This window comes from Homalodisca vitripennis, chromosome 2 (genome assembly GCF_021130785.1).
Source record: "Homalodisca vitripennis isolate AUS2020 chromosome 2, UT_GWSS_2.1, whole genome shotgun sequence".
Taxonomy (NCBI): domain Eukaryota; kingdom Metazoa; phylum Arthropoda; class Insecta; order Hemiptera; family Cicadellidae; genus Homalodisca; species Homalodisca vitripennis.
Genome location: NC_060208.1, coordinates 204,148,845 through 204,437,202, shown reverse-complemented (window position 1 = coordinate 204,437,202; position 288,358 = coordinate 204,148,845). Strand labels below are relative to the sequence as shown.

The 288,358-nt window shown below is 33.6% G+C and overlaps 5 protein-coding genes across 11 annotated transcripts; 2 read left to right on the top strand and 3 right to left on the bottom strand.

The window, feature by feature from the left end:
* Positions 1–144,947: 144,947 nt before the first annotated feature.
* Positions 144,948–145,796, bottom strand: LOC124355973. The gene has a single exon (XM_046807122.1). It carries the CDS (start codon positions 145,794–145,796, stop codon positions 144,948–144,950), a length of 849 nt encoding a protein of 282 aa, XP_046663078.1.
* An 11,194-nt stretch (positions 145,797–156,990) lies between these two features.
* Positions 156,991–184,924, bottom strand: LOC124355302 (zinc finger protein 26-like). Of its 3 annotated transcripts, none has more exons than XM_046806381.1 (3): positions 184,660–184,924; positions 166,348–166,705; positions 156,991–159,712 (listed from the first exon to the last, which is right to left on the bottom strand). In XM_046806381.1, the coding sequence occupies exons 2-3, from the start codon at positions 166,703–166,705 to the stop codon at positions 157,140–157,142; spliced, it is 2,931 nt and encodes a 976-aa protein (XP_046662337.1). In that variant the 5' UTR covers positions 184,660–184,924; the 3' UTR covers positions 156,991–157,139. The 3 variants fall into 3 exon arrangements, with proteins under 3 accessions (XP_046662337.1, XP_046662336.1, XP_046662338.1); XM_046806380.1 differs by lacking the exon at positions 184,660–184,924 and adding an exon at positions 174,008–174,374; XM_046806382.1 differs by lacking the exons at positions 156,991–159,712; positions 184,660–184,924 and adding exons at positions 162,237–163,154; positions 174,008–174,396.
* LOC124355303 (peptide-N(4)-(N-acetyl-beta-glucosaminyl)asparagine amidase) lies at positions 175,727–205,716 on the top strand. Its single transcript, XM_046806384.1, has 9 exons — positions 175,727–176,145; positions 182,136–182,372; positions 194,139–194,483; positions 195,742–195,924; positions 196,439–196,680; positions 198,902–199,136; positions 199,451–199,616; positions 201,482–201,640; positions 204,976–205,716. Exons 1-9 carry the CDS (start codon positions 175,930–175,932, stop codon positions 205,140–205,142), a joined length of 1,950 nt encoding a protein of 649 aa, XP_046662340.1. The 5' UTR covers positions 175,727–175,929; the 3' UTR covers positions 205,143–205,716.
* A 5,000-nt stretch (positions 205,717–210,716) lies between these two features.
* Positions 210,717–245,704, bottom strand: LOC124355300 (RING finger and CHY zinc finger domain-containing protein 1). Of its 3 annotated transcripts, XR_006921753.1 has the most exons (9): positions 245,599–245,704; positions 234,012–234,173; positions 232,500–232,655; positions 231,097–231,279; positions 229,811–229,906; positions 225,245–225,344; positions 222,904–223,061; positions 213,127–216,914; positions 210,717–213,093 (listed from the first exon to the last, which is right to left on the bottom strand). XR_006921753.1 is itself a non-coding variant. In XM_046806379.1 (7 exons), the coding sequence occupies exons 1-7, from the start codon at positions 245,665–245,667 to the stop codon at positions 223,012–223,014; spliced, it is 816 nt and encodes a 271-aa protein (XP_046662335.1). In that variant the 5' UTR covers positions 245,668–245,704; the 3' UTR covers positions 222,598–223,011. The 3 variants fall into 3 exon arrangements, 1 of the variants encoding a protein (XP_046662335.1); XR_006921752.1 differs by having other exon boundaries at positions 210,717–216,914; XM_046806379.1 differs by lacking the exons at positions 210,717–213,093; positions 213,127–216,914 and having other exon boundaries at positions 222,598–223,061.
* Positions 245,705–248,081: 2,377 nt separating this feature from the next.
* LOC124355299 lies at positions 248,082–287,891 on the top strand. Of its 3 annotated transcripts, none has more exons than XM_046806376.1 (6): positions 248,082–248,397; positions 253,623–253,794; positions 270,738–270,853; positions 280,139–280,345; positions 282,819–282,899; positions 286,397–287,891. In XM_046806376.1, the coding sequence occupies exons 1-4, from the start codon at positions 248,334–248,336 to the stop codon at positions 280,336–280,338; spliced, it is 552 nt and encodes a 183-aa protein (XP_046662332.1). In that variant the 5' UTR covers positions 248,082–248,333; the 3' UTR covers positions 280,339–280,345; positions 282,819–282,899; positions 286,397–287,891. The 3 variants fall into 3 exon arrangements, with proteins under 3 accessions (XP_046662332.1, XP_046662331.1, XP_046662333.1); XM_046806375.1 differs by having other exon boundaries at positions 282,801–282,899; XM_046806377.1 differs by lacking the exon at positions 280,139–280,345 and having other exon boundaries at positions 248,085–248,397.
* The last annotated feature ends 467 nt before the right edge of the window (positions 287,892–288,358 follow it).

The window sequence follows — 288,358 nt, the reverse complement described above, 5'->3', positions numbered from 1 at the left end:
GACACTTTTGATACTAAGAAGGTTAATACAGGAAGTGTTAGAATGTTCTATCAGTGTTATCTGATAGTAGCCTAAGCGTATTATATACTACCAGTAGGGTTCGCACGCAATTTCCGACTGAATAACTGTAACATCATAGGATTGTCCTTTGAAGGAGAAGAAGAGTTGAATTTATTCCAACAGCAATATGTAGTTATTCTCAAGATACAATCTTTGGAAAGACTGACCACTTTTACAAGTAGCGTGGCCAGTGAGAGTACTTTAACTACAAGTATCTTATTTGCGTCCAGATAAGAGTTCAATTGTTTCAGCTGGGCTACTATCTGTGTCTTTCACTTCAGAACAGCTGATAAGGCTGATATCACTACTGCTGATCCACAACACCACCAACTGAAACTTAAACTTAGAAATAAAACTTGAAGTACAACCTGTACCTTTTAATCTAAAATACTTTTATTTATTTACTCATACCTACTTTTCCTTTACATAACAAATAAATAAAACAAGTTTCTCTGTTGAAAATTAACTACACGACCTAAAAATAAAACTTGGTTAGCATTTTAAATGAAATTAAAATAAACTTTATACACAAAAATAATTCAAATTAAATAATTAAAAATAATAATACAATAAATTACATAACAAACTTTAAATTTAATACTTCCTTATTTACATAATTTTAATTAGTTTCATTTATTTATTCTTTACTCTATATTTTTACAAGTAATTTTAGTTGAAAAAGAACAAAAAATTATTTCAATTTGCTTTTAAAAAACTTTTTAAGTTTTTGAAAGGCCCTTAAAAATTACTCGTGAGATAAGTGGTGGTCACTCGAAGATATTACAATTTATTCACCCATTTTAGAATAATTGGGCTTTGCAGTGTTTTGGGGCACTTAAGTTGAGAGTTATACAGCTATAATAAATTGTGTAACCACTAACACAAATGTAATTTATCTGCACATTCAATTTCCATGGTATGATTCAATAGTTCCAGTATATCGGTGACACTTAAGTTTGAACTCTCCAGCATACATATATGAATACATACGTAGGACTGAAAAGTCTACTGTGACCAAAGTGTCTATTCCTTCTGGTTTAAAAGTAACGTATTTTACATGTTGACATTCAAGGTTACAGCCATTCTTCCTGGAAAAGTCTGAGGACTTTGCAAAGTTCGTTATTGTGTTTTGGAATAAACTGTCTTCACGCATAGGTCAATGAAGGATATTCCAAGAGTTCCTTATGTATGCGACCTATGCCATATCTAACAAGCAAGAGTTCCAGCTCCAACAGAGATTTCATGACGTCAGTATGTCCCTACAAATTCCCTGAAGTCATTAATTCTTATCGACAAGGAAAGCTTTCTCCGTAATCAATCCAATCTTGCTGCTCTTAGCTTAAGTTTTGGAATCACCAACAGTGGAGTTAATGGTACCTACAGAGTATATTTTTTTTTTTTTTTTTTTTTGAGTTTTTAAATATTTTAAGTTCATCTTTACGTACTAGCTGATTAACCACATTCCAAACACAGAGGTTATCAATTATATTATAATATGAAAATATATTGCGACGAATTGTTAACATTATTATATTCTTCTTTATATATTCTTCTTAGGTTATGTAGAAGAAAGGGCTTACGCTCTAGGTCCAAAAAGGAAAATTGAATATCTTGTATATGGTAAGCACTGACCTAGAATAAATAGAGTAAGTGAACTTGATTAATGTTTTCCATTGACAAAAGCATGCATGAATTTAAGTTTTTAGTTTATAATACAAGGTTCCCAATATATCGTGCAAACCGAAAGACGGGTATTTTTAGGACTTAATTTTTAGCTTTAGGGAATATTGTTGAGAAAAAAACTCATTTAAAAGGTGTATGTCATTGGGCACAGTTAGAATAAAAACAAATGATCACTTACACCTTACATTTTTAAATTAATATTAGTATCTTCAAGGTGGTAAATGTTAATTTATACAACAATTTGGCATAATGGTATAGATGTCACATAAGTGACAGAAGCATAACGATTTTTTGAAGTCTAGACAGTTAAGAACTCTTAGAAAATTAAACATTACGACTTACTGAACTATGAAATACTTTGTTTTGAAATATTTAAAACTACTATCTCACATAGTATGTTGATATTCCCTTATTGTTAAAATCCTTTTTTACAAAAAAATGTATATAGCAAAATTTTTAATTTTTATTGCCACAATCTTAACTTGAATTTTGTTAAAACTAAACACGTTTTTTTCTATTTAGAAGAGTATCATCGAGTAAAAAAGGAATCATCCTTCGAACTTTTAATAAGATAATCACAGCTCTGCACAGATGTATCTGAATTGATATCTTACAATACATATCAAGGTCAGGCTGTTTGTCTGACAGCTTTAATATATTATATAACGGCACTGCGGTGGTAAAGAGATTGTAATGGAGACTTGGCTGTATTCTTCCATTAAATCAATTCGAAGTTTGGCCAGAAAATCGCCCTTTTCTATTCCTAGATTCTTTAAAAATAAATTTTCTACTCTCGCCGATTTCAAGGCTTATCTTTGGGCCTTTCCAAAACGTTCGAAATTGCCAGTTAAACATCCACATATTTGAATACTGTGGGTCGTTTCTTTCCCAGAGGTTGGGTTGCCCCGGTGATTTATAAATGCCAAGGCGACTGTTGATGTATTCATGCCTGTACAGCTGCAGACTTGTTTATGAATGTTCTATATACGCATAGCCATTTATTAATTACGGTCCGGCAGTTTGTCATGTTCACTCAGTCAGGGTGTTGGGCGGGTGGTGCTACCACCGACAGCTTCTGGTCCTCTGACAGCCGCTCCTTTGTCAAGAGCACGGGGATTATGATAGGCGTCAGGCGTCAACTTTCTAATCATTCGTAAGTGGAACCTGCCATGCTTTATCGCCATCTTACCTCAACCGAAGTAAGAGACAATGTTCGACAATGAAGAAACCGACATTTTACTAATGGTAATATTTAAATCTGTCCAGTTGCAGAAAAACATAAAGCTTAAAACGTGTGGCAGAGAAGGCACGGTTTTGAAATCGTTATTAATTTACGAAAAAGAAGATCTAGCTCTTCTGAGGAGGTTCAAATTTTAACTTTTTTTTCTTTTGTAAAATGAGAGTTGTCAAGCCGATGGAAACAATAAAGGGAAGAAGATGTGGAATGTATGAAAATGTATCATATACACTTGTAGTTCTTTGCTTAATAGTATTTCAAAACTCTTCACTTTACGGATAGCATTCGAAGGTCGATTTTGATTCACCTCGAACTATGTTTCTTACGAAGCAGACTGAGTATAAGGTTTACGCGAGCTATGTCATTACTGTCATGGTTTCCCGGTAAGCACGTCTCGAAACATTGTTAGCCCAATTAAGTCTTGAAGTTAGTTTGCCTCACTGTGTCTGCCTGGCAGTCGGAAGATGGTATATAGGGCATTGCCAGTAATACATGTCCGCTTACACTGATACACTATGGGGGACAGAGGTTTATTGCGATCAGAGACTAAAATAAACAACAGCATCTTAATTACAAGCTGCCAGCTTTTTGATAATTTCATAAAAGAAGATAGCGTATACGCATTACAAACCGAACCTGGGCTATTCATACAATGAGGTCAGGCAAAAAACAAATATAAAAGAGGGTTATATAACTGATAGTAATGTTCAAAAGTAACATTGTTTTAATTAGGCCTTGTTTGTATTTAAAATAACTGTAATTATCACCTTATAGAGTAATAAAGCTGCACACCATCAAAACTTATCAATGAAACATTAACCATAATAAAATAGCATCAGTAATGTTCGATAAGGTGTATTATAAAGGTGCTGCTGTCAATCATACGTTTGTGGTTACATAATATTTGAAAGTATCATTGTTTGAACTGCTCTAGTTGGCTTATTAATCAAATTCTTTATGCTTTTGTTTAACAGTATTTGATAGCTTTTCACTAGAAATAAAACATTGCATCCTTGTTATCGCTTTATTATTCACAATATCAGACACTAGTATTAATTATCAATAGCACAATGTAACAATAGCATCTAAACGTCGTTAACTGATGTTCCTCATCTGAGACACAAACGTGCGCAATAACAACTAGAGAAGAGCAAGTGCATCATAAAGTACAAAACAACTGTTAGTGATAATAGAAACAAACAAAACAATAGAGTATGCAGGTACACATGGTCCATTCTCCTATTAACAGTAAATAATTGACAGGAAATTATCATCGTAACCCAACAATCACTTGTGTTAAGTGTTTACCAATACTATCTACCAGCCTACCAGCGTGCACTATCGTCATTCTGTTAGAATATGGTTGTGTTTTGCATTTAACATACGTTCAGGCAATGAGCTGGACAAGTACCTATTTAATGACAATCGGCTACAGTGCGTACATGTCAATGATTTTATGTATCTACTTCGATAGGTGATTAAAACCCCTGTTGCGTATTATGTAGCATAATGAATGTTCATCAATATTGCAAATAGGGTTTATAAATAAAAATGGAATTGCGTAAGACCATGCAATAATAGAACATTTGTCAAACTCAAATAAAACGTTGAAGGCGGAGCTCTTCTTTTTGGAATACACTGTTTTCTATCATTTGATGAAAGAAAAGTCTCAATTATCCAATAATTTTATGTTTATACACGAGGCCTTTCGACATCAAAGATGCCATCGTCAGGTGTGAATCAACAATTAGAAATAACATAATTATTTTACAATTTAAAACAGTTATCAGCTGAATAAAGCTTAATATAAGAGTTGTTTAATAAAAATAAAATAAATATTAATATATATATATATATATATATTGAATCACAAAAAGTACTTGCTCCGCCGGGAGTCGAACCCGGATCTCTCACTTGCCGGGTGAATGTGCTACCATTACACCACAGAGCGCTTACTTTTTCCGATTCAATTATTTTGTATTTGGCCGTATCTGTCACATATGCGTTTAAATAAGCAAACTAACATATGATCGGAAGACCAAACACCTGTCAAACGACTTTTATTTACCTTAAATTGTATAAATGGCAATAGCCTTATTTAAACGCATATGTGACAGATACGGCCAAATACAAAATAATTGAATCGGAAAAAAGTAAGCGCTCTGTGGTGTAATGGTAGCACATTCACCCGGCAAGTGAGAGATCCGGGTTCGACTCCCGGCGGAGCAAGTACTTTTTGTGATTCAATGTTTATTGAAATTAAATAAGGCTATTGCCATTTATACAATTTAAGGTATATATATATATATATATATATAGGTTTGGATCAAACAGAATTTAGTTATATTTTAAAGAAAGGGTAAATTTTGAATCGGTCAAAAATCATTGTTTAATATTTTATCTTTATGTTTTTTATGTATAATGTTTCATAAGCGTCGAGTTCTTCTTGTTTATGGACTTGTTTAGTAATGTAAAATTTTTAAAAGCGTGATTTTCTTCTAATGCATGTTTGGCAATAGCTGATTTTTGAGTTTGTCCGTATTTATAATATCTTTTGTGTTCTTTAAATCTTTTTTACTGGTTCTTTTTGTCTGGCCAATGTAAATGTTATCACAATCTTCACAGTTAATTTTATAAATTCCACTTTCATTTTCATCTTAAATTTTAACTTTTGGATTTCCAATTTGATTGTTTATCTTATTCATGTGCAAAATGTTGTGTTCATGTCAACATTTTTTCTAAATACATTTTTAATTTCTTTATAAAATCGACCATAACTCATGTATTGCCAGTTTCGTTACAAAAATTATTGGATAATTGTGACTTTTCTTTCATCAAATAAAACAGCTTATAATTATTGATTCAGGCAATAATCGGTACCATAGTATAAAAAAACAGTTTACAATAAAGTTGTATTGTTCTATATCAATGCAAAAAAAACATCATGAAAAACTACTAAATGTTACTTTTTAAATTTTTCTTTTAAATACTGTTTTAAGACGAAATGCATAAATGTGATCATATTTAAACTTACGTTTTGAAAATATTTTCACCTGAAGTAGATAGCAGTTTTCTAAACGTAATCTATCAGTTCATTTAAAGTATCTTCAGACCTTTCGAACACTAAACACAAAGCAAAGAACAAATTTGTTTGAAAACACGAAAACAAAATACGGCGTTCCTCAATGTGTATCGATTTCTCCAATGATGTTACAGTGTTTAATGATTCATAGACGCCGCCACCAACAGCAACCTTATCTTGTTTTTCTTCTGGCTGATGCCAGCATTTATTACCGAGATTATCGATGGTGGCCGAGCAACTGGTACTCCTTCACGGACAGCTCGGAATCTGCGGGTACTCACTGGCGAATCGAAGAAATGCATTAGACGACGGCTTTTCTACAGGATTATGTCCACCTCGTGTCCAGAGGAGATTGTAGCTCCAGTCAAACAGTATTGATAGTAGAGAGTGGGATGTTTTCATAACTGAACAAGACGTTGGTTAGCTTAGTAACATTTATATTACCTACCACTATAAATGTCTAAGGAGAAACTTTCTTCACAGGATAATTACTTTTTGGATTGTGAGCCACGTTGAGTCTTTATAATGAAAACAATCTTTTTGTCCCGAAATTAGAAATATTTTACAGTTTTTATAAAAATATAATTATTTTCAAAGTGGTAGAAAGTGTTGTTTTGGACGTCTTCCTTGCCGACTTTTATCTCTTCAGACTTCAAACGTGGACTGCAGATGCCAGGAGTCAAGTCTAGTTCAGATTTCAGACGCTGCACTGAGCCGAAGGTGAAGTAGATCTAAACTCAACATTCGTATTGCATAAACCCTTTCAACCATATCTACGTTACGCGTATTATATGTTATGATATACGTTATGTTCATAATAACGTCATATATTATAGGAAATTTGTAAAATTCCCTAATAGACCAAAGAGGAACATGAACTGAGAAAGATAAAATATATATAGCCTATATATATATATATATATAATATATATATATATATATATATATATATATATATATACTCTAGACATACGTAAATTAAACACCAACTAAAGGTTTGAACACCATAAGCTTAAAAAGATGTCAATAGCATGTACCTCAGTCAATCTAAAGCTATAAACCACTTTAAGAGTGGTATAGTGCATTTTGAATTGAATTGAATTACCACAGTATAAATTAAGTTTTTAAATTATAAATGATAAATACTTTTACTAAAAAATAATCACATTCTCTTCAAATCCAAATTAAGAGTTATAATTACTAACCAAAACACTTATATTTTATAATACATTGTGATTTGTATACCTTTAGAATATCCGAAGCACCAAAGCGCTTTTGATTAACCATATGGAATCTGCTACGTCATCTCTAAATAATATACTTATATTTTCATCTATTTAATTCATTAGTAGCCTTTTCATTAAGGGAATGATCAATTTCATTCAGGAGATCCTATTGAAGGCATTGATAAATCGAAGAAAGTTTCCATTTTTTTGTACTGCTATATTTTTCGGTTTTATCATGGAGACAAATGTTGAAGAATATGACAAAATCAATAAACAACCTAACAAAGTATATTAAAATAACATTGGCCCGAGGAACACCGCAATCTGATCAGATCTCAGAGATTTCTATTCATCGTCAACTTCATTGCTAGATGAAGATACGGCGCGGTGGAGCGGTGAAATTACCCGGCTTTGTATGTGGAGTAGTCTATTACCTGATGACGACGGGAGATACGGATGAGTGAAACGTTGACCATTGTTTCAATACGTATCCGCAACACTTATCTGCAGAACATCTTGAATCATAAACGTGGGAAAGGGTATGGACTTTATGGCCGTTGCGGCCTTATAGAGCGATTTGGCAAGATCCTATTGAAGGCTCTTGCTCATGTTCGTTTCATGTAACATTTCAGGTAGAGCAATCGGCTTTAAAAGGTCTTCTCCTGCTTTCAACCATAAACTATTCCCTTGGTTAAATAATCATGTGAACTATCGGTAAAACCATGATGAACAATATGGTGATGATTCTCTATTCTGTTCAGATTAATCAGGCCAAGAAGTAATGTCTATGACACTTTAGAGTAGAACCGACGAAAATCTCAAGAAGCGAACAGCTCTTCCACTGAATCGGATAACCATTTTAAGGTTATTACTAGTAACAATGGTTACTTATCAAGAGCAAAACACCGTTACAGTAAAGTTTTACAGTAACTGATCCTATAAATAAACTGAAATTTATTTCCAAAAAACATTTACCGTGTTTGAGGTCCAACAATGCGTTAAAAACAAATGTTCATACGAATACTTAGTTTTTACAGTTTGTTCGCCTATTGGTGTTTGTTTGCTTCGGTCTAAATCGAAAATGAGTGGTGGAAACGTCACTTACTGAGCTAAAGTTCACAACTTTACTCGCTAAACTCTCACATTTTATAAGTAAAAGCTGGATAAGATATATTTTGAGCCCTTAGCTATTACGTACCATTAGTAAAAGCAAAAGGAGGAAGGTGTTAATTAAGAACAATCAAAACAAATCATTTATTCCATCCAGATTCAAACTATAGAGCAATAAATGAAATCTATTAATGAAATGTCACAAACCTGCCCCATTCTTGCAAACATTAATAATGCCTCATTTATATAGACTGCATAATATAATTTGTTTACTTAATTGCCCACATTCATTACTAGAACTAGTTTAATTACTAAATTTTAGTTTACTCTGATGTACATACAAAGGAAACCCTATCTAACACAAAAGGAATATAAGGACGTAAAATCCTCCATTAACAAATCTAGAACAAAAGGAATCTAGTCAAGAAAGAGCTAAAGGAATAACTGCGGAATCATCTGATTTACACAATAACGCACTAAGAGACTCATAATTAACTGGATTGTGTTTGATTCTTTGTTCTTTTTGAAATTATATCAGTGGCCTATAGTGTGTGTGATTATTTTTTGTAGTAGTGAAAGTGGCCTATAGTGTGTGTGATTATTTTTTGTAGTAGTGAAATATTTTTAGTAAGAATGTCATACAAAACTGAGGCAAGAGTTATTTCCAAAGTTAAAACTTTGGATACAAGTTTCTCAAAAGCATTAAATTTATTAATGACGTATTTTTTATAATTCTCTATTTCATACAATAATATACATTGTTTCCAAATATGTATGGTTTCTTGTATGTTTTTGTGGCAATTAAATATTTTTTGTTAATGTGAGTTATAAATGCATGTGCTTAAGTAGATTTTTTTTTTACTTTTGCTATATTTCCCTCCAAAAGTAATATACTACATTCAATGATTTTCTGTATATTCTTAACACGATAATATACAATAATCAGAAATCTTTGTGTTGTATAAAAAATAGTAAGCCCATTTAAATTTTTAACACATTTATAAACTAAATTATAAATAAGACTCTAAAAATGTTTATTAAACTTTGCTGCCTTTGGTTAATAAACGTACATCAATGACACAAAATTCAAAACCTGTATCTAATACCTTCTGTGTTAATAACGGTGACTGATTAAGATAGGGTATACATGGTTGTACTTCTATTCCTCTTAAGGAAAATATGTAAAATGTCTTTCACATTGTACAGTGACTAAATTCTAGAATTTAACGTTTTTATCGTTACTGCTTTGAAATATAGGAAACTAATCTATTTTCAAGTACTATAATTGTTAGTATTACATTTTATTCTTGATATTAGCATATATTTTAAATAAAGATATAAAATGTATTTTAATATCTTAATTCTTTTAATATTTCTTTATTTAAAGGAAAATTAATTATTTTTTAAGAACTTATCCTTATTATGGTAAATGGTAGTATGACCATTTTACATTTTATTCTTGATATTAAAATATATTTTACATACAAATATGATATATTTTATATAAAGATATAAAATGTATTTTAATATCTTAATTCTTTTAGTATATTTTTATCTTCTTTTAATTCAAAGGAAACTTAATTATTTGTAGAGCACTTATCCGTATTATGGAGCACTTATCCGTTCATCACTAAAATTAGTTTCCATTTAAATCTTGATATTACAATATATTTTATATAAATGTATAAAATATATTTTATTTCCTTAATTCTTTTAATCAATTCTTATTTTGTTTTAAATCAAAGGTAACTTAATTATTTTTTTAGAACTTATCCGTATTATGGCAAATACCGGAAGTTGACCAGAAGTTCAACACTAACATTAGCTTCCATTTAATTGTTGATATTACAATATATTTTGTATAAAATATATTTTATTACCTTAATTCGTTTTATGGCTAATAGTAATATGACTGGAAGTTCAGCACTAAAATACAGTGTCAGGGATTCAGACACCAGACCTGTACCAGGTCAAACATGTCTGAACGGCCAAAGTCGACACGGACAGGATGTAAGCCAAGCATAAGCGCCAAGCACAAAATTTATTCAGCATTATAAATAAGCTTAATTCCAAGTCAAACAGAGCTCCCTAAATATCCACGACATTTCTAAGCCGCCCATTTATCACACCTTAAAGTCGACCTTTGTCCACTGAGTGTACAGTAAACACATCAGTACTTGCTAAATATGATATACGTGCGCATGTCCTTTCGTGCGCCTTGACATTAGAGAAATCCGGTGTCCTGGTCGGTCTGCAGACTGTGAAATTCTGCATTGATGGACTCAATCTTATTGATAGTGTAAATCCAGGTAATTCTATATATATATATATATATATATATATATATATATATATATATATATATATATATATAACCTGGAAACCCTCTACTTGTGTAGATATATTATAGAATTTAGGATATTTTTCAAATTAAAAATTTATTCATTTTTAAAATAAAACAAAACATCAAATGCAACTAATGGTCTATCGCTTCAGGTTTACCATCTCCCTGCCTGTGTTTTTTTAATTAAACATCATATTTTTCAATTTAATTAACCATCTTTTACAAAACTTGAGTCAACTTGTTATATTTACAAAGGACTCTTCTATAAACAGTTTGGTAAACTTGCAAATAAAATTTCAAGATGGTGGCCATTAAAAATATCTAAACTTAAATATCTCGAAAAGAGTAACTTTTTGTAGACAATATAACAATAAATACAATGATATCTTAAATTGTTATCTGATAAAATAACTGATTTATTTCTAAGTTTGTCCAGAACATGCATGTCCAATTTCAAGTTTCTTCACGATTAGGTGACTGTTGGACAATTTAACAGTTGTTATTTGTTCCCCAGTAAAAAATTAATTAGGGTAGGGTACGATAAGCGGACCCGGTCCCTAGGGAAAGAGGGGGGGGAGAGAGAGAGAGAGAGAGAGAGAGAGAGAGAGAGAGAGAGAGAGAGAGAGAGAGAGAGAGAGAGAGAGAGAGAGAGAGAGAGAGAGAGAGAGAGAGAGAGAGAGAGAGAGAGAGAATTTCAGGGTTGTCTGCTTATATCAATTGAAGACATACATTAAACTACTTATGCTTATTTTTTTTTATTTTTCACTTTGGATTTTTTCCTCAAACTAAGCATTTTCAAACACAACTCAGCATAACAATACACATACAATAACTGAACACAAATATTAAATATAACACACGCTCCAATAAACTTTATATACAAAATTAATTGGAGTTTGTTTCTTATGTCGAATAAATAAAGGAAACCCTTTTTATACATGACTTATCTCTCTACTAAGGACAAGATAAGATCTTCTTAAAACCGAGCCGTTGTATGTCCGTCTGGATGTCTGTGCGAAAGCTCTGGATAGAAAGGTCAGAGAGACTTGAAACCTTTTACATAGGTTCTTCTTTAAATGACGTCTTAGCCTCCATTCGATCTTCAATGATCAGTTCTAATCCGTCTAAAATACTCTAATTTTGTTTAATTTAAATCTTAAAAACATAAAAAATGTAAAGTATTTCTAATGTATGTATTTGGAAATATTCGTAGACAGAATAACGTTACTTCTCAGGGGCAGATCTCCTGCACCTGTTTTATGCACTCCTGTCTTCCTTGTAATCTAAACTGATTGCGGACCAGATACGATTGGTCTAATTCAATCGGTCGGACAAGTAGTCCGGTGGTGACCCGCTGCGCCACTCGATGTACGACTCCGACTACCGCTGATTAATCGTGGCCGAAGGGGCTCAGAACGGCTGTAAATATTCAACTTGCCGGATAAACGTGAATAAATGTCCCGACCCCTCGCCGTACATCATCGCGTGTTCCCGCCGAAGATGACTGAAACTCTCGGAAGGTTAGTTGCAACTTGTACTGTAAATGCAAATAGAAACGCTGTATTACCCCTCCGCTTAATCGAGGCTAACTGATTCGATAATCGATATTCTGTTTATAAATGCATGACTTTCCAGAGTTTTTTGTAAACATTGTAATTATGAACTGCTGCTACCTTGAAGGAAACCCAGATTGCAAAGTACTATATAATAAGTAAACTGATATATTATCTGATAGAAATTAGGACCGTAATAGTTTTTTCTCACAGTTCGGAAAGTCCTAGTGATTGGAGTGGATTCCTAAAAACAAGGGCTTTACAACTTACTGACTTCCAAGTTTTATTTAATTACTAACCGTGTCACCTGGTGAAAGTCTGATTAAATTCATTTATCACCTTTACGGTCTACAGCTATTTTTAAGTCAAACGTAGTACATAGAGTGAAAACCCCGATTTCATGATCCATGCAATAAAAGAATATAACAAGATACTATAACACCACTGTATATCAAACAGGATATTTTATATTTCACGTAGAAACATCGAATATGCCCTGTCATATTTAATTATATTCGCAGTCGTTAATTTTCAAGGGTTGAAATTTGAAAGAATGCGATATATTCGTGAATTTGTAATTAGGCGACCTTTAGCAAAGCCTATCACTCATGAGGTTGGAAAAAATTTCATTTCTGTCTGTCTGTCTGTCCGTACGTTATCTCGAAAACGAACAGATTTGAAATTCTGGCATGAAGCTTCATTTATATATTACCAACACTTAATTCGATGATAGGGATTTTACTAAATGTGATTTGGCTGAGCGTTAGTGAATCTTTTTACATTGGTCCTATGGGTAACCATAATGGCAACGAGATATTAGCAGAATAAATACATTTTCAAACAAACTGAATGTAATTATTTGCGATTTTAAGGTGTGAATTTTATTCATAGAGTAAAAAAGTGCTCAAATACATTTTTAAAACTTGGTGAGAAAGATTTTATTTCAGCGCATTCTTACTCCGTAGTACGCTTCGCTGGCCAGAATTTGTATTATTTGAACACTGCTATAAAACCTAGTGGCGTGATATTTCCAGAAAGGTTTTATCTGCTGACTTTAAATTTTGCGTTAAAGTTCGTGTCTTTATAGACAAGTATGAGTTCTATGATGATGCATGTCCAGCCATGGGGTTTGGCTGAGCGTCATTGAAGGACCGACTCAATAGGCTGCCACAGTGTCTCTTTGCCTGTCGGAGGGATTGTACAAATTTCGCAGATCCTCTCAAGAATGTAATGGACTATATTTTAGAACATTTATATTGCCGTGGCGTACACCTTGTTGCTATTGTGTAGCCTACACCTTGTTGTTATTGTGTAGCCTACATCTTGTTGTTATTGTGTAGCCTACACCTTGTTGTTATTGTGTATCCTACACCTTTTTGTTATTGTGTAGCCTTCACCTTGTTGTTATTGTGTAGCCTACACCTTGTTGTTATTGTGTAGCCTACACCTTATTGTTATTGTGTAGCCTACACCTTGTTGTTATTGTGTAGCCTACGCCTTGTTGTTATTGTGTAGCCTACACCTTATTGTTATTGTGTAGCCTACACCTTGTTGTTATTGTGTAGCCTACGCCTTGTTGTTATTGTGTAGCCTACACCTTTTTGTTATTGTGTAGCCTACACCTTGTTGTTATTGTGTAGCCTACACCTTGTTGTTATTGTGTAGCCTACACCTTGTTGTTATTGTGTAGCCTACACCTTATTGTTATTGTGTAGCCTACACCTTGTTGTTATTGTGTAGCCTACACCTTATTGTTATTGTGTAGCCTACACCTTGTTGTTATTGTGTAGCCTACACCTTATTGTTATTGTGTAGCCTACACCTTGTTGTTATGTGTAGCCTACGCCTTGTTGTTATTGTGTAGCCTACACCTTATTGTTATTGTGTAGCCTACACCTTGTTGTTATTGTGTAGCCTTCACCTTGTTGTTATTGTGTAGCCTACACCTTGTTATTGTGTAGCCTACACCTTGTTGTTATTGTGTAGCCTACACCTTGATGTTATTGTGTAGCCTACACCATTCAATCAATTATTAAAGAACGTGTTAAAATCCAACCTAACAAAACTAATAATTATATTTTAAGTAATAATCAGTATTATAACAATAAAAAGGAGGGGAAGGGGCTATGCTTCTTAAGGTAATTTTTTTAGTATAATTTGTTTTATTAATGTATACGTACAAAAGATTGTTCACATTTGAACCCCTTTATAAGTGAAGGCGTACCCACATTAGAATAGAACGTACAGTGAGTAAAGACACCGATTTAGAGGCAATAACGCTTTGTTCAAATTTTCTTAGTTACAGTTGTTAGTCTAATCCGTTCAACAACCGGCTGCTTTAGGTACAATTTAGGTGTATAGCTGTAGGGTTTTTTTGTAATTAAAAAACTGAGCAACATGTTTTGAACATAAATGATAGTGTGGCATCAAGCTTGTGAACAGTACACTTCCGTTCCTGTAGCCAAAACGCAAGTAGGTTTTCATATGAGAAGTTGGTAATACTTTACACCTGCGTTGCAGATCAAAAGGATTGAAGATGTGCCATCGCTTGTAATGGTAACACTCATTCCTTATAGAATTTTCTATCCTTGGGGAGTGGAACTAAACAATCTCCATTGTTACGAACATCACTTGTTGTCCAACTAAACTTTCCCTTTTACATGCTCATAGAATTATAAATTATAAAATCACGTGCAAAAAAGTCACCTATTTTCAACCTTATAACATTTTGAAATTTACAAAAGTTTCAACATTAATCCTAATTTCTAACAAAAAACTTATTATTCGATAGACTTTTAAACGATATAAATAAATTAATTGCATATAAAATTAAATACAAATCTTTAGCCACCAGGGTAGTTAAAAACGTATGACATTTATTTATTTATTTACATTCCCACGGTATAACCATTTTGCAAAATTACAATACTTAAGATGACTAGAACAGTAATAAACAACAATAATTTTGTTTCAATTATTTAATTACTTCATTTACCTTAACCTATAAGTACCTGATGATGAATTCATTGAATTCGAAATCTACATTGTTCAAAATAAAATCTATCAAAAAGTGTTAAAGAAAGGTGTATTATTGTATATTATATATCAAACACTTTTCGAGTTTACATCTCTTATATAAAATCACCTTCGCCAACAACCATAGGAAGAAAGCACTGGAATTAAAATCATCAAACGTCAACTGTATTCTATTTTATTCCCTATAATCCTGGATAAATTTCTTTGTGCAGGACATACGTTATTACTTTTACTTTATTTTTAGAAATACTTAATTATTATTTCTTATTTACTTATAAAAGGTACTCATAGTTGTGTTATTATTTCAAAATGAAGTCTCAAAATCAAACTTTGGTTTTCAAATTTATTTTAAATTTCGCACTTTTTCTGTGCTTTCAACTCATTCATGCTCCTTTGTTTGAAGGTTATTTTTGACGATGGAAGGATTGTGAAGGAAACAGGATTTTTCCGGACATTTGCCATCGTTCAGTGAAACAAGAAATCAGTAACACTACGTTTCGAGATCTGCAATCTGATCTCTTCTTCAGGTTAAGAACTAACCTAATACATAATTACAAACTAGGTTAAAATAAACAAATCTTACCAAAGCGTTGTGGCACGCCTAAGTCAGGAATCACAACCTACATGTTGTTTGTCAACTTCACTAACTCTAAAACATGCACTTGATACAAAACTACACAAAACACTAATCATTAAAACTGAACTACGGAACTACGGAAACTACTTTGTTTATTTTAACCTAGTTTGTAATTATGTATTAGGTTAGTTCTTTACCTGAAGAAGAGATCAAATTGCAGATCTCGAAACGTAGTGTTACTGATTTCTTGTTTCACTGAACGATGACAAATGTCCGGAAAAATCCTGTTTCCTTCTCATTCATGCTCTTATACATATTATATATTTTTTTAAGGTTGGGATCAGTAATTTAATTGTAGACTCGTTTTGGCTATAACACTATTACTCAATAACGATTTTTCTTTTGGCTCATCCCACGTACCTCTGAAGTATTTCAATTAATCCTTTTATAGATTGAATAATAGTGTTGGACAGATCATAGTTCCCGCCCATTGCCCGTGATTGCTGAGCGTTTTCACTGCCGTCTTGGGCGTGACACCGCCAGTATGATGGTATCTCAGTGCGGCCTACAGCTTGACCATTACCAGCCTCTAATCTCTCTAAAGCACCGTAATTGGGTACAATAGAAGCCGATGTGGCCGTCATTTTAACGTCGGCCAGTTGGCAGCATTTTAATTATAAAAATTATCAGCTGTCTAGACAATAGCAGAGGCGAAGAACAACTCCTATATAAAATTACTTTTCTTTATATTACATAGCCGTGTACTCTTATCGTGTTCCCTTTAATCTGATTTAACTTCATTAGACCCTCGGTAACTCGACATAAAGTGGACTATACAATTATTGATTTTTGGGGTTGTTAAACTATCCACAAAATTAAGATTGAATAAGAGGACACACTGGAAATGATTATAACATTTATGGTTTCATTTTTTGTTTCATTACCTCAAACTGCATAAAATATTAAATACAACATATTCTTAATACTAAGTAGTGTTGAATACCTGACATAAAGTAACAAAATTCAAAATAAATTATTTAAACAAAATATTTGACAATACAACTTATTAAGGTCTTAAGTTAACCTCTTTGAAGTCGTGTCGCTTAAAATGAGGTCTGACCGTCTGAGAGATAACTCTTGTCAGACAGGTTCTAGAGACTTGGACCCTTATTAAGGTCTTAAGTTAACCTCTTTGAAGTCGTGTAGCTTAAAATCAGGTCTGACCGTCTGAGAGATAACTCTTGTCAGACAGGTTCTAGAGACTTAGATCCTTATTAAGGTCTTAAGTTAACCTCTTTGAAGTCGTGTAGCTTAAAATCAGGTCTGACCGTCTGAGAGATAACTCTTGTCAGACAGGTTCTAGAGACTTAGACCCTTATTAAGGTCTTAAGTTAACCTCTTTGAAGTCGTGTAGCTTAAAATCAGGTCTGACCGTCTGAGAGATAACTCTTGATAGACAGGTTCTAGAGACTTAGACCCTTATGGAGACTTTAAGTTTACCTTCTTGAAGTCGTGTAGCTTAAAATCAGGTCAGACCGTCTTATTGATAGGCAGGCTCTAGAGACTTAGAATTTGGTAAGTTGGTTCCCTCTCGGTTCAGGGATGAACACAATTGATTTTGAGGTCAATAGGTAAAGGAGTGATCCATCTATGTGATAGCTCTTTTGTTGAGTTTTTTTTCTTTTGATATACTTATTTCTCACACAATTCAAAATTATGTCAAAGGAGCTCACAGTGAAAAGTCCCAAATTGTCTTACCATGCATAACAAGTTTTTAACTAACCGAATACTGCATAATTAGGAAATTTTGAATTATGCTATATTGCAAGAAAAATGTAAAAAACTAACTTTTCTAAAAGTGAGGAATGCATCTCTTCCCTTTAGTGATGCATTGGAATAATGTCCGCCATTTTGACAAGTCTGATTGGCCTGTCACAGCTGACGATGGCGAGTCTCTAGTGTCATCACTACCTGTCGACCTGTACAGCAGGTGAACCTGACCCGCATGGGGGAACATTACCGACTCCCCGGCCAGTAAATATCGGCCCGTGCGTGTCTGTCTGTCTGTCCGTCTGGAGATACACGACCTGCTGTAATGATGGCGTGAGAGGCCGATATTATTAACTATGGAGATGTACAAGCCTCGGTAGGGCATCAGGGCTCGGACCCCGGGGGCAGTTCTGGTGGCAACGGCAACACGCTGGGCATCGACATGGTCGCTCCCTTCGGGACATGAGTAGCACTGCAGTATCTTCCAGATTGTAATTAATTATGTTTTGTCAACTCTGTTTACTGGTCAGATATAACATGAAGAAAGGTTAGAGTATGATATAAATTTCCAAAAGAGAGAGCTTTGTTTAAAATATGTTTTCCAATGCAACAATCTCGTGAAAAAAACGTCGTCAGTGGGAAATTGCGGGGGGGGTCCAAACAGCTGATATTATCCCGATCCCGTAGTGGACCCCATTTTGTTCCTTAACAATTTCTTGACCCGCTTCTTTGTTGAGAACGATCTTTCAGCAGTACATGTCAGTAGTACTGAAGTATTTAAATAATAATAATAGTTTACTACAAATTTGGGGGGGCCCCGACCCCTTGGACCGCCCTCTCTGGCTACGTCCTTGACTTCCACTTTTCAAACTTTCCAATTATCATCAATTTGAATACCTATAATTTGCTGCTGAGGGTAATCGTATTTTGTGTGTATACTTCAGCTTTTAAACGTCCCGATATATTTAATACACAATTTTTCCTCATAAAGGTGTCATTATAGGAACATCCCGCACCTCTAAATGATAGTCCAAGTCCAAGAAGACATCGTCAGTAAGGCTGCAAGTAGTCAGGTCAGAAAACTAGAAGAATTGCCTTAGCTGATGTTTCCAAACCTTTACAGGATTCAACAGAGAAACGGGTTACAAATCGGTTCAAACGGAACGTATAGTCCGATTCAGAAAATTTGACCCGTTTAACAGTGCCAATTATCCCGCGAGATCACCTGCAGCTCCCGGCCATTTGCAGGTAATTGCAACTACACACCGTAATTGATAAGCAGGTCCCTCACAACGCCGTGAGATAGTAGTCAAGTAATATGATAATGTCATGGGATACTAATTATTGATCGTCCGAAGCGCCTCTGCCTCCGGATATCGCTGATCATAGAGTGCTCTGATCGATCTGGCAACACCGATAATGGCTTAACTGTCAGATCGCCACTAGGTTTTTAAGTTTCAAAGATAGGATCGATGCTTGAAAGATTTCGGTTTTGACCCTAATTTATCTGTATTTTAAAATAATAAATTAGTTTAAATCAGATTTTTTCAATTTACAGTTTCATAAATTCTGGCATTTAGATTGTACACTGTGTAAAACCATTTTGTCAGTGTATGCAATGGTTTGAAATGAACGTATTGGGATATCTTCAGTAAGCACTTTATACAGTAACGACAGAGAGTATTAATTTGGATAGATGTGATATTGTGCTCTGCTCTTGAATACTTACAACTTTATGGCATTGAGATTAAATTTTTAAATTTTTTATTTATTAATCGTTATTGCTCTATTTGTCACTGTAGTTGTTTACTTTCATTGTTTAATTATTGTTCAAAACTGTAAAAATGGAGATGTCCGTTGAAATGTAAAATAAAATAAAATAAAATAAATGAGAATAATAATGAAGTACATTACATCTAATCATAGAAACTCTAAAAGAGAGGGCGATGTTATGTGATGTTTTGTTATTAATTGTGGTTAATTAATAAGATATGTTCATCAAGTTGTTTCAGTTAATTTAGTAGTGTGGTTTAATTATCATTTCATAAGTTTCCAAAATCTACTCTTGTAAGCCTTATTTTGAAAAGGTAATAAGGACTTACCTGAAAGATTTCGACCAATAACTATTGTACTACTTTTGAGTAAAACTATAAAATCTTCTTTAATTATTATTTTTTATTATATTAATACTAATAGTACATAAATTAAGCCAAAAAGGATTTTTACAGAACAACAACATTTTATCCAGTGAAGTTACAACTGTTATACTTAAATGAATAAATTATGTCTTATAAATCTGCATTTCAGTCTCCTTTATATATAATTTGAGATTTGCATGAAAAGCTATTGTCAAATAGTGAAAAAATATTTTAAAAGCGAGAAAAAAAGTAAGAACTAATGAAATTATAATAATTTCAATTTCTGTTTATTAATATATCCGAGTTCATGTTGTTGATATGACTGTTAATCTAAAAGCTTCAATTTTAAATGATTTAAATCAGAAAATTTTGTTTTTACTATATATATGTATTAATAAATCTTAATTACATTAATTCTACCCTTAAAATATTCCGGACATTAGTAATTAAAAGTGGTATGCACTTAGGTTTGAGGCTTTGCAACTACTTATGAGGAATTTCATACCAAGTGTGAAACAATTTTGATATTCCTATGATCATTATTCAGTAAATTTGCTATTACTAAATCCATAGATGACTATTTTCATTCTTAATCAATTTCATAAACATTCATTTCATCAAATAAGTTCTCCATTACAAGATGATAAAACATACTTGATTATTAAGATATTCTATTTTGTGACACCGTTGTGCAGTTTCGTGTTGTAAAAGTACCTAATTATAAAAAGTAGATTCCCTCTGACACTTCACATATATATGCCCAAATCTTTATAATTTAAAGTTTCAAATAATAATTGAAATAGGTGACTATTAGTGTGTTCCCATTTTGATAATAATTACTATAATAATGCATTTTAGTCTTGAACATTCTTGCCCTTTATCTCAGCTTCTTCATTGTAACCTCCATGAACAGTGATTAAATATGACTATTAATTGATGTTATATTAGGGCAAGAGTATTTAAAAACAATCACTTGTGTTAAAATAATCATTGGTTTTTGGGTTGCCTGTATCAAGGTTATTTATTATCTTCATTATCACCAATTTAGCTACTGTTTTATTCGGATTAGGATATGCAATTACGACTATATAATAATAATATAATAAAAATACATTGTAACAAAACGATGTCAACAAAGTGGACACAAAATGAGGAAGTAATTAGCTGGAGATTTCTCAATAACTCTGAGTTACAGCTAATTAAGAGGACATATGCAATCTCAATAAAATCTAGATTGCAAAACAGAAGTGATAAATTATCACTAAGATTGTCATGTTCACAGTAAATCTTGTACATGAAGAGAAACTAACTAATTAACACGGTTCGGACGAGTTCTGGAGCCGACGAAGACCCGGGATGATGACCGGGACAGATTGCCGCAGATGGAGGGGAAGAGATGCCCACTGCGGCCCGGTCCGGCGGGTAGGCCAGGAGCTGGGGCAGGGGCAGGTGGAAGGACTGGTCGCTCGCCACGTCCCGTTAATGCAAGTCCCGTTTAGGGTACCAAGGTCAACCGTTTATCATCAGACACCTACCGAGTCCACAAATGGGTCAATATCGCAGCAGACCAGTTAGTTCAGGTCGTCCTCACTTCCGTCAACAAAGGTGTAGGGTGAGATGAAATGCTCGGCTTCGTTTTCTAAACCAGTTTTCCCAGTCGAGAAAACCTCCTTTCCTGAGCAACCCTTTAATATACAGAAGGATGATCAGAAAGGCAAAATAAGAATGGATTTCACTGCGGCTATATTGTATTAAAGTTTAATCAACCCATGGTTTAAGAATACAGTAGTTACAATAACTATCGCCCAATATCATTCCTTTACTTTTTTGCGAAATTTTGTTACTTAGTATATTAATAAATTAGTTTCTGAATTCTAAATAGTAATCAAAAAAACAATTTAACACAATACGTAGCTGTAAATAGTGATTGGGTGAGATGAAGTGCTGAGCTTCGTTTTCTAAACCAGATTTCTCCAGTCGAGAAAACCTCCCTTCCTGAGCAACCCTTTAAGAACGAACAGAAAGCTAAAATAAATATGGATTTCAATGTGGCTCTGTTTGATTAAAAATCAACCCATAGTTTTAAAGAATAGTTACAATAACTATCGCTCAATGCCATTCCTTTACTTTTTTGTAAAGTTTTGTTACGTAGTATCTTAATAAATTAGTTTCTTAATTCTAAATAATACTCAAAAACAAAATACGCAATTTTAAACAGTGATCGAACAGTTATAAGATAGTTCAGTTGTAGTTTAAATTGTAAGTGCAACATCAAAATAACCCGATACAAAGAATCTTAAGTACATTAGGAATTAGCAACCTAACCTTAACATTTAATTGGATGTTAGGTATCTTAATTTCTTATAAATGATCAGAAAGCAACTTTGTGAACGCTTCTCAAGTAGACCCAACTTGCAGTTTTGGTAACACATAGTTGTGGGGTTCCTCAGGGAGCTGTACTAGCCTTTATTTTCTTTATCGGTAAATTTTTCTTAGCTGCAGTCAAAATATTTTGTGCAGAGTATTGAAAATTTTATATTTTAAGACTCTTCTAATGTGGGATACTGCTTTTTTTGTCAAAAAAACTTATATTTTACTACCCGAAATGCCCGGGAGTCGGCCTAAGACCAGGACACAATGGACTATTCAGTTTTGTCGGCGAGTCGCTTTCTAGGCATTCTTCACTGAAGGCTGACAGAACTATAGTGAGGATACTTTATAGCGGCTCCTGAGTTCACAATGTAACCGCATGCCATGCCATCTCTCTGGTCCGATAGTAGTTCTCTGTTAGATCTTCAATGGCATTTCTTAAATAATTTCTGATGAAAAAAGTACGTCGAAGGATAACAAGAAAGTGTTTTTACGTCTCAGTCTGAGGGCCTGCAACTTCGATTAATTGACTTTTCTTGTGGTCAAGAATTACGTAATGTTTAATACTCTGAAAGCAATTACTGCGTTAATAATTCGTATAATTTTTTATGCAACGTTCAAGAATGAACAATAATCAGGATTTGCTAACAATTTGCCTGACCATGGTAGCATTTACCCATTCTGCAGAATTACTAACATTAGTTTTGGTAGCGTTCAAACCAACCTTCTGCAATAAATATCATTATAACTAAAAACAACTAGTCGGTTTTCATCATTTACCGACGTCATTTAAAATTATTCAAACTAGGTTTGTGAAAATTGGAAGATCAGATAAAAATGTCTTGTAGACAGTTCGTAAGTGTGCACGAATTTATAGTACATATGTGCGTGCTTCTTTATACGATTAAGAAATTAAATCTATCTCGTACTTTTGTACTTATAGCATACTGAAAAGGACAATTAAATAGTTATTCAGTTCAAACCTCCTGTTTGAAGTACCTATTGAAAAAGGTGTAGGGCGCTGTACCAAAAGTGGAGCATGCCAAAACATTAATTTTTGAAAAAAAAAACAACCTTATGTTTTGTGATATATCACTGGAAAAACAGTAAAAGCTAAGATTTTAACCAAAAACAGAGATAATAGACATATTCGTTTATCTACAATATTCAATATCAAATTATCTATTTTTCACTTAAACACATTTTGTGTTTAAACATTCGGTGATAAGTAAACTTTGGGTAAACACAATACCGCAAGCACTTTTAGCATAGAAGTTAAAATAAACGAAAACATTCCGTTGTGATCCTTACCCCATTAATTAGATATTAGATTTTCATGTCTTCATTGACGGTTAACGATTCCATTGAAAGTTTGCCCTCTCATTAAAATTATTTGAAATTGTAAGAAACTTCCCCTGTTACTTCACCTCCACCTACATTATTTACCTTTCTACCGTAAGATTAGAATATTTATACGTGGAACTTGTTGTTCATATTTAATTAGGTGTTGATATAATTTATAAATAATTTAATACAATAAAAACAAAATTAAAAGAATTACAAACTTTAAGCTATAGTAATAGAAGTAATTATCAGAGACATGAGAGTAGTTAATTCAAATCAAGAATAATCAAGAATAACGAACAGATACATATTACAAGAGCAGTCATTCTAACAGAAAAAGGTTCGAATAATGATCGATCCTTGGCGAACTCCTGCGACGACATTTTGGTGAACAGAACTATTATTACTTAAGACGACCCTTTGTTTATACTTGGATAATTTAGTATCTATAAGTTTTGAAGCCATTATAATGGCTATGAACATTAATTAACCTTTCGATCAAAATATCAAACGATATACGAATGCTTTTGGCATATCAACTAGGTAAGAATTTACTATGGATTCCTTTAAAATATAAAATATTGTGTACTAATCAAATCCAAACCACAAACCATTTTTCACTATCTTGTAATGAATAAAGAGAGGAAGGTTGTTATTTTGTTAATCTTAGAAAATTTGTGTATCACTCCACTTTTGGGGCCATCTTCTCCAAACATGTCCCATAACAGGTCCCATTTACCCGAAAATACACTCCAGTTTTCTTTTTACATTCCTTTTTTGCAACTTTAAACGGATGGATGTGGATTTTCGTAACGTTTTGTTCTAGTGGTTATAATCGGTACACATTTCATTCTCCCTGGCTTTCCTTTTACAATGAGTGCGACCACAGTTGGGAAGGAAATTACTTAAATCGTGTCTCCGCGTTGTGTTATTTGGAAGTGTACGTTCACAATTTAAATCTTTTAACCAAGATGCCAAGACCACAAAAGGTGGCCAGGGAGAGAGATAGAGAGAGAATTATGAAACCTCGTAAAAATATGCACTTTTGAGCGGTATCTCAGCTGTAATCTGAGGGCCGGCAACTTCGACTAATCGCCCAGTGAGGGTCCACCAGACGAGCGAGCAACCGTGTGTTGGGTTTCGTTCTTGTTTATGTTCGTGTTGCCCAGTCGACTTGGTTGTTTATCAGCCGGCCAAGTCCTACTTTCCCCGGGCGCGTTTTCGTCCCCCGACCTCCCAAAATCTTGGGCGGCTCTCCGAGCAGCGTCAGTTGCAGCTCCCGTTTCTGTCTCGCTTTCAAGTCGGCAAAGAGGTCCCCGCACTTTCTGATCGTTATCTTCACTGGAACCTCATTGCCTGACTGCCTCGTTTATTTATTTGGTGACAAGGTTCGGTTGATATCGATTAAGATTTCCCCTCGGATCGATTTTATCTGAAAGTTACCTTTTAAATGCTTTTGAAATGTCTAAAAGTCTTTGGAAGTTCTGTACTATTACATTTCAAACATAGCCCTATGACTATGTTTATGCTATTTTCTATTGAATCTTGTATGTTTTGTGGTTTATACAATGCACAATTCCTAAGCATTCTCGAGGTCAACAATGGTATGTGAGAGGATGTGTATGTTTCATGAGCATTTTGTCGCCTGTCCAAAATTTGTTAACTCACTGCCAAGTAACTATAAATATAAATCTGTTTTAAACTTTTTCAAGCAAAATATCCTCGTTTAAAAAAAATTGAGCAGATATACTAACCATGCCATCGTCTAAAAATAAGATAATTTGAAACAATATTGTGGCTGAAGTGTTGGATATCCACCACCAACATAAGACTATACCACAAATACAATACAGCAAGTTCACTCAAGGGATATGGCCATCAACCAGTTTATTTATCATTTGGGAATCCCTTAATACATTAGGCTATTAAATCACTCGCCAAGCAGACTATGTCATTTAATACTATAAATTTAACTGAAATACAAACCATCCTAAATATATCCTTTACTGTACAAATTGCAAACTAATTTTACCAAAATCCAAAGTCTTTCCAAAAAAAACCAAAACTCACCAAATGTTTGTGTGTAATTTTTGGAGGTTGCACATATCTAATACACCCAAACAAACCTCAATTGCCCTACTTTTTTAACTCAACTGGTCCCCAAACTGACAATTGCAATGCAATTATGACCCTACATCCCAACACACTGACGTTCGATGCCTTATCATTGCAGTTTGCATAGCGTATAACTATTAGAGAGAGAGAGAGAGAGAGCGCGCATATCACCGTGTGTGGCGGTACGGTACAACCAACAATTGCATTTGCAATCAGCGCCCGGCCTGCATTGCGGTGGGCTCATCAGGCAGATTGAGGCAGACTCTTACACTGTCTATTTCCAATCAGCGGTCGATGGGTATGGGAATTCTGTCGGGCATCGGAGAAATCGAGCCCGCGGCGACGTTTGCGGGCCGTGGGCGTATGTTCGTGCCCATCAACAGCCGATAAGTGCTGCAGAAGTATGTTGCTGTACTGCTGTACTGCAGTACTCTCTCGTGTACTGCTAACTGAGCAGTGAACAGTTATTACTGTCGGAATGCCGGAATCGTGGAGTAGGAGGTACAGGAATGTTGTCAGTGAAGGTCGCTTTTGGATTTTTGCGCCCAACATTCCGGGGAATGTAAAGAGATGAGAATATTTAATCATGCATGATTGAGTAGACATTCACGTATTTAATGAATTAATAGATCCGATTCCGATGGGGACTCCACATGAAAAGTTAGGGCACGGCTGTTATTAAATTCACTGTGCAAGATGCAATGTTGACTATTTCGAGTCGAAATATAATTTATTAAAATACAACCACGGAGAAATCGATTTATTAGGTTGAACTTAAATTAATATGTAATAAAACCTCATCACTTCAGATTAATTTGCATTAATTATTTAAATTTAGTGTTATTAAATACGTCTGTATTATGGTTAAAACACCTATTAGACCTAGGCTATTAGTTCTAACATGCGAGTTTTGTGGCCTTGATGATTTATGGAGAGTATAATGTGCATTCCAACATAAATTACGTCATTGTCAAATGTATTAGAAGTTAGTTTCACCACTACACGACGTTTATAAGTTATCTACTTAGAGATGTACAAAAAGACTTAGTTAAAACTATTTGTACATTATGAATAAATAGTTAATTAGTCATCGCACAACTCGAAACTCTGGATGATACAAAATAAGTTCTACACATATTCAGTATAAATCGTCAAGGCAAGGATGATTGCTAGGCGAACATCTAAAATACTTGTCTAACCTTTTGTTTCTGTTAATTTTATTACATTCGAATTTTAATAATTCTAAATTTACTTCAAAAAAATTACAAATTTAGTTACTATTACAAATCAGAATCCCAGATCGAGCGTCGTGACGCTCAGAGAAAAAGCAAAAGTTTTTATTATTTTGTTTTTCTTAAAATCTTAATGCAAAATCGAAGACAAATTAAATTTTTCTTTATATTATTAAAATTATAATAATTAGGGATTGGGTATCTAATAGATACAAACCAACATTTAAAGGTTTTCAAATTATAATTTATTAAGTAAAATAACAAACAAAACTTTTTTTTATTTTTGCTAGTTTAGATCGGCAGTTGTCAGTGGGTGTATTGTCCAAAAATGTTGCTAAGTTTTCATTTAGAATTATTCTACAATCCCTTAACATACTTATTTCTTACTTACATCTATCTTTTGTTTTTCAGCACTAGGCGCAATCATCACTAGATATAATTTTTCATTAATTTAATATCAAGCAATTATTTAATAATACAGATTTTATTTTTTGAAATTTTTCATTTTATATTCATTATTATAATTTTATTATGAATTATGAATTTTATTTCATTATTAATAATGAACTTGGGTCTTTCATAATTAATTCCATAATTCACCTTTACTGTTTTTGTCAATTAAGTATTGCATTATTGTTAAAACTGTATATTGTTATTGTGTATTGTTAAAACTAATATTTTACATATAAATTAGACGTACTTTCCTAATTTCAAAAACGTATTATTTGTTATGCTTCCCTTTTACTTTTAAATTGCACGTGTTTTTACTTGTTAATTTAATTTGCAACTTTGTATACATTATTATTACCACTTTATTTATTACCATAGTAACCACTTTAAATTCACGTATGTGGGTCTAATGAGGCTTTCGTTGAAAGCGAAATGCCTCACAAAAATAAAATATACATTACCGGAACAAGGATTCAAATTAACAATTTGTTACAATTTTGCCATTTATACTTCAAATTATTAGTTCACTGTTGCAAACTATGTTAATTTTTTTAGATACTGAACCACAACAAGGTCCAAATTGCTTTCCATATTATTTTCAAATTCGTAGCTGTAAAGCCTCTTTCATCCTCAACTCTCCAATTAGCAACAAGTCACACAGATGCGGTAAAAGTTTTTTATAATTACAAGAAAATGTCCGTATGACATAACTACATGTGAGCTATTGCTTGTAACAGTACTTCAATGCCAACACGTGTACACATATGTATTCATGTGGATGTTTAATAGTATTATTACGAGTCACACCACTTTTTTTATTTTCGATTAGCTGAAAATGATAGTCAGTCATGTTGTATGTCTCACTATAATAATATATATTCAACACAGCATACGCGCCCGTCGTTATTGTTATTTATTGGTATATGTTTACATACAAGTTGATTGTTTATTATCCACGTACTGTGATGAGTGTAAGAGGCCTACACGCTGCATACTACTTGAATAAGCTGCCTTTTTCTTAAGTTACTCTATACACCTCACGTTACCGAGGCTGTAGCTCGGTATAAAATTGCATCACTATACTGGTGTTTATTGCTACATTTATTGTTAACTAAATAACAGTAGGTACATCGTTAATAATTCGCTACAGCAGTGTACTTAAGAACAGTATGGTTATTCTACTAATTATCAACTACACAAAATATTCCTTCAAATTATGTTGAGTTAATTTAATTTCTCGGTACATGATTGAATTAAAATGGTGAAACACCATAAGATAAAATAATAAATAACCTCTTCAGTCAACAATTCCACTGATTGTAAATTCAAAAGTTTTCAAAGCCTTATAGTACAATAAACAATAATATTTTGTTGTGCATGGGAATTTGGATGATGTACATAAAGCCATTTCATATTTATGTCATATAAATAAGTAATTTTATTTTTCTTCCCTTACATCCAAACATTTTCCATTCGTATTAGTTTTATTAATAACTTACTTGGATTAAGGTACGTTTGAGCTTCAACAAAAATATTCTGTCATAACACATCTCATTTAGACATATCCCAAGAACACGCTTCCCATTTGAAAGTTATCACCCAGAAATTAAACTTAGCAGAATTTCTCTTCCTCTGACTTATTCCCAGATCCATTCATATTCAAAATATCAATTCCCATTCCAACAGTGAAGCCACAATTAACGCACCAAATAATCTGGGCCTGAAAAGGCAAAAGCGTGCAAATAACTTTTACGACATTGAAACGCTGGAAAAGTAAACGTTAACGATTTAGATAAATTTAAATAATGTTTACTCGCACTCGTGTCGCTTCAAAGGCAAAATGACTGATCCTAGATTATGCGCCCATTACAGGGTCTGCCGCTTGGCGATTTTATCGCGCGTACAAAGAGGTCGCGGTTTATCGCGCAATAAACTCTGGGCTTAGTTAATCCTGGAACAGCGGAATCCATTACCTACAAATATAATAACCGGTGGCTAACAAACGAGTCATATAAAATTGTGCTAGCGGGCGGTGCTGGTCACTCTGGCCACTATAGTGCTGCAAACCTGTCAAATAATTACCGCTGCTGTACAGTACCTATGTAAATATTTGCAAAACGTATGGTCACAGATTAAATCAAATTTGTTAAATACCAGTGTTCCGTTATACCTATCAAATTGGACTCGGTGTGTGTGAACGCTGCACGACCTTGAATCGACTTTACTTGGGGATTAGATGCAAATCGCGGAATGAAATTAACACTTTAAACTTGAAGATAAAAGTTATAGTGAAACTGGCGTAGGTTTTCCCGCATTTATTTATCTACTTGCATACAAACTTTGGACATCATTTTACATAAGGTAATAACTAACAGTCACATCAAGACGGCTAAAACTAAACAATCACGCAAGCTGGATGTAGAAATGATAGAAGCTCAAATCAGAGATAATAATCGTGAGGTTAAATAATTTAACTAATGTTACAAATATATTTAAGATCAACTAATTTAAGAGCTACATTTTGTAAAAAAAAACTAAACACCCAATCATAAAGTCAATCAAAGACCATACACAATCATAACCAGTGAAAAACAAACAAAAAATACAAATAACAATAACAAGTAACAGATAATTTAATTACACGGAAGTTCAATCAATTATTAAGAAAGAAATAACAAAACAAAAAATTGTCATTTGACCCTGATATGGACATACTTAAGTATAATTGAAATAATTTAATATAAATACGAATACATAACAACCAATTAAACAATGAAGTTATGGAATATAAATTTCTAATAAATAATTTACACTACTGGGTATTATTTAAAGTAGATATAAAATACCTTGTTTGGTATTGCACAAAGTATATACTGAAAAGATTACTTTTATCTTGAAGTTTCAAAACAATAAATGAGATAGATCCATATAATCCTATAATTATTCACACCAGTTTATAAATATGTTTAAATTGACATTTTATAAATCTTCCTTTAAACTCTTAAATGCTTTCCAGTACAAATAAAGTGGGATGTCAGGCGTCCCATGAATGTTTATATAATGAACACGAGGTCTAGAAGAAACAAAAGAGCAGGGGTGAATTAATTTAGAGCGTGAAGTAAGGGTCCATTCCAAAAACAAAAGAACAATAGAAAGGCCCGTGCGTAATTGTACCCTCCTCTCTCTAATATTAATTTAAGATATATAGATATGGCTATTTTACAAAAAGATAGTATTATTATTGCAAATAATAAAAATATTTATTACTTTTAAACAGTCGTTTGTTTTTATAATATTAGACATAATACCCTAAGTTCGTAATTAATTCCGAAAATGTTGACTGTTTTTTCAATCAGTGTTGGTTTGTACGTTTTTGACATTCTTTGTTGACTTGCACTCTCAGTGAGCGCCTCCCTTTCAAATTCAAATAAGCAAAAATAATTGTCCGAAGGACGTCGGGTGTTCAACTTCCCGCAGGTGATTCCGTCAGGATTAACGGGTTTTCACACAGAAGGGTGGCGACCTGTCCTGCCCAGGAGATACCAGTTCCCATGGGATCGCCGAGTGGTCAAGCGGGATGGCACAAAGACGTGTCCGACTGTCTGTCTGTCTGCACCCTTTCGCACGCCGGACACCCCGATACGAGCCACCCGTATTGAAAAACTCGTTTCGCCCCGACCCACGATTGCGCTTCACGATGTCCAAACGGGTTGTCCGGACCGGGCTCCCGCGCCTTGCCGGGAATTAGCCGTCATTGCCCCACAGGGTGTTCGGTTGCCGGCAACGGACTCGAACGGCGACTGAAAGATTTCCAACGGTCTTCCGTGGGCATCAATAATCCACCACCTGGCGCTAAATAATGAGTAGCGAAAACTGTAGATTATCGTAAAACTTCAAGAGTACAATTAAAATATCTGGTCTTGCAGTTACTGCGATTTCCACACATAAAACAATTAAAAGAAATATCAGTGAGAAAAGCCAATATTAAATATCCCCTTTTTTATCCCTTTTGTAACATTGTCCTTAATTTTACTACACAATAAAGTTTATGAACAAATTTCTAAGCAACAATAGTCTTTGTTTTGGATCCGATGAAAATTTTAAAGAATGTTCCTATTTTTTGTGATTCTATCTACAAGCCAAGGGTTTCCGAGAGAAACAGTCACAGACTAGATTAGCGCGTGCCCTATCAAAAACGCCCTTCACGTACAATAGCGAAAGCGAAGCGTGCTGGGCGTGCGCCCTAAAACAAAAGGTTTAGGTCCTGGAATCAGAGACCACGCGTTTGACGGCAGGGAGAACACAGACGCGTGTGGCTATTAGGGTATTATAATGAAGGGCCGGCCGGACCTCTGAGACAAAGGGCTTCAATGTGTTTGTTAAGCAAGGCCTTTTCTGCTACCTGTTTCTGATTAAACATTCATGAATGTAATTGAGTAAAGTATTTCTTTCAATAAAATTGAAGTATTATTTTTTTCTACGATTATTTCTTAAAATTGTATTTTCTCTGGAGTGCCCTATACAGAAGTATGAGTATTCAAAATCACTCAACGTATTGAAGTTAAAAACTGAATTACTATCCAAGCGCTGCTTGCTGAAAACCCCTCAATCGTTACTTTATTGCACATAAAGTATTTCAAAATGTTGTAGCACTGTAATAAAATTCGTAACCCCTTGTAGAAAAGATATGGCATTCCGTAAGGTTCTCTTATTTTTGTTGGCCAATCCATGCAGGATTTTAATCCTATCAGAAATCATTACTAGCGTGTATAATTAATTTCGAAATTGTTGGAACCAATATTCTAATGGACTTGTCTGTAAAACCGGCCATGTTTCCATACAAGAATTGTACTTCGCTTACTCATTTCGCATACAAAATATGTAAATTGCTTCACAGAGACGGACTCTGCGAGTGCTTATTAATTAGAAACGTGACTGCTTTGTTAGAGGCTCTGGGCCCGTGACTGGAGTGTCAACAATGACAACACCCACAGCGGATTCCACTTGACTGGTTCTCCAGGCTTCCAGTTCTCCAGACAGGTCGGCTACGGCGCGTGCCATCCTGGAAGCTGGAAAACTCCCTGGGGGGAAACCAGAAATATCAGTCGGCCACGCGTTAGGCGGCAGTTCTACTTTTTAGGGCACTGCACACCGCACTGACGCTTCCCTGCAGGGCTCAGGTGGTCGCCAACCAGTCCCAGTCAAGGTCAGGTCGTCATACGAGACTTCAGTTTGATTCCATCTCCTCCAGAATCCAATTAACTATGAAAGCTTTAACTAAACCTGATAAAATCTACAAGTTCTCTATGAGAATAAAGAAGTTTAATTAGAAATTAAGTTTGAAATATGGTTTGAAGAAAGTCTTAAAGGTAATGAACTGTTTCTATTGAAATATGTGTAATCGATTGGACTCTAATAACTTTAGACTTTTGGACTTCAGAGCTTCCACAAAAAGATAAGTTCAACATGATGACAGAAAGGGAAATATGGTTACCACGTCAAGAATTCTGCAGTTCGCGGTTGCGAGTCACATACAACATCATTACTAAATATGCTCACCGACAATAATTGATCTTAAAAACTGCAATGACCTACGGTTAATTACAATGAATAAAAACTACGGGACGGATACTCAGGAAATATTGAGTTTATTTCGACTGTGAGCAATTTACTACGTAAGATTACTGTCATGTTGATTATTTGGATCTTGTCCCTTAGCGAGGAATTTTGAGGAATTTAGACTCGGAATTTAGTTGCTTAGAGGAATCATCAACTGAACTTTCCGAATCGGCCTTGTCAAATTTACAAGATAACCATAACGTCGATGGTTTGGATCTGGTCATCTCTGAGCGTGGAAGTCTTGATGAGATTTGTCCTAACATATCAGTTACTTTGACGAATCATCAATAAGACTTTTGAATCAACTATATCAAATTTAAAAGATGAATATTATTTCGATGATTTTGATCTGGTCGTCTCTGAGCGTGGAAGTCTTAATGAGATTTGGACTGAAATATCAGTTTCTTAGATAAATCATCAATTAGACTTTCAAATCAGCTATATCAATTTTACAAGAATTTGAAGAACAAGAAATTGACAATTATTACGATGATTTTGATCCGGTCGTTTCTGAGGGTGGAAGTCTTGATGAGATTTGGTTAGACATATCATTTGCTTAGATGAATCATTAATTAGACTTTCGAATCAGCTATATAAAATGTACAAGATGACTATTATCTCGATGATTTTGATCTGGTTGTCTCTGAGCGTGGAAATCTTTATGAGATTTGGCCTGAAATGTAAGTTGCTTAGAGGAATCATCAGTTAGACCTTCGAATTAGCTATATCAACCTTACAAGACGACTATTATTCCGATGATTTTGATCTGGTTGTCTCTGAGCGTGGAAGTCTTGATGAGATTTGGTTGAAATATCATTTACTTTAATGAATCATCAATTAGACTTTCCGAAGAAGCCATACCCATGGAAAGGTACACACATTAAATTCTATAATAGATTGAAATGAAAAATGAATAACCACTCTAAAGACTTTTAATTTTAGTATTTTCACCTAATGCTAAACTTAAATGGTTTATAATAGATAAATCTATGTAGGCCCTTTCTACTTTCACTGAACAAATATTTCTAAATGTTTTTCGACGAAGATAAAATTCATACGAATCGTTTTTAGATCAGTACATGAAATCTCTACACAAAACTATATAATTCGAGTAATGCTGAATATTTATGACTGAATTCTTTCAAAGGTGCTGCTACCCAGAAAAGCTTCAGTTATAATCTTTAAAATTAAAGTTGTTTAAAATTTCAATTAGAGCCGTATTGAAACTTTAAACATTTTTTTTACAACCCAGAGAGAAACTAACAGCAAACAAATTGTTTCATATAAAGCATTTGACCTTAATGTTCTACTCAATAGGTTTGTCACCGATTTAAAAAAGTAACGAACGTTATCTTAACGTTTACAAATGTTTTTAAGGAATATGTGCATAGAAAAAGAGACTCGTCTATGGTTTTCTCAACCCGATCCTAGGTTTTCCGCAAAACACTAGCTAATAAGTAATTCTTACACCACATTAAAGTTAAATAATAATTAAAATATACATTTCATTTTTATAGAAAATTTAAAGATGCATTACACATGCTCAATGTAACAATCTATGTGGAGAAAAGATCATGTGGTTAAGATTGCTCCAGTCTTATTTAGCAAAAATAAGAATTCTCCATTGCTTGCAAAAAATACCTTATTTCTTAATAAATTTAAAATGTCGTAGTTGCGGTTTTGAATTAATTTAGAGTTGTGTCTTTTGATGCATTACATAAAAACCTGTAAACGTGACTATATCACAATATGGCTCCAGAAGGGGGTTGCCGTTATGTCAAAGACGGCGTCCATTGTAATTATTCTCTTAGCGGTCCAGTGGGGTGAAGAATAAAGTTGCAGATTGACAGATACTTACACGCGCATGCGCACCACCCGTTACGGATAATTCTAGTTATCTCCGGTGTGAGAGACTCTAATGGGTTCCACAGATAACCGAAGCCACTACACCGTTATCTCGTCACGGGGTGGTTTTTATCATTCTTGGAAAACGCGACCGTGGAGAATCATAAGTGCACATAAATGTCAGCTATAAATGTCAACACGTTTTACAGATGTTGCATAAAAATATTGCAAGTGCATTTGTACCCGGGGTTTTAAACCGAGTCCACTTACAAAGTCATAAAGTGAAGCCACAAAGATAATAGTCCATATCATATGCACGTAGTAGAGAGTGAATACATAAGCCTGGCTAGTTCTGAGTAATGGGGGTGATAACAACTAGCAAGGGAATAGGGGGGTACAGAGTACCAGTACCCCCCTCAGGATGAAGGGGGGCAGGGGCGTATCCCTAGAAGAGTACAGATCTTCACTTAAGGATCTTTTGAATTCTTTTGAATTGCTATTCAGGAAAAATACATATCTTAACTAACTCCAATTTGTTGTGGGAAGAAACCTATTTTATATGTAATTTCTTCAGTATTTTTTGGGGGGAGGGAATTTATTAATTCTAAACACATCACATACTTTGACCCTTTCAGAACCACGACTAGAATCATGCATCTGTTAAACTAATTTTAGTTTTAGGAAATATAAACAATTTTATATTCTTCTGGAGTATTTTCAAAATGTAGGACCAGAAAACGCGTGTATCTAATTTCAACTAATTCGGTGTCGGATAGAATGCAACTTATATATGACTTATTCTGTAATGTTTTAGCATTTAATCGGTCTAAATATCGCCATATATCACTTCTAATGATTTTTTAATCAAATTCGGCAATGACACAATATACAATATTGTTACATACAGATCAGTTAGTTATTCAAGTGTTTAAATAACTCAGTTATTATAAAATACAAGTGTATTTAGCCTCCTGTATACTGTTCAATTGTTAGGCTATTAAAAATGTTTTAGTTACTTTATAACTAATTTGGATTAGAACAAAATACAGATATTTAGTTACTATGTTTCGAAATTTTCATAATTTAGGATATCAGAACATCTATTTAATACTTTAGGATTTTGGTTTATAATTAATTCTACATGTTGGTGTAAAATTGTACGCTTAAATACTGCATTACACATTTATTATAACTTAATCTAGAATGTATTCAAAATATATAATCGAAGTGTACATATAGTTATAAGTCGTAAATATATTGAAACACAGTGTTTACACATTTTTAAACTTATAAAATATAAATAAATGTTTAATTTTAAAATACTACAGTTTTTCGTTTAACTGACTTCGTCCTTATTCTCTTAAAAACTTAAAATATGCATATAGCTTTAATCATTTTAGATGTTACTGAAATTGATTTTGAAACCAATAAAATTACATAATTTTATTGCACGAACTGAAAATTAACTAAAAATTAAATTCATTTCTAACGATGATCCTGTGTATAACATCATCAAAACTGGAGAGTTTATTGAGCTTAATAACCTATGGATATGGAAATTTAAGGTTTCATATAAGCTTTTAAGCTTTGATAATAATTATATGATCGATTGTATTATTTGGGCTGAGAGGAGTTTCATTGTTATCTTTAATAAATATAGTTCTTAAATAATAAATAAATAACGTTGTTTCATATAAATAATGTATTTTGTAAAACCGTTTTTGATCTGAAATGTTCTGGTTGTTTGCCATCGACATAGTTTATCTCAAGAAATATATTTCTTTCTTAAAACAACCATTTTAGACAAAAAAATCTTTACAAGCCACTTTGTGAGCGTCGTTGTGGGTGTCGATTATATACAGAGTGGTCATTACCTAGTATTCAATTTTTTGGTGGGTGATAATACAACATAAATGTGACTCAAATACTGAAATTAAAAGTTTTTATCGTTCACACACACCCAGAAAAAATTATTTTAGTTTAAAACATGAAGATTTCGTCAAAAATGTAACATTTCTATGACATTTCGATACATTTCTCGATCTTTATTTCTACCGTTGTATTCTACATTAACTTTTGAGTAAGTATTGATAACTTTTAATGGGTCTGAATCTCCAGAAGTATTAATAAATTGAATTAACCTGGGAAGATGTTTATTTTTGAAAAATATATAACAGAAGAAACTGACATTTAGAATTTTTTATAAAACATTAAACAGACTAGCAAATGGCATAGAAACTATTTCAAAAAACTAAGCTTTCAGAAAATATGATACATTGTTTTATATTTTTCTCATTTAAGTGTAGTTATGTGAGTTTCAATAGTGTAAAACACGATATGGTCTAACATTCGCTATCAAAACACAACTGGTTTTAGATTTTTTATCACCTTTCCTGACGCTCAGGTTCTTCTTTTTTACTAAATCACTAACACAATCGGTCTGATTTTTTGTTCAAGTTTAATAGAATACTCTACAATTTTAACTAATTGTTTTTGCGTAAAACTGTTAGTTAAAATAGGTTTTAAAAATTTCAATTACTATATTTACTTATGAATGAATTGCTCAAAAAGGTATAAATAAACAGTATACGAGGTTTCACGTCTGTAATCTACTGGTTTTTTCTCCAAGTGTACCTGAACATTGTGTTTTTAACATGAGCAGTATAGGGACCAAAAGGACCCCAATGTACTAGTTATATGACTTATTTATTATCCTCTACAGTGTTTATTTATAGTACTTGATTAATACCCCATCTTATACTTTCAATTATTATTATTTTTTTTAATCAATAATTTCAAAAAGAATTAAAAGAAATATCTAGGCTCTTCCCTAATTTACACATAGTTTGAAACAAGCATTAACATTATTGCTAGTAATAAATAGAATTATTATTGTTAACTGTCATTATGATGTTAACTTTATATGTATAACTTTATTTCTTATATCACTTAACCGAATGAAAACTGCATTGCTATTATATTTTACTTGCATAGAATTTACTATTCATTTAATAACTTAGGGATCGTAGGTATATACTTTATTAATATTATTTTCTTTACCCAATATTTTTCATAATTTATATTCTCTTAACGCTTGTAATGTTTTAGTCAGTGTATTTGTGTATTGTTAGTTAAACTATTCAGTGATTTAGTAAATAAAGTTTAATAAATATTAAATACAAAGTTAGAATGTAAATTGAGTAATATAAATACAGAACTGTTACCATAAATAAAATTAAATTAAATTTTAGGTATTTTAATGAACATACGTAAATGGATAATTGTATTTATGCGAATTAAATAGGAGACTAAAATACATATATTTTAGTGACATTCGTCTCATTATTAGTAAATAAAGTAGAACTGCAAAAACAACCGATTTGTAAAAATATATGAAACCCTTGAGACAGCTCCAGCTAGCTTGCTAAGCAGGACTCGAGGGTTGCTGGAAGTTGTCCAGCAGGCTCCAGCGGCTCCAGCATCCCTCACCCGACAACTTTTCAAAACGGGAATTTTTACATTAACTCACCTACTTTTAGTCTTCACCTGAATTTCTTATTGGTGTGTTGTTCATGTGCTTGTTACGCTATGTGTGTTACTGTGTTACTGTTACAGCAAGCCTTGTGTTACTGTCAAATCTTTTTAGTTGTGATGTTTATCAGTGTAGTGAGTGTTTTTTAATAGTAAGAACGACATTAGAGATACAATATTCTGCACAGTCTACTATTATTAGTTATCAAGTAGTTAATTTGTTTGTAACTAATTATTGTATTCAGTTTTTTTAATGGCCATTAAATTATAGACTAAAGTATATAATTACGTAACTCCTTCTTGAAACTGTAGGTTATAAGCACTGTTTTATAACCTTCTCGATCCAATTTATCTTGGTCAGCCATTGATACGGATCAGCTAATTGAAGCGACCAAAAGTCGTATCTGTTTCACAGGATCTTTTTTAACTGGGCCAGCATCGTTATGGCAATTATTTAAAAGTATTTCCCATAAATTGACAAAAAATATACATTTATAAGTGCTTGGCACAGCACGCGTGGAAAAAATTAAAATACATTTTAATTAATACATTAATTACAAGGCTGTCCTACAGTTTTCAGTTAGTCCATTATTTATTATCTATTTTTCAGTCCATCTCGTGTTTATCCTGTTGTATATCTCCATGCAAAACTGTTTATAAATACCAGGCGCTCGATTAAATAATTTAATAATAATATAAAATAACACTTTTAAATAATAACAAATATACAATACTTCTGATCCCATAACGGTGCAACAATAATAAATAAACAACAGCAAGAAAACGTAAGAAACATTACTAACAACAACAATTCAACAACAGATTCTAACATTTATATAATAGTACCGATTGTATTAAATAATAATTCTGGGGTAACTGGATTACCGGTGGAAGGAGTAGGCCCAGAAGAATGATAAGGACTGGACTGTACAAAAGAGGCTGCTATCAGCGAGGCGCGCGAATTTTTTTAATTTATTAAATCACTAACACTGAAGAAATTTTGATTTTCAAATCTCTAACACTGAAGAATACTTTTAAAGTAAAGTAAAGAAAATTAGTAACAAATATAATTGAATTTTGAAGATAAATTAAAGTGAAGAATTGCCAGATCAGATTAGAGTGTGAATGTTTGAATTTTGAAAATTGAATAAAAGACAAGCTGTAAGAACTTTTTACATTTTTGGGAGTGAAGAATATATTACAAGTTTGAATTTAAAAGTCATCAAGAAGTTTTTATTTTTATTTTTATTCCAGTAATTATTTTTAAGAAGAAGTATTATTTTAGTTTTAACTTTATTTATTTCAGAAGATTTTCTTTTATTTTGAACCTTCACAAAAGTTTTAAATTTCAAAGCTAACCCCTCATATAACAGACAAATATGTTGACGAATCAACAATAATTTTCAAATTAAATTTAGTTCATTTACATTAAAGAGTGGTTTAATGTAATAAAGAAACTATAAATTTGTCGAAAAACTTTCAAATGGGAAACCCTTTCTTGTTTTTAGAAAATTTAAAAAATAAAAAACACTTTTTTAATTTAAAAAACTGCCACCATTTTCCAATACGGCGGTCTTTATTTTTTCTTATGTAACACGCTGTAACTTATTACTATTCGGATAGTAAACGGAATTCCAACATTTTTATTGTTGGCGCTTTTTTATATTTCCCTTAATAACAGAGAGCTGAGATTAAGGAGTTTAACACTGAGAAATCTTTTTTTGATAGCCGTACATATAAATATTATAAACTGTAAAACTTACTTCTTATATTTCGGAATTTCTTGTCTTTAAGATAAACCCTACATAATCGCTATGGATCTATTAACGTGTGAGATCGAGTCAAATATATTTTTCCCCATTTGCTGTGTAATAGAGTTATTTTCTCCTTCTGTGTAGACAAGGAACAAAGTAAAACAGCTGTTTCTCTGTTCTAATAGTAAACAGCTGATAAATAATCAATTAATCCTTAATTAATGGGGACATGGTAGAGTTCAGTGATACTTATTATGGATATTAAATCAGGATATGGTCCAAATAAAAAACTATATTGAAGATGGAGCTTGTATTGGCTACTTTTAACTTAATTACATTTAAAACACACAAAACCAATACTAAAAAAAAATTATTTTTGTGAGGACTTTCGATAGCAAGGCTATCTTTGTCAGACTCATGACAAAAGTCTGACAATTTGTGATATGAATTAAATTGGACACTAATATTGTGATGTGTCTGACAAAGATAGCCTTGCTATCGAAAGTCCTCACAAAAATAAAAGTTTTTAAGTGTTGGTTTTGTGTGTTTTAAATGTAATTAAATAAAACTATGTATTAAGATTGCTATCGGGTTCAGAGAAATGTTTAGTTGTTACTTGAGGAAAGTTCCTTTTCATTCTAAGAACGCTGTCGCACTCTGCTTTGCATCATACCGTGGAATTTCTCCACCAGTCACTCCGGATGTATGTTACAATAGAGAGAGTTATTTTATATTTATGTTTGAAATAATATGGCAATGGTTCACGTTAATTATCACAAAACTTATTACATTTAGTTAAATAATGTTATGCGTATGTTATTAAACAACTGCATTATAAGAGTTAAATTTCTAATTTTGCTTTGCTATTTTCGAATTTATAAAATTAATTTGCTTTCCTCGCAATAAGTACTAAAAGTAGTAAGAATTTACTCAGTGATTTATGTGTTTTATGAAATTTTAAATATAAAATGGAAGTTTTATTTTTGTAAGTGGTAAAATAAATCTATTGTAAGTAATCAAGTAATAGATTGATGCAAAATAAAATTGTTCCTGTTGGTTAATTTGAAAATTGGAATTTTTTATGTTTTAATATGTTTCTGATCATGATGATTATACACAATTGTGTTAACAATGTACATTTAAGGAAGAGCGTAATAACCGTTGAAAGTTAGATTTTTTCAACATATCATAACTTTTTGAACCGTGACAAACAAGATCCCTATCTACGCAACACGTTTGTCCTCAATATACGGGTAGAAGGGCTAGAAGACCGTACAGGAGGGTTATAATATAACAATAGGGATAGATAACAAGGCTTTATTGCACAATAACTATCCGTGGTCCGAGGTCCGCGCCCTTTGGTCAGTGTGGAACATGGGAACATAACAGGTCCTAGTGCAGGACCCTGCGGGACACCTGGCGTCGCATCCCTTCGCCGCCGACTCACCCCTAGGGACCGCACGGGAACATTATCTCCGGTAACCCTTCTACAGGGAAGATGTGTCTGAGGAAAAATTTTAAAAATTACAATCCTTCGGATTCTTTCTTGTGTGTCCTTGTGTGTAAGGGTCTAGAAAAGGGATACGTGGGAATATTTCTAACTTTCGGTTGAGAAGTTCTGAGAATTAAGGGTTTGAAAAAGACGCCACACATTTTTAAGTTGTATTGCCGAACCAGTTTCTATAAGGTCTATGAACACGCTGCAAATAAGGAATGAAATGTATATATAAAGTATACAATACAATAGGGTTAACAAAACTGTATACATTACGTAGATATTATAAACTACCAAAAATATTTCAACATAAACGTGTAATACTTAAAACGTCAATTTTACATGAATTCGTTAATTACTTACATTTGAAACTTGTAGTAACAAATGTAGCATTTAACAAGTTTAAATTTTTGTTAAAAGCGGCGTACGATTTGTTTTCCAAAAATTATGAAAAGGGGAATCGCAATAAATTATATTTTTAATTTAATTTCTTTATTAATTTTAGGCCGTTTAAAACCTATTCTTAACGGTTAATTGAATTGATTATTTTATTGTGATGATCAAATTATAAGTCTTGAGGATATCCTTAGCGCCTACTCTGCCGCAGAAATAAAACAATAAGCGTTGACCCTAAAAAAACAGAAGATGTTAGTTGGAGGTCTGCGCGTGCGATTAGCCGGACCCTACTAATTAGGGGTGTTAGGGCGCGTGCCGCTGATGAGCGAAGGGTTTGTTTTTTGGTCATGAGGGCTCCCTTGATTGCTGCCCTTTGGTGCGCCACTTAACAGTTCATTATGGTGAGCAAATCCTACAGTCCTTCACTTATAACATTGAGGAGCGATAACAATTTTGTCCCTTTTTGCAATTTATTGTTCAATTTAATTTACGCTATGAGTGACACCAAATTGAATTCAGATAAATTTCACTACTAATTTGTTAAACAATGATATTAGCATTGTATATTAGCACATATATTTTAATTCGATTTGGATTGTTAAGAAGGGTTTTTGAGAGTTTTTACTTGTATTGTGTTTTGAATCAAATTGTGATAATTGTTTACTGGTTTATTAATGATTACCTTTCTTCAGAACTCACACCCACTCAATAGCAAAAAAATTTAATAACCTTACCAAAACAGAGTTGAAACAATTTCTCCTAATAATGACCAAATACTGGGTATTAACAGCTTAGGAAAAGGAAGTACAAAAGAAACACTGTTTGAAAACTCTCATAACAGTTTAGTAGTCGACTATTCATCACTATGGCTTGTCGAATACTAAACTTAGTCTGTTCATCAACGGAGAAACAATGGAAAACCGAGGTCTGTTTGGAACATGGTTGTCCACGGCATCGAGATTCAGTCCGCATGCAATTTATCGATCTCAAACAAGGAATATGGATTGTTTTTTACTAAAAATGCTTTCAAATTCAACTTTATTTAATATATTGTGGGATAAAAATGTGTCCCGTGAAATTTTAAACTCACTTAAATGCACAGAGAAATGCGTTTAATTTACATAACAGTTAATTTCAAACTCTTTATTACAATAATGGGGAATTCAATGTACAGCGGTATAGAAACGGATTAATGATATAGTAGACCAATACTCATTTCACTATTTGAAAGTATGCGTATACCACTCAGAGAGTTTTGATTTAATGCACCAAAACAATTGATGAGCTCATTTATTCATAGCTTCCAATAATACATTGAGCAAATCTTTCACTGCCAGACTTCTTTTAGAATTCTAGTCAAAAGCCTGTGGGGGGAGGGAGTATGTTCATACGTATCCAAAAATACACAGACATTTTTAGCATTCAAGTACATTGATTAAGAGTTAAAAGTCTGGTATTTATTGGCCAATGTTCATGGTTCCATTTTTGAGATATGGTTAAAGTGTATTTAAAAATTTATATACCCAAACCTTCTTAAAACACTAATAAAAATATCGTTTGATTATTTTACAATTTTTTATAGTTGACGCTCTATATAGTCTTTACTATACAGAGAATAGTGTAGGCCTACTAAATATCCCACACTCAGTAAAACAAAGCAAAATTAAAAGAACACATTATTTTCAACACATCCATCTATGTTTATAATAAACTATCTAAATATAAAAAAGACTTTTTTTGCCCCCTTTACTTATCAGCTGTGCTAATGTAGTATACTGTACCCTACTTGTATATAAAGAATCTTAGTAGTATGAATTCATATAAAATACTCTTAAAATATAAATATTATACGACGACATTTCATTCATATACTTACAACATATAGTTACCCGGAAGTTGACACTGAAAAGGCTGAATTATTTAAAATGGGTTTAAATTTCGGGAGATATATATCATTTGCATGATGAACCCGATCTCGAACCTCATTAAAAGCCTTATAAAGTTCATCACTGATCCTGATATCCCTTGAAGGACTTGCAGATTTGTTGGGTGTACAGGGTGTCCCAGAATCGATGCGCCCGCGACGATGCATCGGCACCCGGCCAACAGAGCCGGAAGCTTCACAGCTCTGGCGGAGATAGCGTCTCTCTCGCTGTGTAAGCAGGTCGCTAATTGATTGCTGTGGACTAGATCATTGCCGTAGTAATTCCTAATTAAAGCCATGACCGTATTAGGAGGCGTATGCGTAATGGCTCTGCCGATATTTTAATACAAGCTTCTGATTAGAATTTCACCGTTATAAAATAGTCTGTGAATTTATCAACTCGGCTGCATTAATGAAACGGATTATATTTTATAATTATTAGATCGTAAAGTGTTATGAGTTTGTTACCAAACGTGTGGGGTTTCAATGTGAAATATAAAAAAGTTGTGAACCGTAACTATGATTTGATTTAGTTCCTTGGCTCCAGCTATGTTTTAGCACTTTGCAAACTGGAATGTCATGTCGTTGAAATTTAGCAATCACATAACCTAATTTAATATTATTTTTGAAACCCCACCCCACCCCCCCTCACCGTAGGTATTGCATTATGGTGAGGTATAACTTATAATAAAAACTTGTTGGTAAGTTCGAAACCATTTTGAAAAAAATATTGCCTTATAAAATTTGAAAATGTAATTACATATTTTTCGTGAGTGGGAGGGATAATTCGCGGTTATTACCGCAAGCAGACAACGTAATAATGATAAACATCAAGAATACATAGGCTAAAAAGTTAATATATTACACGTTTTGTACCACGGTGAGTAAAAAGTTGTCAGACTGACCTTTTGTGTCCGTAAAGACGTTTAAGAGTGCGAAAAATTAACTTCAACCTCCTGTCATAATTTGTGTTCACTGATAAATATACGTTTTACGGGGTTTTGTTATTATTATAAGTTTAATACAGACAGGTATTATGATGTACAAACCGGAGATTCTGCAGAGTTTTTGTCTTTTTCTAAGTTACGTCTAAGCAAACCACAATTTCTTGTAGTTTCTAGTATACAATACGTGTTATACTAAGCTAAACCATTACAAGCCAGAATCAATTGAGCCGAATCTTTGTAAACTCACAACCAGTTATAACATTTTTCGTCTTTGAATCGTTAACTCTCGTTCAGTATGAAAGAAGAAATCTTAGTTCCATCATTCATAAAGAAAGATACAATAGTATACAATACGTGTTACCCTAAACTAAACCATTTACAAGCCAGAATCGATTAAGTCGAATCTTTGTAATCATTTACAACAACGATTTACAACATTTTTTTATCTTTGAATCGTAACTCTCGTTGAGTATAAGAGAAGAAAGCTTAGTTCCATCATTCATGAAGAAAGATACAATAGTATACAATACGTGTTACCCTAAACTAAACCTTTACAAGCCAGAATCAATTGAGCCGAATCTTTGTAAACTCACAACCAGTTATAACATGTTTCGTCTTTGAATCGTTAACTCTGGTTCAGTATGAAAGAAGAAATCTTAGTTCCATCATTCATAAAGAAAGATACAATAGTATACAATACGTGTTACCCTAAACTAAACCTTTACAAGCCAGAATCAATTGAGCCAAATCTTTGTAATGTTTTACAACAACGATTTACAACAATTTTTATCTTTGAATTGTTAATCCTCGTTGAGTATGAAATGGGAAATCTTAGTTCCATCATTCAAGGTAACAATAGGAACCAAACTGGCTCCACCTCTTCCATTTCAAACCCAGAGAACTCTTCCTCTGTAATGCAAGCGACTTAAAATATGGATCCAATTTATCGCTTTCTTTCCTATCGTTGTCTCTATGTAATCTTCACTTGTTATGCTCAAAACGTGCAACCAGAAAGTCTGACACTCTGTAGAACTAACAAATCGCTCAAAATTGCCTTCTCGGGCCAGGTGTTCCATAACTCTTGCATAATAACGGCCGCGGTACGGTCAGAGCGGCTTCCACCTCCTCTGCGATGACATTGATTAATCCAGACATCCTCCCGCTTGTACGCTCCCCCGACCGCGAGACGATCAGAACCGAAGAATTAATTTGACCGGTGCGGCACTGCGGCGGAGCGGGCGGCTCCTTTGGCTCGCGACGAATCCCGGGATTTGTCCGTCGACCCAGTTGTGTCCCGGTTGCCGGTGACTGAGGCACATGACGAAATATTGTGAGAGGAGCTTTAGTGATCCTGACAGCCCGTGTTTGTAAGTCACAAATTCGAAAGGATGGATTTCGACGGCAACACAGCCAGATTCTGTCCGAGCACCGTTATATTTGGACTACGGGCAAGAGAAGGATTAATGTCAATCCCGGCTCGATGTCCCACGGACCGGGAGGCGGTGAAAGATTATGAGAAAGGCTAGTGTTGACGTCGTGGATTTGGAAATCGTACGTTAAAAACTTATTTTAATAAATTGCGGCAACTTGGTCCACTTTTTGCCGCACGAGATAAATATCACGAGTTTTTGGATCAATGACCAATCTGTGAAGTTGATCGTGGAATGTTTGGCCGGAATATAACCTGCTCCTCCACATATGGAATTTAGGTTCACCCTACAGCTCCCAACGACTTTATAAGGCATTACGATTTACAACAATAGTATGAATAAGCTTAACTCCATAAGCAGTAACGAGGTAACGTCAAAAAGCAATATTTTAATGTAGCTCAATTTTCAATGGAGAAGAGCTATTCAACAAAATCCTCTTTCTGTTTGGCTAAGTGATAGCGAACCCTATCTTTCGAGGGTACGAAAAAATGTTATTTCTGTCTGTCTGTTTGTCTATTTGCATGATATCTCGACAACTAACAGATCCATATACTAGAAATTTTGCACGCAGCTTCAATTCTATATAAGCAAATTCGAGGTCGATGATGGTGCATGTGGTGCACTCCATGGTATTTGGCTGAGCGTTACGAATATTTTTACTTTGGTCATATGGGTAAACATGACAACGACAATATCGCTGAATAAATGAATTTGTAAACAAACAAGTACGGTCATACGATATGTCAAACCTAAGAAGTAGTAAGACATGTTGGCCAATGAAATTAGCTACAGACCTGAAGTTTTGTATAAAACCTCAGCGAGGCTTGATACGTGGCACCTAAATTATAATTAGAGGATTAGATTTTTGAAACTGAATTTTATGCTAAATAACACAATATTCCTGATGTCATCCACTTCACATAGACCTTCCTATATGATCAATGATAGTTGACTCCAGATGAAAAACAGGATTCAGCAATTAGTTTAGGCATTTAGATGTATCTTTACTGCATAGTGATTAATTAGTAAAATAAGTAAAATTAGTAAACTGTACGTTTTGTGTGGGTTATAGAATTATGGTTCACAGTAAATTCTCATCTGACTGCATACTCGTAGCAAAAATACAACACGGAGGTAAATGGACATTTACGTGTTTTATTAATAGGTCCGTATTACATAAATTAGATGATAAAAGTTCCTTATGCAACATCTCCCAAGAAGGAACAGGAAGACGCCGAAGCCCCGCCTCTTGGGGAGACGCACTTCCTCAAAAAGTCTCTGGCTCCTCCCTTATTGGGTAACAGAGGAGGATCACCCTCGAGTCTTGAGTTGACCACCGGATTTGCATTCCCCCCAGAGAACTGGTCATCGCTTGATGACGAAACACCCTTGATACCCTCATAGATATTCCACCCTTCAACTCCCTTGCTGCGTAGACGACTTAGAACCTGTTTAGGTCTTATGGAAGCTTTCGGGAGTCCGTTAAGGCGGTTAGTTTTTAAAATTCTCTATGAAATAGATGAGACGGCCGTTGAATACTTAACAATTTTGCAAGGGGACCGTTAGGTAAAACGTTACAGACTAGGACAAATAGGATTGTATTCTCCCTGAATAGAGATGTACGTTATAACATCCCTCTTGTTTTGTAGGTAAAATAAAACACCAACTGCCTCCGCTGCTCTATTAATTTTATTTATTACACTTTTTTCAACTATATGGCTTCTATGTTACAGGCATTCTTTATGCAGACAACCCATATTTGCCATCGTTCAGTGATACAAAAAAATCAGGAACACTACGTTTCGAGATCTGCAATCTGATCTCTTCTTCAGGTAAATAATTAACGTAACCGGCGTAAGTCAGGGATCACAACCACCACGTTGTGTGTCAACTTCACTAACTATATAATATGCACTTAAAAAAAAAACTAATACAAAAATAATTATTAAAACTGAACTACAGAATGCAGGTCACAATAGGTCTACATTCGCCGACCAACCACCTACGCCTGGTGGACAAATCCCGTTTCCTTCACATTCCATCGTCAAAATCAAACTTCAAACAAACAACCCATATTGTCTCCTGAGGCATACAGAGTTTCGTGCTTGCAGGAATTTATATAAAAAATACAATTGCACATAAATGTAATATTCGTGAAGTAGTATGGTATCCCTTTATTATTTACAATATTTTCAGTTAACAGTGGCTTTACATTGTCAATGTGTGTTTAGGTTGGTTAGATTAGGCTGTCTAGTAGCCGAGACCACATTTAAATCTTTTTTATTCATACAAAAATTTCATTTTGTTAAGAAAATATTATGTTATGTGACTTATCGCTTTAAATTAATATTTTATACCCGCCCTTATATGCTCAAGTGACAATATGACTGTGCTTAATAAGTGGAATAATTTTATTCTGATACAAAAAAAATAAATACAACATGCAAGCAACTTTGGTATTACATTATCGCTTTTTTCAGTTCTTGTGACATCAAATTTTGACGTTATCACAACTAAGGAAATTTTCAGATTCAGGATCAAACGCGTTTTTTTATATCTCTATGAACAATCTAGGACAACAACGAACATTTTCTGTTTCTGGGTCCACGATACAACAAACCCTAATACCCTAACCAAAATAGAATCCCTAAAACATGTGCATTGTCTTTTACGTCTACAGACTCCACCATTTAGGTATGACATTCCTTTTCGGAGATGGTTCAAAATTACAGTTCAATTGTTCCATACCTTTTAATGCAAATACCGTTCTATCCCTTCTCCAAATCGTAATGGTAAATTCAAACTATCCTAGTTTCTGTCGGTTAGCCAGAACATCTTATATTAATAAAATTAGAGTAAGACTATTGTTTTATTTGTTGGAGAAAATATTTAGGCTGAAGAATTTACTAATCATGTACCCTATTTAATCATTGAGAGCTTTTTTGGTGAAAATAGCCCCCGCGTCAGATGGAATCCCGGGTTTTCCACCATAGGCCATTTTCAAATACAACGGTTCTTTTTTGAAGTTTGTTCTTGACGATGGAAGGATTGTGAAGGAAACAGGATTTTTCTAGATTCGTTCAGTTATAAAAAGATCAGTCGTAGGTGGTTGGTTGATGAATGCAGACCTACTGTGTCTTGTATTCTATAGTTAGGTTTTGATAAGTAGTGTTGTGTTTAGTTTTTATTAAGTGCATGTTTTAGAGTTAGTGAAGTTGACACCCAATGTAATGATTGTGATTCCTGACACTCGTGTCACAACGTTCTGGTATGGTTTGTTTATTTTAACCTAGTTTGTAATTATGTCTTAGGCTAGTTATTTACTGAAGAAAAGATCAGATTGCATATATCGAAACGTAGATATTATTGATTTTTTTTATCACTGAACGATTGCAAATGTCCGGAAAAATCCTGTTTCCTCTACATCGCTGATAGAACTTTATTCTAGAAATGTGAATTTGATTCTCGCCATGACGGGATGGTGGTTTTCATTGGGAATTGAATTGAAGTGTTCATTTTGCTTAGTATTCCACATATAAGAGAGATTTCTATTTGATTCCTGCATCTAATACGAATTGTGTATAATGGTTAAAATCAAGAGATTCGTGTGTAAGGAAAAAGGAAACTCAATAAGTTTTAATTATACACCATTAATTGAATCTCGGAGCATGATATGGTAGCCTTCATCAAATCAATAATTAAAACATTAAGAGAATATAATTTATTTATTTACCAAGCGAAATTGAATTATCGCCCAACAATCATAACTCAAGAACAGTGGTGTGGTCCTTTAGAGATTTTGACCTTATCCAGAGCAGGTCTAATGACCAAGTCCCACATCTCACCTGTCTAACACGATCTGGCAAGCAGCCAAGCGCACGAGACAACACCGTATAAGCCATTAATGGTGCCCGGAGATGGACTAGAACGCCAGACGTCCGGCACAGGTTGGCAGAATTACTCCCGCTGAGATGTCTGGACGTGCGGGACATGTTTTTCCTCTCCGAGAACGAGGGGCACATAAACTAATTAAGGAGATCAAACAGGAAAAGGTCACCTTTAACGTTTTTGACAGGAGCTCATCTTGTTGTTGGCACTTTTACAGGATGTACTTGTTAGTTGTCCATGGCTATCGGACAACAGTCATTTTTCAAAAATGCCATGAAAAATTACGATAAGATTTTTCATAGTACTTTAAATACAAGCCCGTTTTGGTTTCTATTTTAATTGTTTTGAATATGTTTGATCTATTTAAAACTATTTAATTTAAAACTTTATGTTATGTATTTTGTTCTTTAAATAAAAGTTCCAGACTCTTATTTTTTTACGTCAACGTCATAAAAGATAGTTTTTGTAGTGTGTGTTAGTCGAAGGAATTCAGTAATGCATTTCCTCTACTTCAAATTATGTGCTCATTCAAAAAACAAAATATGAATAGATCTTATCAAATTTTCAAGTTTATGCCTAAATAACTATTTTACTTAATTCGATTATAAAAGAGTTGAATCGAACTATATTACTCACTTCCTCTAAAGTAATTTTAGAATTCTGACTAAATTTCCATACGTGGATGTGTCTATATCCAAATGTGTATATGTTAAAGTCTGTGGGTGTACAAGTATTTTATGAAAACTCCAAAACTTTAATCCGATTTCTATAACATATTTATTAAACACCTACTTACCTTTTCGTATTTAATCACTCAATACTGTTTGTGTCGAAAACTAAGCAACCGACTGTTGTCAGTTTACATTTACTCAAACAACAACATTTAACAAAGTAGCAAGAAATAAAAATATGTACGGTATAGGTATTTTATTTGAGGATGATTTTCTTATTTCAACTATCCAAATATTACACTTTAGAGTAGTCAACGTTATTTTACGAACTTAAACGTCGCAATACTAATTTATGCTTAGAAGCTGTGGTGGCAGATAAACCACGTGGACTTAAGACATTAGTCTGCACTAGACGTTGTTTTATTGCCGATACTGTATCAGCATCGTTCTCCCACGCAGCGCGCCATACAGCTCACTTCCCGCCCTCCCGCGCAATGTCGCTAAATGCATGCGCGATGCGATCGGCGGCCAACACGCATGCGCACTATCGAGTGAGCTGTCCGCGCGTCTACTGCGCGTGCGCAAGACTCGCATGTCCGCTCTCCTTATCTCCATCGAGCGCCGAGTAGTTTCACGTGTTCGATCTGAAAATTGGATTCGATCCATTACTGCATTTGCATTCCGGACAAGCAAAAAACGGCGTATTAACATTCGAGACGGGCGGCCATCCCTGGGAGTGTTTCCGCCAATTATAATAACCGAGAGTTTGCCGTCAGAGAATCAGCTGACTGACGATAATTGTGTAATGATCTAATATAATACATAGCGCCCGGGGCCCGGTCATGTTCGTGATAGAACAAGGACAGGTGTGCATTTACAGCGCGTTAGTTTTAATTTTAGAACGAAATATGTGACACCGCTCTCAATATATTCTTATATGATGTATAGTACAAGAAAACGTGTAAGTATTATTCAAACTCCGTGATTGAGAGCAATCAAACATGTTCGTTTGTATAAATAATTTTTTATTTGTAAATAATGAATATAAACTGTAATTTAAACATTACAATGAAACTTGGCAACAACAACAGACTTAACAACTATATTACTCAACCTTCTCTAAAGTAATTTTAGAATTCTGACTAAATATCCATACGTCCTAGACATATCCGAATATGTGTTTGTTAAAAAGCTGTGAGTGTACGAGTATTTTATGAAAACTCCAAAAATTAACATTAATCTGATTTTTGTGACATATATTTATAAAACACCTACTTATCTTCTCATATTTAATACTGTTTGTGTCCAAAAGTAAGTGAGTTTGTTATTCTTTTTGGAAACTTCCATTTTAAATGATTCCAACGGTTTTTGAATGATTGAGATTACTTATTGCCTTGTATAATTAAAACAGTCGTTGTTCCAATTCACAGAATTTGTTCTCGACAGAAAGGTCATCCACATGTAGTCAGTGCACTCCCATCCAACCTGTCAGAAAGGAGGCGAGACTTATAGTTCACCTCCTCCGTTAATCAGCCTTGTTGAAAGCTAAAGATCATGCCACTTTATTTACGACTCTGACGGGGCGCAGCAACAATTTCCAAAAACACCCGGCCAAGTGTAGAGGGCCGAATCTGTTTCGGGCCCAAAACGCTCTCCGCGGCGCCTCATCCTTCATCGCCCCCTGGACGCCATAAATCCACGGTATGGGCCCGTAGATCTCGTGACCCGGGGCCAGCGGGGACCCCTGCGGCCCGCATTAACCTAAACAATAACACTGGATTAATGCCGAGCCCGCGACGATCTACGACAATCTGCCTTGTTTTCGTCGTAAATTAAACAAATTGGACTTTAAAACCCCGTCGCATTCCTTCACGGTGCCGGGTCGCATCAGATTCCTCCCGTAATGATTTGTGTCCTCTTGCATCTGGATTCTTTGGGTTTCACTTTAAGATGGAATTCCCGGCCCGGGCACCCGAGCCAGTGTTCTTCAGGAATGTTGAAAACTTACCAGAAATCGAAAGCACTTTCGTAGTTAACCCACTCACACAGCTGGTGTGTGTATCAGTGACTCTAATGTTACGAGCTGCTCATCTTAAATTCCAGTTACGACAATTCCGCATAATTACGAGTTCACGCAAGTTCAGTCTTGCACGGAACACTTACCTCTCCTAGTTATTTCGTTCGATAAGATCGGACAGTTAAAACATAGTACTGGATTAAACTTTGTAAAGGACGGACGCCATGAAAAGGCTAGGACATTTTTTAAGAGTAACTAGCCATACGTCTGGGGCTATACCTTAGTATAACTGTAATAAACTGTACCGGCCCCATGGAGCCACTCGAGTATCATGTCACCACAGCCCCGTGCTATTCCTGAACACGCATTATCATGTCAGAACCGTCTCCGTGCACTCACATGCCTCCGAGACTAGGTGAGATTACTCCGAGATATCCCCGACTGCCGCAGTTAACCTTTTTATCCCCCGGTCAAGACGTTACACGCTGTATAAAATAGAAATGTACGCGCCGGTTATGAGCGGGCCGAAGCGGGTTTTATAACGCGCGCGTTCGTGCCGGCATGCGCGGTGTTCGCTCCTCGGCCATTCGATACCATTAGTGTAAAAACCGCCGGAGTCAATGCGGCGCGCGGTACGAAGAAGTGGTTTTGGCGGCGACTTTTTAAATCGTGCGATTAGTCTGTTCTGACATGTGTTTCAACTGGAGTCGTAAATCCGGAGATATAGTTGGCCCCGGTACGGCGCAGCTATCGCTCCTACATGAGGAAAAGCACTTTCACACTTTGTAACACACTGGATAAAACTCACTGATACTCCTGTACCCCTAGTTCCACTTCAGTGTAATACACCGAATGATAGTCACTGATACTCCTGTACCCCTAGTTCCACTTCAGTGTAATACACCGAATGAGAATCACTGCTACTCCTGTACCCCTAGTTCCACTTCAGTGTAATACACCGAATGAGAGTCACTGCTACTCCTGTACCCCTAGTTCCACTTCAGTGTAATACACCGAATGAGAGTCACTGCTACTCCTGTACCCCTAGTTCCACTTCAGTGTAATACACCGAATGAGAGTCACTGCTACTCCTGTACCCCTAGTTCCACTTCAGTGTAATACACCGTATATGGCTTACGGATACTCCTGTACCCCTAGTTCCACTTCAGTGTAATACACCGAATACGACTCACAGATACTCCTGTACTCCTAGTTCCACTTCAGTGTAATACACCGAATGAGAGTCACTGCTACTCCTGTACCCCTAGTTCCACTTCAGTGTAATACACCGTATATGGCTTACGGATACTCCTGTACCCCTAGTTCCACTTCAGTGTAATACACCGTATATGGCTTACGGATACTCCTGTACCCCTAGTTCCACTTCAGTGTAATACACCGAATAAGACTCACAGATACTCCTGTACTCCTAGTTCCGCAACAATGTAATACACCGTATATAGCTTACGGATACTCCTGTATCCCCAGTTCCACTTCAGTGTAATACACCGAATACGACTCACAGATACTCCTGTACTCCTAGTTCCGCAACAATGTAATACACCGTATATAGCTTACGGATACTCCTGTATCCCTAGTTCCACTTCAGTGTAATAAACCGAATAAGACTCACAGATACTCCTGTACTCCTAGTTCCGCAACAATGTAATACACCGTATATGGCTTACGGATACTCCTGTACCCCTAGTTCCACTTCAGTGTAATATAATGAATAAAATTCACCGATGCTTCTGTACTATATGCTGGTCGGTTCATTGGGTATGGTCATTTGAGTAACGGGTTTTAGCGAGTTTAGTGTATTAAATAATATGTGGTCCTACAAAATTATGACGTTTTATGAATTACTTCTTTAGGTAAAAAAAAACCGGTGGAACTCCTTCTTGATTTAAATTTACTGCTTCATTCCATTGTAAATTGTGAAAAGTAGTTCATACGTAACCAAATTCCTTTATTGTTTTTTATACAGTTAATGTGTTCTGGAATAATTAAGCATTTTGCTTAAATACTTTTGACTTTATACAAAAATTACAATATTAAAAGACCAGGATGTGTACGAATCAATCTATTAGTACCCCACAACATTGCAGGCGTAAAGAATTAGAGAGTAAAATTTGTTATATTTTCTCATTAGTTCTAATGACCAAATTTATAGGGTACGGAAGTTTAGTCTGTTTTTGGGGTCCTTACGCCAGACAAAAGATCAGAAAGCAAATTACATAGTTGATTGTCGGCTGCAATTTACGCGCAAGTTTTAACGCTGGAATTTGGCATTATTAATACTCCAACAAAGACCCAACTTTTAACTAACAATTTGTATTTATAAAATTTAAAGCTGCTTTAAATTCGTGTTGCATTATATATAAAATCCAAAAGAAAACCCAGACATATGTAAGGTTTGGACAGGTTTTAACCCATTGCCCCTTTAAACCCATCAAATACAGGAGAAGAAGGGTTTTTAGTACACAAAATAATTGTAGATTCAACTGGAAAATGATGATGACACAATCGACATGATATTGCCTTTATAACTGTAGTCTTTTTTAAGGGAAACTGCTTTCATATCTTATCTGTCTAATCCTTATCTTATCAGAACCGAATAAGAGGTAATTCGGTACAGGACAAGATTAATAGAGCCCCGTACACAGTCAGGATTGAAACTACATCATTCCTAACAAGAAAGAGTCCATCGCGTTATACCTTGAATTTTTCATAACAAAATTTGTAAAAATATGTTTGAGTGCAAACAATTTTTAACAATTTTTTTCGTAGTCGGGAACGGTTCTATGGGTGCTTAGGGACCATTTGTTTCGGGCCTCGTCGGGTTGACGATATCGTGGCATAGGTTATGGGACGATGGCTTTATATGAATGGTGGTGGATGAATGTCTGTTCATTTCCTTGTAAGTTTTATTCTATTTATTTATTTTTAGTTTCATAGAGAACCTTTATTTAATTTTATTACTTTATATAAGTAGAGATTATAATTTTTTAATGTAAACTGTATCGTGGCTCTTGTTTTACAGTAATAGTATAGTTTATTAATTTATGGTTAGGTGTAAGACAGGACTTAATAGTCCTAACCACGCCAATTGAGTATGTTTTACGTTGTATTCAATAAAGACATTTTTCATTTCATTTCATTTCAGTTTTTAATTCATTACAGTTTTGAAACCAGAAAACATATTTCCATTCTTATTCAGATCCTTATATGATAAACTACCAGGTAGAACCAAAAATTACAATCAAAACCGTTTGTAAATTATGAAACAACACAGGTGTGGCGAAATCCCTGACGATATGGAACAAATACTCTAAAGGTCACCAGAATACTCTGTATATTTACAATGATTTAAATGTGATGTGATGCAGTTTGGCTTATTCCTAAAACACACAAAATCAAATTCAGTTTAAACTGCCTCAGTAATATTCGAATTTTTTATTCCAGCTATTTTCTAAATTCACTTATAAATTCATAGGTTCTAAAATCAAGCTATGGATAAATATTAGATATTTTTCTTCGATGAGTAATATAGTCTTCTTAATATTTAAGGTAAAAGGTATTTTTTATTGAATTAAATAATCTTGCGAGGAACAAAACTAAGGCAGACGCTGTTCATTAAACCAGTTGATTTGTTTAAGTACATCGGGCTTTAAGAATAGTTGATGGAGAATGAATAATATATGCTATATATTTTAGTGACATTTGGTCCACACAACATTTCACTGAAATGAGTCACCGGCGGCATAAAATGAGACCCAATGATTATTTTTAATTTGGGACTAAATAATTAATTACAGTTAAATTTTTTTGTAAAAACAATATACACGTGACACTTTCACTCTCAGATATATAATCACCATCAAGGTTTGTCAGTTTTTTTATATATTATCTAAACATGGGCATAGGCTCTTATCATTTAAGTGGTGTAATCTGGTATTGTTTAGAAATCATTTATTTTAATTCATAACATTTAAACCGCACGATGTACTTGTTAAGTTTTGACTGATCATTATACAATGAAGTACAACTTTCAGTTGAGCTAGCCACGCTTGCTGGATACTGTGGCTAGTAATTCCTACCAGTACTGATGTCAATTTTTGTTAATTATATTTTCTGGAATAAAGTATATTCTATATTCTATTCTATTTTGGTTACAGCTTTTAAGGGTTTTTCCTGAAGGCAAGAAAAATAGAAAATCTTTATTCAACGAGGGGTTGTAAGCATCTAATAATCAAGCTCAAAAACTGTAGGAGTCTAGTTTATATAAATCTTGTATGTATATAAAAGACTGAGGCAGTGATGTGTATTTTATTCGTAAACATTTAATTCTCTTTGAGAAATTTTCTTAGATATCTACTACTTTCTTAATTTATATTTCATTAAAACCCTATCACTTCCGGAAGTTATACCTCAAGTATTGTCCACCATAAAAAATTTACCTTTCTATCATCAACCATTTCAATTGTAATATTTTTGCAAAATGTCATAATTTGTTCTAATTTAAACCTCGAGGAAAGGTCTAAAAATTGTTCCTTTTTTGTGTTTAGTAAAATTATCGTACCAGGCTTCGTCTTTAAAATTTAAAAACATTACTCGAATCAAAACCGTTGCAACACCGTAAAACGTAGGTATGGTGTAATGTAACGTAACACGAGGGTCTTACGTCACGATAAGCCAATAAGAAGGCTGTATCATAATTTAGACAGTGCAGTTTTAATTATTTCTGATATTGCCTGATGTATGGATAACAAAACAGAGAAAGGGATTGAAATGCAAGATGAGAGGAATGGGTTTGTGGGTGCTAAGGAATTATATTATCCATAATACTGACTGACTCAAACATGAAATGGGTCGAAAGATTATCTGATCTCGATAGTTAGAACATCAAAGTTAGAACACTGGTGAACGCATTTTTCTACCTAAAATAGTTCATATCGGAGCATCGCAAAAATTCAAGTTATGATTGTTCCCTAGGAGGTGTTGAGTTGCGTGGTCCGAGCTCTGAGAAGGATTCCAACCACTAGCTCTCCTCCATCCGCTAGTGACTCGACCGAATTCGGAATGCCCAAATAGGACAGAAATTAATCGCCGCTGGCGACTTTACCTTAAAAGAGCGCCGGGTCGAACCAACTCCTTTCCGGTCCGAGATCAGTATCTCTAACTAACGGTGAAAGAAAAGACTCATGGTTTCTAAAAACTTGTTCACAATTAGCACTCCCAGGACAAGAGAAATACACAACGCCATATTTTAAGGACTCGAGCCGGTTAATTGTATCGGAGACCGGCCTCGGGATCGGAGGATGTCTTGCGAACTTTAATGAACAAGAACTATAAAACAGGGTTTAGGAATCCTTGGAGGGAATCCGTCAGACCAATTAAAGAACAAATCGACGTTGGAGGAACGGACCTGTTCTTAGTTCTCCGTCGTGCCGCCGCGACATGCCGTCCCTAGGGAACTTGGGATTCGATAATGGGAACATCGATTGTTACCTAATAGATACGAATACTATTGACTAACCGAATTATAAATGCGAGTATCACAAGTTAACAAAGTGTGGTAGAATAAGGAGCTTAAGCTTTCTTACTACCCTATATAGTCGAAACTTTCATTGTTCAGGTCCCACGTAAAAGTCCTGAACTTAAACTATCGTCATGTTGAATTCATAGACTGATCTAGTCTTGTTTTACTTCCTTTTAAATAAGAGACTGCGTCTTTCTTTCATAATGTAGCTATGTTGGGAAGAGTTTATTCAATCTGAATCTTGAGTTAATGCAGCGTCTAAAATTTGACGCTGTTTCAGACTTGACTCCTAGAATTCGGAGTCATTCCAGTCTGAAGCATTGCAGTATATTTTGTAGGCTAGGTGGCCGTGATGTGGAAACGATGCAAAAGAACAACTTCTCCGACTTTTTTATCTATTCATACGAGTCCATATTCCAGGAGTCTAGGCTAATAGCGTAGGATTTCAGACACTGCGGTAAAAGGAAAGTACAGTAGAGCTACTCATTTTGCCCGTCATCCGTTGAGTTACAACAGCCTTCAAGTGACTCAAGAAGACTTCGATTGTTCCTAGACTGAAAACATTCTCCACCTCGTGCTTGAGAGTAGTTGGATTCCATGGCCAACAGACCCAAAGCCTTCATGAGTGTACCCTGTGTGTGTGGGTCATGATTCTGTTCACTTCCTTGCAATTATTAACGCCTCATAAGCCTGTAGAGTATGCGACCATAATAACTAAAGACAGATATACCAGAGTATCCTGTATAGGTACCATTAGTGTGGGTTTACCTACGTTTACACTGGTAAGTAAAATTGCAAGAGAGCTTGCGCAACTGATGTCACGTAATGTGAACAAGGATAAGCAATTTTTATACCGAGTACCGTCGCAACTAATTGCGCCAGCTGTATGTCGAGGGAATCAATGAAAAATCTTTCCACACACGACATTAACAGCTCGGAAATGTAGGTATTTAAATGTCAACATTGCTTTCCAGTTCTTGTAAACAACTGTCGAAACTGGTCGCGAGCACAGGTATCTGTTTAGACATGACACTATTCTTGTCCAACATTGCTCTCCAGTTCTTGCAATCAACTGTACGACACTGGTCGCGAGCACTGATACCTGTTCAGACATGACAGTTTCCTGTCCCACATTGCTCTCCAGTTCTTGCAATCAACTGTACGACACTGGTTGCGAACACTGATACCTGTTCAGACTTGACAGTTTCCTGTCCGGCAATGCTCTCCAGTTCTTGCAATCAACTGTGCGACACTTATCGCGAGCACTGATACCTGTTCAGACTTGACAGTTTTCTGTCCGACATTGCTCTCCAGTTCTTGCAATCAACTGTGCGACACCTATCGCGAGCACTGATACCTGTTCAAACTTGACAGTTTCCTGTCCCACATTGCTCTCCAGTTCTTGCAATCAACTGTACGACTCTGGTTACGAGCACAGATACCTGTTCAGACGACAGTTTTCCTGTCCGACATTGCTCTCCAGTTCTTGCAATCAACTGTACGACTCTGGTCACGAGCACAGATACCTGTTCAGACTTGACAGTTTTCCTGTCCGACATTGCTCTCCAGTTCTTGCAATCAACTGTACGACACTGGTTGCGAACACTGATACCTGTTCAGACTTGACAGTTTTCTGCCCGACATTGCTCTCCAATTCTTGCAATCAACTGTGCGACACTGGTTGCGAACACTGATACCTGTTCAGACTTGACAGTTTTCCTGTCCGACATTGCTCTCCAGTTCTTGCAATCAACTGTACGACACTGGTTGCGAACACTGATACCTGTTCAGACTTGACAGTTTTCTGTCCGACATTGCTCTCCAGTTCTTGCAATCAACTGTACGACACAGGTTCCACTTCTCACAAACGCCTGTTCGACAAAAGCTGCGAGCTCATGCGCCTCTTTTTATACAAGTAAAGTTTACTGCCGAACAAAATATTGCACAATTTCTTGCTTTCTTCTTTTCATAATTACTATTCATATAATAATATATCAATTAATATTTAAAATTTTCTTACTATATTTCTACTATATCTTTTCTTGTTTTCCAACCAGATTAATAAACGAAACAGAATTTATGCAGTACTACAGAAATTATTGACGGAACTACTCTACCATACTACGAAACAGTGAAAAATCTTGGTTTGACATTTAACTCGAATTTGACTTGGACGGAAGCGGTGAGGGATATATGTAAAAAAGTCTTTGCATCTGTCCAGTCACTGAAACGCTTACAAAGATTTCTACCTGAACGGATCAAACTACTGTTGACAAAATCACTAGTACTTCCACACTTCAATTACTGCAACTCTGTGATGAATGACATGACGGTAGCACTTAGTGAGAAGCTGCAAAGGACTGAAAACTACTGTTTACGTTACGTTTATGATGTGAGACGAGACCAACACATTACACCGTACTATATTCAGGGAAATATTTTGAAATTAAAAGAACAACGATCAATAAAAATACTAAATTTAGTTCATTCAATTTTACAATCTGGATTTCCAAAATATTTTTCAAACTATTTCCAATTTATATCTCATGATAGTGTAAGAAGCACTCGCTCTGGTTCTCGTACCTTAAGAATGCCCCAACACAGGACTGTAGTATTTGATAGATCTTTTCAAGTGATGGGTTGTCGTCTGTGGAACTCCCTCCCTCCAGAAATCACTTCCATTGAGGGAGATCGGCGGTTTGTGGCGCACTGAGACGTTTGTACCATGAACGGTTGGTCGGGGCGGGTCCGTCCTAGGGGTCTGTGGGTGTGGTGCTGGCATTGTGTGTGAGGAGTGTTAGTGAGTCAAAACTGCATATATATTATTTATTTCAAAAATGGAAGTTGTAATATTATTTTGTGTTATGATTGTATAATTATATTTTTATTTAGAAGTATCATATTTATAATTTTTTAGTGTTTAGATTAATGTTTAATTTAATGTATTTAGTAAGGTAGATTAGTGTTAATATTTGTGAATAATTATTGATCAGACAGGTTAAGTGTAAGAAAGGGCCATGAGGCCCTAACTTTGCCTGTTTAAATAAAGGAATTTTCATTTCATTTTCATTTCATTTCATTTCAGTACTATAAAAAAGTGTATTACGCTGAAAGGACTATTTTCTTAAATTTCAATTTACATTTCAGCTTTTTTCTCCTTAAATTGTAGCTTTTAGGAACATTTAATCCTTAACGGCTTAAATCTCGTAAATGTAGGTTTGACATCATCTGTGCACCTGCTTACGTAAAATTTCATACAATATAACATGAATTTGGAAACATTTACATTCCCACATTACTCAAATCAGCATTAGACCATTCCATTTATTGACGATGGACCGCTAAATTTTGTTGAACAAATAAATTTGTCGATATTTTAAGCACTTTCCTGTGCTTTCTTGGCGACCCTTACTAACACTAAATCAACTACATTTTTCTCTGCCCAACCTCCTTACATGTCGTTCGGCAAATTGGAAATTTGCTAAACATTGCGCCCGTACACATATCTTGGCGGGCAGCACGTCGAATAGCATTAAATAACTATAAACAACCGGTAAATTGTCCATATTTACTCGGCCGACCTGAGTAAGGTAATAGGACCGCTCTCGAAACGTTGATTTGTGAACCACTATCAGGCTGTTCTGTTAATTATTTTGGCTCTGTTCATTGTAATTTTCGTGTTTAATATTCATTCATACTTGACCCAAACGAAGTTACACGCTCGGCTGTTGTATATTTACGTTGTATTAGTATTATGCATGAAATTGTGAAAGCGTTTTATAAAGTATGTGTATCTCATAAATGGGTATCTATATTATACATGCTAACTATCTAAATATAATTCTACCGTTAATCAAACACATTTTTTGTAAATGAGACGATTAGAAATATAAATGTTTTAGTAACCTATTTTTTAATTGCCTTATATTTTTCACTACTTTACAAAGAGCTTCATCGCATTAAAATTGCATTTCTAAACATTTGCTGGTATATTTTACAGAATATAGGTAGCTTAACCAATACCCTGATAATTTCCCGTTTATTAAAAATTCGTTAAGTTAAAGAACATATTCCCCCAATATTATTACTAATATTGAAAAGAGATTACACGTTAAAACGTTATGTATTATATTTAAAAGTCCTACGATTTATTCTCAAACCAGGACAAAAATCGTTTTTATAAACGTGTTAGATTTATTCCAGATTTAATAAGAAAAATCATCATACACAATTATTGCGTTGAAAAAACGTATATAATTACTAATCCAAAACTTCACTTTACCTTTATATTTTTAGTATCGTTTTAGCTATTTTTGGATTAGCAGGGTAGAAATAAATATTTTCGTAATTAATAAAAATAACTGTTTTTATTTTTTCATACTGAACACTTTTTTCCGCAATCGCGAACATTTATTATACAATCTGTCTCTTATAACAAGCGTTCATAAATGTTGACGCCTTTGTAAATGTCTATTAATACATACGAAAAATGATAATCACATTGAATGAACTTCGTCCGTGTACATATCACAGTGAGTACTGGTAATTTGCCTCATACACAGTCCACAGTCCGACACGTAACACGTAACAATAAGTAACAGTAATACGTGGAAAATGAACAATAGACACATTGATAGATATTCCTGACATAAAGAAGACGTGTAATGGCTTGTATGACCCACAGACAACTACTTGCGGACATTGAAAAGAGGTTATGATTGACGACGGAATCAAGATGGCGGTTATTGCCAATAAATCTATCAGCTGATCGTGCCTCCACTGCCTTCTTGCTGGCAGCACAAATGCCTCAACTGTTGCAACAGTGGGTTGACTTTAAATTGCGAGTGGTTTTTATTCAGTGAAAGCAAGAAATTACATAAGTGCTTGAGCGTATATCAGTTATACATGGGAGTGTAGTTTAATAGTCTCTAAGTAGACTATTTGTTGGAAGAGGTGTTTAAGAAAAACAGTTCCAACTAATGCTCGTATGTTCAAGTACGTATAATGGAACATTTAGTATGTTCTAAGCAATACGTTAAACATTACAAATTTCAAACTTGTCAGTAGGCTAAGCCCCATTGATTAAAATTACATTCTCAATAATCCTCCAGGAGATTTCTTATAACTCCATATAACATCCCAAGTATTACAAATGCTTTTAGTTATAATTTACGAGTATGTTATTCTCCACCTACAGGCTCCCATCAATACTCCAGCGACCTTTGGAGTGTTGCGTGTCAAGGTTAACCACTACTACAAACATTGTTCTTTCTCAACATCGTATCATTCTTCGTTTTATTAATTAAAAACTTTTTGTATAAACCTGGAGCAAACATATTGGGCGATAATTGTTGCACTTTAATTTGTAACCATCCTTGAAAGTAAAATGTACAATTCATTCCATTCCAAGTGGGATTCGTAATGCAAAAATTAATGTATGAAACAATAGATTATTTATATTGGGAGAATAATTTTAATTAAAATTGAATTTACACATAACATACCAGACAAAATATATTTTAAAGAATTGACAACTGACAGTATCTCATCAGGAATGTTCCTACCAAAGCTCGTACATCGATTGATTAAATGTTTAATAAAATATTTTCTATAATACTAGGTATAAAAAGTATTCAGAATGTTATGATTTAAATAAAATTTTTGTTACAAGTGAATTATTTATTATTGGCAGTGATTATTTAATATGAAGATGTATTGTATAAAATACGGTACTATATTTTTTTAAACAATTCCTAAATGTTGTAGATGTCCACTTGGTGTCCATATTTTAATTAATTACACAGATACGGGGCTAATAAATGAATTTTGGTATATTTATTATAACTGCTCATGATTTGGCTTTGTTAAACCTTTTTGTTTAATTTTCTGTATAGCTTGTAATTTATTTTAATTGAATTATTTTTCTAACGTGAATTCGTGTTGATTATAGTTTTCTATAAGTATTAAGTTTACAACTAAATTTGAGTGATGTACTTTCAAATTGTAATTTCAATTGCGTTTCGTAATGAATTATAAATCAGATTATTTTCTGTATTTTATAGGCCTAGCAAGTATAATAAAGAATTATATTCCTTTCAGTGATATTTCCTACAGAAACTAACAACGACTCCACTGCTTATGAGTAAAATATTACTATTATTCAAACTTATTTTAATCTTTCCCTGATGTAAAAAAAGTAGAACACTTTGAAGAAACTAACAGAAAGAGGCCATGTACGAGTTTGGTTATGACTGTTGGACTAGCCGTCCTTATATAACAGCTGACTGAGCTGAGTTTACCAATTTTATTGGGGGTAGCACGTGAATTACGTGAATCTTCTCTCCCCCCCCCCCCACCTCTCGCCGATCGGTGGTTGATCCGTTTCCACACGACCACGAGGGTGCAGATTTTAGAACAGAAAACGGTAAGTCTTACGTTGGAACTAAATTAAAGGCAGTATTTTCCATAACAACAATTACAATCACGTGTTCACGTCAGAAGAGCCATTAAAGGCCGAACAAAAACGTTAGTTTGACTTGACGACTGTGTCCATAAAAATTCAGAAAAACCACACTGGCAGAAATAAAGGCGACTAATCAAAGGAAAACGAAGGAAATAATTTACAGCAGTGAGAAATAATAATGAAGCAGGTGTGTCCCACAGAAGGAAAGGACTTTGCTGGTGACTTCGTATACTCAGGTGATTATCCAGTCAAGCTCCGTGTATTCGTCATACTCCAAATGACAATATGGCCTAACAACTCTTGCCGCCCTGTTGTTACCGCGTAATAGCACCTCGGAGTGTGAAGTGCGGCGGGTTTGCTTCGTTAGTACTGCCCAGCCAGTTATTATTATATCATATAACATGGCCAAGCTAATATCTTACTCTATATGGCGGGCAAGGTGGCTCCATCACATTCCTTCCACAAAATGTGCTATCATTCTGAAATCTTAAATGTGGCTGCAAAAAAGAGATTGAATGTAAGCCATTAAATGCAATGTGCCGTAATATGCCTTTACGTTATATAACACTACGAGCTGCGGTAGAGGTGAATTTCAAGTGTCTTAGTTTTAGGTTGTATGCTGTGTATATTTTTAGCTATTCATAAATTATCCCAAAATAAAAAACTAACTATACTGGGTGTCAATTAAATCTGGAACCTCTTTTTTAATTTTTGAACCATAATAGAAAAAAATACCAAAGTTCACACGTGCTTACTGGTGATAGTAACGCACATATCTGCCCAATTACCGACCGGATAATCCCTTTGGGGGACGGTCCACAAGGAGTCAGACAAAATTCTTAAATAGCAGCATAGGTCAAGTTTGGTATCAAATTAAAGGTCTTACTTAGCAGAGAACAATGCTACTTAATAATTTACATTGTTCAATTGTTTTAAAATTTAAATAGCTATAACTACTGAATGAATCCACCTTTTTAAGTCCGGTTGCGGCATTGTACTCTGCTAAGTAAGACCTTGAATTTGATATCAAACTTGACCTATGATGCTATTTAAGAATTTTGTCTGACTCCTTGTGGACCATCCCCCAAAGGGATTATCTGGTCGGTAATTGGGCAGATATGTGCGTTACTATCACCAGTAAGCACGTGTGAACTTTGGTATTTTTTTATATTGTGGTTTAAAAATTAAAAAAGAGGTTCCAGACTTAACTGACACCCTGTATATGTCCCAATTAACCATTCCAAATCGTATGTAATACACTAATCATAGTGGCATATACATACTAGTATGTTTTTGTACAACGGTTGTATGGGTCGAGACTAACATATTTTTATAATATGAACGTATATCGCTCGCGTAACGTAAAATTTGTTAGGTATTTATTTTCCTTGAAGCACTCATAGTTTTAAAACGGTTTAGTTAATTTGAAAACAAACACTCCAATAATACAATTTTTATTTTTGTGAGGCCTTTCGTTTCCTAATAAAACATAATCAGACCCACAATTGAAAGACTTTGTTACAGTAATAATATAAACAATGTTGTACTTAAATAAAAGCACATTTCATTAAAAATTATAATGAGAAAATATTTTAAAACAGGAAAGTATGCCTAAGTATATTTAAACAATAAAGTTAAGTTGTTACAATTAGATAAAAAAACGGTGAATTTTGAAAAGGCACACGTTTATTATTTACTAGACTATTTTGGCTCTTCTTTATAAAATTCGTTTCATTATAAATGCATCGAGGAATTTTATTTATTTTTAATTAATTTTAATAATTTTGCATTTGAAAAACAGTGTCCAGTTTGAAATGTATGTTTTGCCATGGCCGATCTTCTTTGTTGGTATTTTAAACATGCCATATCTTCCTTAAATCTAGTTTTTACTTTATGTATGGTAGCAGTTTAAAAGGTGTCATACCGTTTTTTTAACCGGCATTTAATTGGGAAGGAATATGAAATATAGATATGATGAACATATAAAATATAAAAGACAGAACTCTCACTGGAACACTGTTCACAGCGCTATCTAACAGCCAAATCTAAGAACTAACGCAGGCCAACAGAGCGCATCACTAACGAACTCTTTTGAGAATCCTAGGAACTAATCTCAGTGACAACTGGCTGTAGAGTTTCTTTGGTTATAAGGCACAGACATTATTGTCGCAGATCTTTAAATTATTTCAGGCGAAGACAGAAAATATAGAAACATGCTTCTATTGGAAAAGTAACAACAATTGGATCATCATCAAACTAAACCCATTGAAAAATGTTTGAAGTTAAACTTATGACTCTTACTGTAACTAAAACATAAGTTATTAGACGGATTGACATGCTTTTTACTGATAAAATATTAATTTCTGTAATACAAAACATGTCCTATTCTGAAATTATACTTCTTTAATAAAGTCATCCATATCAGCCATAATTCATATTTATACAGCAAAAAACGCATATGTTTATGTTATGTTCTGACCTCAAATTCACGGTTCGATCTACAGTTTTATGTTCACTTCAATAAATTACTTCGCGCGGTGTAACTGTATAGCGGATACGACCGTTAAGGCATATTAGTTTAATTACTAATAGAATTACAAGAAATGTTCACAGCCCCCAGGAAGACAGTAGAGCTAATCCAGCAAGACCATTTTCATTTTGTATTCACGACGCTTAAAGAAATCTCATGTGTAGACCTGCATCTTTATCGAATTCATTCCTGTCTACAATGAAGTGAAGCTTCAGGCCAATTTTAAATTCTAGAGATGGAATAGTTCTCGAAATAGTTATACTACATTAAGGCTCAGCCAAATTCCAAATTTCCCTTCGTGAAACACAACGCTGCATTAATATAAATAACGTTACAAGAACATTTCAAGTCCATTACTCGATTTTGTACTTGAAATATCCGCCGGAAACAGAAGATGAAATTTGCCAGAATTCTAAACAAAATACCTACACATAATGTAGCTATTGTAGGAAGGGTTAATTCAATTTGAATGTTGAGTTTAGCTCCAGTTTTTTATTGCAGCGTCTGGAACATGACGCTGTCTCAGATTTGACTCAGGAATCGTTTTCAGCTTCTTCGTCGCCAACTTTCTTTGATCTCTTCAGACGAACATGATTCAGATTCCAGGAGTCAAGTCTGAGACAGAGTCACATACCAGAAGCTGCCATAAAAAGGAAGGTGAACTGGAACTAAACTCAACATTCAAAAATACATACAATGTCCATTTAAAATGATTAGTTAATATCAATGTAATATCTAAATATATGATTGAGTAGGCTAATTATCTATTCATTGTAATTGATTATGTTTTTTAAATACTATATGTTAGTACATTCCAACAAAATGTCAATTCTATTTATGTATTAAAAATAGTAGTTCAAAAGTATCTTTAAGTACAGTTATAAGGCACTTTTAGTTAATTCAGTATTTTCCTCGATTGTGTGTTCTATATAACTAAATTTTCCTCTTTATTTATTAAAAAATTGTTTATTTTGTGTTCCAATGATAACAATCTTTTAGCTATTTTTTAATTGATAACGATTTTAATAGCAGTTTACACTTCGCAAGCTGATCGACAATGACACAATGTTATTTAGCTGATAGCGATCAAGGGAGGGGCTCGGGAGAATTGAGAGGTAGATTTCCCTAACAATAGCGACAGAGGAATGTCGCAATGGACACCCTTCAACCCTTACAAGGGCCACAATAGCAGGGAGGCAGCTGCCCTTAAGTCAGGTGGTCACTTTGCAAAGTGTCGCTTACATAAATAGATAAAAGCTTAATTTAAAAAATGTATTACCTTTTACGATTTCAGTCTCCGTTCATCATCATTATAACAATAATCTTACTGTCATCACCATTATAACAATAATCTTACTGTCATCATCATTATAACAATAATCTTACTGTCATCACCATTATAACAATAATCTTACTGTCATCACCATTATAACAATAATCTTACTGCCATCACCATTATAACAATAATCTTACTGTCATCACCATTATAACAATAATCTTACTGTCATCACCATTATAACAATAATCTTACTATGTATGTTTTGTAAACACAATTGTTTGCACTAGAGATTCCAATCGTGAAATAGTAAAAATATATTAGATGGCTATTCATTTTTTATCACTTTATTCGAATATCCTTTGGATTTATTACATTTACTTAATTTTGTTGCCAGTTCGCATTTAGTATTTTTAGTTATATATAAATATTTCTAAATCAATTAACTAGATACCATATATTTTAAAATCGCTGGTGTTCCCATAGGGTGTTTGTCATAAACAGTGTTGTCCATTTTTAAATTGAGATCTCTAAGATTGTTAAAACCGACAAAACTTAAAAACGACGAAACTAATTAAATTTAGTCTAGCATATAAACTGTTGCTTTGTCTTATAACAAAACCCCTGATTAATACATAGTGATTATATGTATGAATTTAGAATATTGCTGAGAAAAATCAGCAACCTATTTATTGCCAACTCACCCTTGTCAAAATAAATTTTATTTTTTATTTCCTTTAAACTTTAATGGTAAAAGTTTTTTGAAACCATCTATCAAATATTTAAAAACCGTTCAAAATACTAACATGGACGATTTAGGCACCCAAACTTTTGGAGAGCTGTGGTAAATTTCGATTATAAACGATTATTTTCTTTGAGTGATGATTTGTTTCATTACGTAATTCTGCTTTTAAATATCTTTGCCAATATTTTAGTTTAATGATTTACAGTATTATTCAGCTATGTGGACGTAGTATATTGCCATACATCGAAATCGCATAAAACATGATATAGTGTACGTTTTTATTATCTTACTGTAATCTTTAATTAATAAAAATAAATATTTATATATCAGCGGGACACAATCTGGTTATACAGCGGTTGGTGGAACCGTTAATTACATTCAAAATATTCCAAACCTTTATTATATTTAATAAGGTTGAGAGATTTAGCCTTGAATCTGACAAGATTAGGTTCTGCATGATAAAGTAAACTCTGAGGATAAAGAATTATCTGGAAAGACGTTATATATCAAATACCATCCCAAGGCTGGTGAGAAAGTTACTGCGAATCCAATGTTCCATCAATATCACCGATAAAATGTATAAACCAGTAAAGCAGGTATGAGATTCAGTGAAGCAGATTCAGCATTGCTATAAAAATACAGTAAGTCATATCCTAGGAGAAGATAGTGTATTCCTAGAAACAGATTATTACTGGAAGAAAGTATGTACCCACTCAAAATTATCCTAGGAAAAATCGTTTACTAGAAAAATTGTATATTTCTATACAAAATAGTGCATTTCTAGAAAAATATGTTACATTCTGCTGACAATCATTTTTCCAGTCATTCAAAGCTGGCAAGATCAATATGGACTATCAATTTTGAAAGCACTGCTAATCGATTTTAGCAAGATGTAGGATCCTATATATTTTAATTGTCTGCTAAACCCTACTTTAACTATAGCAAATGCTTATTATGTATTCTTTTATATTGCAAAAATTAAATATGCAACATTATCTTATGTAATATTAGAATTTAAAAGCTGTTTACACGATATACCGAAAACCACACAGTCAGATGGTGGTACTCAATCTAGTTCTATTGAACTTAAAATCCTTTAACAATAATGTAACTATAATCAAAGAAATTCAAGCCCACAGTTTCCAAAATCTAATGGGTTAGCAGAGCACTATGTCTAGGAATATAAAATACCTATAACAAATTGCCAAAATGGGTTTTTGGCCTTTATTTAGCTCTGCTTCCTAGATGTTCACTAGGCTCTCCAGCTCAGAGGCTCATGGGTCGTAGGACACGAACTCTACTTCTATCTACTGAAAAGCTATTCCTTCCAAAATTACGGTGTTATTCAACATCTATAAGATAGTAGAAACAAGAACAGTTCGTACAGTGACAGGATGAAACGAAATTTACCAACATTTACTCTAGGAGAGTTATATATAGAAGAAAAACAATTGATTTGCAAAAAACCACAATCGCCCAAATTGGACCGGAACCACGTTGTTACATAACTTCTACACGTGATGGAGTAACATGCGGAAGGAATTTGTGATTTCTCAAGAAGTTAAACAGCTACGACAATTTACCTGTTACAGTGCTTGTTGCTTAATCCAAAGTCAAAGCTCGAAACGTTAGTCTTTAAGAAATTCCAATACTAAGTCTAATGTGCCTGACATACTTAAGGTACCGTAATTATTTTTATATAGGAAAAGATGTCTTATGGAAAAAATAATTGATGTTTGAAATTTAACATATGATTATTATTGTAATTTTAATGTTTATGAAGTTGTATTCTAACTTACATTTTTAATAAAAATTATATGGCTTCTATACTAATGTAGAGTTATAACATTTATCAGATTAGGAATTAACTTTACTTGCTAATTAAAAGAGTTAGATTGTAGGTACCTTCTCGTCACACATATGCTCTCCCATTTCTATATTTTCCCTAACAAAATTCATAAAGAATCACCCTGAAAAACAATTATCCGGTAGATATTCTAAAATAAAGGGAGTGAGTACTTATGAACGATTAACCTATAGCAACCATCTTACTCCTAAGGGAGTGGAACTTAACATCCAGGTTTAATTAGCCCTAAAATCACATATTATCGTGCTTAAACTGGCTTTAAGGGTTAAAACTTCCAAATCATCTCCATTGGAAGGTATTGAATACAAGGACATGATCACTTATATAGAGAGTGGGATGAGGTACATTGTGCAGCTTAATTATATAATACAAAATTGTCATCTCAAAACCCTTCAGAATTTCAAAGTAGAGCTTCTTTGTCATATTTGTCAGTAATTTATTTCTGAATAGTTTCCCGAAACATTCTATTTGTATTTGACAGTTTCAGAGTTCTCTAAACTGTCATAACTTTGGATTAGCTATGTCACTGGCATAATATTTATGCATACACTATTTACAAATGCAATATAATGATACGCCAATAAACTAATAAAAACAACAAAATTATGTTTTTAAGAAGTCGGAGTTTACACTGCTTTAAATACTCCTTATTCAAACTTTAACTAACAAAACATCATGCTAATATATTCATTCCAGAAAATTGCTGTTACGATGTCTAAATTGGAGAGTTGGGCAGGTTGAAAGGAACAGTCTAAATATTAATTAAAACGAAAGAAATTAGTCTGAGGATCGTCCTAGGAGATTGGTCTCCTCACTGAATTAGTCAAGGGTCGTCAAGACAAATGATGCAGCACCAGTCAAGGCAAGTGATCCATCATCGTACACCAGTCTCCTGTCTTGGGAGTTCCGGCCACTCTGGACGTCTATCTCTTCGAGAAAAACAAGTGAGAAGAGAAAGAGAGATCGAATCTGACGGTGTCATAGAGAAAGTGGTGATAAGTATCAACTGTACTTCAGAAGTCATGATCATAAAGTCTCTTTACCAGGATCTCCTGTTGGTATTTAACGTACTAAAACAATGAATTATTTTACTAAATACCTAAATGATGGTCTTACATGCAGACCTAGCCTATCATTACTTGCGGTAGTGCAGTAAAGAATCGTTATATAGATTACATATCGTTTTTACAAAATAATCAATAATCGAAAATGTATGAATCTTGAAACAAGTCGCGTATTCAGTAATTTATAACTTAGGATCTGATTAGATTATTCTAAGATAAGCAACCATTGAATTGAGAATCACTCAAGACACGACCTAATGCTTACTTAGTTAAGATAACATAAATCACCGTTTAGTGGAAAAATAAAATGATACAGTCTTACAAATTTGGAATGATACCCAGCACTTGGATGACCGGGCTTTCTTAAAATTGTATCGTTGTCCATCGTTTGTGTGATAACCCTTGATGGAAATGTTCCAGAAGCTTGGTAATGTTTATATTGATCGAAGGAAAACGTTCTTGATTGTGTGGTCTAATGGATAAAGGTCGGTCCTTCTATATTTCTGTCTGTCTGTCTATCTGTCGTCTGTGCGATAATTAATCTAGGTGATGGAAAATTAATAGACGCTTGATGCTTGATTTATAGATTTCTCTTGTTCAAGGACAATCAGTATTGATTTTTGGGTTGAAAGGACACTTTCGTTACCTTCTGTCAGGTCTCTGGATACTCCATTGTATCTGTATAGTTTGATTTCATTGACAGTGTTAATTAGATCATGACAGCAATGGACGAATGCTGATATCCATAACAATTACTCTTGTTTAATTACTCAGAAGTATGGTAAATAGATTGATCTTCATGGCTCTTTTGGGGAACCTTAATGGTGATTTCTCTAAACATCCGAGATGTTACCTGATGTAACGTTACCTCGAGAAACCTTAATGGTGATTCCTCTAAACATCAGAGATGATTCCTGATGTAACTTTACCAAGAATTCTGCTCTGTGAGATAAAAATATCCAGCGACAAGTGATTGTGAACGACGAATGACGACAAGGGGTATCCATACAAAAATGCATACAATCTGCAAGAGTTTTTTGGAGTATTATTAGATTCTTTATACTCCTCCAAATTCTCCATTCTCCTTCATTCTTGATGTTATCAAAGTACAGTATCAGCTTCACCTCGTTGCACAATCTGTGTTTCTCCAGTGCTGTAATATGGTAGCATAACATACAATACCATTGAATTTTGAGTTTAGCTCCAGTTCACCTTTCTTTGATTGCATCGTCTGGTATCTGACGCTGTCTCAGACTTGACTCCTGAAATCTGGAGTCATATTCGTCTGAAGATATCCAAACAAAGTCGACGACGAAGATGCTCAAAACGAATCTTAACATCGCTTCGACATAATATAGGTGAAGTGGTAGTCTTACTAACTCACCAGATACACAATTGAGTGCACTACGATGTGATAGACACGATCTCTAAGCACGGTGGAGCAACCGAGTTTTCTACACATAACGAGCTATGGTAGGAAGGTTTAATTCAATTGAATTTTGAATTCTGAATTCTGATGTCGAAACTGTCTAAATATTTCGTTTTGAGCTTCTTCCGTTTCATCTGTTCTTTAGATCTCTTCAGATGAACACGGCTCCAGAATCCAGGAGTCAAGTCTGAGATAGCGTCAGACCCATCATACCATAGCCACGTTATGTATATATACATTACCATGTTATGTAAATCAAATAAAATTTATCTATTGGAAAAATATTCACAATACTAACATATTCGAAAGAGATATTGAAAATTGGACAATCGCCATCTGAGATTCTTATTTCTGTCAACACTCTTCGATTGCTATTGTGTATTTTAAAATGAGGTAATTTAATTGTAACTGCCTTTTTATTATTTTCATTTTCTATTATCTCAATGATGACCTCTAAATCCAGTAAGAAAGGTCATTTGGTGAGCGTTTCAAAAAATCATTTTAATTTCAAACCACCACGTCGATTTTTGTTATTGAACAGTCTTGAAACTTTAAGCTTTGCGGTGTCTGAAACTGAACTAAGCTAGACAAGTTGTTTACACGGTTGTTGTTTGCTCCCAAATTAGACACACTATTACGGCCAATAGAGTTGAAAATAAACAAACTGCGAACAAATAAACCCGACCGTAAATCACGGCAAGGACAGGAGCCTGGTCAGAACGGATGGATCGTGTCCTCGGTTAATATCTCCCAGCGGGAGTGCTGTCAGGAGCCTAATTGGGACCTGGTCCTCGGTCCTGAGCCCGGTCCTGTTCGCAGGATATCACAAATATCACAGTCTGATAAACCATAAACTTCTACCGGACATAAACCGAGACTCCGGCTAAACGATTTCACGACATTAAAGGTGTTTGATCGAATTTTGGACATAAAACACCGCAGGTTGTCTGTTTCCCAGTGATATTTTACATAGGAGTTGACCATCTGCGTTAATTTCGTCAGAGAGAATGAAACCTTCTCTCTAGTTATTATCTCGGTCCCTCTTACACTAGAGTGGAATTTTTCTGGGTGGTTATAAACTTTGTTTTTGTATTATGATTTATTATTGGTAGCTTTAACCAACACAACAATATTTTGAATAAATTTCTTGTAGAAGAATGATCTAATCTATCCAATCACGCTTTAGTTAGCTACATAGTTTACTATTAATGGCGCTTGTTCAAATCGTGAATGGAGAACTCGCCAAACAACCTGCTATGACATGATTGTTGAAGTTTTCAGGGAGTCGATTCATGTGACGCCTTGGAAAAAACTTAATGGAAGCACAAGTCGAATTATTGTCATTTCGAAGGCTTTAACAAACTGCACCTGCCCAACACGTGCCGTTACAAATGCGGGCAACAATTACTTACTAATTAAACTCACAAAGGTTAAAAATTCTTGTCAATTATTAAACTATTTCATTTTGTACGTAATTTTTATGATGAACAACTAATTTAAAACACAACATATATTTAGGACATTTTGTGCTACAAAATACGTACTTATATAAGTTTTTTTAGAATACGTTTTTCTCACACATCGATGCTTCTGCCTTTCAGTCGAATTTGAATTAAGTTGTTTATATAATAATATACAAACTATTTAATACCCAATATATAAAATCATGAAATCGGCCTCATTTTTTCAATATTCCTCAAAATGTAATTTTAGATGGATTTAGTAATGAATATTCCAAACTTTATTGTTCGAAAAAGTTAATTTTTGAGCTGAATAGAGTAGAAGGATCAAATACTCAGATTCAGTACTGTTATTTTACATATTTAATTATTTAGAGAACGAAGAAATACAATACTCTTTACAATTCTCATGCCTCTTAATAAATCCATATAATTCCACAAAATTTGAATGGATGATCAACTGAATAAATATTAAACGAGGATATTACTTAAGTGCCTTTGGAATTAATAAGATGGAGCCACAGGCTCAACGCTACTTTCTACACAATCTTAGAAGTCACAATCTGCTCTTCAACAATTAGATAAACCTTCTCTTTTTTGTTTGAACCAACCACTATGGCTGAGGTTCTAAGCTCGATTTCAAAGCTGGGAAACTCGAAGTCGAGTGGGTGGGATGGGGTTACATCTGAAGTTCTTAAGAAGTGCGCATATCTTATAGCTTTTCCTCTGGTACACATAATTAATTGATCTTTTTCTGAGGGAATTTTTCCAGAAAATCTAAGATGTCTGCCATACGCCCAATCCATAAAAAAGACCAAAAAACTGAGATTTCCAATTACAGGCCAATCAGTCTGCTCTCTTCTTTGCTTGTTTGAGATGGTCATTCTGGCAAGACTTCAATGTTACTTTGACTCTAATACTCTTTTGACTCCATCTCAGTTTGGTTTCAGAAAAGGGTTTTCAACTTCTAGCGCTGTCAATGATGTCATTGGTGCCGTGTTGGGAGCCTTGGATGGGTCGCAGTGTGTCGGTGCGATATACTGTGATCTGTCCAAGGCTTTCGACTGTGAACCATACTGTTCTTTTGGGTAAACTTGAAAGATATGGCTTGAACGGTGCAGCTCTCTCACTCCTTTCCTCATATCTCTCTGAGAGAAAGCAGACAGTTTCTGTAACAAATAAAGGACAACTTCAAAGAGGTTGGTTGAGGACCAGCTCAGGAGTACCTCAAGGCTCCGTACTTGGTCCTTTTTTATTTTCTATATATATATATATAAACGACCTTCCTTCCAATATGAAATCAGACATTGTTTGCTATGCGGGTGACACAACTGCTCTATCTTTTTGTCGTGATATTCACAGTCTCGAAATTATTATGAATCAGTCGTATGTCAGCTTGAATAAGTGGTTTGAGTCAAATGGTCTCCTATTGAATGAAGAAAAAACTAAAATCATGGTTTTCTCACCAACTTTTCGTGATATAGCGGGTTTCAGCGTAAATGGTATCAACCCATCAGAGTCTGCCTCTCTTCTTGGTGTTGTCATTGATTACAAGCTCAACTGGTCTAAACATATAGATACGCTATGCTCAAAGCTGTCTTCAATTACCTTTGCTTTTCGAGTTTTAATGCCTGCAGTTGGTAAAGAAACTATCGTTCAAATTTACTATGCTTATGTATACAGTAGACTGAAATACGCTATTGGATTCTGGGGATCTTCTAGTGAAATTTTAAGGGTATTTAGATTCCAAAAAAGAATTGTTCGCAGTATGTCTGCAGCGGGTAATCGTGCTCACTGTAAGCCTTTTTCAGCAACTGAATCACCTCACTCTTCCAAGTATCTATATACTTGAAGTTTTGACTTTCTTCAAAAATAACCCACATCTTTTTGCAGAAGAACACTTTTAATCATCAGTACAATACCCGCCACAGGGGTAATATGGTCTACCCGATCCATAGATTGACAATTTTTGAAAGGGGCATGCACTATTCAGCTCTACGGCTCTATAACGCGCTGCCTCGGCACCTGAAAAACATAACCAGCTCACAAAGTTTTCTAAAAAACGTTAAAACTATTTTGCTTGAAAAATGTCCGTATTCTGTTCAAGAATTCCTGTCAGATTGCTCAAACATGTGAAATAACCTATGTTGACTATTTGATTGTTCATTTTATCTAATTATTATTATTATATTTATCTACTATTTTATCTATGACTTATTTCATGTAACTTTATGTTATTAACGAAATAAATTATTTCTGATTCTGATTCAGGGACCAATTAATTTTAATTTACATGGGCATCCTATGACATACATATGTGATTCAAGAAAGGAACCTTACAGAGGCCAGAAGCTTGAAAAATGGAAGGAACTGTCAGAGACAAGAAGTTCCCAGTAACCTGGATTTTCTAATGGCCGGGAACAGCCAAATTGCGTATGCTGGAGTGTGGATGCTTCTAGACGTCTGATGAAACCAAATACATATATTCCAAACTATTTTCCTTAGAACAAGAGGAAGGAGGTCAGTATCTCACCGAGATTGGTTGAACGAAGCCCTCAGCGGCAGAGGCTTGAGCTCCTGGAAACCCGTTGGTTCCTGTGACAAAGGGTCTAGGAGCTAAAGAGGTCACAATTGGATTGATCTGCCATACAGTGGTTGTTATGCCACAAGTTTCTATAAGTTATGATTCCGAAAGTTACTTATTCAAAAACAAGAGCCTTAGGCGTTAGGGCCTGGAATTTTAAAAAGGCGAGATCCCTAATGAAGCACGAAATAAGTCTGGTAGCTATTTCTCCAACAATTTTATTATATGTTTCATAAAATTTCGAGTTGAAAATTAAAACGTGATTATTTAAAAACATCAAGGTCTACATTATCTTAAGAACTTTAGATTTTCAAATTTACGTTTTCCACCAAATCTTGACAACCATTGTCCTAACCATAAGAATTATTTGTACCATGAAAGGAATTATGGATTTTAGATCTAATTTTGGTCCTATTCACCATACGTGGAACCATTTAATATTAAGCCATATATTATATGATCCCGCACTTAATCGATAATCAATACGATTAACAGTTATTCATCATGATGTTCCTAAGAAATGAAATACTTGACCCTCTGAGTGCTACCATTAGAGCTCTGCCAAAGCGATAAGAGAGTGAGCGCTGTGGGAGCGGAATCTTAAGTGATATATCTGTACATCCAAGACATCAAGTCAGGATGGTTGTGTGGTCTAAGGCGTTATTCCCCGTAGCGGGAATTGGTTTTGGTGTGTTCTTTGAGATTCACTTGTGTATGGTTAAAGTTTGTGGGATAGGAATTTAGATTTAGGAATGATAGTTGGTCCATAGCCCACCTTAAATTAACGGTGGTCGGCTTGTGTGGAAGTTGACGGGGTCAGGGGTTTTCCGCACATTTGCCATCGTTCAGTGTTAACCAAAAATCAGTAACACTACGTTTTGAGATCTGCAATCTGATCTCTTCTTCAGGTAAATACCTATTTAGTTAGTTAAATGGTTACTCACCTGAAGAAGATGTCGAATTGCAGATCTCGAAAAGAAGTGTTACTGATTATTTGTATCACTGAACAATGGCAAATATCTGGAAAAATCATGTTTCCTTCACAACTCTTCCATCGTCAAAACTAAACTTCAAACAAAGAAGGGGATCAGAATATTTTTGCATAAGTGTGCCTATCCCAAAACATCCCTTTTGCATATGTTCTTTTTAATACTTAATAGAACCACTCGATTTGCGTTATTTAATGATTTTCAAGGCATTTATTGTTAAGTCATAAGCATGATAGTAAGTAGCTTTACAAGAGCTTAAAATCCATTTAAAACAGACCCTATCGTGATAGGAAATATTACCAGCAGTTCTTTAACTCACCCTTTGGTTAGGTAACTTTTTTTGATGGAAATATAAAAATATGGAGACATAATAAGCAGCTAGTACCATACTTTACATCTTTACAATTCTATTATTCCTGCTCTGGAAAAATGGGTACAAAATCTGGAGTTTAAATTCATCTGTCATTAATAATTATTGGTAACGATAAAGACCCATTGTGGCTTTGAAAAAAGATTATTACATTTTCTATTTGAAGTCGCATTTATCCATGTAAAATCGCAGGTCACTAATTAAATACACAATAGATACATTTTTATCACTTATTTAAAAGAGGTGTTCCACAGGGCAGCTATCTTGGGCTTATTCTGTTCAATCAAATTGCTGTATAGACTTTGGAAAAAGTAATGCCGGAATCAGTCAAGCTACAGCTAAATCAGTCATTGAACTAATCAGTATTAGTCAGTATTAATGGATCCCTGTACAAGGCAAGTACATCTCTGGGGAGGACTAACAGAGAATTAAATAATTACAAAGTTTTTGCTGTTCATTTATTTACGGCATGAACGGTTTTTACCATGTTCCCTTCTTTAGAGATACATCTAAATGGGCTTTCACGATAATCTCATGCAAGAGAGGGCGTGCTGAAGTAGAGTGAACATCGGCACATTCAGAGACTCGCCAATGGTGAAGGCTCTCTCAGAGGATGGTACTACATGGTCTTTAGCTTTCCTTGAGGCTTGAGGTTGGGGAAGGAGCTTCTCCTACTAGTGCGTTATAATGTTGTGACATCCTATAAAAACTTCTAGTTCCACTCATAAAAACGCATTGGTAGCTAACTGTTACGGTCAAAAGACTGCCTGTTACCTTATGTTAGAAGATATTTCAATAATTTTAAGATCTCGTTGTGATCCTTTTTTCAGTTTTAACAAGTTACGTTTGATTTGTAGAATGATCACTCCTTTACACTTGTAACTGAAAAAGTTGCAATCATTTAGAGCATTGTGAATTTCATATTCAAGTACATGTTTTCAAATCACAATCAATGTTGTTTTTAGAACATATAAAACCATATAGTAAACAAACGAAATTATTACCAAATGGATCACAGCGGTTTTGTGTGGTGAAGGGTCTGTTTCCTGTCGGTGTGCTCTCAAGTATAACAATTATCACATTGTTCAAAACAAAAATCTTCGCAACAAAATAAAAACAGTTTTTTAACTAAAATAAAAGGAATATAGCTGTAATTTAGTAACTCAAGGTGCATATAAATTAGTACAAAATGTGAATTCTTCTTTCACGAAAGAACAAGAGACCGGGCGGTTTCGTAGGTTCAAATACTTTTTTTGTACAAATAATAGCATGCGAAAGGTCAGCAATGAACCTGTAACCCTTATCTTTGTGCCTACTGAGGAGACTTATAGAAGTGTCTCCCAGGCCCATAAAATTAACATCCCAAGATTGATAGCATGGGTCCTAAGAGCTAGGCGTAGTATTCCTGCCTCAGATGGTTCCGGCAGCATAAATCAAGGTTCGCCATTAAAGTTAATGTTTTCTTCGGGTTTCGGCACTCCAACTGATGACATCACTGCTGAAAAAATTGTGTTTCGCCAACAGTTTTAGAAGGCATCGGCTTTTAAATCGCGATTTAAAGTCGACTTTCATGATTTCATCATGAAATTCAAAGACAGGGGACGTCCATCTCGGGTTAAATGTCTCCATAAAAAGGCATCTCAGGTTTACAAGACTTTGATTTAGCTGCCGTAAAGATTCCACAGGTCTTCCGCAATTTTCTCTATTTTTATGGCTTTTCTGCGGCGTCCCCGGTCATGTGGAATGTGTGTGAGTCTGCAGGACCTGACGTTATCTCGAGGTCTCCAAGGACCTGGGCTCGGGTTGATTTAACACAGACAGGATGAATTGTGGTCATCCTCGCTTTGACAACAGTGTTATCAAAGTGTGTTGTCGCTTCTTTAAGGAAATCTCGACGATGGCAATGAACCTTGGCAATATAAAAACTGGTTTTACCATTTGAAAGAGCTCATAGTATACCTGATTTCATTTTAAACTATAAAAAGTCTCTTCTTGTCTTCAGTTGTTATTGGATTTAAGAATTCTTCATTAATACAAGATTAGGGGAGACTTTAATAAGCGGCCTACACTCGTTTTTCGGATGTTTTTTATCGAACAATTCGATGTATTATCCAAACTCGATACGTAAAACTTGTACACAATTGTAAAAAAGAGTTATAATAAGTTATCGTAACAAGAATAATCTCGTAAATTACAATTGTAAAAACACAAATTTAACACTAACATAACAAAACCAACTGTAGACTAGACTTACATATCAAAGAAACCTTACAATTTTTATAACTTGCCCAGCTTGATATCAATGAGTAACCTCTTTAGTGAAATGGAGGAAAGAATTCTCCCCATGAGTTACCAGCAGCCAAACCCTCATGTTGAAGCTACTAAACAAATCCCGTCACTTGTAAGAAATATCTCACAAATTTTTCTCATATTCATCGCCATTTGCAGTCTCAACATATTGTATACTTCTGGCTGTGTATCGTTTATATTAAAGTTATTATAACTAGTCCTCCTCCGTAGACTAATGGTTATAGTCTCGGCTTTCTAACCGAGAGATTACAGGTTCAAATCCCGGAGAGGGCCAATAATGTATAGACACGAAACAATGTGTGTACTTTGAAATTAAACCAGTGTACATCGAAACCTACTTAGCTGAGGCTGAGAACAAAAGAGAAAAAAATACTATAACTAATACGTTGAAATCATATACTAAGTTAAATAAATTGTAATATCGAATTATTCCTTCGGATAAAAAAATCGAACCATTCGATAAAAACAACCGAACAACGAGTGGAGGTCGCCTATTAAAATCTACCCCAAGATTAGCCTAAATGACGTTTCCGGTTTGGAACACGTTTATTTCTAAATCATATACTTGCAAACTGTTTAAACGGGTTATATCGATTCAGATAGATGATCAGCCAACACACAGTTTCACATGTTCCAAATTGATATAGGTGTGTAACGTTAGTTTACAAGGAAACTTAATATAGACCTCCCAAACTCACTCATTCACAAGTGATTCTTAACTCTTGATGTATTTGTAGAAAAAATACGTTTTCTCTATTTAGCCATCAATGAATTGTGAGTAAATACTACAGAGCGCTTTGAAAGCCACACAAAATTATTTGGAACTCTTGCGTAAACGTCTAAACCTTAGGCCTAATACTTACAGATTGAAATATACTGATTTCCTTTGTAATATATGCATGTTGAAATAGAAAACGGAAAAATCTTAGAAATATTTACTATATAGCACCTTCTACAACCATATTACTATTTCCCAAATTGAAAGCTGTTAATGTCTGACTTTTTTTTATTAGTCTATGTACAGTATGTAAACACTTATATGTATTTCTTACTAATAATAGGTGTGTACACAACTTTCAAGCCTGTAGCCCATTTCGTTCTGAGTATTATATGTGGGCAGATAGACAATCTGGCAGAAATTAAAATTGACATGTAAACCGATGCAACGGGGTATCGAAGTTGCTGGCACACCATAAAGAATGCCTTACCAACCAATCCACCATCCGTCAGATGTTAAAATGAGATTTTCACTGTACTCATTTTGTGTATAAATATGTTTGATTTGTGACTTTCTCGCTATCATTATGTTGCCCATAAGACGAATGTAAAAATGTTAGCTAACGATCAGCCAAATCCCAGAGAATGACATGAACCCTCATCCAACTCTATGTTGGCTATATAGAAATGAACTTTCAAGCTAAATTACATGCCTATATGTCAGTTCGTTACCCCAATATCTAGTGGATAGACAAGTAGAAGAAACATTTTGCTAGCCCCCCTGAGTGATAGCCTTCCCTAACGCTCAGCCAGTAATGAAATGCTATGTTTTTATTTAAGTGAATACAAACTTATAAATGAATGAAACAATTTTCTGATAAAACTAACCGATATCAGTTAACAAGCTAATATATCCTATTTTCTTGCTATCCAAGTAGTGACCATAAATGTATGATTCCCTCCTGCTGTCTTTCATGCGTGTGCAATTATCACTACACAAAGAGAAACTTACTTCCTCATTAATAATAAAGTGAATTATTTTACTGCATAAGTCATAAATTATTTATTTAATAGCATAAATCAAGCAACACATTGTCATAATGCATGGTTTAGTGAGATTTGTCGAAAGGAAGAACCCACTATAAATCATTATTACCGCGTTGAATGGTTAGCGGTTATTAATGACGTTAATATGCAAATATAAACGTGTTTTAATATTTGTGGAAAAGAGATGAGTGGCTACTGATTTATTGCTTTTGACGATTTATTAGCCTTCTACTAAATATTTCCAGGAAATAAAATTAGAGTTCTCAAAATTTTGTAAAAACGAATTCAAAAATGTGTCTGTAAAAAAAAGGTTGAAGAATCACTACAAAAAATTTTTTTGGTTATGACAAAATGCTGTATTAGACATTTTTGCAGTGTAAAAAATACGAATAAAAACTATAAAAAATATTTTTTCTAAACATTTGCCAATAACATTACTCACAACATGTTTGACCATAATCAGTTGCTAGGGAAACTCGCGGTCGGATAGTGTTTTATATTTGAAAGAAAACTTATCTACAGTCAATTAATAATGCACTGGGTGACTACAATCAGTAGTACCGTATTCGAGTATTTACAATTTTGGTAAACATTTTGCATCTATTATATCAATCTATCATAATAGTACGTGACGTGGTCATGTGTAGACATCGTATTGACAGAACGATTTGCTAATAAAAAAACAATAAAATACTTCAAAACTAACTACTGAGCTAAAAACGAATTTTCTTTCCAAAACATTTTTCAGGTTTTTACTTAATAAGAAGAAGAAGAGACCGAAGAAGAATTAGAAGAATCTGAAAATACTTATCAGGAAGGCAGGTAGTGGTTTAAAAGGCAAGTCTAGTGTACAACATGTAATCCATGCTGGGAATTGTCCCAGTAACACAGTAAAAGTGACTAAAAATTGTTTTCGTTTGTGTTTTAACGTACTTCATGCTAGATTTCGTATATATGTTTATTATTTATTCTCTGTTGCTATCAACTTTGATTTGGTATATTCATGGCCGTGTTTTCTAAACTTTTTTTAAGAAAAGGAGAGCCGATGCCCTTTTCATGGTCTTATTCTGCCCGTCCTCATGGGCCACTGGCCTGTGCGAGGATCTTATCAAACAGAACAAGGGGGAGAGTTGATTCAGTACAAAATCAATGGTACTGATAAAAAGTGCAAGGGTCACAATCGAACCTGCGCTATCTCTAACTCAGACTCAAAGTCCAACATCTAAGACCGCACGGCCATTGGCACTCCCAAATTACACTTTTACCTTATTAAATATTTAAATTCATGTTTCAGGATTTTATGCCTGGTGAAGAGAGATGATAGCAGTTCTTGAAGAGTGTTGTTTCATCAAGAAATGATTACGGTCACAAAGAATGTATGCTAATGCAAGGTAACAGTTTGTGCTGAAGGTGTAAGAGGTTGAAGCTTCTAACCACCCCAAGCTCTCGAGGTAAGACCCGGTTTAGGAGCTCCCCAGCATAGGAGCATAGGAGCGACCCACGCTCAGTATAGGCACGCGCTCGCAAGACACATGGGCCTGGGGCAACAGATATGATGAAGTTATAAACCACCGAGAACCCAGCAATCTCCACGTGTATGAGCGGATAAATCAGCAGACTTGTTTACAGCCGGGGATAGACGTAGTGCAGCCCGGCAAAGTAATCAGTAGATAGAGCCCGGGGCTGGTATGGGATTTCATTATTGGCTCTGTAACTACCTCTGCTTTAATCATTAGACTCCCACATGACCGCATGCCGCTTGCATGGACCGTAGAAATGGAGGCATTTTTATCCGGGCTATAATAAAAATCCGGGTAGAAATCTACTTTCTTCTCCTCATTCTCAACACATTTACTCGCTCAGCTGTATGTTTTAATATTCAAATCCGATCCTAGGTGGAAGAAACTAACAGCAAACGTGTTACATTCCCCATGATGCTCAAATAAAAATGTGGAGAATTTATAGTGCTATAATAACACAAAAGATCGACAATTATCATTATTGTTATTATTATGAAACAGGATTTTTCGGACATTTGCCATCGATCAGTGAAACAAAAATGTGTTACTGATTTTTTTCACTGAACGATGGCAAATGTCCGGATAAATCCTGTTACCTTCACAATCCTTCCATCGTTAAAAATAAACTTCAAACAAAGAATTATTATTAGAATATATTTATTTAGTATGTATGTAGCGGATTTAGTAACATATTCATAAGTGTTAATTTTTATTTGTAATTATTTAGATATTTAAGTTTTTTGTTGACTATATGTTTACGAATGTTTCTGACTATTTAACTTTTCTTGCATGTTTTTGGTTAAATATTGTTATTTTTGCATTTGGTTATTTGTCAAAATTCTTTATTACTTTGTTGTTATTTGTTTCTTATCATACATTACAAATTTATTACTGTTGCTCTTTTTGATATTTAACTATCTATTATTGTCTGCCTTTTTTATTATTAACTAACTTATATTTCTTACTTGTTTATTGTTTTGTTAATTATTTATTTTTAACGCGGTTTGTTATTTAATTATATAAGTAGGTATTATTATTGTTATTAATCGTTAATACTCTATTTAACTTATTTAATTGTACTACTGGTGTAAGTACAATGGAAGAATAAATAAATAATAAAATATTACATTCAACCGCCAAAATTGTCAAAATACATTTTGTCTAAGGTGACAAAACTATTCAAAGGTAAAGTTTCTGACTAATCAGATATTTTGGTAAATCAAAGTTAGGCCGCTTTGATAAGAATATTTAAAAACGAACTGAAAAGGAGACCTAAAGTATCTAATAGAACAGAGAGTTCAATTAAATTAATGAGGTATTCCTGTTCCTTATATTGTCGCCATACTGTTTCTATCTTGACGATCGCCACAATTAGTCATTGCCACTGATCACTTGTCGATGGCGGGTTATTACGAGTAGGTGTATTTTAATCTAGTGCAGTTTATAATAATTAGTATTATGATTAATAGATGCATGTCTTATAGATATTGTGGGTAAAATTGACATGTCTGTTTTGATTCCTGACTCATGCTTTGGTATGATTTTTCATTTGTTGGAATGCAAAACATCTATACATCGAAGGAAAACGTTATTCCATTATTAACTTGAAGGTTGTTATGTTTAGCGAGATAAAAGTCCAAAGATATCCTCCGCATTCAAGCTTTATCATCAAAGAAAGAAGCCGATACATCTTAAAATCAATTTATGAAACGCCAAGAAAACGTTTCGCTCAGGACTCAACCTTGTTGGTTAATCCGGAAATCAATCGTTCTGAGGCCCGAGGCTGTGTTTCGGGAAGATAATTTGCTAATGTTCCAGCGATTTGGAAAAGCCTCGGAGTCGGCCGAGGTGCTCTGTGTAGGCCCGCAATTTACGAGACACGAAGATTGCGCTCTGCCCTCAAATCCGATAATTATCACGTCATATATTCTCAAATTATTTTTCTAATAGCGAAACAATTTGAGCCGGAGGTGGCTGCGGGGTAATTAAGCGATCCATCATCCCCAGCACTATTACAGATAATGGCCGGCCGATACGATTGATATCATAAATATGGCGGCAAATTGTAGGTTATGTTAGTACCAGCGTCACCCGCCAGAGTGCATCTGCTTTCGATCGGCATCTGTGGTAAAACGTTATTGGTACAAGTATGTTGTGTCGGCTTTCTCCGTATCTGTAATTGAGGCATTTCAAACAAAAGATGGGCATGGTAGTTAGGGCCTAAGTGTGAGTATTGAAACCGTACATCGCCGCTCGCACACCCCACAGCAAACCATCAGGGAAGCGCGCGCCCATGGTGGCGAACGGGATGCCGGATCAAGACTAAACTAGGTAAAAAAAAAAAGAACACCGTGGTCAGTATACTCAGGTTCATTTACTAAGACACACATAGGCCTATCCAGTCAATATAAATAAATATGTATATATACTATAAATAAAAAAAAATAAAAAAATAAAAGGTGCCTGCAGTAGTACAGTAGATACCTCAAACAATCCTTGTCAGGTGCACCTGCATACAAAAATTAGAAACGCCATAATTTGAAACAAGAAATGCCAATTTCACCCGGTATCCTTCGGCTAAGGGCGGGCTCCTAATGAAATCCAAGAAATAACTAAATAATATCTAAAACTAACTTAAAATTAAATAACAAAATATAAACTATATAAATGGCAACAATAACAATATCACAGGGTATCACAGATGTTGACTGGTAGAAATGTCCATCATGGTGGCCGTCCTTCAGTAGAGCGCAAAAGCGAAGGTTCTCTGCGACCACGCATGATGGAGAGATGACAGGAGGAAACAATTCATCCCTTGGACCTCATCAGTGAGGGGCCGTAAACTTAGCCGCACATGTCAGAAGGAAATCAGCTCAGCAAATAAACAAAAACACTTAATTAAACTAAAATATTAAACTGGAGCTACTCCTAACTTGTACACCACGGCTCAGAGTCTTTGCCACTCTGCCGGAAAGGCCAAACGCCTTCAAAAGGTCAGTCGCCTCTGCAGCCAATAAACCACACACACACTATATAAAAACACACATGAGCCGGGGAGATATAGGTATTGAACCGGCTCAGTATTCTGCCACAAACATAAACAAAGTCTTACATTTGTAGTTACATTATTGGTGTCTTAATACTTCTGACCAAGTTTTCTGTTTTACAAAAGATCACTCGGACAAATTTACACAAAGTAGGGTTAAGGTGACTATATTGTAGCTTGGCGTAAAAACAGGTGATTGGAACACCACTATATGCACTATATGGCGATTATATGCATTTATAAAATATCGTAAATCATATGCTAAACCAGTCAATCGGAAAAAAACATTATTTACAAAATCCAGATCAGATTTAATAAGATCTTCTAAGCAAATTCTTCCTCTGAAATTTCTTTTAGTGTAAATTAAACTCTTGCGCAGTTCTGGTGATAATTTTAAGTCAAAGAGCCTAAAGCATAAATAAAATGTTAAATTTGCCTCTTGCTTTATGTATATAATTTAAGAGGATTTTAAGTTTATATATTTACTTTCACTAAATTTACTGGAAATACTGGGAAAGTTACTTAGTCTTTCCTCAGCTTCGAGTAGTGTGAGTTTTTCTCTAAAGGAATGTACTCATGGAGGAAATTACTTTAATACTTCAGATAAATAGATACATAAGATACTTTGTTTAAAGATTGATTTTGAATAGGGAATTATTACGAAGGAAACAGGCTTTTTCCGGATATTTCCCATCGATCAGTGATATAAGAAATCATGAATGTTACGGTTGCAAATCTAATCTCTTCCTCGGGTGGCCAACTAACTTAACGTACTAGCTACAATCTACGTTAAAATAAACAGGTCTGCTCTGACCGACCAACCATCGAAAATTGATCAGGAGCCAATGGCGTTCACCACGGCCGAAACAAAATGGCGGGAAATCAGGAAACCAGATTGGCCTTTTATGTTTTTATTATTGATTTGTTCTGGATGAACTTCTCAAACCTATACTGAAATTCCGCATTGCTGTATTCGCAATGTCTGATTTGTTTGATAGTTAAATTTTTCTTATTAGTTTATTTTTCAGAATTTGCAACCAAAGCGGCCTAATTTTTACTATCGGTTGGTCCGTTAATTTAACGTATGAAGAAATGTTTTGTGTCATTGAACTATGGCAAATCTCCGGAAAAATCCTGTTCCTTCAAATTACTACACATTTTGTATAATCCAAGAGAAGATCTGACTTTCTCTACAGGCTACAAGGAGGATCGAGACACAAACGCTAAACATGTATACTCTATACTTTAGACCAATTTTCTGCCAAGCTAAGGTTGTACAAGATAAGCATATTGACGACTTTATTATTAATAATGTGGCTTATCATAACAACAAGTAACGAATTATTCACAATGATCATTTCGCAATGAATTTCTTCTTGGGTATGGCCTTTGTGAAGGCAGAAATAAGTCAACTCGTGCTTTCGTACAGCTTAAGCATTAAAATATATGGGTATTCCTTAAGTGTAATGCATTTCTGTTATCAAGAACCACTTTGAGATTGGTCAGCCATTGACGTGAGCCGTGAAATACTTTGTGTGTATTTTCAAAGAAGCTGTACGAACAAAAAAAGTACTCACTTCTCTGATACTCAACCCTGATGGTGCTATTATATCACAAAGCCCTCACTGCCTGTATATTATATTTAATTAATTTTTTATCACACACATGTTTAAACAACCAAACTAGCGTGTGATTAGAAGGCTATAAAACAACTGGTTTATATTCACTAAGTTACGATATTTTGTAAATTCGATAATGAGTCATCGAAGTTTATGAGAAACCACTCCAACTGATTTCTGCATATATTTTGGAAGGTTCAACTTTCAATTTCAATTTCCATTCGTTTCTTAGTTTGAGAAAAATAATAAGTGCGGTAAAATCTCATATATTGAATTATTGCGAATCACTGGTCTCAGGATTTATTTGGATAGTTTGAACCTCATATATCGGTTACACAAGTGTTCGTTTGCCAAGGCACATCGGATGCTGGCGTGTATCCAAAATATAAGGCGAGAGAAATCGTTAACAGAAATATCTTATACATATGCAATAGCCGATGTCTTTGCGATAGTGTTTTGAGAAGCACGAATTACTCTGTTGCCAACCTCACAGATTATGATTTATGACCGCATCTATTTTGATTTATTTGCCATGTCGACTTACAATGAACAGAAGCTGCACTACGGATAATTTAAACTTCACTACAATAACGAACTGCCGTTTAATTAATAGTGGTCGTTAAGTAGTACACGGAATCGCCGCATCGCTGCGACGTTTATATTATTCAAATTGCTCGATAAATTCACTTCATGACCTGGAACCGCTGCTCACGCACGATGGTTTGATTGCTTGTTCATCCGCTAGATGGCAGTGCTATCGAAGCAGCTGATTGTAAAAGTGGAACGCAGCGCTTCGGCTTTGGTTATGTTCTTGGGTGGCCAGTAACTAAACTATTCCACTGAGATATAATAAACAGACTAAATTATATTTCAATGGCACTGTGTATCAAGTGTCATATAGTCCAGATCTTTAGCCCTTTCGTTCCAATGAGTAAATATATAAACTTGTAAGGCAATAAATGATTAAATTAGATGTACTAGTTATTAACAAAAATAAATAATTTTAGAAATGCAGTACATAAATAAGCATTTACGATGTCATCAACAAAACCTTATAACCTTCTTCTTCTTCTTTTTCTTCCAAGTCAATGCCTTATAACAATACTTTGATGGTGGATAAGGAATTTTCCCATATTTGGAAAGGGGAGCAACAATACCCTATCCCCTGCAAAAAAGGCAGTCTAGGGTTTATTAAAGGCGTGCATAATTATATCTGCACAATTAAAACATTAAGGGAGGATATGATGTATACTCTTAATGCAATTTATATATATTAATATATTAATATATATATATATATATATATATATATATATATATATATAACATTATATATGTATGAGAACACAACCCGGCTTTACTTGAAATCGATAGAGGAAATTTTCTTAAAAAGAAATTGATCATCAGTCAAGCTAAATTTTGTCAAAATGGGAGGATATGAAAGGGTTAAAATCTGAGACAACAAGTTGTTCTCAGGATATAATTTTCTGACTTGATACACTAAATCCCGCCTGTCAGAATCTTAGATAATAGCTGTATCTCCTCAGATATCTAGATCAAGAGAGCTAGAGCCACCACTCTAAGTGTCTGTATATGGTTCTATAACGCCGATTCAACGTTTTACTTATTTTACGTGTGCTGAGCTAACAAAAAATACCATTTCGTAATTTTTACCCATTTGATAGTAACTCCAAGTAGTTACTCCAAGTAAAATAGTCCATTTCGACATTCACCAAAACTGACGATCAATTTTCTTGGGGGACATTCGCTATCTATTTCAAGAAAAATCAAGCTATGACCATTTCTGAGTTTTGGGATATTGCCGGACGATAATGCCTTGGATAGTATAGTGTTTATCCATATCTGGATAAGAAATACATCTGCTTAAACCTAATGGCGTACATAATGAAAGGCATTAGTTTAAGTAGGCTAAGGCTTATTTTCAACTTAGGGTATTTCATTTGCATGCTGTATTTACATAACTAAAGGTGGCGTGGGATATAGAACATTTGCGATATTCCTGTGGGACGCTGACAAAAGAGTAGTAATCGACAACAAGGACTGTTTGTCTCCAAGTAAATACCCGACACGTGTGGGCCTGGCTATACTAATGTAGCGAGATCTTGTTAATAATGGCACCTACTCACAACTAATGGTGGCTCGCCAATTAGGCTAAGAGTCTAATTATGAATATAAATAGGGCTGATAACACGATCGAGCGACACTTTCAGGACCCAATTAAGGATCGGCTGCTGGACATCGACTTCGTTAGCAATGAATTTTTAGCCCTTGGCATATTTTGCTTCTGTTTTGACATTTTGAAGCCTCGCGCTAGATTCTGCTAAGGAGAATTTAATGGTTTCTTGTCTAATGGAATCGCACTGTATTGGTAGTAGAACTCCAGTTACATAGTTATATGATTAACTTTTTCTTTTTTTACCTTGAAATAATGTTAATCAATTAGAACACCTTCCTTGTAGAAAGTAGCTTAAAAGTAGGTTTTAACATTACATAAAATGTAGCATTAGGCCACACCAGTGTCACGTAAAAGCCTTCTCTAAGGCTGTATTCAAAATATCAAGCGTGCGCATGTGTTACTTTGCCACATGTAAAAATCATATGGTTGTATCTAGTATCTTATGGAATTTATTTATTTTGCGGTTTTCTCATTCATAGTTACCCATATCGAGTGAAATGATAGAACGTCAGACATCAATTATATTTTATAGACCCTCGATAGGTTGGCTTCGCAACGCTCAGACAATTAATCAGTGACGTATGCAGGATATGGGTTTGGGGAGGGCCCAAACCATTAACTCAATGGTGACGGTGGGGGAGGGATGGTTGATTGACCTTGTTGTTTTCTAATATTGTGTGTTTGAAGATACAAGATGTTTGAAAGTTTGAACAAAAACATCTAGAAAATGGTTTGATTGCTCAGAACTTCACAGCTTTTTCCACAGCTACAACTAATCGTCATATATTTATCATGTGCATAAAGCTTTATACTTATCTACTATGCTATATGATAGATAACGTGAACTAAGGAAAGAATTAATGTATGTAATCTTATCCAGTCTATTTCTCTCGTAATCCTGCAACGTGGCAGCAGGGTGATCATCCGTTCAGGAAAACCGGAAAAAAGCCGAGCATTTAATGCAACGTGGAAAACTGGGAATAAGCTGGAATCTTGTTGTAGAACCAGGAGCATCTAAAATTCAATTTTTGTGTCAAAGATTCTATGAAACCAAGAAATAATTTTAACACAATTTGAATTGGATTTAATTAATTCCGTAGCCTACATGAAGATCAACGACGTGCGGGTAACGATGTCGCTGAATTGCTTGACGAGTGCGTTGACAACGCTTCCATGGTTGCTGTAATGGTGCGCTTAGCGATGTGAGTGGTTCATCTTAGTTTGTTCTGTCCCTACGTCACATAAAGTCGTGGCGTTTCAGAACACGAGACCACAATCTAGCAAACAAGCTGTGACTGAACAAGTCTTTCTTGGATTTGTTTTCTTAATTGAAACTAATTTTTAAAATAAATAGGTTATTAAGCACTATTTGCAGTACATTTCCGTGAAGGAAAACGAGAAGAAGTGGAGAGAAAGAGGGAAGGAGGCAGGAAGAGAAAGTGATAGAAAGAGGAAGGAAAGAGTCTTTCCAAAGCGTGGTCTACACCCTAGGATGAGTTCACATTTACTCTTCTAGGTTAGGTAAGCATGAAACCGACTGCAGAAGGTTATTCTCTAGGTGTTTGTGTGAGACCTTGTAAATAAAATACCACCCTTCCATTGCAAATCAAATGTTACAGTATGGATTTAGTTATTTCAACGGATTTGCTATTAGTTACAAATTTTACTAAATTGAGACAGGCAATAATTTTTGTCGATTCACAATTTCAACTGTTCATTGATATTCTCGTGCAGTGTCCGATCATATCGGGTTGTTTACGCCCGATTTCCTTACCTTGAACAGAACTTGTTTGCTTCACGATATTTATTATGTATCCTGTGGTCTATAATTCTTCCCGTTATATATCTTGAAATACGTGCAAGCAACGACTTATAAGATTAATATATGAGATACTGTTTTCATATTTAATTCATTACCAGAAGAAAATGTAAAAGTTGGGTTATGTTTTATGCAACATGGCAAGGTTCTGTTGTAATCAGTGCAGCCTCAAATCGCTCTATTTTCAATAACTTAAATATTCTATTATTTCATAAAAGAAAACACACAATTTTCCAATAATTTAACTGACAGTTTATTTAAAATATATATATATATATATATATATATATATATATATATATATATATAAAACATCATGAACTACTTTAAAAAGTGAACAAGAAGAAAAAACGAAACTGGCAATCCATGAGTTTATGGTCCATTTTATAAAGAAATAAAAAAGTATTTAGAACAAATGTAGACATGAACATAACATTTTGCACAACAAATAAGATAAATATTCTAATTAGAAATCTAATAAGATAAAATTTTTGACGAAAATAAAAGTGGAATTCACAAAATTAACTGTGAAGATTGTGATAAATGTAAGTAAATTGAGTAGACAAAAAGAACCATTAAAAATATTTTTTTTAAACCACGAAATATATTATAAATACAGACTAACTAAAAAATCAGCTATTGCCAAACATGAATTCGAAACAAACCACACTTTTAAAAACTTCACATTATTAAAACAAGTTCATAAACAAGAAGAACTCGACGCTTATGAAACATTATACATATAAAACATAAAGATAAAATATTAAACAATGATTTTTTGCCGATTAAAATTCACCATTCATTTAAAATATAACTAAATTCTATTTGACCCAAACTTTTATAGACATATTAACATTTATTTTATTTTACTTATAACTATACAATGCATTAAGCTTTACTAAGCTGATAATTTTTTTTTATTGTAAAATATTTATACTATTTCGGATTGTTGATTCACACCTGACAATGTCATATTTGATGTCGAAAGACCTCTTGTGAAAATATTAAAAATATTGGTTAATTGTGAGTTTTCTTTTATAAAATAATAGAAAATAGTTTTTTCCAATAAGAAGAGTTCTTCCTTCAACGAGATTCTATTATTTGTTTGTATATAATTGTATCGCTGTTCCAACTTACTTAATTACATAGTGTTGTTCGCTTGGTTATGTATGGTAGAGATGTAGTATTAAAGAACTATTGTTAATGCACGTCAGATGTTTTACGTTCATGGATGTAATAGCTCTTTTGACTTGTTTGGCAAAACAACGATATCTCCCGCATTGCGATTATTTCAGTCAAGTGTTTTTGCAGGGAATGAGATGGATGGTTATTATATATTTATTAGCTGTCACCAACTTTCTAGAATATTCCTTGCAGATTATCTGGGATAAGCCGCTTAAACCGTAAAATATTTCTAGCAACCTGTTGTACACAAGCCATCACCGTCACATATACCTGTAAATTAATCTCATTTGTTACTTACTACCAGTTCTCCTCAGCTGTCAGACCTAAAGTCCCCACAGTAGTTATCAATTACAGTATTATCCCGCACAGCAACTCACCTGTTGTCCAAACAGCTTCAGCGATCTGTGCAGAGAGTGATCTGAAAGTGTAGAGTAGCGCATGTTAATTATAGGCTTCTGTCATCGCGATCACCCTCTGTGGAGAGCTTTCTGTGAGAGTAATCTGACGTTATCGTATTACTTCAGGCTGTGTCCAGATGAATACTTTTAAACGTATGAGAACGCCTTTCCCATCCCCGAATTCGAACCTGAGTTGTGGGGTGAGAACTGGATCGCGTAGTATTTACCTCACTCAATATGACTTAATATCATTAATATCATAATATTAGACTAAATTCTTCTTCTTATTCTCCTCCTCCTTCTTCTGCTCCTTCTTCTTCTTCTTCTTTTTCTTCTTCTTCTTCTTCTTCTTCCATGCACTTAAGCCTCAGGGCCTTTTGCGCACCCCGGAAGTACACCGTGAGGCCTACCAGTCTATGATTTCAGCAGTTCCACAAATCGCCGAAAACAACCTATCATGCCTCCTGGGAATTATTCACCACCTTTGTCCAAACTACCAAAGATGGCATACCGCTCCCTTGCTATTGTAGGACAATCAAAGAGCATGTGTTCGGCAGTTTCATCTTGCTCATCGCACACCTGAAGGATGCCGACTCTGTGAAGATGCTCCCTCAGGTGACCATGTCCTGTAATCAGATCTATAACCCGAGACACAGATCTACTTAGTGAGAGGCCAGACGCCATCTAATCAGCCAAGAAATCTGAATTCAGCATTACAAAGAACTAAACGATTCATTACGTGGTGCCAAGTAGTTTCAGCGGAATTTTTAGTGTATGCATCTTTTATGGTAAAACAAACAAATTTTGTAGAAGATCACTTAAATTAACATTCTGATAACAGAATCTCTAGGTGTTTTCATTTTTTTAATAACTATCAAAGAACTTTCTCTTTTATTATTACGTAATACCGTAAAATTGTAGGTAATTACTTGGAAAATTACTATGAGATACCACCTCATCTTTAATCACCCCACAAGCATCTGTTTTTCCAAATCGTTGGAAAACTACTTGAAAAAATAGATTCATTTGTATCAAAAAACGTTCTAACGCTCATAATTAATAGAGGAAAATGTCGCTTTTTCCTTAACTGGCGGATTTCCATTACGCTTCCCCATTATTTCAAATCGGTAGTCGATCCGAGATCAAAAATTGGCCTTATAATCGCAACCCAGTGTCAGTCCAAGTTCCTGTCTGACAAGCCGAGCATATTGTCCGCGGAAAGCGTGAAGCGAGAAAGTGACCGTCAGACACTTGTCCACGCCCCCTTCACTCTCTGCCAATGACAGCTCTTCACTTGTCATTCATATTTCCGTCAGTCATTTGTTTCTCCCCCCCCCTCCCACCACTCACCTGCTGTCGCTGCCGCCAACCATTAGCAGTGCTATAAGTGAGAAATGCTTATTTTCAGATTTTACTTGTCTAGATTGCTCAGTTCATACTATTCACGGATTTGCTCATCATTCCACTAAACCTTGTGTTAATCATGTTCCAGAAAAAGGCTAATGACATTTTTACTATTGCTATTTTCTTTAATTTATCTCTCATCTAAGGTCTCACAATAATTATTTTACAATAATTCTAGATTTCCTATTTTCTGGGTCATTATATGTTTTGAGAAATTTGTTTTGTCATGTGAGGGTATTTGCTAAATTTCACTGACATAACCTCTTTATTGTGACTTCCCAAGGCTTAAAGCCATCTTTGTTGGCTGAGCTTTAACGAATGCTACCACTAGAGAGCTGGAAAAATTTAATTTCTGTCTGTCAGTCCGAACGATACCTTGCAAACAAACTGACCTGCATATTTAATATTGGGCATAATGTTTTGTTTCTTTAAGATGAACACTGAGCTCGATGTGGTGCATGTCACTCCATGGAATTTGGCTGAGCGTTAGTGAATATGAATTACATTGGTTTTATCGGTAACCATGATAGCAGCAAGAAATAGCACAATAATGAAATTTTCAAACAACCTCAGTACACTAATAAGAGATTTTAACATGTGTCATATTAACACATTTAACCTAACTATCCTAATACATACAACATCATTTTATGGTGACTTGTGTCTATCGTTGTTAACCATTAAACGCTGATATTAACCCAGTATAATGAACAAAAATGTAAATATGTAATGTAGTAAGATATCTCGAAAAAGTCTTTATCTATAGACGAAATTTTATATGAAATATGGACAAAAATATCCTGGTTGCATGTCCGGTTGGTTGGGAATATGGGCTGAGCGTCGTTGAAGTCTATCACTCAGTAGGCTGACACAATTTCTCGTCTGTTTTCCAGACGATAAATACATTCTTTTCCGTATGTCTTTTTTCTTGAACTGCTTAAATAAACCGTTGAGGAGAATTTCCCAAAACTATAAGTCATTGAGAGACAAATTGATGAGTACTCAAAAGTATTTTTCAACTTTAATAGGGCAACATTGTTTAGTAATTTACATAATAATGCAGAATGTTTTATTTTAAAATAACAGTTGTTTATTTCAATATTAATACACGAATTTAAAATCCAAAATCAGAATACTCCATATTATGAAAAAAGTTTAAACTATTTAACATTAAAAATCCAAAGTTAATGGATGGCGTGATCTAATTAATCACCTTGTATTTGCATAAGAATGTTTCTCAAGTAATAAATGAGGTTTAAATAAAAATAAATTAGTCTGAAGAAACTAGGAATTTTAATCAACGATTTTAATTGGTTCAAAGTTACAAAACTATTGATAAGACTCATATTTTTTACTCTTCCCCAATACTTAACCTAGATAATTATATACTTCCTTACTCTCAAGATACGAGATAACCTTTTTCCTGTACAAAGAACATTGTCTCTCTATTTTGATTGCCTGCGTCCTCATTTACTATGAGTCCTATTGAGGAAGTGGAAGGTTTATGCTTGTTTAACGTGATCATTTCTCCACTCCTAGGGATGACTCTTCCATCAGGTGCCACTACTCCAGAAAGAGAAGACTTTTGCAAGCAGAATTGTCTGGAGAATGTAGAAGCAGTGGATCTGTGGCGTACTTATCATTGTTAACAGTTTTTATGTTTTTAATAGTTTTGTAACTGTTTTTCTGTTTTGCAGGGTTTTAGGTATGAAGAGCCAGCCACCCGCTACGATTGCGTTTACCTTTAAAGAAGAGTTTATGAAGAAAAATCGCCCACCACCACATGTGTGAAAGCACAATCTCGCCATCGTCTAGTCCAGAATTTCAGAGTATTGAATACATTTAATTATGCCATCTTGAATTCAGATGTAAACAATGGAATGCCTCTTCTCTAAGAGAACGCCATAGAATCACTTATGGAAGAGTCTGTACACTATGACGTAGACTAATTACGCATTTGATACAATAAAAATGAAAGTTATGTATCGAAATGTGCCACAATCAGATCCAAATAAAATCATTAATATCCCAAACCTGTCCTACATCCATGAAAAGATAGACAGAATAGATAAGTAATTAAAAATATTTGCTATAAATTAGTTATACAAACCGTTAGAGGCCAGTACATGACATGATTCCACTGTGTACGTTTGGATTTTACGAAATTCCATGTTGCATGGCTCAGTCTACATTTGTAAAGAAAAGTCTACATTTGAAATGAAAACCTGTAACGCCAGCACGATTTTCTGAACACACAAGGCACACAAAATATCGGAATACGATAAAAACCAGCCGTAGTTGAATGTAGTTACACAACCAAACATGCATCAGAATTTGGTATATAAATTTGACATCAACGAAGAAGATAGCATCAAATTATCAAAAAACAGGCAACCTATGAAAAAAATGAGCTATACTTTTCGCTAATTTGTCGTTGTTGTTTAAGCTCCAGCCATTCACGATGCAGCGCTATCCCTCATCAACTTCCCTGTAAGCAAGCGACAACTGCTTCATCTGGGTCCATCTTCAGTGTCACCAAACCTTGTATTGAATTTATGACGAACATTACTAATAATTTGTTAAATAAACTTTTCCGACAAGTAATAGTCTATATAGTTAGAAGGACACTTTTTTCTTCTATAAATATGTTAGTTGTAGATTTTTTATGCGATATAGATCAGAAAACTTTTTTTAACTCGCTTTGGGCAATTTAGTTGGAGATTTTGATTGTCAATCAAATGCTTCTTTTAAAATTCCGACGGTTCATGTTAAACAAATACGGACCATTCTCATGGCAGAGGTTTAGACAAGCCATTATCATGTTAATGTTTTCCATTTTTTAATGTTAGAATGTTAATCACTTTTCCACTCAATATAAAGACAAATTCATGACCTCTAACGTACTAATTTTAAAATTATAGTTTTGTAACATTTTTTCATTAATAACCCTCCTTATAACCGTTTCAATTCTTGCTGCAGAACACCAAAGTCGCGTGAATACACAAAAATAAATGAACCATTAAGTTTTTAAAACTCTGAGGTATTTTATAGTATTTTGGAAAATGTCAACCTCCGCACTCAATCCTGTCACGTTGCTCTTGGATGGATTTTATATTTCCTCCAATAGGACCGTCATTCAGAAAGCAAACACTAAAGTGATATTACCTGGCATTTCTGAGGTAAGTTGTAATAATTGTAAGAACTTAGCATCTCCGCAAGAGCTTTGTCTGACTTGTCTATATGGTTTTATATACAAAAGTGCAAAAATCCGTAAGAGATTAAGACTACTATGCGCTATAAAAAGATTCATCAAAATCAGTTCAGTAGTTTCGAAAAAAAATCTATGTACTTATATAAAAAAGGAACATAGAAACAGGTCGAATTGTATAATCTACTTCTTTTTGAAGTTGGTTAAAAATATCAGTAGCCAATGTGATATAGCCTTAATTATTTCTAATGCCCAATACATTAATAGATCGGAAGAAATAAAAGGATGATAACGTGGATTTAATAAAATTGGGAGCTACAAATTGCAATCTTGCAGTGTTCAGTGTTGCACCTGCAAACAACAGGGCACCTTAGTTGATGGGCACGTCTGCGCGCACGAACCATCTGATTGCGTAGTTTAGAGGTTATTCAGACCCGACATTTTGACAGCTCTATAAACCACGGAGTTAGATTAATGAGTTATATCCACTGGTATCAAAGTACCGGTACTTACATAAAACTACTACTAGCTGAGTCACTGTAAACAAACCGTTATCTCATATCCAGGTATGTCTCAGAACGGCCTGCACAAGTCGAGGTTAGCGGATTTCCATAGAAAATAAACGACCTGTTGCGGTTATCTACAAGCAAACACTGGATGGGGAAGGATCGATCCTCTAGGTTTGATGGTGTAGCCAAGTGCCAGTGTCTATATCGAAATTTGGGAGGCCAAAGTATAATCAGAGAGATAGAAGCATTGGACAAACTTAATCCACTGTGTAGCAATCAAATAGTTGCTAACAAGTCCATGTATATAGCTCACAATATATGCTTTTTCTCGGAGTTTTTCCATAGTGCATGTGTATAAATCACCTAACCCTCAATGCTTTTGACGATTCTGACTGCGCCACAGATGCATATATTCCGTGGTCCGTAATTATTTAATAATATTCTTTACGTTTAGAAACATTCTGAATTTTTTTTGCTGAATTGATTGACTGAGGGAATAAAACCATGAAAAGAAAGTTTTAGATGATTTTTTTTAAACGTTTGGAGACATTTTAAAAAAAAGGTTTTTGGTTCTCATAAAAACTAAAACTACAATCTCGAACCTCTAAATGTCTTCCTAGCTTGAGTGATTCCAGAGAAAATTGACGTAAACTTCCAAACTGGCAAAACAATAATCTTGGACCTATCAGAATTTTGCGCATTGCGGCCTATTAAAAATAAAACCTAAGAATGTTGTAGCAGATAGTAAAATTTTAGTGAATTTCAATTAGATGTTCCTGTTCCGTATCTAACCAAAAGATAGTTTGACGTGATACGCTGGGTACAAAAAATATAAAACATAGAAGTATTGCTGGAAGAATGTTCATAGCGCGATCCAACAACTAGGCCTAATACTGCCATTGAAGGGACTAAGATCAACATTAGCAAATTATGTAGGTTGGTCCTAGTTACTAATGTCAGTGAGATGGTGAGATGTCTAGGTTGAGGTTGTATTTGATGGTGGGTTACTGATTTGTGTGGTAGGGAATGTACTTCAATCAAGTAACCACTCCTGAGCTTTGAAACTCCTTTGAGAACTTTTAGACCTAAAAACGTTTTTTTAATAGATGGTGTTTTCACAACGAGACCAAAATACTTCAAGATTTTAATTGCGTTACAATGTTTGATCTGGTCTCAAATGGAAAACATTGATGGTAGTCAGGATCATCAAGATCTTAGACCGCGTAAGTCCAAGAAATAAGATGGAAAAGTGTTTTATCCAGAATTTTAACATTTCCTGAAGACAACGTGTCTTATCAAATCCAATGTAATTACAAACCTCTGTAATAAGTGTGCCTACACTGTGTCGTCTAGAGAAAGCACGTTTTCATAATACCCACAAATCTCCATTCAATTAAAATGATTGTTCAAGGTATCTCGACTTTCTCCAGCATATACATGAAGGATGGTCATGCCGACACTGGACTAGCCGCAAGCGTGTAACAAGGTGTTGAGCCAGACCATCGCCACCCCTATCATTATTCTCCTCCCACTCACTCCACACGATATTCAAATCCCGCCGGTGCATGTGCAGGGACTCTGGTGGCCGCGTGATTAAGGAACAGCAGCGCGCCCCATTAGAGAATACCGCAACTACTGTGATGTCGGATTATAATAAATGGCACATTATGCTGATCTAACGGCACCAACTGTGCGCTTTCACCAGGGATTGACCCCTGTTCGGCGCGTGCAAAGAATTAGCGATTGTTTCAAAAACTGTGTAAAAGTGAAATGGGTCTGTAATTTGATGGCAATAACATCGCCATCCAATTTCATTCGCTCAGGACGAAATGAATGGACACTTAAAATTTATTATTCGTGCGATAGCACATCCAAAAGAAGAGTCCAAGTTAATGTGACGTTTGTATTAATTGATATTAGTCGGACTATACATACTATTGGTAGTAACATAATTATAATAATATACAGAATTATTATTGGTTTACCATCGTTCGTTGATACAAAAAGACAGTAACACTACGTTTCGAGATCTGCAACCTGGCCCCTTCTTCAGGTAAATAACTGAACTAACACATAATTACAAACTAGGTTAAAATAAACAAGTCATACCAGAGCGTTGTTTAGGTTAGTTATTTACCTGAAGAAGAGATCAGATTGCAGATCTCGAAAAGTAGTGTTACTGATTTTTTTGTGTATCACTGAACGATGGCAAATGTCCGGAAATTCCTGTTTCTTTCACAATCCTTCCATCGTCAAAAACAAACTTCAAAGTTATCGGTTGTTCTCGTCTCCAGATACTTTGGATACTGTATCAAATAATTGTATTACTACTCCAGACCTTTACTTGTATTTACACAAAGGGAAACTAACCATTTGAACAAAAGTGATAGTAGTAGTAGATTCCTTTTTTCCATAGATCTAACAAAACATAATAGTTTGTATACTGAATGTCAAATTAAGTTCGTTATTGGTGACTCAGAAGACATTTTAACGTTTTTATGTGCCTTAATTCACAATACTGTATGTAACTACAAACACAAAGTTTCTCTTTCTCAATCGTCCATCTCGATACTCCCATATCGCGAAACTGACACTAACGCCCAAGATCTTGTTACAGATAGACAACTGTATTAAACTTGGACAGTACTTTATTAGACAGTCGCTATCTGGATATATCGCTTAATTTAAGCGGACTGTGTTATTGACTGGGCTATATGTAATTTCCTTCTCCTATCTGTGTGCTATTGTGGAACAGCTCCACACACTGGCTATTTAATTCTTCTTTATGCAATGGTTTAATTTAGAACCAGACTAGCTGAGCTAAGGTTTTCATTTTTAATATTCAAAGGTAGGAATTTTATACCGATAATCAGAATATTTGTCAGCTGATTGATACTTTTGATGTTAATATCCGCGGTTTTATCATTTGTCAAAGTCCTTCTCCGTATACTAGTGGATATAGTCACGGCTCTCTAACTGAGAGATCACGGGTTCAAATCCCGGGGAGGTCCTATCATACAAGGATAACAGCCACAGGAAACATGCCTGTATAGCCGAGAACTGAGGTTTAAAAAGATTTTTTTTAATCATTTGTCGAAGGTTGATTACGATTATATTACGCTCAGTACAACCAAATTCCATTCACCGTAGCCAGTGGTAAGGTTGTAGCTCTAACCGAGTCCTTTTAAATTTACAGATAGAATTACGCCGTTACGCTTTAAACATTTTTAGTCCAAGGAAATAAAACATGATATTGGCGTTTAAAGCCCCCCTAAAATTACAGGTATATAACATAGTACTATGGATTCATAGATGTTAATTTGGACCTCAACATTTTCACTCATTTTCTAACCTAAAATGTCATTTGGATGAGCAAAAGTGTAGTGAAAACCTTGGAGCCAAAAGTTTATTCCTGATCAAATTATATGAAGTCTATTTACTGTTATGTAAAATATTTATGACGTTACTGAAAATTAAAACATTTCCACCGTCCAGATGATTTTGAAAATCTAGTGACAAAAACTCCTCATCCTGCGACACATAAAAAACAAAGCGAAACAGCATTCCTGCCGATCGGAATCACCGGGAGACAAAGAGGGACTTGCGGTGATCAGGACACGAGTCACGTGCAGTGACATTGCCACAATTAATGTAAGCGGATGATGCGAGGATATCGTGCGTGCACAGCATCCAGTGGCTCATGGGAACTGGCCAATTTGGGCTTTGCCGGGGAAAAACCATAACGACGTAGAGTCCACCTGCGAAATAAGCTCAATTAAATCCATTGTCAAGCCGTTACTCGCGTTATATTAAATCGTCTTTTCTTCCACCGTAGGACTCGACACAGCCAGCACACCCATAAACTTACGGCTTTTTGTTGTGGAGGATGGCCATGACACACCGATTGTAGTTTAAGGTGTTACTGGAGGAGCGGCGTTACCACAGCCTCAATTGGTATTATCTGTTGCTCTTGAGAGTAACTCTTTATTCGAACAAGAAGAAACTATCAGGCAACTGAATAGACGTGTCTTGAGCTGAAGGCTTTGGCACAAATTGGGATTATAACGGCCTAAAACATAAACTTTAAGATACTATTCAAATACCACAGAGATCTAGAAGAACCCCGCAGGATAACTCTATCTGATCAACTCCATGTGTGCTATTACTGCTCAAGGACTCTCCAAAATCCACTTCTGGAAGTTTGATGCAATCAAGACCGGATGTGCCGTACCGGAGTGCGTGATGTTAATGTCTACATGGAGATCTCTTATTCACCTGGCCGGGAGCGGACCTCGGAGGCACGTGGTATCTCTTGTTCTCGCTCCTTTCGCCTGCACGAAAGGCAGATTAGCCAGGAGCAGATCCAGAACACCAGAACCCTGTGATCATTTTGCCGAATTGTCTTTGTCGATATCACGCGGCCCTGGCCTCCACCCCGGGGCCTGAAACTTTGGCCCGTTTCGCCGGCTACTGCAGATTATTATGTCTCTTTATGTAGTTTAGAATAAATATAGAAAGTGTCACTTAACTCTTAACGCTATTTATTCAAAAGATGCGGTTACTTTAGTGATAAAATAACTTCTTGTTATAGAATTAAGTATCTCCAAGCTAAAGGAGAACAGCAAATACCACGCCTTTATGTTTGCAATAATTCTAACCTAAATTCCAAGCTAAACCACTCAATGTAACGTCACATATTACTTCAGACGATTTGACTTTGAGGCAGCTGACTTTGAGGTAAGGATTGTACGGAACGGCTGATTATGAGGTAAAGATTGTACTGAACAGCACACTTTGAGGTGAGGATTGTTCGGAACAGCTGACTTTGAGGTGAGGATTGTACGGAACAGCTGACTTTGAGGTGAAGATTGTACGGTAAAGCTGACTTTGAGGTGAGGATTATACGAAACGGCTGACTTAAAAGATTGTACGGAACAACCGATTATGAGGTAAGGATTGTACGGAACAGTTGGATTTGATGTGAGGATTGTGCGGAGTAGTTAGCTTTTACATGATTGTCCTGAGCAGTTGGATTTTGGATTTAACATGAGGATTGTATGGAGAAGTTGGCTAGAACGTTAAGAGAGGTTTATCTCCAGTCGTGTTTTTTAGTCTTTCATTTTTTTCTTTTGAAATGTATTGCATTATAATTACATTTATTATATCAGGAGTAATTTGTTTGCATTGACTAAAAATTTCATGTGTTACAATAATCTTTCAAATACACAGTGTCGGTTTATTGCGAACAAATGTAGTAATCATACACAAAGTAACTACACTGCACCATGAACACCTTCTCTTTACCATTTACCTGCTGTGAACTTTGACCTTTCACTACCTGCTAATTACAATCATATAAGCCACAAGGTCTGTCTCTAAGCATGGCTATCTCGTTTGCATATCGCTCCTACAGTACAAGTACGCCAAGATGTCTGGCGTTAATTGAGAATTGATATTGAGGAAATTCTTTCATCGTGGAGGTGGAAAATAACAGTGTCAGTTGTGCAAATGAAACTGGCAAGTGCCTTTCTCATGGACATTGCTTTCTACTCATGTACATAATTTTTCAAGACTAAGTATACAAATTAATATAATATTTTTACTTTACAAAACTAGTTGTTGGTGTTTCTCTCAATTCTTTCTATGAAGTATAAGAAGAACGAATTATCCAGCTTCTTTTAAAGTGGCAATTCTAGCATCCCTGAAATAAATTACTTTTGATTGGATAGCAAAAAGGTTTCTTATTGAGCTTCGAAGAGATACTATGAATGTCTATGAAACGTTCCTTGACGTTCGTTTCAATTAGTTACTCTTTTACCTTTTATGGGCAGTGGTCCAGAATTCTTAAATCATGAAGTCAAGTGCACAATAACATTTAATAAGTTTTTTATAATAATACCGATTTAAAATTGTTATTTTATTTATAGTCTGAGAGTCGTGAGACTTCAATAATTGATATTAAACTGTTCAAGAACATTGGAACGAATCTTTGAACAAAGGTCATGTAGGCATTTTTTTGGAAAAGGAGAACTATTTGGACAAAAGTGATGAACGGTCTTCAAATCCAAAAAAAGCTACCAATGTCAAAGATCTAGACATGTAAATATTCAGACATTTTAACATTTATAATTGAGGATATAAACATTCAAGGTAAACACAGACCTTTATATACATATGTGTGGGTATTTGGGAGTGTGGTGAGGCATTTTTTAAATACTTATTACAATTTTCAGAGGAACTATCATCGTATCCGTATATACCATGAAGTAGAACAGTTAGCCCACGAAGTCGAACAGTTTGACCATGAAGTCGAACAGTTATACGATGAAGTCGAACAGTTAGCCCATGAAGTCGAACAGTTACACCATGAAGTCGAACAGTTAGACCATGAAGTCGAACAGTTAGCCCAACATCACAGTTAACACTACTAAATAAAAGAGCGATTATATGGCATTTGTTTTAGTATTTACTGTAAATTGCGGCAATTGCCAGCTATAAAAGACGGTGGGGGCGGGTGCTATATGGCATGTAATATGAATTGTTGCAAAGATTAAGCTATTCCTATTGTCATGTTCGTGCAAATTCAACACTAGAGTTTAGTACTTTTTAATTAATAAAAGTTTAAAATCCAAACATCTAAAAAGAATTGCGCACTCTTAAAAGCTAGTTTGCTTTATTTAAAGGCTCATTGTTCTATACCACTGCACTACACCAAAGCGCCTTCTCTATAGATTACAGTTTTGATTTTGCTAAGTGGTTCTACCAATTCTTCTTGTAAGTTGTGAAGGTTTACATGGTGAAAGTATTCTGTAAAGCCTTTGAAATCTATGTCACCTTAGGAAATGCTTAACCGAAATGGATTACCAAGGGCAGAAAATATTACTTTAAGCCAATCTAACTAAAAACGTCACTTAATTTAATCAACATTTAAGATTCCTGCCAAAATCAAATGGTTAATCTCTTAGTCATCCTGTGGCATATACGGCAATATAATAGCCATTAGGTGTAATAGTCTGATTATGAAAATGGTATAGCTGAATGAGTTAAAAAGAACCTTTTATGGTCTTCGATCTAAATGTTGCAACATATTGATTGATATTCACCATAATGTTGCAAGACCATAGATTTTTCTTTTATTTAAAGCTTTCCTAGGTTGAAAATCACTATGATTTCATTTCTGTGATCGATCACTGAAATTGTTGTCGATTAGAAGAAAGGTTCTTGGTGATTTCCATATTCTCAGTGTAGGCTTGTGTACGCATTACACAATACTCTTCTAAAGCCATTTCCACAGCCTGTGGTGGAATTTCATTGAAGCCTATTGAAGAATAAGCATATTACAAAAGATTAATCTCTGCCACAAGTAAAGTTTGACCAATTCACACGACTGTTTCTAACTGCTGTCAAGATGAGACCATGTAAGATTTGCATCCCTGGACGGAGCCAGGATGTCAAAAATTGTCCAATAGTAGTTCTACCACCGCTGGCGGTTCAAATACGGCCGATCTTCCTGTAAACTCGCTAAATAATGCCAGAAGTGGCTGGACAAATTTCAAGGTTCGATTTCGCCAACTCTGCCTACAGTTTATTCTGCTGTTTAATACTAAACTCCCTCCGGAGTAGTTATTTTTGGTGTGAAAGGTGTTAATGTCCAACAAAATATGAAAATGGTGAACTGTGTGAATCTTACTATAGACTACTTCCCTTTAATGGTTCTCGGCAACAAACAATTAGGGCAAGTATACGACACAAGCAAGCTTTGATGAGTAAATTTTGAGTAAGTTTTGATGAGATAAAAACCTGCCTCCTCAGAATGTTCCCAAATTACAATATTTTCCAGCCACGGTAAGCCATGTGAAGGTAGGTGAAATATTTGTAATCGCCAGGTACATGATTTTCTATTAATTTCAACGGGATGACAATTTGGAACCTGTCTTTAGGCAATACAACATCTTAATACTGATCCTTATGGTATGAGCCTTCCTAGAAGAGATGGTATTTAAATCATCTCCTGTACTGGAGCTATTCGATGTAAATGTTAGACATTTTAAATGGTGATGGGTTAAAAATAAGTCCAAAGTGGAGTAACCAGTTAAAGTGTCTTCTGTGATGAAATTCTGGACCACTGGATTAAATTTCATCAGGAAGCTTTTGTTTGTCTTAAGGCATTGAACTTAGCTTCTTTCTTCATTGCGGAAGATATATTTATTTCTACACTTGGTTCCAGTATAAGATAAGGTTTTTATTGATCATTAGACATTACATGCAATAGACCACGTCAGAATACTTAAACTATCAGTAAAATAATATCAAAACAATGTAAATTATACAGTCATCGATAGAAGACGCAATAGTCTACCTGCAAAAGTATATTATAATAATACAATATGTTAGTGAGACAAAAGTGTACCATTTAGCAGAGCAATACACTTAAAAACTACCCACTGATGTCAGATGAATAAAACTCTGATAAGTCATAAAATGGCCTTTCTACCAGCCACTTACAAATGACGGTTTTAAATTTACTTAATGTAACACTCTGAGCATTCAAAGACAACTTATTGAATAGATTTATTCCAACGGCTACATAATATGAAGTTTGAATTTTAGAAAGTCTTGTGAATGGTTTGCTGACAGGATAGCGCCCCGGGTATTGTGAATATGAATGTGCTTTAATGTCAGGTTTTAAAATTTGATTTTGACATGGATCAAGCAGTAAAAATGTAATTAATGTATATTAATAAATGTATATTAAAAGTGCGTTTTTTGTTATATATAAACATAATCTAGTGTAAGTAAGTGATGTAAGAATGAAGGAAATATAATAAATCAATCTAATTTCAGTTACAATAAAGTATAGTCAGCCGCTTGTTGGAGGAACGGACAGGCAGAAGCACTTAAGACTTTCAAGCTAGATATGCCGCTCGACAAATGTTACGGAAATCAGGTTTTAAATCTGTCGCATGAGTTAGGGTACGTCCAAGATGCACGCTGATAAAAGCAGGTAGACAGAGTCAGATTTCTCGGCGCCGACTGTCTGACTCTGACGGTAGGCTGATGTGGCCATTATGTAAGCAGGTTGTCGGCGCAGAAAGAGCTGCCACCAAAAAGATATCAGTGTACAATGGAACTTACAAGTGAACTGGCTGCAGCTTTATTGCAGCCAAGTTAAAACCTATAAGAAGTGAAATACATCCAATTAATAAATTAAGATCTGTTTACGGGGAGTACAAACACCTATTTCCGCAATTACTTGCCGACGAAAACCCATTTTTTTAAATATTTCAGAATAATCCCGGATAACTTTTATTTTATTTTGTCAAAAATTGAACACAGGCTGACTAAGAACTGGGCGAATTACCACACAACCCCTATTCAAGCGGAAGAGAGACTAGTTGTCACATTAAGGTACGTAAACACAATTTTTATAATTTATAGAGAAAGTATAGTGATCGCACAAATTCGATGTTGGTTTTTTGACGGACCTTTACGTTTTGGGGTCCTCTGAACCCAAAAAAGTGGTTTTACAAAATGTCTTTTACAACATACGTTGTTTACTAAACATTGAAACTGACTTGAAAAGATCAGCTGATTTACTAACAAACTTCTAATAATTCTAGTAATTGAAGCAACCCTTATGTGGTCACCAGCAAATGAAACTACCTATATCGACCATGGCCTATAAAACACGTTTTAGAACATTGTGAGAAAGTATGTGCCAGTTCTTGGTACCGTTTATTATAATCCGTGATCCTCTTTAAAACAACCTTAATATCTTTAAATCTTCCGCCAACAGGCATCAACGATGTTCCTATTGGAATGTTTTTTAAGGCGCTTATCCCATATCGGAGGATTAAGTTGCACTTTTGATACTAAATTGTCGATATCCATCGTAAAAAAAACAAACAACACTCAATACACACACGAAAATCACTTTCCGACTAGCAGGTCGTCTGAAACCAGAATGAACAAATCATTCCGGTAAAAATCGGAGTCAGACTACCAGTGCGCAGAAAGTCAGCGCGCAGGTGCAGTGTGGCCACTCCTGCTTAACAACGTGGAATTTTACGCACGCCGACTCGGCGCTGATCGGCGCCGATCGCCTGACTCAGAAAACCAGCGTGCATCTTGGACGTACCCTTATGCCTTGCACCGGACGCCGACGAGAGAGGACGATACTTGTTTCATCCATCTTCGGTCAACGGCCTGTCCATGTTCTCTCAGCGACTGCTCTCTGCAGAAGTGACTGACAATATTTGCCGTGTATCCAACCCAAGAGCGCCCTTTTTCTGCAACCCATTAATTTTATGTAATGGATTTTGCATACACAATTTGTTTAGTATTAAACTTACTGAACAAATATAAGTACATTCAGCTGAACATGAAGCAGTTTTCAAATAAATTTTAAAATTTAGCATGATAGAAATTGGTTTGTAATTGTCAAAACTATACCAATACCCGTCTCATTGTTCAAAGTTTATTATTGACGACGGATAATTTAAAACGATAATAAGATTAAACAAATAACGATCGTAAATATTCAATATTCTATTATTCTTTTAACACTTTCACATTGTCAATGATAATTACTACACTTTCTACACTTCCTGGACATAATGGTCCCTAATAAACGTACCTGTGTGGTGGAGGATTTCTAACAGTCTAGCACATCGCGATCCTGCACGTTTACAGTTAAAGCAAACAACAATAAAGCCAACCCAACCACGAGTATTTGCAAACCCGTTCTACCAACAGGACCTGAGTGACAAAGACATCAGACTTCGCGATCTAGAGTCGCGCAAGCCTGAAGTGTAAACTCCCTCTGATGAAGCGAGATAGTTCGTCACAAGCGGTTTTCTAACCGTAAATCAAGGCAATAAAAGTCACTTTAAATGTTCAGAGTCCTTGAAGGTGAGAGGCAGAGATACTGTGGGGCCTCTTCGGTGACCTTTACCTCCGGGACCGGTCCTTCACACTTTGTAACACATAATGGATCCTAGGAATTGTGGGATAACTCAGGAATAAGAAATCGGAGCAAGCTCGTCACAGTATCTATACGAAACGATCTATTCGTATCTATAACATATATAATGTGTCTATAACGATCTATTCGTATCTATAACATATATAATGTGTCTATAACGATCTATTCGTATCTATAACATATAATGTGTCTATAACGATCTATTCGTATCTATAACATATATAATGTGTCTATAACGATCTATTCGTAACCATACGAAAGCGGTGATAACATATCTGCTCATCTCCATAGAAACGCTAACCTAAAAGACAACTTAGAAACAGGTTCTTATTTCGATTATTCTGCGTAACGATTGAGATGATTTATATTGAATTATGTATCGATACCGTTTAATATCAACGATTATGGAGTCGAGCTGAATAAAAACTTCGCCCATTTAGGAACTTGCAAGTGCTGTCCGGCTTGCAAGTTTTTTTATTGTCTTTTAAGGTCATTTCCCTGTTGTACCCACGAAGTATACTTCTAGCAACATAATGAACATACTACTTTTAATGTGCGTACTCATAGTAAATTAATATTGTAATTTAAACATGTGAAATAGCTGCCACGAAGTGTCATGTGTTGGGCGTTATTGCAAGGTTTCCATTTCCAAACCTAAATTTTATCACGCAAGCGTTCAATAAATCTTCAAAACTCAGCTGGCCCTATAAATTTGCCCATCGTAAATCGTACCTGATGGCCAATGCATCACGTTTTGACAAACACGCGTGTTATCTTAATGGAAATGTAAATCCATAACATTAATTGCGAAACGAGATGTGGCTTTCGTTTTACCCTCCAAAAGGCAGTTAAAGACGTAAAATATATCGGCATCAAAACTGTGAAACCGTTCCGTCCGTTTATTGGCCGTATTTCACACCCGATCGGGAAACGGCCTTGGCCCCGTTCAAACGGCACATGCCATGCGGCTCCAAGGTGACCGACGTGTTTCGGGTCCTAAGGTCCTATTTATTCGTTTGACACTAATCACGGCTTTTAGAAGTCCTATAATGCTGAGCAATTTTGGCCGGCCCGTCCCCCAGAGCGAGTTTCGTTTTTGGGCTTCTGGGTTAACTGTTCAAATAACATTGAGAAGTGGCTCACCTTTTTGAAAACATCGGCTGGAATGCCGACAAGAAAGGGTGTCCTTCGGGGATTTTAATTGCAAAGTGGGGTTTTGTTTATTACACCGCAGATAATTCGGGAGTAAACTCAAAAACCGCCAATCGAGAAAGTTAAGTGATACTTATGTTTAATTCAAGTCCGTACGTTTTTGTGCAATTTAAATTCCAGTATTTTAACGTTCACTAATTCAGAGGCCTAATTCACTGTTATTCCAATTTTTTTGTTTACTTCAGAGACAAAATTTATTGGTGATAACAAATGACTCATTGACACTATTAGCAGAGTGATATTTATTGTCATACAGGCTACTCGCACATCACACATCTGTAGTTTGGTACTGAGAAATCTAAAAATAAACACGACTATGTAACGCATGTCGGTTTTTATACCAGATGTTTTTATTTTAAGGCTATAATAATTCACGACGCCAGACGCTATGTCATAGGCACATATGAAATCATTGATTGTAGAACAAGCATCGATTCCCTCTGTAATCTTTATGCTTTATAATTACGAATGCTCATTAAAGCACGGAATTAACTCTTAGTCCGATGACAAGGAAATTAAGAGTCCTGTAATTTAACTTGGGATTCGACTCACTTAGATATTGATCTAACTGTACCGACTGATTGCCAGCTCTGAATCATGAGGCAATCTGAACCCATGTCACGCCTTTTTGGCTGAGCGTCAGCAAGGCTTATCACACAGGAGATGGCATATGTTTGTTTTATCAGTGAGTGTCTGCCCGTAGAACAAATTGGGCTATAAATTTAGAATTTTGATGAAACTTCATTTTTATACAGGTAAAATCAGGTTTTTTGAAGGGTCATGTTCTTTTACGGAATTCTTTCATATGAACAGGATGCTCTCGGGATAAACCCATGGCCTCCAAACGGCGGGGGTCCAGAAACTGGTAGCTCTCTGGCAAAATTAAAGGGAAACATATATACCGTTTAACGGTAGTTACGTCAATGCAGCAGGTTTTTGGCCGAAAGGATGAACCATATTCTTCCAGGATGCCGCCGAGAAAAATGCCCATGGCCTAGAAACAGCGGAAGTCCCCAGAGAGTGGGAGCGCTCTGGCAAAATTAAAGGGAAATATTTATACTTTTTGGCAGAACTAACGTCAAGGTAGGTCTTCGGTCAATGGGATGAACCATATTTCTCCAAGATGCCGCCGATAAAAACGTCCATGACCTTGAAACCTAACGACGCCTGTTGCGAGACACGTGGCCAGTCGTACTCCCTACTTACCTCTTCGGTAAAACCGACACACAACACAGTGTTGCCGTCATTTGTGTTGTAGTAGTTCTATCCATTGGAACGCTAGATTGTTAAAAATAGAAGAGACGTACGTTATTTAAAAATGCAGAAAAGAACATTCCTAGACTGTTAATGTACTGCAATATTTTTCAGACATCGCGTGTACAAATAAATATTCCAGCGGAACAAGTTAAAAAAAAAATAATTTATTGCGAAGTAACCTAACTCTTAATGAACGTGAAAAACAGTCTTGCGTGATTCTGGGTTGCGTGCCGCGAATACCGCCGACACTGTCCAAATTTATACCTGATTAAATATGTACATTAAGTGAATATAAAATAACACCGGCGCCTGCTGTCAACACAAAGTGAGATACGCCGCATTACGCCGCCGCGCCGCGCCGGGCAGAGCCTAGCGAGTTTGTTACGTCGCTTGCTCGTCCAGTTAGGTAGAGTTGTTCTCATAAGGGACCTTTTAACTCAAATTACAACTTTCTGATTGGGTTTAATTAGTGTAACTCAAACAATGGTTCGATTAATTAAGAGTTTGGAAAACTGTGACTGTTCTTCAAATGTCACCAAATCAGAATAGGATACCAAACTGAAAGGAGCTATTAATATGATTCTAAGGACCTCACCGTTTTTTTTATTTTATTTACAGACGTTAAACTAGAGCAGGCCGCACCAAAATAGTCTGATGACAGTTGAGGCGGTGTTGCCATGTCGTGCAACCCACCAGCAGTTCCCGTTTGACGTGGATATCATCACTACTGTCTGTTTGATTTACATACGATCTGGAAACAGATTAATGAAATCGAACTTCTTGACATGAGAAAGTTTGATTTACAAAGTTAAACAGCAAAAATTATGTTGCTGACACATGTCGTATGTTGTAAAGAGCTTACATGTTACATTACTAGAGCAGCCCGGACCAAAATAGTCCGATAACAGTTGATGCAGTGTTGCCATATCTCTGCTGCCCGCAGCTGTGCCCGCTATGACGTAATATGATCACTATTGTCTTTATGATGTACTTCTTGTCTGAGAAACCCACGAATGAAATCAAAGGTACGCAAATTCGTTTATCGTAACGTCTAATGATGTTTGATTATTACAAAAGATGTTGAAACAGGACAATACATTTTTCGTCACGTAAAATCGGCAACAGTGTAGGGCGCGGGTTGTAGAGGTTGATTGAAACGCAACAGCCTCCATCAGGCTATTTTGGTATAGGCTGCTCTAGGTAGGTTGTTACTGGCAATTGATATACTACGCGTAAATACACAGAACATGACGTCTATTTGAATTAATCTTGGCTGTGGCGGGTTAACGTATAATTCAAGTAGAAACCATATAATAACAATTTTTGGTCAGGTGACAAAATTTGAGATGACGTCATAACTAACTTCAGTTGAGTTCCTCTAGTTTTTATAAGAGTGAACATCCCTGCCTTGAGTCGAAGCGCTCTTTGATCTGCAGTACAGGTCGACCTCAAAAATATAGAGGCAGGGCAAAGTCAATAACCTAAGCTTCCTGAATGCTTCTCTACGTGGCTCTCTAGCTTTCAATTTCAATATGGTTCGGGCAGCTCTTTTTGAACTCTAAATACCCTTTCCGGCTTGCATTTAGAACATTTAGAACCCCAAAGTCTTATGCCATACTCCAGATGAGTATGAATGAAGCCAAAATAGGTTGTTCTTAATACCTCTATGGAGCGGAATTGTGCTAGGTTACACAAGTCTTTAGAGCAAACGCTCTCATTGTGAGCGTTCTAAGTCAACCCTCTGTCGATTTGTATTCCAAGAAACTTTGTGGGATTTTTTTCCTCTATGAGATCATCATGCGCATTTATGCACCATTTATTTTGTTTTCTTCATTACGTTTCAGAAGGCAAAACTTGATGAAGAATGTTGGATGCATTGATTTTACATATGCAGATAGTATTTACAGATAGTACTTTTTCTGAAAATTCAATTAATCTATACTACTTAAAGCTTAATAAAAGTACTAACTTTTACATGGCATTCACTATCTGACAACAAATACCAAGCTTGAGGGACATGTTCAACACCATTGCTTATTTAAAATGTGTAAATACAAACTCGACTGTGAATAAATTTTAGTTATTGCACCGTTTCCACTAGTCAGCTCACAGGTGGACTTAATTTATTAAGTTTCACAACTTTACAGTTTTTAGAAGGCATCAAACCGAAATCATGTGAGTTGTAACTAACTAATCATACTCGAAATCATCTCTATATATAAAAATAAATGTTTGTATGTATGTCCTTTATAGAATAGTAAACTATTTGACCGATCATAATGAAAATTTGTATGTATATGTATTTTTCCACGTAGAAGGTTTATATGCTATGCCCATTTATGTAACTCACCACCAAGCGACGCTGCAAAATATAAAAGTTATCAAAGCGCTTACAAATTACAAACTAAAATTACGAGACATTTGCGTATATTAAATAGCCTAACATTATTTTAAGGCGCTAAGTTTTTATGCATTTTTGTCTTTACAATAAATTTCTGGTTGAACTTAAAGCTTGAGTGTTAGACTACTTTATAATAAAGTACATTTACGTGTACAAATAAACATACACTTTTTACAGATCGTGGGAACAAGTTAAACTCTACATCGGCGTTGACAATATAATTCACTTGAACCAGAAGTGCTCATACACGAGCAAGGCTTACAAAAAGCGTGCGAAGCCGCGGGGAACAGCTAGTTTACAATAAAACTAAGGATTTAATAGACACAAATTGTGCTAAAACTAACTACATCCAAAATATTAATGGAATATAAATATTACAATAGTAGCCTAATTGGAGTATTTTTAAATTAGGAATATCCGATTTGTAAGATTGTTCGTAATAGATCCTCTTAAGTATAGAGGTTTATATTTTGAGGATACGCAACTATTAAAGGGTCAAGATTTTTTTATAGACATCAAAATTATTTGCATCATTATAAAGATGTACGTCCAAACATCTTAACAGCGTGTTGCGTAACAGGCATAATTAAGGAACATACGTAATCCAATTCGCCCCTTGCTCTGTAGAAAATAAAGGTTCAAGTTGATTCAATTCGTTCTTTAGATATCTCACTGAGTGATGGATTCGCATCATCATCGAGGTAACAATAAGGTCGATGTAACAATGAAGGTTCGTACTAAGGTTTATAGCTTAATTACTTCTCGATACATATCTTAGCAGACACTGAAGGATTTTTCCAGCACCTCAAGTGATGGCAAATTATAAAAAATATCAGGTCTATATTTTACTTGAAATATCCTGTGGAGACACTCACAGATAGAAGAATGTGTGGCTAGCTCCCTGAGTGATAGGGTTCTCTAACGAGATTCTTATCCAATATGAAAATAATACATTCGCTTAATTCCCCCAGAATGTCTCGACATATATCAGGTGTGAGGATAAGTGTGGGTATACAAACATTTAATTGTTTCACATTTGTTGTGAGGATTATTTTGAAAAATATAACGACCTGAGTTTAGCCTCTCCACATGCCCATTCCACTTAAGACCTTCTATTACAATGAGGAACTTGTATAAATTAACCACCTAAAAAAACTTTAATACTATAACGGATTATCTAAAAAAAGTAGGAATTCTATTACTGCTTTATTGCATTATCGAGTTTTAGACGATCTCGTGAAATAATTTCCTCTATACAGGGTGTCCCACAAGTAACCCGACAAACTTCTCATGTGGTTTCCTCTTATCAAAATAATGTTTTGTTTTTACGAAGGACGTTCATTTAATAAACAGATTTTGCATTGTCTGTCTTATTTTTCGTATGTGTTGATTTAATTAATCATAATTTTTTTCAAACTTTGTGTTTGTTTATTACTAGCCTATTTTACATTATTCTCTTCGGAATTTAATTCTTTAAAAGTTTTGGTTAAGAAGTTTGCATGTTTATTACCCATTTAATGAAGTTAATGTACATACTTCAAATCTAAACAAAGCATTTTTTTCGAGACCGAATTTTACATATTTTATCCGATATCTCAGAAATGAGTAATCTAAAAGGTCTGAGGCGTATTTTATTCAATTTTTAAGTTTATTTTACATAAAATCCAATAAATTTAACAACTATCTTTACGCCATAAAACATCAGTTTCGCTTTATTTCCGTCCTTTCCTATAAAATCGAGCGAAATCTTTCGCTAGCCGTAGCTCGCTAACAAAGCGTTTCCGGAAATATGTTTATGTTTATATGGACTTTTTTCATTATTTTGATAAGAGGAAACCACCTGAGAAGTTCTCGGGATACTCGTGGGACACCCTGTATACACATCTTTGCAGACACGCTTGGTAAATATAGTAATGCAGTGTTGTTGGAGAAAAATGCAAAATACTTGCGTACGATATGGGAGGTTACTTAACAATATATAAAATTTTCGGTATATGGGTGGAATTATGCATATTTTATACTGCATTTATATTGTAGTATAGTGTCGACTAACTAAATGAGACTCCTTGTGAGGTTGTACTTTAGCTTTTAATTTCCATAGCTAGTAATTTCGAAAGTACACTGGTACTTAATTTGCAACTTTAAATTGGTTTAAGGCTGTGCAATCGATTTTGGGTATGGACATTTTTATACGTTTAATTCATAGAGACATATTAAAATGAGAACTTCCCTCAAAGTAGAAAAGTATTTTATCACTACACGTTAAATTACAGCCGTTTAAAGCAGAAAATTTTGACATTTATAATTAGGCTCAAATATAAATGGCTGAATATTAAATGCGAAATTTTTAGAATGTGTACATGAGTTTTAACTTCAGCGACTGGTGTGTTTTTTTTTCTACAAAAAAAAATAATTTTGTGAAAGAAATGTAATGTGTAATTCTCTTAAAATGTATTCAGTTCAAAAATATAATGTTAAAGTCATAAACATTCACAATCATGTCACCCCTTGAAGCTATAACATATCTATTTACCGTAAAATTTACACATTGTAATGTTCACCTGTTTTTATTTGGACCTGATTACAAAATTGCTTACATTTCCTACTATAAATGGATTGATAAAATCGTTTCTATTTTTTCTGTATTTATCAAGGATATCTTAAAGAACTATGAACTTAGCATACAAAATATTTTTCAACCCCAAAATTGATTGCACCACCTCACTGAAAAGTGTTTGTGTACTATATCTCACGAAGAAAACTTTCCTATAGCCACATCCTGCCGTACAAAGACCAACCATATCGAGTTAGATTCAATAACGCAGTGTGCTAGACAATTTATTTCGTCTAATTGAAAATTATTTTCCTCGATAGTCCTTAGGAATTATCCATTCGATCGATGTTGAGATTTGGAATGGTCCAGTTTCACATTAGGAGCCGAAGACAGTCTAGCTCGGTTATAAATTTCTAATCACGAGTGTCATGTTTAATCACACCACTTATCCGCTTTCTGAGGCTACTTTCAGCTAACGGCGTCATCTATCTGTTAGCCTACGGCCGGAGATACGATCTTGGACAGCCAAACCCAATCAACGACTTTGCTGTAGATCTGTGGCCGGTACGAATCTATCCGGTGTAGATTGGGGTTACAGGGACATCTGGCCTCAAGGACGAACAAATTGGACGAGAACCTGCGCCATTTCTGTAGACGTCTTCGCCCACAAAAGCTGTAGAATTTACTTGTCCATTATCATCTTCAAGGAGGTAAATTCTTCTAGTACATTGAAGGCTTCAGTAATTTCTTCACAGACGTTTCGTTGTTTTTGTTTTCGTTGTTTCTTTCAAACCAAAAATCATCATTTTCTAGAAGCGGGTAGATGATTAGTATATGAAACAGTAGAAACAAAGACAGCCCATACCGAGACGTTGTTATAACTAGGATCAATCAACAATGTGATATTGTTGCGCCAGATAGCATAGTGTTAGTACTAGGTCTGTCCATCGAATCGCGCTCTGAATAATTGTCCCAGAGGGAATTCTGTGTTTCCCTTCACTGTGACCTATAAATTGTTCTATTATTTTTAATAATTACCTCCACTTACTTATACTTTAACTCATACTCTTACATTAAAGATTGCATAGTAAAACCTATAGTAATCAGTATCTGTTAATCTTTTTTTAAACCTTCAGGCGTACTAAATGTGTCATTACTTAAGCAACACATTCTTGCTAAGAAAGTACTCGTAAAAACATTGATGATAATTATTAATGTTTTAAATATTGATCTAGCTTAAACACAGTTTCTATGTTGATGGTTTTGTCTGGTTGTGAGAGGTTTATAAGAATAAGTTTAAACTTATTAAATGAATACTGGACTTATGAAATGCTTTTAAAGGTAGTTTTAAAGTATTACACTGTTACAAGTTAAATTTGGTTCAAATGTAATGTAAGATGTACATCAAGTGAAGTCCAAAGTCCAACCTAAAAACAAGAACTTTCTATTATAATAACTGATACCAGGTTTTTCCCTTTAGCATAACCTCTGTCTCTGCTAAACAACCCCTTTATAATTATGTACTACCCCTCCATTGGATGTCTACTACCTTAAAAACTATTTATTAAGTCCAGTATGAATTTACTAAGTTTAACTTTCACAACTTGAGCCAAGGCAAGAATATTAGACCATCTAGAACAGGACTTACATTCTAAATGTTACAAACTTGAAACCGACGTAACTTTTTAAAGAGTGAATTCTTTGAGGTCGAATTTCCGACATTGTACTCTACTAATGAAGACCTTTAATTTGATGTACTACTCGACCTATGCCCTCATTTAAGATTTTCTTCTGACTCTTTGCGGGCCATCTCCTTGATAGGACAAAAAATATGGTAGTTACTCCAAAAAGTAGATGTATAGGTGCAGTAATGATGTACCAAGTTTTATTGCTTTACCTGTAATCGTTCGGGAGTTACCAAGCCAGTGCGGGAATTTCTTTACACCCTGTATATTGCAGAAGGCAATGTGACCAGAGGAATGCAATAACACCCCACGTGAGGCCAGTTCACGAAACTGGTGAATGACAAAACTCTAGAGATTGCACCAGAACTAGAAGGACTGGTTGTTCCACGACCCTATAAACCACAGCTGATCATCATTCAGTGACGTAGGTCTGCCGAAGGAACGAGTCTTACGGGTCGACAAGTGCACAGAGTTTTTCACTTTCCGACACCTTGGGGTAGGTCGGCCGAACTCGTTCCGGCACTGAATCCTCTTCACCGGTCTCCAAAACGTGTTTTATGGCTGATGTGTTGTTTGTAGAGGGACGTCACCTCCGCCGCAGCGGCTCGAGTGGCGCTGCATTCCCCACATTCTGCCGTGAACGTGGAAAGTCTGGTCGGTCCGAGGTGGATGAATGGAAATACTCCGGGAGCTCCAAAACAGGACGAGAAGAACTGGTTCTTAGGTACTGGTTCGGTTCGGTTTCAAAAGCATTCCAGAAATGAAGCTGTAAAAGTTTGCCCGACTGCAAAATAAAATTGAAACTGGTTTCGGTACATAGCTGTTCTGTTGCATCTCGTTTTGGCTAAACATCTTTTACTAACAGAAAATTGCTACCTAATTATATATATTTTATGATATAATAATATTTATATCTATAATTAATGGAACAATTATAGTTCCCAAGATGCAAACTCCTGTCTTCACAATGCATAGCCAGTTTAAAACGTAGAGATAAAAATAATTACAACATATTGATAACCTAACTATGGTGGAAAAGATTGATTTAATCTCATTGTTGAGTTTAGGACCAATCCAGACGCTGCTAAGATGAAGGTGAACTGGAGCTTAGACTCAACAAACACTCTGAATCAACTCTTGCCAAGAAAGGTTTGTATAGAAGATTCTGTGCTCCAACGTGCTTTGAGACCGAGTATAAAACACCGTAGTGCGCTCAATTGTGCACCAGATGTGACTATGAGGTTACCTCTGCATCAACCAGATTACACTATCTTCTTGTAGTCTAGGTGTCTCTGATGTCGTAACGATGTAAAGAGTTTCAAATTTTGAGCTTCTTCGTCGCCGACTGTTTTTGGGTCTCTTCAGACGAACATGACTCCAGGAGTCAAGTCTGTGACAGCGTTAGATCTCAGACGCTGTACTAAGGTAAAATTGAAATGGAGCTGAATTTAGCAACATAACAACATAATATACATTTTTATAACTTCTTAAATTATTGCAACTTTCTATCAAATCAGATATTGATTGCAAATAATTACAAAGTAGTGGAAAAGTAACCATTTTAACTTAGGTTTTTCAACACTTAATATATACCCAACAGGGGTCACTTCTGGCTGATGTTGAACCTACCACTGGACACAGCAAAAACCGATGTGTCACTTACATCTGGGCAACCTTATGTATGTCCAGGAGCGGCACATCGCTAACCGCAATTGTCGAGATTCCGGGGTTCAAGAGCAGTTCGATAGGTCTAGTCTACTGTGGGAGGTGACTGTTGGAGTTCGTGGGGTTTGTTCCTTAAGCATCAGAGGTTCTTGCTAGCTTCAACAAGGGTGTGCCTCACTCTGCCTGCTTTGACTGGAGAGGCTGGTTCAGAGCTGGTCTCCCCTCCTTCCGGGGAAACATGATTTTGAGATTAGTGCTCTAATTATTCCTCATGGATCTCGATAGGAGGCGACCCCTTACTCCTTAACCTTACCCATCCTGAATATCCTGTCAATCCGAAAGCAGCGCTAAGGTTCATAAAGGACTAAGTACAATTTATAGCTTCTTGTCCTAAGGGAACAAAAAAAATAAAGACTTAATATAACAATCTTCAAAACAATAACATCTAATTAATTTCTAAAATGTTAATTATTTAACTCTGTGCTACAAATTTCAACATCTTAAACTTTATTCAGAAGAAGGAAATGGTGTATTATATAACATCTACATAATGCATAATTTAAATGAATACATATTATGTTTTGCCCTGCCAAGGTGAAAATTGTTACAAAATCACTAAATACAATATTTTTCTAATTTAAAATTGTTTCAATTTTTTATTTTGACTCAGGAAATATATTACGTATATAATAAGTAAACTTATTCTATAAACTTATTTCAGTTTGGAAGGTAAAATTTTGAGACCTGTTAAGTACACGATGTAAATATAAATACTTTTTTATGTGGTATTATAATAGTTAAAATCTTTTTTTTTTTTGGATTGTATTAATTTAAAGTAAAAAGAGTAGAATTGGTATACAAATCTAAATAATAAGAAGTTGTCATAGTATTTAATTTTTTAAATGTTCTGCAAGATTCAATGAGTCCAAATTATTCTTACAGCCTTTTTCGCATTACAAAATATTTATTGAAATCTTTTTTTGAACAGCTGCCATACTGTATTATTGTTTATGCCACGTGTTTATTGGAAAACACGTCCCAGCAAATTACAGTTCATTACACTTGAATCTAAACCTCTACTACACCAATAGTAATATCAAATTCACCAACTGGCGTGACAACTCCAGGCTTACATGTCGTAAGTCATTTTCATTGGAAGAAATGCACACTGATAAAAAGTCGCTGCGTTTGGCCCAGAACCTCTTCTACTTCAATAACGACGACACTCAACTGATTGGAGGGATAACAAGTGATTAAAAGATTCGAGTAATGACATTTTGGAAGAATACAAATCGATCCAACCCATCACAACTCGATTTACCTGTCCTAGTGTTGTAGCCTGTATTTGTTTTTGTGCTCGGGACTTGCATCCTGTGCAGTGACAACGCCTGAACTCGACTCCAAGCAGCTTTTGGGTATGTTTGAACACTTTTCTTTCCCTTCTTTAGTTTTTTGTTGTTATTTTTGTATGTATTAACACTTTCTCCACCTGACGAAGAGGTGTGGAAACTCCCAAAACGTTGTGCTATAACTTTTATCACCTATAACGATGGCAAGTGTCCGAAATCCCGTTATCCTTTCGATTCACTTGGCCTTCTATCTATATTGCTCCTCGCAAATGGAAAAACCGGGTTGACAAACAGTGGCGTAAATAATATTTATTGGGAGAAATCCCATTGACCCAGCCAATCGCAACTCGTTTAACTGGGTTTTATATCTATATTGCTCCTCTAAAATCAACAAACCTGGTTACCAAAGAGTGGCGTAATCGCACCTGGCAACACTAATCCCAAAACCTCTACAATTCCAATAAAAAACCTCAACATTCGTAAAAATATCTCGTCAACGACAAACAAGGCATCACAGAGAATGTGTGAGAATGCCCAAATCTGAGTACCAGCGCATCAGCAGTGACAAAAACATAAAGTGGAATTGCACCATAACAACTTGTAATCAAGACACTAACGATTCAATTGGAGCAAAGGTCCATTGGGAGTGCCGATGGCCGAGCGGTCTGAGACGTTGGACTTTGAGTCTGAGTTAGAGATAGCGCAAGTTCGACTGTGAGCCTTGCACTTTTTATCAGTACCATCGACCTTGTACTGTATCGACTCTCCCCCTTGTTCTGTTAGATAAGGCAATCACAACTAAAAAGAGTTAATGGGTTCAAAGAGGCTTTTTGGTTTTCAAACCTAGCCTATGCCAAGTGGCATCAACAAGAAATAAAAAAAAAAATAAAAAATAAAAAAAAAGATCCTCTCACAGGCCAGGGGCCCATGAGGACGGGCACAATATGGCGTAAAAGGGATCGGCTTCTTCTTTTTTATTAAAAAAAGTTTGAGTTGATTCTCTCCCAATTATCATCCCATGCTACAAAATCTGAATTGCCTGGGGGATTAAAGCAAATAAAGCAGGACATTGATGAATTAAGCTCCAAACTGCAGGAACTTGAACCCCGCATAGCCAAGGCTGAGTCCGAAATAAATTCTCTTAAAAATACGGCTGAAGAAAACTACAATAATTCGTTTGAAGACGTTGCTTCAGAATGCAATGATCTTTTTCGGAGTTGAAAAAAATGGTATCATCCTCAATGTATCCGAATCGAATGCAGTATCCTCTACAGTTCAGGCAAAAACTCACGATTTAAACTGGGTAAGGGATTTCCTAAACCACATGCAGTGGTCACGTAAAGTTAACTGATGTTCGCCATTTTAGATTAGGGGAAAAACACGCGATAAAACCGCCCTCTTGTGATATGCTTGTCTTGGTGCAGCAGTTGAGGTATTCAGAAGGTTCAAAATCTATGAAGTCCCGGACAATATGCAAGGAATCTCACTCGCTCATGACCGCACCTCCCTCGAGAAAAATTTTCTTGAGCAACTACGAGCTATTCTTAAATCAATGCTGGACGCGAGAGAGGATAACTTAACCATCAGTTTAATAAATGGAACTCTACCGCAATGTTTATTGAAGGACATCCATATCGAAGTAGCCAATAACAACTCATTTCACTAAGTCCAATGCGTCTACTCCTGCAATAGACGTGATAAACTACCCAGATAGGAGTAGTGAGTCAAGGCTTACATTAGATTATTTCGCGAGGAAAATCACAAAGCTCTCTCTACATTAGAATATAGCTAATCACAACTCCAATATTGAAAACAAATTGAGCTGTTTGGATTGAGAACTCTGCCTTTCAATTGTTTATTGAGAAACCTTCTCATCGGCCAAGGCAAGTTTATTGCGAGAATTTCACTACGATCGATAAAACCATCATTCGTTGAATTCCCTTCAAATCTTTGCAGTTATAATAACTTTATTGTAGTTCTTGGCCTTACATGATGAGTTTTTTTTTTTTTTTTTTGCTTACTCGTTTGTGAATATATTGTTATTTCGATGATGATCGTTACTGCACGAAGACGGAGGGCTGTATTTTACAACTTTTGATTTTAAGACGCTTAAAAGACTTAACACATTTTTTGTTTCTTGATATTTGTCTCCCTATCTTCTTTTATGGTAGTGATTTATGCAGATGATAAATATTAATTCGACCCAAACGAATGACAGTCGTATCAGAAATCTCCGCAGCTTTAATTACACCCGGTCAGAGTTTCTGGAGTAGTCTCATTTTCACACTTTGGGTCGTCAAAAACAGCTAAATCCTAATCACTAGGATCTGGCGGTTATAATCGTTAGCTTTAACTGCCCGGCCCAATTAAAAACTGTATCCAGTGATAAAAAGTCAGCGCGGTGCGGCGGCCCGAGTGTCTAACGACCTCCGAATACGGGGGGTTAGCCATTCGGAGCGATGGACATCAAAACTCTTTCTCGGACGATAAAAGATCTCTCGGAATTGTCGCCGTTTATCGCGGAACGACCGCGCGGAGAGCAAGTGGCGTTATCGGGTCAACACCCCCGGCCTGCGCGAGTTTCTACCGCGACGTCAGCGACTTTCGCAACCACCGCGAGACAGGTTCCATTGACCTCCTTCCGGTCCAGACAGCCGAACCGCGCTAAGTCACTGGTAACTCTGGGCCAAGAATCCTCGAGGACCGGCCGAATCTGTCAGAAAGCTAACAAACTCGTTATATACACCAAGTGGCTCAGCCAACAAAAGTGGAAAATCGTGAACTAATTAGTTTTGAAAGCAAATATCCATCTCGATTATACTCTACTAATCAATCTGAGGAAATGAGGCAGCTGGTCTGATCTCAATGTTGCCTTTATGCTAATGTTACCAGATATACTTGTTTACACAAGTCAACTTATTCGTTCAATCAGTAAACCGTTATAGCGCCTAAAACTGAGTACTAATGGTTATTTTATTTTTATTCTTCAATGTAGTCCACCTTAGTAGGGTATTTGGCAATCGAGCTGAACTATCTCAAATCCATAGCCCAAATCTCAAGATTTCGAGCACGGTCTGCGGCTTCATCAACAGAACGTGGTTTTTAAGTGATGCACAGTCCTGTATCCTAATATTAAATATTAGTTTTTTTCTTTTGAGAAAGTTGTTCACAATTTGTTAAAACATAACATTATCTGGTACCACTGTTCCGGGTAGCTAGTATTCAGTCACTTATCAATGGTTATACTCCTTTCGTAGTTTTCCTAGGAGTCATCTTCAATATCAATGGGCTTACAACGTCATCAAAATATAAGCAAACAAACAAAACACTACTCCTTTCTAAAAAATGATCTGAAAACTCTGTATTCGTTTTCTGAGTTGGAATCCGAAAGGTGGCTTCCAAGAATTGTATTATTGGATTGTCCTCCAAAACCAATCTTCAAAATATCATTGATATTGATTTGCACCTAAAAAGGGATGACTTTTTGAAATGAAATGAAATGAAAATATCTTTTATCCCTTCTGCAATATTACACTTCATTCATCATATAATGGTAGGAATATACTCGACCACCCTACCCAGTTTTAGTTGTGGTGTAAAATCTTTAAAGAGCTGTAACAGAATTATATTCCACACGCTCTTTTTCAGGATACTACTATCGGTTCTAATAAAGAAGATTGAAGATTGTTTTAGGGTAATGAGTTTTGGGGTAAAATACTGGACTCCAAGAATCATCTTCGTAACAAATCTTTTCAAGTGGTAAGTGGAGTGCTTTAAATGGTCGGACAAAAGCATGAAAGGAGAAATTATTTTCCAAGCAGCGTTAGGACTAACAGACAAGTTCCTCTCTACTACCGTATCTACAAGACAACGCCCTTGCTTAGCCAATGACTAAGCTCGTTTACTGTAATCGTTTCATTTTTGAAAATAACACCCCTATAAACTTTTTCTTGCAGTAACCTTCCAACGGAACCGTTGGAACAATAGAAGTAGTCCGTAAAGTATTAAATGCAATATCCTCCATAGCCGCCCAGGTAGGAGCCTCTTCACACAATGCAAATTCCGTTTCAGCTTTATGAATAAATAAATCCAAGAGCTCGACGTGCGTCAACTTCGCCAGTTTTAAGCAATATTTTACGATGCTTGATGGCGAGGGCGATGGAGCAGACGCGGGTACCGCGCGGCGCCGATGCATCAAAAACTTTACGGCATTTCCCATAATGTGGGCGCCGACTTTTATCTTTCTCCGAGCGATTTAAGGAAAGGTCAAGATGGCCCTGTCACACGGACGTAAGGGAAGTTGTAAACACATTTGTTTATGGGAGGCACTGACAACACAATCACCGCGAATGATCAGACTGGAATAATGTTTTTTTTTTTCGAGAGGCAGTAAAACTGTTACGGTTTGTTTGGTTGCTACCTCAACCAAAATATTGAACGTTTACGATTTTTAATCAGTTCAAAGTGTTCTCTTTGAAAACTGGTGATAAGTAGTGACTTTTTGTACTTTATCCTCCACGAATCACGAAAGACAAGGCCAGAATATTTCGTACTACAAGAAGGCACATTCCAAAGACACCTGGGTAGTCGATCCTCTTTGTCACCTTAGATGGAAACTACTCTGCTCTGACTGTCAAACGTTCCTCTTGAGGCACGCGTTCCGTTCTTTTTTCCCAAAGACGTTTTTTTTTCGAGGACAGTTGTCGACGCTACGTCTGGGACGTCTTTATCGCTGCAAAAACCGCCATCGACCCCACCAACCAGTTGTTCTGCATCAGTCAGGATCGGTTCTCTGCCATCCACTCGCGTTAAACATCGAACTTATAAACATGGCAGTCCATCAATAAATTTGTCTCGAACCAGGTTAACGGCAATACTTGGAAACAGATCCGTTGGAGATGCGCCGCGCATGTCACATGCCACATTAGTGTGATAGTGAAACAAGGGAAATTCGAATATGTCACTAGTATCCATGGATATCTACACGTTCTTCATATTAAACCTGAAAACTTAATACAACGTTAATTAATTTATGTAACAGGATTCTTAAGTTTGGAAAAATCACTTAAATCTCAAGAGTTTTAAAATATGACAAGGCAGGATAAGGCGTACCAACGAACAAGATGAGTCAGGAATTTTGCCAAAGAGAACTTGGAGGCTCTTTACGAGGAAGAACTCCAAAACCGAAAATCCTAAATTACTGCCTTTATCACATTAAAATTAAAAGCTTGGTTAATTCCCCCGTTTGTACATAATCAAGTCAGCACATTGTGTAGTTGAAAGATTTTGTTATATCGGTATAAACTCATGTATCACATTAACCTACCATTTCTTCTTTTTCTGAAAACTACGATTTAAGTTTACATGTTTGTATATTACTTGATCAGAGTACGAAATAAGATGGCCTTTAATTATCCGAGAAAAATATTGTCTTTCTACCATTCCTAAGAACCAAGACAACTGAATCTCTGAAATCCTTTATTGCTATATAGAAACACAACAGATTTGATTTGATCATCGAGTTTTGATTAGGAACACCGTTTACAGTTCACATAATATTCTTTACTATTATTTCCAAGACGCAAGAAGAGATTTGTGCATATAAGGTACACCTTATTCAACATTCCAGGCACTTTTTTCTATTTTTTTATTTTAAATTATCAGGGAAGTACTGCTAATACAGCCCTATCAATTACTACCGGTTAACAGCAGTTCCCAGGGGTCCACTTTATTGCTACCCTCCCCCTCCACCTTGTTCCCTATCCATAGTAAGTTCACCAGCAATTACTTGTTACTTATTACTTAGTTCGTGACATCCTTATTATTATTATTAACTACTAAAACACATTTAAATCGTGTTTATCATGCCAATTACATGTTCAAGGTTAGCAGGGGAACTGTAATTTCCTGCTCTTTCAGGTAGTTTAAATTATTCCCAATACATTTCCTACACGCTTACTTTTATAGGACAATAAATAGTTTATTTGTGCCTTGTAATAAACTTCGAACCCTGTAACTCACGAGTTTACTACTTGTAAAAATACTTCCAGACGCTTCTTTTTCATGTTGTATTCCCTACTCAGTGCTGACCCAAACAAGTTTGATTTCTCATTTTGATAAAACAAAACACAACTTTATTTTGTTCTTGACTAATGACCAGAGTGAGTCGCAGGCGTCCAAATGCATACTTTAAGTTGAACTTGAGTGGGACATGAGTTGAAACTTGAAGGGTTTTCATCATGTAATGGCCAATGTGAGAGTGTCTGTTCCGAACAAACTTTTTGACAAGAGTAAAATTCTTTACCTAGAATTACTTCCTAATCTAACCACACCTTGAGAGAATGTTCATACTCTCCTACTGGACTGCTATCGGAAAAATATGGGAAATTTAGTGTCATGGATAAACGTATTACTAGGTGTCATCGATTGTTTCTTGGACAATGTTACTAGTTGAGGGTCGTTAAAGCAATAATAGGAATCTTGCAGCTTCCCCGCAACACCAGAAGCCTTGATATTGAGTCCGAATCAGAGGTGTGGGTTTTGATATATGATTTTTCTATTTTATGGTACTGAATGCAGTGTATTCCATACCCATTTCTACACCGACTGTGCCTAAGGGTGAACTGGACATCTTAAATATTTCGATGTTGTTGATGTTGTCGATTGTTGTGTGGACGTTGAATAACCCAAGAAACTCAACCTAACCTCAAACTGACCTAAAGTCTGAGTAATAAATATCCATTTATGTGGACTGTTTCTATCATCTAGTTTTTAAATTCAATAAATATGGTCACAATAGTCTCACTAAATTGTATGTTATTTATTTCAGAGTGCATGTGGGCACAACGGTAGTTTTGGAGTAAAACAATTCACAATTCGTGGATTAGAATAAATTTCATAATGGAAGACCATTTTACGGTATTATTGGGACAATTATAGTCCTAGCGAACGTACACGGAGAGAATAATAATCCATTGTAGGGTTCAGGATGAAACGTCAGGTGAATGTGAGCAACTCATGAAGCAAGACTGTGGTCAAAAAGTACAAGGAATTTGGACAGTTTTATCCAGTCTTTGGACTGCACGATTACGAGGGATTCAAAAACAAAACTATCTGAGCAGAGACGCAAATAACCTGTTATCTCCTATGGTCACATCAGCCCAGCAGAGCAACTTCCGTGGAGATGACGTCAATAAAATGCTTGGGATAATTTGTCCCAAACATGAGTATATTTTTAAATATTACAGTATTAGTAGAAAGCAGAAGTTAAGTAAGTGAGCTGGTGGATTGTACAAGCAAGTGTAGCTGGCTAGTATCAAGTGGAAAACCATTTGCCTCAAATTAATGTGTTTTACTTGAAACTACAATTTTGTTGTTCATAGTTCTAGCCATAGAGTTTTCATCATCTAATGGCCAATGGAAGAGTGTCTGTTCCGAAGAAACTTTTTAACAAGAGTAAAGTTCTTTACCTAGGATTACTTCCTCATCTAACCATCTGAGAGTATGTTCATACTCTCCTGCTGGACTGCTATCGAAAAAATATGGTTGCAGAAACTTACTTGAGTCCACAAGAACCTTAAAGTTCCTGGACATCACAGGTGTGTCTTATAGTTGTCGGAACATAAGGAAAGGTCAACCCGACGATGGGGTTCAGATGGATTTGGGTTCTTTCGACGACCGTTTCTTTCACCGAGAAAAACATAGCATGTGTGTACCAAAGTAATTTCCCCGTTTACTCGCAAAGCAAGAACATCCACTGGCACGTCCGTAATAATTTAAAACCATTTACGGAATTGCCACAAATCGCACAAAACCTCGAACATGCCCCAGCTAAAGTCCAGGTGACTTTTTCCCCAGCCGGAGAGCGCGACTCAATTTGGTTGTCACTCGACCGTGTCTCACTGACGGAATAATTATCGCACGTCTCCGGAGAGACTGTCTTCTCGATGCTGCTACTATAACCACCTCGGCCTCACCAGCATATGTCTTCAGCTCGGCCAGATGGTCGCCCAGCCCGAATTCTTGACCGGACACCGCGTTGGGCATTCCGCGCATTTTCACCGCTATTGTTTCTCTTCAGGCCGGCAGTCCAGGCCGTCTCTTGTTGCCGCCGTGGACAACGGGATCGCGTTTTTCTTTCGTTGTTCCTGTATAAATAATTCTTGTAGAAACAACCTGCAATTATGTTATATTAATATGGTGGCTGATGATTACAAAAGATTTAAATGCAGACGTCCGGAAAGATTACAAATTTGAATTGCCTCAATCATCCAATATTTTCTAGATTATACTTATTTGTAAAGCAATGTATAATTTAATCACTGGAAAGGCTATAAAGAATCTTCCCTAAGTACAAACCAAGGTAGGAACGCCAAAGTACTCGTTACAGGCTTCCCCGAAGTTTTATACTAAGTGTTTTATCTAAGTTGGGCTTCGCTAGCGCTCAGCCAAAACCCAATGAGAGCACGTGTATCATCTGTGTAAAAATGAGGTTTCATACAAAATGTCAAGTCTATAGCTCAATTCGTTGAAATAAATATCCTGCTGGTAGTTAGACTTCGCTGGCGCTCAGCATTGTTTCATGTTTGTTCATGCAGCGTTAACAAAATAATATGTTCTCTATGAAGAAATAAAGCTTCATACAAAACTTCAACTATGTAGATCAACTCGTTGTCCAGACAAACACTCGTTCTGTCGGGCAGTCAGACAAACATACATAAGACAAATTTTGCCAACCCTCTGCGTAATAAGATTTGCTAACGCTCAGCCAATTACTGAAGTAAATAAGAAGTTGTCGTACCTACGGATGATCGTATTATTAATATTGAAAATTTAAATTATCTTTATTAATTCTCTTAGCTCAGCCCTAGCATTGAACCCAGGACTAACTGAAAAGAAATTAAATGAACCTCAGTCCTTATGAAAGATTTATCTCCTGTGTCTGTGCTAATACAATCTTAGAAGATATTCCAAGTTATGAAGAACTAATTTCAACCCAAAATGTACCGTATACTTTGGTTCAAAAGGGCATTTAGTTCCTAGACTAAGGCAACTCTACTTCTACCTCCTGTCATTATTATCTTCTAAAGATTTCCGGTTCAAAGTGGTGCTAATAGAATTATCAACTTGAGATATTTCGGCAGTGCTGTAGCGAGCCTCAGTCAGGGGATGTATAACTAACGGTGGTAAACCATCGATGCACATCCGCTTATACATGTGTGAAGGGAATTGTGATTGCCTAGAGCTACACTGGACAACCAAATAAATCTATTTGAAAACACTGATGTACTCCAGATACGAAACATTGTTAAATGTGTTGAAGAAGTCGAGATAAAAATTATTTATCATTTATGACGGTCCACCATTACTTAAGTTCATATTGAACGAGTTCTTATTTTGAAAACTAGATATGCTTACCGAGTAACAGGCTTCGCTAAGTGGCTCGCAATATTTCAGGCCTATCGCTCATTTCATTCTGCGAATAAATATATAAGCAGACTTTCATAAAAAAAGAAAATTTTACATTCCGCCGCCAGACAAAAGGAATTTGTGATAGGCTTCGAGCTTACTAAGTGATAGGCTTCGAGCTTACTAAGTGATGGGCTTCGAACTTACTAAGTGATAGGCATCAAGCTTACTAAGTGATAAGCTTCAACGACACTGTAACCAAATTCCGTTTTAAACGCACTATCACAGAACTCATTCATGTCCAACCAAATTCTGTTTTACACGCACTATCATAGAACTCATTCATGTCCAACCAAATTCCGTTTTACACGCACTATCATAGAACTCATTCATGTCCAACCAATTTCCGTTTTACACGCACTATCATAGAACTCATTCATGTCCAACCAAATTCCGTTTTACACGCACTATCATAGAACTCATTCATGTCCAACCAAATTCTGTTTTACACGCACTATCATAGAACTCATTCATGTCCAACCAAATTCTGTTTTACACGCACTATCATAGAACTCATTCATGTCCAACCAAATTCCGTTTTACACGCACTATCATAGAACTCATTCATGTCCAACCAAATTCTGTTTTACACGCACTATCATAGAACTCATTCATGTCCAACCAAATTCCGTTTTACACGCATTATCATAGAACTCATTCATGTCTACATAGAAATTAAATACCACTCAAAGTTAACGCTTACATACGAAACCTTTCACAAGATACCTTCTTACATTATACATTCCCACTTTTGTTCATTGAGTTATGTTTTATAACAGTGTTTAAATAACAAAAGTCTACACATGTCCCTTTTTACTCTATGCTGTACACAAGTGTGTTTAATATGTAATTACTATCATACGCTTATATTCAGTTTGTTTGGAAATGTATTTATTCTGCCACCATTTTTGCTAATAAAACAATGTGAGATGTTCTATTACTGACTCAGTGTTGGCAATACTGAAAGGAGAGATTCATTAATGAGAGATTCATTAATGAGAGATTCAGGTCAGTTCGTTTTCGTCTTATCGTGCGAGTAGACAGACAGACAGAAATAGAAAAATTGCAAACCCCTTGAGGGATAGGCTTTACTAATGCTCAGCCAACTAAATAGTTTCCTACTTTTATAAGTTTTCTTTTTGCAAACCAAAGTCAACATAAAATTGGAGAAATTTGCCAATTTGAGAAATCTGTATTGTTCTACTACTTCAGTAACCGAGTAACCCAGTCCTACCGGTGGCTCTGGAGGACTTCTAGAAGTCGAGGCAATTCTTTCTCGCTATAAACTCCCACATTCCTCTTATTAAGGGGGGTCGGCCCCAAATTGGGTTAAAAAATTCAATTTTTTTTTATTTTTTTTTAATTCCAAATTTTGTTAGCTTTAAGAACATACTTCACTTTTTAATTTCTGTCAATTATTAAACACGTTATGAATATTTTTAAAAACGCATGTCATCGCATTTTTTCGTCACAGGAGAGCATGAGGCGTTCATTTATTTGTTATAGTACTGTTATGCTGATAATCTTACTGGCTGACCAGTTTATTTTGTTTTGCTCATTGGCAGCACTGCTCCCAGCTGTCTGGTAATAGTTTCTGCTGATTTAGTGTGGATTTTGTCGTCTCGGGACACCACGATGATTGAGGACACCGACAGATATGCTTAATGCGGGGGATTACATGGCGGTATGTAGCTGTATTTTATAGTACGATATATTACTGGAAATTAACATCTCCGCAGCGGGTTCGTCTATTTGGAGACGACTACCTTGCTGAGGTAGTTTTCTTCGTGATGGATAACCGTAATATCTTCATGGTTCTAACTTACGCTGGATAAATAGTCGTTTAAATGTGCAATAACTTCTACACTGGAGTGTTCCCACTCGAGTTCCGGCTGTAGTGAAATAACCTTGGATTTTCCTCATAAGAACAATGTCAAACCTCATGCACGTTTACAACCTCATTTTTATCGTAGAAGTATGAGGTGTGTGTAATTTTAAAGATGTATCTAATACGCATACAACGCTTTTTTAAGTTAATTGTTGTCGATATTTTTGTTGATCAATCAGAAAGAAAACCCCAAACTTGTATGAACTTTATTGTTCGAATATTAAAACAGTTTATACTAGTAAAACTATAAACTGTCACATCTACCATAATTCTGTGACTTAAAATAATGTCGTAAAAGTGCATGAGGTGTAACATTGTTGTTATGGGGAAAATCGCAAGGTCAATTCACTACAGCCAATCTTAAGCACTTACTTCTTGTCGCAGAATTACAATAAAAATATGGAACATAAACTAAAAAGAATTTGGATACGTATGGATATCTTTAAAACGAGACATCTTCCATAAATCTATGATTAAAAATAAGGGTGTACAATAGTTTTAAGTTTAGAATTGTGTTACGGGGTTAAAATCAAGATGGCGGACAGTATAGTGGACTCAAAAGGTGTTAACTCTATATCGAGTTAATTCTATATGAAGTATTTACAGAGGAGAGTTATAGCAGTATCTAAAATCAGGTACTGAGTGTTCGATTGGTACATACAATTTTTATACAACTTATAATTTTACACTGTATTTTATATTTTTGAGTTATTTAGTTGGTGAATTCAAATCCTTCTTCTGAAAGACTTGCTTCCAAGGACATTTGCCTATGTTACTTTCTTAAATGGCTCACATTAGACTGGATATGGTCAGTTTTCACTAAATTAGACTATTTTAAACTTACACGTTTACCTGTAAAGCAGCTAAACACGCTGGGAAGATATTTGTAGCTTGTTTCCCTCTCGACCTTCACCGTAGCGTAGGGTTATGACTGATTTCCTCCCCTTGTTTAGTCACGGGTTCGATTCCCACAACGACCCATCAAATTTTGCAAATGGGTTTGTTTAGTTATCCCTCAAAAACTTGTAATGTAAATGATCAAAAGGCAGTGGTGTAGAAAGAGCTCCTTAAAGAAAAAATATCCAAGCTGATCATCTTCTCTCAGGTAGGCTACTCCATCCATGAAGCTCTCTCTGCTCGCATATCCAAGATCTCGACTCTTCGGACTCATTACACGGAGTACCCTCGAAGCTGGAAGGAACAATGCTCTATATTTCCGACGCCTAGCTGGACACAGGAGGTCTGTTCATTCCGTTATTTATGAACTACTTCAGATAGAGAGGAACGGAAGCTAATGAGTGATCGGATCTGAGAGTCGTGGATCTGATTGCAGGACAGAGAGTCGTTCATCATCGCCGATACGGAGTGCCGCAGGGTTCCTCGCCGGATCCCATTCTTTTGACCGATTGCCCATTGTTTCTGGACCATTTACTTTCGCAGGCCACTGGACTTTTCCTTTATCGCAGATTTATTCGTACGATCCGAACGGAGCAGAAAAAGGAACGGTTCCGTGCACAAAGTGGCGGCTGATATAAATATTTTATGGCCAATGACGTAACCTTAAGGTGTACAAATTGACGTTTCACTACTTTAGATGGTCGAGAGTGATCGTAGGGTGAGAGCTGGCCGGGTCTTACACTGACCTGTTTAACTTCTAAAACACCGACACAGAACTGACTGGGTATCTTCAAAATAAAGTATCTTAGATAAATAGTAGCCAATGTTTTATACTTTGTAAAACTTATTGATGCATATAACTTGTTGTACGCTTTTAGGTGAGTGTTAAACATACTTCACAAATTGCTTACCATCGCTATGCAAGATAATATATCCTCAGCTAAGTTGCTGAAGACAAACCCTCTCACAGTCTGGAAGACTCTCACTAAATAGCGTCTGGAGGACCACAACCTTGAGGTGAGTGTTAAACATACTTCACAAATTGCTTACCATCGCTTTGCAAGATAATATATCCTCAGCTGATAAGTTGCTGAAGACAAACTCTCTCACAGTCTGGAAGGCTCTCACTAAATAGCGTCTGGAGGACCACAACCTTGAGGTGAGTGTTAAATTTACTTCACAAAGTCCTAAAGATCGCTATGCAAGATAATATATCCTCAGCCAATAAGTTGCAGCGTCTGGTACCTGACGCTGTCACATTTACATCGTTTCCACATCAGAAACGAACAATAAATATGTGAAGTGGTAGTCCCATTGTCTCATCAGGTACCCAATTGAGTACAGTACGATGTGATAGACACGATCTCTAAGTACGGTGGAGCAACCGAGTTTTCTACACATAACGTAGCTATGGTAGGAAGGGTTGATTCAATTGAATTTTGAGTTTAACTCCAGTTCACCTTCCCTTTATAGCACAATAGCAGCGTCTGGTATCTGACGCTGTCTCAGATTTGACTCCTGGAATCTAGAGTCATGTTCGTTTGAAGAGAGTCAAAGAAAATCGACGACGAAGAAGCTCAAAACGAAACATTTACATCGTTTCGACATAAGAGATATTGGTAGTCTCATTGTCTCATCAGGTACACAATTATAAGAATCGAACAACTTTGAGGTGAGTGTCAATATATACTTCACAAACTGCTAACCATCGCTATGCAAGATAATATATCCTCGACTGATAAGTTGCTGAAGGCAAAACCTCTCACAGTCTGGAAAATATTATCATTTCATATGTTTAATCCTTTGATGATAAAGACATTTTCATTTAATTTTCCATATCAACCTCCATCAGCTCGGCTAGCATCGATTTCATTCTTATTATAAAAGCTTCTGTCGATTAAAAAAAAAAATCAGGATATGTGCTTATACGATGCAAACTGGCTATCGGACCTTGACTATTCTATGTATATATTTCTTGTATGTGCTTTTCTTTGTCTTTCCATAAGGGACGACATGATATCTAAACCTTTTATGTTTGTGCAACCGTTTTTTGTAAGTACTTCGAAAAATAGTTTTTCTGTATTGAAACATACCTACATTTTATATGATTGACCGATAGTAAAAACAATATGATATTTCTTGTGTTCAATTTTGCTCCAGTCCACCTTTCTGTTATTGCAGCGTCTGGTATCTGACGTTGTTTCAGACTTTACTCCTGGAATCTGGAGCCATGTTCGTCTGAAGAGATCCAAAGAAAATCTGTGACAAAGTAGGTCAAAATGAACCTTAACATCGTTATGATATCAGAGGCACCTTGATTACAAGATAACATATATAGTGTAATCTAGGCCAAGTGGCGGTCTCATTGTCTCATCAGGTGCACAATTGATAAGACAATGAGATTGACACTTGACCTAGATTACATTATATCTCGTTTATATAATTCTAGGTGTCTCTGATGTCGAAACGGTGTAAGGTTCGTTTTGAGTTTCTTCGTCGCCGCTTTTCATTGAATCCCTTCAGAAGAACATGACACCAGATTACATGAGTCAAGTTTGAAATAACGTCAGATACCAGACGCTGCAATAAAAGGAAGATGGACTGGAGCTAAAGTCAAAATTCAAATTGAATCCACCCTTCCAACCGTAGCTACATTATGATATTTTTATTAATGTTCTGTTTTTGTCTAAAAACGATTAAAGCCTCAATTAAAATCTAAGAACTAATCTGCATCAATTTTTAGTTACTGGGAACAAATTCTTTTAATTTATACAGTAGACAAGAAACTAAACTTATATGTCACGTGGTCTTGTTAATATGGGTTAATCCCACTTCCCACTATAATATTATAAATGCGAAAGTTTGAATGTTTAGATGTTTCGAGGTTTGTCCTCGAATCACGCTGAAACTGCTATACGGATTGTGCTGAAATTTGGAACAGGTAGGTATAGCTTTTGGTCTGAATTAACATTTAGAGTGCTTTTTACCACCCATAACACATTCATTTCACCAAATAAAGTCGAATTCAAATTGAAAAATTAGTTTATTTACATTCGAATGTTATGATAAGAACGAAACGTATTTTGACAGCTGTTGACAGCTATAGTTCGACAAACTTTCTGAAACATCTGTTTACATTTGAATTGTATCGTGTAATGCAGATAGTAAATAAAACATTAATATATAAATTTTACTCCAGATTGCGCCAGTGACGAATTAAAATCATCTAATGCATTAAATACTGTTATAAAACTAACCTTAGTGAACAAAGTTATGAATGTTTACACATAAATTACTTTAAACTTGACATTGGCTTCCTTGACATTATGATATTACATTTTAACAATGGCTTACGGAAAAACAGAGAAATGAATACTAACATCGGTTCATTCTTTCCCTGGCTACAGTCCAAAAAACAAGTGTAACGCAAAACTTTAATAACGATTATTTTGGAATGTTGCATAACCTTAATAAGGATTTTCCTCTTATACCGGAAGTACATAAAAAGTAGGTAGGACTTTCCCCTAGGTCGTAATAGGCTTTTCAGTCCTAGCAAACTCAACTATGTCAACACGATTTTGACCAAAGTAGATAATTTCGAGAACTAGATAATCGAACGTATATAAAATTTGATCGAGACAATATGGCAAGCTAAACTGTGACATAGTAGGTAGTGAATTTAAATGGTCTTAAGTAGGCACTATTTAACCGAAGTAGGCATCTCGGTCCTACGTAAGTATATATGTGTGTGTGTGTGTGAGTGTGTGTGTGTGTGTGTGTGTGTGTGTGTGTGTGTGTGTGTGTGTGTGTGTGTGTGTGTGTGTGTGTGTGTGTGTGTGTGTGTGTTCCTTCGTCAGAACAAGGCAAACTCTACTATAGTACTGGAAATATCTTAGACCTGAAATATATGACAAGGACTGGAAATATACGCTTTTTGACCGAAGTAAGTTTCCGAGACCTGTGTGATCTGAGATTTGTGTTTTCTTGATCGGGATGACAAGGCAGATTCAGCTGTGACGTTATGTATATAATTAATTACAACCAGAAATGCTCCTACACGTGCCAAACATGATATAATAATCAAGTTAAACTCTGATACTATTTACCATGCACTTAAATAATATCTACTTGATGTATGCCTACTTACGTTTTAAAATTTTTATATGACTCCCATCATAATTGCTTTTACTAAGTAATATAAGGACTTTGGTTCTAAGATTGCGTGCGAAACCGCGGGTAACAGCTAGTAACATCTTGTTCCTTAAATTTTATGAAAATAGAGTCCCTGTATGTGAGTTAGGGAGACATGCGGTGTGTTTCTTTATTATAGTTTTAATCACTCTCCTAATACACATTTAACACACCTTTGGCGACTCACCTTGTATACGACACTTTAATCTTGGTTTATTCTTCACTAATGTCCTAGACAGAAATGTTTATTGTGAGGAGAAATGTTTCGCAAATTAACACAGGATTTCCATACTGGAACCCCAGATTTAATGTTTAGCCTCCAGAGCATACAATAATACCAGGTTTAATCAGGTAGAAATTGTATTTGTAATCGTATTTGGTTGTGCTTCAACGACGTTATGCAAAAGTACAGACTACTTTTGTCAAGAATTTTGTACGGCCATCACATGGACCTTTTGAGGTACAGTATCACAGAAAATTGTTGGGACAACTTGAGAATTCAAAGCTTTATCTGTTCGGCTGTACCATTTCTAATACTGTAGCTGTGATGTTACTCTTCCCTCTCGAAATTTTGAGCAGCCGCCATCTTGAAACTCTAAGATGAACAGAAAGGTGTGTAAGTATGAATGTTGTTCGATTTGTTAACGTTTCGTTTTTGGACTATGTTGAAGGATGATAGTTGAGATAAAAATGTCTGTACAAATTCAAACAGTCATTGTCATTGATTTCAACAATAAGTTATATAGAATAGAATAGAATATGATTTATTTTTGAAAATATTACAATAACACATTATATACTGTACAATGGTATACACAATGTAATAAATCAATAAAGTAATCTAAACAACCAAATGTATACACAATGTACAAACCTAATAAGCAAACTTAAATAAAAATTTAACATTCTTGTAAATAAAATTAAAACAAAAACACTCGTAAATTAAAAGAAATATTTTCAAAAATAACTAGGGCCTCTAGAGGCAAGTGCTTGTGGAGAGGTCCTTTTATAACAAAAATCTTTTTTAGCTCAAAGAAAATTTCAACAAACTTTGATTTTTTTATAAGCTCCTAAAAAAAATTGATTAAAAGTGTGCTGCTGCAGTTACAAAGCAAATGAAAATCCACTTAAATAAATTCAAACTAATATTTACTGTTACCTTCTTTAATTAACTAGGAATCTATGCAGAGAAGAAAATCTAATTTATCAAAACCCAATAACCACTTCTTTAATGTTTTTGAAAATAACTTTATATTCTCACAACTAATAATTGAAGAAATTATACTAAACATTTTAGGTCCCAAAAAACAATAACTATTTGAAAAAAATGCTAAGTTAGGCTTTGGAACTGGTATTGGTTCTTGCTTTCTTAATTTGTTTTTGTAACTATTTTTTAATTCTGGTAAATTGCCACTTATGACATAAAATATTTTTAAAACTTTATAAACAAACATATATTTAAGGGGAAGAATATTTAAATCAACAAAAAGAGGAAAAGATTTCTCCATTCTTCGTTTTCGTTTAATCAACCTTATGAATTTCTTTTGTTGAGTTAGAAGTGGCTTTAGATTTGTTTCATAGGCTCCACCCCAACAAAATATTCCATAGTCAAGCCTACTATTGACCAAAGAGAAGTACAGCATTCTTAACACTTCTTCGGTGCAAATGTATTGTAAAAAAGTATGTAATATTGCAATATATAATATTATATTATATATAATATAATATTGTATTATACAATATTATATATTATATAATATAATATTGTAAAATATTATGTTATATTATAATAACGAATTAACTTTATGTACTGTAGGAATTTTAGTAAACGATTATACAACATTTACAAGCATTAAGAATAAATAACATGTTTGTAATAAAAGTTTAATTTGGCTCAATTTTTATTAGAAGCTAATCGTACTTACAAAAATTATTATAAAATATAGAAATTCTAGTGATACGATGAAAAGGAAATAAATTAAATACAACAAAAGACTTGCATATTTATTTAAATTATATTAAAGATCTTCAAGACATTTTTATCTTATTTAAAAAACACAAGATAAACCAAATTTCTGAAACTTTTCGACATTAAACAGAGAAAAACGTATATAAAATACAACAGTGCTACTAAACATACATTTTAAAAGTTACAATATTAAATTGGCTTTTTATCTGCAAAGGACATTTTTAATCTGGAGATACACAATTGGTATAACAACACGATTTATTATAATGAAATCATTTTTTTCGCTCCTAGAAGATTTCTTACCGTATTGAGTTAGTTGGTCCACAAGTGTGACGTAACTATGATGTAGTTCGCTACAACATCATAGGTAGCAGCACTTAACAGTAAATGCCTTGCAATGATTTGAGCCGTAAAATATTACCATATTTGATCCACAACCCGTAATAGTTGAGAATAGAAGAGTGCGAAATGTATGTAATGTCCCTCACAGAAAAATTCACCGAGTAATGTGTAAAAACGGTTAAAATATATATCTCTATTTCTGATTATAGACTGATGCGATCTGTTGGAAACTGGCTGAACTAACAGCAATCGTCTGTCTAAAGATAGACTGCTGAGATATTGAAGTAGTAACTGCTAAGGAAAGAATGTTGTTCAGGCTAATAATTTCCAATCCAATATTTCGATTATTGCTTGATAATTTAATTTATTTATGCGAATGAAAATTAACCAGAAAGTTATACATATTTTCAATTTATACGTATTTCCTATTTGAACCACGTAGAAACTTGTTTATATATTACGGTACTGCATTACAACAATGGAAAATGAAGTAAACCGGTTGAATCAATAACCACGTATTTTATACATTAATTTTCCTTTGTTGAAAAATGTATTTTCCTTTTTGTATTACAAGGTGATTTGTTTAATTGTTCCATTTCTTGCATTAACCCACATCATCAACCGATGCGTCATAAGAATGCATGTTTTGATGCAGCTCCGCCGTGGGTCAGCGGTGTAATCAATGTGGGTCAGATTCTTCATGGTCTTCATAAGGTCACATGAAGAGGTCCCAGAATATTTCTAAATTACATATATTGAAGAAAATAAATCTGGTACAGCGATCAAACTCTGTCCAAACTGCTTAATTTGAACCGCTGACAATCATGGAGTTTTTCTGGGGTTGTTCCATGCCCGACCATATGTAGAAACTCCAGTAAACCCTTTTGAAACTCCTGGCTACGCCACTGTCAAGGCATTCCAGATGGTAGAGATAACCATTTGGAGAAACACGGATTCCAGCATTCCGTTTAGTCAAACTAGACTCGTACGTTCTTGGCTTCCAACAGAGATGTCGATGGTAAAACTTCCCTATTACGCTGAAATTCTCCAGCACTGTTAAATACAGCGATTCTTGGAACAGATAACTATCGACAGCCGTATTTGTTTCAGACGCGCGCACACGTACCTTCCAATATCCAAGATAAGATAAGTCTGCCCTCTTCTCCCGCGTCAAATGATAAAACGGCGAATCTAAGCGTGGAAAATTCAACACATCGTTATAAATACATCAAAGTCAAATTTAACCTCAAAACATTAAACATGGAATTTCACCCGTAAGTTCTTACCCTATCTAATGTAGTACATGTCAGTTGTACGTCTGTGTGTAGTGTCATCATGTTTTGTGTACGCTTCTCTTTACGTGACGTGGCGTTGGATTCAAGTATATATGTTTTTTGGCATACAACACATTTTTCTGATGTGTTCATCGCTGTATATTTTAGATCTCAAAACTTACGTTTTACTTCTTGGTAGCGGACGAGGAAGGGGGCAAATTCCAATCTTCGAAACATTGTGCTTTTTATTGTAAAAATGTAAAATGCCAAATGTCCGTAACTTTAATAGAATAATATCCCATGACGTAGGGACCTCCGATCTAACATCCAAGGCGCACACAGAAAATCTTCAATGACTTCTAATAATTCTGCAAATACTTAAACCACCACTGCATACGTATCGTAACACAGTATTCAGTTTACTGCAGTTCTATCGACTCTATCATTTATGTTAAAAGTTGTGAAACCCTTGTAACCCATAGTATATTTGTGTATAAATTCATCATTAATGATGATTTGAACGCATTCAGATGAGTTCGGAGACGTACCATCATTCTCTTTCCCTGAAACAATGAAAATCTCCCTAATCCTATTATCCTTCACATCATATGTTGTTTTTTAACCTCTCCAACTGGTTCGTAGTGTTTTGTTTTATTTTTATTTTTTAATTACGAGTACAATGATGTTTAAACACACACTTAAATGTTCTTCAAAACAAAAAGTAGAAAGGGTTACATTTTTTATGGGTTCAGACCAAAAACAAAGGTGAAACTATCATAACAAAATGCAACTTTATATGTTTTGCTGTCTCTATTCAAGAGTTTTGGATATTTTTTTATTTTTTACCTACGAGTGTTGAGGTCAGTGATAGTAACTAGAACCTCAAATGTCTAAATCAATTAAGTAAGATTTAGACAAATAATTTTAATATTTGTTTGAACTTTGTTATTGACAATGAATGGAATGTGAAGGAAATATGATTTTTTCGGACGTTTGTCATCGTTCAGTGATACAAAAGTGTCAGTAACACTAAGTTTCGAGATCTGCAATCTAATCTCTTCCTCGGTTGGAATTCAAGCCGTTCTAGGCCTGGAGCTGAAAGCCAGTTTTCATAGTATAAGTCTTTATTATATGAATCGTACATAATCAGGAGTATAAGTAAGCACACAAAGAATTCAGAGTCAAATTTTCCCACAGTTTAGCATATTACAGAGTTTAGCCATTCATAGGGTAAGACGTTTCTATTTACAGTAACTACCTTGAGGTTTTAACTTGTCCAATACTATCTAGCCTGAGGGCATCTTTAGTTAACAAGCAGCGTTCTCGTCTACACCTTCACTGAAAAAACAAGGACCGTGTCTTTGAAAACTCTGATTACGGCACAAGTATTCGGCAGGTCTGTGCTAGTTGAGGTCCTCAGTGAAATACACATTATTAATTTTACAATCAGTAATTACTCAAAATAGCTACTTTATCTCACTGAGGCAAATGTAAAGATTGTGATAAGTAACTGGAATACCAGTCTTAATAAATCAGGCGGTTGTTGAGAAGTGTTGTAAAATTTTGTAGAACAGCTTTATTTCTCAAACTGCATATTTCAAAGAAATAATGGATAAAAACAGGCTTACAATAGATTAATTCACTAACCTAGATATCATCAGATAAGTCATTATGCAAAAGAGGTGGTGAAGTTTTCATAGATTGAGTTACCACCACCTCCAGTGCCTTTGAGATCTGATCCAACATTGCTAGAGGATCGGACATCCTTGAGCTGCACAACAATGATGAGATAGGACAAAGCCACCAAGGCCACCTTCGTGATGAAAGGACGGTCCAGGAAGAAGACGCCTCCGACAGAGAAGTGGACCTTGTTATTGAGAGCAAGGCGGGAGAAGAGACCGACGTCTTCCCAGATCTGGACAGGACTGTCAGGCTTCAGTAGGTGGTGGGCAATCATCACAGTCTGGTTGGCTTCCTTGGTGCAAGAGTGGCAGAGCAAACACTGGGTGACGAACAAACCCAGTTCAAACATCATGATAACCGGCATCTTGGTCTTTGACAATGGATTGCCTTTGGAAATTTCCTCTAAGTACTTGTACGCATTGAAAAGTGTTAATACAATCCTAGTAATGACACTTAGCAAGTTGTAGAAGCAGAAATAAGAGTTGACTTTCCACACAACGATGTGCAAATGGGTATGTAAGCGGAACACAGAGTTGATCCAAGCAATGGTACTCTGTAAAGGCATGGTATCCACAACAGTGCTTATCTTTTCAAGTATTTTGTTGAGTGCAGAGAACTTTCTCGTTAAAAAATCTACGAGGATCATATGGAGGAGGAATGGGCATGTAAACGCTAAATCCACAATGACTCTAGAAACCGTCATAATGAGTTCACTTTCAAAATGAAAACTCAGAGTTTCCATCGTCAAAACCACGATAAGAGCAAAGGCTGTGGTTTTTTGCATGCAAATCGTCTCAGTCTTCAGCTCGCCGTCAGTGCTGGCCAAGTCAGCCATTATGGATTTAAAGTTTTTTCGACAGATGTAACTGTGAAATATGAAACTCACTGTGGCCAACATCTGAGTGATCATCATGATTCCCATTAAGTTATTTTTCATCGAATCCGTAGACACTCTCCATGTGAAAACCATGTTTACAAATGATGGGATAATAACTGCTAGAGATAACCCAGCAAAGTATTTATCCCAAGGTCCACAGTTTGGGAGAATACCAATTCCTCGCAACAACCATTGTATTGGCCTGTAAAACATTTTAAAGTTGTACACCTGACTCTCCTATTTTTAGCTCTAGATGTTGTCACGCATATCCATTTGCATGGATCAATAAAATTATTCCCATAATAAAATAAACCCTACAGGCATGTATTGTGTCTCTTGAAGTGACAGGTGACAAATAGCTTGGTCCTTGAAATGGTTTTATCATATTACTAAGATGACATACTTCCTAACAAACATGATTAAAAGGTGATAATATTAACATGTAGGAAATATTAAAGTTATTAATCTACTTTCGTAAAAAAATGTATAAGCAAAATTATAAAGAACACATTTTTAAGTATATAATTTTAGTAAAATTTATATACTTGCATTTTAACTTTTTAATGGTAGACACATTTGTGTATATATTAACAATGATGAGTTTCTATAATATAACTTTAGAATGATTATTTAATTATCACTTTAATTTAATTATTTACAAATTCAGATGTCTTTAAGCTAAATCAGAAGCATTTACCACAAATTAATGTCAATTACAATTTAAGTCTCAGTTCAAATAGCTATTAGAGTTTTTAGTACTGGCCCTCTACTAAACACCCTAAGCTTCCTTATTTGACAATATTGAGTACTTTTTGAGTTTTTTTGTTTACTACATCATCACTTTAAAAGTTATTACAAAGTCTAAAATTATTCTCAATTGCACAAATATAGAAGAAATAAATGAAAGTGAACAAATACAAAATTATACAATTCCTAAAGCATAGACGATGTAAAACTTAGATTTCAGATCCAATCTCGATTCCTTTGTTATCCAGATAAACTGGTAAAATCAATAACTGGTAATTGTCGTGGTTTTTTAAAAACATGCTACACATTTTTCAGTACACCCAAAAGGCTGGTTACTCTCAAGGATGTAATCAGAACTAGACCAAAAAATCTAAATAAAAATCGTGTGCTATCAAAGACCATATATACAAGCATTAATGGTCCCTAATGCCACATATTGGGTGACATAGTTTGATGTAGTTTGGGATTCTTTTCATGTAATAATTTTGTTCTGCAGTCCTTTTTTATCACTACTCCTTTGTAGGGACATGTCAAGTATTTCTGTTCACGTTCTTGTAAACATTTTATCTTTGGTATGCCATTGTGCAAACAACTAAAACAAAATTGGGTTTGAAAGAGACTGTTGTGTTAGCTAAGGATATTCTATCATGCGAATTAATGTTGAGAAAGTAATGTAATGCCAATGTTGAGTTTAGCTCCATTTCACCTTCTGCTTAGTGTAGCATCTGATATCTGACACTGACACAGACTTGTCCACCATATGGATGTTATGTGTAGACCTCGATTGCTTCGCCGTGCTTTGAGATCAATGTCTACAACATCGCAATACACTCAGTTGTGCATCTGATGAGACAATGAGAACAACTCTTTATCTCGACTACAGTGGATGGCTGCTAGGAAACCAGACAGACAGACCATTTTTCTAGTCTAGGTGCCTCTGATATCAAAACGAAGCAAAGCGTTTATTTTGAACTTCTTCGTCACAGACTTTTTCTAAACTTGATCTTTTCAGACGTGAAATCAAATTCCAGAACTGTGTTCAAAACAAAAGAATAGGAGTAACACACCACGTATATCCAAATCCAATAAGTGTGTGATGTAGGTATCAACATGAAACTTCCTAGACTGTGTTCAAAACAAAAGAATAGGAGTAACACCACGTATATCCAAATCCAATAAGTGTGTGATGTAGGTATCAACATGAAACTTCCTAGACTGTGTTCAAAACAAAAGAATAGGAGTAACACACCACGTATATCCAAATCCAATAAGTGTGTGATGTAGGTATCAACATGAAACTTCCTAGACTGTGTTCAAAACCAAAGAATAGGAGTAACACACTGAGCATATCTAAATCCAATAAGTGTATAATGTGACTAATCAAGATAATGAAGTTGAAAAACATTATAAAATAAACAGCTTCCTTTTAGTGATTTTTTTCCAGGTATCACAGGTTGAAAATAAAATTTTAAAACGAAAGAGAACTTGAGAACTTTAAATGTTTGTTTGGTCTTGAACTAAAAAGTAAAATTAAAGCGAAGTTAGATACTCTAATTTAGTTTTATGCAAACAAGGTTTTCTCAAACAACGATAACATTTATATAGAGTTTGAACTAAGGATTAAAGCGATTTATAGAACAAAATATCACAAAAATTTCAAACCCACTGTTACCAGCCTTAAGAATGTGACCATCTACCAGCTGTTACTTCCTGTAGTGACATGCACTCCAAGAAGGTCCTTTCAACGTTGAGGAGAATTAAAACATACCTGAAGAATCACACCACGGATGATAAACTAGTTACACACCACGGATGATAAACTAGTTAGACACACTACGAATTATAAACTAGTTACACACCCCGGATGATAAACTAGTTAGACACATCACGGATGATAAACTAGTTACACACCACGGATGATAAACTAGTTAGACACACCACGAATGATAAACTAGTTACACACCCCGGATGATAAACTAGTTAGACACACCACGAATGATAAACTAGTTACACGCCCCGGATGATAAACTAGTTAGACACACCACGAATGATAAACTAGTTACACACACACCACGGATGATAAACTAGTTACTCACCCCGGATGATAAACTATTTAGACACATCACGGATGATAAACTAGTTACACACCACGGATAATAAACTAGTTAGACACACCACGGATGATAAACTAGTTACACACACCACAGATGATAAACTAGTTACACATACCACGGATTATAAACTAGTTACACACACCACAGATGATAAACTAGTTACACACACCACGGATGATAAACTAGTTACACATGCCATGGATGATAAACTAGTTACACACACTACAGATGATAAACTAGTTACACACACCACAGATGATAAACTAGTTACACACACCCCGGATGATAAACTAGTTACACACACCACAGATGATAAACTAGTTACACACACCACGGATGATAAACTAGTTACACACACCACGGATGATAAACTAGTTACACACACCACAGATGATAAACTAGTTACACATACCATGGACGGTCTCTGCTAGCCATTTCATTACATTACAGATGCTTCATAGATTTTTAACTGCAGTTAACTGATAAGATAACAATTTTCAAAATATGCGACATGTTTAAAGTTCTCAAACAAGTTCAAAATCATTTAGTATTTATAAACGCTCTGCAAATTTTTGTTCTACAATAAATTTTTACATATATAATATTGAATTGTAAATTTTTAATTACATTTTATAAAATTAATTTCAGATATGTAAACATTTAAATGGACTTGCTGTGATGCCAATCCGTTGAGAAATCGATATCCCCGTTGTAGTTATGACTTTGGAGAAAACCTAGGCAGATAGATTTTACCATATAAGCTTTAAGCAAGGGAATCACTTTAAGAGTTCAATGAATATTGTGTATTACTGATTCTCTGTCAAGAAGTTTTATTTTTAAATTCATCATAATGTGGGTTCATATCGGTTTCACTGTTCATTATAATGTTCAACAATAAACTACAGAAATAAGGACATTAAAATCACATTTTTAAGATGACAAATTTCCAAAATGACCCAGAGGAGGACTCCTGGATCCTCTGTTTTGCTGGGGAACCAACTGGACGTGTCTTCTTCCAAACACAAATCCTCCTTACACCACTGCTTCCAACAAATTGTTTAGACTCTTTTCATTAACTCTTTTTCCATTTAATTCCTTTTATGACGTTGATTTTAAAAAACTGTTCACAGTTAACGTGTACAGCACGCTTCTAAACAAAAACAGGAAGTACTTTGAGAGGTAATCTGATAGTGAAGATTCTTTCTTTTACTTAGAACCCTTTATTGATTGAAACATTTACAAATATACACAAATAAAAATGTCTAAGATACTTAAATTAACTTGCTACTCTCAAAGTGGTTTATAATATCATCAGTCTACAACCATAACCTAGAGGTTTGCCAGTGTTATTTTTATTCCCTTGGTTATTAAGGAATGAAAATAACTTAAAACATGAAATCTTCATAGAAAAGTTACAAGAATACAAGCTATTTACATTTTAATCAAAATTTATTTTTACAAAATTCAACACATTGTTATAACCTCTTCAGCAATAAAAATATTTATTTAAAGTATATTTACAACAAAATTATTTGAATTTTTTTGAATCTGCTGTTATTTTAAAATCTTTTTCAGAACTGTAAATTAACAAGGTAAGATGATAAATTTTACACTAACGCAATCATTAAATCTTTTTAATAATACATGGTGAAAAACAGGTGAGAACAATTTTAATTCCAAATTTTATTTTCAAGTTATTTAGAGGTGACTTAGTCGCTAATTTTTCTCTAAAATCATGAAATTTCAATTGGTACAAATGATTCAGCTGCTGAAATGTGGGCATTTTTAATAATTCCTTAAATATCTCATCTTTTAGAGATATATTTTTTAATTTTACAATAATTTCTGATAGTAAATAAATCATCACGATCAGAGTTACAAAAAGTGCATCCAAAACTTGTAACAATCAGTAACAAACCAAACACATTACTCTGTAATAAAATTATTTGATAATAAACAAATTACTCGAGTGCACGTAAATTATTATTATGTTCACCTCAATGTTCCAAATTCAAGACACATTACACATCTATATAAAATTATATAATACCCTCAACAATAATTCTACACTAATCACAAAACATAAATATACATCTCTTTAATACATTTAATATATAACATGTAAAATAAAATGCGTGTTCTATAAATATGTACAACTTATTACATTATGGTAATTTTTACCTTTAATTATGTAACCTAAATTTTAATTACTTTCCATAATTTATCACTGACATTGGCTGACTGCTTTGTAATAATTTTCGATTGTCTCTCCATTATGTCAAACATTCCAGTGAGTATTTCAAAGTGGTAACCTAATACAAGAATTGACAATATTGCATCCAATTATGTATCAATAAAACTAAACTAAATTATGTCAAAATATATTAATGAAAATAGCTTAAACCTGGCCCATTTGCATCATTGTTAATTCTTTTAGGACTAAACGGGTTATCCATTGACCGAAGTTGATATGTGAAAAAGACTGATTGGGCAATCATAGGCTACAAATTTTTTTAAATATTTTTTTACGTTACAGAGCTGTTATGTGGTAAAACATCATTTTAAATATGTTTATATTATGTTTAGATTGTTTTTAAATTTTCATTATCTGAATGATAATATCAAAACAATGAAGTGAATGTTATTTTATACATATTCATATAGAGTTCAGATGAATCAGATGCAAATGGGTTAGGAATTTAATATTGTACTTGTAAAAAAAATGCTGAACTAAAACTCAAATAGATAACATCAAACTTAAAACAGAAAAGTTATAAAATATACAAAACAAAAACTAAAACCAAAATATACAAACGCTACACAATCCCTTTATATAGACCACCTAAAAACTACATAGGTGACACATACAGAAAATATAAACAGAAAATAGTAGAAGAAGAAATTATTTACATATCATAACAATAAATACAAAAAGGTACTCTGCAAAATGGTGTGATATAATGTTAATAATTGGTAATAGACGAATTGTTAAAACAATGGATAAAAACATATGATAGGACCTAAAGGATGTGAAAAACGTTAGCTATAAAAAGAACAAACCAATATTTAAAACGTAAAACTTGAAAAGAGATTGAACATTATTTTAATTTCTACCTTTGCAAGTTAGTATACCATTCATTTATTTTATGTCTTTCAAACTAAAATTATTTTGAATTAATTTCTTTCTCTAGGGACATTATATTGCCAAGTACTTGGTTTAATACACTGATGTGTTACATAACATCTGTTAAAACTTTCTTTGCTTTTACTAAAGAAAATAAATCTTAATGTTACTGGCAGTTTTGGCTTTGCACGTAATTTTGTAAGTTTTGCAGCTGTATAAGCACTTTTGGTTCAAGTGAATTATATTTTTAAAGCCAATGTTGAGTTTACCTTCTTGCCACGATCAAGAAAATATGTTAAAAAGTGTGTCATTATGGCCATTACAATGTTTCCGGTCTTAGTATTTATTTGTTTATGACAGCACGAACATATTGTTTCATTAATTTAACCACTATTTTCGATTTTTTTACATTTATAGAATGGAAGCATAGTAAAAGTAACACAATTCTTATTTTAACACCGTGGCAACAAGGCAAACCAATTAATGTATTCTGGATTTTACCTAATGAACTAAATTGAAAATCTGTAAATGTATGGTATTGAATTTAGTTTCCTTAGACATTGTGAGACAGTACATTTGCAGTAACTGAAGAAACAATACCCGGAGGGACTGGACATCAGCTTAATTCAACAGACCATTCGCTCCGTGCCTACAATTTGAGGAAACAAGCGAACGCAGTGAGTGGGTGATTATAGCAAGTGAAATCATAAAGTAATACTCGAGACACTAAATGCAATATTTATGACAAAAACTCGTTGAGGGGATATTGCATCCATTTCTCACTGATGAGATATACGATACTGATTAGGTATATAAATACTGATATAATACCTAGACTGAAGTGAAAAAAATAATATGATATTGTGAACATAGGAAGCAAAATCATGTACTATATCATGTATCATCATTACATATGGGTGACAACTGTCATAATGTAAGTATTGAAATTGTTGGTATTACTGATGTTGATTTTAGTTTTTAATTTAAAATAACTATATATATATATATATATATATATATAATATATATATATATATATATATATATACATACAAGAGAAAAATGTGCTGTTTTGAATCTAACATCATTACAAAATCATATATAGGTCCATACAGGGTGCCCCACGAGTAACCCAACAAACTTCTCAGATGGTTTCCTCATTAAAATAATGAAAGAAATGAACCTTCTTAACTGTAAAATGAACTAAATTGTTTTTTAGTAATATCCACTCAATTTTAGTTATGATACATAAAGAAAAGACAAGTGTTTGCATAATTTAGTACAGCACTCTTTGCAGGTTCAGTAACTTCTTATTGTCTGACCTGAATTGTTGGCAAACAAATGACACTTCCTTCACACAAATTATCACTATCACAACACATTTAAAAATGTATTTCAGTCACAAAGTGTACGACTCGGCCATGTCTTGTTTTCCACTAAAGTAAGTAAAATAAAACCGATATTACACAGAACAGTACAACAGTGGTCTTCTTATAGCAGAACAACCGTAATAATTTGGAATATTACCGCTAGAGTGTAAGATTTGTCTAAAAAATAGTAAAACAGCGCAGTAGATCTGAGTTATGCATTCCATGCACTGAGCCGTCCAAGCCTATTTCAAGCCTTGCGCGTGTGAGAGGGTTATATAATGCATTAAAGATGTAGGATATTTAGAAAATGTGGACTACAACTTTCACTACAAACAAATTACGAATGCAACGTTTGAGAATATCTCTGTCTTAAGTGCATTAAATTGTAGATTCTTGGATAGAGACAGCATTAGAAATTTCTTTCAGAAGCCAATTGTATCTGTTTATCGTCCACAGAGATGTGGAGTAGGTTCATCCTATTTAATATTAATGTATGTCCCTTCAATTGGTCTTAGATTCAATGGATCTTCCCAAGCAAAGCAGAAGTAAGGAAGCACTATAGATCTTTTAGGCCACATTGTCTTTCATCCCTCTGATTTATTACAGTGTCATTAAATTTAATGTCTAAAACAAACAAAAATTACAATGGTACACTACTAATTATTTTGCTACATTACTGAATAAATCAATAACTGCTTTGTTTCAAGTATGTTAGTGACAATGGATAATTTGAAAAGACAATAGGATTTTGGACATTTGTCATTGATATTTATGTATGTAAATTATTTATGTGTTTTTAACATAATGCTTTAAGGTTTTTGTTAATACCTAAAGAAGATGGTTGATCCCAATCTTTGAAATGTAGTGTAACATATTATGTAACATACAACGATGTCAAATGTCAGAAATCCTATTATCTGTTCAAATCAATACAATGTGACAAGTTAGAAAGTATTATTAGTTTCCTTGTTAGGTTGAATTAGTGCTAATTCATGTAAAGAATATCTAAAAAAAAAAAATAAACAGTATATAAATATTCACTATCACATATGATAAATTAGTACTCAATAGCTTCGATTTAGACAGTCTTAGCTATAAGAGTGCAATATCTGAGGTTTTAATTAACTATTTTTAAAATCTGCTGTCTAACAAATTACAGAAAATATGTGAGGATATTTAGACTTCACTCTGTATATAATACACTAAGTAATAGATAACAACATTTCATATCAAAAGATTGTATTTTTAGGAACACATATATGATATAATCACATGTAAAACTTTCACCATCACCATTTCTACCTATTTATTAAAATTGAGGTTATTAATATAAAGTTGTGTATGGTTTTCACAAGTCTACCAACAATATCAGGGGCTATGTTGTTGAAGTTGCTGAGTTGTTCATCTCGAGAAGATTAAATATACTTAATTTAAAAAACCGATAGTTCTGTGAAAATTCATGTTTTCACATCCAAGAATAAAACAATTATCACACACTTTATTCTATGCCTCGGAAACAAACAAAGCATTGAATAATTTCAAAACAAAAATTTTTTATTTCATTATCAACACAGATTTAAAAATACTGATCTTCTCAGCTCTTTTGAAAAAAGAATTCAAGATAAAATTGTTATTGATAACGCATAAACTCTTAACCAAGTCACCAAATCAGCCGAGTAAAGTGAATTGTACATTCACCAGTTGGTTCCGTCGTGGGCATATGGTCCACAGAAATAATCATTTAAATTATACACATTTTTGAGCATAAGATAATTTATTTTATCCTGAATTCTGAGGGTGTGAAAATTCCATCACAGAATTTCACATAAAAATATTATGTAAAGTGATAAAATTAAAAGCAAGTCCTAGTTTCAAACACAAGTTCATTCTTTCAATTCATTATTCACAAACAAACATTTTATTATGTATCTTTCATCACAAACATCTTTCTGTGGCAAAGACACCACATAACCTTATTGCAGGTAAGGTATTGCCTACAATAAATTGTTTCCAAACATTATTATTTACTACTAAGCTGGAAAGTTTATTCGAATTAAAATGAATGGCAGTGTTCATATACTGAACTGTATGCGCACCACAGACCCCATATGCTACAAATAGTTTACTTGCCTACTCTTAACTCATATTACATTAAATATGTAACGTTAAAATTGTTTAAAATTGGACACAAATTTCATTATTTGTTAATATATTAGTAATAATTATACAAAAATGTAATCTCTGTGGAATTTATATTCTATTTACCAGTCTTTATATCTTGAATTAAAATTTAATTTTAATTAGCAAAGCCTAACACATAAGGAGATAAATTATTTACATTTTTATTTCTTTACACAAGCATACACAATCAACCAATTTTGCACATTGTATACTTTGGCGTTATAAATACAGGGTCATCGAAAAAGGTGGACCAGATTTTAATTTATAATTTTAAAAGTATTAATGAAGCAATTTCAGCGAAACTAACATCATAATACAGAAATCATTTTTGATTTTTAATATCATTCGGCTGACCTTGATGTTGCAACTCTGCGCATGCACATGCACTGATTCTCTGCTTGGTGGATCGGTAGAGGTAGTCCTTGTTGTTTGACCATCAAGATGTCTTGACTTTACTACTCCTTTAGATTTCTTATTTTTGGGTTATGTCAAAAACGTTTTCTACGTTGCAAAGATCCAGGACCTACAACGCTTGAGGTAATGAATCAACACTACGATTGCATCTGTGACTCCAGATATGATTGAGCAGACCTGGACTGATGTCGATGATCACTTAGATATCTGTTGTGCCACAGGGTAAGCACACATAGAAACCTCGTAAAGTATGTAAACGAAGTTTTATGATTGTCTACATCTTTTAGTGAAAAAAATAAAAACCATCTTTATTACAGCCTTATTTATTAACGTTTAAAATCGGCTCCACCTTCTTCAGTTACCTTGCATTACTAAATTGATTTCAATTATAATCATTGATCAGTATTGAATTATTACAACATACTTAGATATTTTCACTTGTCATTGGAACCTGAAACAATGTCAATATAAACAGTAATACACAATTGCAGGTGTTACCTCTGACTAACATTAGCAGTGAAGAAGGTGTGAAAGGGGGTTCACACTACGACTTGACAATACTGATCACACAGTGTTGCCACATTGTGCTGAATGTCAAGTGATTCTTGACCTTAGGCCTTTGCTTAGTTCATATCTGACAACAATGCATTCATTGCCATATGATTTGACATCCAGTAAGGTAAAACTATATACACTTGCATTTTTTATTTATAAGTCGACCAAACCAAAGAAAATATCAATTTTTAGATACTGAGTGATGTGTTTTCCATTGAGGTTGCCTCATTTTGGAAAATATAATTGTTTTTGTGTCTATATTCAACAATTCCCAACATTATACCACACAATTAAAGAGTAACTTCTTTAGTAAGTTTTGGAATGGAAACACTTTTATTATAATAACTATTAAAGTTGAGTAAATGTCTGATTAAATCTTTCGTGCATATGTTGTCGGAATACTTCTTCCGTCATGGCTTCAGCTTCTTCATTACGGTTTTGATTTTCTAAGAAATCTAGTTGGCACCTCTTCCTGTGTGCGTAGCGGCTTCCATTGTTGCTGAATCTTCGATCACATGTAGGGCATGCATAAGGTCTTTGTCCAGTATGGATGAAGATGTGTTCCTTGAGATTCTTAAGACGGCGGAAATTCTTCTGACAAAATTTACACTGGTATTTAGCTTCTCCTGTATGCTGAGTGACATGGTTCGCGAGAGTGTCTGCTCTGGCAAAGGCTTTAGAACAATACTGACAAATATAAGGACGTTCTTTTGTGTGCGTCCTCATGTGCATTCGCAAATAAGCTTTTGTGGTAAAAGGTCTAGAGCACTCTTTGCAAACATAAGGCTTAATTCCTCTATGCGCTCTGAAGATGGGCGACTAAAGTGGTTGACTGTGTGAATGTTTTGGAGCATATTTCACAGAGAAATCTTTTTAAGCCATTCGTGTTCTTTGACTTTTTAGGGAATCCATCGTGCCTAGACATATGATTAGCCAGTTGCTCTTCTTTCACAAATCGTTTTGAACATATTTCACATGCGTATGGCTTTACAATTTTGTGTTTTGCTAAATGAACTTTTAAATGCTCTCGCCTGAAAAACTTTTTGGGACAAATATTACAAGAAAACTGTTTGTCTTTGTGTATTTGAACATGTCTCAAAAGATTTTTTCTTGTGTTGTACTGTTTGTTGCATTCTGGGCATTTCAAACCCACAATATCTGTTCTTCTCTTTCTGATTACTTTAACATCCGATATTTTATCTTCTACTTTAATTTCAATACTTTTGAGATCTTCCTCTGAAAGGACTCCCTCAGCTACATGAGTCGACTTATGCTCTCTTAGTAAATCATTATTATCAAAACTGTCCCCACAAATATTACATTTTGTGACTTTATCCGGGTTCTTCCCACAGCATTTTTCGTAGTGTTCATTGAATTTATCTTTTCGATAAATTTTGAGACCACAAATATCACATTGAAAGTTTGGTTCTTCATGTACTAATTGATGTCGCATTAGTGATTTTTTAGTGCTATAACTCTTGTTACAGGTTGAACATTCATACGTATTCATTGACATATCAAAACCACTTTCGTAGTCAGAGTTGTCATTTTCAACATCTTTTTCATTTTTTATTTCTTCTTTATCAATATCACTTGGGGTCTTTCGTTTAGTTCTGCTTTCCAATTGTTTCTTGTGATTTGTCTGAAGTACATTGCGGCTTTTAGTTGTATTTTCTGATTCATTCCTGACATTAGACTTCTTTAATTTTCCTTCTTCTTTACGGGAATGACTTTCTCCAGAGGCTGTCCACAGTTCATCATCGTCATCGTCATCGTTAACAAAATCACCCTGCAATTCTACACTAATTAAATCAATAAACTCTTTGGCCGCTTTTGCTGCAACTCTCATAGAACGTGTGTTTGATTCAAAATCTGGCTCAAAACTAGCAGTTTTATGATTTGAAACTTTTAAATGGTTTTTCAAAGTCAATTTGTTTCCAAAACTTTTATTACATTGAGTGCATCTATATGGTACTACTTTAGGATGTTGTTTCAAGTGCCTTTGCAAATGATCTTTTCTGGTAAATTCTTTGCTACAAACAGTACAATGATATTTTGTGCCTGTATGTGTTTCCATGTGTCTTTGCAAGTGGTCTTTTCTTGTAAATCCCAGGCCACAAATTTCACAGGGATGTTTTTTACCTAAATGAGTTTCCAGGTGTCTAGATGCTGATCTTCTATGTGAATATGTCATAGGACATTCTGGACATTTTAATTCTTTTACTTCTGTCCAGTTATCATTTTTAGAAGTATCAACAAAACCAAAATAATCATCATCTTTACTTTCCTTCAATAAATTTATTTTAGTATCCTCAGCCCCCTCATTATCATAGCTAGAGAGGTTACCTTCCTGGACATGTGCAAAACAGTGAGCTTGCCAACTATCTAATAAGATAAATTCCTCCTGACAAATTTTGCATTTTAAACTAATGTCATGTGTTAACAAATGAACAAACAAGTCTTTTTTCTCAAAAAATTTATCTTCACATTCTTTGCAAGCGTACATAACAAGTTCTTCAATTCTTTCATCTAATTTATTATCATCTGGATCTATCACTTCAGTGACTTTCTTTTCCACAGGCTTCAATCCTGAATTCATCAATTTCTTTTGATTACAATTTTCAAAATCCAAACTACTTTCATCCTCATGGAATAAGATTTCTAGGGGCATTGGATCATCTTTTTCTATATCTTTCTCACTTTCATGTTGTTTCAAATGCTTAGTGTAAGAACTGATGTAAAGGTACTCTTTTCCACAATGAGGGCATTTATTTAACTTTTTTCCTGATGGTATTGAAATTTGTTCACAAATTTTATTTTTCACTGGTGTGCTAATAGTGGGAGTTATCTTGAGAGGAGTAGTGTCTGTTGGTGAAGGCAAAGTTTTCTTATTCTCCACTGTCCCTTTGTGAGATAAAGATCTTCTAACCTCTTCATGAGAATACATATGTTCCTTCAATATATTTTTTGAAAGAAACTGTTTGTCACAAAAGTAACATATAAAAAAAACTTTATCTGGGTCTGAACTATCAGCAGGTAATTTCTTAGACCTCGATCTAAGATTCAAATGTTTGAAATAGTTTTCTTCATCAGAGTCTTGGTCATAAGCCATTGTATTTTTAATGGTTTCACTATTTATATCAGCATTCTGAGAATTACCATGTTCTACCAATATTTCTTCATTATCAGTACACTTTAAGGGGTCTTCTGCAGGGGTCATTGTTTGTTCCGGTTCAACCATCACCTTTTCAGTTCCACAAACTTTTCCATCTTTTCTTTGAGCTTGACAATTTACAACTTCAGAACTTTGGTTTTGTTGAAAATCACAAGCGAGGCTATGTGTATTTTGTTCATCTCGATTTTTATCATCTGAAAAAATTAAAACAATAAGATTATTTAACATCATATGTTTGTAAAAAAAAACAAAACCTTTGTATTTATTAATAACTAGCTGTTACCCGCGGCTTCGCACACAATTTTTAGAACCGAAGTCCTTATAAAAAGCAATTATGATGTAATATGATGGGAGTCCTACAAACATTTTAAAACGTAAGTAGGCATACATCAGGTAGATATTATTAAGTTCATGGTAAATAGTATCAGAGTTTAACTTAATTATTATATCATGTTTGGCACGTGTAGGAGCATTTCTGGTTCTAATTAATTACATACATAACGTCACAGCTGAATCTGCCTTGTAATCCCGATCAAGAAAACACAAATCTCGGATCACACAGGTCTCGGAAACTTACTTTGGTCAAAAAGCGTATATTTCCAGTCCTTGTCATATATTTCAGGTCTAAGATATTTCCAGTACCATAGTAGAGTTTGCCTTGTTGTTCTGAAGAAGAAAAAATATATATACTTACATAGGACCGAGATGCCCACTTTGGTTAAAAAGTGCCTACTTAAGACCGTTTAAATTCACTTACCTACTATGTCACAGGTTAGCTTGCCATATTGCCTCAATTAAAATACCATATACGTTCGATTATATAGTTCTCGGAAATCTATGTTGGTCAAAATCGTGTTGGCATAGTTGAGTTTGCTAGGACTGAAAAGCCTATTACGACCTAGGGGAAAGTCCTACCTACTTCTTATATACTTCCAGTATAAGGGGGAAATCCTTATTAAGGTTATGCAACATTCCTAAATAATTGTTATTAAAGTTTTGCGTTACACTTGTTTTTTGGACTGTAGCCAGGGAAAGAACGAATCGTTAAGGTATGTTAGTATTCATTTCTCTGTTTTTCTGTAAGCCATTGTTAAAATGTAATATCATAATGTCAAGGAAGCCCACCAGTTTAAAGTAACTTATGTGAAAACATTCATAACTTTGTTCATTAAGGTTAGTTTTATAACAGTATTTAATGCATTAGAAGATTTTAATTCGTCACTGGTGCAATCTGGAGTAAAATTTATATATTGTTTTATTTACTATCTGCATTACACTACCAATCAAGCACTGTTTACTTATTGTTGATAAAATTTAAATATAAACAGATGTTTCAGAAAGTTTGTCGAATTACAGCTGTCAACAGCTGTTTATTGCCAGTTCAATTTGAATTATGAAACGTTATTACGTTTCGTTCTTATCATAACATTTGAATGTAAACAAACTAATTTTTCAATTTGAATTCGACTTTATTTGGTGAAATGAATGTGTTATGGGTGGTAAAAAGCACTCTAAATGTTAATTCAGACCAAAAGCTATACCTGTTCCAAATTTCAGCACAATCCGTAAAGCAGTTTCAGCGTGATTCGAGAACAAACCTCCAAACATCCAAATATCCAAACATTCAAACTTTCACATTTATAATATTAGTGGGATCATGAAAATAGGCTAACATCTATGTTTTATGTTTCCCACCACATTGGAATTGTTTACACAATTAAATTCTTGAATTATTTCAGCCTCACTGTGGACTAATTGGTTGTTAGTTGGTTTAGCTTCAGCTAATCACAACAAAAGTCTGCACCTTCCAATCCACCTGTATAGACAGAGGCATATTATTGGTAATTTCGATTTAACATCCATTGACTAAAGATTAATCTCAACAGAAAGGCCAAAATATTTCAAGAATTTAATTGTGAAAGCAATGTTTCAATGTGTTATAAATCTGAAAAATGTTATGTTTGTTATGACTTTGGCCGCTTAAGCCTAAGGAACTATAATAAAAAATAATGTTTAAGTTTTCAGTGTTTTGAGTAAGTATAATCTCTTAACCCTTTACAATCGGGAAGCCTCTAATATGGCCAAAGTCACCTCTCGCTCAGTTCACTCTGTCTCAGGTGGTTGTCCTCTCAGCTCACCGGGCCACGCATAGTGGTCGGCTTTGTTCTGCATCACCACTCAGCGATCGCATAACCATGTACATCACTTACTTGGATATAAATGGCAGTATTTGATCTTTAGCTCTTTAAATCAAATGAGATTTAAATTAAATTCTCAAATAAGTTTATTAGCCCGCCCCTAGGCCTACAGACCAAAGAGCGCCCCCCTCCCCCCCCCAGAGGACTCTGATTACACTGACGTAGAAATCCAGTAAATTTAATAATATAATATAATTATTCCAGTAATTATATATATATATATATATATATATATATATATATATATATATATATATATATATATATATAGGAGTGTTTTGAATAAATAAAAGCAATGAACCAATGAATGAGTCAACGTCACACCCCGGACCTAGTTGACCTTGGCCACCCGCCCCGCCGAGCGCCAACACCACCCGCCGCCGCAACTTTTTTCTTTTGTGTACTTTAAAATTTATGCGCCCCCTAAAATTTTGCGCCCTAGGCCTGGGCCTAGTGGGCCTATAGGGAAATGCGGCACTGTGTACATCACTTACTTGGATATACATGGCAGTATTTGATCTTTAGCTCTTTAAATCAAATGAGATTTAAATTAAATTCTCAAATAAGTTTAATAGCTTCAATCTAATCTACACACTTCTTTAAAGTACAAACAAAATGATTTTCAGGAACATACCAGGTGACATGTAGGACGACTCATATGCTCCATCCGTTAGTGTCAATGCATTTACCCAGTATACTTCGAGAAACAGAAATACGGAATTGTATTCTAGTGCTATGTCAACTCTTGAGAAAATGGCTTTTACTAAGATTCATCATTGTTTAAAGGCTATTCATGGTAATGATGTTGTTGATATAGTACGATATATATATTTGTAAGCCTGGGTTGTGGTAAATAAATTGTTTAATGCACTTTGGCCTGAAATATATTGTTTAAACTTTCCATGAGCATAGATCAGTTTCTGCTATAACACTGACTTCAATTACTAATTGAGATCTCTTTAAATTATTAATAAATAGTAAAGCTAAATGGTCAGGCATGCAATGATATATCAAGTACTATAGTATGTATGGGTAATAAAATCTTACGATCCATATCCCCATTAGAAACACAAAACACTCAAAATACAACCATCTGCCAAAATCTTCTTTTGACTGTATTTTGAGATGCTCGCCAAATTTATATGATAAATTTTCTGGAATGAAGGGAAAAAGTAAATTTTCAATTAAATAGAGACTCTAAAATACCTCTGATGCCGAGTTTGCATGTTAGAACAAGCCTTACATCAATAAACTTGCAACATCATAGCGCTCGTCCACACACCTTGTGTGCAGCAACAGAGAATCTACTAAACCTGAAGTATGAACAAATTCCACATCCTCCTCATACCTCCAATCTTATGCCTTCCTTTGATTGATTGATTTGATTCAAAAGAGACTTTAACAACTGGCAGTACTGGCAACCATCTTCATTTTAGCCCTATAAGAACAATGATAATCTTCAATCACTCTTAAAATCTTGTTTTTGATCGTAAAATTATGTGAGATGTCTCATTTTAAAGATATAATTAATATGCATCCAAACGTCTCTTAATATTTTTATTAGTTATATAGAAAGAAAATCTCAAATATTTTCGTATTTCATTGTTTAAATAATCAAAAAGCACTTTTCATATAAAAAGCTATAGAGCGGCTGGGGTTCGTATTTTAAATACCTTTAAAATGAAATACCTTGCATAGTTGTAAAACCAAAAATAAAGGCATGAGTGTTTGAAGTTTACCATTGCTCTTATGAGTAATCATTTAATCTCAGGTGATAAGGTGAAAACATATGTTTAACCCTGGATTTGAGAAAAGTCTGAAGAATTTGTAGAGATGGAATGAAAAACTTTCGTACATGTTGGAAGAAATGTGTTGAAATCTTAAATAGTCCTTAAATTTTGAAAATAGACATGCTTATGAAATTTTACTGTAATATTCTTTTAATCCAAACTTGATATTTGTTATTATTTGTGTTATACAAGCAAACATGCATTACTTTCCAACCTATCCTCAAAAATTGATTTTTTGTACCTTTTGGGATTACAACAAATGTAAAAGTATTCATTAAGGTAATAATATTAACAACCTCATAATTAATTTCAAAGAGTTCTACTTGATTTTGTGTATTCCGAGATAGTCTTTTGATAATATAGAAATTAGTTATTGAACTTGAGAAATTAAATATAAACATAAATATTCAGCCACAAGATATTCCTTTTATCATGAATTAAGACAGCAAGAGCTACACAATCACACTTGGACTAAGCCTTCAGCAAAATATCTTTGATTTCAACCCCAAAGCAATCAACCCTACTTGACATTATTACGCAACACATTCAACAATCGATAAGTGGAAATATTGAAAGAAGAATTTTATAGCCCTCCTTTGGATCGGAATCAACAGTAAAGTGATCAATAACATTTTGGAACAAATCAAGCAGCCGATATGAGGTATTCTGTATGTAAGTTTATTGTAATGTTTATCGTTGCTTATAACAAAAATTCCTTCCGTTTTAAGAGGAATAATTTACTTTTAAATTTATAACTATTGAGACAACAATATCAGCGTCTCTAACTTATTATTTTTACATTAAAATAACTTTCCTTAAAACTACAGCTTCACTTTTATAGATTAGAGATTTTTATAATGTTATCTGTTTATTTATTGTTATTCATATGAACTGTTATTTTGTTTGACTTGTTTATTTATTGTTGTTATTATTATATATAGATGTATATTGTTGTTATTTGTATTAATAGTTTATGTGTACTTATTAGTAGCTTTTGAATGTATGTGTGAATATGTAACTTGTTATTATGGTTGTCGTATATGAAACTTGGATCTGGTATTAGCTGGAAGTCTGTTGTTGGCATTTCTTTAGTTTAATATAGTATAAGTTATATACTATATAAACACTGTATGATAATGGTAGTAGCAGGATTTAATATAATTGTTGTGTTATTTTGATTGTTAGTTGTGATGGTGCAAGCTTTGGTTCAGCAAATAAAAACGGTTTATTCAAATATTTGTATAAATCAAGTTAGTTTGTTTGTTAATTTAATGTGCAGCCGACCAAATTATATTACAATTTTTATGTTATATGTGTAAATATTTGTCACACGTGCTTACTGCACTTGACAATATGTATTTGTTGTAATACGAGGTATGGCTATTAAATAACGGGACTGACGCTGCAGTGGAACGAGTGCGCATGCGCCAACCAACAATGACCAACAGCTGTGTAGTTTGAGACTTCCTCTTCAGAATGCAGTTAGTCTCGTTTCTGTAAACAACATCGTTGTGTCATAACCTTCATTTATGTAAGTGTTGTTATTTTGTTTTGCCGGAAAAAACGGTTAGCGTAATAATAGAGCAACGAATTGTTATTAAATTTCACGTTAAACTTGGAAAAACCGCTACCGAAACCTATAATTTAATAAAAGAAGTGTATGTCAGTGAATGTTTATCGCGGACTCGTGTTTTTGAATGGTTTAAGCGTTTTCAAGATGGTCGACAAGACGTGGAAGATGATTCGCGGCCAGGTCGTCCTTCAACATCAAAAACGGAAGACAACGTCGAAAAAGTTGCTAATTTGATTCGGTCTGACCGACGATTAAGCATTCGTGCAGTTGCTGAATCTGTAGGCATTGATAAAGAATGTGTACAGCAAATTTTACATGACAATTTGAACATGCGAAAAGTGTGTGCAAAAATGGTACCAAAAATTCTTATGATTGATCAATAAGCAGCTCGTAAAAATGTTTGTACTGACACTTTGAATGCCATTAAAAATTACCCAAATTTATTGGAAAGAATAATAACATGTGATGAATCGTGGTTTTTTACTTATGATTCGGAAACGAAGCGCCAATCCATACATTGGAAGACCTCAACTTCAACGAGAGCCAAAAAAGCAAGAATGAGCAAGTCAAAATTTAAAGCAATGATGATCGTTTTTTTTCAACATTCGTGGGATTGTGTACCTTCACTGGGTTCCTGAAGGTCAAACAATTAATCAACATTACTATCTTGAGGTACTTAATAAACTACGTGAAAGAGTAAGAAAAAAACGACCCGAAATGTGGAAGGACAAATCATGGATTCTGCACCAAGACAATGAGCCATCTCATTCCGCGTTATCTGTCAAGCGGTTCCTGACCAAGTACAGCATCCCAGTGTTAGAACATCCACCTTACTCGCAGGACCTAGTACCATGCGACTTTTATCTTTTCCCTAAGGTGAAATCTGCATTGAAAGGTACGAGATTTGAATCCGTAGAAGCTGTTCAAGAAAAAGCGGCAAGACTCCTGAAAGAGTTGACAGAAGATGACTTTCAGCATTGTTTCCAACAATGGAAAATTCGCATGGAGTGTTGCAGGGATAGAGAAGGGGTGTATATTGAAGGTGATAATAAGTAATTATGTTTAAAATGAAAACAAATTTTTTTACAATATCAGTCCCGTTATTTAATAGCCATACCTCGTATATTGTAGAAATAAATAACTGTGAACTGTGAAAAACTTTAAGCTTAATTCCATATAGGGTGTAAATGGAAGAGATTGCACATTATCTCTATTAAATCTAATACATTTTTTATTTGAATCTACTTGTAAATTAAAAATAATCTTACCACATTGTGTATTTTTATCATCTTCCACTGATAAACAGTTGACTTCTTCAAAATTCGTATGTGTTGGCTTAAAAACTTTCAAAGTCGTACAATTTTCATTCTCAATAGTTTTTTCAGCATCATCATCCATGTCCACAAACGAATCATCCATATAACTTTCATCCACTCCGTTGTCACTGTCAGCTTCAGCAGAAACTCCCTCCTCACTAAAGAATTTTTCTTTAATGTCCAATGTTTCACTTTTACTACGCAGCACTTTGTCAGCTTGTTCCACTTGTAATTTGAACTCGTAGGCAGTCTCAAGTTTGGCTACACAACCAAAGCATACCTTTTGGGGTAATCCATCCCCAGAGTACATCTGTTTCAACATAAATCCAATAGATTAGACATCTATAAAAAATACAGCACAAACAAACGTAAAAATCCATATTCATATGGAATGTTTCTAGCAGGTTTAAAGTATTCATGTGGCAGTTAATTTTCGATGATCCTGTGGGATACTCTTCCAGAATGATTTATGAAATATTCCTCAACTTCCCTTACCTCCAATTCCTTCAAAAGGTGGATGGAAGTCCTTTCTAAGCATCAAATTATAAATATTAACAACAAGTTCTGGGTAAAATTTGTCTTGGTAAGTGATAAGACTCAAATTTCTAGAGAAAAAGTACCAAACAAACTTGCCCTTCACTTTCCAATTAAAATTAACAGACAAACAACAATTAAATTAGAATAGAAATGGTTGCAATTGAGGAAAGTCGGAGTTAAGGATGGTGGATAAATTTTTGTCTGCTACACACTTGCAAAGTTGTGATACCATCTCTATGTATTTGAAATTGAAAAGTTTAATTTCCAAAATCTACCACATGGTGCCAAATAATGAACTTATAATTAGGTATCAATTATACCAAAATCAAATTATTCTGCTGACTTCTACAGATATTTCATTACTATTATTCAATTTTTTTCAATAGCAATTAAGATCATTTTCATAAAACTTTACGATTTCTTACAGAGGACTAAATTATAATGGGCATAAGTATACACTTCTTCACATATTTTCTTCATCGTGGCAGCAAGGCAAACTCACCCTTGACATTGTGTTGTCATTGTGTTTCTTTTGAATTTGTAACCTTTCAAATGACATGTCACAAGATAGGGGTCGGAATTAGAAAATTTAAAGTTACTCCCCTACCACCCTTTGAAAAAGGGAGGGAAATATTTTTACCCTCCAAAAAGTCCAAAAAATTATTTTAATAAGTATAGTTGGCGATTGTACATTGATATCTAAATCCGTTTGGAATTTATTCAGGCGTACCAGGACTTAATTTACACCCAGTACATATATGTAAAGTGTAGTATAATAAGCGCCCAACACTCCAATGGAATCAAATATCAATTAGCACAATTTATCAGACATGATGCAACCTTATCTAACTCGAATTTTCAATAAAATGCTCTCCAAGGGAATATTTCCAAATATCCTAAAGAAAAGTTTTGTGGTGCCAATATTAAAGTCAGGTGACCCTGATGCGGTAACGAACTATAAGCCAATAGCTATACAGAGGTACAACGTGGCTTTAATCCAGGAAAATCCACTGTAACAGAACTAAATGGCTAAGTAACATCAATTGCTGAAGACGTAAATAGAAGACAAGACAGTTGGTATATTTATGGACCTCAGTAGGGCATTTGACAGTGTATCACATTGTAACTTGTCAAATACAATGAATAGGGTAATATTGGAATAAATAACAAAGCTCTAAAGTTGTTAAAATCATATTTAGAAAATAGGAAGCAATACTTCTTCATTATAAATATACTGAAGGAATAAATTTGTTGGAAGCAATAAATATACAAGTACTAGGCGGTTCTACAGACCTCCAAGGGCAAAACTAGACAGTTCAATTGAAGTCCTAACGAAACAACTAAAAATAGAATCATGAGCTCAAGCAAACAAACGATACTCATGGGAGATTTTAATGTGGACAATCTCAGACGGAAAATAATGACAACACAAAACTTCAAGATTACTTCTTCGCTACAATATGACATTGTGAGAATGAATCTCCCTCCTACGCGAATCACAAGTGAAACTAAAAAACGATCAATAGACTGGATCTGCACTAACATAGACCCTGAGAGCATAAAAACATCCATCATTCTGACAGGCTTATCTGACCATACAGCACAAACATTTTCCCTTAAACATCAAAAATAATCAAAAAAAACCGCTAAGGAAAGAAAAAGGACTATTTACCAATAGAGAAACTAACACGGTTCAAGGAAAAAACTACAAACACAAAACCTGGGACCAGATCTTAATGGAAGAAGATGTCAACCATGCCTTATAACTCCTTTCACAGTGCACTACAACTTATATTAAATGAAACCTGCCCTCTGAAATTAGTCAAAGGAAGACAAAATAAAAAAAGACAGGTCTGGGATGACGAATGCAACCAACTGAAAAATGCGTACATCAGTGCTTTAGAAATAGAACAGCGTACAGCCTAGCAAAATCATAAAGCACAAACAGTGGAGAGGAAAAGAGAAATATGACTTGAGACTGAAACACCTAAGGCGTAGAACAAACTACAGCACACATTAACCAAGCAGAGAAAATAAATCAAAAGCACTGTGGCAGGCAATAAATAATGAAAGAAAAGCAACTACTAACACAAATTATGATCAGCTAAGTCTTCAGCTAAATGGAAAAATAACAAAGGACCCACACGAAATAGCAAAACTCCCTTAATGTATATTTTGCAACAATAGCAGAAAACACACTCCAAACAAACAGTAGCAACATTAATCCTGCAAAACCCTGAACCAGCTCCAGTCACAAATGAGAAATTACAGTTCTACTTAACAACAAGCGAAGAAAGTAAAAAAAGCTATAGACTCCTTAAAGCCTAAAACATCGTCTGGTATTGATGAAATATCCGCAAAACTAGTTAAAAGATGTAAAGAAGAAACTGATAATACCGACTAACTAATATAATAAATAAATCCCTACAGCAAGTATCTTCCCAACTGTTCTGAAGACCGCCAAAAATATATCCAAAATATAAAAAAGGACCACGGAGTGAACCTGGCAGCTACAGGCCAATATCACTCATCCCGACATTCTCTCCAAATAATAATTGAGAAAATTGTCCTTACCAGACTCCTAAACCATCTCGAACAGCATAATCTACTTACAAACAAACAGCATGGATTCCTTAGGGGTAGGTCAACAACAAACAGCCCTGGTACAGCTGACAGAACACATCATAGACCAAAACTAGAGGAAGGATGTTCAGTAACTAGTCTGTTCCTTGACTTTAGTAAAGCTTTCGACTGCCTCAATCACGATCAGCTACTACAAAAAAAACTAAGAGCCCTAGGCGTAGGAGGGTAAAGAAGCAGATTGGTTTTAAATGCTACCTCAAGGGAAGAAAACAACTGGGTAGAAATAAATTACACCCAAAATTTATACAAACTATAAAATTCAATCAGCAACAACTGAAGTGAGAAGAGGGGTGCCTCAAGGATCCGTGCTCGGGCCGGTGCTCTTCCTCCTCCTCACGAATGATATGCCAAACTGTCTGGATGATGCCTGTTCTACTATAATGTATGCAGATGACACTGTGCTTACCATCTCTAATAAAGTCAATGAAATGCTCGCAATAAACACGACTGCATGCTTCAACCAAACTAAACAATTACTGCACAAATAATGACCTAGTATTAAATGAAAATAAAACCGTACAAATAGTTTTCAGCACAAGAAACAAAATTACAAACCTAGCACCTCTCCTGGACCTGGAAGTAAGCAATGTGACCAAATATCTAGGCATCACAATTGACTCGAAATTGTCATGGAAGCCCCACATAGACCAACTAAGTAAGAAACTCTCCTCAAGTATCTATGTAATGTAATTCGCAGAATTAAACAAGTATGTAGCATGGAGGTAGCCAAAGTTGCCTACTTTGCTCTTTTCGAAACGCACCTAAGATACGGAATAGTATCATGGGGAGGAACAACAGCTGTCCAACATGGGAAAGATTCTTACTCTACAAAAAAAGAGCAATTAGATGCCTAGCAGGACTACATCACCAGGAAAGTTGCGGGGCAGGGAATCTTTTAAACAACTAAAATTCTCACAAAGACAATCTCACTCTACATCCGGGAAAACCATTCTGCATGCAGTCACTTCACAGCAGTTAAGACATCAGGAACTACATCCATATAACACAAGAAATGCCACAAACTTCACCCCTGCACCTTACACCGCTTAAGCCTCTCTGAGAAGAAACCCTCATACCAAGGAGCGCTGTTTTTCAACCACCTGCCCGATCATCTAAGAAACCAGCCACCTCAGTGTTTCGCGAACCAACTAACAAAATGGCTGCAAGAAAGGCCCTACTATTCAGACTCCGAATTCTTGAGCACCTGAATCAGTGCAGCGGAAGACAAGAGCTCCCTCTGGACATCAAACTTTGTATCAACTTTGCATTATATAACTATGACACAAAAACTATTTCCATTGTATAAATTTTACTAACCACAACTTTTGTTTTATGACGCATGTACTATTCTCTATGAATATGTAAATAAAGAAATTGTCTATTGTCTATTTGTCTATTAAAAATTGTGAAATACGGTGTTCCACAGGGTTCTATTTTGGGTCCATTATTATTTCTCTGTTACCTTAAGGATTTAACGCAGTATGTTTCCAGAAATACTACAATTTGTTTATATGCTGATGATTCTAACTTACTAGCTTCATCTGTACATATACATATATATATATATGCGTTGACCGGGATATTCTGCTGAAAAAGCGTGAACACTATGGTATAATTGCTGTGAAAATTCACTGTTTAACTCTAACCTCAATAGACAATAAATCTTTATTTATAAGCATAGAGTTTAGAATTTTTGTCAAAATAATGGAAAGTAACACATTAATTATTATGTTACAGTCAAAGAACTCTTGAAAGGTGTAGAAAGGCCATTTAAGGAGCCAGTCCGCCTCAGCAATCGGCTTCAAAAAGTTTACTCGAAAGGCGGCTTATCAGATTATGCTGAGGTACCCTTTGGTGTAACCACAGGGGTCAGTGTTGGGTCCACTATTGTTTCTTGTTATGATAAATGATCTTGACAAAAACATTAATGGTAAAGCTATAATTTTTGCTGATGATGTCATCCTTTTAACTTCTAGAACTGATGTAACTGTTGCTAATTTAATTGAGTAGGCTGATGATTGGTATAGAGCAAATTTGTTTTATTGAAATCATGACAAGATCCAGCGTATTTTATTTACTCCAAAGGCAAATGATAGGAAATGTGATTTTACTCAGAGTGTGAAGCTGCTTGGGATTTTTTTTAGATCCCAAGTTATCCTGGTATGTGTATGTAGAACATGTTTTAAAAAGATTAAGTAGAGTCGTATTTTTGTTAAGACATAAGACCATTAGTTTCTAAAGACCATTTAAAAATGGTATATCACGCTTTATTCAAAGTATCTTCTCATAGGGTTTGCTTTTGTGGAGAAATTCTTGTAGTGTAAACAGTATTTTGTTAGTACAAAAGAAAGCTATCAGAATTATTGCAAAGGCTGATTTCAGATCTCACTGCAGACCACTTTTTATCCAAGAGGGCATTCTGACTATTTTAATGTTTATTTTTCTCTGCTTGCAGCATGTAAAGAAAAACCTGCCTGCACCACACTAAACAGTAAGGTACACAAACATAACACATGAAACAGTAGCAAAATTGCTGGTCTTTTTTTCTTTTATTTGCTAGTATTAAATGCTCATGAGATTGTAAGTATAAAGTGTTTTAACTGTTTGTCTCAGCATGCTCAGCATGTTAGTTTTATAAGATTTGAGAAAATAATGCATGACTGGCTGATTGCAAATCCGTTCTATAGGCTGTGTGAGTTTTATGACTCAAATGTTGCTGATGTAGACTTTGTGTAAGTAGCCTCTTTTTAGATATGTTTTAATGCTTGTAAACTTTGACTTGTTTTGCTTAAACATTGTTGTTATTTTTAGATATTATTTGCTTGTGTTTTTGACTTGCTTTGCATGCTATGAAATGTACTGTTGTTTTATGTTGGTTATCTTTAGTATCGTTGTTTTATCTGTAGTATGACTGACAAGATCTGATGCATATTTATGTCCTTGAGATCAATAAAGTTATTCTATTCTATACAAAAAAATTCATCTTTGCAGATACATCAACAATACAACGCAAGATACCGGGAATTTAACTATATAAAAACTGATATTAGAATTTATTAAAAAGAATTCTACTCAAGTGGGGGCATATCTTGTAGGAAAATTCCACAAGAATTAAAACTTATTAAATATTAAATAAAATTCAAAAAAGCACCAAGTAGCAAAAAGTACTTGACATGAAAACCCAATTGATTCTGTAAACAAGTTTTTTTTTAATAAAATGGTAAAAGGTATGTAATTTAAGTAATATGTGTAGTAGGGTTGTATTTTTAAATTGTGTTGAATGTTAAAATATTTAGCCTATGTACTGCATTTTTATTTAATTATTTTATATGTTTTATAAATTTGAAACTCTGTATATTTTACAAAATGAATAAAAGAATATTTCAATTGATTAAAGTGTTTGAATCCTTTGTCTTGGGCAATGTCTCCCTTTAAGTTACTTTAAAAAAATCCTGTCTGAACACCTATACAGTTTTTATACTGGACGATCATCAGCTACTAATATGTTAGTTTACCAGGACTATATTACATCTGCTTTTACTAGAAAAAGTCAGGTCGAGAGTGTTTATTGGAATTTCTCTAAAGCATTCATCAGAGTCAGTCGATTGATACCGATTTTCAAACAATAACTAGCTTTTATAAACTCTTTCATATAATAAATGTATTGTCTTTTATAGACAATAAGTCAGTCGAAAGCATGTAGAGGACAGTGAAAAGAAGTTTAAAAGTGGGATATCAGCCGACCTGCTTGCAGATCTCTGTGAGTAACTGTACAGAAGAGATGTGCAGTTTTCTACAGAGGATGTTTTCAATAATTTCTTGAAAGCGGCATTGCTACCCAAGAGAAAATATATAAATAGTTACGCATATTTAGTACTTTCTGTTATGAAGGTTTTTTTATGTTGTCATTGTTATTATTAATGAGCTTTTCCTATTTCCAGTTGTGTTTGTTTGATCGTTATAACTCCTTTATTATTTAAGAGATTGTCACTAAGTTTATTAAATTAATTATTTTAATTTCAAATATGGTTGTTATTATGACTATAGATATGTTCATAAGATTGATAGACTCATATGTAATATACGAATATTAAGTATCGATGATTATAATAATCAATATAAAAACCGAATCTCCTAATTGTACTCTACCCAATAAGACCTTCTCAAGCTTACATTTATATTCAGTTCTTAGCCTAGTAGCTTAAGACATTCAAATCTTTTCTACTATGGTCTCCAAGTCTATAACCTTGAGCTCAATAAAATGGTAGCAATGTAAAAATAAACTAAATTCTTTAATTTTTATTTCAATATATGATAATGTGTTTAATGATGACATTAATTCAGTTATAAACTCAAATATTATCAGGAATTAAAATTATGATTCATCTATGGCATGAATACATCAACATAACCTAAAAATAAAATTTCTAACCTTTACATTGGTGAAACTCATAACCTTGTCAGACAAGGGCTTTGTTTCGTTTTCCGAAAATAGGTCTCGCATGTCAAGATCACTTAGTAGACAAACACGACAAATTTGTACATTACAATCAAAATTGTCATAACTTTGTTCTTTCCCCAAAGAATCCACCTCCATCGCGTCCATTTTGCTTTGTTGTTCAGTTTTCTTGACTGACGTTCCTCCTTTCCTTGTCTTCGTCTTGACTCATGTTTACCATAGAGTATATTTGAGAAAAAGACTTTGGTAAAAACATAATTTTATGAAAACACCTTTGACTGTCCGACAATAGTTTTATGGTTCATTCAACCTTAATGTGTTGACTTCAACACGTTGACTGTAAAAGGCAGACACTCTATTGCGCCATATACTCAGAACGCAGAACTACTCAGTGAAGAAGAGTCGCATTGAAGGCATTAAGAAAATACTACCAGAAAGAGAGCTATTAGAATTGAAATACTTGAATTCGATAATATTACATTTTCTAAGTCGTCACATTTTCAAGTTTTTTAATATAATTTCTTATCATATATCACATTAGATATTATATTATATAATGAAACGACTATTAGGATTAGTGTTCCTGATTAGAGGAAGATTATAGATTATTTATTGACCATATGCAATACATGCAATGAATCTCGTCAAATGTAGATTACACCAGACTGTAGATTAACCAGCGATTACACAAACTATGAATGTATTATCACTACTAGATACGATCTTGACACGTTGTTGATGACAACACTTAGCAAAACAGGTGCCATGTATAAAGTCTTGGCAGTTAATAGTATGGCTTGAGTGGCAAGCAGAATAAAAAGTCTAAGCTGGAAATTAACGGGTGAGTATCGGTAATAGTGGTACATTAAGGCAAACCAATGTCAACACTCTTCAATGCGTCCGAAAGAATCAGGATTCAAAAGCAAGATGCTATGGTGTAGAGTCAAAAGAACACTACCAGGATGTATTCACTGATTAGCATGATTTCTCAAGGCTATAAAAAGTACAGCAAAGCTGTTACAGTCATGATCAAATCAACATGCTTGCCTAATATACAAAAAGAGATGTCTATACACACCTTGATTATGAATCTTCTGAAAAGATATATCATCCTCAGAACCGCTCAGAAGGATTCATACCTAAGGGTAAAACATAGAAAATAACAACCACCTATAAAAACATATTTAATTGGCTTTATCGTGAAAGTACGATAAACTGTAACCAGAAAACCAAATGATAATTGTTCAGAAAAAAACACAAATGCTATTAAGTAAAACGGGCGTCACAGTTAAGAAAGTCTCGAGTCCAACTGAAGAAGGAAAATTATGTTTTTGTCCAGTATTGTCGTTTTTACTTTATTTAGGTACAATCAAATCTCATTTCTACATTTATTAATTATAAGAAATACAGTTGGCCATTTTAATATTGATATATTACAACTTTGTAATTTAAAGAAATGAGGAATCCGATTTAATAAATAAATTGTTTAGAGCTAAACAATATACTATATCAGTGATTTAACGGGATTGGGTGAATAATCTGTTTGAATGTTTTTAATGTAAAGTTACCTTACGAATATAATTTCTTATGAGTAGTCCTAACAACCGAAAAGTTTCAACTGAAATATCTCGACATCGAGAATCTCTGATGGAACGGAAGCCGCCAGCCGCCAATTCACTATTGCCAATTGTCAGCTGAGTTAAAGCAGATGAGATGAGTGTTGAATTTTCGTTGTGCTTTGTGTACACGTAATTTGGTAAACATAGGCCTATTCCATTTTTAAGATAATTTGTATTATTTTTTGAGCTTGTTTATAAGCACTTTAAGTATTTTTAAGTTTTAATTTTGTTAATAAAAGCTTAGTCCAGCTAATAAACATATTGTTACTACGTGAAATGTCAATGTTTAAGTGTATTGAAAGTTTAGAAGAGAATCCAGAGGAAGTATTTCTTCAGGTGACATCTATTCTTCTAAGACTTGTTGATAATGTTTTACATTATCCTTCGAACCCAAAGTACAGAAAACTACGACTAGAGAATAAATTAATTTCTACTGTTATTATGCCTTCCATAGGGGCAATGGAGTGCCTATTTGAAATCGGCTTCCAAGAGGTTAGAAATTTTTGTAAATTAAATTGTAGCCTAGCCTAGTTGTAATTATTAAGTTATTTAATACTTGTTCAATTTTTGGATGTTGTTTAGTAAGCATAACAAACAAAGCAGAGTAGCCTATAACCCACTTCTTATTATTTTGAAGGATAAACATGTCAGGCAGCTTAGCCTATGACACAAATAATGCATGTTTATCACCATTGCACTTGCAGAGAGTACTCAAATGATTTTACCTTGTTTTAATTGATTTTAAACTATATTTTTATATAATATATTTAATACAGGGTCATTCCATGTCAATTCATCCAGGTTCATTTCACCTAAATCACTCAGGATTTTTATGAAAACTGGTACATTTGTTCTATATATAGAGATTAATAACCCCACCAATTTTAAATATTTTTATCTCACATACTTTTTTAGTTAGGGCACTTTAAGTTTGGTCATTCTCAGTTTCGAGGCATTGGATAGTTGTCCCAGTAAAAACAGTGTAGTAGGATAGAAAAAAAACAATTCCATTCACTTATTTGGCACCCAATCTTGGTGAAATTTTTAAGGTAGGTTTATATAAGTATAAGGAAGTTAAAAAAATATATAACATAACCCTAGCTAAGCATTAAAATATTATATAAAAAATATTTTTTGAAATTTTTACAATTTAAAAATAAAAAACGGGGAACATGGATCAGCGTAAAATTAAAATATTCAAAAAGGGAATGAGATTAATCAAGGAATTTTTTCCCCCCTAAAAATTTTCTATATGGAAATGGGCTTTAATTTAATGAAAATAAAAGTTTTTGTGTATTTTCTTCCTTCTATTTATTGATACCAATGAAAGTGACATTATATTAACTTCGAGCAATGTGAAGTTCGCTGGTTTCAATAAATGGGTTATAGCTTGTTGTGTTAAACAAGATAAATTAATTTTTATGTTTGGAAATCATAATTCACCCTTTCACTGTACTTATTTTTAAGGCTTTGCGAAAGTTAATGAACCATTTGATCTTTCAATTAATTTTATGCACTCTGGTGAGAGGATATTGATATGTTCTTCCAGGTCGCGGTGTTGTGGGAGGCTCACCACTGCAAGGATGGTGGAAACGGGCACATCACATATATCATCTCGTTTTTGGTCAGTTAAAATGAGGGGGATGTCTGCTGGGATGAAAGACAATTTATATGTAAGCGTCTCCATCCTTCCTTGGCAACATTGGTTATTACTCCCAAAGAACCATAAGATTGTCGTATTTACAAGCAATGGAGCATTGTGAGGGGTACAAATCTTCTTCTCTTACATTTAAGGCCAACCCTCTCTTAAATTGTACGTTAGGCTAGATGTTCATTCAGTACTAATTCGCCTTGCTTTAATGTTCCATGAAGAGTCCAAGGGTCTAAAGTTGTGGACAACTTCTGTGGTACCTGGAAGAGTATTCAGGTTTTTCAAAACGTGTTTTCAAGCTGTCGGTCCGCAACATTCATCTGCTGGATTCTTTTGAATTGAACAGGAAAATTATTTTGGGATATGTTTGATTTACAAAACTCGTAAAAGGTAGCTGCTGTTGTATTTGATCTTGAAGAGGCCTTTGAAGACTTGCTTTACTCGCCAACCTTTTACCAGTTCCGCAATACCGTCTCATTCAGTTGTGCCGTGGCTTGTTAGCACAAGAAAGAACACATTGGCTTTAATTTTGAAGTCTTTTTCATGTAAGTGAAAGGTTCATGAAGATGTATTTGTTCTTGTACTTCTTCGGCGCAAACCGTCCTACTGTAATATTGAACATCCGTGAACATTGGGATATTTTCTTGACCATACTCTAACAGGGTTTTCTTGTATTTATAAAACCATTACAAAATCTATTGATTTAAGTCATCGGAGATTACACAATGTGATGAGACTATTTTTTCCTCGTCAACACACTTGTTAATAATTTTACTGGATGAACAGTACAGGAGTCTTGAGGTACAATGATAAACCCTGCACCTCATCTTGATCACAAATGAGAAATTCTCACTAAAGTCCATTGATATATGGGCTCTCGTTCGGCGCACAGTTATCCTTTAAGTTTTAAAAATAGATGGACTGGCTTTTTGCATATATAAGAATAGGGATCAGGTTTTTCTATTTTTGTTGCCAACCCTCGTCAACAATTCATCAATTAGTTGAAGTTTGTGTTATCATCTGTGTCTGTCTGTAGCTACCCACTGTTTGAATTTATTCTATCATCTTCTTCATAGTTTTCAAAACTGTGCTTGTAAGACTGTTGTCAGATTGGTCTTTTGGAAGGGACATGTTTAACACGCCTGTAACATGCAGTTTGGAGTTGGATTTTCACATAAAAGGCAGATTTTGTAGATCTTTGTGACTCTCTTCCAGTTGTGCTGCATGTATTAAGAGCTAACACATTTTGATGAATGTACACACACAATCAGGAGTGTGTTCCACTAGCACCAGCCAGAACACACCATTTGGGTACGAAGGAGTACAAAACTTGGAGAACCCCTATTCTTTATGTCAGGATGGTCCCTTTTGAAGTTTGCCAAATATTTATTTGAGGTTTACTTAAATTAAATCTTTTCTTCTCATATTCTTTTCTTTCCCAGGCTTACTACATCTTTTCATACCTGGCATAAACTCTTGATTGCTCGTCGCTTTGATAAAAAATTTGTGACCAACTCCAAACTTAGGATGAGTTCTTTCCTCTTTCTTGGTTTCAGGTTCAGCCAAAAGTCCTTTTTCTTGTGTACAATTTTTGTGCCTGTCTAGCGAATAATCAAGGACACTTCAAAGGCATCTTTGATTTTTGTTCCTTCGACCAATTCAGTGATTGCTGGAATCGTTAATAGTTGTATGTTCTTTTTTGATGTGAAAAGTTTATTTACTTCACCTTTTTATATTCTCAACAAGCAGCATGTCATTCATCTGCTTTTTGTTCGCTGTTTTTTTTGCAATTTAGGTATTTTTGGTGGCAAAGAACATTCTCTAAAAAGTTTCAAATTTTCTTTTTTACATTTTGATGCTCAGTTTTTCTAATTTATTTTGATGCATAACCAATTTTGGAGGTTTTCATTCACGCATGTAATTTAAGACGGTGAACAAACCAATATCGTTAAAGAGGAATTTAGAGAATCAATACGCCTCGTCTTTTTGTAACTGAGTTTCAGTTTTAGTCGGCTGTGTAAAAAGATATCATCAGGTGTATATTCTTCACAGTCATTTGGAGTAGAGATATATTTTTAGAGCAATTGGTTGGCACAAACTTTTCCCTGGTTTTACCTTTAAAACCTTTTGAGATACAGCCTCCTCGACTTCTGCTGAATACTTACAACTCTTAAAGCCATTTTTAATGGGTTTCTTATGTTTTTTAAAAGGATCCAATCAGACTTTTTGGAGAATTCGTACTTGGTCAAAAATAAACTCTTATGATGCAAACAAATGTTATTTATTTCCTTATCTTCTAATTCACTTCTTATTTTAATCAAGTTGAGATTTTCTTCAGACAAATCACTAACTTTTTCTAGCCCTTTTTTTGTAACATAAGTTAATTTGTGGCATTCTGTCAGTTTTAATAGCCCTATTATACACTTATTTTACATTTCCTAATTGATTTAAAAGCAGGTTAAACTTTCATCTTCTTTACAAATGCATCATAAACAACGAAAAATTTCAAAAAATTAAGTTCAAAAAAATTTGATCTTATACACGTTTTGGAATATCATTAATCTTTGTATTAATATTAGGTTTTTTTTAAAGATTCTGGCACCTTAGTTAAAACTCAATTCAACACCAGGACCACCACACACTAACACAATTTTTCATAAATCCAAGAAGGTAAACCACCAACTTCTATAACCAACACAGCTTATAACACTGTTACTCTTGGGACAATTGTAACAGACAGGCTCATAACTGTCAGATACACTGCTAGAAAAGGCAGACTGTCATGACATGAAAAACTCGTGTTTGCACTTGCCCAGATTAGGAGGATAGAATATCTGCCTGTTTATTTCTGTAGTCTAATCTATTTAAACATGATGTTGACATTGAACTTAGGTACAGTACTGTGTTAAACTAAGCTTCTATATAAATATTATAATAATTATAATGATTATATAGAACATTATAATTATTAAAAAATGTTAAATTAAAATTATTAAAAATTTTATTTAATTTTCATTAACAATCTGTACGCCATTGAGACTGGTACAACCTCGCATGATTGTAAATTAATATATTGTAAACTTGCAATGGCCTTAGTTATTAGAAGGAGAAGAAAATACACAAAAAACTTTTATTTTAATAAATTAACGCCACTCTATAGATAATTTAGGGGGGAAAATACAATTCTTGATTATTCATTCCCTTTTGAGATATTTAATTTTTACGCTGATGCATGTTCCCGTTTTTTAAATTGTAAAAAGTTCAAAAATAAAATATTTTTTTATAATTATTTTATGCTTGGTTAGGGTTTTATGTTTAATTATTTTTTTATTTTTATGGGTTTTTTTATTTATTTTTTTTTTTTTTATATTTTTATTATTTTTTGGTCGGGGTTTTATTATTTTTTTTTCATTTATTTATTAGTGGGGTTCTTTTATTTATATTGTTATTTTTTATATTTTATAGGGGGGTTTATTTTTATGGTTATTTATATTATTTTTTTTTATTATTATTTTATTTTTTGTTATTTTGGTTTAGATTTTGGGGGAGCTAGTTGTTTTTTGTTTTTATTTATGTTTTTATGTATTATTTACTTAATTTGTTTTTATAGGTTTATTTCTATCTATTTTTTTATGTTTAGTTGTTTTTTATATTTTTTATATATTATTCTATTTTTTTGTTATTTATTTTTATGGTTATTCTATTTTTAAGATATTTGTTTGGTATTTGTTATATTTTTTTTATTATTATTTTTTTTGTATTGATTTATATATATATATTTATATTTTTAATGTTTATTTAGTTATTTATTATGTTTGTTTTGTTATATAATTTTTTCTAACTTCCTTTATACTTATGATAAACCTACTTGAAAATTTCACCCAAGGGGGATTGGGTGCCAAATAAGTGATTGAGAATTTTTTTTTCTATCTAATACACGTTTTAGGGGCACTATCCAAGGCTCGGAAATGAGAAACGACCCAAACTTTAAAGTGCCATAACTAAAAAAGTATGTGAGCATAAAAATTTAAACATTTGGTGGTGTTATTAATCTCTATATATAGAAACACAAATGTACAAGTTTCATAAAAAATCTGAGGTGTTTGGTGAAAAATTTAAGTTTTTTTGGTTTGAATTGATGTGGAATGACCTACAAATAATACATTGATACAAAAAAACTGACAGTAATTAATTGTAAATATTGGAAGTATCACATTATCAAGTATCAGGAGTACTATTTCAAACTTTTGAGTATGGGTAATTGTTGTTAGGACATCGGCTGCAGTATAATAAGAGGCCACCACCACAATAGAAACATATTTATGATTATCTAAACTATAGAAACAAAAATGTAGACAGGAATTACATTATATAAAAACTATCTATAAAATGTAACAAACAAAACAGTTTAATATTTAGTTACTTTTTACTGTTTTTAAGGATATACTATAATTCTATTTTGGTGGTGGCCTCTTATTATACTGCAGCCGAGGACATCCTCTCAACATTTCAAATACACCAGGTATACTATCACAAATAGGAGTGCTATTTAACATTTTGAGTTTGGAGAATTGTTCTTATGAGTTCAACATTTCAAATACACCAGTTATAGTATGATGAATATGTAAGTTACATGCTTGTTTGTTCTTGAAATTAAAATTGTCAGAGGATTGAATTATATTCCTCAGATGGTTTGTTGAGAGGGCCTAGATTTCACACATTCATGCGTGTGTTACCAATAAAAAGTTACCTACAAAAAAAGTATCCTAGAAAATTTCTACAAATTTGGTGAAATACTAGTTTTTAAAATATTGAATAATTTCCTTTTCAGGGAGAAGACGCTCTACTGTTACCACCAGAGAGCACTTCCATAGACAAACTTAAACAATTTCGAGAAGAAATTGCCAAGAGGAGAAGTAAATACTTAAAAGACAACAACAGTACAAATAATCAAACATCACAAAATAATTCCAGTGGGAATAGTGAACGACAGTCAACCCCACAACCAGGAGCAGCAGCTACTTCCCAATCCAGACCTGTCGTCAGTCGTAATATTTCCTCAAATTCAGTAAGTTTTTTGCACAACTTAATCTAAATAATCCCACTGTACAAATCATGTCCATTCTTAGTTGTTCCCTTTGTTTTGAAACCAATACTTTTGTAACATTCTAGTAGAAAGGTGTACATACATATAATCAACAGACCTGATTGGACAATTTTAATGCTTCTAACCTATTCAAAGTTTAAAATGTACCATTGTATTGAGGAATACATTTATGTTAATTGTGCCACAGGAGTGAGTAAATAAACTGGTTAACAATACTTTCTTTAAAATATATATATATATATATATATATTGTTACTTTGACTTTAAATTGAATCTTTTTGTGTAGGAACGTATTTAGCTTCATACACCAGCATTTATAAAATGTTGAACCAAATATTTGAATCAGCAGAAACAAAGTAATTTTAAATTAACCCAAATTTAAAAAAATGATTGAAAAAATTATTTAAATAAGATCAAAATAATGATAATTTTATGATTTTTGTAACTTAAGTAAAACTGGAATAATAAGATAATACTTCATTTTAAAATTGGAGTAAAATATTTTGTTCTTGTTAGTTTATCTATTTAAAATAATTTTCAAATCAAAATAGTTAAAACAATTATTTTTATACTGTAATTTGTAAATTGTTGGGTTTTTCTATTTTCTTGTTAAAAATTAAAGTAAAAAGCATTAAAAAATTTTATCAAATTTTTAAAGTATGTATAACTTACATAATGTAAGAAAACTGCTCGTGTATTTAACTTTGTACGAATTTTAGAAATATTTTTGTATAAGCTGATATTAACTCAAGTGTTAGGTTCAGATTTTGGCGGATTGTATTTTGGTATCAATGTCAGCTTGAACTCGGCCAGAACTTTAAATAGTGTTCAAGAGAGGTCGGTACCATGCTTTAGTGGGTTGATGAAAACCGATTAATATTAAATTCTGTCAAGGGTAAATTGGTTGATTGTCATGTCATATAAAGCACCTAGATCTGTTAAATTATTTAACTTTTTTATTGCAAAAGATAAGGTGGAGCCTTTTAAAACTGTGATATTTTTAGGAATAAATTTCATTAGCGTTGTTGTATGTTACAAACTGTATAACACTATTTTCGAGGATTGAAATCTACCCTCTTCCCCAAGTGTAAAAAACAACGCATAAACATACACGTAAAGACTAATGAGTGTGGCAATGGACTGCTATTTAAATGTTTGAATATTTTCATCCTTTCAAACCATCCATCAGCAATAACAAATTTTAAACAAATAATTCATCAGGATGCGGGTAAGATCTGCAGGAAACTGAGGTCCTCTGGTATTTTTTTGCCATGATAAGGTTAACAAAATGTTTCAACTCCACCGTTCTATTAACCGCTTATTACAGATTTGATATTCTCTTGGTTGTCCTACAAAATTGCGATTGGAGGACATGAAACACTAGAACATGTTTCGTTCTCAAAATAAGCAACAACAAAAAGTGGGTAGAGTGATGTTTACATAGCTTTACTATTTTTCCTCTATTCAAAGAAAATAAGGTTTCAACATTTCCCTCGATCTACATTCTTTCTTGTGTCCTTTTGGTTAGGAATAACATGAGTCTTTTCTCGGCTCGACCACAATATTTGAGGAATTACAGTGAGGTTGACATACCTCCGTGTAATACCACCTTTTTCAAACATCATTTGACGTACGACAGAGCAAAGTTTTTAAACTTCCTGTTGGATACCGTTAGGTGTGAGACTGAGACAATAAGTTCAAAAAGCAAGTGAAAATGCTGTTCTTAAAGCAGTGCAATTGTGGTGTGGAAGAGTTCCTGTCTTGGCAGGCACAGCTTTAGTTCTATATTTATTTAAGATATTATTTCCAGGTATTAGTAAGTTTCTTATGATTGTACAATTTGTATTGAGGGTATTATGCTAGGTCTTCTGCTAGCTGTCTAGTGTATAACAAACTATATATTTAGTGCTGAAATATTTAAATTTTTACTAGTTTCATTCATAAGTAAGTGCCAAATTTTAATTTTAACTAACAAGTGAAGTTTATTTTACTAAGTGGACTTGTAAATGTTTATTTTATTTTCACAGACAGTTGATTAATATAAGTAATTCAATACTCATAAATTTTTCTGTTTGAAACCACCTGTTTTGGAACACAGTTGTGAGGCTTAAATCTAACTGTGGAACAAAAAGAAGCTATATTTCTTGTTTGCAAGTTGCTTCTAGTCGCAGATTTACATTTAAAATTTAAAATTCAATATTGGTACCCAGGAACAAAAATTAAATACTGGTTTTATTATATGGCTTACTTGCTTGACTAGTGTAGCTGCTTCCTGTTGAATGTTGGAAACTTATACTCATTAACTTCAGTTGTTCATTTAACTGTTTTATCATTTGTTTAAAAATATGCAACAAAATTCCAACATGCAGATACTTAAAAATAATAATTCATAAATTATTTATTAATTAACTGATAATAATTTTAAAAGCACAATAAATTAGTTCTGATTGTGACACAGTGAACTTGAACTTGGCTGTGAACAACACTGTATCTTGACAGTTGCCAGTATCCAGTTCATTCATGTTGTCTGTCAGGGATAAACCTTCTAATATAACATGTTACTGATTGGAACATCTGAGTACAAGTAAACAAGAACAACCAAGGTCAAGCTAGTGGAACATAGCTGGCAGACAACCACTTGTTTACACTGGGTTAATAATCAAATATCTTACCTATAAGAGAAACTCAGATTATTTATTTTTCACTTGACATATGGTGAATTGAGTAGCTATATGCCAGGTGTTAATGATTTATAACCAAGATTATTTTGTAGAAAATATTATAGGCAGATTTTGTTTCCTATGCATTAACAACATAGTGGCCTAATTTTCCCAAGCTAATATGCAAACACCATCTGGAAAAACTATTGACATTGAGAGTAAAAACGAATTAAAAACTAATAGTCTAGTTTTTGCCAAGGTAAAAGGGTTTCCTTTCTGGCCTGCGAGGATAACATGTGTTAATAAGACAAAAAATAAGAACACAGCAAATTTTGACGTTATTTTCTTCTCAACGAATGAGATTGGACATATTAGTACTAATGATATGTACAAATATAATGATGTAAACAAGTCAAAATTTACTTTAGAATCCATTCCTAAAAGATATAAGGATAGTTATGAAAAAGCCCTAATTGAGATTGAGAAATCACAGCAAGAATTAATTAAGTCAAATCAGTCACCTTTACCTTCAAGTAAAAAAACTCCATTAAATAGGCTGAAAACAAGATCAATGACCAGTGGGACAAAAGGCTGTGTAAATCCAATTTCCCAACAATCTCCAATAAAAACTCTTGTAAACCTAGAGTTAGGAAATTCTCCAGTTAGTTGTAATACTCAAACTAATACTGATGGAAAAATAACTATGAGCTTATCGATTTTGGAAAATGACTGAATAACAGATGAAACTATTCAATTGTATTATTACTCACTTGCTGTTTCTGTGTTGCGATCAAACAACAAAATATTTTTAATGAATTCTATGGTTACTCAAGCAAATCAAATGCCTCTTAAGACTTATGACCATCTTCTAAACCATCTACATTTTATCTGAGAAAAACACTATATTTTTTCCTATTTATGACCTTCAGCAAAAAGTAGATAAACTTGATCCAGAAGATACAAAGAATCTGTACAAACAAAATGGAGTATCACTGGAGCTTATTGGTGTTTGTGAGAAGCGTAGAAAAGTGTCCTTTATTTTGACTCAAGTGGCACATACAATATAAAACATGGTTTACTCAAGAAATTGCCAATAAAGTTCAAAACTATGTTGGATCAGTGAGAACAATTCCTTTTCATATTGTTTCGGTTCCACAGCAACCAAACTCTGTTGATTGTTGGCGTGTATCTCACTCTCTTCACAGACATGATTTTACAATTGGAAAGTAGGGAGTCTCTTGGATACCTTGGGATCAAGACAAGACAAGACAAATCTTTATTTTCACATTCATCAAGAAGGAAATGGCGTCAAATAACATATTATCTTAAAAAATTTTTTCCCAGTTTGTGTCCTTAGCTGCCTAGTCTTCACATTCTCTGCGAGATCTGGCTCTCCAATTCAAGAATTCTTTTACTGAGTAAAAGGCGGTCTCTCTTGGAAACACAGGAGTTGCAGGCTTTTCTTCAACTTCCTTCCTTCCATTTTCTTCAGCTCATCAGGGAGATTTATTGAAGAATTTTGCCCGAGCAATAGGTTTGGTTTTGTTTCAGAGAGAGTTAACTTGTGGGATTGGCAAAGTAAAGTTATTGGCATGCCTAGTATTGTAAGAGTGAAATGTCTTGGTGCTGTTGGACATTATGTATGAAGTTGTACTATCACAATACATTCTACAATATAAAGGCTGACTACTGTTGATAACCTCCACTCTTTGAATACCCCTCTACAGCTCTCTCTACATCCCAAGCCGGCCATGATTCTTAGAGCCTTTTTTTTGAAGAATGATGGATTCGTTGGAGATTTCTTTCAGTTGAACCACCTCCAAACCGCTAAGCCATATCTCATATGGCTTTTTCAAACAGAGCATGATAGGATGTTATTGTGGCTTTTGTCGTGCTTATAGCTTTCGTCCTTTTTGTTTAGGCATAGATTGCTGAGCTAAGTTTAAGGCATAAGTTATTAATATGATTTAGCCATGAGAGTTTGTCATCAACAATGATTCCAAGATAATTAGTTTGAGCTGACAGATTGAAGATTTGGTAGATCTGAAAATGTCATCCTTCATTGTTCCCAAATGAAATTTGTTTCGTCCTTTGATTCATTGAAAACCAGGTCATTGTTTCTACAATAGTCCATAGCAATGTTAATAGCAATGTATGAAATTTATTTATTTCAAGATTTTCCCACTGAGCTATTGGCAGTTAAGAGCATAGAAATCGTCAGGAATACATGACTATAAATTACTGTAATGAATGTAAAACGTTTAGGAAAATCATTAGTAAATAATATAAAAAGTACAGGCCCCAACACAGATCCTTGCGGTACACCACGGTCCATTGACAGGACCTCAAGATCTAGAAATTGTGAGTAATTCTTTTTATGGTCTGAGTAGTCACTTTCTACAACCCTGGCGTCTTCCTTCAAGGTATGCGCTGAGAACCATGAAAGTGCTGTTCCTTTGATTCCTAGATTTGAAAAAAGTTTTCTTATAATCAAGTCATGCTCAGGACAATCAAATGCCTTACTCAAGTCAATTGCACTCCCACTACATATTTCCAGCCTCGATATTGTCCACAATGTGCTCCAACCAGATTTACTATTGGTAGTCATGGTGGGATCGTCCCTTTAATAAAAAACCATGCTGTTCCTCTGTCAAAGGTTGTTTCAGTTGAATATGCTTGAAAACGTCTTGCCTTGTGCTATTGATAGGTCAGACCGTTTTCACTAAACGAGCCCAACTGGCCTTTTTGTGGCACAATTACCAACACCTCAGTATGATTCTCAGACAATCTCGTATATGAAGTTCAAATCCATTCAGCTACAACATAAAGTAGATTCTACCAAGGATATTTACAATAATGTTACTGCCAATCATCCAGAACATAAAAATCATCCTACAAGCTGTGTGACAAGTGGGGGAAAACCATAGAACACACTAGAGACCACTAATTCCTGTTTTACAAATGAAATATTTTAATATAATTACATCACAATATTTCAGCTCGTACTACAGAAGAAGAATGACAACGTGCAAATGATTTCTTTAAAGGAAAATCACACAATAAAAAACCACACAATAAAAAATCCACACAATTAATAAGCAACTTGGTCAAAAATCGTTGTGTACTTTAACAAAAAAACCATTGTGTTAAAGAGCAAGTAAAGGCAGAACTCTATGCTGATAGTCATAGGAAGATATCTTCCGGAGATTTGTGGGTCGGTTGCAGCAGGGGGAAAATATATATGATGTTTAGTTAAACCAGGTGCTGATATCCAGTATGTGTATGATCAAGCATCAAAATCACTGAATAGACCACTTGTCTTAATAGCTGGGACAATGACATATCAAGCAAATCATCGAATGTCATATACAAAAAATATAGAAAGCAGACTAGAGGAGCTTAAGTAAATCATGACCTGTGTGTATCACCACCATCCCTCCTCGTTTCGATAAAGAGCAGAATTATACAATAATATTACAATTTAGCCTTGGCAAACAGGCACATTAAAGACCTTGTTTCAAAACTGGAAAACGTTGAGCTCATTGATCCTTGATTACATTTAAAAGAAACCACTTCTCACGCCAAGGCAATGCACCTTAATTACAATGGTAAAAGTCTTTTATATTATTGATTTTATATTTGTGCATTTTTTACTAAACATCACTTCAGAAAATCAGAAGTCAATCCAAGAAGCTAACAATGATGTTCTTTAGAAAAAAAAACTGCTTGAAAACAGGCTTGTAACAATAACTGATTATGAACATGGCAGATGTTATTAAGCATTTTAGATACAAGAAAAATGTAGGTTTTGCCCACAGCATCTCGGGCGACTTTTTATATCACCCACGTCATATGTCAGCGGGAGTCGGTCGGAGTGGGCTGTCTTCAGGAGGCTGTTTGGAAGTCCTGAAACCTCGTCATTGCCTTACCGACCATTTAGCAGTACAGGATAAATACAAATTGTGCCTCTGTCTTCAGTCACAGTTGATTACTAAAAGTAGATTTTTTGGTAAACCGGCAAAGCACGACTATGATATTGCTTTTGGTGACCTGAGCTCACAACTTTAAGAAAAGGCGACTAAATCATTTAAATATGTTCACCAATATAGGCTGTGTGCGGGACAAAATAGAGCTGACCCATTTCATTGACAATCTTCTCAGAGTTTCCAACAGAAAACCAAAGCAAAAATCACAATATAGTGTCATATTTTCAAAAATCACACTGTGTTCTTGAAGAAATGGACTCTCTCATGATGAATTATTCAAAACAAAACATACTCAATATAAAATGTAGTTTTTTTTAAATCATCACAAAAAGTTTTAACAACACTTCCTTGGAGGCCTGTCAACCCCACTACAGCTCAAGCAGAGATGGATGACAAGCAGCACCTCCACTCCTACAGCAGCAGCAACCGAAATGTCATATGCTACAATACAGTGCGAACAATTGAAAGTTGGTTCCAGGTGTTTTCACATTCAGTGAGATGCTCAAAGCAGAACAATAACGATCAGTGCTGAGAGTGCAAACACAAGGTCCTGTATGGTGCCATCAGTTGAGAATAGTTTGCTTAAAAATGTAATATAAAATTGTAAATATGTTAGTTTTTAAGTCTGATCATTTTGATTCAGATTTGTTGGTGTAGTTGATAGCCCAGTAAACCTGAACAGTTCGGATCAGTTTAATCTGAATTTAAATATTAAGTGTATATAAATTATCCGCTTCCTCTTTAAACTCCTTGACAAAACAACCTTCCAGAAAAAACCCATGACACATTCAAATCAAAATTGTAAAGTAAAAGTTTTTGCATCAAAAAATATTCAAACATTTGAAGTCTAGAATCGAACCTTTAGAATTATTATAGAAGAATTAGAAACCCCCGTATTATATTTTTATCTGAACACGATATGAAAGAAGATGAATTAGGCCGATTGAATATAAACAACTTCATTATAAATTCTATTTCTGTAGACAAAATTTGTAGTAAGGTTGGAATAATTATGTTATAAGTAGACGGGATTTAAGATGGAAGCGGGTGGTTTTTTTACCAAATAAATTAAAACACATATTTATAATAGAAGAAAAGCAATTTGAGTTTGTATTTCTAAATATTAATATACAGGAATTATAACTTTATTGTGGTAGGTTTATATAGATCTCCAGCATTCTTGTGTAAACATATTTTATGGATAAATTAAGTCAACTTCTAAATTATTTAATTATTATTAAATTATATAAAAATTATATAAAGATTGCTCTGTTTTTTGTGCTGGAGATACAAATATAAATGTGTTTAGTTCATTCTAAAGAGCAGACAATGCTGAAAAACATGTTGAGGCTAGTCATAATGTGGAATTTAATTTAGTCAAGTTTCCAACTATAGTAACAAACATTTACTCTATTGATAACCGCTATTGATAATTCTTTGCCAAAAAGCGTTTACCAAATATAATTTCTGTAGAAGGATGTGTAACATGTCTCTCAGATCATTGATGGACAAATTCTGGAATTTCCGGATGCCCAGAACATACCGTAAATAATAGTACATTTACAATTGTTCAGAAACGTTGTTACTCGCAAGAAAATCTACGGACTTTTTCTTATTTGTTATCAAAAGAATCGTGGTATGATGTATTATTTTTGTTTAGTTGAGGAAAAATATGATAAATTTGATTACTTTACTCAAATTCTATTTCAATCAAGCATTTCCCATGAAAACAATTAAACAGAGAAATTCAAATAATAAATGGATAACATATGCGTTTTTTTAAAAGAAGAAAAAACCAACCTGGTTATCAGTTAAGTAAACAATTTAGACAATCTAAAAGATAAAGACACAAACACAAAATTGAAAAGAAAACTGATGGATTATAGGAAAAACATTAATGTGAAACAAAAAAAAGCATATTATAATGATAAGATTCTCAGTCGGAAATATTGTAAAAACAGTATGGGGCATAATTAACTCTTGAAGTAGGATGCAAAAACTGTCAAAAACATTATGATAACTTTAAAATTAAAGTAGGTAATTAAAACATTAACAGACCCTACCTACAGACATTGTAAACAATTTTTTAATGATTATTTTGTAAAACCCATGGTTGATTTATCTAGCCCAACATAGTCTCCAAACGCATGTCTTCCTTGATGAGTCATTTGAATGAATTTTCAAATGATAATTTAAAGAAAACCAACTTTTAGATTTAAACCTGTGACTGCTAGGGATGTCAAAAATGTATTAAGCTTAATGAAAAAATAATTATTCAAGTTGAATTGATGAAATACCAGTTATACTTTTAAAATCTGCTAGAAAACATCTGTTAGAAATACTAGCACATTTAGTATTTTCGTCCATTTATATCTATGGCATCTTTCCTGATAAATTAAAAAAAGTAGCCAAAACTTTTACCGATCACATAAAAAAGATGACAAAAAAGAAAAATGTCAAAATTACCGTCCAGTATCTCTACTTCCCTCACCATCAAAAAATTTATGAAAGAATCGTTCCACTCTCAGCTAATGGCGTTTTTTTTTTTAGAGGAACATAATCTATTTAAGATGATAACCAGCATGGATTCCGTACTGGTAGATCGACAATAAGTGCTGCAGTTCAATATTTAGAGTCGATAATTAGATTCTGTTGAATAAAGGGAGAAACATGCACTAGGTATTTTTATGGACCTTTTCAAAGGCTTTTCGATAGCGTAGACCACTCAATTTAAACTAAGAAATTTAAATTGTTTAGGAATAAATTCAACAAATTTAAAATGGTTTTCAATCTTACCTTAATAATAGATTTCAATATGTAGAAATTCCTTCGATATCCTTACCAAATAAAATCTCGAGAGTATCCTCCAAACTTAAAAAAATAGTTTTTGGAGTTCCGCAAGGTTCAATTTTAGAACCATTGCTATTCTTGTGTTACTTGAAAGATATGCACCTTAGCTTAAAACACATTCCCCAGGAAAACCTGTGTTTATATGCAGATGATGCAAACCTCAAACTATCATCTAATTCAGTAGATGAGATAGAGAGGCTTTCATATTTGGAATTGAATAACATTAATTCTTTTTTAAATGAAAACAATTTAAAATTAAATATAAATAAAACAAATTATATATCTTTTAAAACCCAACAAAAAAAGGAAATAATTGAGCCAATGATCATAGTAAATAACCAACTAGTAACAAAAAATCAGAGTACCAAATTCTTAGGTCTGACTATTGATGAAAATCTCAATTGGGATCAACACGTACAATTGTTGATTGCAAAATTAAACTCGGGAATTTATGCTTTCCCGCATAAGTCTTCCACGAAGATGTCTTTTATCTGTAGCACTGATACATTGAGGACAATCTATTTCTCTTATATACACTCTTATATTGCATATGGCCTCTGTTTGTATGGTGCTACGAAAAAATCAAATCTTGATGAAATTCTCCGGATACAGAAAAAATCTCTGAGAATTATGTTAGGACTAAAAATAAATGATTCTGTGAAAGAATATTTTAAGGAATTCAAAATTTTAATTGTCTACGGTCAATATATAATGGATACAATTATGCGTTCTAAAATTAAAAACTTAAATACTGGTATGACCAACGTAATTCATTTGTATAATACACGTAATAAAAATGATATTTTAATACCTCACTATAGGCTAAATTTTTACACAAAAAAACCAACATACATTGGATCCAAATTTCTTAAATCCATTCCACTTGCTATCAAACAAGAAACAGAACATAAAATATTTAAAAGAAAGAGCTTAAGGCATACTTGATAGACAAGGCTTTATATTCATTAGATGAATATTTTGATTTGTAAATCAGGTAGTTTTATTTTAGTTTTATTATAGGCTTATTTTATATTAGTTTTTAGCTAGTTTAAACTGACACTATTCAAATGTTACATTATTGTAACTAAAACGAATAAAGATTTTTTGACTTTGACTTTGACTATGCAGTTATGCAATTTATAACTGGCAAACAATAATGTATTTTTTGAGTTTGAGTAAAAGATTGAGTCACCCATATTAAGTAACCCAATGAGAGTTGTTTAACCAGTATAAATATTTTGTATCCTTTGATATGTTATTCCCATCTGAGTTAGTAATGTAAAATGTAAAATCCTATTTTGGAGAGGTGGTTTTTTTAGCTTTTTTATGGGCTACTTTAGGTTTTACAGTGGAGATATTAGTCATAAATTAAATATGTATGGATTGGTTAGTGAATATTGATAACTAAACCATATTTTCAGCTATTTATCTATTTTACAAATTTATGTCCATACAAGCTTTAAACAAAACTTAATAATAGTTGAAAAATTCTATCAACATTTGTAAAAAAGATTTGAGCAAAGTGTACTTCACAAGGCGGAAAGTACCAATGAAGTAATACAATATCCGAATCTGTAATTAATCTTATATTTGTATTACAGTACTATATGGTAGAATATTTACTTATCGATATTAGATTAAAAAATATAAACTGTGTAGTCTTCATTTTTTTAATACAATTTTGTATACTGTAATTTTAAAATTGTGAGGTATATGTTATTGGGCCTTTTACGTGTAAAATGAATCTACATAATGCAAACCTACTGAACGTTTTTCAATTTTGGTGTGTGACCTGAACCAAGTAATAAACAGACTAAAAAATAATATTGGACAGTCCCATAAGTTTGGTTTTAAGTATACCTTTTACTTTGTAACTAAATGTTTTAGTAAAAAAATTAGGTTTTGTTAACATTTTTATATTTTGTTTTTCAATGTTCATTTAATTGAAAAACTAAAAAATACAGATCACTAACATTCACAAGCAAATGTCATCACCACAAAAAGCAAATGTAGGAAAACGTGTAAGAGTTTGCTATTTTTCCAATACTGATACAAATTAATTGTGTGCTTTAATCATTTGATTAAGAAGAATATTTATAAAATAAATTAATTGCCTAAATTAGAGCAGGCATTAAAACTTTGAACATAAAGTTTAATTATTTTTAGTGCTTATAATTGTGATTAATGTTTTTTTCCCCCATTACCCTTTCACAAAATAAATATTTTTACAGACACAGACCCAAAACCAGTTCCTGGAGAAGCTGCGGCAACACTCTACGATGGTGTTGCAGTACGAGAAAGAAGATACCAAGCGGAAAGCGTTGTCTGTGTTACCACTCATTGAAATCAACGAGCGAGTAGAGCGTCGCATGCGCCAGCATCAGCAGCATGCGCTCAAGAGTGGGCAGCCGATCAATGAGGACAGTCTACAAGAGACGTTGTTCTTTACTGAATTAATGTGTTGGTTCAAGAATGACTTCTTTGAGTGGGTCAACTCTCCCAAGTGCACTCAGTGCGACTGTGATACCAGTTTTGTCGAAACAAGTACTACCTTGATAGAGTCAATTCGCGTTGAGGTTAGTTTCATTCCTGTTGAGTTTTACTGGTTTAGATTTACTAGAAATCAAAATATCCTTTACCTGACAAATATACATTGTACAATGAATGACATCTTATAGCCAATAAATATGTATATTGCTCTAAACTTTGAATATACAGTTTTGCAAGTAAAAACAAACTGTTGGATAATTTCTTAAACTGTTCAGTTACTGCTAAACTAAGATATTCAAAACTTAACCCTATTGTAATCATATGGTCATAGTCGCAAGTACAGTGTTTAAACACACAGAATTTGGTACTGTCACTATAAAATCTAGGCTGGTACAGGTTACTTTTAATTTCATAGAAGGTTTGCACTCGAAAGGCCAGAAGCACTGGCCACATCAAGGTTGCAGAGAGCTCGTGTTAGTTTTGTCGTAGCCACTGATAGTCGCGCTACTTTCATTGACAGCTCGGTAGCCATATTTGTTGTTTGCCTCCCCAGATCGGAATTATTTTTCAATTTCCTCCACATTATTTGTACAGTATAGTAATTTAAATGTTTAAAGAAGAAATGAAAAAAGTATTTTTAATGAAACTTTCTAATACAAAGAGAAACATACATTTGGGAAATTTAACTCTTATTTATTTATTGTTAACAAAGATATGTTATAAAGTAGGCTTTAACAATTATTTTATACTCAGACATGAACTGTTTTAAATTTTTCTCAGTCTTTACATTTTTATACGAAATAAAACTTTTAAAAATACATACCTATTTGTAGTCAAGAATAGTTAGCACAACGTCTTCTAGTAAAACTTTCTAGGTTTCTATTCATTCTATCACTTCAGTATATAAGCCCACTAAGCGTCATTCGTCTTATTTGCACAGTCAATGTTTAGAGAAGAATTGTAGGCTAATTTAAAATGTACTGTTTTACTTAAAATTACTTTAAAATAAATAATAAAGCTGCTCGATAGGTTTCAGCACTCACCATTCATTATAAAGCAAAGAGAATATTAGAAAATAACTGCTATGTTTAGTGGCCAGTGGTGCTGGCCTTACGAGTTTTGAATTATATCTTGGCCAGTACAGCTGGACATTACGAGCTGAGATAACATTACAGCAAAAATTAGTCCGCGCTTCCGACAAAATGGCGGCGGCCAGTAGAGTTGGCCATATGAGCTCCAAGGACAAATTATAAATACTGCCTTCGAGTGCATAGGATTATATTAAATTTTCTGAAAATATTAATGTGTTTCCTTGTTGAATAAAATGAGTTTCACATGTTTTAGGTATACAAGTGTGGAAAGTGCTCAGCTAGACTTACATTTCCGAGATACAATGAAGCCAAAACACTGTTGGAGACAAGGAAAGGTCGGTGTGGTGAATGGGCCAATGCTTTCACTGCAGTTGTACGAGCTCTCAACTGGGAAGCTCGGTTGGTCTTCGATGAGAGTGATCATGCCTGGACTGAGGTACAGTTCATCCGTTTCAACCTTTAGTAGTTCTTAAAGTTGAGTGAGTTTGCTGTACCTCAATGACTATTTGAGACCACTCAACAATCAGGGTTTAAGTTACGATCGCATCACATTTGTCGCACTTTGCGAAACGAGCAGAGAAAATGCGACGCGGTTGAGAAAAGCTCTTGCAAAATTGCGATGAAAGCGACAAAGAACTAACCGCAAAAAAGTATATTGCATTTTGAAAATCAGTTTACAATGTTAAAAATATTGTTTTTCAATTGTACTATAAGATCATTCATATAAAGGAAGCAACACTTTCAAACTAATTCACATATGCATATTTTGAGCCATCACTTCTTCACAACACCAAAGGTTATTAATTTTATAAAACTTTATGTATGTAAATTATTAATAAGGTTTATCCTAAGTTAGAAGAGTCTGCCAAAGTGAGAAAAATTGGTATGCTTTTCATAATTTTTGTGTGCTCATAGGATCAGGGTTGTTTAATCCCTAATCTCTTTTGCAGGTGTATTTCAAATCAGAAGGGCGTTGGGTGCACTGCGACCCGTGCGAGTGTGCCCTGGACAAGCCATTGCTCTACGAGAAGGGGTGGAAGAAGAGACTGAGCTACGTTATCGGTTTCTCGTGTGAGGACGTGCAAGACGTTACTTGGCGCTACTCGGCCAACCACTTGACGCTGCTGCCTCGCAGAAGACTGTGCACCGAACAGCAGCTGGTGCGAACCATAGAGGAGCTCAACCATCTCAGGTTGGGGGTGCAGATATTACGAAACATAACTCCTTGTAGTCGCACCAGTTGTTACAATGCTGCATTCAAAAGTAGTGTATCTGATAACGGTAGAATTTAGCGCAAGAGGAAATTTGCAATGTTGATGAGATCCAGGTAGTCCGTATGATTGACAATCAGCGAATGTACCATTCAGGTTGGCTTACAGGTGTGAATGCCTGTAGGGCCTGTATAAAGGCCATGTCACACTGCCGTGGCGTCGCGTCCGTCCATCTGCGGATGGATTTTTAAAATAATCGCTAACCATGTTGTCAAATAGGACAAGTCACACTGACATAACCGACGTGGCGCAACGTTCGTCGCGTCGGCCACCGTCTGCTGCGCTATGCGGCTGGAGCGATCCTTGGCCGACGTCGGCGATGCTACGAAGGCTCGCGCATGCGCATAAAGCACTTCCCCAACCCCCTCACCGGGGCACCGCGCGCTCTTGCCACTGCCTACTCCTTTTATTTTATATTTTTAATAATTTGTTTAAAAAACCCTTGCGCGAAGCTCTAAAACAGCCCGACACTCCAGGATGAAATGATCGCCAGTTTCTAGGGTTAATGAATACTCTGATTTCATGTTTATATGCAATCATTTTATTTGTTATTTTTCATATTATGTTTGATCTATAACAAAATTAAATAGGCCTTATTTTAAAAACATAAAGACTTATTACAAAACTGAAAACACCAACACAAAAATTACAAAATAATCCTTTCAAGTACATCTTATAAGAGCTATAACAAACTATTAATTCCACTATCAGTGTATAACTAAACAAATTCAAAGTAGTTGAAATGCATAAGCAACTCCTAGAAAGACGTGGCATTGGCCGCGGACGCGGACGTGTGTCTGGTAGTTTGACGGGATTCGAGACCGTCGCGGCATACGCGGACGTTCATACTATGGATGGACGGACGCGACGCCATGGCAGTGTGACATGGCCTTTAGATGGTCCCCAGTACTACCATAGCACAAAACATAATCAGTCATTTAGTCTGGCTCTGTCTCAGAGAATGATCATTTAGTGTGAAATGTCAGAATAAAAATTCAGAACAGGATAGGGTTGTTGTTGCCATTGATAACTCTGACTTCAGCCTTCAGTGACTGACTTGTTAGTGTTCATTCAAGCCGGTTATAACCCTGCAATAGTTGAGGAAGAACTGGAACAAACAATATATCAATGAGAGAACACTATTGTCTGTGTGAAGCTATATGAAATCACTATTTATTAGCCTATTCTGCTTTCTCATTCATAAAAAAATCATGCTACGCTCTATAATGGCATCATCATGGCATGCCAATATAGTTTTCTTCTCCATTACACTTAGTTAGGCACAGGACAACTATTTCCGATAGCATGTTCTTTGGCTCCTCTAATTTGTTTATTCTCATTCTGTAATGATAATGTTGTGCTGCTTCGACATCAAAAGTAGAAAATCATACCATAATTTTCTATGCCTCTTGGATTCCACATGTATATGTTTTTGTCGTGTCACCTGACTAATTATTCACTTTTCTGTTAGAAAACACTGTTTATATTTGCATACAGTCTCTTTTTGTAGTTAAGAATGAATAATTTTAAAATTTGAACACAGTAATGGAGTAAATAAAATTATAACAAATATTAATAGCGTTTCAATTTATTATTGTTAATATTATTTGATTCACCATCAATTAGTAAATAACAGTACTGTATTGCTGTCAGTATTATTTGTTCAAGTACTGCAGTAAAGCAGAACTGACAATTTGACATTGTATTTTTTTTGGCTGTCACCAAAGATTTAGAGGGTCATTGATCATTGCCGACAATAGTTACAAAAGTTGAATGTGCTTGTGTATAAGACATTTGACAGCTTTAGTGCTGATAGACACAATGTAGACACTGACATAAATAGACTTAGTTTACTCTCTAAAAGAAATTATTTAGAGGTTATCAGGTTATCACCTGTTTGTCGAGCTCTCTGAAAGTGTCCAGTGTAAGTTATTTAAATCAGCTCATCTTCAGCCTTCATGAGATTTACCATTCCCTTGGAAATTGTCTGTATTAAAGGGATCTTATTGATTAAATATTCATTGATAGTAGTAGTTTCTCAAAATTGACAATTTTCTTGGAATTTTTACATTTTCTATATTATTCCTAATCAATTATATCTGGATTAGGAGGGTAAATGTCCAATGTCACTGTATTGTGCAGGCAAGCCAACTTGTCATCTGCCAGGAGGAAAGCCCTAGCGAAGCGCACCCTGGTAGAGCTGGTGCAGCTGATGTTGCCGGCTTCTGATACCGAGGGAGATACGCAAGGGAGGCAGTCGGGTTCGCTAGCCTGGCGACTGGCACGGGCGGAAACTTCACTAGCGCAGTCGGGGGCAGAGACTTCTCTGGGTCAGGAAGAAAAGAAGGCTTACGTCTGGACTCCCACAGCCGAGGAAGTAAGTGCTATTTAGCAATGAGTGGCACTCGAGAATTAGTGTCTGTAATTAAGCACACACTAATAATAAAGCAACAGATAAAAAACAGATTTCGTGTATGCACGTAATTATTAATAATATAATTAAACTACTACACTAAAAATAACAGTATAACGTAATTATTATTCAAAATTCCTAAATTATTTACTTATAATTTCATAAATCAATGACGTATTATTTCATAAATTATTTACGTATAATTTTATAAATAAAGATGATTATTGATTGTTGTGAAAGTAATATAGTTAACACATAATATTTGTTTGTGGTGACAGGTTAGAGAAAAGAAGATGGTGATCACTTACTGTACAGGAACAGACATGTACAGTCGAGGACTGGTTGAAGAGAGAGCGAGAGGCTGGAGAACGAGAGCGTTTGCTGCGGACAATATTTTCCGTAAAGAAGAGAAAGACTGGAAGACTGTCTACTTGTGTCGTACCGGTCAGTAATGTATATACAAGTTACAAATTTTTATTAAATTTTAAGTAATAAATAAATTAACTATCTACAGCTTTACAAATACAAAGTATGACAAAACCACAATTTGCAATTTGCGTAATGCCGATCACACAATATTATTAGTAATGTGGTAAATCCCAGCAGATTCGTGTTTTACATTTCCCAAGTTTTAGATGGTTTTTAAAATGTCTAAAACAGTGATTTGAGAGACAATAAAATACGTCAAGCCTCAGTCCGCTTATCTTATACAATTTTTCACCTATAACTATGGCACGAGTTGTATCTTTGGGAAAACATAACAGTGTTTCATTGTATATTTATTCAAAAATTGTGTGGCACATAATTCTCCAATTTTACCTTGCAGCAGGTAATTTGTAGAAACTATTCTTTAGAACACGATTGCTTTAAATTTCATTATCGGGTACAATGGATTTGCTTGGTCAAGATGATCTGTGAATTACAGTAGATGCTATCTTAGTCAGTAATGTATCAACTCTTTGGGAATGGAACCTTGTCATTAACCTCACATATAGAATACCAGGTACTTGTTTTTTCAAACCAACAAAATGCTAACAGTTCCATCAATTTATATATGTGAAACAATCATTAATAATTTGGACAATAATTTATTAGAATAAAAAACTAGAAACGTCAGTATAACACTTGTTATAAAAGTAACTATTCAAAATCACACCATACAACATTGCAAGCTATATAACTAAACTAAGCTATATAAGGAACACATTTTTCCAAAAGCTTCCCCAGCCGTTTAGAAGCTTAGTAAACACAAAAAGATTCAAAACCGACCTTACAGACAATATTATTATAGTCTCGAGGAGATGCTTGCAGAAAGGTGGTTGCTATCATACCAAAATATCATAACTTGTACTTGTTATAATATAAATTACTGTTTTTTATATGAAATATGCAGTTTATATATATATATATATATATATATATATATATATATCAATCATATTATGTGACATAATTTTATTTTAATGTTTTATAACCTTGATAATGTATACATTAGGATTAATATATTTAAACTAGTTAAAATCTTAACCCTTCCTACGCTGTAGATGGATATATTAGAAAGGTAGACTTTAATGACCAAAACGACAAATACAGTTATATCTGATACTATAGATTATGTCTCTTGGAGAGTTTTTTAGTTCCGAAAAGACATTCGAAATGCCAAATGCACACTCTGTGCTTATCGCAGTTGCCAAGGTATTTATAAACGACCTTTACTCTGCGGCAGGGGAAGGCAAGCACCCTTTGTCTAACTCCGACCACCTGCTCATCAGTTCTGTGTCTCCTACAGAGCCATAACCAAACATATCCGTGGCGTGTATTACTGCTTTCTCGGTTGTTAAGAATGTGCGTCTACTACGTATCTCGTTATTATTCTTCATCGTGTGGTAGTGTTGTGATTAGTTTGAAATATTTATCTTGTTTTAAAGTAAAATTAATTAAACTGAAAAGTAAAATGCATGCAATTTTACAATTAAATTAAAATTTATTTGAAATAAACGCTTTTGTAAATAGTTCTTTTTTTATTGATCACTAGATACGATTATTTTAAGTAAAGTGCCGTGTTTTATACTTTAATTTGCTTTTACCAATTATAATTTTGTTATAATAAAAATTACCTTTGACCTTAAAGAAACTAATTGTTTTACTTGTCTTGGCGTTATAGGAAAGTTAATGGATTTATTAGAGGCGTGTGAAGGGTTAAGATACATCTGTATATTACAAACTGTTCATACCAACTTGACAACGTTTATATCCTGAAACGGGGTTTGTGTAAGAGAAATAAGTAAATAATGTTTTGAATGTTACAGAGAACAGCACAGAAGGCAGAATCTCGTGGCAGGTGGACCTGACTGCTAGTGAACTGCGGGTGGGTGATGTTGAGGTGCAATGTCCGGCCACTACCTACGAGAACGGCACAGTTCTGTGGCTGCTGTGTTCAGGGGACAAGTGTGTTCGGGTCAGTGATGGTAAGTTGACTGAAGAACGTAATAATTAAACAGGGTGGCCACCCGACCGGGAAACCGGGAATTTAATGGACCGGGAATAAGCCAAGAATTTTTCTGAGAACTGGCATTTTATTTTTGAAATGTTCTCGTCTCTAAGAACTCACAAAATCAAGACATAATTTTACAGCTTTTTGAATCAAGAACTGATTAATCACGAAACATCGTATTTTACACAATGTGGCTCGTAAAATTGTGAATGAAGATCGACATATGTTCGTGAGCTACTTCTGAAGCCGGTTGATCTAAGGTTACCTCCACTAGGGTTAGTTCTACTCCTGTGCCGTTGCAAGCCTCCGCCCCCTTCCCAAAATAAAAACTTAACAATGAATTGGACAATTAAAATCGGGCGACCGATCATTTCTGACTTGGGCACTAATGAGTGGTACGCTTTAAGCGGGGTAACGTGGCAGAGCGGTAGTAACCACAATACAAACGGGTTTTTTTGTACTTAGTATTATTCAGTCGCCGAAGTGGGGTCTCCGGACGAAGTTGTCCAACTCTTATTCTTTAGAGAAAAGTGTTTCGGAAAGACGTGTGTTAGATAGATAGCACAGGCCTAAAATGTACAGTGTTATAAACAGGCTTCAAAGTTCGGTTTGTTGAATAATATATTGTTTGATGGTTTGATAAGAGGTGCAGCCCTTAAGAGGCTACTTTCAATTCCTTTAATGGAACTGTTGAATGTCTCTAAACTATCTGACAATTTATCTCAGCTTGTTGGTTAAATGAACAGGACAGAGGTTGTCAGCTGTATACGTTTCACATTCTCAGCTTTTAATTGCCTCTAGAGCTCATATTTTAAGACTTTTTCTTTGATATTCGGACATCTTACCTGACACACATTTTATACTATATAATTTTGCACCAATTTCACATGTCCCAACAAGATATTTTCAGGGCATTTTAGAAGTAGATAGGTATAGCAAAGATGTGAGATTATTATTTGTTGAGTCAGATTTGTCTGATTTGTATTGTTATAAAATAAACAAGGTGGAAGATAAAATAAAATGTGTTTCATATACTCAAATAGAGATCTGTTTTTTTATAGTATAATAAACAACATTAAAACCTTTTCAAGACATGATAATCTTTGGTAAAATAACTATTCGTGATATATTGTTATTGTATAAACTCAAATAATTTTTATTTTTTAATAACAGCATTAATTTTTAAACCTCATAATTTGTTTATATTTCATGTATACCTTACAGCATACAATAACTATCCAGGAAGTAGATTACGTTTGGATATAAAAAAAAACAAAGTACAACAAATTTGTATTAAAGATACATACATATGAAAGTGACACTAAAATACTATTTTTCATCATAGTCACCATACAAATTTAGGTATTTATCATAGCGGTGAACTAATTTTGAAATTCCAGCGTTATAAAATTCTGCCATCTAAGACTTCAACCAGGTAATCACACCTTCCCGCAGTTCCATGTCGTCATCAAAGCGCTGCTGCATCACAACGGTCTTCATTCCTGGAAACAGGTGGTAGTCGCTGGGTGCAAGGTCCGGACTGTGAGGCAGATGTGAAAACACCTCCCACTTAAAAGCATCCAGGACTTCTCAAGTCCGATTTGCCGTCTGTAGTCAGGGTTTGTTGCGCAAAAACAAAATGTTTGAAGTTAACTTTCCTATGGGTTTGTTTTGTATTGCTCTTTTTAACTTTTGCAAGGTTTCACAATAACTCGCAGAATTTATGGTTGTGCCACGTTCAAAGAAATTAAATAAGAACTTCTTTCCTTTCCCAAAAAACAGTTGCCATAACATTCCGTGCCGACAATGTTTGCTTGCATTTCCTTTTTTTTGGGGGGGGGGGAGTGTGTGTGCTCTTACACCCAAGTCTTGTCTCTTGTAATGATTCGATCAAGCAGCAAGTACCATCTTTTTTGTAGGTGTCCAAAAATGTCCATGAAGCAGCCATAAGCTGAATTTGATGGGTTTATGTTAAGATTTTCGGTACTCATCTTGCACAAAGTTTATGGTAACCTAACTTCTGCATAACTATTTTGTGTAACAAATTCCTTGAAATTTGAGGAAAACTAGGTGAGAGTTCTGTTATTGTGAATCGGCGGTCTTCTTTAATTGTTTCATTGACTTTAAAGACAATTTCATCGGTCTCAATGCTTGGTTATCCACTTTGTTCGTCATCATGCACATTAGTTCAGCCATTTTTAAACCTAATGCACCACTGAAGCACTTGAGTACTCACATTGTTCCCAAAAACTTCACTGAGTTGGCGATAAATCTCAATTGGTTTATTGTGCTTAGTCCACAAAAATCGTATTAACAACTGCACTGCACAACTCATGGAATTTTTCAATTGCGTCACACATTTTAACTGCTATTGTAGAACAACAAGTAGCGACAGTAACCTCTCACTAGCACGCCTGGATAGCCACTGAACAGAGAAACCCCTGACATTAAAATGGCCATGTCCCGCCCCTAGCGGCTACAGAGTGAAACATAATCTACTTTCTAGATAGCACTTGTACTAACCATTTTCCTTCTTTTATACCTGATAAAAAAAATGAAAAATTATCATGGGGAGAATATAAAGATAAGTTTTTGTGATTTTCTTCCTCCAATAACTTGCATTTTACTGTGAATTTCCAGATAAAAACGTGCTTAACCTTATAACTGGCAAACAGTTATGAGCTAATCGTTTAGGATGTTTCGCTAATGATCAGCAACTAGTTTCGGGTCATTTTTGAAATCATCTTTTTAATCAAAGTTTTGCAGTTTTAATTACACTTTATACTAAGATTAATCAAGATGTTTCATGGTTTAATGTCATATAAAGTTTATTGAATAGTTATACGTAATATGTACTTTATATATATGCACATAAAATTACAATGCTAACTTTAAATTGCTCTGATTGTTCGGCCCATGTCAAGGGAACCTGTGGATAAGGGAGTTTAATCCTGTCATTTAGTTGTGGGAAATTTCATTAGAGAAAGACATCACTGTGTTAAATAAACACTGTTATTTAATTCTGAGCAAGAATACATGTTTTCAACATCTGCATGTTTGTAAATGCAAAACATACTAATTTGAAATAACAAATATTTTCTGTAGTATACTGAAATAGGAAATATACAGGATTTACTTCAATATCCAATAATTAAAATGATACAAACGTTTGAATGATGTGTACAAATAGCAAACAGTGCTTGCCATTACAGGACTTTTCAATTTCCACTATGTCACAATAAAGGTTAACACAAACTCAATGTTTTCTGCTAGACTTGCAAAACAATTTGCCTTATTGTTGTGTTACAGGCCACATGAAGACTTCCGAGCTGAGAGGCTGTGCTAACCTAACCCTTACGGCTCTCTTAAAAGGGGGGAAGGGAGATGTGGCTTGGCAACACGCTCAGTTGTTCCGTCAGCCGCTGAACGCTACAGACACATCGTTCTCGCTCAGCTTGTCACTCATCAGCCCTTAGCACATTCATTAGTCTACCACTATGTATAATAAAAATATGTGATTCGCCTTATATTGATTATTTAGTACCGAAATATAAAAATATATTATTTTTGTAACTGATCTCCGTTGTAATTGTTTATGATAAAGTGTAGTTAAGTATATGAGGAATATTTAAAACGTACGATTTATGACTGATTTATGTTGTACAGGTTTAACTAATTTTGTTTAGTTCATAACTATCTGTGTCTTAAAAGGTAATAAAGTAACGCAAACTTGTGTGATTGAATCATTTAAAGAATGGCTGATCTTCCAAATTTATGGAGTGCTCAGCAAGTAGTAAGATTTGTTTAATAATCATAAAATATTTCAGTTTTGACATAATTTTAATATTCTATGATTTGTATACATCATAATTATCTCCTGGAGAATTGTTAGTAATTTATGAGATCTCAGTTTGATTAATTTCTTGTTTCCACAAACTACTACATAATAATAGTATACTTGAATAAATTTAGAAAAATTATATTATATGGATTATTGTTAAATCTAAATGGGCCTACAAATCTACAGATAAATTTTATTATAATTTCGAATATGATTGTTTTTATTGAAACCTTTGTTAATTTTGTTAAGTAGTATAAAACATCCATTTTAACACAAAAGGTGGGTTTAATAAAAAAAAATGTTTCCCAACATTTTTTTAAATTATAAATTTTGAAGTAGACACTACATTAATTTCTTTGACTATAATAAAAATGAGTCTTTACAAATCATTTTTTCCCCATATTAGATATTTGTTTAGATTTCACACTATGGCTTTAATATGTTTTGCTTCTTGTAACATAACCATACACTATTTGCTGATACATAAACAGTGGCGTACCAAGGTATCTGGCACCTGGGGCAGCATTCTGTTTGTCACCCCCTTCCCTTTTTCGTGGTATCAAAGAAATGTGTAAACTTTACATGGAATATAAAAGTGCAATAATTTAGTAGTCGGGTAATTGAATAGTCTGAAGAATTAATTATTCACTTATATAATAGATTATGACTAAATATTTTTATTAATTAATTAAAAAACATTATTTTTTAATTTGGAGTTGTGTATGCTTTATAAGAATGTTAGGAAAAACTAACTCATATTTTAACTTGAGGATTGGTTCAATATTTTACTAATACTTGTGATGTAACAAAATTAAAAAAATAAAATATTAAAAATAATGTAAAATTGTTAAATTTTACAATATAATTTAATTATTGATGGGATGCATGTAAAGTCTCTAAAGTAAAATAAAACCACTATTTAAATTAAATTTACCAAGTTGGAAGGCTAAATGTGAAAAATATACCTCTAGAAAACCTGCATACTTCAAAGGACTAAAATGTTTGGAGTAGAGCATTTCCTAAAAAAAGTGAATATACAGCAAAATTTTAGATAAATATGTTACTTACGTGCATTCATAAAAAAGCAGTTTTTACTTAAACTAAACCCAATTTTGACATGATTTAGCACCTATCTTTAATATGCTTTGAAATCATAAACACTTCTATTAAAATGAGTTAAATTCTGTGATTAATTGGTAAACCACTTATGAAAATATAAACATGACACATTTTGAAAATACTGCAGACTAACCAGATACACTGTAACTATCAGTGGTAATTTAAATTTAAATTAATTATCAAAATATAAGATGGACAATTAAGGTACTTAATATTTGTGATAAAATTGTTTTGTTGTTACCTCGTAATAGGCAAATTCTAATTTGTTATATGAAAAAAGCATTCAAAACATAAATTTTAAATACAGGAACAAACCACCTTTACTGAATTGAACACTTTGAATATCTTAATTATCCACATATTTATTAAAGTTTTCTGAGTTCCAACATAACCTCACTTCTTAACAAGCTAACCACTGAAACCACACTAAGAGTCAAAGGAGTATACTCAATGTGTTGGCGCAGGGTAAGGGTGGTAGTGCTACGTAGCACAGAGAGGTCTTTGAGGGTAGGTGGCGTACTGCCGCCGCAGGTTGAGCAACCAACAGACCTAGCGGCTTCTTTCACAAAAACGGTAAATTACGACTGCTCTTCACTCATAAATATTATATGCAAGATTTTCTTTGTATAATCTGAATGTCACCTGTCATAAAAGTAGATTTTTAAAAAAGACCATACAGTTCATAATAAATTCTTAAAATAGTTATTGTTTCTTTTTGTTGTAATGCTTGTTTATATAACCAGTACGAACTGCTTTATCACCTGGTGAATTTTGATCTCAAAACCAACACTGCATACAATTGATTTCAATTTTGCTTACCGCAGAACATATGGTCCCTTATGGTGCGCCGAAAATATTGTACTCGGGAGTGGCACCACCAGACGTATCAGTCACAATAACAGACTGACACCACGCAGCTGTTCTGTGCATGCCAAGGTCATAATTTCCTCCCATGCTACATTCGAAACAAAATTTAGTTATTTCACCTTCAGTTTGACGTTAAAATTGTTTAAGTTTTCTTGGACAGTTTTTAAGTAACGGCTAGAGTCTCTTTCTAGGCTGAAACTCGCATCCACTCAGCTGGAGTGGTCAAAGACAGTCAAATATTTAGGACTGACTCTAGACCAGGGCTGCCCCAACCTACGGCCCGCGGGCCGGATCCGGCCCGCGAGTCGGTTTTATGTGGCCCGCCTTGGTGCCAAAAACAACCAAATTTGCTTACAAGCATTTGAAATATTAAATAAATACAAATTTTGAGAAACCAAGCAGTCCAGCCGATTTCACGTAGAACGAGCCGTATTCATTTGGTGGAGTATGAGTGTGAAAGAAGTAAAGTAGTTGCAGACAGATTTCACTGACCTACGGTGGTGGCTGCCGGCTGGCGAATAGAGCGCGCGTAAAGCACGGCACAGCGCGCGGTTCGTTGACGTAACCCTACCCAACTCAGTTGTTTGGGGTTCCAAATCCCCTGGGATGTTGGCCCGCCTGGTCATAAAGGCTTTACAATGTGGCCCTTGGGTAAAAAAGGTTGAGCACCCCTGCTCTAGACCATAAGCTTACGTGGAATGATCATCTTAATAATATCCTGCACAAAGCAAAGTGGGGCGCTCATGACGTCCAGGAGACTTGCAGGAATCTCATGGGGCGTAAAACCCCATATAGCACTATGGCTTTACAAAGCAGTTGTAAGGCCTCAAATCACTTATGGTTCATTAGTCTGGTGGACAAAGGTGAATCAGGTAACTGCCAAAGCCAAGCTTGAAAGCTTACAAAGGCTTGGCACAATCTTTGTAACCGGAGCATTCAGGAGCAGTCCCTCAGCGACCTCGAGGTGGCTTTAGGACTTTCTACCTCTTGATGTCCATATAAAAGCTGAAGCGCGTAAGTCAGCTTATCGGCTGATGGTTACTGGCTTGTGGAGGAATGGCGCGTCTAACGCGAGCCATGGCGCCATCACTGAAGCTGTAAAACCCAAGCGCTATTCTCGAAATGGTCTCCGACACAATGAGAACGGAGTTCGTATTCAATAAGCCATTCTCTGTTGACTTCTACTCCAGAGATGAGTGGAAATCGCAAGATAACATCCCAACAATAAGAAAGAGCTTTGTCTGGTACACGGATGGCTCGCTTATTAAGGGTAGAACTGGATATGGAGTGTTTAGTCAATCCCCTAGAACTGCCCTTAGCGGCAGTTTGGGTCGGAACTGCTCCATATTTCAAGCCGAAATCTATGGTATTCCTAGCCTGTGCCAACCTAGGCCTCACCAGAAGGTACCAGGGAATGAACATCTGTATAATGTCAGACAGTCAGGCAGCTCTTAAAGCTCTTGACTCCAACAGCATTTCATCCCAGGCTTGTGTGGGAGTGCTTTAACACTCTCTGCAAGCTTGGATCACGCAACTGTGTGCGTCTTGGTTGGGTACCGGGCCACACAGGCATAGGTGGCAACGAATGCGCCGACAGGCTTGCCAAAAGCGGAGCAAGCATGCCATACACCGGTCCAGAACCAAGTTGTGGTATAAGCAAGTCAGCCGCTTACCAAAGTATAAACAAATGGTCCAGAAGACACACCGCTTGTGGGTGGCAGAGTCACCAAGGACAAGCACTCGGCAAAAGACTGCTTGCCGATTCTAGCTCCGGATTCACCAGATGGCTGATGGGGCTGGGCAGGGATCGGGTTAAGCAAGTGATTGCCTTGATCACTGGACACGGCCACTTCAGGAAACACCTAAAACACTCTCTAGGTTTACGAAATGAGGACTCGGAGTGTAGACTCTGCAATAAGTCTGAAGAGACTGCAAAACACATAATACTGGACTGTGAGAGACTGGGAGCAAGGAGAAGGGCTCTTTTCGGTGATAAACAACCAGGCGACGAACCAGATGCTAGTATCGGGGAAAAGCTTCTTAGCCTAATTAAGGGGCACGAAGATAGGCTTACCCCTCTAACATCAAAGGGGCACACAATAAGCTCAGGTTGACGTGTGAGGATCTATGAATCCACCCCAATATCCCAAAGGAAAAAAAAAAAAAAAAAAAGTAACGGCTTTTTCAAAACCTCTGCATTCTTTTTTGGAGACCCTGTATTTTTAGTATGCCTAACTTATAACGCTATAGGTACTAACATCTGAATATTCAAGAATGTAAAGAATGCCAAGAAATACTGATGTCCTGATGTACAGCCGTGCTTGTTAACTGTTGAAAAATACTAATGTCCAAATATCAGCATGTTCCAAATTTTATTTTTACACTTTTGAATTAAATTAATTGTATTTTTTTATAATATTAGAAATATCGGTTTTCACTGACATTTCTGACTACAAATGCACCACAAATTATCGATTTATAAATGGGTGGATGATCAAAGACATACATTTTTCAAAATGTCAACAATTGTTGTAAAACTAATAAAAAATTGTGATTGTGTACAGTTTTATCTGTAGTGTTTATTTAAATTAAACGTTTAGCATCTGGAATGTTTGTAAAGTTAGTATGTTCTAACTACTCAAAGAAGGGAAAAAGCATTTATTGTTATTACTGTATTTTGGTAAGTATATTTTTTATTATTTCTTTTGATTTTTATATTTGTTTTATACACAAGGCTATATGTACTGATACATAATTTATAAAACTATCAACTAATTAATCAATTTTTACAAATAAATAGGGGGGTCTCTGGCAAAAATGTATAATAATGAACAACAGCCTAAAAAGAGTTCAGTATTCTTCCCTACTGTGTAAAAGTTGCTAGCATTCCTCAGAAAAAAAATTATTTTATCTAGTACTCAGAGTTAATTTAAATTTGGTACAGTTTGGGTACATAGGGAATTTAATTTAAAATTTCATTCTACTGCCCCGGGGCTAGTTGTAAATCCAGGCTTGTATCTATGTCAGTCTAAGAGCTAAGATACGATAATTAGTTGTGTTGCAGAAGCGAAAAGTGTTTCAATGCCAACTTAGGATCCTCAGCTGGAAACATTGAAAATGTTTTATTTTGATCCATAAGAATGTGTTTGTAAATTTTCACATTAATTTCGGAACACCCCAAATATTGTACACACATTTATAAGGTTAGAATTAAAAACACTGCTTGTTCGCATAAACTTTATTACAGTTCATAACAATTTACTAACATTGGCCACATTTAAACCTAAACCAAACAACAAAAACCACAAGAACAGTAAACACCACCCCACCACTGATCCACTGGACCGGTGGAAGGGCCACACTAAAAATAATGTCTACAATAAACGCTCTCGTTACTAATGGTTGATGTCCCTTGCAAGGAAGGGTTAACAATGGGCACGGCCCTTCGGAGTGTTACTGTTACATATTTACAAACATGCATACACTAACGCAGACCTAACCTGTGCCTATAAATAACTAAGGTTACATACAACTAACTATTAATTCCTCATGGTTAACACAAAAAAATCAACAGAACATACACAAGTCAGACTAATGTAGCGGCCTACAAGAAGTGGAAAGTCTTAAAATTTATTCATAATGAAATTAAAACTGTGTGAACAATAGATAATGCTTTAGTTATAAACTGTTGTTAATATTATTGTATGAATTAGTCTACTATCATAGTATGCACCAAGAAGTATTGAGAAATGTATTTTAAAACTATTACACTTAAAAACTTGTTTATTTGGATTTTCAGCATTCCAAGGAAAAACCACCCATTACTAGTTGTCAAATTGTTTAAATAAACATAATTTATACTGTCTATAATAGTTTTCAACATGTGAAACGTTTATAACAAATTCTAAAATGCACATTGTTTATCATCGAATTTGCAGGCACAGTTACAAATATTTATACATACTGTAAACTTATTTCTTATATAAAATAAACAGAAAAATCATAAAAATATGTTTTTTGATGAAAAATGGGAATTTTAAATATATTTATCATTGACAGGAAACTATTTATACAAAAATCCTTTTTATTGAAGTAAACTGGTATATTAGGTGAATAAGCCATAGTTTTTCATGAAAACTGTAAAATCCATAAAAAACCAACAACTGTGTTGGTTGTTCAAGCAATTTAAACAGTATAACAAGTAATTGGTATCCATGGCAAGTCTAAAAATATCAAAAGCCACTAAACATAAAGTAGGAGTTAGGTAATCAAATCAGATCACCTAAAAACATATTTTAAAAAACAGGGTTAACATCTGTAAAATACACATCTTTTGTAAACCAGTTTAAAACAGTAAAATGTACGGAAATCCTCCTAAAATTTGCATGAATGCTCACATAAACAAGTGTTCAGTGTATATAGCAAATTCTGATAAATAAGTATTGCTGAAGTTTTATTTTCAATACAAAATTTTGTGAAGTACAGACAAGCTTTAGTGGAATGTGCAGCTCCAACAGTGAAGACAGGGGCAAGCATGGAAAATTGGAAAATCATCTCCCTCTCCAAAATTCCATTTTACCTTATGAGTATTTTCAGACAAAACAACTAAAACCATTAAAAACTCTAAGAACAAGTTAATACACACATGTACATATATCTTCAGTATCTTACTTTCTTTTGTCCTTAATAGTATAAATATGCTCAATACCTGGAATTATCACCCTCGTCCCCCAAAATAAATTCTAGGATACATCCCTGAACATATTTATCTGTGTTGATAATGTACAATTATAAGAAACATTTCTTATCTGACAAATAACACTAAAGCAGTTTTAAAAGACTACTATTTGCAATTTTGTATGAACCAGTTTTCAATGCCTATACACACACAGCATGGAAAATTCAGAGTATTTATTTAGTGTGAAAAAATTGTATGTGCAAGATGATTAAAGAATATTTGCATGGATGGAAGTAGTCTAGTCAGTAGAAATTTGAGCACATTAATATATTCATCTTAGTTTCTGAAATGTATGGAATTAAAATTGTAGATAATATTAGTATAAAAGACAGTATTCTTTCTTTAATCATAAAAAAGTATATAGTTGATTGACTATTCAGTTAAGAGTGTTTGAAGGTGTGCAAATAAGAAAATTGGAGATTGATTCAAATAATGTATATTCGAACAATTTTTTTAGTACACTCCCAATGGAAGTCATAACCAAACTGAGACCACTTGAGATTAAGCCAAAGTTTCAATACAAAAAAAGAAATTCTTTTCTACTTTTAATTCGTTGTAGTACAAACCATACAGTTAGTTGTATTTTAATATTGTTTAGTTATAAACATTATTAAATTTTCAAAATGTAATTATGTAAAAATTATTTGGGAACTAACTGTTTTTGTTATATTTTGGAAGATTAGGTCCTCAAGTATTTTGGGAGTAACAAGTTGTTTGATAAAGTAATTATAAAAAAAACTCGCTACAGCTGTTTTTAAGATGTTTTAACGTTCTGTACATTTAAAGCAATTTAAATTGAAAAAACCTTTTTTTAAATGATCTGTTTCAAGAAACCTTTAAAATGAGGTTCCACACACCCCACCTTTCCTTTAAATTTCAAGAAATCAAACCCCACCCCCCAAAATACCCCTTACAGACTTTTTGGGGGTACAAAATAATTGAATGGAATTTTTTACCACAAAATTTGGGGGGCTGCTGAACAGAGATCTTCACTTATTATAGCACTATAATCGATTGAATAAATGAAAATGAAAGAGTCTACGAGTATATATAATGCTTTTTATCAATCAAGATAAGAAATTTGCGTTTTATTACTCAACAAAATTCAAATAATCCAGAGATTGAGAAATTACAAAAGTTTTAATATAAAAATTGTGGACCTTGCTACACACCGAACTTAAGACAAAAGTGTGTATGTTCCATGAGTTAAATGCAAGTGACAGTGTATAATACATTTGGTATACACTATGGAATTAGCGTTCATTATACACAAAGTACATGTCTCTGATGTTTGTTCTAATGAATATTGTACACAATACTGGTAAGGTGTGTAAACTCGTTACCACATACACCATGGATATTGTCACTTGGAAGTGAGCGTTGTTTTTGCTGGTTATATAACGAGCATTCCCATTTGTATTCGTTATTTATCTTACCATATTTATTGACCTCTTTGTAATGTTAAGTTTAAAACTTGGTACTTTATATTTAGTTCAGCGAAATTGACAATTCTTAGTTTTAAATGTATGTTAAATAGTTTTAGCATTGAAATAAAGCATAATTATTACTGCGCTTAGCTGATTCCTGTATGTAGTAAATCAATTGCAAGAATCGAAAGTATATCAATTGCAGGTGTAGAAATTGTTATATTATCTTTTCAGTTTTTGTGTGAAAAGTATAAACCCACAACATTTTGTGGACAATTGTTTTGGTTTCTGTGGTTTTATCATGTTGTTAGTATTCTGAAACAACAAATCAGAAGTGAAATTTTAAATCAGTGTGTGTTTATGCATTGTGGATACTTCGTTTCGGATTATTACTGGAGAAGAATGACCACAACTTATTGTAGGTATTTCGCTTCACCACATCATATTACAAGTAAATACAGTAGAATCTCACTAAAATGGCAGATATCAGACATTGGTATTCTCGAATTAGTGCAAACCCCGGATTATTGGAAGGCCATCAATAAAAATGCTTAAAATGTACAACAGTGTGTGTTTTATTACATTGTCTTCAGACAAAATTGTGTAAATCATAGCTTTTTAGTAGTGCATTTTGACTGCCTGAATGACGTTCTGGTCCATGAGTTGTAGAAGAGATGTAACGTTTAGCAGCAAAAACATGACACAGATACATAAACTTTTTAATTTGTCTTATTCTGGATGACCAGGACAATTATCCAAAATAAGCAGGGCTTTTTGAGGCAGTTTAACACAGGCAGTTAGTTTTTTTAGCGAAAATTATAGAGATTTTATGAAACCATTCCTTGAACAGTGACTGAGTTATTTACCCTTTGCGTGCATTTTTTAAATCAACTGAAAGGTTGGTATTTTAAAATACCCTGGGGTTTTTGACGTCCCTATCACCAATAACTTCAATTTATGTGTACCACTTGCGTTCGAACAGAGCATAAATGTTATTCTATCTTTGGCCAGTTTTCGTACCGGAGCACTTGTTTCAGCACAGTGAACGAATGTCTTCTTGGGTACATGCCGGTAAAATAAACCACTCTCATCTGCGTTATAGACTTTTCCTTGAATGGTTAGACTGCAGTAACATCACATGATAGTTTTTCACCCGCCGTACTTAACATCCGAATTTCAAAACGCTTTTTGAATTATTCTAACCATCCTTCACTTGCTTTCAAATTGTTTTTCTCCATTTCTTCATAGAATACTTTTGCCTTTTCTTTAGGAATCTCCCTTAAAATTGATGTATACTTCACCTGTTCTGTTCTTGAAACGGAACACCTTATAGACAGACTATCCTCAACCTGAGGAAATCCTGCCACTTTCAATGTTTTCTGGCACTTTTCAATTTTTTTCCTGAGGGAAAGAGACGATTGTCTATATTTGTATCCTCAGAATCTGAGACTTTTACAGAAGCGGATTAGATTTGAGGGCTCCTGTTCTCTGATGTCTTTGGGGCTGAGGAGATATGCCCCTAGGAATCTTTTACAAATTTTAGATATGGCAGGACAGTTTAGCCAAATATGCTCCGCTGATTCCTCCTCTTCTCCACAGAGTCTGCATTCATCAGTCTGGCTAAGGCCTACCCTCATGAGGTGTTTTCTAAAGGGACCATGTCCTGTCAGCATCCCTAATATCAGTCTTATATCCTCCTTACTCTGATCTAGGTGAGCTGCCCACCCTTTAGCATAAGGAGAGATAAATATTTTTGATCGTGTTAATCTTCAGGCCCTACTCCAATTAAAGTATCTTGTCCTCTTTTCCCATCTATTACAAGAGCTTTGCTGTAGGAGAAAGCTATCCCGCAATCCGGCTCTGGTCCTACCATAAAGGACTCCACTCCCTTTTTGGCGAGGATGTCTGCTTTTTCACTCTACACTATTTACTTACTTTATTTTTCTTAGCCAGTTCTACCAGGGCATTCTTGCATTCCCAGACTGCTTTCGAATCAAACGAACAGGTATCAAGTGCCTTTAGTGCAGCCTGGCTGCCAGAAAGTATTTAATATTTTGCTCCTTTTTGCCTCATTTATATGAGTCCTCTGGCGCATTTTTCTATTGCCATGACTTCCGCTTGAAGACCGTGGCGTGTTTTCCAAGGGGCACTGCTAGGATAACTCCTGGTCCGTAAATTCCGAATCTCAACCTAGAGTCAAGGCGTGAACCATCTGTGTAAAACTTCTTGACTCCTTTTGTAGGGTAGACCTCCTTTTCAATCCATTTTTCCCTTCCTGCAATATAGACTGTATATGGTTTTTCAAAGAAGTATTTCTTAACCATTGTTTCTGACACGTTGGTTAGCATGAGAAAATTCCTGGATTATTTTCATGTGACCTTCTGAAGAGGTTGTCTCTATTACCTTTGTTCCTAGAAGCTTCATTGCACTTAGAGTGGCTGTCCTCATCACCTCCTGCCCCAGAGGAGTGTATCCCAGGACCACTTCAAGTGCTAAGGTTGGACAGAAGATCATCGCTCATGCTCAGGCAAGCTAGCCTTTGAAGACTGTAGCCTCTTGGCACCTGCTTTATGTTCTAATTTCGTCCACCACACTTAAACTTTTCACATTGTCACTGCTTTTGGACCAAACTTAATCTTTTCACTGTTCTTCTGTATGTCATGTATCGTGGTGTGACCGACACCATATTCATTTGCAAGGTTAGCAAGCTTATCACCCTTATTCAGTCTCTTTAAACTCTCGTACTTCTGAAGTCGAGTTAAGGTTTTATGTTTTTGTTCACACTGATTATTGTTCTTCACTTACTGTCTTGAAATATAAATTAAACACAAAATACAACACTAAGTAAAGTAACAATAACACAAATAAATAACATTGGCAATGTTTATATGAACAGCGGCTAAACCACAAGACAACGAAGCGATCTTAGGTTGTTTTTTAACCCGGTTTTTAGTAACTTGTCTTAATTTGAATAACCCATTCTTCGCCCGCCAAAATACGCCAGATTACAGGAGTGCCGAACTGGCGCAGTGCCAGATTATAATGATTTTACTGTGTGTTGGACATTAAAAATAAAATTCTACAAAGATGTATTTTTTTGTTTTGTTATAAAATAAAAGTTTTAATTTGAAGTAACGCTTACAAAGGTGATAGAAGTGTTCTTGGTTTAGAGTAAAGAATTTTCATTGGTAGCACACTTTCAACCATGATTTCTGAGGATGTGTTTAAAATAATAACTGAATAATCCATTTGTGATCTGAAATTGAAACAAAATTACTGTCTTTTAACCATACTAACACTGTGCAAATAGAATTCACTACTTTTGATTTTTAACATGCTTGAAGCATTTTTACATGCTATGACTAATATTTAATTCTAAAATTACTGGACATTTCAGTATTTAAAACATTAACTTAATTGAACTCAGGTTGACTGGTATGATAAAAACTTAAGAATATAAAATCATAATATACAAATGTAACTATTTGAGCAGGAATTATTAATATCTGGTGTTTTTATGGTACAAACGAATAACATTGATATTGTACTATTTATTTACATTCAACTTCACTTATTGTATTCACTAGCCAAACCAACCTCTAAATAAAAATTAACTCAAAGCGTGCAGCAATTCAACTGAGCAAAACAGTACGTCAGTGAAGATGGAACCAAACCAAATAAGAATTATTATACAGGTTGTACAAACAGCCTAGGAATGCCTTAATAGCTATTTAACTGGTTGATCTTGTGTCACAAAGTGGTTAAATAATGTATTTTCTAGCCTTAAATGTTATGATGGAGACATTCTGTGTTAAGCATATAACTACAACTTTTTTTATTTATCAACAGAACGTTTTTAATACAAATATTGGTATTATTTTGTTAACGAACCACCATTGCCATAATATAAACATTTTCAATTATAATATAGGGCATTTCTATGCAAAGAATTAAATTTTTAATTAATTTGATAAATTAAAATGCAAGCTTTTCGAATTAATTAGGTTTAAGTCAATTTATTGCAGCAACTTTAAATGTTTGCAATGGCCAAAATTATCTAATTTTAAAAAATTACAATGCAATTTCAACCAAAAATACAAAATGCCCGTGAATATTTTTTTTAATAAATAGATTTTGGAGTAGTCAATAGTCCGTGAACATATTTTCGATGTCTAAAATGCAGCTTGATAATATTCATTTGTATTAAAAACCATTGTAGTGTGAGTCACTGGTGGAGCACGATGCGCATTTATTAGACAGCGTGATCCACCAGTGAGTCACGCGTGGAAATACGAATCATATATATATAGATAAGTACATCAACAAAACCCACTTTTAGCGAATATGAAAAACATAAAATTCACCTTGTTGATGTAAAAGAAATATTTCCACAAATATAGAACCAGTAAAAATATATTTCTACAAATATAGAACCGGTAAAAAAATTCCATAATATACAGTAGAAGCCGTAAAAAAACATTTTCACAAATATAGAACCAAACTCTTGTAATAGTTAGAGGTTCATTATAGTAGAGAAATAATGCAACACAGAGAGAAAAAATGAATACATGAATTTCATACAAACATTTTTATGAATTTCTGCAAATAAAAAGCCTAAAAATACTGTTTACCTGTTCTTAAAGCGGACAGTCACTCATCATTGAATTACGGAACAGAAGGTTTTTGGATTCTATGTTAATGTGCAAAGATATTGTTACGACCATATAAACAGCTGTTTTGCAGTTTTAGACAGTTTGTACATCCTGTATGGACTAAAAACACGGCTGAAACATATTCCTATGGACACAAGGACTAATTTTTTAGAGGTTTGAATAATATGGCTGGTTTATTCAGAAATACAATATTTCTTTACTAATTAGACCCTAATTGTTAAATACTAAGTTAATTGATAATAATAAATAAGTCTAACAAATAAGTTACAACAACATAGAGGTAATCAGATTGTTATCAGTTAACAAATTAATAATTAAAAACAAAGTAAATATTGTGTAGATCTATATTTATGTAAATTTAAAAGTGTATTGCATTGTATTTAATGATTCATTTTTTTTTCTATTCATGTTATTTATATTATACAAAACGTATAATGGAAAAACAATCTATTTAGAATGGGCCAAACAGATTGTTCAAACAACTCAATCTACCACAAATATATTTCTAGACAAAAATGTAAAAATATTAAACTGTTTCTTCATATTTTAAACAGTACAATATTAAAACTGCCACCAACAATTTAACACATCTGGTAAAAGCTTTTCCTAAAATAAACTAATATTTGTAAGACTTAAGGCGTATAAACTTTTTAATATCAATATATTTTAATTTTAAAGCCATAACAGTACTACTATTCAAAAAACAGTAGAGCTAAATTTAGAAAAGTAAAAATTGAGATATAATTGAGAGCTCAATACAAAACAAAGTATGCAATTAAATTATGAAAGCTGCTTTTATTTTCCTTGAGTATAATAACAGTTCTTCATTTAATATGTATTAAATATTATTCAAATACAAGATTAAATACACTTAACTTATTTTATGCTTCCCTAGTTATTTTCCTAGTGATTCCTTTTTGACATATTTCTTAACCCTATATCGGCCATTAAAAGTAATCACACCATTCAAAAAATGAAAAAATATACTAACTGCAAATTTAGATATCTTAACTTAAATATATTTTATACAAATCCTCTGGAACTTTATTCTCATTGCTTGTTTTACATATTAATTTCTACAATATTTCTGTATTTAAAACCTGTACATTTCTATAAAAATATGTTAAATTAAAAAACTGTTAACATACTGTTCATGATTTTCTTGGATCTTTGCAAGTAAATCATTTTTGTGAAAGTTCATTGTTACTTTTATACAGAAATTTCAAATATGTTAATTTTATGTTAACTTATTAATTTTACATACACTTTCTATATACAGGGTGTTAAGTCCCATGTGGGCTTGATAATTCCCAAACGATTACACGAACCACTTTTGGTCTGAGGACCACTGTTGTAAACAGACCATCCTCTATTGATTGTGAAGAGTCACTAACTACCTTAAAAACTATCTGAAGTCCAGTATTCATTTATTAAGTTTAACTTTCACAACTTGAGCCAAGACAAGAACATTAAACCACCTAGAACAGGACTTACATTGTAAATGTTTCAAACTTTAAACCAGCGCCATTTTTTAAAGAGTGAACCCTATGAGGTCGGATTTGCGTCATTGTACTCTTCTAATAAAGACCTTTAATTTGATGTACTACTCGATCTATGCTCTCATTTAAGATTTCCTTCTGACTTTTTGCGAGCCATCCCCGACATGACAAAAAAATTGTAGTCACTTCAAAAAAGTAGATTTAAAGGTACAGTAACGATGTACCAAGTTTTACTGCTTTACCTGTAATCATACAGGAATTATTAAGCCCGTGCGGAACTCATTCCACTCAGATGTGAATATTTTTGAACATGGTGATGTGCTATAAAGAGCAATTTCCTTCACACACATATATTTTGAAAATCTGACACAGATCTATACTTTGGTTTTACAGAATCTTTAGTTTTAACCTCTTAGAATCTTTAGAATAATTAAAAAGTTTACATTTACATAAAGAGAAACAAATTTAAACATCTTTTTACATTTATACCAAAAGGATAAAAAAATTATTACTATTTTTCCTAATTACTTTTGAAACTTACATATTTGAAAAAAGTTTTTCATTTCTTTGTTCAAACTTGTAATACAACCAAATGATTTATTTTCATGCTGTAAACATGTTTGCAAAATAGTAAACAAATTAGTCAAAATGTGTTATATCATAGCCGTTATAGGGTTAACAAACAGAATTAGTAATTTAATGATTAGTGGGTTAATTGTCAAAAATATAAATTTCAACGAGTAATATAAACAAACTAGGAATGGGCCAATTCTAGTTCTTGATTTTGGAGTCACTTGATTTCTGGTGGAAATGAGGAATCAATTGACTATCACTTACTCAATTTCCAATGCGGATGTTTCCAATTAGCCAATTTAATTAGCATTATAGTGAATGTTCCATTATTGTACCTTTAATGCGGCCATATCAAAGATAGAGAGATATTGATGTTGTCCCCTCTCCCTTACAAAAATCTATGTTTTTGAGAGAGTAATATCTACTTAAATATCAAGTATACTATAGGATTTGATAGTGTTTATGATTATACGATAGATATCCACAAAGTAGATTATGTTTTTATATAAACATAAAACAAATTACAAACAAAACAAAAAAATATTTATTAAATACATTTGAAAGTGACACCAAAATACTATTTTCAACTTGGTCACCTTACAAATTTAGGCACTTATCATAGTGGTGAACTAGTTTTGAAATTCCAGTGTTACAAAATTCTGCCACCTAAAACTTCAACCAGTTTTACAACGTTGTCATCAGACGTATATGTTCTCCCATTCCATAGACTGTAATTTCGTTTCGTAATTCACGTGTTTTGTACAAGTCTGATCTCCTGTAATGATTGAATAGAGTAGCGAGTCACCATATTTTTCGAAAGTATCTAAAAATGTCAATGAAGCAGACATACGCTGATTGTTAAGATTTTTGGTATCTATCTTGCAGAAAATTTATGGTAACCTAACTTCTGCTAAACAATTTTGTGTAACAAACTCCTTTAAATTTTTAGGAAAACTAATTTAGAGTTCTGTTATTGTGAATCAGCGGTCTTCTTTAATCTTCTCATTGACTTAAAAACAATTTCATTCTCAATGTTTGGCCATCCACTTTATTCATCATCATGCACATTAATTCGGCCATTTTTAAACCTAATGCACCTTAGACGCATTCCACCTTATCGTACTCATATCGTTCCCAAAAGCTTCACAGAGTTGGCAATATATCTCAATAGGGTTATTGTGCTTAGCTAACAAAAACCGTATTACCAACCGCACTGCACAACTCATGGGATTTTTTAATTGCGTCACACATTTTAAACTGAAATTGTAAAACAAGGAGCGACAGTAACCTCTCACTAGCAAGGCTGGATAGCCACTGAACGGAGAAACGCTCTGTCATCAAAATGACTACAATAGTCCCGCCTCTAGCGGCTACAGAGCAAAACGTAATCTACTTTCTGGATAGCCCTCGTATATCACAGTGAAGTCAATACATTGTTATACCTCTTACTCATATTGCAAACTTTTCATTGAAAGAAGAAAGATTTCTACACAATCTGAAGATTGCAAAGGTAAAATCATCAACTGATAAATTTAATAATTTCTCATAGAGATAATTCAATATACTGAGCTAGTCTTAATAAAAATGACACTACTATAACCCCTTCCATCTTTAAATTAAAACATTGGGTTCCTAAAGGATCCATGTTAGGACCAGTTCTTTTCCTCTTCTAAAATATAAAATAACATGCCAAGAGTATTAAATATTGACAATTTTAGTGAAATTAGTGATATCCCAGTGCTTAACAATTCTGAGTGAAAACATTGAAAAAAAAAACAACAATGACGATGACCCTTAACCTGCAATTTTGCATATTACGGCACTGAAACTGCATTGAGTAATCATTCCTGCTTTTTGAAGTACCACTAAAAATTAGGCGTACATGTTTCTTAGTGATACGTTTATTTTATCACTTAAACAAAATATTTATAACCTGTGAATGTGTTAAAAATAAATTGTGTGCGATTCCCACCCAAAATTTTTACTCAAGAAAATGAATTAATAGGATTTAATATTTCTGTTAGCGGCTGACATATTGTAGCATGACCGATAGAGATTAAGGTTAAACCTGGGGTTCTATACACAAATATGAAGATTTTAAAGTACTAATAATAGTTTAAATTTCAATCTAATTTGTTTTAATTGGCCCATTCCTAATATAAAAAAGGTAAAATTCAAATGAATTGTAGCTTAATTTATACAATTGTTAGTAATTTATATATTCATAAAAAAAACCGCAAATAACTACGGTTTGAACTTGAATTTTCTGAAATATAAATAAAAACAAAAATATATATATCTTTAAATTTTATATATATACTATTAAGAAACTACTAGTTTTAACACATTAAGCAAAAGAAATTTAAAACTTGTCAAAATAAATAATTACAGTGCATTTATCTAACTGCTAACAAGGCAATAGAAGGATCAAAAGCCAGAACAACCTTTCCGATTCTGAACTATGCCGGGTTCTAATTGTTAACGAGAAATTTAAAACTACCAAGTGGAATGATGAATGGTACAGTAGCAGACGAATCGATGGTTTTAGAACAAATCTTCAACGTTGCCACGATATAGTTGGCACAGAATCCAGGTTTCATCAGCTGATTCAATCGTCCTCGGTGCCCGGAGTCTCTTCATCATTGCTACTGCTAGCACCTGCGCAAAGATAATCTTGTTATCTCAGAGTCTTATTTTTATATGACTGGACGGCAAGTTATAAGCCAGATTTTGATAGGGTAAGAAAACCAGGTTTACATTTACTAGCTTGGAAAAACATTCCTATTTTTCTTGGAACATATAGCCTACATACGGTGGTGAAATAGATATTGGATTAGAAAATATATTTTTATGTTAAATTCACTGCTTTTTATCATAACTTTCTTAAAAAAAGTATCATACAGAAAAAGTAAAAACATTTTTTTTTTTTATCACTCCACATGAAATTACAAACATTTATTTTAGGAAAGTTTATTATCAGGCCCATATAAAACGACTGAGGATAAACATATGATATATTTATAAAATGTTATAGATATAGCTTGAGCGAGTAATAAGTTTCTTATTTATTTATGACCAAGCAAGAACTGAAGAAAATTACAGGTTTTAAAATATTTTTTCTTACAAAAACAAATTTATTTATGAATAAAAAACATACCCTGAAGCTATTACTCATACACATACTGTACAAATTTTACCTTTCAATTTTTTTACATTGTCATTTCTATTTGGAACCGATTATGAAATGGCTATATTGTTTTCTTTAAATGCCTGTGATTTCACAAGGAGTAATAAAAAATTTCTATTTTTTCTGTATTAAGGAAAGTTGCCTTAACCCTCCAACTGATGACCAATGGCTCAGACGTTCGTTATTACCGCTTGTGAACTGATAAAGACGGCACAGCCGTCGGTCAACTTTCGGTTATTACTACGCAAAAACCGTTTAAGTTATAAAGATGTAACTTGCACCAGTCGAATCCTCTACTCATAAATATCAATTCATTTTATATAATTTATATTCATAATATTACTTGTCAGCTGATATCGATCCAAATGCCGTACAGCATACAGCTGACGGACTATGCAGCTGGTGACGCACTGCACGGCCTTGGACGTTCTTTGATGCTACTGTTGCTAGGTTATTATGTAGGCTAGTAACATAGTTGTTTACAATTTATTGTTATGTTGTGAAATGGGCGATCCTTATTGTTGAAGTGATATATGTGAAATATTGGATGATGAAAATATTAGTTCTGATGATGAAAGTGACATATCGGCAAATGAAGTGCATGATGATATTTGTCAGATTTGTTGACAGGTAATCTGGATAATTATGAACCGGTGGAATGTGAGTTCGGTTATGAACAAATTGATAGTGACAGTGACAACAGCCCAAAGAATTCAAGAATTCACCAAAAATTAATGGATTCGTGGATGCGTACTGTCGAAAAAATTGCATACTTCACATTTTTATCAAATCTTTTTTTGTGTTGTAAATAAGTGTATGTATGTTATAATGTTTTTATTCCCTAAAAAACTGTGTATATTTTGTACATTTACAGTATCTTACTATCTCAAGTCATGTGAAACTTATAAAACAAAAAAATTTCAATACACATTTTTCAATTCATGTATAAATAAAATAAAAACAATACTCTAGGAAGTGCATGTTTTATTATTTTTATTTGTCTAATTTCTAACAAAAAATTTGATAAATAACACTTATTACTTAGCATTTAACATACATATTTTTTTATATCTGAACAATATGCTGTGCAAAGACAAAAGCCAGTCTATCATTCTGGGAGTTTTTTTTTTATATAGTGTGTCCAGTATTGATACAATGATGTGCGACAGCCAATTTTTCTTCTCTGTTGAATTTAATGTGGGGGCAATATTCTTTATATCTTGTATTATTTTTTTTGTGCAATGTATTTTTTCTTGCAGCTATCATATTTATTTGATATGTGCCTGATTTATTGATAATTTCTTCATCTTTTGGATTTTTTAATTTATTCAAATCAAGAAGATGGACCAATACAAAATTCAATATTACTTTCACAAAGCTTACAAAACTAACATTCAAAATTTATATAGTATAATTCCAGTAATGATTTAATTTTATTTTACACACTACGCCACACAGGACAAATTAATATTAAAATAACATGTCTAATTATTATTAAAGACAAATTTACTTGTTGTATTTACTTTTGTGATGTGCCTGGCGAAGATAGACTTGCTATCGAAAGGCCTCACAAAAATAAAAGTTTTAACTATTGGTTTGTAGTGATTAAATCAAAGAATACTTTGTACTTGTACTTGTACAGTGATGACCTTACCTTGTAGATTGGCAGGACGTAGAGTTTTTGTACGTGTTGTGTTGTAAGACCCACAACTCAAGCACTTGAGGCCCACTACATGGTAGGGTATTGTTGAGTACTGCAAAAACAACAACATTCTCGAGAATACAATAAATTTAGATACTCGTATGTGATAAATTAATCCTAACAGTATTTTGTATGTGACACAATTAGCCACTTTATAACGAACTATGTTCCATTTAACAAACATAACGTCCGATTGATCGGATCACAAATGTCCCAATTGATCTGCCATTTAGGAAAACATTTTTTTTACTTTATTTACAAGCTTTTAAGTTTTTTTAAAATTTGTTTTGTTTTTAGTAAGTAAGGACTAAATTTATCATTTAAAGATCATAAAGTTGGTATCACTGATGACCTTGACACAGCTGTTTGTTTTTAGTAACTTTGCCCTCATTTTATATTTCACGCTTATTATTTATTTATTTTGTACAATAGCTACAGGAATATTATCCCAAAACAGCTATATTGAAAATACAAGTTAATAATAATTATTTACAATATAATATACTATAAGTACGTATATGAAGAAACTAAATTACAAAATCATTATTAGGCTGAGTAAAAATTAACTGTTTCTGTTACAGCATGAGAAAAAATAAAAATAAAAATATAATATAATACATAATAATAATTTAAAACTTTAACAAAACTAGGTTACTACCTTAAGTTTAAAAAATAATATTTAGCTTATTTACAAATGAATTAAAATTATTATTAAATATATCCAATTCATTTTTATACATGTTTAACAACCTAATACCTTTAAAAAATGAAAAATTATAAAACTGCACTGTATTACAACGTGGTGTAAAAAAAACCAAAGAGGGTCTCAGATTATTTCTTGGGACATGCAGAAAAACCTTACCAACTAAAAAAGAACTATCAACTAAGTTATGTAAAATTTTATAAATGTATAAAATAATAGATCGGTTTCGTCTTGTTAACAAAGTTTCAAAAGAAAAAATACTTCTTAAGACAGTTGTTGACAGGTTTCGCTCACAAGAAACATAAATTATAAATTAAAAATAAATTCATTATAAATTTCATGTGAATCTATTTTTCAATAAAAGTTCTGTAGTTTCATAACAATTATAAGATATAACCACTTTATCGTTTTACAATATTTCTTACGGATAAAATTATTTGTTTGTACAGATATTTTGGTCTAGAGTGATTATTTTATGTAACTAACAAATACATTATATACTAAATGCATTTTTAATTTATGCTAATATATATACAATCTAAAGAGTTCCAAAACAAAAACGAGATCATTCAATTTACAAAAAAACTAAAGGCAGTACAGAGCGAAATGTAAAGTTTACAAATAGATATTTCTAGTTCCTGAGATTGAGACTGTGTAAATGATGAATTTAATGTAGGTATTCATGTTTATATTACTCTCGTTTGCTACTTAAAACTGATCTTCCACAATTTGTTTTCAATTTTGAACAATTGAAACTGGTATTTTGATTGGATTGGAAACTACATTTTGAGAATAACAAAACCAAACAGCTATACACAAAATAAATAAATATGATGCTGGGTGGTATCAGGATGACTGATTATTTTCCATCCAATTTATAATAAATTTCAACAATTAGTAAACTCCAATTAATGGCATAGGCCTTAGTGGTCCTTATGACCTTCCTATATGCTACAGCACTTCCTAAAACATCTGGTGATATTTTTATTCCGAGTTTGAATTGTAAGATCTTTACAAGAGACAATGTTTTTTGTAGTTTGTAAATAATGTTTGTTTTTTGAATGGACTAGCAACATCCTGATAATAGTGTCGATACTAAATGCTTGATAATGACAGTGACATTTTAAATTTATTTAAACCCTTTTAACCCCAGCCATTTTTCCATGGACTTGCCAGAAAGCCCATGGCAATAAGGGACCGTAGTGCAGAATTGAGGGAAAATACATATAGTTTTCTTATTTTTGAAGATAATTTTTAGGTTTTTGTTTTAAAATTGTTCACAAATAAGTGTACTCTTAGATTTAATAGTTAAAAAGTACTTTTACACAATGATTTGTTTTTTTTAGCGTATTTATACATACAAATTTTTTTTATTTTTTTTATAGTTTGGACATACATAAAGGGTAGAAAAAAAATTGTAGCCCCTGAAAAATGAAGCAATTTTGTTGTACACATATTTCTTACTACACACACAAAATTTAAAGAACTTTCCTTGATAAATGCAGGAGATATATCCAATTAATTGTATTGCTGCATAAGCATAAGCACTTCTTCATATATTTCCACATACACGTCAGTAGAAGTATACAGATATGTTTACTTGTTTTTGAACTTTTGAAATAATAACAATTGTAAAATAACACAAACTAATTGTAATGGTTTGTAAGACTAAAACTTGTTTAATTTTTCAAAAAAGTAAAAGAAATAATATTTACAATATATACATTTTATATAAACAACTCAATTCATTGTCTTCAAAAATAGCACATTCACCACTAATAATAGGGTACTTTGGGATTATACCGACCACACCAGTATGAAGAACACAAAAATATAAATTTATAGAAACAAACATGATAGAACGAAAAAACAACTCTTTTTAATTACAAAATTACAAACTTACAAGCATTTCCAGGTATTGTGATCGGTATTGTTGTCGCTGTTATCTTATCTTTCTCGAGAATCCTGATTACGGCAGGCAGCGCGGCATCACATGATTTGCACGGTGCATAATTGCCTTTCCATTACAATTCAATTTATATTTCTGATCAGACCCTCTAGAATTTGATATTTTACTGATAGGTACTATCTCGAGGGATGTTTTTCTTTCGTTGACATCAGCGCGAAGGCATGGCACTCGCATTTTGGGTGGCGGAGTGTGATTAAGAATAAAAACAAGTTTTGAGTGTTTTTTCAATAAAGAGTTTAGTTTTAGTTTGATCATGTTTGTTTTTATTGAATTTTTGTGTTTGGAGAAATGTAGAGGTAAAACACGGAAGTACAACAAAGCGACGCACCAGCTGAACGGGCGGCGAGACTCTGCAATCACGTTATCTACTAGACCGCTCGACTTTGACCTCTGTCTGAGGATGGGGAGGGGTTTGCGATAAGACAATTCCTGTTTTATATTGACGAAATATTGTTCTACGCTAATCTAGTAATCAGTAGAAGCAAAATGTCAAATAACGATTCATGTCTGGGTGTGGTCGGTATGATCCCAAAATACCAATAATAGTGTTTATCAAAGTGTTTTTTCTCTACGACGTTTACTCATGTTTTTTTACTAATAATACAATAAATCACACGAAAAACAACCGCTTTCAATCACGCAAACTAATTGAGGTTATAAGTCACCAGCATACAACAACAATGCAACTGAAGTCGTCTGACAGCTGACATCGACAAATAAACTATGCTCAACGACGACGAAATACGATGCCAATTGGAAGGTTTATTGTTTTTGCATGTAGCCCATTTTCTTCACCGACTACTATACCGAAACTGATGGCATTTGGACATATTATTAGCCAGCTACATTAAATTCTCGAGACGTCCGGTATATCGGACGTTGGGCATTTTAGCTAGACCACCTCTGTCCGATATATCGGACGCCGGGGCTAAAAGGGTTAAAAACATCCGAGAACGGTTTACCAAAACTTTATTCGGTTTGGTAAATGTTTTGGAAAGTAACTGCCCTAGCAATTTTTAACTAAGACTTTTAATTTTCAGTTTACAACCATGAACCACAACTTTCTGCGTAAAGTGGTCAAAAATCACTGAATTGGAAAGAGGCAGAGTTAGAGTCAAATGTTACGTCAAAGACAGTGCTTAGGACATCTAAAGGACCAATTTAGATTGAAGGAATTTAGAACATCACAAAGCCTCTGAGTGAGGAAATTGTAGGATCCAAAGCATCGAAGCTAAAATCACTGATGATTAAAGACTTCATTAAAATTTTGAATTGGAAAAAGAACCCCTTAGGTGTTCCAGTTTTCTGATAAAGAGTTGCTACGGCCATCATGTGATCTGCAAAACTCAATGACAGTTATTTTACTGAGAAAATCTGACATAATATCAACACCATCAGCCTCAAAATTTATTTTCAAGTTGTTAATTTTGAAGATTTTTCACAAAAGCGGTCACACCAAACTTTTTAAAATAAATTTTATAAAAATATTATGCCAATTCAAACTTTTAATTTTTTTAAAGATGAATTGTTTTGGGTTCTAATTCATGCCCTAAATTGTACTACATCACTGTCTGTCCATAAATAATTTTTGTTGCCATTTTGGGCGTAGTGAATAAATTTTACTGAAGTAAATAATTGCACATATGTTTAAATAATTTAAAAATGTTTATTGTTTCGGTTTACTATTTTATCTTCGAACATTTTTAGGTTCTTGAAAATGTTGTTTTTAGTTTTGTCATGTTTTGTGTCTGGATCCGGAGTCACCCCTAGGTTACGTTTACACTCAGAAAAAGTGAATAAAATCTATTTAAATTAGGACTAAATAGGAATTTCAAGTAAGCCTTACCCTTTGGCAGTCTTTGCAAAGAATCTCAGCCAAGTAATCCTTGAACTCCGGAGGCATCGGAGTCATCTGGATCTCCTGGTCATAGTGTTCCCACACCTACACATATAGAGACAGTGAGGTTTCATTATCATGAGGTTATAATTATTGTGTTTGCAACTTCTATACGCAACCCATTAATAAATTTAGTTCAATTTGACTGTTTTTGGATTCCTTCAGACGAACATGACTTTGGATTTCAGGAGTCAAGTCTGCAACAACATCCGATTTCAGATGCTCCACGTGAGATATTGTGTAATGATTTATGATAACTGCAGTAGGATAGCAGAAATACAGATTTTACAAAAGAAAGTAGTTAGAATAGTGTAACAGGCATCCTCAATGGAACATTGTAAGCCCCTTTTAAAAAAATTGCAAATACAAACTGTAATTAATATTCACATATATTATGATTTGTTGGTATATGTATTAAGAAATTTTCATCTTATCATAAATCACATAACACCAGGAAAAATATGATGCTTTACTTGATTTTTATAGACTTGGTAAAACTTTAAATAGTCAGTTAAAATCTACAATAAGTTAATAACCTTAATAGCTAAATACCCAATAAATACTTTTAAAACTAAATTTTACAACTGACTTCTAGATATTCCGTTCACTGGATGAGTTTTTCAATGTGTCTAACATACATTTTTATCAACTGTAGACCATTTCTGTTTACGTTTTAAAATTGTAAACGCATCACTCTTTACTTTAGTTTATATTACAATAGTATCTAGTATTTCTGTGATGAACTAAAAGTGGGAATAATATTTTAGAATTAATTACATTGGTCAACCACAATCTAGATTTTCTTTAAGATAAGCAATGATGTCAAGTATGTTTATTTGAAACCATCAAAGTAAGTTAAAACTATTTTAAAATGTTATATTTTAAAGCATGATTATTTTCATTTTTAACTCTTGTATGGCCTTCAGAACTTTTTTGACTTAGTCGCAACTGACTGTATTATCAACTTTGTTAATAATTCGTAAGAGTTCAAACGATAAATAAATATTATTTATTTGAGAGGAGGGTGAACTGGAGCTAAGCTCAACATTAGCAATGAAAGCTATGTTGTTAAAACAATCAGATGAGAATTTTTATGCAATACAGGATTAGCATGTAAAATAAAAAGTGCAATTTGAATGACTGGACAGTTGTGGTTTAAATAAGGAGACGCGTAATTTAGACTCGTCATCATAAAAATGGAAAACTATTTGTTTGACAGTCAGACATATACTAACCGGCGTCATGTCCACTAGCGAAGTCTGGCAGGTGGGACACGTGTATAGTCCGCTCTGCAGCAAGTCCTCAAAACAGGTCCGATGCAGCAGATGTCCACAGTCCGGGATGTGGCAAGGTATCCGGGACGTATGGATGTCCTCCAGACAGACCGGACAATTCGACCGGGACACGTTCTCCACACACTGAGGCAAACACAGTATAGTACATAAATCCACAAATTAGCGTTACATTTTTAATGGAAATACACATTTTGGAACCTCTAACTCGAATCAAAAGTGGTTTCCATCTGAAACTATTTAAACGTGTGCTTATGCTTGTATCTAAATATCAGCCATAATTAAACGAACAGATCACTACTGATCAAATTCAGCAAAGGTGTACTAAATAATATCTAGTATTATTTTCACTTTTGGAAATTTTATATTTGTTAGTTTTTTAGAACAAAATACTAATGCTTTCGGCTGCAGTATAATAAGAGGCCACCACACAATAGAATCATATTTATGATTATCTAAACTATAGTGACAAAAATGATGACACGAATTACGTTTTAGATATTTTAAAATATAATATAATTCAGATGTTTTAAATCATTAATGGTTTATTGATGAATAAAAAACTATCTACGTTATGTGTATCTATAAAATCTAACAAAAAAAATCAGTTTAACATTTAGTTACGTTTTACTGTTTTTAAGGATAATTAATTAAGGATTAATTTTTTACAAAATAGGATCAACTCAGCAAATAGATGTGTATATGCATGCAATAGGATACTTTCAACCAAATCTCTCTCTCACAAAACTAAAACTAGAATATACAAAACAATTATATGTCCAGTGCTTTTGTACGGATCCGAAACGTGGAGGCTAAATAAGAAGGATGAGAAAAAGCTTCTAGTTTTCGAGAATAGAATTTTACGTAAAATTTATGGGCCATCATATGAACAAGGGGTATGGAGAAGAAAACAAAATAGAGAAATCAGGGAGCTCTACAATAGTACGGATGTAATAGGAGAAATAAAGTGCAGAAGACTCCGTTGGGCAGGCCATGTTTTGAGAAGAGAAGAGGAATGCAAACTGAGGAGGGTAATGTTCGGTAACCCAGAAGGAAGACGACCCCGTGGGAGACCGAAAGTGAGATGGTGGAACCAGGTGAAGGCTGATATGGAGAAGGTGGGCGCTTCAGAGGAAGATGCAGAGGACCGTTCAAGATGGAGGAGCTTTGTTGGTGCGGCTAAATATCACCTCCGATATAAATGGCCCTGGGAGTAAGAGTAAGTAAGTAAGAGTAAGTAAGGATAAATGTGTGTACTAAATGTACTAAGCTTTTTTGGTATCTTAGAAATTAAAAACACAATGTCGCAAAACAACAGTAATGTGCAGATACGTAAAAGACTGTACCCTATGTCCATTCTGAAGTTTGATCGGTAGACACATGTTGCATTTAGCACAGTGGAAGAACTTGTCTCTGCCTCCGATTCTACAGATGCCGCAGCCCTCGCAGTGGTACTGGTTCTTGTCTTCATCGTCAAACAGCTTACACTCCAGACACGTGTACTGTGCAACAGAACATGTTACAACGTGTATTTTCATATCAACAAATATTCAAGTTTGCTTAGCAATTGGATTTTGTGAATTTAAATGTGTGAATTAATAAAGCTTTATACTTTCAGATAAAAATAGAGCTTACATATCTATACTTCAAGTTAACACAAAAAGTAGCGCCCACAGCAGTTTTGGAATTCTGTAAAATTTTTGAGATTAACAATACTAACAGCTTGGCAGTGCCTAATATATTATCTCTTATAATATATTTCTTCATGCGACTTTCATTCATTAGTCTTATAACCACTTTATTTTTGAAATTTCAAAAATGTTTCAGTTCCTGCACCCAGTTTGACAATATTCCAAGATAAAATGTAAAATGATAAATACCGTCACTTACATAAAATAATAAAGCTCCATACGTTGTTATTTTATTAGACAGATTTTCTTTTGAGATACAAGCAAGTTTTTTATTTAAGTGCTTAAAAAATTAAAGAAATGGTAATTTTAAAATGTCACATTGCACTGTACTTGTAAATGTTCTTTTATAGACAGATTTTTATATGAAGATTATTTTAATTAATGTATTCTGACATTGACAAGTGGGATCAATTTGCCTACATGCAACCTTTTATAAGCAGAATGTGGGTCAGACTTCTCGCATGTTAAATTGATAATAAAGTTTGCTTTCATTACTACAGTTGCATTGATGTTCACAAATGAAACTCCACTACTAAAACAAAAAACTCAATCTCGTTTAAGGATAACATTACATTTGTTGTGGTTCAACCTATAGTATAAAACATTGAGTAAAATGAAACAGACCTTCCAAAATTTTGATGAAATTAATTAATTCAATCAGAACCAAGTATGGTGACTGATGCAATCTGAGTAAAATAAAATATTACTGAGAAACAATTGTAAAATACTTGAAAAGGAAAATAAAAATGTGCTTTTTTATATTCAGCAAGTAACTTCTTTAGTTAATTTTGTGCTTATTAATTACAACTGAAGACAAATAAAACTGACTGTAAAGAAAATAAATTTTAAAACAAAAATATTGACTGAAAATGTATTAATTCTTTTATTTAAAAGAAAGTCACCAAATTATTAAACTGGTTTTAGTTTTGTTTTGGCTGAGTGGGATTAAAGAACCGTTACTTTGACTGAAAGCTGTCTGTTTAATTCACTTGGTGATCGTTTAAAAATAAAACACTTGTGCAAGAGGAAACCTTGGATTCTTGGCACAGTGTTTTTAGATCATGATCTACTTTCAGGTGAAAACATATAATTAGAAATGGCCCTACTATACGAGAGGTAAAACGTAAAGATGACAGAAGTTTCAGTTTTGAAGAAAAATCAAATTACCTTTCCAAAGCGTAATGAACATTTCTCACATTCTGCCTGAACTTTCTGCCGAGTACAGCAGTTGCCACAAACGAGTTCTGTCACATCTTTCCGGTTCAATGGGTGGCTCTCATTCTCATCATGGCAGAATCGGCAAGTGTACACTTTCTGGCAGCATGGCGTCTGGAACAATATCACTTTGTCATATTTTACTCAGTTTTCCTAACATCAGGTACTATTTTAACACTAAGTTAAAATTGTAAGAATGTCATACCATTGAAAAAAACCCAAATGCTATGAACCTTGAATGCTATGTCCTTTAGATTATTTAAATTTAATTTAATAAGGACCTTTTATTGACAAGGCCGTTTGGGTCCATTTGCAAGGGATTTTCTAAACTGCTATAAAACTTACATGCTTTGTGTAAATTTACACTTATTTACCAAAGTATGTAGAATTTTAATATCAAACTGGAAAAAATATTAGAAGTAAAAAAAAAATGTAATTCTTTGTTTCAAGTTTGTTTTTGACGGTGGACTGATTGTGAAGGAAACAGGATTTTTCTGGACATTTGCCAACGTTTAGTGATAGGTCTGTGACCTGTGTTCTGTACTTCAGTTATAATAATTAGTGTTTTTTATTATTAACCCGTTAAACGAGACTTTGAACCAGATAAAATGATATCTACCTGTTCTCACTGAAATTAACTGTACCAAAAAGATATTGAAATCCCAATAAACCTCCTCACTTGACTTATAGCAACTTATACTGTTCATGTTATGTATGACTTAGAGATAGTCTATATGAATTGACACAGCACATGGTTGTTGTGATTCCTGACTTAAGCGTGTCACAACGCTCTGGTATGATTGTTTATTTTAAACTAGATTGTAGTTATGTGTTAAGTTAGTTATTCACATGAGAAAGAGATCAGATTTCAGATCTCGAAATGTAGCGTTTTTTTTTTCTTTCTTTTTTCTTTTTTTATCACTGGATATAAATACAAAAGAGGTTTAATTTTAATAACATAAAATGTTTCATACAAATTTAGTTGAATTTATGATAGTATTTTTTTTTTTATTTTTAATGTGAATTCAATATAATTTTTCCAAACAGTGTAAGGTTTGTATTGATATATAATATATGGTGTAAATGTTTGTTCTTACTGGCATAAAGGATAATTCAAAGTAACACTATTTTATATATAACAAAACACAATATAATACCTAATATTTTCTAGTAATAATTGTCACACTTTAGTTTAAAATATAGTTACAATAAATAAAGCACAAAAATATAAATCAGCAAGTAATTTTCATTATTTGCACAAATACAATCTTTGTGCAACACACTATGTATCTCTTTAATCAGCGTTTTCAACACAGGCAACAGCTCATAATGATAGTGACAACACACAAATGTGTTGCACTTCTTCATCGGAGCCAAGGCCAGGCATAGAGTCATAACAAAAAATGCACATTTTTAGAAAGAGCTGCTCTTTTCAATAAAAAAAGCTGTTCCCTTTGGTACGATACTTAAATATATAATAAGTTTTTAACCCTTCTTGCAACTTTGTAGCTGGTGCTGGTGCACTATGCACCTACTTTAAATGTTGCCTAAGTCAAGTGATGAGGTTTATCAGGAATTTCAATACGTTTCTGGTATAGTTAAGTTCAGTGGGAACAAATAGATATCATTTTATCTGGGTTAAAGCTTCGTTTGATGGTTAAAAATGAGTCACTGGCCATTACAGAGTGAATCTAGAGGAACTCCAAATGAATCACTGGCCAGTAGAAGGGTTAAAATGCAAGAGAGGGAAGAAAAAGCAACTCAAAACATTTATACAGCTATCATTACCTTCTTACCATAACGTTCCTGCATATTACGGATCATAAAATTCAGGTTGTTATATTAAGGCTGTAGAGTGATTAAATAACAACAAAAGTTTGTATCTTCGATTGTCCATAAATTCAATGTTTTTGTGTTCTACTTTGAGTCACCTATCCATTCATAGACATTTCGGTCCTCTTTAAGGTTTATTACTAGCTCCTGTGATTCTTTTTTATCTACTCAGGTTTGATCTTATTTTTCTTTAATTGTTTTTGAGTTTTTTCATTTTTCCAATTTTTATATGGTAGTAGTACCATGTTATTTTCTGAGTTTAACATGTGTAGATTTTGTCTAGTTAATTTTATTGATGTCTTTGACCTTTATATTTTTATAGGCAAACTACACTAAAATGAAATTAAAGAGAAATAATGAAGTTATTAGAGATGTAATTTACTTCAATCGTATTGTATGGTTCTGACGAGTTCCCTTACTCAATCTATCAGTTAATACAGACTGGTCTGTTTCATACATCTAATGATTTGGGATTTTAGTTGTATGATCTTGTTTACGGTTGTTTCTAGGCAGTTGGCGTGGTGATCAGCTGGCTCTGCTTGGCATATCAATTAATTCTTTCCCTTAATCCAAGACTTCTCACATGTAAAAGTAAAACTTTTATCATCCATGTTCAGGCTCAAAAGAGCTTTGCAAAAATTTCATCCCACTAATTTAGTATTTGTGATTGTGATTAGATTTCCACTAGTACAAAACGTTACTGATTCATTTTAAATAACAGCTTCAAATATTTTATTCCCAGACATATTTCTGAGTAGTTACAGTTTTAAGATTTGTATTTCTTTTAAACTGCATTTCTCAATTGTAAATAGCACCTATTTTCATGTTGTCTTCATCAAATTATCTAGCATTTTATTATCATTAAGTTTAACCATGTTATACAGTCGCCAACAGGAAAAGTCTGAGGCCTTCTCTTCGAGAGAAATCTCAATCTCCGACCTTTTCAGTAATAATGCTTCTGACATTACAGTGAATATCATTGTTAGGCGTTTGGCATTTGTTTGTGTTTCCTTTATTTTTATTTTTCTCTGCTGGATATAAATTTTAGATTTGTTGGCCCTTTTTCTAACTAGGATAATTATTTAAGGATTTAAATTATGTTGCTTTTAAACCACAGAGAATGTCCTTCCCAATGTCATTCTTTCATTAAAAACTTTCAGGTTTAACCCCTAACGATTTTTGACATATTATTACAATCATAGTGATAGCTTAAAAGTGTGCTACTGACGTGTATTAGGATTTGTTATATTGTTAGGCTTTGTTACATTGTTAGGCTTTGCACATTGTTAGGCTTTGTTATATTGTTCCTGTTTTATTCTATTGTCTGCTGTAATATTACACAAGAAGTTGTATTCTATGACAACTGTGCATTGTGCAAGTAGGATGTTAGCACTTCCTTGGTTTTCAGCCACGAGTGTTTGCACCTTGCAGACAGCTACCGAGTTCGTTACTGCATGAGTCCTGGAGTATTTTATAGTTCTATTTCTAGTGTTTATTGCTCCATGGAAATGTCAAACACACAAATAGCCGATTGGCTTCGATTATGTCATGATGAAATGGACACGTACAGTGAAAATAACAGTAAATTATATACAAAAATAAATAAAATTTGAAAACCAATTTATTTTGTATAAAACAGCATATATCTAAACTCTACAAACCTGTCACTGTATACAACAGAAAAATTTCAGTAAAACAATATAATTTTAGTAACAAAAATAAAACCGTTGGTTAAGTCCAATGTTAATTGCTACCAGTTGTGATCTTTTATGCAGGTGTAATTTCAGAAGAGCTCAAAATCTTTTGTTTGTTGCTCTCTGTATTTGCTTAACACTTTTAGTACCAACCTCCACACATGAATGTATAAAATCATACTAAACAATAAAGACCGATTTTTAAATTCCACTTAAAAATGCCCACTTTCATCTAAGAACGTAACATTAAACAATCATATTTCTTTTTTTTCTAAGAAGGTAAATTTTCTTCATCAAAATAATCCAAAAGAAGTATGTATAGATTTATATAAACTTACTTCCTAATACTATTATCTGTGTAATATATTCTGTGCTTTAATGTACTATTACTATCTGTATAATATATTATGTGCTTTAATGTACTACGTTCTATCCTCTCTTTATGTGAAGAACATTAATAACGATCATGTGAATGTTTGTAAAACACTCTAAAATGTATAAAACTTGGCTGTCAGTTTTAATACATCTGGTGAAAGGTCCAGCAGTTTTGGCATACATTGTGAGCAAATAGTCTGAGACTACATTGTTACTATGGAACTGCTCATTGGTGGATTATCCAGACCAGTTCTATCTGATAAACTTCAGAGTACCCATCTAGGCAAGTTTCTCCCACATGTTCCATCGTCAGAGTTGGACTACCAGCTACAGTTTCCATGTGCTCTGACTCGATTATATGGACTTGGCAAACTGGTATTTTCACACCTCATTTACCAGTGGCCAGCAGTTATCTAACTTTCTGATGTAATAGAGTTGTGAGCTTTTAGTGAAAGTAAACCAAAGTAAAAACTTAGAATACCTTTTTAATTTAAGAATCGTGTTAGAAAAGCTTTGTGTGTTGCTAGATTTGTTTTCTAATTTTACGAATCATTATTATTGAGATCTAAATATTATAATTTAAATTGCTTCCTTTATTAAATTTCTATTAACTGTGGCTGTTTTTTTTATTACTTACTATACATTCTACCAGCTTTTTCTGATAGGAATGTAATACTTAATTTATAAAACACTCCAATTATTGAATTTTATTTTTATGAGGCCTGTCGTGTTCAAGAGATATCATCAGACCCACATAAATTCAGTTATGTGAGTGTGATGAGTTGAGGCCTTATTGAAAAAAAAAATTCAATAATTATTGGAGTGTTTGTTTATAAATTAAGTAATAAACTTACTATAGTTTATTTATTTTGTAATTTGAATTGGATTTAGACCATTTTATTCTTTTTGCTATGAAAAAATATCAAATATTGTTTGTTATTCACATCCAGTTATTTGTGCTACATTCGTATAGTAAGGGGTTTAACTTAATTTATAACTGGGTAGTATTTGTTTTTCATTTGTAAATGTTTGGGTGTAGTTTTAGTTGTCATGACATACATTCATAGTAAGTAAATAAAATACAATTAGGAAACTATCAGACTTACTGAGTTCTATGAATTTATAATACAATTGTCATTATTGTTTTGTATTATTACAAGCGCATTTATTAAATTTAGTTAAAACATTTGTTAAACTGTATATGACTTAATCAAGGATATTTATTAGCACTTTTATAACTCAACCTGATGGTGGGTTGAGGTGCTTGACGTGATCTGAGCTTGATTTTTAGATACTACATCAAAGGATGTTTTTAGTTTTACGCCAGAAGTGCGGAAAAGCACCATCACTACTTTTAGTTTATTTCTTCTATCCGACACTTGTAATTGTCTCAAATGTTATTAACAATGTTCACTTTATAATATACTTCAATTGTAACAAAATTGAAGTTAAATACAGTAATTGTGGAAAACTATACCAACATAAAAAATTGTTTTTAAGGCCAAAATTATTTTACTTAATATGCAAAATATTGCATGTCTATAAAATTAAAGTTTATAGACCACTTCCAATTACCGTAAATCGTGTATTATGATCAAATTTAATCAATAAGTAGCATTAAAAGGGTTAATTATTTTTAATTTATGACTCAAGAACTTTGTTCTTACGTACTTTTTAATAATTGTAATTTTTAATTTATTTATTTATGGATAGCTGCCTTTGTCCCCCATACGATATATATATATATATTAAAAGGGTAGAATACAATAAATATGCAGTCACAGTTTTTATATCACTTAGTAAATTCATACATATTTATTATATTGAAACTAATTACAGGTTAAAAACCTAATCAATTAACAAAATATATTAATTTAATGAACAATAAGATATAATTCTAAAAAATATAATAAAACCTTAACAACTCAAAATATACAACAAAGAATGTGGCATATTTTGTGAAGCCGTTACAATCTCTCTTCCAGGTAGCATAAACGTGCTTGAAAGGGTTGGTCAGATAACTACTTTTTTATATACAGTACAGTGTTTTACAAGTCCAACATCTTAAAGCCCACTTAACAGTTAGCTATCACCTTTTATGGATGTATAATTTAGTTTCCAGATGTTGATTCCTTTTACAATAAAAAAGTCATCTTTAGAAAAAATGTGTTTCTAGTTGGTACAGATAGTTTAAAATGTCTGTTTGGACTAATTAATCAAAATTGGTTCATAATAAGGGTAGAGTACAATATCCAGACCCAGTTTTCATAGTCCATGGTGTAATTATGGGTATTTAACTGTTTGAGTGCTACTTTGTTGTTACCTCCTTAAATTCCTTGATTTTTCATATTTGCCAGCTTTTCAGAAAAAACATTTTGTTCAATAACCACTAGACAAATTTTCATAATTTATTTGCAATGAAATTAAGAATATTCGTATTATTTTCTGGTAAAAATAAAATACAGTATATTTTTAATGTGTGATAGTACATTTCTTAAACTTTTTTATACATTTTTAAGTTTCAGTTAAAATTTTATGTACACATATTATTTTTTAAGATTTTTCAGCTACATCATATAGAACGCCATGAGATTATACGCGAAATTCATTATAATACTGTATTTTTCAAACAAAAACAAACACAAAAAAACATTTTATAAAAGAACTACTGCTTGATCAACAGCACCACCTAGCCTACTATAGAGAAATTTTAAGCTAATACTCTTATCTAAGCCAGCAAGAGGCGGTTTTCATTGTCTGCAATGTTTCTAATAACTCATTGTTATTAATACAAAAAATCAGATAAAGCACAAAGTACGGTAACACAACTTATACAATAAACTAATGTCAACAATAGTTTGTCAAACTTGTATACATTTATTTAGCAGCAATACAACAAACAATAAAACAATAAAAGAAATAAAACATCCAAATATCAATATTATCACACAAATAAATAAATTGTAAATATCGTAAATTATACACTGCTTTATGATTTGTTTTTACATCAAAACATACAGTAATTACAAAACAAAATACACAATGCTACTAATCAAACGCATAAACCACAAACTCTAAACTAACCGCAACAAATTCATACTCACTCTGAAAAAACGCAATGACCAATTACAAAGGAACAGATCAATATCCTAATATTTTATCTGCTCACGTAATCCACTATCAAACACGTAAATAACTTTTAATACTTTTCATTGGCTACGTTGGCCATTAATCTCACTGATATCAAATTATCTATTGAAAATAATCAAACAACATGGTTGATAATGTGAAGATTTGAATTTTACATCTTAGTATTTATATAAAAATATCCTCATAAATGTACACAACCCTCTGAAAATTGTAAATAACAAAATAGGCTGAAATGTTGAATAAACAAATTATGACTAAAATTTTGTGATTAGATTTTGGTCCAAAGAACTTCATAACAGTAGCAGTAAACTCGGATTAAATCAACTATATGTCTCTCTCAAAATAAAGCTTTGATCAAAATGTACACTTTTGTTGGTAAATATTTACTTTAGCCAACACTGCACATTATTGGTTTTTGTTTCAAAAGGAAAACGCTTAAAATGTAAATTAAAAACAACAGAAAACAACTGAATTTTGGGAAACCTGAAAAAGATACCTTGTAGTGGTTCAACCCTGGACTCACAGTACTGCCTCCGGTCATTAACACGGGGCAGCACCTGCACTGCTGCACCATGCTGACAGCAACAAATAAAAAACGTTCCTGGAGATACTACCAACCAATAAAATATAAAATTTCAAAAGGCTATTCATTAGGTCTAATGCTTGAGAGATGAAAATATTAAAAATTCAGGTACTTTGGAATATCCGGAGGCCACTGTTTTTAAACAGTGTTAACAAGAACCTATAAAAACCACATTATTAGAAAGACCAGACTGTATTTGACAATTTGAAAACTGCATGTTCTTATAACAATCGGTTCTTGTTTTATGCTTACTAAAAGGAAAGACTGACCTACTTCTCATTGACATTGCTTCCTTTTGGGAGGCAGAAAACGAGAACCTATCATCATAATGACATGCAATTTTCACAGTAAATCAAATAAAGTCTAATCTTACTAATATTGCAATTGTTTTAGGTCTCTGGTAAGAAAAACTGTTCCAAAAATAGTGGCCTCCAGATAATACTAAAGTACCCAAACTCACCTAACCATATTATCCTAAGTAGAAGGAGGTCAATGGTCAACACACTTTCAAGTACATGAAGAACAACTTCAGTACATGAAGAATTTTAATTCCCATTATGATGTAAAAGAAAAAGATTTTTCTGTCCATTCTAACACAATAATAGTAATCTACTTTAAAGTCTAAAATGTAACCAATCAGTAGATGAAAGAATAAATCAATACTAAGATGCCCAAAGGAGTTGCACAATGGCCAGCAAGACTGAAATAACAAAGGAAAAATTATTAATAAACTTCACCTTAGAAGTGGGAACTGTGGCCAAAATGATGGAAACAGGAAAGGCACCACAACATTTCTTAAATTACCCTCAAAAACAGTTGGTAGACCTAGCTCTGTACTCAAATTCCCTGCCCTTTTTTATTTGAATTTTGATAAACCTCTTATTTTTGTCTCCTATACCTATCTCCTTAGTTTGATATTATCTGCGACCAAGAAATTCTGATTCCTCCTTGAACCCTACATTGATGAGGAAGACTTTAAAAGCAGTGACCTATACTCATTCGATTGCTATTATCGAACAATTCAATATATTATCCAACTTCGATATGTAAAAATCATACACAATAAGTTATAATAAATTAATGTAACAAGAAGAATCTCGTACATTACTGTACAGTTTTAAAAACATAAATTTTACAATAACATAACAAAACCAACTATGGCTTAGACTTAGATATCAAAGAAACCTTACAATATTTATAAATTGCCCAGCTCAATATCAATAAGTAACCGCTTTTGTGAAATGGAGGAAAGAATTCTCCCCATGTGTTACCAGGAGACAAACCCACATGTTGAAGTCACTTAAACAAATCACGTCACTTGTGAGAAATATTTTACATATTTTCCTCATATTCATCTCCATTTTCAAAGTCTCAAAATATTAGTTACTTCTTGTTGTCTATTATTTACATTAAAATTACTACAACTAATAAGTTGAAATGTTAAGTTAAATAAATTGTAATGTCGAATTATCCTTTGGATAAAAACAATCTAACCATTTGATAATAGCAATTGAATAACGGGGTAGGGTCCAATAAGCGGACCCGGTTTTTTATATCGAAATTGGCAAACGATATTACTTAATCATAACCATCGATATAATCAATCGATACTGATGAATTATTTTTAACAACTTAAATAATCTATATGAACAGCTGTAAACACTTTCAAATAATACAATTAAGGTAATATTTTAAATGTCACGTAACATTGTGTATTAAAATGGCCGTCAATCTTAGGAAGCTTCACGAAATTGCTTTAAAAGACGATAAAATATGTTTTTTATGGCTTCAGGATGTTGGGTTAGTACCTAAGAATCCATTATGTGATATTTGTGGAAAGGTAACAAATGTAACTGTTAGAGGAGCTAACATGGTCGTCTTCAGATGCAAAAAAAAGAAGGTAATGGTGGACACAACTTTAGTAAAAACGTTTTCGTTCTGTTTCATTTAGTTAAAGTTATGAGTTTCCCTGATTTTGGTTATGTTCATTTATTATTTGTTATCATTAAATTCACATTTTAATTTAAACATATGATTGTTATTACTTTTATATCGATTGATAGTCTATGATTCGATATGCGAATATTAGGTATCAATGATTATATTCTTCGATATAAAAAACCGTTTATTGGACTGTACCCGAATAACGAGTGTAGGGCGCTTATTAAAGTCTACCCGAACGATGGAATAATTTAGATATAACCTAATTCAAACATTTTAATAAATTTGGTGCAATACCTTGGTTTTTCAGTGATTATAATTTCTTTCTAGAAATTAATATAAGTTAACTTAAGCCTTTACTATTTTAACCCTTTTACTGCCGGCCATTTTTTTATTGTACCAGTCAAAATTGCCAAGGAGGAAAATCGCTGTTGTGCATTCATTTACAAAAAATGATGTATCTTTTTTATTTTTCATTAGATTTGCATGAATTTTTATTTTATTTACTCGTATTTAAATGCTGTTTATTAAATAATAAAAAGACATTTTAATTTGAAACAAACACATTATTTAATTTTAAAAATGATGTAAATAAAAAATAAATAAAAAAATAAAAATTGTGTTTGGCATCTGATAATTTATTTTTAAAATTATACTAAAATTATGAGCATGATATCATTATAAACTAGAGCAATTGCTTAGAACATATACCAAATTTGAAGGTGCTACCTTGAAACATAGCTGCATTATGAGGATTTTCCCAAAACTGGTAGGCCTCCTCTAGGCCTACCAGTGGAAATTGAAGGTAAACTTATCTGTGCCACATCCCCCTCACTATCTAATAACTCCTCATTATCTGATGGTAAGATACAGTCACGATCGTCATCAGTGTCATCCACATCACTTTGATTGTCATCAATAGCCCTAACAATAATATCAGATTCGTTTTCGGCATCTGAATCTGACAAATTCTGAAGGAAATCGTCACTCAGTTTGTCTTGCACTTAATTTTTGTTCCCTCACTCACAGGAGAGTTAGATGTAACTCTTTTACTCATTTTATCCTTGATCAACAAAAGTAACACTTCAAAAAACTTTCGATAACATTGTAAACAACAACAATGAACGAAGATTTCAGTAACATAACCCGATCAACTGGTTTTGACAGCTGTCTAGGTAGTTCGTCAATTCTAGTCAAAGACGACGAAAATAGAAATCCGAAGTTCTTCAAATGGCTTCTTTCATTATCCTTTGCTACTAAACAACCAAAATACAGAATATTTTGGCATTTGAACACAACAGTAGCCAGTAACGATAAAAAAAACAGACATCCGACATATCGGACGTTGGCGTTTTTCGGCAAAAATGCCGACGTCCGACATATCGGACGTCGGCAGTAAAAGGGTTAAGAACTCTTTAAAAGTGGTTCTAAGATCATTTAAATTAGGCCTAATATGGCTAAATTAAATATTTTATCTTTTGTTTTTTGTTATCCCCCCACATGCCTCAGGTAAAGAAAGAAAAATAAAACAATATATTCTGAACAACAAAAATCTCACAAACTATTAACTTGAAAAATCTGAATACCTCAATGACTATTAATTAAAGTAGGTTTTTAGACCAGATAATTATTGACTAACAAAATACCTAACTCTAGTCCTTGCAACTAGAGGGTTAACCTGAGCAAAATGTATTTCTCTTTTTTTCAATAGTAAAAAGAACTTACACTTAGATTTATTTGTAATTAAAAATTTTAAATACAAATAATATCAGTACAGATTTCTTTAGTACAGAAATATTATTTGGATAAAGAATCCAACTATCTAAATAATAATTTACTTCAACCAACCAAAGTTAAACGTTGTCAAAAATATTTTCTACAATGAATTACGATGACTGCTGCTAAATAAAACTACTTCTGAATCAAACAATAATTAGAGTATCATAAATAAATATTTAATTACCACAAATTTTGTTCTTCTTTTGTAGTGTTTACAGCCACCCTCCATATCCGAACTTTCTGCTTCTGCCATTTTGACTTTTCGTCTGAATAGTGATCTGTTTCTAAGCCTGTCTGATCTGAATTTACATAGAGTACCAGCTCAAGCTAGTTACAGGCCAACAACGACAACTTAGTACAAAGAAGACAGGACCAGAGTAAATAGAAAGATAAATAAAATTCTTTTTTTACATTTTAGAAGATCTAAAGAGTCAAAAATTATTACCCTCTCCATACCCATATTGTAGTTAATCACAAACAATATAGGTTTTATATTTTAAAAAATTCAAATAATAAAAGTTGTAGAATTTTCCCTTTTAAGGTATACAAAAATTGCTGTTTCTAATTAGAAACACTTGGACTTTACAACTTCTAAGCTGTAATATTGAAGAGATTCTAAAAGCAATTCTATGTTGTGGTTTGTAGGTTACATTGCATAAAATAACTTGTAACAGTTTCTTTTGTTAAATTTATTTATTAACAGTTATACACCATTTTACAGATAAGGGTGTTAAGATGGTAATATAAATTATAGAAACAATACAAAAGCATCAATAAGGAACAATACAATAACATGTTGCAAGCACGCCAACCAACATGTGCAACAATAGCCCAAATCAATAAGCAAACTTAGTATACTAAAACAGTGGTTCAATAAATAACGGTAATACTAGGAAAATCATATAAATGATAATAATAATAACAATATTATCAGCAATAGCAAACATAACAGCAACAATGAAACAACGTCAACGTGCATAAACATAAAGCAACAAGTAAGCTCGTGATAATAAATAACATTAATAGACTATATTAGGTAAGCGAATCTAAGAACAATAACAAAATATAGAAGATAAGGTATACAACACTATAAGCAATAATATAATACAACGACTTAGAAAGTAAATTGATCAGACTCGGATGCAAGCGAGAGGGCTTGCCTCCTGAAGGTCTGGAGGGGCATTCCAAGGAACTCCAGCTGAGAGGCATTTCCCAAGCGCATAATACGAGGGCCTGTGCTGTGGTAGGCATACGCAGTGTGACGGTGATGTCTGCTAAAAGTCTGTATCTGTGTGGAATATGGATGTCGATCAACTGAAGGAGCTCGGGGCAGTCAAGTAAGCCATCAACAACCTTGAATAGGAAAATCAGATCCAAGGCAATGCTTCTGGAAGAGAAGGAGTTGATACTATGCTGATTAGCAACTTCATGGACGTCGACATCAGAGTAATTAAGACCACTCCTAACACCCATCAAACGAAGAAAGCGTCTCTGTACAATATCAAGTGAACAGCAATGTCCAATCTGATAAGGTACCCAAATCACAGATCCACAGTTCAAGATAAGGCGCACAAGTGTCACGTCTTGTTTTGGTAAAACACAAAAATACAGGTTGAGAGAGCACAAGACAGTTTTGGCCAGTGCAATGAGGAAAACGGCAACGGCGTCGAGATGTTTGTTCGTATACCAGCTTCTGCTTGTCGTTTGTAGATAATACTGTTTGTATAACTGTTAGTTTTGTTTTAAAAACAATATGGTTTTGTTTTATTTTCGAACCTCTCAGCACAAAAAAAGCAAATACGCGAAGCGAATTTGCACTCAATGATAAAAGCAATCTCATGGCAGGAAATAGGAGGTACGTTTAGTAAATAAATATCTATTTTAAATACATATTCATACAATGATTTTAGGCCTATCTATTTCTAAATTGTTCAGTTCTCATCCATATCTTTAACTGTTCAGCCCATGTATTGCTGAAGTGTAAACCATATAGTTCAGTCCTAAAATACTTTGTTTTGGAAAATGTGCTATTGTAATACTATATTTAAAAGTTCGCAGCCCAATTTATATATTTACGACTAGTTATTTCCGTGTAATAGGTAAATTTAAGTGGTTAAACAATATTGAGATGCTGAATAGTGTTGGCTATTTCAATTTTATTGGATATTTGTAAAAAGATGTCAGTGTTATGCTTACCTCTGAAAATAGTGTACCTCTTATATCAGGTGTTGGCTAAATGTAAGCCGAGTAGGTTACTTCAAAGCTAGAAATTCTTTGTTTATGAAAAGTATGAATGTTTAATTAAGTGTTGTGTCAAGCAATAAACGGTTTCTTAAAAAATTTACAATTTACTGTCATAGGTAGTTATATTTGTAGACTCCTTTATTAACGTATTGTTAAATGTAATGTTTTTCAATTTCTACTCCAAATTAATTACATTTATGGGATTTTGTTTGTATTTGTAATTTTAATATACATGTATTGTAAAAATAAAATATCAGAGAGCAAGTTGTATCGTAAGGTTAGCAAGTAAAGTAAATACATCAATATGAAGTAACATCATTTTGCTCCTGACATGTCTCTCATTTCTGTATTCGCGGAGTGAACTCCTTGATCTCAATATCTGTCACGTTCCCGCGCGGCCCCAACGCCCCCAACTCAATTTAGTGTCTGACCAGTGACTAGTAAGTGAGTCAGTTTGGTGGATGCCGGTTGGTTCGGTTCACTCAGTAGCTTGTGATTGTGTTGTTGGGCAGTTCGAAGTGATTGGATAAGAGAGTTGTGTATTGGCGGTTGTTGGATTTGTGCGTTGAGCCAGTTTGTTCAATCCTTCACAGTTCGTAATCTGTTTGTGTTTTAAAAATCTGTGGTTATTAATTTTTCTATTCCTTAGGTAACCTAAACACAAATTCAAGAAAAATGACAAAACTAAGCGTGTTTTCCTTGGTATTTATTGCCATTTTTGGATGTCATGTCGCTTACGGTAAGAAAATGTTTTCATTTTATCACTGTAGCTTAGAACTGATTATTACCATCTCCTGCTAACTTAATTTCCGCTCTTTTATCTCAGAATGCTAGAGTGAAAATCAAGGCTGTTTTAGCTTTGTGTTTACAGGCATGTTATGTTTTTTTTTTCACTACTGTGTTTTTACACTGTGTGTGTGTGTGTGTGTGTGTGTTTTCATAAGATCTTGTTCCCACAATTACATTCAAGAATGTACAATATTAACTAACCCCAAGGAATCTTGGTAATGCTCAGGAGTGGTGATACTCGGGCTCTGGTGGATTAGCATATTTCCAATGTTCCAGTTTTGTAAATTCTGCAGGTGTGTTCTTCCTCTCCCTTTGAAGATAATTATGACCCCACTCCAAACAGTTTCCCCCAGGCTATGGGGTTCAGTCCATTTCCCCATGATCCATTTTTTATTTATTTTTTTTTTTATTTCACACGTTTATCTATGACCAATAGTAGGCCTAAATATATTATGTACATTTTATGCCCAGACTCCCCCTCTTAAGGGAGGTTTCATGACCCCCTTTTGTGTAAATTGTCAGATTTTACCAAATTTTTTAACATGTGTTACAATTTGTCTATTTTCGGAAAACCCAACAGAAATTTTCCAATCTTACTTTGGAGGGGCTTAAAAAGCCCTGTGACAAGACATGACAAGGGTTATGGGGATACAACTGCTTGTACAACTAGTTCCACAAAAAACCAAACTACAAATAGGTGTTTAGGGTAAGCATGGAGTAGATCATTATAAGTCCATGTTGATTAACCCTCCAACTGGCAGTCATTTTTTCCTGTAGTGGCGGCATGTTTTCGAGCCTCGTGCAAGGGTTTTTTTTAAAAATTTATTAAAAATATAAATTAAAAGTAATATATATAGAAGAATATATTTTTGTGTTCAGAATTAAACATATAATAATATTAGTATTTAAATTTGGCCTTAAAAAAATGTTTACTAAAATTTTTTTTTCCATGAAATTCAAAATTTACATTTTTTTTTTTTTTATTTGGGGGAGACCATACCTAGCAAACCAAGTTATAGTAAGAAAACTATAAAAGTGAGAGTACCATTGTGTGTCAAATTTATTCTAGTTTCAGAAACACATAAGCATTATACAAATTTATGAAACTATAATAACACTATATAACAAAAAGCAGCGATGCGCATAAATTGTGAAAATAGGGTGTATATGTAAGAGTTTGCTAATAAAAGTTTTACTAATACAGTTTTACTTCTATACATGTTATATTGCATATTTTATTACTCAGAATGAAGTAAACTATACAGCAGTAGTAAAATAAATTCCATAACTTTTTTTTTGAAGAGTCGAAAAAAGTTTCATTTTGTCATTACTCAAAAATTTTGCGAAAAATTTTCGAGAAATTTATTTATTCTAAAATATATTTATTTGCACTACTGCAATATTTAACAATTCACCACACACTAAACACAACACTAAAACACAAATAAACCTACTAAAACTTACTAATAAACACGACTCGTCACATCAACAACTCAGACGGCATCGACAACATGGCGGTCACATCTTTTACGTTCCAAAACTACGAACTTGGTACGTTGCAACTACAATATAAAGAGGAATAAAACTATAGTATTCCTTAGGCTTTTTTTCCCCGAATCCAATGGTGCATGAATCGAATCGATACGTTGCCGGAATATACTGTTATGAGTGATTATGCAAGGAAATGTTTGTTTATCAAAATTTTGACGAACAACAATCCGCTAAGGGTTATGTTTATCAAAATTTTGATAAACAACAGTTGGAGGGTTAAGTCCAAAAGACATCTTTTTATAAAAGTTGACTGATTTCAACCAAATATTTTCTAAATTGTGTTTTAATGGTTCAACAAAGACTTTTAATGACCTGCTTCGTGCTTATTTACCATTTTTTTTTTTTTTTTTTTTAAGTAGCTGCTGTACCTCCACACCCTTTGTCATGTCTTTTCTGGCGGGGATTTTAAGATTCCTAAAGTTGGGAAGTTCAAAGTAATTTTTGGTTGGTTTTCCCGAAAGCATATATTGAAACATTTTTTTTCGACAAACTCATAAGGAAATATTCCTTTAACTTACCTGAGAGAATTTTAAAGATTTCTTCTTCATCATTTGGTTTTCTTATGACCTTAATTTTACAATTGGGTAGGGTACGATAAACGGACCCAGTTTCTTATATCGAAAAATGTAATCATTGATACCTAATATTCGCATCTCAAATGGGTCATTTTCAAATTGAGAGCAAATATCATTCCCAGGCTAATAACATTTTAGTAAATGAAGAAATAAAAATTATAATAGGTTAAGGATTAACAAAAGTATGCTAAGTAGTTATGAAGGAAACAGGATTTTCCGGGAAAATCCTGTTTCCTTCACAATCCTTCCATCGTCAAAAATAACCTTCAAACTAAGTAGTTAGATAGACCCATTTAAAAATAAAATGATAATTAGTTATTGTCCAATAAATGTTATAACTCTCATTTTGTCCCCTCGCTGACTGTCCCCAACAGTTGCCATGAGAATGTCTCTACAAATCTACAATATAAATCTCTATTCTTCAATTGTAATACAAGGAGTAAGTCATCTTCCAATTATATTCTCTTTGACCATAACCTGTGAATAAATCAATATTATTTCTAAATAAAGGATATTTTGCGTTTTTTTCATGTCCCCAGAACTATCTCTAAGACAACTTATCCTATCAAATCAATCGATACAAAAGTATCTATAGTCCTCAATAACAATCGTATGTTTTAGATTAAAATATGGATTTAATATTTACAGTGATAAAACAAATTAATTATTATAAGCAAAATTAGGAAAACTGAAGACAACCATATTTGCTCCTCTCACAGTTACAGTTGTTTCTTTCCCACAAATTTCACATAATGGATTTTTCGGCACAAGTCCAACATGTTGAAGCCACGTGAAACGTGTATTATCATTTTTCAAAGCAATGTCGTGTAGTTTTCTAAAATTGACTGCTATTTTTAATAATCAAATGTTACTTATATGTAAAATTGAAATATTACCTTACGTGTATCATTTGAAAGTGTTTACAGCTGTTGATATAGATTATTTAAGTTATTTGTTCAAAATAATTAATCAGTATCGATTGACTATATCAGTGGTTATGATTAAGTAATATCGTTAGCCAATTTCGATATAAAAAACCGGGTCCGCTTATCGTACCCTACCCTTACAATCTTTTAAAATGAATAGGCCTAGTTTATTTTAAATCTTTGCTTTTCAAATTTTTTGCCAACTTTTCTATAGATGAAGCCATAAAACTATGTATCTATGAATGAGAATATAAAGTACAGTCACTGAAGCATTTTACCTGACCAATTTATTCAGATTGGATGGATTGACATGAAATTTGGACTGTAGCTAGGGAGTAGCCCAAGAAATAAAAGTAATACAGTGCGGATATGTACTTTTACCCTAGGTGTGGATGATTCCTTCTAGAGGTTGGACATTGTTTAATGAAAAATAACCTCACCATAAGAGAGAGAGAGAGAGAGAGAGAGAGAGAGAGAAGTTCTGCGATACATACATATAGACCTATGACCTACTCATATATATCCGGGTGTCCCAAAAGTTCCCCCCTCCTTTTAACTTTTGAACGGAATTAAACAAACCAATATCCTTTGGGGGACAAATGATGATTTTTGCGCTACATAAGAACTTAACCCCTCAACCCAAAATGGGTGGTTGGGGGGTCAAGTCAAAATTTTTAAATGCAAAGCCCCATCAAATGACACTTCATTTCATAGGTCTTTATAAAAGAAGAACAATGCCACAGACTAGAGGTCTCTACCTCAATCCAGTATGAAACAACGGCTTGTCAAAGTTTTATTGAAAAGTTACGCTAAAAAACACTATTTTTCTTAACACTCTAGTATTCTTAATACTAGTGTAAATTAGTGAATAAGTAGTGCTAAATTAAACTTAAAATAATGAATAAATAAATAATAAATTTTTATTCATACGCGCTTTTATATTATAAATTAATAATTTTTTGTGTAATAGTTTAAATTCAATAAATTTTTTAAAATAATTATATAATCATATAAAATATAATTAATTTAAGCAGTTATAAAAAATATAATTTTAACGCTATGATTCTATGAGGGATAGTATTTTTTTATAAGAAAGTTACAATATAATCATACAACAACTGAAAACTGAAAAGTCTCAATTAATTTCAGTAAAACATTTCAAGCTTTCAATGAAAATTGATACCATATTAACATGAGTGATGTGTCGAAACTGGATCTCGAATTACCTATTTCTAACATGTGTTTTTATTCCACTTTCTGTATGAATGAATGTACATAGATAACCAATATAACAAATTACGAATTGTGTTATTTTAACTTATGTCTATGGTGGTTGTAAACATACAAAAACATGGTGAATGAATAGTAGTTTTAGTTAAATGTATCATAGGTTATGTAGCAATACACTGATTTAAATAATCAACCTGATTTTGCAGGCAAAGTCTTTAAAACTCTTATCAGACTGCAGTTAAATCAAGACATTTTTGCCCTCTTTTCGACAAATTTTTGAATTATTAACTAAAATTATGAGTGGTAGTAGTCTCTAGCCAGTTTGAATTCAATTACAAATTTTCCAAGGCTCTGATACAATGCGTAGTTAGTGGGTGAGCGTTAGTGATGCGTATCATTCATGAGGGCAAACAAAGTTTTATTTTCTATCCATTTGTCTGTCCACACAATAGCTTAAGAACTAACAGTCCTACTTGAAGTTTTGCATGGAGCTTTACTTCTATAAGCTTTAAAATAACAAGTCAAATTATGCCTGAAAATATGTTCTAACCAAAAACTCATTAAAACTTAAAAAAGTGTAGTATTAATGAATTACGTATAGCTGAGCGTTTATATCAATGTGTACGTGTTAGCAATGATTTACTCTAAGCACAGTAGACAGTTGTTTGCCAGATTCTTAGAACAACAAACCCTAATGTATAGTTTATTGAGTGAGTGAAAGGAAATATTTTATTCCTATCTGTCTGTTTGCACGATATCTTTAGAACGAACCGACCTATAGACGAAGTATTCCTATTACTATTATACCTGCATATAGTATACCTATTATTCCAAGTGCTTTCACAATAAAGTGCCAAAGATGTACAATGAGATTTATGTTTTGTTCTGTTTAGGCATGGACTGCTCGCTGGGCACGTCGAAGGACATTATTAGCGAGTTTATAAGCCACTGCCCTAGACCGTTGTTTGACTCCAGTGATGAGTCCTACTGCTGCTGGAAACCGAATGGTATCGGTGATAAGTATGACGTGCATTGCTGCACCTTCGTCGATTTTGTCTTCAACAGGTTAGATTCTCTTCCTGGGTATTATCGTTTCTTAGGCACTGTCTTTCATTGTACAAAATGCTATGACTTTACTACTTACTTATTTTAAATATTCCCCAATACGTATGTATTCTAGGAGTAAATAATATTTTGTCGGAGCCCCAAGATAATGAAGTGATTTTTAAAAACATGTATGTATGCTTACATGTGCATCTTAGTAAGCGTGTAAGAGCATGAGGGAGTGTGCACGCAAGCATCAGCCATCAATAAATAAATATACCAATTGAGTTTGTTTAATGAGTAATCACATACATTATTCACATTCATTGACATTGTTAACTTTATACTGAGTTTTTGACTCAATAAAAAATGGTTTGAGACAAAACATAATATTAAAAAAATAACAATTTTGAATAAGATTTTACTATTGAAAAATGTCAGTTAAAAAAATTTGTTCCTATTATGTTATTTTGGATACTAAAATCTGCAATTTTGAACACACTACCTATTGGCAAAGCAGATTTTGGAAATCGAAATAATACTTTCGTACCCTTCCTTTAGAAATCTACTGAAATAGTTCACCCTCCAAGTAAGAATGAATGCTGCAGATCTAAATTTTTAACTAGGTACAAATTTACAAAAGTCAAAATCACACTTTTCACTAAATGTAAGAAATACTTAGTGAGAGCTGGGAGGCCGAAACTGCTTAGCCTACTTAATTCTTTTTGGCCACTAGAAGCTCACCACATATGAAACCTGTATAAAAACATATTTTTAGAAATAACTGGTCCACAATATTGAATTTCACAATTATTTTAAGAAACAAGATGGTGGATGGCAATGTTCTTCTCCTTGATCAAAGTCTTCTTTCTGTATTGTTTTACACTGTTTGATTTAATTGAACTCAAAGAGGATGTTTCAAACTTAAGTCATCCTGTTCTTGGCATAAAGTTCATGTCCTATTCTTGTGAGTCGACATGAGTGATCATCTGAAATATGAACTTGGGGCAGAGGAGTTTTCCAAGTTACTTCTTACAATAGGAGAATGGAGTGTAAGGAGGAAAATATTAAATTCAAAACAGTCTATGTACAGTCGTCAAGGATCCAAACTGTTGAAATGGAAAAGATGTATCCAATGTAAGTACAGAACACACAGATAATCTTGATTGGCTAAGGGAAAAAGCCATTCTTACACACTAAAAAGATATGGTGGCAGGCATTAATGATTCTTTAATGGGCCAACTTCCTGCGTGGATAGTGAAATATCAAACTGTGGACTCTGTTGAGGAGTTGGAGGACATGGTTCAACACTCTGTAGAGTTGGTAATCTGGCGGTTGGTATATAGTTTCCATCCACCTCGCAATCTGGTGGTTGGTAAGTAGAGTTTCCATCCACCTCACAATCTGGTGGTTGGTATGTAGCGTTTCCATCCACCTCACATCACAATCTGGTGGTTGGTAAGTAGAGTTTCCATCCACCTCACAATCTGGTGGTTGGTATGTAGAGTTTCCATCCACCTCACAATCTGGTGGTTGGTAAGTTGGACTGCTGCGTAATCTGATCTCTGTTATGGGAGGAACAGTTTTTCTGCCAAGAATCCCCTTGGATGGTGATCCAACCATCACATTCAGTTTAAATGAATGCAATATCCTATTAAGGTATGTTCCGCCATTAAATTAAACAAACTGCCAGGTCAGTATTTGAAAGTGGCCAGGTGTGGATGGATTGGGTGAACAAAAATATTTTTTATCGTGAAATTTTATGAAAGTCTGAATTTATGTCCACTAGTTAGGTCTTTCATGTTTCTGCTGATCTAAGTAGAATTATTATTCTATTTCCTCAAACCAAAACGTTATTGTCACACACGTAATTGTGTCCTATTTCAACGTAGTGAAGCACGGACAAAATTTTAGCCAGTATTTTGTATTAAGTTAGATGGTCCTCTAAATTGCCATTGAAATCCAGTTAGCCTCTTAGGATAAATATATTATGCCGTTGTTAACCACATTTTTGGTAGCATGTTTCAGAAATACAACTTATTAATTACTGTTAATTAATTATTATAATGGCCTGACCCGGCACACAACCGTTAATTAGCTAATTAATATATTATCCATGTCAGCACAAATTGTGTATTCTGTACCTTATAAACCCTAAAAAATTAGTGGATCCAACGCTTGAACAAAACACATCTAAGCAGTCTCTAAACTGTGGAAAAAACACATATGTTTGGGTGTTTGAAGAATAATGAATACATTAACATAACACCCACACAGGATTCTTAAGTAGCTGATAACCATATCTACACAGCAGTATGTGGTATGCAGATAAGCACTCCCTTCCCAGCATATGTCATGTGTTGTTCTCTGAATAGTGACAGTCAGCAACGTGTTACTGGCATACTGTACCCAAGCTTCCTAGAAAACTTACAAATTTTCTTAGTACTGGAGCCACGTTTCTGTCTCCTAGAAACAAAAGCCAAAATCTTGCTGCCCTACACCTTAACTTCCAACAATGAAACTAGACTCATCAAGCAATGATGGTGTTAGTTTATTTTTGTTGAGGTGAAGTGGTAAGAGAGTACCTACTTTATAGTGTTAATTTCACTTTTAATGGAGTAATTTTTTGTTTAGTTTTATTTTCCTTTGAAACCAGCAAAAAAGTAACACTGGCTTTTCTTGAATAAACTGAAAGTTAACGTGTATTCCTCAAGCCCTTTTCTCATAATCACCAAAATATTACTAAATAAATTCCCATTCACAGTTGAGTTGTGTTAAAGTGTTAATCTTACATGTACTCTGTAGAAAGTATCACCCATGAGATAATAGGCAACCCATCTTAGTTATTTAATTATTCTGTACAGACAAAAATGAAATTGATAACATTTTACTGTAAGTAGTCAGATATTGTGATTGTAGAAAATAAAGTGCTTCACAGTTTTCTTACATTTTTATTCAAAAGTCTGGTTTTCTATAAATTTACAAGGTATTTTAAATCTTAAAAAGGCAGCTAATTTGAAACCAGTAAAATATTTTAAGTACTTTTGACGCAAATTGATGATAACAATGCAAAGAAATCAATACAGTGTTAAGTGTAATTGTTTGGATTAACAAATTTAAATTTAAATAGTCACAGACTGGTGGAGTCTGTGATGTTCTCTTGTGAATGAAAAATTTTGTTACACCAAGGTACAAAAAGATCTTTTTTAAATATACACTAGAATAACAAATAAATTATAGTCAAAACCCTTTGTTTTGGATTTTAATATACCTTTTATGATTTTTCAAAATGCTATAAAGATGTTGAAGTTTTTAAAAATTACTTGGGAATTTTTAAATCACATACTTCCAGTGCAGAACCATTTTTTTTTTTTTTTTAATTTGTCAACATTTTGTGTGTATACTATGTATGAGAGGTGTAAAGTATAAAGAGGTGGAGTCACTAGACATTCTATCGATGCAGCTGTGCGCACGTGTAGGTGTATGTCTGTGCAGTTGAGTTGGGGCGGGGCAGGAGGTGGAATAATTGGCAACTCTGGCTCGGGCCGGCTGCGGTCTGTTTCATTGAGCTGTTAGAAAGTGTGAGTTGTTTGTCCCTGAACATCTGTTTGGGCAGGTGTCTGTCGCAATGGGTTCCCAGTAGCCATGACATCATTTCCTGTCTGTCCTTGCCATCCTACTCGCTCCAGCAGATCTCTCAAGGTGGCAGTGCCAATCACCTGATGTCAATGTTTAAAAATACCATTCAGTTGAGGAGTCCAGCTCGGAAGTCCACGGTACTGGTGATCATCTTCATCCCATTCTCCCTTAATAACAGTGCTCATCCTGAAACCATTTAAATCCTCTTTTGTTGTTGAGCTTTTTCCACATCCAAGTGTCTTTTAGAATTCCTAAAATTATTGCTGAGCATTAGATTTTTCAACAAAATCTTAGTTTTTCATATGTCACTTTTTCACATTTAAGTGATACCTTTTCTTGATCGTAATCCAACATGTTGCAAAACTCTTCAATCACAAATAAGAGAGAAAAGCGATCTGTTTATTGTTATGGTAATCATGTATTTTTGCTGCTCCTATTTTCTTCAAATGTAGTATATTTCTAGTTTGTTATTCATTTCAACATCTTTGTATATTTGCATCTGAACATCTGATGTATACTTATACAGAAGAAATTGATATAGATATCTCCTTCCTCTGAGATATAATGCTGATTGATATGAGAGAAAAGAGAGAAAAATGGTCTGTTTATTGTTGTGGTAATGATGTATTTTTGCTGCCCTTATTTTTTTCAATTGTAATATATTTGTAGTTTGTTGTTCATTTGGACAGCTTTGTATATATGCATCTGAAAATTTGATATATACTTATACAAAGGAAGTTGATATAGATATCTCCTTCCTCTATGATACTACGCTGATTGATATGATTGAATAGGTTTCGAGAAAAGTTTGTTACACAGCAGTGCAATTTTTTTTGTTCTTTCTCAAATTACCCTCGTAGATGTTGATAATTAACTAAAGAAATAGCAGGTGTGCATGTATCTGATAAATATTTGCTTAACTCTTAAAGATTCCAGGAAAATAGGACAGTTGTTGACAAATTATCCTGTACGTAATTTAGTGATCATCAGTGTGAATTATACTTATAAACCAGCAACAAGGTTTCTTTCATGTATTTTATGTCAAAGCTCACTTTAAATTTTTTATTTGGTTAAGGGTACACCAAACCTAGTGATAAAAAAAATACATTTAGTCTTGCTGTAAATAGTTGTAAATATGGAGTCGAATTTTTTTTTAACAACTTTATTTCAAATGTGTTTCTCAGCTATCAATAGTTAAATCTGTACAACATAAATTTGTTCAACTTTTGGTCACACTAAAGTAGTTATAAGCTGTACATTCAAGTTGGTTGTTTTAAATATACGAGCTTTAAATTAACAAAGTTAATGCAAAAGAACTTGGTAAAAGAATGATAACATAGTTTGTTTTGTATTGAGTACTACGTATTATTGTTTACATTTTTTCATTCATATAAATACTCGGTTTTGAAATGCATCAAATTAATTATTTCAAATTTGTGTTTTTTTTTAAACATTCCCCTACTCCCATAGGACTTGCTATTTTTAAATATTGAAAAATTTTATGTTCATTGCAAAATATTGCTAGAACCCATTAGACTAACCCATGGACAGTACTATTAACATAAAATAGTGCTAATCTAATCAGTATTTCAGACAAAGACTTTCATACAAGTTCATTAAACACTGCCACTACTTCTAAAATAAAACTTAGTACTGATAAAATCTTAACCTACAAAACGTTTTATCTACAATAAGTTTAACATTGTGCTCACTGTTGTTGCATGTAACAGTGTAAATTATCGTGCTCGTCTTACCGAAACAAGGCGGTGGGAGGGGGTGAGGAGATTGGTTTCTTTTGCTTTGTAGTATAGTATTTCCTTCCCAGGCTACCTCGCTTACTTGAACTTTTTGTTCTTGTTACAAGATTGCTCAGTATTATAGTAGATATTCATTTGTAAACAGGGTTGTTTATGTTATTTCTCTTTCTTTTTTTTTTTGTTACACTGAAGTTGCACACAATTTTTGTTGCTTTGCAAGTAATAGTTATCTCCCATTGAGACTTTGTCATAGTGAATAATTGACTGATTGGTCGGGAAGGGCAGATAACTTTGTTTCACCTTGGCCTTTTATACAATGTCAAAGTCCGATCTAGTAGGACTATCGTACTAAGTTTTTAGGTCAGTATACTACTGTAAATATTTTCAGCAAGAGTTGCTTACACTTTCAAACAGCATTAGAGATATTTTAAATAAAGTGCAGTTGTTTAATTTTTGTTTTCATATGAGAAATTTTATAAAAGGTTATTTAAGTTTGAATTATAATGACTTTGACTTTGACTAATGACGTTGACTTTTTTGCTCAATCATATTCTTACACACACACGTGTGTGTGTGTGTGTGTGTGTGTGTGTGTGTGTATTTAAGTATAAAAATAAACGTTACAAAACGACAAAGAACAGGTTATTAATTAGAGAGAGTTGTACAAGGCAATGTGATGTACAGAATAGTATAACTTGCAAATTTGTAAGAACTAAAATTTATGATAATTCATATATAAAAAAGTATAAAAATAAATATAACAAAATGAAAAAAGAACAGGTTATTATTTTTTATAATACAATTCTTTTCAGATATTATAATCAAATATAATTTGTTATAAAACCTGATCTGTGACTTGAAAGTGAAAGTTAATTTTTATCTCTAGAGTATTAAAATTAAAAGATCAAGAGTTATCGGATAAGGCAACCTGATGTACAAATTAGTATCACTTGCAAAATTATAGAAACCAAAATACATGTACATCAAAAAGTATAAAAATAAGTATAACAAAATTTTAAAAAAGTACAGGATATTATTTTGAGAAAGTTGTTTAAGGCACCCTGATGTACACAATAGTATCACTTGCAAAATTATAAGAAGTGAAACTGATGTATATATACAAAGAGTATATAAATAAATATTACAAAATAAAAAAAGAACAGGTTATTAATTTTTAATAATACAATTTCTAATCAGCAAATGTCCAGAAAAAATTCTGTTTCCTTCACAATACAATTCTTTTCAGATGTAATATATCAAAATACAATGTGTTATTATAAAACCTGTAATCTGTTACTTGAATGTGAAAGTTAATTTTTGTTACTGTAATATTATGTAAAATTGAAAGAACAGCATCGTTTTGTTACAAACATAATGGAACCACTGTGAATGAATAACCAGTATTTCCCACTTTCAATGACTCTATTTCTGAGATTAGAGTTGTCTGGCTTTCCAATTTTAGACGCATGAGCATGGATTACCTGTATTAAAGTCAACAGAAATATAACAGCTGGTTATTCTACTTTCATCACTATTTGTTAATGCTTCTACTTGGTATTTTCCAACTGATTCGTCTTAAAAATTGCATATATATATATATATATATATATATATATATATATATATTGTATATTCTGTGTATATTTTAAAAGTGTACTTGAAAAAGTTGTTAATTACAACGAAATATTGTACTAAAAAAATTGTAGTTTTCTTTTGAAACTGCTCTAAGAGACTATATATATATATATATATATATATATATATATATATATATATATATATATATATATAAATTAAATATGGCCAGCGAGAACAAATAAATACAGTGGGTTGTTGAAAAGTGAGCTGCATTTCCAAGGATTTATTGTATCAAGTCTGGAGAAGGTGACGCTGAGATGCCAGAACCAGCCGACCTTGGCCCAACAAAGGGACCACAGAACTCTGACATCACAGCCACGACCAGTAATAGTTGGGAACCAGGAAGGTGATTGTTCCCTCAGATTGGGCTGGCTTAGATGACTCATTTCGGTGCTGTCATTCTCTGAATGATCGTTTAATCTTAATTGCGTATCTGTCGGGTTGATTTGAAACACTTTACAACACATACACAATGACAAAATTATTGTTATTACTTGGAATTGGAAAGACCGTTAAACCCTAATTGCGGAATATGTGTATTACAATTTATAAAACATGATCAAATTGTTAAATATTGAGAATACAAAATTCTTTATTTACAATAATTGTTAGAAATTGTCAAAATTGGGGAAAAGGTAACATTGCTAGAAATGTCCCTGTAGAACCGGGAAAATCTCAAAAACAATTTTGGTCTCTAATGACTTATGAATTCAAGATATAAATTGAGATCTCCTTAAATCAGGAGTTAATCAATCTGAAACATCGTACTTTACGCGACGTGATCCTTGAAACTGTATATAAAGATAGACGACGTGTGGTTGATGTCGCCGATTTGTTTAGAGCCCGTCCATGGACGTGCGTGGTTTCTACACTGTATATGGTAGACGACGTGGTCATGAGCCCCACCACACGCAGGTTATTCCAAGAGTGCTTCCACTATTGTAGTGCTTCCATACAAACAACGATCCTTTTTGGTCGGCCGATCGATCGTGTTAGTTTGGTCTGTGACTGGGTTACTCCTTACTAAGTTCCGATTGGTCGTCAGATTACATAGGTTTAAAGCAAGAAAGTTAGGTCATGTTTGGTGTCACCTTCACATCCAAACTTAGTCTGAACTAATATTGTCGCCTGTATTCAAAAGATCGGTCGACCGAATTGTGCACTTACGTCATTTCCCGACCTTGTGTACCGGCAAACTCGTGATCATTTACTGAAAGTTCGTGCACAGCTGACGTCTGACCCGCAATATTAGACTGTCAGCCCCACGGATTGTTAATTATTTGTTCCCTTTATTGTCAGAATCGGATTCATGCATTTTCCAAACATGACGGAAAGGAATATCTTAGACATACAAGATTGCAATAAAATTAGTGCTTCAATAAAATTATTTTTCATAGACTTTAATAATCCGGCTTAGCTGGAAATATTTATTATTGATGCATTGTACTTTACAGTATTATTAATTTATTTTATAAAACCTCAATAGCACAATATGAAAAAAGCTAATTATAGATAAGTTGTAAATTGTTGCTAGTTGCATAACTATATAATATTCATTTTAATTTTAGGGTTAATTTTTCATGTTTTAGGTTTTAATTTTAGATCCACTTTAAATATTAAAAAAATTCCTTTCATTTAGAAATGAAACAATATTTTGCTGTCAATGACTATTTAATTGTTATTTTATCTGTGATAATGCTCTAACTAATGGATTGTTTTTATGATTTTCATTTCATTTTTTTACACATAGAAATAAAAAAGAATATTTTATAAATTAAACACTGTACTACATTATAAATTATAAATTTCTTTATGAAACCAATTATTTTATTTGTATTGTATTTTATTCTATTTTTGATAATCTGTGACATAATTCAATATACACTAAGATTTTTAAGATTTTTATAACTGTAGTAAGTTTTATATATAATATGTATATTACTGGAATATATATTACTGTTTTATATATATATATATATATATATATATATATATATATATATATAATGATATAAAGCATGGTCTCTTCTACATTTAATTTTTTTTCTACAAATGTAAAACAAAAATATTTTTTAACGTAATTTTGTCAAAGTAATGATTCCCATTTCTCTATGAAAACAATTATATTTTTGTAACATGAGTTTATTAATTTATTTCTAATTATTTATGTTATATTATATTAAAACATATATTTACACAATGCTCAGAAATAGCCTTTTATCTATGACTGAATGACCAAATATTTATTTTCTGTAAAAACTCAATTGGAATGATAAGGTCTCAATCATTGTAGCATAAATTTTTGAACCAAATCTCTGTTAGTTTGGAAATTTCAAAATGTTTTTCATTGTTTTTTTACACTATTTATTTTACGATCAAATAGTTATGAATTGTGTGTTAAAAATATTTAGACATTTTAATTAACTCAGCAACAGTTTCTTTATTATTGGTTACATATAGTGAAAATGCCAAATTTCTCTATACATAATCCATTATATCCACTGGTACTGGGTATAATGTTGATTAGAACCTAAAACTAAATGAACCAAGAACTTTAATAAAAGTAAAATGTAGTCTGCTGTAACAATCGGTTTTTCCATACATTGAGTGACAGTGAGTGAGGCAAGTGGAAGCAATCACACACATGTGTGGGCTCATAAAAACACACTGACAGTCAGTCATTGGCATGTCTCACACTCTTGTGTTTGTTTATTCACAGGTCCAATTGGTTTGATTATTAACCCTGTCATTTTGTTTTTCTTTTCATCATGATATGTGTCTACAGCTGACACATGGGATGACTAATCTGGTCTACTACTCTAATTTGTTTGTGGTTTTAATTTTGGCAATCCTGAACCGGTTGGATGAAATGCCATTAAGATTTCAGATTCCTATAAATTATTAATAAGTTTTCTATAACATGAAGTAATTCTGTCTCTTGGTATGAACTGAAAACATCAGGTAACTTGTTCACAAAGAATAAAATTCTGTATATCCATATAGTTTACTAATAAACAGAGTGAATATTTATTACAACGTTTAAAAAGTTAGTAAAAAATTAAAAGAATTAATTTAAATAAAAAAATTATAAATTATTATGTGATTTGTAACAAAAAATGTGCTTCCCCATTTGATTCTAATCGTTATATTTTTTTAAGTTATTACATTAGTTTAAAATTGTTTCTATAATTATTATAATCTTTGATTAATGTAACTGTCACTTTCAGTAATGGGCAAATTACAAGTACACTAAATCTTTTTTTCTAATTTAACCTTTGTTTTGTAAATTCAGTTGCCGTATGTTGAGAAATACTTTTTTTGTGAACTTGGTATTATTCTAAGATATATGTACAAATACGCTATAATAATTTACACTGAAATGTTTCCACTAGTACATTTTAAATTTTGATACTCGTAACAATTTATGTATAGAAAATAATAATGTTTCCTTCTTTACAACTTCTTGGCAGATAAGAGGCATTTTCACATGCCAGTAATAAATTTATGGGTTTAGTGCCAAAGTCAAATCAAATGCTTGGTTTAAATTTTTCCAGGCACTAAATATTGAAAAAAGACTGACACTTGATAACATTATCATCAAGATACACTTTTTCAAAGGTTGCTATTAAGTTATCACTAATAACATGTTATTTTTATACATGCATCATCCATTGCTCAGTACATCCCTGACAAAGAACTTTGTTACTTATTAAATGTTTCTTATCACATTTACTTGAAAAACTATACAAGTTTTAAAAGCGAAAAAAATTTCTTTCTTGAACATTATTCCTGTAACCCCGAGTTAGTTGTTATGATTGAAAATATTTCAGAGATTGGGCGTAAGTGATTTGAAAACACTAGCAACAAAATTTTTTTATGCATAAATATGGATAACATAAAGTACACAGTTTCTTGGAGTAATGTAGTTATTTTTTCAACATTATGGAAGTATGAAGTTATTTATTTAATCTTGAAATCATAATACGACTTTAAAATTTGAGCTGTACTAAAAATAATTTGTTATTAGTGTTAACAAACTAAAACAATACTTTCCATAGATAAAGAAATCGTTAGGTATAGTAAAAAACTAAAAGAAAATAATGGGAAAAAAACAATGACATCTTTAGTTTACATAAAAAAATAATCGAACGTTTTAATTCATGTAGTATTAGAAACAATATTAAAAATTAGACATGATATACATTATAACAGTACAAAACAATATCAAAATTTGTCCAGTGACTAATATTTATTGACACTATTTTTATCTATTGTAGTGGGGAATGGGGTTTATAACTCTGGAAAAACAACCATTGAAAATTGTGTATAGATATTTTGTAGTACACAGAATTGGAGACTGCACTTATGCAGGGTTAAGACAGTGCAAATCAAATAAAGGGTGAATACGAGGTGAGTGTTTAGTTTGAGTCAGGGCATTCTGTTACTGCTACTTTGTTGGATTGATGTCCTGTAGTTGACCTTGGCACACCATGCTCACCATTATAATAATTTTACATTGTATTTTCTGAAGAATAGATGAGTTAGAGTAAAAACAAGAAGGAGGATGTGATTGACAGTCTCAGATGTTTAATTTATGCAGTCTACACGTCAAGATTGGAAAGCCCTTGCACATTTGGTGGCCATTGTATTCCACCTTCTGAGTTCATACAACTACATCGGAGAGAACCCTAATCGTGATTTTCCTAATGAGCGGAGATATTAGGCACAAATCACAGATTAAAGGAAAAATAGCCTGGGAGAAAGCTTTGTTTTGTTTGGTCAAACTCAGTGGAAAACGATGAAAAGGACCCGAATAACAGATTTGTAATTTTCACGAACTGCGTAATTTGGCTGCAAATGAGGTGGTAATTAGGCTGTCGTCATGTGTGAGTCAGTTGTTCGGGCCATGCCACGAGGCACCCAACCCAGTGTTGTACCTCTTGATAAATTTTTATCAATATAGCTCATGAAATCTTCTGCATTAATTTTGTTCCTATTTTCATTTGTCAATTAAATTAAAGTTAACATCTGTAAGTGTTGATTTAATAGCTATAGTTGTAATGAGTGTATTTAAATAAAATACTGATACCATAACAAATTTGTTGAAAAAATTAAATTTTTTGTTTTAACGTTATGTATATGGGTAGTTAATAAAAACAAAGTGTATATATTTCACTAGTGTACATGGTGCACAGAATAAATTTAAAATACATCAACTACTTTAGAAATGAACGAATTATTGTTATTTGTTGTTGTTGTTTACATAAAATATTTCAAATAAATTCTATATTTTAATCCGGTTAGAGTCTGTCTGTGTATCTATCTATAGGGGCAGAAGTAGTTTATGGACATACTGTAGTTGCTCAGTGACAGGGTACTGAGTATACAGGAAATGTGACCACTTCCAATCCACTTGTTATTCATTAGTTATCTTATGAATCATGAGGATGTAATTGCACTAAAGTGATAAGCATAGTCGTCTGAACATTACAAGATTTCTTCGCTATGATTACAACACTGAGTCAGTAGCAGAAGGAGAGGGAAGGAGTCTCGGAAATTGTACTAATTGTCCCCTAATTGTAAAACATTTAGCCTTCGTTACTCCCCACCACTCTGTCAATTTGTTCCCTTAATTGTTTCACAAACTGTACAAGAAAAACGTGTTAAACACTGGTTTAGGAAATGTGTTTCTCAAAAGGTTGTCTCCAATTTTATCTATCCACTGCAGCAATTGTGTCAGAGGAATTTAAGTTTGCTGAATAATCTTTTAATAAAAAACTACAGGTTCTCATGTTCTCAGTATACTTCAACAAATCTTTTTGGAAATTGTGAAATCTCCAAACTAATTTAAAGTTTGGTTTTCTAACATCTTGTTGAAAATTCAGTTAAAGGTTTAATAGTCTAATTTTAGACACTATCGTGAATTATTTAGTTTGTTGATTTATATAGTGCATGTCATGTAGTAAGTAGATTGCTCCAGTTTACTAGAGGAATAAACAGGGTGTGATATAAAGTTATGTCTTGTTTTACAGGAGCTCTGGCTATTATTTAAACAAATCTTGTTTTTTTTTTTTATACAAAAAATTTACAAACTTCAAAATATGTAAACTTGGGAGCGTCATTCTATGTGCTGAAGTGAATAAGGGTTTACAGTGGTAATTAGGGTTTTTTTCATATTACTCGTAAGGCAGTTTTTTATGATAAATATTCTATGTAAATTTATGGTGCCTATACAAGTGAACCTTAGTAACATTCTGAAAGGTAGAAAAATGTAGTGTTGTAATGATGTCCAATGATACGCAATTGACTAGAATCCTAATCGTAAAGCAAACCGAATTCAGAAATATCAGAATGCAATGATCGACCTCTTTTTTATACAGTCAATTCCACTATGATTTGGCAACCATGAATCAAGAGACTGGCTATTTCCAATAATACGTTTAGACAACATGTTTGACTGCGAATATCATGTAAATACCATGGTATGCACTATTCGTTTGGTCAGGACCTTTTAAAATGTAATTTCAGGATTTGGATTGTCACATTAAATGGACAGTTTTTATGCTATAATTTCTGTGTGTTTTAGATTTAAGTTTTGTAATGAGTCATATAAAAAGACATTTTCTCTCCTTCTTTCTCTAAACTAACACACAATCATTGACTGGACATATTATCAAATCTTTGGTTTTAATTTTAAGAGGGTCAAGAATTGAACAATACAAGAACTGAATAAATTGCAGCTCTCAATGTGGATCATGTCTTATCACATTAAATCTGCTGTGCCAGTTATTTATTATTCGATTTTAATAATTTTGGTGTCATTAGATTCTGTGATAAAATCTATTTAAAACTATTATTCTTGTAAATATTTTTTTTTTTAATTGCTGGATTTAAGATATTCTAAGTTTAAAAGTTTTAATGGCTGCCATTTTGAAAATACTAATGATAATTTTATGATATTTTTTCACTAACTGGCCTTGGTATATTAAATATTTTAGCCAAATATATAATAAATTTATAATTTAATTTATTAGTTTATATCATATTAAATTTTTTATAAAAACCGCATACAGACAGAAAGATGGAAACTAAACATCTGAGACCCATGTTCATATGGTGAAATATGTTTTACTCGACCTGAGCAATAATGTGATATACCTACATGTCCAGAGAGTTGCGGGACACCCTGTATATACTCAAACCTTTATTTGAAAAAAATCTTAATTCTTAATTACTTATCGTAGAACATTCAACATAGTACCAAAATGTTTGCATTGAAAAGGGCCTTTTTACCATTCCTATTATTTTTTAATAAAATCACTCGTCTTAAAGTTATTAGGCTTTGAAAATTTTAATTTTCCGCCATTATGTTTCTGTAAATGATATTATTTTCAAACTTTTATGTAAGATGTACACTAATAAGGTCATGACACTTGCAAAGTTTCAACTTGATATCTAAAATAATTTTATAGTTACAAATGATTTTAAAAAAAACACACACACACGTACAGCCAGACAGACAAAAAAATTAAGTAAGATAGGACTGTACATTATATGATGACATTTGTTAGTTTTCTCCTGTATTATACTTTGGTAAAGTTTTGGTTATTAAGTACGGGACACACTGTATATGCAGATATACATACATATGTTTTCTCTAAAAGCTTGCTTGAACAGTTTTAACTCTGATCCCATTGGAATACTTTCTTCCAATGTTTCAACTCTTATAAAACCTCTCAACTCTCTCTGTACAAATTATTCTATACAGAGAACTAACTATTCTAGCACTTATATTTTGTTGTTTTTATATTCGGTTTTTTAATAATTTGAAATTGTATACAGTACATCTCATGGACTGTCTTCCTCGTTTCTTCACCCAATACATTTATCTGCAGAAAAGTAAAAAAACTACAATAAAAGCATATGGATAAGATAAAAACTGTTATCTTCAGTAAGAAAAAGAATAAATTGTTGCACAGTGAACACATGCAATGGTGGAGAAACAGCTGATGCTTGTTGTAAAATGTTTTGTGTAATGCTTTATCAGCTTGGCAGTTACCAGAAACAAGAACTGCTACTTTGGCAGCTGTCTGCATTGATGTTTCCTGTCTGATAAACAACTCTTTGTTGACTCTTTCATCATACATTTGGCATTTACACAGCTCTGAACAAAGTATTCCTCATGATTTTAAGTGTTACTAACATTCTTTACCCAAATTTGTTGGGTTTAGACTTCCAGTCTTGGATATTTTGTGTCGATATACCCAAAATGGGTGCTATGATAGAGGAAATATTGTAGTAAAATTATAATAAAATTGAGATTATGACAAAATATAATACATACGCAAAATGGAAATTCTAAAATTAAACTATTCTGAGATTAAGACAAACACACAGACAGACAAACATAACCAGAAGTGTTATCAGAGATTTATTTTTCTATTTTATGCTATTGCTCTATAAAATAAATAGACAGCTTCATGTAAGTAAAATTGCCATTATTACTAAAATAAACCAATGCAATGAAGTATTGAAGGACCTCATACAACATAACGAAATAGTTATTTTACAGGCTGACAGAACGTCCTTTGACCTTACGATACCAAAATTAATGTTGGATTCATTGGACGAAGAAAAACCTATGTATCAATTTTCAAGTCTCAAACTTTCTATCAAAGTTATTTCAAAGATGAGCAGACAATGATACGGTTTTAAGGAGGCCCTGTCAATTTTTCAATAATGTGATATTGTTATTTTCGAGACATATACAAAATTTTATTTTTAGCACAAATTTGTAGGGTAGTCTTGAAAGTTTTGTCTATGTTAGCTTTGATTAATCCTCGAACTGGCAGTGATATTTTCCTCATATGACAGGCCAATTTTGAGTGTTTTGTACCTGTACTTTAAACATTTTGTAAAAAATACATTTTTACTATAAACCTATTTGTGCCTTTATGTTATACATTTTTCAGGAGAATATGAAGATAATTTTGGTTTTAAAAACATTATGCTTAAACCATAAAAAATGACTACACAAAATATATTTTGAAAAGTGGTGGGGCCAAGTGTGTAAATATTTTAAATATTAGAATCTGAGATAGCCAATTTATTTTTCATTTTATATAGTTTTATAATATATAATACTATTCAGGGTCTCTAGAAGAAAAATTATATTTATATATTGTAAAAACCACAAATTGTACAAGAAAAAGTTAAATTTATTACTATGGATACGATTATTTTCAAAAAATTTACAAATACATTCTTACACTAAATGTTTCCAAAATATACCAAAATTTAGAGAAATTCAGAGAATACGCACTAAAAACAATAAATTAATTAATAACCAATTTCTAATTTTTTTTTTAATTTTTAAAAGTTAGGTAGAACATACTTAAATTTGTTACTGCGGGTATGGTTTGCAAATATTAACAAAACAAAAAAAATAATATTTACACTAAATCCAAAATTTAGCATAGTATAATAAGCTATAATAAACCATACACATGAATTATCACAAATTTTTAAAATGGCTAGATGAAGACGATCTTTCTGACAAAGTATGATGTCACTGTGGCTGGTTCCAAATCAGCAAACCAAATTTTACCATTCAAATAATTCTTTCTGTTTGAAATGATATATAAGTAGTGGTGGTAGTGTTAATTTATGTACTTAATGAACAGTCAAAACACATGCGTGTCAGATCGACATTATAATATCCATTGTTACCCATAAATCAATTCAGATCGACATTATAATGTCGATGCCAGTTCTAGGGTTTTTCATATAATTTTGGTGTGAGTTCTATATTATAATTGAGAGCAGTGGCTATTAGTATATAACTAACGTTCTCAGATTTTACGTATCGATCCAGAATATTTATATGGATTATTTTCACTCACTGAAGATACTCGTATTTTTTGTTGGCAGTATCTCCCTGGCTCTGCCGATCATCATCATCTGTCTGGTGGTGTCGTTCATAGTGAGCTGTGTGTGCTGCCTGTGCTGCCCCTGCTGTTGCTTCTACAAGCGTAGGAGTGGCGGAAGTGAGTACCAGTCTTTAAATCCATATCTTTCTAACTCTATCTCTCCTTAGCCGGGAATGGGGTGGCTTGGTGGCTTGGCGCTAGCATTTGGTGCAAGTGATTTGGTGCAGGGGCATGGTGATAGGTGCAAGGAACAGTAGTAACGTTTTAAATGGTAATCATTAATATAATGAATAATGTAACCTACTATCGTAGATAGTAACGTTTTAAACAGTAATCATTAATATAATGAATAATGTAACCTACTATCGTAGATAGTAACGTTTTAAACGGTAATCATTAATATAATGAATAATACAACCTATTATCGTAGATATTAGCTTTTCTGTGATTTCATCAAAGTGCAATCTCATCACCAATAAATTGGAAAACCCAACTATTTCTCTATGGTAGCAATCGCATTCTCTTCCACCTTGAATTTATTAGATGAATATGTGGTTTAAAAATAATTCTTCCTGAGATATGTCTTTAACCTTTTTCACCAGCCTATCAGCTCATTGACACTTAACGTCTATTTCCTACAACTATTATTAAATTCAACAACAAAATAGAATTAGTACAACAATTAAATTGATATCCAACTACCAAAAAACACACAAAAAATACCTGATAAAATGTTGGTTTTTTTATTAAAGAAATTTTTAGTTAATAGTAATGTTGCATTAATATTATTTGTGTTAAAAACATAGAAATTATTTCGTAGTATATAACTCTTTGTATATATTTCCCCCCCTGTTTAAATCATACAAAGTTTGTTTGAGGTAATTTTCTAGAGGTGTTAACTCGTTTTTATGTCAAATGTTTTTCCATGATGAAGCCTATTGTAACTCAGAATGTTATTTAATGGCCAATAAAAAAAAAACTCTTTGAAGAAAGAGCTTTTTTTTATTGATGTAATTAATTCCAAGAGAAATATCACTCAATTAAAACTATTAGATGTCAATAAAAACCTGTTTTATTTTATTGCATTACTGTAGTAAAACTATAATTTTCTTGTATTACTTTTTTCCTTTTTTTTGTTCGGATGTTATTTCTCAGCCATATAAATTTTTTTCAATAATTCAAAACTGTTATGGCCGTTTATCTACAATGTTTCATTATTTATTCCAGTTTTTGTTTTATAGTAAATGGAGCAATGGAAAGGATTTTAATATTTGATCAGTGTGTACCAAATTGAAATTTCTTGCCTAGGGTATCAAAAACTTGGAATCAACTTTATGTAGATGTAACTGTTATGTTTTCTTAATGTATGATTAAAACAAAATCATCCTGTAGCAGAAGTTTATTGTTTATTCCAATTCAGTTGACGAAACTGATATAGTTTCCAAATATCCCTAGTTAGTTGTATTATTGTGAAATTGTATCTTTCCAAGTGTATATTTAGCCCTTCTGTTTATTTTATTCATTGATTTGTAATAAAATACTTTGAAACTATTGAAATTAGAATCAAGTGCAAAGAGCCGTGGCATGACGAATCCTCGATACCTTAAGAATTTAGGAATTCAGTAATAGAATTGACCCATGCCTAATTTAAATATGATGTTTTTCTGGTAAGATAGATACGTTGCCAGAGTTACCATTTACAATGTTTGTTCACCATATTCAAGTGTGTCGAATTTGTTTGGGCTTTATATTGCTAAGGTTAACTTTTAAAAGCGCTTTTTACTTTTCTTGCAGAAATTAATAAATGTCGTGTTTTTAGCTTGTCATTGTGAATTAATACTAACCATTAGATAGTGTATGTACTCACATTTTCAACAGTAAAAGCACAGGCACACAAATTTTGGTAAAATAGCTATCGTTACCATTTGTTCAAAATCATGTTGTTTTTTTGTTCAGTGTACCTTTACATAATTTTACAATTTTACAGTGAATAATGTATTTACACATTCTTATTAGGACATTTATTGCATGTAAGGAATGAGTGTACACAAAGTCATTGTAAAAGGATTGTTTATTGTCAAAGGTTATTTATGTGAAATTTCACACCAAATTCCCACCATATTGAAATCGAAATCAGATCACAAGTGTATATATTAATTAAGAAAAAAAAATATAGTGCTCTGACTTGGGATCCATTCAGGATACATCTTAAAATTACAGATAATGAGAGAAACAGAATCTAAATTGTGAATTTCAACTTCAAGATGTGTTCCATTACAATTCTTTTATGACACGGAGATAAGGTATTATTTAGAATTCATTACATACTTGCTTTGCAGTTGATTTCATTTGTTGTATTTTCAGCTGTTACTAAATTAAATGTGCCTTTTTTATTGCACAGAAGGTTATGTGCGTTAGATACAAAGGTGTTACATTAAATTGTTTCTTTTCATGAAATTATGTGTAGAATACAAAATTAGATTAAATATAATTGAGTCTTGTAATAGAATTTGACACTGAATGAAAACAGAATCTGTGTCAAAATATTATTTTTTTCATTTCACATAATGCTGACACATACAATTTGATAAAAACTAGGTAGAGTCTGTTAGTCAACTTCTCTCACTATCACAGTACTGCAAGTATGATAACACTTATCACATGTGCAGCTAATCTTGTTTCTGATACAAGATTTGTTTAGCTCTGCAGCATGATACATCTAAATGCTTGACATTATAAGATAAGACTAGTGAGTAATAACTGTGAAGTGAGCATCTTAAAGCATTTTATAAAGGATTTTCATGTTAATGTTTGTCTCAAACCCTCAACATTAGAAATGTTTTTGTTTCTAAAGCGTATCCTTTACCTTTCTTGATCATCAACTGTGTTCTCTTACTGTTAAGATATTTTATCGTATGAGTTCAACTAGCCGCAATATTACTCAATTTACAGTTTTGAAACGTGATCTTAACTAATTTTTAAGTGAAAGACACACACAGACAGTCAGTTGTGCTTACATAAATCAGTGTTTAAAAATATTTAAGAGTCTAAAATTACTACTTAAATAACTAATCTTAAATAAGTTAGATCCAGACCATTTAAATACTATAGTTTAGAAATCATCTGGAACTCATCATTCAAATTAACCTTTCTAATACCGTAATGGTACTAAAAATCAGTACTAAAATTATTATCAAATCAACTGAGCAATAAAATTTAGTTTCCATCTACAAACAGTATTGCCACATTCACATTCTTCTGGAAGTATTTGATCTAAAATTAGCGTGTGTTTCCAATGACAGCACATTGCCAGGAACCTGTGAGAGTACGATGACTAACTCAGGAGAAAGTGTACATGTAACACATACCCATCGGACGTTGCATGTTACATAATTGGGTCAACAGCATGGTTACTGTCACGCGATACAATTGACCTCCTCATTGTTTTTAAACATGGGAGCTATACAGCTCAAATATGCAAGTTTAACTTCACATAATCGAATTCTCCATTGTACTGTTGTAAAAGTAATTTTTTTTTTATATTATATTTTAAAATTCTTACATAACATTTACTGACACAATATCATACAGCTGTACAAAAATATGGATTTAGAATATTATCAATATATTTTACTTTTGTATATTTTTACGATTCTTAAAATAGAAGATCATGTGCATACACAGACACTCTAAAAAATAAATATACAATTTTTCATAAATACAGAAAAGAATTATGAAATATACAGTTTTTGTAATCATGGGACTCGCTTTTTCACCCATTATTGTGCATAAGTGTTTTTTTTTTTGCCTAAGAAAATAATTTTCACAACAGCCCGAAACAGATTTTTCTCGAAAATATTCTGTCAAAGAATTTATAATTAACCATTTTAAATTATTTTAAGTGTTTACTTTAAATTGTTTACTATCATTAATATTGTTTCAATAGTATAAAAAAGACTTGAGGGGCAAGGGTAGTCTGTAAAGCTTCCACTATAAATCCCTTTAAACTTATGTATCTGCACTATTCTAGAAATTGTTTTAAGAAACCTTTCTGACATAATAATATTTGTTATACATTTTTAACAATACAGAGACAAAAAGCCAACTGTTTGTTTTTATCTAGCTTTGCTTGATTTGTGCCAATAAAGAATTTTTTTATTTTCATGTTATACATACGGATAAACCTTATATATATATATATATATACACACATATATATATATATATATATATATACATCATATTTTCTAAATAATATAAATTAATCAATCAATAAAAAAATATATATATACAATTTTTTAAATATGAGGGAGGTATTTTTAAATATAAAGTATATATATATATATATATATATATATATATATATATATATATATATTATCCTGTATTTCAAAGTTTTAGTAGGCAAGCGATGATGGGTGGTCCTTCTATTGTTTCAATAAGCAAATTATATCTTTTTATTGCTTGCTTTGGTTGTTACCATATAAACGGATCAATGTTAACAACATTTTTTTATGTGTCAATTGGATAACAATATATTTTTTGACATTTTTAAGGTTTTGGCTTAGACAATCATGACTTTTTGAAGTTAATTACATACATTTGTATTTAGGTGTTTAGTTGTCAAACTTATTTTTTTTATTATTTAAATGTTTCTGATCATTTTCACTTTTTACAGCGAATTTAGTGTTTAGATAATCCCTCTTATAATTCTAATTTAAAAGCTAAAAGTATTTTTATTTTAAAGGAAGTTGAAACATTGTAAGAAACGATAATAATTATTTGTTTTTTTTTTTTTTTTTTTTTTTAATGTAAATTGACAAGTAAGTGTAATTTTTGAACAACGCTCAGAGAACTGAAAGGAAAGATTCAGTCCGTTTGTAACGGAAGAAAGGTTGTACTACATTTTAGTACTGTTGTACCAAACGTTCGATACCTAAACGTTCCATGTGTGTATCTGTATCGAGCGAACTGTACTGCACACATAAAGGTACTGTAATGGTGCTGCAAATCAGAGGTCGGAGTATTTTAATTGGCTGACTCAGTGGCTCAACCTAGTGTTTGTAATTTTGCCAGTAACATGCGATATGCTGGCAGGAATGTTTTGGCACAGATCCTACCTTATACTCTTTAATGTCAAGTTCTGTTAATAGATTCAATCATATTCTGTTGTAATTATATGATTAGACGTTAATTTTATTAGCAAAAATAATTAAATAAAATATTTTAACACTTGCATGAAATTCTTTAAATTTAATAAATGCATATTTAATTGATTATTATCTGAAAAGATAATCTGCTATTTCTTGTGTGGCCAGTGCTTTTGTTAAATTACCGTCTTGAGGGGTGGCACCCCTCTTAGCGTAGTCAAAACATGCGCTTACTCTATATTTTCTAATTGAACTTCTAGTAAACCATATCTAATAACTTTTCCAAATCCTGCTTCCTTTCTTATATTTTTAAATCCTTGTTGTTTTTCCTATAATTTACAATAGGTATAAGTTACAGAATTGTAATTTTCCATGACAATTTATCCTATTAGTAATTATCTTATTTATGTCTATTAATACTAATAATATTCTTTGGTTTTTAAGCGGTGACAGTTAAAACAATTTAGAAACTATTAAAAGTTGTCAATTGTCACAGCCAGATAGAAATAAAATCAATTTCATTTCTTTGATCAAGTACATGTTTATGAATTTACATTATTTGAAGGAAGTCGAATGGCTTTATCCTGTCACGGTTGATTTGTGTAAGTTACTGTATGTTTTTCTCAGAAACTATACAAGATTGATATGAAATTCTGTGTTTTTTATAACACCTTTCTTAAGACCGAATGTGAGACGAGATGTTAATGTTATTGTCTGACTCACTTGAATTCTGTGTACCGCCATGTGTAACCATTTCTTCCGAAGTTCAGAAGAGACTCATTAAAAATAGGCTTTTTCAGACATATCATTTAAAATATCCATGCAAAATTACAATTGCATAACCCAATCTTATAAATTATAAATTTATGTTCAAATTTATAATTTTACAAAACATGTTTATCAAAATTAGGTTTAGAATCTGAACTTCCATTTAAAAGAAATATGCTCATGGTATTCCGGTTTTTCAAAATTAAATTGTGTGTGAAAACTGCGGGTTATAAATAGAAGTTTTGAAGGTTTGAGTAAGGTTTGAATATTGTAAATAAAAAGAAACAGGCAGAGTATACTTGAGTGATATGGAGATATGGCAAGGAATCTCTTTTACTTATACTGGCATATACGGTAACCCAATCTTATAAATTAAAAATTTATGTTCAAAATTATAATTTTACAAACCATGTTTATCAAAATTAGGTTTAGAATCTGGATTTCCATTTAAAAGAAATATGTTCATGGTATCCTGGTTTTTCAAAATTAAATTGTGTGTGAAGCTGCGGGTTATAAATAGAAGTTTTGAAGGTTTGAGTAAGGTTTGAATATTGTAAATAAAAAGAAACAGGCAGAGAGATATGGAGATATGGCAAGGAATCTCTTTTACTTATACTGGCGTATACGGTAACCCAATCTTATAAATTAAAAATTTATGTTGAAAATTATAATTTTACAAAACATGTTTATCAAAATTAGGTTTAGAATCTGGATTTCCATTTAAAAGAAATATGTTCATGGTATCCTGGTTTTTCAAAATTAAATTGTGTGTGAAGCTGCGGGTTATAAATAGAAGTTTTGAAGGTTTGAGTAAGGTTTGAATATTGTAAATAAAAAAGAAACAGGCAGAGAGATATGGAGATATGGCAAGGAATCTCTTTTACTTATACTGGCGTATACGGTAACCCAATCTTATAAATTAAAAATGTATGTTGAAAATTATAATTTTACAAAACATGTTTATCAAAATTAGGTTTAGAATCTGGATTTCCATTTAAAAGAAATATGTTCATGGTATCCTGGTTTTTCAAAATTAAATTGTGTGTGAAGCTGCGGGTTATAAATAGAAGTTTTGAGTAAGGTTTGAATATTGTAAATAAAAAGAAACAGGCAGAGCATAATTGAGAGATATGGAGATATGGCAAGGAATCTCTTTTACTTATACTGGCGTATACGGTAACCTTTTGTAAATATGTTCATGTAAACACCTGTATGTAGAATAAATAAGTCGTTTGTACATAGCTGTAGATCTTACTGATTTATTTAAATGATATAAGTTTGAGGTATGTCACTGCTTATGAAAAATACGTTAACAATAAAACAACAGTTGCAAGGGGTTTACAAGATATCTCAGTATGTGACACGTTGGCACTAGCTACTGCAGTTTTATGAGTTAATGAGATCATTATGTCAAAATACCTTATCAGTCCCGTGGGAGTTAACTGTGTGTGATTCATGATAAGGCCAGATAGTAGTTTGTTATTTATGGTCATCACACAAAGCCTTGTTTTCATACCCAATTTCTTATGTAAAGACAGCCATATGTTTCAGCAAGCAGCATGGTTACAAACAAAAGAGGTCCCGATTATTTATTGTTATGGATAAAAAGTGGAAAATAAAATAAAACCATATGTTATATTGTTTTTTAAACAAAATTCCAGAAATCGTTACTGAAATACATTAATTTATAATTTTAATCATGAATTTTTTTATTAATTTAACATTATTTTTATTTCAAGAGCCAACTGTAATTGAAATTTGTTAAACGCCATACATTTTTTACTAATATCGTATTGCAGATTTTTAAGATGTCTCTGCTTAAAGGCATACCATTCACATGCTCGGTGCTTTAAAAAAAAATGTGTTTTCAATAGGAAACACAGTTTTTTTTTTAGGATGATTTTAAGTGTAAGGAAAGTCCATTACTGGAATACAGTAAAGTATTCTCTTCTGCGTAAAACACTGGGAAAGAAGAGACATTATAATGTAATTAACAGGCACTAACAACAGGAAAGGTTCAAAGACCGATCCTTGTGGGACACCTGCTATCGTATTTAAATAATCTGAGGAGAAATTGCTTACAACTACCTTCCGTTTTCTGTTACACAGATATTATTTTATTAACTTAACCTCATTGACTTTTACACCATTTTTCACAAAAACATTGTATGTGAAATACAACCAAATGCCTTCCATAAATCAATTTGGCAGGCTCCATTTTTCTTAAGATAAGTAGCACAACAAAATTATTAGCAATTCAATTAGTATTCAAGTAGTGTGTTAAATTGCTGTGAATATAATTCCTTTTGTATAAAGGTAACTTACAAAGAGCAACACAAACATAGAGAATTTAATAGTCTATAGAATAGAACCACTGTGGTTTACGGCTGAAATTGCATTATCCATTAAAATAGTTTTTTGCTTTATCATAGTGAAAAATGGGTATTATAAATTCATCTGCATTGAACTCTCTATATAATTTATAATAGTGATAAGATTGTTTAGAAGTCATTGGATAAGTTTTAAGTATTTTAAAATAATCTGAATGAGGCAGTTCATACTTAAAACTTGGGTAGTTATTGTAGTTACAAGGTTACTGAGGCATTTGTATTTATTAGAAAAGGGAAGGAACATATTTGTCAGTAGTATGTATTAATATTTGCTTTAAATTGTAATATGAATCAACTACTTGGTTAAAACTTTTAAAAGCCACTAAAACACTAAATTTTAAATTCATTAGCAATATTTAAATTTCTATATTGTATAGAATCAGAATAGTTTGCATATATTTGAGGGGGTCTTGCTGTCATTTTAAGAGAGAGACAACTAGTTCTTAACTCAATTGCTTTGATTTTAGTAATTTTTTGTGTATGGGTGTGAGTGTGGTGTGTGTTTGTTGGATTTGAATTATTACAAAATAAGTTTTTAGTTAATTGTGTATATAGGCTGTGTAGCCTCCAATTGGCAATTTCCTTTCTTAGATCCATTGTTTTCATGGTTCTTTTTCCCAACATGATAGTCAAGAGTTTGATTTAAATTGTTGAACCTTACCAGACATTTTCAGTTAAAAGTTTATAATTTTATCTTCAATCTTAATTCCTTAGGTCATATTCCTTGTAAGGATAGTTTTCACACCCAAACCATGTGAATTTTCACATCAGTCATTCATTTTCAATTCTCAGATCGTTATGTTATGGCAATTACATCACATACAGTCATAGTGGTCACTTTTTATTGTCTGCTTTAGCCAACTGAGTAGAGCTAAAGTCGATAATTTCTTTAACAGTCCACAGTTCCTGGTTGTTGTAGCATTTTTGTTACTCATCAAACCCGGTTATCAAAGTCGTTCATATCAGTTGCTTCCTCATCATACTGTGATCCAAGAGTAGAAAAGTCCATCCTATCCCTTCATCGAGTAGCTGAGCGAGTAGTTTGCGCCCTCAGTAGACGCAGCCAACTCAGCAGTCACAACTGTTTGTTGCAGGCGTTGAACGGCTGCAGATTCAGCACCAACAGTTGCAGATTCAGCAGCAACAAGTGCTGTTGCAACAACAACAGCTGGAGCTGGAGTTGCAGCGACAGCAGTTGCTCGTGCAGCAACAACAAATGTTGCAACAGCAGCCGGTTCAATTGTCCTCACAGTTTCCCCCGCCGTACTCGGCTCCCGTTGACAACAAGAATTAGCTTAGGCGTGAGTTTTCTCTCTTTGTTGCGTATAGCTCCTCTTGTTTAACGTAAATCAATGGAGGTATTGAATATTTTTGTGTGTGTGCGTGTGTGTATGTGGAAAAACTATAAAAATGTTACGTCAGCAAGTTTTTAACTTTTCTTAGCATTAGTTTAAATAGTGCAATCTTGACTCTTAGAATTCTACTTAAACTTATTTTTTTAAACTATATTATTACTTTCCTTTCCCATACAAATTTTTTAATTCAAAAAAATTGTATAAATATATGTATATTGTAGGGATTTTATTTGCCAATTACGATTATTACAGACTACTTTATGATTCCTTTCGTTGAGAAATGAATAAAATAAATTTTTTCTTAAACCATTGAAATGTAAAAACATTTTTTAGACGTATTTGTATTAACCACAAACTGAGTGAGGCTGAAGTATTATGGATCATCTTAGAATATCATAGATAGAGAGAGTGGACATTCCTTAACGTAAGCTCCAGTTGCATATTATTGTGAAGAACATCACAGAACAAAAAGAATAAGAGGACAGTAATTTAAAAAAAAATTTATTATTATACTGTCTTTATATTGGATACAAAATATTATATATGTTTGAAGAAACAACTGGTTTCATTTTATTGCACTTATTAAATAATTTTAACTATGGTACTAAATGGACGAGGTACTGAATGGACGAACTGTATTAAGCGTTTTGGTTAGGAATGAAACAGATTTGTTGAAACTATCTTTTTGTTTTATCTCCAAGACAAAGTATTATAAAGCTTAATTTCCAGGTAATATGGATATTCTTCCAGCACAGTCAGACAATGAATGGTGTATTGGTACTTTTTTATTTCTAGTGTTGTGGACATGATTAGGATGAGCTTCTGTAAGTCACTGACATTTTTTTTCTAACAAACTTAAGGTTTTTAATCTAATCTATAATGCAGGAATAGTTTCGGTTTTATGTATTTGTCTCTGCACGTGTCTCTATAATTTAGTTTGTCAATTAATCTAATAACTCTTAAAAAAATTGATTCAATCTTTGAGGTTCCTCCTCAAAAGATTATACTACACTGTATTAGAGAAATAAAATAACTGTGGTATACAGCTAATGTGGTCTGTCTGTCTGTAACCTCGGATATAATCTTTTCGTCCAGTTTTATTCCTAGAAATGTTATATTAGAAATAGTGCAAATATCTCCAGTTGGTAATCTAATATCAGATAAAGCATGGTTTTGGAATGGGATGTGTGAAAATTTCAAACCATTGTTTTGAAACCAAACAAAAATTTCTGTGGTATAATTCTTAGTTAAATCTTTTAATGATGATTGATTTTTATCAATAGTCAGACAATTAGTATTGTCTGTAAAAACTAACATGTTTGATTTAATATTTCTCGTTGTTTATGAAAATTAAAAATGAAATAGGACCAAATTACAGCCCTGCTGCTGCTTACCATCAGTCTGAGAAAAAAATGTCTATCCTGAGCATCTCGTAATTTTTACCTTCTGAAATTTGATTTTTAAGGACTGAAAAAATAAATATGGATTATCAGTAAATCCGAAATGTTTAAATTTCATAAGTAAGAGCTCATGGTTCACACTGTCAAAGGCCCTGGACAAATTGCATATAAGTGCACACCCCAATATCCATCCAAGCCTCCACGACATTTGTAACTAGATCAAACACTGCTATCTGAGTGCTCTTGCCTTTACCAAATCCAAATTGCTCCAAGGTTAATAATTCTTTTATTTTCAAAAATATTCCATTATTTTATGGGAACAAAAACACCATGAACAACAATAATTGTAAACTTCTTCAAAGAACCATATATACTCTCACATAATATCAACAAACAATGTAGAAATATCACACTGTGTGTATAAATATTGATATAGAATATATTATGCTCTGTTAAACAAAGCATATATAGATTAAAAAACATACAGTGCAATGATATGTATAAATATTTCTGTATGGGTTTATTCATTTCTAATGAAGCTGTGTAGCATGCATATATTATCTTTTATTCAATTTAATCAAGAAGAATTTTTTAAAATAATTTTAATAACTAAAAAACTCTTAATTAAAAAAAAATCCTCTTAACTTTAACATAATATTTTATAGTTTCTTTTTATTTATCCAACTTTAACATAATAATTGATAGGTTTTTTTTGTTTATCCAACCTCTTTATGAGCTGTTAAATTTTCATAAATGTATCTCTTTGATTGGTTTATTGTTATTTATTTCTTTGTTGCATGTTAGTTTAGTGAACAGTAGAGTTTCTTAACCAAAGAAAGTTGAAATATTGATGTAATGCATGGTAGTGAAGGTTTGCTCGGTGTTGTTGCTAGCATTGCCCGCTGTTTAACGTACGCCCTGTATCGCACTCGCTCTTTGCTCGGTGTTGGTTCTTCTTTTCCCTCCTGTGGTACTGATCTTGTTGATTGTGTGATTGTAAGGTTGCGTCTAACTCGCAGGGGTGTTGCGGCCAGGCCCGATAGCTGTGACTGTTGGACCGTTGCCCCCCCAAGCACCCTACCAACCCCTCTCTCGTTCTGGTGAGTACAGCCCCAGTGGTTGAAATAGGAACTGCCTCCTCGAATCTCCAGGTTTGCCAAATTGTACAGTAATCTGTATTGTTAGAAGATGTGCCTGAGCCGAGTAATTTGTCCACAGATCTTCACCCAGTTGACATGAAGCCATTCATGAGTGTTTTAGTATATTTGTAATAAATAACGTCTAAATTCTTAGATATTCTTTGTTTGAAGTTTATTTTTGATGATGGAAGGATTGTGAAGGAAACAGGATTTTTCCGTAAATTTGCCATCATTCAGTGAAACAAAAATTCAGTAACACTACTTTTCGAGATCTGCAATCTAATCTCTTCTTCAGGTAAATAACTAACCTAACACATAATTATAAACTAGGCTAAAATAAACAAATCATACCATAGCGTCAGTCATAGGTGGTTGATCAACGAATGCAGACGTATAGTGACCTGTATTCTGTAGTTCAGTTTTAATAATTAGTGTTGTTTGAAGATTCTTGGAGCAATTGGAAAATTCTTTAAATGTTACTAAATGTTAATGAAAACACTACTTATCCAAATTATTTATAAACAAACGGAAAAATCCTGTTTCCTTCCTCTTTGACATTAGTTTAGTTCGTATTGCGTACACTTATTTAGTATTATAACAGTAAATAAAACTCATTTCTCAGCTTTGTCCAATGTAAAGGAACAAGTCAAATTGTTTTAATATTAAAATAATAATTTGATCCAAATTCTGATATAAGTTAGTTAATTTTCTTTAATGTGCAGTTGGATCTACAAGCAAAACATCATAATAGAACAATTAAAGTTATGCTTGCAGGTTTAAATCTAATCGTAAATTTAGCCATAATGAAGTTAAAAGTGGTCACAATATTTTCAGCATTTTTCAAACCTATTTTTAAATTGTTAAAAACTTAAGCCTTGCCCGAATGAAAAGAAATTTTTACCAGGAAACGTAGATGTAATGTGAGGAGTATTATAAACTTTTTAATAAACCCTTTTTTAAACCAATTATTTATTTTTTTATTTATTCAGAAATATTTTGTCTTAATTTTAATTTGTGTTAATATTTTAAATTCCTGTGTACATATTAATTTACCTGCTTAATTTTAGTATTTTCTGTTATATATAGCAAACTCCTGAAAATTTAATTTTAAGTTTTCCAAATTCTTGTTATTATGGCAGTTATTTAATTCTAATTTAAATGGGCGTATGAAATAATTATATAAGTTACATTTAATATTTCCTTTTCTACTGTAATTTAAAGTTTTAGTTTGTGTAAAATAAGTCACTCAATCACAATACAGATCTAATCTTTATAATCAACATGTTACCATTTAGTGCCTCAGAAACAGATTATTTTTGATGAATCTTTTGTAGCTTTAACAATTGCCAAGTAGTATTTCCATTTTGAACTTTGAAATTTTGTGTAGTTTTTTTCTTTGTATTGAATGTTTTAGATTTTCTTTAGTTTAAAAATATATATTGTGGTATAGCTGTGACAAAATTGTAAATTCTAGATACATGTAAAGATTGAAACAACTTCTGTATTTGGTTTTGTTACAATTTGAATTGTAATTTTGCTAGCAGTTTGTAATAGCAAATGGAACAAGCGATCTCTCGAGGACAAGTGACTCACTGACAGACATAACTGATAGCTCTCCTCGAATGGTGATTCATAGACATAACTGATAAGCTCTGTCGCACTCGTGAACAATGAGTTCATTAGCATATATCACAGCCATGTCAACATTTGACACTTCAACAAGTGTTCTTACAAATAGTGTAATAATGAGATTAGTGTGTAACAAATTACAGTGTTTGATCATGTCCTCCTAATTTTTATACAACAGTTGTATCAACCATTTAATTTCTGTTGTCACTTGAATTGCAGAGCATCTCATTCACATTATGAAAATAGGTGAAATGCAGTTTAAAAATTACCTAACAGAATACTTATAACAAATTAATCAGTTCATTACTACTAACCTTGCTATTATACCATATATTCTGGAGCAGATCATATTCATCACTAATTACAAATTTTAGAAATTTGTCCAAACTTAAGTTTTATAATTTTATTTGATTTTACCTTGTTAGAAGATTAAGAATCTTTGAATCTTCTTCTTTAAAAATGTAGTCAAATTAAAAATTAGTGTACATTTTCCATAAAATGACTTAAAAAGTCATATCCCTACCCACCCATCCATAGTTGTATGTCTTTCCTTACTCGGTTTTGAAAATGTCACGTTAAAGCCCATGATGGCAATACAGATTATATATTTTTTTAATGTTTAAAACACTGATTTAATAATAATGAAAGAAAATTTGTATGTACAGATAGACGATTTTTACTATTTTGTTTATCTTAGGATTCCCAATGTCCTTTAATGGGTGCGTTGATTATGCCAAGGAACTGATTCAAGCAGTATCAAACATGACTGACCACTGAGTCATGTGGTCACTTGTAGGTGGTGCGGAAGTTACCTAAAATTGAAGGTCCACTGTACCTTCAAAACAAGTGCAGTTCTGAAGGGAGACACACCTGTAACCGTATGATAATTTTACCTAGAATTGGAACATCAACTCAAAGAATAATTTCTGTAAATAACACAAAGGGCTTTAAATGAAATCTTTTCTTTTACTTGATTGAATTTCGTCTGTCGCTCCTGTTTCCTCAATCAATCAATCAATCAATAATTCTTTATTCATTAGTTGTACAATACGGTACATCGAATAGTGTCATACATTGCTTATATATGTAAACTTACTTATATATATAAAATTCCTGATTATGTCCAAACAAGTGGACCAATAAATCGGATTTTAAAATGACTGTGCATTTTTGTTATAACTGCCGATTTGGGCTATACACGTAAAGTCGCAGACTGTCTTTCCGCCACATTTGGATGTAAGTCTCAATTATGGCCAAATACAGTAACCATTTGGCATGATGGATGCTTTTTGAATGTAGTGATCGATTGGATGCTGTAGTGTATCTGTTAGTACAATTATGGCTATACACATGGATACTGTGGTGTGTCTATTTGCCTGACGTCATTATTATGGCCATACACACGGATAGTGTGATGTGTCTATTTGCCAGACAACACGATCATGGCAATATACACAGATGCTGTTGGGTCACATTTGTCTGACAACACGATTACGACCATTTGTGATGCATCTGGCTCTCTGACTAGTACAATTATGGCCATACGAATAATTACTGTGGTTTGTTTGAAAGCAAGATTATGACCATATGAACAAGTATATGGTGTATCTGTCTGTCGACAGCAAGATTATAGGCTTACATGTAGAATTCATCAAGTGTGGTAATCAGGACTATTGTTCATTGAACTTCTAGTTGTATTTATATCTTTAACTACCATTTTGTACATTTTAACTTGTATGTAAATATTTGATTATAATTTAAATGCCATTCAAATTGTTACAGTTTTTGTGCTTCATCAAAATTAAAATTTTTCTCTTTTTTTGTTTTAGATGGGCGAGGTTGGCCAGCTTAAGAATCTTTTCCATTTTAACTTATTCTCTCTTTGATTTGTGATCTTCATCATGGACAATGACACTGTGACTTCAATCAAATTGTATCTTCCTTCTTCTCAGTTTGTTCTTCCGATTGCCATCATTGAACATACTCTAATTTAATTTACTATCACTGGTAAACGAGAATACAAATATTTTCCAATATTAATTTTAGAATAATAAAATTAATATTGAAAATATTTATATTCATTTCCAGTGATAGTAAATTGTACTTTTTCCCAATGCTTCAAGATTCTTCATACTGTAGTTTGTAAATCATATTAGATATTGTGTTAGGTTAAGGTAAGTTTAGTCAGTTTTTATATACTTAACTATAGTTTGTTTTAAATTTAAATACAATATATTATTCCTTTAAGTTTTAATTTGACAATATAAGCAATACTTCATTTTATACATTTTTGTAAGTTTGTTTTATTGTGGAACTTGTCTACTTCTTGTATTTTTATTTTTTGATTCAGACGTATTTTATCCAACCTGTTTTTAATCAGATATTAGTAGTAACTAAAATACTTAAAGTAATGCTTTTGAAATTTGTTTTATTGCGGAACTACTTGATATTAATAGATAGCTACGGTGATGCTTCATTTTATAAATTTTTTTTAATTAGTTTTGAAGTGTAATTGGTTTATTTCTTGTAGCTAGTTTTTTTTTTTTTTTTTATCTGAATATACATATTTTATCTCATTAAATTTTAATCTGATATTATAAGAAATAATCAACGTCTACTTATATAATAAAGGAATGTATAGTCTAGAGATTTTTTTAATGAGTCAAAAGGAGCATTCGATCTGCTAGTGGATGTTTAAGGTATTATATATTAGTCCAGCTAAGTTAATGTGAAGTGCCAAAACAGTATCTCCTACTAACATGCATTTACAGAAAATACGTTCTGAACGTTGTTACCGCCTGTCAATTTTGTTCCTAGAGACATTCCTAAATTAGTAATTGTGAAATAGTTTTGGGCATTTTTAACCACATAGCTGTTTCTACCAAAAATATGTACATATATGTGTTATTTTAACGAAAAAAACCATGGGTTGATGTGCCTTATTGCCCCATAATGTAGTGTTACGTTTCCATTGGGTATGTTTAACAAAATTCTGATATTTTCAATTGTTTTATAAGATACTTGGAAAACCAAACAAATGGCATAAATTTAGTTATTATTTACACATATTTTTTGAGTTTATTATTTGTCATAAGTATCTAAATTTAACTTTTCAATAAAACATGTATAATAAATAGATCAAACGAATACCCTGTTTTATATTGTGAATTTTTTGTTAAACATGCCCTAGTTTACTATTTTACAGTTAGATATTTTTGTAAGTTTTAGCTTATATAATTTGCCCATTGCGACTCGGCTGTCTATTTTTGTCCATTTCATAATCAGCTCTATTGTAATAATAAAAGTACGATTTTTAAGAATGAATATGTTTTGATTATTTATACCCATACAAAATGTCTTATTAGTTATAAAACGACTTTAAATTAACTTAATAATTGTTTGGACACTCCATCTAGAAATGGAAAAAAATTGTACTTTTTCCACATTAAAAATTCCTAATTTTCAAAAGCCTGCTAATTAATTTTAATTCTATAATGAGTGAGAGTGAGTGGGTGAGTGAGCAAGTACGAGAGTGGGTGAGTGAGTGAGCAAGTACGAGAGTGGGTGAGTGAGTGAGCAAGTACGAGAGTGGGTGAGTGAGCGAGCGAGTATGAGAGTGGGTGAGTGAGCGAGTGAGTATGAGTGGGTGAGTGAGTGAGCATGAGACAGCGAGTATGAGAGTGAATGGGTGAGTGAGCGAGTAGGAGAGTGAGTGAGTGAGAGAGGAAAGAAACTTTATTCAAAATCATTAAGATTTGAAAAGCGTCAAAAACATTATATGACATCACATT

Coding starts and splice junctions, on each gene's coding strand:
- LOC124355973 (XM_046807122.1), bottom strand. CDS start 145,796: ATGGCTGACTTGGCCAGCACTGACGGCGAGCTGAAGACTGAGACGATT.
- LOC124355302 (XM_046806380.1), bottom strand. CDS start 174,181: ATGGACGCGATGGAGGTGGATTCTTTGGGGAAAGAACAAAGTTATGAC. Junction 166,706..174,007: donor TGAGTTTCACCAATGTAAAG/GTTAGAAATTTT, acceptor ATGTTGAAACAG/ATGTACTCTGGGGATGGATT. Junction 159,713..166,347: donor TGATAAAAATACACAATGTG/GTAAGATTATTT, acceptor TAATTTTTTCAG/ATGATAAAAATCGAGATGAA.
- LOC124355303 (XM_046806384.1), top strand. CDS start 175,930: ATGTCAATGTTTAAGTGTATTGAAAGTTTAGAAGAGAATCCAGAGGAA. Junction 194,484..195,741: donor TAGAGTCAATTCGCGTTGAG/GTTAGTTTCATT, acceptor CACATGTTTTAG/GTATACAAGTGTGGAAAGTG. Junction 196,681..198,901: donor GAGGAGCTCAACCATCTCAG/GTTGGGGGTGCA, acceptor TGTATTGTGCAG/GCAAGCCAACTTGTCATCTG.
- LOC124355300 (XM_046806379.1), bottom strand. CDS start 245,667: ATGGCAGAAGCAGAAAGTTCGGATATGGAGGGTGGCTGTAAACACTAC. Junction 225,345..229,810: donor TTTGCAAAGACTGCCAAAGG/GTAAGGCTTACT, acceptor TTGTTTTTGCAG/TACTCAACAATACCCTACCA. Junction 223,062..225,244: donor ACGTCCTGCCAATCTACAAG/GTAAGGTCATCA, acceptor ATCTTTGCGCAG/GTGCTAGCAGTAGCAATGAT.
- LOC124355299 (XM_046806376.1), top strand. CDS start 248,334: ATGACAAAACTAAGCGTGTTTTCCTTGGTATTTATTGCCATTTTTGGA. Junction 253,795..270,737: donor GTCGATTTTGTCTTCAACAG/GTTAGATTCTCT, acceptor TTTTGTTGGCAG/TATCTCCCTGGCTCTGCCGA. Junction 270,854..280,138: donor CAAGCGTAGGAGTGGCGGAA/GTGAGTACCAGT, acceptor TGTTTGTTGCAG/GCGTTGAACGGCTGCAGATT.